This window comes from Neoarius graeffei, chromosome 17, assembly GCF_027579695.1.
Source record: "Neoarius graeffei isolate fNeoGra1 chromosome 17, fNeoGra1.pri, whole genome shotgun sequence".
Lineage (NCBI taxonomy): Eukaryota > Metazoa > Chordata > Actinopteri > Siluriformes > Ariidae > Neoarius > Neoarius graeffei.
The window spans coordinates 29750322-30038679 of NC_083585.1; the positions used below are offsets into that span (position 1 = coordinate 29750322).

General features: G+C 41.7%; 7 protein-coding genes across 19 annotated transcripts in view; 3 read left to right on the forward strand and 4 right to left on the reverse strand.

Annotated features, from left to right (window-relative positions):
• cluha (clustered mitochondria (cluA/CLU1) homolog a) overlaps nucleotides 1-46048 on the reverse strand; it is a 54355-nt gene extending 8307 nt beyond the window's left edge. Inside the window, exons 1-24 of one of the 5 annotated variants that reach the window (XM_060943975.1) lie at nucleotides 45710-46048; nucleotides 40587-40780; nucleotides 40328-40499; nucleotides 40083-40226; nucleotides 39865-39992; nucleotides 35801-35955; nucleotides 28342-28467; nucleotides 22914-23061; nucleotides 22730-22822; nucleotides 22371-22651; nucleotides 21833-22246; nucleotides 18351-18688; nucleotides 17587-17688; nucleotides 17389-17489; nucleotides 8379-8531; nucleotides 8231-8293; nucleotides 7885-8129; nucleotides 7488-7572; nucleotides 7230-7383; nucleotides 3764-3903; nucleotides 3606-3686; nucleotides 3380-3505; nucleotides 2535-2656; nucleotides 2346-2439 (exon numbers count right to left, since the gene is read on the reverse strand). In XM_060943975.1, the coding sequence (XP_060799958.1) occupies nucleotides 2346-2439; nucleotides 2535-2656; nucleotides 3380-3505; nucleotides 3606-3686; nucleotides 3764-3903; nucleotides 7230-7383; nucleotides 7488-7572; nucleotides 7885-8129; nucleotides 8231-8293; nucleotides 8379-8531; nucleotides 17389-17489; nucleotides 17587-17688; nucleotides 18351-18688; nucleotides 21833-22246; nucleotides 22371-22651; nucleotides 22730-22822; nucleotides 22914-23061; nucleotides 28342-28467; nucleotides 35801-35955; nucleotides 39865-39992; nucleotides 40083-40226; nucleotides 40328-40499; nucleotides 40587-40780; nucleotides 45710-45821 (3771 nt within the window). In that variant the 5' untranslated portion in view covers nucleotides 45822-46048. Of the gene's footprint in view, nucleotides 1-2345; nucleotides 2440-2534; nucleotides 2657-3379; nucleotides 3506-3605; nucleotides 3687-3763; nucleotides 3904-7229; nucleotides 7384-7487; nucleotides 7573-7884; nucleotides 8130-8230; nucleotides 8294-8378; nucleotides 8532-17388; nucleotides 17490-17586; nucleotides 17689-18263; nucleotides 18689-21832; nucleotides 22247-22370; nucleotides 22652-22729; nucleotides 22823-22913; nucleotides 23062-28341; nucleotides 28468-35800; nucleotides 35956-39864; nucleotides 39993-40082; nucleotides 40227-40327; nucleotides 40500-40586; nucleotides 40781-44679; nucleotides 44780-44885; nucleotides 44967-45709 lie in introns of those variants that run through there. The other 4 variants (XM_060943974.1, XM_060943978.1, XM_060943976.1 and 1 more) reach the window with 4 other exon arrangements.
• An 8736-nt stretch (nucleotides 46049-54784) lies between these two features.
• On the reverse strand, nucleotides 54785-82776 carry ccdc92ba (coiled-coil domain containing 92Ba). 2 transcript variants are annotated; one of them, XR_009656867.1, is made up of 5 exons: nucleotides 82426-82776; nucleotides 80104-80248; nucleotides 78877-78924; nucleotides 61165-61917; nucleotides 54785-59538 (listed from the first exon to the last, which is right to left on the reverse strand). XR_009656867.1 is itself a non-coding variant. In XM_060943979.1 (4 exons), the coding sequence occupies exons 1-4, from the start codon at nucleotides 82435-82437 to the stop codon at nucleotides 61235-61237; spliced, it is 888 nt and encodes a 295-aa protein (XP_060799962.1). In that variant the 5' UTR covers nucleotides 82438-82776; the 3' UTR covers nucleotides 54785-61234. The 2 variants fall into 2 exon arrangements, 1 of the variants encoding a protein (XP_060799962.1); XM_060943979.1 differs by having other exon boundaries at nucleotides 54785-61917.
• Nucleotides 82777-93567: 10791 nt separating this feature from the next.
• tlcd2 (TLC domain containing 2) lies at nucleotides 93568-135845 on the reverse strand. The gene is made up of 4 exons (XM_060943988.1): nucleotides 135317-135845; nucleotides 135122-135204; nucleotides 125160-125242; nucleotides 93568-98550 (listed from the first exon to the last, which is right to left on the reverse strand). The coding sequence occupies exons 1-4, from the start codon at nucleotides 135493-135495 to the stop codon at nucleotides 98167-98169; spliced, it is 729 nt and encodes a 242-aa protein (XP_060799971.1). The 5' UTR covers nucleotides 135496-135845; the 3' UTR covers nucleotides 93568-98166.
• On the forward strand, nucleotides 135043-178154 carry aifm4 (apoptosis inducing factor mitochondria associated 4). Of its 8 annotated transcripts, none has more exons than XM_060943982.1 (19): nucleotides 135043-135226; nucleotides 164067-164145; nucleotides 164290-164399; nucleotides 164705-164814; nucleotides 164905-164949; nucleotides 165090-165165; nucleotides 166084-166196; nucleotides 166304-166390; nucleotides 170238-170329; nucleotides 170413-170543; nucleotides 172168-172283; nucleotides 172366-172437; nucleotides 172516-172579; nucleotides 172648-172724; nucleotides 174801-174918; nucleotides 175012-175110; nucleotides 175210-175285; nucleotides 175371-175475; nucleotides 177229-178154. In XM_060943982.1, exons 2-19 carry the CDS (start codon nucleotides 164078-164080, stop codon nucleotides 177260-177262), a joined length of 1593 nt encoding a protein of 530 aa, XP_060799965.1. In that variant the 5' UTR covers nucleotides 135043-135226; nucleotides 164067-164077; the 3' UTR covers nucleotides 177263-178154. The 8 variants fall into 8 exon arrangements, with proteins under 8 accessions (XP_060799965.1, XP_060799969.1, XP_060799968.1 ...); XM_060943986.1 differs by lacking the exon at nucleotides 135043-135226 and adding an exon at nucleotides 139691-139756; XM_060943985.1 differs by lacking the exon at nucleotides 135043-135226 and adding an exon at nucleotides 152278-152435.
• A 6809-nt stretch (nucleotides 178155-184963) lies between these two features.
• On the forward strand, nucleotides 184964-222922 carry pak4 (p21 protein (Cdc42/Rac)-activated kinase 4). The gene is made up of 10 exons (XM_060943990.1): nucleotides 184964-185054; nucleotides 213202-213423; nucleotides 213917-214125; nucleotides 214217-214607; nucleotides 214719-215129; nucleotides 215348-215481; nucleotides 215773-215899; nucleotides 219063-219188; nucleotides 219331-219465; nucleotides 219571-222922. Exons 2-10 carry the CDS (start codon nucleotides 213223-213225, stop codon nucleotides 219724-219726), a joined length of 1890 nt encoding a protein of 629 aa, XP_060799973.1. The 5' UTR covers nucleotides 184964-185054; nucleotides 213202-213222; the 3' UTR covers nucleotides 219727-222922.
• Nucleotides 222923-236488: 13566 nt separating this feature from the next.
• zgc:152863 (uncharacterized protein LOC562658 homolog) lies at nucleotides 236489-244562 on the forward strand. Its single transcript, XM_060898074.1, has 5 exons — nucleotides 236489-236660; nucleotides 239876-239984; nucleotides 240197-240394; nucleotides 241520-241652; nucleotides 242912-244562. The coding sequence occupies exons 2-5, from the start codon at nucleotides 239891-239893 to the stop codon at nucleotides 243228-243230; spliced, it is 744 nt and encodes a 247-aa protein (XP_060754057.1). The 5' UTR covers nucleotides 236489-236660; nucleotides 239876-239890; the 3' UTR covers nucleotides 243231-244562.
• Nucleotides 244563-250681: 6119 nt separating this feature from the next.
• On the reverse strand, nucleotides 250682-282802 carry hif1al (hypoxia inducible factor 1 subunit alpha, like). The gene is made up of 15 exons (XM_060943991.1): nucleotides 282671-282802; nucleotides 268868-269058; nucleotides 268541-268695; nucleotides 266409-266493; nucleotides 266184-266296; nucleotides 263026-263219; nucleotides 262095-262201; nucleotides 261862-262009; nucleotides 260845-261044; nucleotides 260363-260493; nucleotides 260190-260279; nucleotides 259970-260106; nucleotides 258811-258916; nucleotides 258589-258709; nucleotides 250682-252155 (listed from the first exon to the last, which is right to left on the reverse strand). Exons 1-15 carry the CDS (start codon nucleotides 282691-282693, stop codon nucleotides 252076-252078), a joined length of 1881 nt encoding a protein of 626 aa, XP_060799974.1. The 5' UTR covers nucleotides 282694-282802; the 3' UTR covers nucleotides 250682-252075.
• Between the last annotated feature and the right edge of the window lie 5556 nt (nucleotides 282803-288358).

The following is a 288358-nucleotide window of genomic DNA, read 5'->3' on the forward strand; positions in this document are numbered from 1 at the left end:
TGCCTTCTTGAGCAGGGGGACCTTGCGGGCACTGCAGGATTTTAATCCATTATGGCGTAATGTGTTCCCAATGGTTTTCTTGGTGACTGTGGTCCCAGCTGCCTTAAGATCATTCACAAGCTCCTCCCGTGTAGTTCGAGGCTGATCTCTCACCTTTCTCGTGATCCTTGATACCCCACGAGGTGAGATCTTGCGTGGGGCCTCAGACCGAGGTTGATTGATGGTCATTTTGTATTTCTTCCATTTTCGAACTATTGCACCAACAGTTGTCTCCTCCTCACCCAGCTTCTTGCTTATGGTTTTGTAGCCCAGTCCAGCCTTGTGCAGCTCTACAATCTTGTCCCTGACATCCTTAGACAGCTCTTTGGTCTTGCCCATGTTGGAGAGGTTGGAGTCTGATTGATTGATTCTGTGGACAGGTGTCTTTTATACAGGTGTCAATTTAAGACAGCTGTCTTTAATGCAGGTAACGAGTTGATTAGGAGTGTCTAACTGGTTTGCGGGAGCCAGAACTCTTAATGGTTGGTAGGGGATCAAATACTTATTTCACTCAACGAAATGCAAATCAATTTATACATTTTATAAAATGTGATTTTTCTGGATTTTCTTTTTGATATTCTATTGATATGGCAAAGATATGAATATCTTTGCCAGTGGGCAAACTTACAAAATCAGCAAGGGATCAAATAATTATTTCCTCCTATATATCACAGAGAATGCAGAACGTGACAGATATTTGACCAAAGTTTAATATAAAACAGGAGAATTACATTGATCTTGCGCCTGAATTTACCTGCGACATGCACTTTAAATTTTCCATTCATGAGGAAAAAAAAAACCTCAATCAGAAATTAATACACCACAAAAATGAAAATAAAAAGATTTAGTATTTTGAGTATCTGGGTAAGAATTACACATAAAGGCTTCTTCTTGTAGATCACAATGCACGTAGAAGGCTTAAAAGTAATACATCACTGAAATTGGTCCATCCTTTGTGTTTAAACATAAAAGCCAGAATTTACCGGGCATGTTCACTTTACACCATGGACACCAAGCACGACTAATGACAGTGGTGCATCGAATGCGCTGTGTATAAGAGGGTCAAACTTTTGTTAATTCTCTTCAAAACAGAATTACTGATATTTATACACCTCATTTTTTCCTCCATGAAAACAAATATTAGGAAAATCACTGATTTTTAGGAAGGATACAAAATTTCCCCTCAGTGAGCCGATCTTTCACGGGCACAAGACGGCAAAGTGTTCAGCCGATTTTATTTAAAAAAAAAAAAATCAAGTCAACATGAGAGATTCGGGGCGGCACGGTAGTGTAGTGGTTAGCGCTGTCGCCTCACAGCAAGAAGGTCCTGGGTTCGAGCCCCAGGGCCGGCGAGGGCCTTTCTGCGCGGAGTTTGCATGTTCTCCCCGTGTCTGCGTGGGTTTCCTCCGGGTGCTCCGGTTTCCCCCACAGTCCAAAGACATGCAGGTTAGGTTAACTGGTGACTCTAAATTGAGCGTAGGTGTGAATGTGAGTGTGAATGGTTGTCTGTGTCTATGTGTCAGCCCTGTGATGACCTGGTGACTTGTCCAGGGTGTACCCCGCCTTTCGCCCGTAGTCAGCTGGGATAGGCTCCAGCTTGCCTGCGACCCTGTAGAAGGATAAAGCGGCTAGAGATAATGAGATGAGAGATTCGACCACTAGGTAGGAATCATGTGTTTCAAGCTGACTGAACCAACAGTGAGCAAGCAGAAAGCAACAACAAAAACACACGGACCGGTGACTAAGATCACTAAAAAAAAAAAAAACCCACAAGATGGCGGCGCCCGTGAATTTGCTGTATTGCATTACACAATGTTAAAAAATGCTTAAAGTCAAAGCTAATTAAACATGCTGCACAAAATGAATATATTCCGTAAATGTTATTTATTCTTGAATCAACACTAGTTTTATGTAAATTAAAATGTCTTTAAAGGCCAAATGAAAACATGAACCTCCCATACGTTTGTATGGGAGAACAGCATCAGCGCAGCGGTGTGCTGTCGAGCCTAATGTAGATTAGATGAGTAACCCAAAGTTCTACTCAAATGTAGAAACCAATGGGGGCGTCATGGCTCAGGTGGATGGGGCGCCGTGCCGTGGATCCAGGGACCCGGGTTCGGTTCCGGCCCGGGGTCGTTTCCCGATCCCTCCCCATCTCTCTCTCCCGCTCGTTTCCTGTCTCTACACTGTCCTATCCAAAATAAAGGTGAAAAAAGCCCAAAAAAAATCTTTAAAAAAAAAAAAAAAAAATGTAGAAACCAATAACACACCGAACCTTGGATGTGTGCATGCACACAAGAGTGTACCTGGTTCTTGTAAATGGTGTATCCCTCTTTCTCGTGCTGCAGAGCTGAACGGAATTCAGCCTTGCTTTCATACACCCGGGCCACAAGGTGGTGACTGCACAGAAACGCATGCAGAGAGAAGATCAGGGAGGACCAAAACCACTTTCCAGTTTAGTCGTATTTAACTCTGAAATCGAACAATTCACATACCTGAAGGCAACTTTAAGGGATCGGGGTCCATGGTATTTGGAGTTGATGGCCAAGGCATTTTCTAGGAAGCGCAGCGAGAGGTCATACTCCATCACTCCATGGAGCACCAGACCGATATTGCTCTGTAAAAGAGAGAGAACGCAAACAGGGGCTTTAGTTCAATATTATATTTCCAATGTCCAGTGTATAAAGTCCTGTGAGACCAGAAAGAAACAAAAACATGGAGAACATGAAAAAAATCTGGACCACGGACCCAAAATCCCACCCCAAAAACGGGTGAAAACACTACATCCACGTTGTGACAATTTCATTATCTCATTATCTCTAGCCGCTTTATCCTTCTACAGGGTCGCAGGCAAGCTGGAGCCTATCCCAGCTGACTACGGGCGAAAGGCGGGGTACACCCTGGACAAGTCGCCAGGTCATCACAGGGCTGACACATAGACACAGACAACCATTCACACTCACATTCACACCTACGGTCAATTTAGAGTCACCAGTTAACCTAACCTGCATGTCTTTGGACTGTGGGGGAAACCGGAGCACCCGGAGGAAACCCACACGGACACGGGGAGAACATGCAAACTCCGCACAGAAAGGCCCTCGCCGGCCACGGGGCTCGAACCCGGACCTTCTTGCTGTGAGGCGACAGCGCTAACCACTACACCACCGTGCCGCCCACGTTGTGACAATTTGTCTCTTAAAATTTAGAATAATGTGCTGAAACATTTACAAGTGACTTGTATAGAAAATTATTAAAGCTGTACTTTTTGTATACAAAAGTATCAATGCTAGGCAAACATTTATCACGGTAATATCCACATAATAATCCCTTATAACCTCACATCTAGCAGAGCCATCTCCGGATGGTCCTCTCCACACACTAACAGCATGAGATAGCGAGCGCGGTACAGCAGCTTCAGTGCCGTGGACAGCTGGCCATTAGCAAAGCAGTACAGAGCCAAGTGTATCTGGAAGAAAGGTAAAGGTTACTCGAATCTTAATGCATCAATGATTACAGGGTGATGACTTTATTACAAGTGCGAGTAGTTCCCCCCCCCAGACACTCACATATTCTTGAATGGTGTTCGGATGCTCAATACCCAGCACTCTCTCACTCATCAGAACAGCTTTCTGCTGATTACTGAGGGCCTGGAAAGGAAGACATTCAATATGAGAAGTAGTTTAAAGCAATGCATGGAACAGAGCGAGAAAACACGTGTACGGACCTCAGGGTGGTCTCCTATGATGTAATTGAGGCGAGCCAGAAGGCGCAGACAGGCACAAATCTCCACATGCATGGCTCCATACACATTGTTGAAGAGGTTCAAGGCTTCGTTGATTAGCTCGCATCCTTCCTTAAGGAAACCTAAAGACACGGGTGTGCAACCACTTAAGTCAGTGACATATCATGCAAACAAGATGCACGGCATTTGCACTGGAGCTTTCTGTAAAACTGCTATTGTTAAAGACTCAGTACAAGTAAAACTGAATTAAATTTAATTGCGGAACGTGAAGAAAGAGCCAAAACAAGTAGAGTCCTTTAGAAGCAAAACTGCAGAATATTCCAGCCCAATATTCTGTCGTTAATAGATTTTGTTCAACCGTAACTTCAGCTCCGAGTCTCACTCCAGCCAGTGCATAATTTTGGAAAAAAAAAAAAAGCATACAAGGGGTTGTGAAAGAAAAGGGGTGGGGATGTAAACTCCTGTGAAGGAGTCATTTTGATCAGCATATAACAGAAAATGAGCACAGTTTTACAAAATCCCACCAACTAGAGGATGTTCTTTTATTTTTTTAAATAAATATTTCATGACGCAAGTACCAAACGTCAACTCTACATCATTATCAGCCTTGGAAGGTTCAGGATCATTTTAACCAAGAGAAGGCATTTTGAGACATTTTCAACCCATAAAATCCCAAATTTTATTTTATTTTTTTTAACCCTCTGGGGCCTGAGGGTATTTTCTGGCACTCCAATGATTTTGGCATACTCTGATTTTGTTGGCAAGTTCACCAAATCTAAGCAGTATTTTACAAAAGTCATATGACTTTTGTATTCAGCACAAGTTCAGCTACAATAATCTCTCTGTAGTATGTGTGTCATAATTGTAATTTTTAAACTAGATAGAACTCGACACCAACGGTGTCGATGGGGATGCCTCCGCCTGGTACACTACACGCCTTATTAAGTTGTGATTTGGAGATGGACATTTGACCTCATAGTAATCGTGACCTGGTGAAATTACTTGTATCAGCCTTGGAGATACTGTGTTCGCAAGGTTTTCAGACAGACATTTGACCTCACAGTGACTTTGACCTTAGACCTTTTGATCTCAAAATCTAAATCAGTTTATCTTTGTCCCCAAATGCACAAATGGTGAAAGTTTGGTGAAATTCCTTTCATTCACCTTGGAGATATTGTGTTCACAAGGTTTTCGGACAGACATTTGACCTCACAGTGACCTTGACCTTAGGCCTTTTGATCTCAAAATCTAATCAGTTCATCTTTGTCCCCAGATGCACAAATGGTGAAAGTTTGGTGAAATTCCTTTCATTAGCCTTTGAGATATCGCATTCACAAGGTTTCAGGATGGACGGACACACGCACGCACAACCTGAAAACATAATGCCTCCTGCACCTTACGGTGGCGGAGGCATAAAAATACCAGATAAATGAAGCTGCTGTAAAAAGCAGTTTTAGAACAGTGACGGAATGCGTGTGTGTGTGTGTGGGGGGGGAACACACACACACACACGACCTTACCCATTGTGACGAACCATTTGATCACTTGAGGGGATTTGTTCAGTCTTAGGAATGTATTGAGCACAAAAACTTAAATCTCCTCCATTGATTTGGACAATTAACTGGCCATCAAAAAAAAAAAGTATGTCCTATTGTTTTGGGATAAAGGGTTGGCAGTAGGAGGGGTATTCAATGAGAAGAGTAAAAAATTCCATTCCATTCAATGAGAAGAGTGAAAACCGCTCCCACTGCTAACTTTTAATCCTGTCAGATTAACTCTTAATCCCATCAGGTCAAGTGATCAAAACGGTTCGTCACAATGGGTAAGGTCATGTTTTTTCACATATTCTAAAACTGCTTTTTACAACAGCTTCATTTATCTGGTATTTGACTATTCAGTGGGTCTTAAAATTAACTCTTGTACCTTTTTACTCAGTTCAGAGCCACAACCAACTCTGTTACACAGTTACTCTAATTTTGCTCCCACTGAGTTTTACTCTCAAAACAGAGCAGTTAACCATTTTTAAGGAAAAATACTTTTAACTCTGGAAAAATTGCTCAGTCATTTTTCCTGTGTATGCACTATAGCGCACGCTGATATGCTCATAAGAAATATTTACACTTAAGTTGATCTTCGGCTGAATTGAGTCAAAGTAAAAAATAAATAAATAAATAAATAAATAGGGGGCTGCTCATCAACAGTGTCGCAGTTATCAAGATTGAATTGAATCGCTGTCCTGAATCATCCAAAGCACATAAAATCTGTGTGCCATCTCACAACAAGGTTTACCTCTAAACAGGCTGCCTAAACTAAGGCTGACAAATTTTATCCTGTTTACGATGGGCGTTCCAACAGCAAAAGAGAAACCAATCGACAACCAAAGAGTGAAAGTGATTATCATGTCATTTCCATGTGAATAGTCTTTTATGAACGTGCAAGTGACTCCGAGGTGACAAGTTTTATTTTTCATCTAATTTAGGTAATTAAAAAAAAAAAAAAATTTATATATATAGTGATTCCACGCTTATAGGTACTGAAATGGGGACATGAACTTATTTTTAAAAATTCACCTAAAACCATTTCTTTTTTTTACCATCAGGTCCCAAAACATGTAATCTTTAATGAATGATATGTTAAAAGATAACTTTAATTTTCTGAGATGTAATAAAAACATATTTATATGCCAAAGTCAGAACGTAACAGAAGTGTTGTGGACATATATATTCTCAATATTAACAATGTAGAATTACTTTTTGAAACATAGGAAGGTGATGTTTTAGCAAATATAATTAATAAACAAGTGTAGTAGAATAAACATACACATTCTTTCAATAAGATTAACATGGTATATAGCTAGATTGTAATTAATTTGTAACAGACGCGAGATGGACAATCGTAACAGAAGTAATGTAACAGACATCATTTTGGAACTCATAGGCTTGACTTTGGCATATAAATATGCTTTTATTACATCTCAGAAAATTAAAGTTATCTTTTAACATATCATTCATTAAAGATTACATGTTTTGTGACCTGATGGTAAAAAAAGAAATGGTTTTAGGTGAATAAGTTCATGTCCCCATTTCAGTACCCATAAGCGTGGAATCACTCATATATATATAAAATATTTGGCAGTGGGCACACAGAAAAGTGTAAAAGTTTGTCAATATGTTTATCACACTTGAATGATTAAAAATTCCAAGATATTTATCCAAATACATGACCTACTCATTCTAAACCTGCAGAGCTTCACCAGCGAAGTTCTCGACCCCAGAGGGTTAAATGGTCATTTTGTCAATATTAACACCAGCATTGATGTTTCATCACACTCCAGTCACATTCAGTTTACAGCTCAAAAACACATTCAAGTGTGCAGTACCTCTTTAATCTCCTGCATTTAAAAATCAAATTACGGTTTTGTTATTGTTCTGAAGATCAGTTCCATTACCTTGCTGGACTTTCGCTTGCCCGCTCTGGAAGAAATGAAAGGCATCGGAGGCTTTAGGGTTGACGTGCTTTACGACTGGGAAGATGTTCAGAATGTCTTCCTCCGTGAAAGCCGGCTTGTGACGGCTGTCGAAGTTGTACTCCTTTATCAGGATCTGCACAGACCGACAGCATAAAGCAATGCCTCATTGCAGACCGGAGTGTCTATCTGCCATGCATAAAACATTTGCTGAAATGGGCCCATTGACAAAATCATTACCTGGATGCCAGCTTTGATGGAGATTTCCCTCAGGAGGGTGATTTTCTGCAGGCCGTATTTCTCTACCGCCTGGTCCACACCCTCACTGCCAAAACAAGCACAGAGCACCACGTTGCAGACTTTGTTTTCACTTGCGCTCGATTTTTTTCCCTTTAATTCTACTTTGGTTGTATGATATCTAGCTGCAATCTGGATCACGTGTCATTTTTTTCCCCCTCCTCTTCCTATCAGCAAATTGGCACACTAATATATGCTACAGAAACTCAAGGTGTGTAAGGAATTGCATCTTGGCCCTCTGAATCAAAAGTAAATTCAACTGTAAAGGTACATAAAATATTCTCTTCATTACCACTAAAATTCAATAATATAGAAATAGTCGAATGTAAAATTTCCTCACCTCTGTAGAGCAAAGTGGTAATAAGTGCGAGCCTCGGTGCTGATGTTCTTCCACAGTTCGCTGGGGGTCAGGCTGGCCCAGGCCGTGTTATCTCCTCCTCCAGGCACCCTGTTCCGTCTCTTCTTATTTTTCTTGCGCGAGACCAGCTCGTCTGCAGGCAGGTGGGCCACGGCGTCTGGGAAAGAGCTCAGGAAGCAGTTCAGGAAGTGGCTCACTGCAGCAGACAGGGCTGAAAGCTCAACGCCCTACAATTTGCATGCAAACAAATAGGAAAAATGTACATTAAAACCCCACAAGATGCATTTAAAAAAAAAAAAGCTTATAGTTCACAAAAACGAGAGCTCACCTGGAGGTAGGTTTTAAAGATATGTTTGGTGCATCTTGTGATCAGTTCAGTGATTCCTATTCTCTGTAACAAGGAAAACATGGATGAAGTACAGCACTGGCATAATCCCAAGAAGCAAGAGAGATGATATGAGAATTAAAAGCCTTACATAGAAATGATCAAGCTGTGATTTTGCAGGCATCTTGTCCACAAACTCCAACACGTTGCCAAGATAGCGCACGTTGATGCCACGCTGATGGAGGGCCTCGGTCAATGTGGTGCCATCCATTGGCAGGGCAGTATGGTCTAAACAGTCTTTTATCTGCAGAAGAGACACAGTGGTCACCAAGTTGAAAAACACATACGCAATTTCTTCCCTCATCACCAGTAACCACCTTATCCTAGTCAAGGCCACTAGAGATGAAAGTGGAGCAAAGAAAAAAAAAAAAAAAACCCTGAACTTTTGAAAGTCAGTCAAACTAAGATGGGGCAACGTCCCCCCCAAAATTTTTAATAACAACGTAAAACCCTGCATTCTAGTGCATTTTAGTACTTATTTTCACTAAAACAAGTTATAACTTTTAAGCCTTTTTCTTTCATGTACATTAATGATTAACATGTCAAAAATATCAAATTTAATTCCCCTAGTTAATGAGTAATTTTCAGGAGTGCGTTTAGAAAACGCAGTGATTTTCCTGCTACACAGTTCATTACTTTGAAAAAAATCGGACAGTTGAAGGTAAACTCAGCAAAATCCCAAAACAGTACTGTTAAAAAGTAAAGGTCTGTTAGAGTTTCTAAGGCCCTGTCCACACGGCAACGGATTCAGGTGAATCTGATAAAATTGTTTATCGTTTCGGCCTGGCATCCACACGGCACCAGCATTACGAAATCTTTTGAGAACGGGTCCCAGAGTGGAAAAATCTGGCAACGGCCCCGTTGCGAAGTCGTCTGGATGAGTAGAACGGATTTGTTTACGATGACGTCACAACCACATGACTGTCAGTGCTTCACGCCAGGTAGAAGTGTAACGAACTTGATGCGAGTTGTCAACAAATCCTATAACTTGGTTCATGAAACGCGCTTACAAAATATTTTCACTGTGAATATTTATTGTGTAATGGTGCAAAGTGAGAGAGAGAGAGAGAGAGAGAGAGAGAGAGAGAGAATAGCCCTTAGGGCAGAGTCTTTAGTCCAAACACTGCGGAAGTACTGAGTATAACCAAACCGCGCACCGCCCGTGCGCTTTCCAAAAACAATCCCGCCAGCAAAAATAGGGGAAAAAAAAAAAAAAAAAAAAGGAGCGATCTCACCTCTTCAGATGTTGGTTTAAGTCCAACAATACATTCCTCAAAAAGGGCGTAGAAGAACAAAGTAATCCATCAACGTGTAGCATTCAATTTATTCCGGACCATTAAAGAATTCTGGAGGATATCAGAATGTTGGCGTACCGGCTTCCATCTACCCCCATTCATTCCTCTTTCCGCGTCTTTCGTTTTGCGCTACTGATTAATAATCAAAACTTTGTGGCTGATGCTACAGAAGAAGGGGTTTATGCGCATGCGTCTACTACTTCTATTGTTCTGGTGTCTCCGATGGGACCGTCTTACAGCGCACGTAGAGGTGTGGCATGTGTATTGCATCATTTTCAGCAAGCGTTGCGTTGCCATATGAACCTGATATTTTACTGATCCGTTGCCCATGTGGACGCGATATTTAAAAAAAATAATAATAAATCTCGTTGCCGTTGTCGTGTGGATGTAGCCTAAAGCTTTCAGGTTTCAATGTTGGGGACATTGAGCCTCGTTTATCAGAGTTGTGCGTTTGCAGAAGCTAAAGTGAACTAAACATTTCCAATTCATATTTATGCGAGTTGAAGCCAATTGTTTACATTAGTTCGTATTGTCTGGAAATTAAAAAAAAAAAAAAAAAATGAATACCAAATTTCTCATGTAAATCAGGGGCGTAGCTAGGATTTTTCGTGTGTGTCACATACTGACTGGCAGCCTGAGTGCATTATGTAACAAAAAATAATTACCATTGCTAGTTTTAGGTAGGGCGGCACGGTGGTGTAGTGGTTAGCGCTGTCGCCTCACAGCAAGAAGGTCCTGGGTTCGAGCCCCGGGGCCGGCGAGGGCCTTTCTGTGTGGAGTTTGCATGTTCTCCCCGTGTCCGCGTGGGTTTCCTCCGGGTGCTCCGGTTTCCCCCACAGTCCAAAGACATGCAGGTTAGGTTAACTGGTGACTCTAAATTGACCGTAGGTGTGAATGGTTGTCTGTGTCTATGTGTCAGCCCTGTGATGACCTGGCGACTTGTCCAGGGTGTACCCCGCCTTTCGCCCGTAGTCAGCTGGGATAGGCTCCAGCTTGCCTGCGACCCTGTAGAAGGATAAAGCGGCTAGAGATAATGAGATGAGATGAGTTTTAGGTAGCTTAGAAACCGGCTCTTCCATTATTGCTATTTCTTCCATGTTTTCTTGATGATGTGTTCTAGAAACAGCACTAAAACTTAGCTTCAAAGCCTCAAAATGGGTCATTCCGTGCCAATTCACCTAGGGGTCCCCAGGTCACCCCCTCAGATTTTGCTGGAAAAATTCCTAAAATGTAGATCTACAGGTTTCTACAACCCTTGCAAATTATTAGCTTTCAATTCCTCATAGTTTCTGAAAAACAGGCCTTTGAAATTTGACCCCCTAAAAGCTAAATTTGCAAAACATGCTTTCTTCCAACTTCAGGAGCTTATAATTTTAAAATGGATTTAACCTGGAAGCCAATATTGCAGATATTTACTAAATGGCATCCATATTTTCAATTATGCCATCAGTTAGCCTCTGAGATGCTTATTTATCACTCTGTAGGAAGCCAAAAATGGCTTTTCGGCCAAAATGAGCTAAAATAGGGTGTAACTATAGGAGCCATTCTGGAAAAATGGATCAACTCAGACTTTTCTCCTCGTAACACAGTAATTATATGGTCATTATCTGTTCATAGGTACATTTTTTCCAGGATAACACTGTTAGGTGATGAATTACAAAAGTTTTAACATAAGCCCATCTCTCCGAGGGCCCAAAAATAGCCCATTTTTGCCCCCCAGTTTGACCATGTGGCTAGGGGTTCAGGATCTTCTAATTTTTTCTTGATATTGTCTCCTATAAGATGTATCAACTGACCAAATTATTTTAACAAACACCTACGGCTTCATATTTAAATCAATTTTTATGTACACAAACTTTTTTTATGATTATTCCATTTTTCTCATATTTATCAGCTTATAGGCCTGAAATGGAACTATCCTGGACAGAGGTACTACAGAGTTTTATAATCTGCCATAAAACAGTTTAGATTGTTGAATCAAAATACCTCTAGAAAATGTTTGAGTAGCATCTCATTTCTTTACTACATACAGATACACATGTACACTATATAATATGCATGTATACAAAAGACAAAGAGTCATTTTTACCACTTTTAGAAAACTCCTTAATGCCATTTTCATCTGTCCTGACTCTTAATATCTAGTATTAAAAGGTGTATAATGTTACATCTTAGAAAACAGATCTTGAACATGCTTAAAGTCATGCTGTGACAGTTGATACTGACATCCTCCAGATTTTATGTCGGAGGCCTCAACCACACAAAGAATGTCCAGACAGACAGGCTGACTCTGCTGTCCCTAGACTGTCACTCCATCTGGTGGTGTATGCCATAGCTAACATGACTTCAGTAAACTGTTAAAGTCCTGTTGGACAGGTTTTTAAATAAAACTCCAAACATGTATGGATCATGATTGAAACAATATATTTATGAATAGCAAAAGTACCTAACATTATTACCAGCACTTTAGGAGTAGAATAATCAACCTCACTTAAGGACCTCTTCATAAATAATTACCAGTTTGGGCCAAATTACCATTTTCAGTTTCCCATAGATAGAAAACTAGCATTCTTCAGGCATTCTCATTCCAGAATATGAAAATGTGTATGCCAGTTTATAGATCTGTGCAGTATCACTTTTCTATATAGTTCTGTTTCAGATTTATAAGGTCCTGAATATGACAAAACAGTGATTTATGAAAAAAACATTCAGTTACATAAAAATTGATTTAAATGTGAAGCCATAGGTGTTCGCTAAAATAACTTGGTCAGTTGATACATCTTATAGGAGACAATATCAAGAAAAAATTAGAAGATCCTGAACCCCTAGCCACATGGTCAAACTGGGGGGCAAAAATGGGCTATTTTTGGGCCCTCGGAGAGATGGGCTTATGTTAAAACTTTTGTAATTCATCACCTAACAGTGTTATCCTGGAAAAAATGTACCTATGAACAGATAATGACCATATAATTACTGTGTTACGAGGAGAAAAGTCTGAGTTGATCCATTTTTCCAGAATGGCTCCTATAGTTACACCCTGTTTTAGCTCATTTTGGCCGAAAAGCCATTTTTGGCTTCCTATAGAGTAGACCTGGGCATTCTATGGCCCGCGGGCCACATCCGGCCCGTTGTGTGTCCCTGTCCGGCCTGCGAGGCCAATTATAAATTACAAAATAAATGGGGAAACCCCCATATTCCGAGTGCAATATAATGGTGTGACTTATTTTGAAAGCGCTACATTCATGGTTACGTTCGAACGTGCGAGCTGTGCGTGAACGTCAACTGCAACAAGTGAGGATAGTCAGCACGTCGTTGTCAGTCAGGCATGTCAGCTAAATTGTATATATAATAAATAAATGTAAATAATAAATTGCACTGATTCAATGACTGGTTTTGTTTTCTTCTTTATATGTAGCCTACACCACAATTCCACATAGCCTATGAATAAATATAATATTAATATTAATTATGTATTGACATGAATATATATTAAGTAGGGTGGATTCAGGTAAACTGGGCCACTTACGCACTGAGCTTTTCATTTCTTCCAATTTTACTGACCAATCACCACAAATGTATTTAAATTGTTGCAACATTACTACTTTATTTGCTTTAAGTCATTTGGATGCCATAATATTTCTGTGATGAATGAACGAATGAATCTTTATTGTCCAAGTGTGGAAACTTGTCTTCAGTTTCACCACATAAAAAAAAAAACAAACAAAAAAAAAAAAAAAACACATATGACTCCATTTCATGTAAAAATAGTAAGGAATACTACTCTAATAAATAGATGATTAAATTAAGTGTAAAAATTTTAAAATGTAAAAATAGTAAGGAATACTACTCCAATAAATAAATGATTAAATAAATAAAACAAGACTCATCTTGGTTTGCAAAAGTCGCCTACGTGTTGGATACAATTCCCACTTTGTTTATCATATTAACTGCATTGGGAACAAACGATTTCTTGTATAGGTTTTTAATGATTTGGTACTCTAAAACGCCTCCCTGAGGGTAAGGGTACCCCTAAAGGCGCGGGGGGGGGGGGGGGGGGGGGGGGGGGGGGTCTTTCCAAGTTTGCAAAAAAAGTGGCCCAATTTACCTGAATTCACCCTATATTAAAAAGGTGCGCCTTACATCTGGTCAATAAAATTACAACCTAAATTTATCGTGGCCCTCTGACACAATTTTGGTTTCTCATGTGGCCCCTTGTGAAAAATAATTGCCCACCCCTGCTATAGAGTGATAAATAAGCATCCCAGAGGCTAACTGATGGCATAATTGAAAAATTTGGATGCCATTTAGTAAATATCTGCAATATTGGCTTCCAGGTTTAATCCATTTTAAAATTATAAGCTCCTGAAGTTGGAAGAAAGCACGTTTTGCAAATTTAGCTTTTTGGGGGTCAAATTTCAAAGGCCTGTTTTTCGGAAACTATGAGGAATTGAAAGCTAATAATTTGCAGGGGTTGTAGAAACATAGATCTACATGTAAGAATTTTTTCAGCAAAATCTGAGAGGGTGACCTGGGGAGTTTCCAGAAATTTAGGCGAGTTGGCACAGAATGACCCAAATGCAACTTTGACGGAGGGAAAAAAAAAATAATAATATAATAATTTATATATATATATATATATATATATATATATATATATATATATATATATATATATATTATATATATATATATATATATATATACATACAGTGGGAAAAACAAGTATTTGATCCCTTGCTGATTTTGTTGGTTTACCCACTAAGAAAGACTTGATCAGTCTGTAATTTTAATGGCAGGTGTATTCTAACATGTGGAGACAGAATATCAGAAAGAAAATCCAAAAAATAACTTTTAAATATCTATATTAATTTATTTGTATTTTATTGAGAAAAAGAAGTATTTGATCCCCTAGTAACCATCAAGAGTTCTTGTTAATACAGACAAGTTAGACTCTCCAAATTACCTTGTCACCTAAACTGAAGACACCTGATATCACTAATGATTTGTATAAAAGCCACCTGGCCACAGAATCAATTAGTTTGTCAGACTCCAAACTCTCCAACATGGGAAAGACTAAAGAGCTTTCTGTGGATTTAAGGGAGAAGATTGTAGACCTGCACAAGACCGGTATGGGCTACAAAACCATTAGCAAGAAGCTGGGCGTTAAGGTGACAACTGTTTGTGCAATTGTGCACAAGTACAAGACTCACAACATGATCATCAATCGACCTAGATCTGGGGCTCCAAACAAGATCTCACCTCGTGGGATTTCCAGGATCATGAGAACGGTGAGAAATAGACCTAATACAACACGGGCAGAGTTAGTGGATGATCTTAAAGCAGCTGGGATCACAGTCACCAAGCAAACAGTTGGCAACACTTTACACCGCAATGGTCTAACATCTTGCAGTGCTCGCAAAGTACCCCTGCTTAAGAAAACACATGTGCAGGCCCGCCTGAACTTTGCCAATGAACATCTGAATGACTTGGAGAGTGACTGGGAGAAGGTGTTATGGTCAGATGAGACCAAAATTGAGCTCTTTGGCATCAATTCAACCCGTCGTGTCTGGAGGGAGAGACATGCTGCTTATGACCCCAAGAACACCATCCCCACTGTCAAGCATGGAGGTGGTAACATTATGCTTTGGGGGTGTTTTTCTGCACAGGGCTCCTTCACCGTATCAATGGGAGGATGGACGGAGCCATGTACCGTAAAATCCTAAGTGAAAACCTCCTTCCCTCTGCCAGGAAGCTTAAAATGGGTCGTGGATGGGTCTTCCAGCAGGATAATGACCCAAAGCATACAGCCAAGGCAACCAAGGAATGGCTGAAGAAGAAACGTATCAAGGTCATGGAGTGGCCCAGCCAGTCTCCAGACCTGAATCCTATAGAAAATCTATGGAGAGAGCTGAAGCTCAGAGTTGCCAAGCGACAGCCACAGAATCTTGATGATTTAGAGGTCATTTGCAAAGAAGAGTGGACCAAAATTCCTCCTAATATGTGCAGAAACCTGGTCATCAACTACAAAAAATGTCTGACCTCTGTGCTTGCTAATAAGGGGTTTGCCACAAAGTACTAAGTCCTTTTGGCAAGAGGGTTCAAATACTTATTTTCCTCAATAAAATGCAAATAAATTAATACAAATTCTTTAAAGTCGATTTCTTGATTTTCTTTGTGATATTCTGTCTCAGCATGTTAGGCTACACCTACCATTAATATTACAGACTGATCGAGTCTTTATTAGTGGCCAAACCAACAAAATCAGCAAGGGATCAAATACTTGTTTTCCCCACTGTGTATATATATATATATATATATATATATATATATATATATATATATATATATATATATATATATATATAAAAAATTGCTTACCTATCTTCACGTCAAAAGGAGGAAAGTTTTGCTTGTTTTTGACACGGCAAACAAACAACACGAGGAAATGCTTGTAATTCGCAACTAAAAAGACTGCAGCTACACTGGCAGCTTGAACATGCTTTCTAGTGCGATTGTGTTGCGCTTGCGCCGAACGGTGTCAGTCCTGCGCGCCTTAGCTCGTGCACCTGAAGCCTTAGCTCGTGCACCTGAAGACGCGCGCGCGCCTAATGAGTTCCGGCACACGCGCCATTAACAAAGAACGCCTGTCTTTAAATCAATGAACTATGTTTGGGCTATTTAAGGACTGTGCCCATGCAAGGACGATGCGAAGTATTACGCCGCGTCTAGGAACGCAAAAAATCCGAAAAATAAATTTCTCCATTTGGAAAACCGGAGATTTTCAAGAATTTTGTCAAATATCCAGATTTCTGGGTAAATCCGGAAGACTTTCATCTATAGTCACGGAGGAGACAGTACAGTCAGGAAACACTGAAAGCTAGACGGCCTTTCGATTTCATAAAACCGGTGGAATTTATTTCCCTCTGAAATTTGATCATTGGGATAGAGGTTTATTTCTGGAATCTCTCACAAAAATATATCAGGCCATTCTGCAGCTGGGAAGTTATTTAATTTGAGGGGATTCCCGAGCAAATAATGTGCATGAAATCCCTCGCTTTGCGCAGTCAAGCAGACAGAGGAAGTCCGTGTGCACATCTACAGGTTTACCTTCTTCTTTTGGGTTTTACAGCAGCGGGCATCCACAGTGTTGCATTACTGCCATCTACAGGTTTACCTTTGAGCGTGCACTGACAGTTCCATCATTCTGTTGCTAAACGAACAGCTGATCACACCGAGGTGCTCACTGAGCGCCGATATTTATTAGTTTGGTTCTGCGTTTCCTTTCCTTCGCAACATAACGTTTTTTCTTCTCGCTCTCGGTTACTGTAGTCGGTCTTTCACGTTTCATTTGCACATTCACATCCTCCATTTTCCTCTTCCATTCCAAATTTGTATCCCACAATGCCTTGCGTGAACGGGGAAAGCCCACCACATCATGCATGGCGTAGTAGCTTGAATTGGGTCATGGTGAAGCAGGAAAAAACAGCGGAGAATTTAGGGCCATGTGGCCCCAAATTCATTAATTGTTCTATTTAAAAAAAAAAAAAAACTAATAAAATTGCAAGTCTGTGATTCAAATTCTGTAGCTTTCAGGTCCACTCAACAAAAATAATTGGGTGTCGGGGAAAATTCTTTTTATGACAAACACTTGAAAAATCTGAAAGGCAGTACAGCTTGAACACGAGGGACAATTTCGAGCATGCAATCCAGACGCCAATGTGTTTTTGGCTGGAGTACTCAAAGGAGACCCGGGACACTGGATCTGTGAGGCTGTGACTCCACCTATTTCACTAAAACATCACTCACCAAAGACGGGATCTGACAAGACACCAGGAAGGATGCTGCATCTTTGAGCAGCTGCTTCTGCTTTTGGATGTCGTCAGCACTCTCTTCTGGGAAACGCACTCCTACAACACAAGAACAGAGAGCCCCACAGCTGCTTATTTAAATCAATCAACCTGAGAAAACAAAACAGGATTCAGAAAATGCTCTTATTTTCCATACCCGGGGAGAAGATGTCTGGGTTGAAGCGAATGTCAAAGGAAGTGTTGCTGATGGAGCCCACCGCTTTGCAGGCGTTGAGGACGACCTCCCGGCTTTTCGGGTCTGTTTCCAGTCCACAGACAAAATGCAAAAGTTAGAAACGGTTCACTGCGACGTCAATTATATTTCAACCCCACACCAGTTAAACAAACAGTGCACGCAAGTACCAAACAGATCAAATGAAACATTAAACGGAGGATTAGCGCACAGGAGGCAGACTGATTAGCAGGAGTAAAAGCTTCATAGCCTCACCATCATCAGTTATTCACACCGCAAATCTTCAATAATTTGACTTCATCGTTAATTAAACCATGTTGCCAAGTCAGTGAGCATGTGATTGAAAATTAAAGGAGGATGAGAAAGATATCATCGTCAATTCTTGAGTTGTTTTCCATAAATGAGCTTTGAACAGGAACAGGAGCACACGCACTAACCGAGATGCTGATTTAATACCAGAAGGGGTCAGCAAAGCTCTGAATGCACTACAAAAGAAATGGGAAGTGCATCTGATAGTGCAAGGACAGACAAAGACGACAGCTAAAATGTGTAAGCGTATGCAGCACATAGACCTGCTGCATCTCCGTTAGCCGTGTGCTCCTGTTTCTCACAGCTCATGATAAACTGTTCGCATGACGTACCAATCCCAGATCCATCTTCTGCTGCTAAAGATTCAGCCAGCTCTTTAGCCTGAGCTAATCCTGGTATAGTTTCAAGGGCCTCCTTACCCTCCAGAGGACTGTCACAGCCTCCATTGTGGCTCTCTTGACCTGTGTTTTCATCAGCACCCAATGAGACGGTACCATTAGTGGTTACTGCAGAGTTTTCTGTAGGCGTGGCCTGCTGGTGCTCGGCTGTTTCAGGCGTCTGCGTGGATTCGGAGGAAGTTGGAGAGACAGAGGTTGGTGCTGCAGTTTCAGTGGTGTTCTCTGAGGCTTCTGGAGTCGACGCTGGCTGCCTCTCAGCTTCGGCTGTCGCGTTCTCAGGCAAGGCTGCAAGCTTGCTGTCTTTACTGGCTTTGTGCTGCATCAGCTGGAGCGCTGCCATCTTCATGAAAAGGAGATACCTTTGGCCCACAGAAAGTTCACACTGTTAAAGCTGATGATTCACAATACTGTCTGTACTTTGTAAAGCAGTAATTATTACAAAGCACAAAGTAATTTTCTCAGATTACACTTTTGCCCAGGCCAGGCACAACTGGTTTAAACAAGAAGTCCTTTTTCTTTTTTTTGAAAGATAAAAAGACAAAATCACTAGTGTTTATGATATCCATATTAGACGGATGTTTGCTGTTAAATCTCTCAAGGCAGAATATTTTGAACCTTTAAAAATGAAAAGAATATACAGAATGGTATGAAGAAGCAAGGAGGAGACTGATGTCTTTAGAACTGTAACTTTAGGGGTATTGGACTGAACAAAAGAGCAACTTCTGTTTCTCTGAACCCAGTAGACCATTATGGACTGGGTGGGCGCGGTTTCAGTTATCCCATGAAATCAAGTCATACATGAGCTGATAGCCGACGAGATCGAGTGGAATAACTGTTTCATTCTGTCCACATTCACTGGATTTTGAGAAACAGAGCATTTTTTGCAAATGTGATAAAGAAAAACTTATATAAAACATCTGAAAAAAATCATTTCCACTTAGAATGGAAACAAACTGGCAAAATGACCGTAGCAATTTGTGAAAAATGCTATAATAATTCTTGAAAAAAAAGTTCTTACCATCAAATACTTTTATTCCATATTTTGTTGCTTTTTCTGTATTTTTAGGGGTTTTGTTTTTGTGGAGGTTTTTTTTTTCGTCCTCGGTTGGTTCAGCGACACACACCGCCGTTTTGGTTTTCCTTTACTTACAGCAGGGCTATTCAAATACATTTGCAGGGGGGGCCAAACTAGAAAATTACAAAATTTGTGAGGGCCGGACGGACAATTGACAAAATTGATTTCACCTAAAGACAATTAAAATATACTAAGGTACATAATATATGAAATAAAATAAAGGTACATTATTCTTTTCCTTTATTATGAAATATAATGAAAAATGGTACTTTAATAGATGAGGACACGTTGTCTTTCATTTTTTGGTCAATCGTTTCATCAACAACCACCAGCATGCAGTCTTTAATAGTCTCCGACTCGGTGAAGTGTCTCTTTTTTCTTGTCAGTATCCACGCCACTCGTAGAGATGCAATAAAAGCTCTTGTTCTGTGCAAAAGCCACCAATTGCACGCTGACTTTGTTCAAAAGAAGTTACCAGTCTGTCTGTTCTCCTTCGTCTCTCCTCGGAGCCCTCTCGGTATTGCTCAGAAAATAAAGCATGTTTTGTTGTAAAATGTCTCTTCACATTGTACTCTTTGACCACAGCTACGGATTCGTTGCACAGTAAACACACAGGTCTATCGCTTGCCGTAGTTCGCAAAGTAAATAAGTACTTTTCAGTCCATTCGCTTTGAAATTTACGGTTTTCTCTGTCAACTTTGCGATGTTGCACGGACAGCGCCATGTCGCCACTGCTGGAGCTTCATGGAGTGCATCACATCGTGAGAATGAGTGTTTGTCACCATGGAGACGACCTGTACTCTGGTCTGTGCCAGAGCGGTAGAGAAAACTGTGCGCCGCGGCAGATACGTTTTTTTTTTTTTAAATCTGCCACGGGCCGGATTAAATTTCAATCGGGCCAATTTCGACCCCGGGCCGCTATTTGAATAGGCCTGACTTACAGTATACGAGCTGACAGCCTTGTAATAGAGTAGCCAGAGTACACGATGGCTCATATCCAGTGAACATGGCTAGAAATTTATTTTTATTTATATATATATATATATATATATATATATATATATATATATATATGAGAGCGCGAGAGAGAGAAAAGAGTCAGGGCGTGCAAGTGCATATAATAGTTTGCCCCACATCACTCTTCGATGAGACGTGGTGATCTAATGTCTTGCTCAACCCTAATGATTTCATTATCGAGTTTTCCTATCTAATATCAACAACTACTGGTTACTGCTCTGGCCTGTGAAAAGTTGAAAAGAGAGGGAGAAAGAAAAAAAAAAAAGTTATTTAAATTGACATTTATAGAAAGATTTGGAGTACAATTAATACAGTCAACTGTATTACTATTTTTATCCCCCGGCATATAATGCGGGGGGTGGCTATCGCTCTGTCCATCTATAAACATTTTATTTTCTGGAACATAAGTCAAACTACTCTGAATTTTTTCATGAAACCTGACCATTATGGTGCATCAGTTGCCCCCTAAAAATGAAAAGTTCCTCCGATCATGATGCATTTTTGCTTTTATGTTCCTTTTGGTAAGAAAACACACTGGGTGAAATATTTTGACAAAATTCAAAAGTTTAACGGTGGCACCAGGAGCTCAAAGTTATGGAAAAAGCTGCTATTTTATGACTTTTATGACAAAATTTCGATCACTTTTCATGAAACATTATGGCACCTTATAGAGTATACCAAATATCTTAGACACACATTTTTAGTGCATATTCTAAATATATTATCAAGCACAGTTTGAGTTTTAGCTGTTCATTGAATCATTGTTCAACTACTTTTAAACAATACAAATGTATTATGAATCACATTAATGCTTCTCAATCCCTTGCAAAGGTTCTTAACATGATCTCTGGCTCACAAGAAATCAATAAATGGAGTCCAACACTGCGATTCAAACCTTACGCGAAAACATAAAATAAGCGTTTTTTGGCAAAAAATGAACCTCATGGTGCCACCATTAGACTTTTGAATATGGTCCAAAAATTTTACAGGATGTCTTTATTGGTGAAAAGGAACACCCAAACAAAAGTGCATCAGATTTTATAAAAGTGAGGGCAACTGATGCACCCTACTGACCATCATGTTCAGCAACTAGAGGAGTTGTACCTTTTGGGATTTCTGAGACTTATATTTTCCGTATTTCCAAAGCAACCAATTCATCCTAGGAAAATTTGGAGTGGGGTTTCATGTGGGGGGAGGGTGTGTGTGACATCTCCTGATAACTCTTGTTCATAGTAATAAACCAAGCTACATTCAGAAAGGTTATAAAATGCTGACGCAAATGAAAACTACATGTACCTGTTAAACTGGTATAATCTGCATAATATTAAACTCAACCCAGTTTTCCTGCCTCAGTATTTATTAACAATTAGTACTCGTCTTCCTTCAAACAGCAGAAGTGGTCGGAGCATACCTGTGCTCTACGAATGCCTCAATGAGTTCCTGGCGCAGACAGGCCAGGCGGTGACGATGCTGTCGAGGGAAGCCCTGCTTCTGGCTCTCGGGGTTTAGCTCCTCCCCTTCCACTGGCAGAAAGTTGAGGTCAGGAGGAAAAGTGCGTAGCAGGTCCAGGATGTAGTGGCGCCCGTCGTTGCCGATGATCCCCTTGCACTCGACAGACGAGCAGAGCTCCACGGTCATGTCCTTCTCATTGAGAACAGCATGACTCTGCACCTTCAGAGGCCGGCTCGTCTTCTCAAGCAGCTCCAGGTACTTGGGGTGAGACACCACAGTCTTTCCAAAATCAATGGAGCCATAGATGACGCTCTGCTCTTGTTCGCGCTCCAGGATGCCAGGGATGATGGACTGGGCGGTCACACGGTAGCCCCTGCGGTTGAGCAAGCACAGATAATTAGTAACATAAAATGCTACCCAGTAAGACGAACCAGGACAAGATCCTAAACCATTATAAAGGATGAAGTCATTTTTAACAAAGATTGGTGCCCATCTACCTGTAGTCTACAACCACGGTACCCAGTGTGTACAGCCCCTCCACATCAACTGCACCATACGCTCTCACTCCATTCAGGTCGTTGGTGGGGGCGGTGTGTGCTGCGGCGTCTCCTCCAAGCTCTTTGTAGTGATCACGGACATCAAAACCCAAGCTGAAGAAGATATTGTTCCAGATGAACATCTGCATACGCGTCTCCTCACCGGGATTGATGGCCATCACGTTCCCGTCAATTACAGCCATGGCACCGCGAGTAGCTGCTGCAGCGAAGTCACTATGAACCTGAAAGAAGTTTGGGGTTGAGTCCTAAACAGAAGCTACTCTGGGTTCTACTATAAAACTCATCTTGTCCTCTCTCACTTTGAAAATGGCCCTCTCTCTCAGCAAACGCTCTGGCAGGTTCTTACGCGAGAGCTCTCTTGTTGTCTGCAGTTCTTCATTCCAGTCTCTGGTCTACAGAGGCAGAGGAGATTTAATAGCAAGACTATTCTCTTAATGGTACGGATATCAAATAATAACAACGCAAAACACATTCATAACCTACCTGGCCAGGTATGTGTTCCTCATATCCCAAACGGGAGGTGTAGGCATCCTCTGCCCTCACACAGTCCATGGCATGATCAATCTGAGGAGCAGTCCAGTTGTACACCTGGAACGGTGTAGCTATTCTCTCAAATGGATGTCTTTGGACTCTGCAGGACAATTATTTCACAATCATTTGTTTACACCAAGGATGGTGGACACTGGTTGAGATGAGGCAAAAGATGCGTTAAACCAAGAAATTGTGCATCAAATCAACAAACCATATAGAATATGTGGTTGGAAACGTGTTTCAATCGAAGGAACTTTTTCAAGTATCTTCATGTGTTTCCTCCGTGAGTTGGTTAGCGTGTCTGCCTCTCGATTGGGAGATCATGAGTTCTACTCATGATCGGGTCATACCAAAGACCATCATAAAAATGGTACCTACTGCCATCTGGCAAGGCACGCTGCAATACAGATGCGATTGAGGAGTCAAACTCTCACGGTTACCAGAGGGGTAGCCCCCCATTTTAACCCTAGCTATGTAATAGGCAAGAGGCAGAGGGCTACGGAAATGGAGATCGGTGCCGTCCTATGTGCCACATGGCATGGGAAGGACTTTCATGTGTTTCCACTGGATGAAACGAAGCCAATTTCAGTGCCTTGGCCTTAAGAAACTCCCCCCGCTTTTAAGTTTGGACTCCAAAGTAGGTGCTTCTCTGTAGATCAGTAACTATAGAGATCATACCAAACAGTAATTCTTAGTCAAAGGCCAAATTAACTTCCGAGTGACGGACCCTCTTATATAAAACTGTATTTAACCAACAACGGATTACTTATTTGAACTTTTATTATAAAAAGAAGTGCGCGCGCGCACACACACACACACACACACACAAATTAAAATATTTAATCGCAAATTAATAGCTGTTCTAAAATGCATCTTAAAGGAGAACTGAAGTCATTTTTAAACTTGCTTTATTTCTTAATTAACGTGTCATTTCATTACATTTTCGGTTTTAGTAACCTTATATCGTGACTCGTACTGGCAATTAATTGCAATTAAATATTATACTTATCGGCCTATTCGGTTTTTAGCCGTGTTGAATTTAGTTCGTTTGGTCCACGGCAGGCGTCGCTTATCCGCGCGATCTTCACGAGACTTGTGCGAGACTTCGAAACATGAAGTGTCAGCCAGGTGTCAGTGCCGCCATTTTAAAAACTGTTTTCCAAACGAAATATTGCACAAAAACGAGTTTAAATGATGATTACTGCCTACTTTTTTCAAACTTTCCTGATTGCTATCAAAACAAACAAAACTCCCGGCTTTTACATCAGCATTCGAAGGAGGGCGCGCGCGTCTTTTGATGACGTTGGCAGATGTTGGTGACTTTGATTTCTGCTGTACGTTTTACTTCCGTCCTATGATGTCTCGCACAGGTCTCAACCAATCTTGTTTACGGCCATCGCTTTGACATAAGGACTGATATATTACATAGCATACAACCCCGATTCCAAAAAGGTTGGGACAAAGTACAAATTGTAAATAAAAACGGAATGCAATAATTTACAAATCTCAAAAACTGATATTGTATTCACAATAGAACATAGACAACATATCAAATGTCGAAAGTGAGACATTTTGAAATTTCATGCCAAATATTGGCTCATCTGAAATTTCATGACAGCAACACATCTCAAAAAAGTTGGGACAGGGGCAATAAGAGGCTGGAAAAGTTAAAGGTACAAAAAAGGAACAGCTGGAGGACCAAATTGCAACTCATTAGGTCAATTGGCAATAGGTCATTAACATGACTGGGTATAAAAAGAGCATCTTGGAGTGGCAGCGGCTCTCAGAAGTAAAGACGGGAAGAGGATCACCAATCCCCCTAATTCTGCGCCGACAAATAGTGGAGCAATATCAGAAAGGAGTTCGACAGTGTAAAATTGCAAAGAGTTTGAACATATCATCTACAGTGCATATAATCATCAAAAGATTCAGAGAATCTGGAAGAATCTCTGTGCGTAAGGGTCAAGGCCGGAAAACCATACTGGGTGCCCGTGATCTTCGGGCCCTTAGACGGCACTGCATCACATACAGGCATGCTTCTGTATTGGAAATCACAAAATGGGCTCAGGAATATTTCCAGAGAACATTATCTGTGAACACAATTCACCGTGCCATCCGCCGTTGCCAGCTAAAACTCTATAGTTCAAAGAAGAAGCCGTATCTAAACATGATCCAGAAGCGCAGACGTCTTCTCTGGGCCAAGGCTCATTTAAAATGGACTGTGGCAAAGTGGAAAACTGTTCTGTGGTCAGACGAATCCAAATGTGAAGTTCTTTATGGAAATCAGGGACGCCGTGTCATTCGGACTAAAGAGGAGAAGGACGACCCAAGTTGTTATCAGCGCTCAGTTCAGAAGCCTGCATCTCTGATGGTATGGGGTTGCATTAGTGCGTGTGGCATGGGCAGCTTACACATCTGGAAAGACGCCATCAATGCTGAAAGGTATATCCAGGTTCTAGAGCAACATATGCTCCCATCCAGACGACGTCTCTTTCAGGGAAGACCTTGCATTTTCCAACATGACAATGCCAAACCACATACTGCATCAATTACAGCATCATGGCTGCGTAGAAGAAGGGTCCGTGTACTGAACTGGCCAGCCTGCAGTCCAGATCTTTCACCCATAGAAAACATTTGGCGCATCATAAAACGGAAGATACGACAAAAAAGACAGTTGAGCAACTAGAATCCTACATTAGACAAGAATGGGTTAACATTCCTATCCCTAAACTTGAGCAACTTGTCTCCTCAGTCCCCAGACGTTTACAGACTGTTGTAAAGAGAAAAGGGATGTCTCACAGTGGTAAACATGGCCTTGTCCCAACTTTGAGATGTGTTGTTGTCATGAAATTTAAAATCACCTAATTTTTCTCTTTAAATGATACATTTTCTCAGTTTAAACATTTGATATGTCATCTATGTTCTATTCTGAATAAAATATGGAATTTTGAAACTTCCACATCATTGCATTCCGTTTTTATTTACAATTTGTACTTTGTCCCAACTTTTTCGGAATCGGGGTTGTATTTCAAACACTCATAACTTGCTATAGGCAGTGACTAAATAGCTGTCAGAAACAAGTTCCTATATTTAATAAAATGAGATAAATAGAATTTTAATTAAAAAAATAATAATTCACCTTCAAATCTCCTTTAAAGCTGTACTGCCTTTCAGATTTTTCAAGTGTAGGTCATAAAAAGAATTTTTCCAGACACCCAATTATTTTTGTTTAGCTGACCGAAAGCTACAGAATTCGAATCACAGATTAGTTTAAGAGAACAATTAATGAATTTAGGGCTACGTGGCCCTAAATTCTCCACTATTCTTTCTTGCTTCACCGTGACGCAATACAAGATATGTCGTCATGCATTACGTGGTGGGCTTTCCCCGTTCACGCAAGGCATTGTGGGATACAAATTTGAAACAGGAGAGAAAAACGGAGGGCGTGAGTGTGCAAATGAAATGTGAAAAGACCAACCACAGTAACGGACAGTGAGAAAAGACATGTTGCGAAGGAAAGGAAACGCAGGACCAAACTAATAAATGTCGGCGGTCAGCGAGCACCTCGGTGTGATCAGCTGTTCGTTTAGCGACAGAATGATGGAACGGTCAGTGCACCGCCAAAGGTAAGCATGCGCATACACACATGGACTGCCTCTCTCTGCTTGACTGCGCGAAGTGACATGCACAGTTGAAATCAACTGCATGAAATCGAAAGGCCGTCTACTTTTAAAAGGGATATTTTTCAAGTTTTTGGGGAGTGAGAGTAGACAAATCTGCTTGCTTTATGCAAACGTATGTGGCCAGGTGAGGAAGGATAAGGCTGGACACAGCAAAAGTTATTTTTGTGGGTATTTTATTCCTCCACTGGATTTAAAAATAAAGCAGCATTAATTTTTTATAATTTTAAGGATTTAGCACAATTCAACATGAACAAATCAATATAGTATTTTCCTTTAGTTCTAGCCTGGCAAGGCAGACTAAATGTGAATATTTAGTCTGGTCTCGGTCGTAGACATTTCCGAAGGGTGTGGGTAGGAACAACCCGTTGTCTTTCAAACTGTCTCTGTGCGTATAGGCCAACGCTCTGACCAATCAGCGCAACAGTGACTGTGACGTAGTCAGAGCGACAGAAAGCTAGCCTAGTAAACTAGACCCACCCGTCTAGCGACCAAAAATATTTTTAGTCTGGCTTGCCAGGCTACATGTTTCAACGAAAACTTCAAGTCTAATTCTTCTAAAACGGATTCCAAAGCGGAGTCAAACGAGCGCTGTTCACTAGCCGTAGCCATCTTTCCTGTTGTGCTTTCTCCAGCGTCGCGCAGCCTTGTCGTCACTCCTGCAAAAGCCCGCCCAAAGAATCCAAACAAAAACCTTGCGTTGTGATTGGCGGACACGATTTGATGCCTGGGGTGTGTTGTTGATATGGTCCGAGGCTAGACCCACTCGTAGGCAAAAATATTTTTGGCCGCTAGGCGGGTGGGTCTAGTTTACTAGGCTACTTTAGTTCTGTACTTAACTTCCAGCCTCAAACAATGCAATAAAATAAACTAAACCTCTGTGATGAGGACTCTGGACAACAGTATTGGCTATCTTTAAATAAAGAAAATAAAAATACAAAACCGACAAATATATTTGTTAAGCCACACAGCTCATAAAGATGTCTTCCAGTAAAATGCAGTAACTCCCTGGTAAATACAAAAACTGCATTTATAAAACACTCTTACATAACTCACGGATTTCTCAGAATAAAACGTTCACTCATTCTCACTCTAATATGCAGCCTGCGTGCTTAGACAGACAGACAGACCGACCCCTGGACCTTAACACATCTCCTTTTCTGCCCTCTGGACCATCAAAAGTATATATTTAAAAAAAAAAAAATTGTGTAAAGCAGTCAGAATGCAACAGTATAAATTGATTTTGTACACAAGTGCACTTTATCACGACTTACACCAACCAGCTACTCACGACATCGCTCGCACATGCTATGTCATTTCCTGCTTTCCCAAGCCACGGGGGGAGGGGCCACAGAACATGCAAGCATTAATCGTGCATCAAAAAAAATTCACATTAAAAGGAATTTGCGTTATCAAGTTAACTTTGAAAGCCCTGATAGATATTATATACACACACACACACACACACACACACACACACACACACACACACACACACACACAGGTATTGTATATGCTGCTAGTGGCTCATTGAGGGGGAATTAAAAAACACCCATGTGAAACTGCAGAGGGAAACAGGAACTCGTTCAGGAGAGGGGAAAAAAAAAGTAGTTCAAGTTCAAAGTCTTTTGGGAACTTATTAAATTCCTTCAGAATTTTTCAAACTAGGTAGAAGCATGCTTAATTAAATCAGGCCTCACCTTTTCTTCTGCAGGGTGGTGAAATTCTTCTTAAAAGCTGGGCTGATCTGACTCAGCAGTTCCACCAGAGAGTGGCTCAGAAAGCTGGGGTTGGCAGGCTTGGGGTTGAAATTGTAGGTGGTGGACCTAAACAAGCAACATTATAATTATACAGCATACCAAAACAGACATAGGTGGGGTAAATATAGAACAAAAGGAGGAGAAAACATTATATAAAACAACAGGCTTGCAGGACTCGAGTCCAGAACTTGGACTCGAGTCCGACTCGTGTCCTAATTTTACGGACTTGTGACTTGACTTGAGCACCGATGACACGGACTCATGCATTAACTGCATTTGGACTCAAATTGAACACGAGGACTGAGTTTTTCTTTATATTTTGTAACATGCCATAATAATTTGGTGCAAGATATTAATATCTACATTAATTTTTATACTAATTTTGTGCAAGAGAATGCACATTCATCTGTTCATGTCATGTTCAGGAACAAACTAACATTAAATGGCACTAAAATCTGTTCCCCCGAGCTCAACAAAAAAGTAGAAATACTCAGTTTGTTCCAGTAATCTATTCAATATAAAATTAGTTCATACTAACTGTACAGCCGCTTTGATCTAAAGGTGGGGCTATTAAATATTAGATCTCATACATCTAAAGCGCTAATGGTTAATGAACTCATTACTGATCAGGAGTTTAATGTACTTTGTTTAACTAAAATATGGATTAAGCTAAATGAATATACAGCATTAAATGAAGCGAGTCCTCCTGGATGCAGTTATATACACCAGCCTCATCTAACTGGCAGAGGAGGAGGCGTCGCGGTTATTTATAATGATTATCTAGGTGTAACACAAAAACCTGGTTATAAATTTAATACATTTGAAGTTCTTCATACTCTTACTCATTTATTCTTCTCCATGCTCTCACGGAAGGCGGTCACATTCTCTGCCTCTCCTTCCCCTCATCTTTCCTGCTTTGCTTCTGCTGTCTCATCTGTCTGTTGTCTATACTTTTGAGAGACTCTCTCCGCACTGCTCTCCGAACTAAAATCATGGAATTGATAAACTGGTCTCTTCACGCAATTGACACAATCTTCTCGACGAGAAGCCTGGGTTTGGGGGAACCAGCCTGTCCTGCCGGAACATTTGCAGCTGGCTATACGATGGATGCGTGGGAGAGGTGGTGGGTCGTGTGCCTGGCGGTTCTTTCTGTGGAGGACATTGAAGACATCTACCTATTTGGAACCATGATTACAGGACTTTTGCTGATTGGATTAGGCATTGCCCTGGTTTATCGAGGAAATCAGAAAACGGTGACCGCTGTCTAAAGCCCCATAAAGCTGCCCGACATGATTGAAGCGGTGGGCAGAGCTGTGAGCACTCAGACTGTGGCTATTCAGAACTTGAACTGCAACATGGACATCATGGAGAAGCTTTCGGCTTTGCAACGGAAACTGGATCGGAGACCAGAATGAACAGAATGGACAAACAGTAGTTGTGTAAAAGAATGCGTCTACTCGCCCCAAGACCAAACAATTCCAATCTTATCTGCTTTCGGCTCCCTCAGCCAGCACTGGCCTTGGCCAAGGCTGTTGCTGGGACAACAATTCCCCTGGAGAACACTGCTATTAGACTCTCTCGTATTCCTTCCCCCACTTCCCACGGTCGCCGTTTTTATCCCCAGTGTGACAAGTGGGCAAGTGCCATTGTCAGGAGCAGGACCGGACTGCTTGTTTGCGCTGGGTTACCTATGCCTCTGCCCCTCCCCCCTTACCCCCCCTCCCATGATCGCCCCCTCCCTCATCCCCTTGAGTCCCGAGTTTTCGTGTTGTATTGTGTTATTTTGTGCTTATGTGCTGAGGTGTTTTTTTTTTTTTTTAAATGTTCCCACACTGTACTCCCCATAGGAGCATAGTGTGGGGGTTGCTTTTTTTCCCTCCTCCCCTTCCCTCATGTTACTCTGTATTTTTCATCCCTGTCTTCCTGTCCTGTCTATTCCCCGTGTCGTATGTATGTATGCATGTGTACGGACGGGTTGACAGCTAGGGCGGCATGGTGGTGTAGTGGTTAGCACGGTCGCCTCGCAGCAAGAAGGTTCCAGGTTCGAGCCCAGCAGCCAGCGAGGGCCTTTCTGTGTGGAGTTTGCATGTTCTCCCCGTGTCTGCGTGGGTTTCCTCCGGGTGCTCCGGTTTCCCCCACAATCCAAAGACATGCAGTTAGGTTGACGTGGGGCGGCCTTGGGCTGAGGTGCCCTTGAGCAAGGTACCTGACCCCTGACTGCTCCCTGGGCGCTCTAGTGTGGCTGCCCACTGCTCTGAGTGTGTGTGTGTGTTCACTGCTTCAGATGTGTTAAATGCAGAGTCTGAATTTCACCGTGCTTGAAGCGTGCATGTGACAAATAAAGGTTTCTTCTTTCTTCTTCTTCTAATTTCACTAGTACTTGTGACTACGTGACAATAAATGCTTCATTCATTCATATAATGTATGTAGCCTCGAAAAATAGGTCTACCCAGTTAATTCCGTTACTTATTATTTACAGGCCCCCGGGGCCATATTCTGAGTTTCTTTCTGAATTTGCAGATTTTATCTCAGATCTGGTCATCTCCTTAGACAAAGCTTTAGTTGTCGGAGATTTCAATATTTACTTCGATAACCCAGAAGACCCTTTGAAAACAGCGCGTCCCTATTTTAGATTCAGTAGGGATTAATCAGAATATCATAGGACCGACCCATAATGGTGGTCACACCCTCGATCTAATACTAACATTCGGGTTAAACGTAGAAAATATAGTCATACTTCGACAATCTGAAGTTCTCAGATCATTATCTCATCTCCTTCAAACTATGTCTGAGTAATAATATATGCACCTCACCACGCTACTGTATTAAACATACATTCATGTCAACTACTGCACAGAGCTTTATAAATGATCTCCCAGAGTTATCAGCTTTGATTGGGTCACTGTCAGCCCCTGCAGAACTTGATCAGGCAACTGAATGCTTAGAGTCAACGTTCCGCTATACTTTACATAATGTAGCTCCTCTTAAAAGGAAAATGATCAGAGAGAAAAAATTAGCACGCTGGTATAATGATGGCACTCGCACTTGAAAATTGGAACGTAAATGGCGTCAAAGTTGGTAGTGTTCAAATTAGCGTGGAAGGAGAGCTTCCTGAAGTATAGAAAAGCTCTTAGTGCTGCTAGATCAACATCTCTCTCCCTAATAGAAGATAACAAAACTAATCCTAGATTCCTATTTAATACTGCAGCAAAATAAACCAGGAATAAGTCCACTATAGACTTGTAGTACGTAGTACCAACGACTTCATGAATTTTTTTTCATGACAAAATTAAAAATATCCGACAAAAAATTCTAACTACTAATTTAAGGTCAGACAATGTAAGTGACCCTGTAGTTAAGAATACAACTGTATCAGATCAGCAATTAGAATGTTTTACTCCCCTTAGAGAAACTGAATTACTTTCATTAATCTCGGCAACAAAAGCCTCAACTTGTGTACTAGATCCCTTACCTACACGTCTATTCAAACAGATAATACCTGAAGTAATTGAACCGCTTCTAAAAATAATAAATTCTTCTCTTACAATTGGCTATGTACCCAAATCTTTTAAACTAGCAGTTATCAAACCCCTGGTTAAAAAACTTGACCTTGATCCCCGTCAGCTGTCCAATTATCGGCCAATATCAAACCTCCCCTTTATCTCCAAGATCCTTGAAAAAGCTGTGGCACAGCAGTTATGCTCATATTTACATTGGAATAACATCCATGAAATGTATCAGTCAGTCAGGATTTAGACCTCATCATAGCACAGAGACAGCTCTGGTTAAAGTAGTAAACGACCTACTGTTGGCATCTGATCAGGGCTGTGTCTCGCTGCTTGACTTTAGTGCAGCATTTGATACCATTGATCATTCCATTCTTCTGGTTAGACTAGAAAATGTTGTGGGAGTTACGGGAACAGCCCTCTCCTGGCTCAGCTCTTATTTAACTGATCACTATCAGTATGTTGATGTAAATGGTGATTTTTCTAGACATCCTGAGGTAAAGTTTGATGTTCCACAAGGTTCTGTCTTCGGTCCACTGCTTTATTATTCATAAACATTGTATTAGTTTCCACTGTTACGCTGATGACAGTTATATGTCTCTGCAAAACCTGATAAGAGACACCAGCTTAAGAGAATTGAGGAATGTGCGAAGGACATTAGACACTGGATGCTTATTAATTTCCTTCTGCTTAACTCTGACAAGACTGAAGTACTTGTACTAGGACCACATGCAGCTAGAAGCAAGTTTTCTGACTACACAGTAACTCTGGATGGCCTTTCTGTTTCTTCACATGCAGCAGTAAAAGACCTCGGAGTGATTATTGACCCCAGTCTTTCATTCAAAACTCACATTGATAACATCACCCAGATAGCTTTCTTTCATCTCAGAAATGTTGCTAAGATAAGAAATTTAATGTCACTACACGACACAGAAAAACTAGTTCATGCTAGGGATGGCGAAAACTAAAAAAAAAAAAAAAAAAAAAAAAAAAACCTTGACCGACCACCGAGCCTCATTAGCCGGTTAAAGTCGGTTAACCTACGAGTTTAAACAGGGATGCAAACAGCACGCCTTTTGGCAGATGCCACCTTTTTCACGGCTGAATCGTGCAGATCCGATTTTTTTTTTGGGGGGGGGGGGGGGGGGGGGGGGGGTTGGAGTGTCTGAATAATTTCATCAGAGTAAATTCTGTATTAAAATTACTAAATAAGCAAATGCCGTTACAGTCCATGAAACATAGGAAGTATGAGAAGAAAACAGTAAATCAGAAAGCTGCGCACATTTGCGCAGCTTCCGCGAAAATGTGCGCAGCTTTCTGATTTACTGTTTTCTTCTCGTACTTATACTTCCTATGTTTCATGGACTGTAACGGCATTTGCTTATTTAGTAATTTTAAATACAGAATTTACTCTGATGAAATTATTCAGACACTCCAACGCCCGGCCCCCCCCAAAAAAAAAAAAAAAAAATCGGATCTGCACAATTCAGCCGTGAAAAAGTCAGCATCTGCGCCTTTAGTTTGTGTGGAGAGATATGATCTGCAATAACATGCATTGTTGGCTACAGAGCGAAACATACTTTCAGAATGCACTGGCCAAGGCAGGACTAAACTCGATGTGCCTTCTAATAATTTAAAAAAAAAAAAAAAAAACAGAATAGTAATTTGTAAGCTAAAAAGCCTGTGTCTACACTTTTCTTTCGCCGAGTGGCAGCTGTTTTCAACTGGGGCGTGAGGGCGGGACATGACTGAATGGGTGTTTCTGATTTGTCAGCTGTCGTCCTTACACCGCATGGCATGCCCCAAGCGTTTACAACACAGAATTCCAGGTTCTCCGCTCCAAAATCAGCACCTTCAAAACAATTGATTTTTTTTAAACCGACAACCAAAAAAAAAAAATCAACCGGTTGACGTTGATTCGGTCAACCACCGGTCAAATGGTCATTGGTTAACATCCCTAGTTCATGCTTTTGTTACCTCCAGGTTGGATTACTGTAATGCCTTACTGTCTGGATGTTCCAATAAGTGCATAAACAAGCTCCAGTTAGTTCAAAACGCAGCAGCAAGAGTCCTTACTAGAACTAGAAAATATGACCACATCACCCCTATCTTATCCACACTGCATTGGCTCCCAATCAAATTTCGTATTGATTATAAAATACTACTATTGACCTTTAAAGCACTGAATGGTCTCGCACCACAGTACCTGAGTGAACTTCTGGTCCTTTATGACCTGCCATGTCTACTTAGATCAAAAGGTGCAGGCTATCTGCTGGTATCTCATATAGTGAAGGCTACATCAGGGGGCAGAGCCTTTTCTTACAAAGCCCCACAGTTATGGAACAGCCTTCCAAGTAGCGTTCGGGAATCAGACACAGTCTCAGCGTTTAAGTCTAGGCTGAAAACATATCTGTTTAGTCAAGCCTTTTGTTAATGGTGTTTATGAGGTAAAGGAGTAGATCTGGAGGGTCCTCAGACAGAGTGTTTTGGTAAACTGGGATGTATGAATGCTGTCAGTGCCCCACTCGCTTGAGTTTGTTGATGGTGTAGTGGCTGCTGCTTTATGTCCCAGGGCGCCCTCATACCTGTGTTACCTTCTGGCTCTCCCCTTTTAGTTACGCCATCATAGTTAGTTTTGCCGGAGTCCCTGCTTGTACTCAGTGCAAAATGTATACTGTTCCTACTTATTCAGGTGACATTGGGCATACCTAACAACCTGTGTTTTCTCCCCCCAATCTGTCCCTCTGAGTTACATGTCAATCCTGAGATCGAGATGCTGACCTCTTCTGTTCTTCGGACCTGCCTGATCCATCCTGATGCCCCGTGTCTGGTTGGAGTCTCATCGCATCACTCCTGTAGGGGACGGCCCCATACGGACAGTTGAAAGTCACACTTGGAAGACGCTCTGGACTCTTACAGTAATGCTTTTATGGCTGAGGACTACAGTTGACTTGCTAACTTTAGGACTGCAGTTGTCATGAACAGTTTTGCACTCAAGTTTCCATAAGTAAAGAGTTATAACATGAACGAAACTGATTTCATGTTAAAACTGTTATAGTCATGTCTGTTGTTGCCCAAATGAGGATGGGTTCCCTTTTGAGTCTGGTTCCTCTCAAGGTTTCTTCCTCATGTCGTCTGAGGGAGTTTTTCCCTTGCCACCGTCGCCACAGGCTTGCTCATTGTTGATAGATTGGGGATAAAATGAGCTCATGTTTTAAGTCATTCAAAATTCAGTAAAGTTGCTTTGCGACAATGTCTATTGTTAAAAGCACTATACAAATAAACTTGACTTAAAATGCCTGGAAAGAATGTCCCTATGATTGTCCTCTTTGCTTATACAGACTTCTTGTGCAGTGGGGGGGGGATGCACTGCTGTGTGTTCCATATGTAGAAGAACCATCAAGGAGACAACCTCAAACTTCAAACTTCAATCGTCATTTGGTCAGACCACACCCAGAGAAGGAAGCGACACGCTATGTTCATTGCCCTGTTGATAGCGGGGCTTGCTGAGCAATGAACTAGCTAGTATTAACCCCCTCTCATGTTATTTGCCCTGTTGATAGTGGGCGGGGCTTGCTAAGTGATGAACAAGCTTTTTATCTGTAGCCCATTAACTAAAATGGGGCAGTCGAGCGGTAACGTTAGTCCAGATAGACGGTTTCACATAAAGGCAGCAACAGCCACTGTCAAATGGTGCGGTTGGAGTCTTGTTCTCGGACTCGACTTGAAATTTTCTTTAATTACTTGGATTTGAACACTGGGGACTCGAGACTAGACTTGGACTCGGGGTTTAGTGACTCGTCAACAACACTGATAAACAATACAGAAATCGAAAAAAGACACACAAAGAAGGATGATGTTAATTGCAAAACAAACAATCTGGATGAACTCACTGGTTGAGGTAGAATCCGCGTGTGGAGGCAGTGATGCTGACGTGCCGCTCTTCTACAGTCACAATGTACAGGTACATGAGGTCTCCGTGCATCTTCCTGTTGCCAGGTGGCGGGTTCCAGCCACTCATTGTGAGGACCTTGAGGCACTGAAGTGGCTGTAGATAGTGTACACAAGCAAAGATGAACATTCATGTTAGATGTGCACTAAGGCTGGCCAATACATCAATATGATCTTAGTATCTAAATATTTCATCGCAGTACACTTTTGAGAGAGTATTGTGGTTATTGTGTTAATAATTTTGCCTCTTGACCCTACATTTACACTCGGAAGTGTGAAGTCACTCATGTTGCTTGTAATTCATCTCTTATGGATGTGCAGCGACTGCTGTTGATGCTGCTTGAAGGTGTGCTCATGGTGTCCCTTAATTTTATCAATGAGAAATAGAAGTGGATACGTTACATGACCAAAAGTTGGTGGAAACCTGATCACCACAGCCATATGTGGTTTTTCACCAAATTTACCACAAACTTGGAAGCACACAATTGTACGGGATGACTGTATGCTGTAGCATTACAAGTTCCCTTCACTGGAACCAAGAAGTCCAAACCTGTTCCAGCACGACAATGCCTCTGTGCACAAAGCAACATCCATGAAGACATGGTTTGTCAATGTTGGCACGGGAAAATTCGAGTGTCCTGCACAGATCCCTGACCTCAACCCCACTAAACAGCTTTTGGATGAACTGAAAATGCTGACTGCACACCAGACCTCTTCACCTGACATCTGTACCCATCCTCATTAATGCTCGTGTCTGAATGGGCAAATACCCACAGCCACACTCCAAAGAAAGCCAGGAGGAAAGCCTTCCCAGAAAAGTGGCGGTCATTACAACACTAAAGCAGCAATTAAATCTGGAATGGGACGTTCAACAAGCACACGAGCGTAATGGTCAGGTCAAACTTTTGGCCATATAAAACGTACGCATATTACAGGAGCCCGTCAATGATGGCGTAGCTCACTCCGACCCTGTCTAGTCCAGAAGGAACGATCTAAAGTGGGCCACCTTGCACAATAAATGTTGCAAGCTATATACACTATATCCACCCTAGGAATAGATAGTTTTCACATGACGTCACAGAGTCGGGGATTCCCTAGTGGCGGCCATCTTGCGGGTCAAGCTTACCGTACAGGTGACTGAGCACACATTGTAACACGCGAGTACAAAGTCTTCAAAAGAACCCAAGCAGGCTATTTAAAGCTAGCAATGGTGCATACCTGTTGTATTCACAGCTGTCGTAATAGATCAGATGATGATTAAGCGGAGCTTTTATGGAATTCCCACTGTACGGGAGCACGAAGGCGAGCAAACAAAGAAACTCAGCATGCAAAGGAGAAATCTATGGCTTGCGAGAATCAACCGCAAGGATTATCAGCCTTCCAAACACAGCAAAGTCTGCTCCGATCATTTTATAAGTGGTAAGTTGTTTAAATAAACAATCAATTGGTGTTTAAGTTTGTTTTTGGAAACCAAAACATCAATGTGAACAATCTCTGGAGAATGCCTAACTGGAACCGCTGAGTGTACGTTTACATTGTAATGTACACTTAATATCGCTCGTTTGTCACGTTTCTATTTGAAACTTGTCACTTCACTCACGCAAGGGTCATTTTTGAAAAACATTTTAGGTCTATTCTGTATGATTTGAGTTTGGGACGCAAACAGCACGCCTTTTGGCGGATGCCGCCTGAATCGTGCAGATCCGATTTTTTTTTTTTTAGGGGGGGCGTTGGAGTGTCTGAGGGTGTTTTCACACCTGGTCCCCTTTAAAGGAACCAGACTCAGTCCTCTTTAAGTGGACCAAAAAGTGGACCAACAGAAAAAGAACTGAGTTCTTTTTGCGTTCACACTGAATTTATTACAAAGAGGACTGGGTTCTCTTTCTGGTCCAGTTAAGCTTTGATGGGGCCTCAGTCCTCTTTCTGTTCACACCAGGTCCTCTAGAGTCCTCAGACCCCCAGTGCATGGAATTCTGGGTAATTTTCTCTTGAATCAAAATGTCTGCTGCCATGCTTGCCCTGCTGTATTCTTTGATCAAAATAGCGCGGATTAAGGAAAATAAAATTATATATATATAAATAATAAAATATAGTTATATTATTGTGGCCGACTCGTCAGTCAGTAAGTTCAGAGAACTGTAAAGCGGCTGTGGTAAGTTCCAAAAGGAAGTTGAGTTTCCCTGCTACAGTCACGTGACCAACTACGGCAAACGAAGAAGGTTAAACTACAGTGAAAAAGGCGAAGTGAACCCGGTGCGCTTTTTGTTCACAATGCGCAGATTAGGCGAACCGTACCATTGATTTTTAGCGAACCGTACTGAGACCACCTCCTCAGGTGGTCTCAGTTCAGTTCGCTTTAAAGGGGTCTGGGTACGGTTGGAGTGTTCACATATGCGCAAAAAATCCTGAGTCATCGATCTGAGTTCGGTTAGATGACTGAAAGGGACCAAGTGTGAAAACACCCTGATTATAATTTCAAAGTAAATTCTGTATTAAAATTACTAAATAAGCAAATCCGTTACAGTCCATGAAACAGGAAGTATAAGGATGAGAAAAAAAACAGTTTAAATCGGAAAGCTGCGCACATTTGCGCAGCCCGAGCAGTGTGCAGGACTGCGCAAATGTGCGCAGCTTTGCGATTTAAACTGTTTTTTTTCTCATCCTTATACTTCCTGTTTCATGGACTGTAACGGATTTGCTTATTTAGTAATTTTAATACAGAATTTACTTTGAAATTATAATCGGACACTCCAACGCCCCCCCCCAAAAAAAATTGGATCTGCGCGATTCAGCCGTGAAAAAGGCGGCATCCGCCAAAAGGCGCGCTGTGAATATATAAAGTTGTATATAATCAGACAGCCTTTAAAGTTTGATGAAGTCAGTTTCAGGCTTTGGAGCAGGCTTTGGCAGTTTCAGGCTTTGGCAGCCCTGCATAGTCACTTGAAAATGCATCTTTGTCCACTTTGTAGGGGTCAATTCCCCCAATCAAGGCCAGTTTGGCTGCATACCTTTGTCGTGAGATGTCATCTAATGTATCTATATACTTCTGTTTGCTTGATTTTGCCGACATTGATCTTTATTTTAGAAAACTGACTATATAACTTCATAAATTCGTCTGAGATAACATAGCCGGTAATGGCGATGGTCCGTTTTGTTTGCCCCACAAGATGGCGGCTGGAGGGCGTTCCCCGGGATGCCGTGACGTCAGTGAAAACTATCTATACCGACCCATTTGCCAGAAAGAATCCAAAATGGCAAGGAATTGACTAAGAAGCAGTGATTTTTGTTGAACTGCTCTTTAAGCCTTAATTAGTCCATAATTTCATTAATAACTGCAATGAAGCAAATCTGGGTAGAAGGTATATGCACCCTAGGCACCCCTACCTTCATGCCAGAAAGAATCAAAATCGGTGAAGAATTGAGGGAGAAGAAGCCATTTGTGTGGAAACTGCTCGTTAGGGCTTAATTACTCCATATCTTCATTATTAGTTGCAATTATGCAAATTTGGGTAGAAGTCATATGCACCCCAGGCAGACCTACCTTCCTACCAACAAGAATAAAAATTTGTGAAGAACTGAAAGAGAAGAGATTTTCGTGAAACGTGGATGACGCCGGACAGACGACACATGATGGCATAAGCTCATCGCCTGTCGGCCAGATGAGCCAATAATACTCTAACCTGGGTGAAAATTGTGTGTTTATGTCTATACACATTTAATAAGAAGTCGAATGTGACAGGATAAGATGAAACCCTAGTTTTCTTCCATTTTTGTGCATCAAAATGTAAATAGGAACCAACTACAGGCAGGGATTAAAGGGGGACATGAAAAACCTGGACCACATGCCCTTGGGATTGGTCGAGGAAATTGTTCAAGACGATCTTGAAACTCGATTTGCGTAAAATCGGCATTACTCGTGACCGAAATTGTACCCGTGTCGTGCATGCACACAGAAAACGAACGGTCAGTTTGTTGCTTGCGATTGTGAAAGCAGGGTGATGCTGACCTTCCAGTCTTTGTTCTGTGGCTGGAGGGGGACAAGGGGGCGCTCTTTGCTGCCGGGCAGGATGTGTTCAGGAGGCGTACAGTCAATCTGTTCCAGCTCGCTGCCCTTCTTTTTACGCTTGCCACTATCTGTAGGAGTGAGAACGTAACGGGCATCAAATCAAAGCACATCAGGGTGCAGCCGTTTCTGTTGGCAAGTGAATGCACTGTGAGACACACCTCCAAGATCTCCATCTGTGAAGACGCTGAGGAAGGACAGAGAGTTGCAGTCTACTCCATTGTAAGCATCCGAGGGATCCAGACTCTTTAACAGGTCTCTTATATGACGAACATGAATGCGAGCCTCGCGTACTGTGTAAGGCTCTGCAGAGTGTAAGCAAAGGACGGATGCATGAAAACCTCAAGGAGGAAAAGAAAAAACATCAACCAAATGAGTAAAAACAGTTCCACTCTATAAAACATACCTTCCACCACTTTGAGCAGGGATCCCTCCTGAAGGCCCTCGATGGACTTCAGCTCGGCAAAGTTGTCCAGCACGTTGCCGTCGAGCTGCAGAGAAAAACAAGTGCGATGGCAGGTGTCTTCACGGTCCATAAGTACTTGATGGATCTCCTGCACCATTTCCTGTGGAGACACCTGAATAGGACAGAGGGAGCGGTTTTAAAGGAAGAAAGTCCTCTTCTCGTGTATCTGTATTCAAAAGCAGGACGAGAGCTGATGTACCTGCAAGTCAAAAGGCTCGATGCCTGGCGCCTGAATCTTCACAGTGAAGCCAGTGTCCTGAATCACAATCACTTCCTGCTCATTGGAGTCGTCACTGGCGTCAGGATCAGTGCTGCCGTCCTGCTTGTTCTCCGTGTCCTCGGACCGGTCATGTCCTCCGTCACCGTTCATTACTGCTGTAGATGCACTGTGTGCTGTGGAGAAAAGTAGTCGCCACAACACATTTGAGCCAATCATACAGAATGAGCATTTTTCAACAAGGATCTACAGGAAGTAGATCACTGAGGAAAACAGCTCTTGATTACTTTGCTAAAAATCTGATTCTGCTCATCAATTCTGGTTCTACAATTTCAATTTGGGGGAAAAAAATTTTTAGGTAACAAAACAAATCAAAACTCTTTACCGTGGTCCATCTTTCACACTATATGTAAAGAAATGGATATGGTGGTAGATAACCTGGTTAGACAGGTCCTGGCAGATAGCCATGTACATCCCTGCAGGTACGTAACCTTTTGTTATTGCAAACAAAGGCGATCACAGAACTGAAATTTTTTTCCCCTCCCAGGTACCAAGCAACTCTCGCTTTAGATTCAGTTCTAATTTGCAGCAACGTTTTGGTTCACACGCGTTTCCGTCATGTAGATTTACAGTCATTACGAGATGATGGACTTGCTCGTTCTGTACATCTTCTCAAACTCAGAACATGGCTGTTTTTATGGAAAAGTACTCAGCACCTTGTACCAGAAGACTAGCCCCACCACCCTACTGGAACCCTAGCTATAGAATAGGCGAGAGACCGAGGGCTACTGAAATGGAGATCGGCACCACCCAGTGCGCCTCAAAAGACTGGTTAGTGCTGGGACGGGAGACTGCCTGGGAAGACCAGGTCCTGGCATGGGAGAGACTCTGACTTGACTCAGTACCTTGATGATGTTCATAGGATTGTAGAGAGTGTGTGCAAAAGCTACACTGTACCATTAAATTATGTAGTCAATATTAGAAAGTGATAGGGAATGTCTGACATGTATAAAATTATATATATTAAAAAAAAGATTATTAGTTATAGAAGTTAATTGCTGATGTAATCTAGACAAAAAGGCAAGAATATTAATTACCTGCCAACAATATGACCGATACCACCAACTTTTTTTTTTTTTTTAAAAAGAAGGGCTGGATCTCAGCTCAGCAAGTTGTGTCTATTAAAAAATAAAAATAAAAAATAGTCAAAGTCCTTCCCACGCCATGTGGCACATAGGGCGGCACCAATCTCCATTTCCGTAGCCCTTGGCCTCTCGCCTATTACATAGCTAGGGTTACAGTGGGGGGCTAGTCCTCTGGTAACCGCAAGAGTTTGATTCCCCACTCACATCTGTATTGCAGCGTGCCTTGCCAGACGGCAGTAGGTACCATTTTTATGATGGTCTTCGGTATGACCCGACTGTGAGTCGAACTCGTGATCTGCCAGTCGAGAGGCGGACACGCTAACCGCTAGGCCAACTTGCAGTGCAGCTGTTAAAAGCTGGACCCTTATGAGATTGGACTAGTTGACCCAGCCTGTTGGGTCATTCTCCAAATAACCCAATACAGCATTTGGGTGAAAACAACAACAACCCCCCAATGTTACATTACTGCACACGCCACCAAGTGAGAGCTTCTGAACGATTCCAGAATTCCTAAGTCAGCTGGGGAGCTTGGAATTAACGTAATTCCAAGATTACCATCTCACTAGTAACCGTGTAATCTCTACATCCTGCTCGAAGCCAGTCAGTTACAAAAAATTATACATCAGTTGCCGGGTCACACACTTCAGCCGCTACAGAGCTCAAAAAGGCTGTTCAAAGAGACTCCTTTAAAAACAGCAGCTGCTCATCTTGTGAATGTGAACATTCCAGCCAAACTCCACAGCTGATCCATATCCACACCAGCACTGGAATACTCCATTCCATTCCATTCCATTCCCAATGCTCTGAATCTGTTCAAATTCATCTCGCCCAGAACCTACATGTTCATGGTACACAAACTAGACTGCCGCTTCAAAGCTGGAGGATACATTGCACTTTATCAAACTCCCTGCTACACCACAGCTGCTTCTGCTAGAACACAGCCAGGGCCAGAGAAGGCCCACTGTTTGCTTTCAGACAAATGCAATTTGTCCTTGACTGCCTTCAAGGTAATCAGTTAAGGGGTCAGGGATCCAGCAACAAACATTAGGCATCTCCTTACACACAGGGCGTAAATCAAACAACCATAATGAGCACTGGATAAAGAAAAGCTCAAACCTGTACAGACAGAACAATCATCGTTTAAGTGTCTGAAATTTGGCTTTGATACAAATCACACATCGAGTGCGTCACTTTAGTGCTTAAACTTTCACAGCTCTCTGCCTCCAGTGAGGAAAACTGCAATTATAGTTCCAATAAAATAGACAATTCTTCCACGTCCCTGTAACTGACCCAACCCAAACTTCACACAACTCCGCTAGATGCCATCTAAGCAGCTCTGCCGCTGATGGGGTGGAGCTAATTTCATGGTTGGACAAATGTAAACAGAAGCCTGAAATGAAGAAACAAATCAACTTCAACATTACAAACTTCAAGATCAAGTCGTACAGCATAAATAAATAAATAAATAAATAAATAAATTTCAAAGATGACCAATTACAAAATAATAAATAGGTTTTACATGCATTTCAAACAAAAGCTAGTATCAATAAACTGCTTTGAGGCTTTTAAAGAGTCTCCAGCATTATTAGTAGGCCAATCCTACAAACTGCAAAAGAGGCCTATTTGGCTTTTAAAAAAAAAAAAATTTTTGAACATGGAATAAGTTCACCTCCACATTGCACAACTCCAAAGGCAATCCCTGTACCTTTCTGTCCCTCCCAGCAGCAGACCGAGTGAAGTCCATCTGCCCTGCACCCTCTTGACTCCTGACCAGTAACTGGTAGTTTTGCACAAGCATGACAATGCAATCAGGATAAACAGGCAATAAGACTCTAGTCTCCCCATTTCCCTGAAAATAACAACAACTCAATCCACTCTTTTTCAACACAGTAGCAGATTTGAAATTCTCTTCACATCAGATTCTGCAGCTCAGGCAAGGATCACCGCTGAGGAGAATCCTAAGTAGCCTATTCACTGTTATTATGAAACAAGCAGGTCAGTCATTGTTGGTAAATCATTCAAAAAGAGTGACCATGGTGCAGGTTTTCTACAAGCAACAACAATTATTTAAATAATAATTTAAAAAAAAAAAAAACAAGCTTCTCTGTGCGTAGTATTCACTTAACTACACGCGCTATATTCCGACAGGTCAAAGACAGAGAGGATTTGTATTAGTATAGAGGACAGTGTAACCCTTTAGAGAAAAGGAAAAAAATATTTCTTAATGCTCCAAATGTCAAGTTCATTCACGACGCTCATGTCAACGTCTAGAGTTTGAGAACAAATCATTAACCCCATCAAAACCTACCGCAATAAAGTTCAGGAATAATGTTACAGGTAGGAACATTACGACTCATCTGCTAACAATATAAAACCCGACAGCCTCCTCCTCTTCCAGTACATTTGAGCTCGCCACAGCGGATCCGTTCCACAGATTTGATTTGGCATAGGTTTTACACCCTTCCTGATACAACCCTCTTTAATCTATCCAGGCTTGGGACTGGCACCGAGTATGCACCGTCTCGTACAACCCCAGTGGCTGGGTATTTTGCCTAATCTGCATGAACTGTGGAATAGGAATATTACGACTCGTCACAAAATAACATTTTTTCTGCAAGAAGTGGTTCAGCCAGATACACCAAAGATGAAAGAAAGTTTACGAAGCCATGGCATAGAAGTAGTGCTGTGTTTACCCTGGAGTCAGACAGACCTCCTGCTGCTGTGCTCCCTGGCCTAATCTCCTGTCAAAACAACACACACACACACACACTGAGCCAACTGACTGTCTGGCAAGCAAATGCACAGGTCTAGATTTATCCATCCTGCAAAACTGTGGCACTGGTGAAAGGTCAGGATCTGACCTGCACTACATTCAAGGAGATAGTGCAGTTTACCTAAAACCATTACATGAACCAGACTGATGTAATCACCTGATCAAGTGCTGAAGTACTTTCCAACAGAGCCAGCTCACATCTACACCATTCGAGCTGTGAGCACAGCACAGAGCTGCTCCAAGGTCCTTGAGAAATGACACTGAACGGTTTGCTTGCTAGCCAACTCACATGATTTTGAAACTTTCAAAAAAACCGCTCGCATTAATCCTGGTAATCAGTTTAAAAAAAAAACCGAGACTTACCTATAGGCTCGCTCTATACTGAACAGGATCCAATAACCTTCTATCGGCAAACAAGCACCACGACTTGTCCATGTGCAGCAACTTCCGCTTCCCGGTCAGGACACATTTACAGCGCTAATTTCACAGGGGGGAGGAGACGCGGTGTGACGAGTCTGTGTAGTATAAACCCGACGTGCGTGACTGAGTAAATACACCGAAAGTATACCTTAAATATCTTTATTCGCGATAAAAATATCATCAAAACACTCAGAGCTCAGTGAATAGTCCGGTTCAGAGGAAAGCCGTAGTACAAAACACCCCTATTTGTGTGTGTATTTGGTTCGTTCCAATGAAGGTGACCTTCAGTTCATTTCATTCGCCGCTGCGCTGCACGCGGTTCTGAAACATCACCAAATCCTGCTATTATTATTATTATTTTCCGGAAATTACAATCCGCACAGTTAAATTAGCAGTATATTTAGATGAAAAAAGGTACCGAAGAAGACTTAACCAAGAGAAGCCTAGCTAGCAATGCTAATGCGGTTATGCTAACAAACTTAGATAGATGCTATTGTGAAGAAGTGTCAGTGACAAACCGGCCAGCATAGACACACTGATCACACTGAGAAAGGTCATCTCTGATCCTGCCATGATGACACTTATTTTCACACACACACAACTGTCTGAATGCTCCAGTCACTGTCAGAGTTAGCCAGCTAGCCTAGCTGAGAGCACTTGTGATTTGGTTGGAGTGCACAGTGGATCTCTGGCTCCAACATTTCTGCGCCCTGATGAGCTGTCTAACTCAGATCTCAGGATATAAACATGCTCTGAGGTTGACATACCGCATGGACAACACTCCTTCAGGTTCTTCTGGCTGCTCTGTCCTTCCTGAGGAAGCTCCACCGAGGCGCAGTTTGACACTGATGTTGGCATCTCATCTGTTTTGCTCACCATGATGTAATTTTCCACAAACAACCAACCTGAGCAACAAGAAATCCGGTGCTTTGTTGTGTCAAGTGTGTGAACGTGTATAAATGGTGATGCCTGATCAGAGAAGTGAGCCAGCTACATGCAGACACATCAACACGCTCACATCAGATAGAAGCAGAAGAAGGACAGTTCCCCGGGTACTAGCTGACCGACCCACGTGCTTTCTCCTCCTCTTGACCTCTCTGCCTTTGTGTTTGTCCCGCCCCTTAGAGCACAGCTACGGCAAGCGCAGCAGGACATTTCCACTATCAGTCTGACTCTACCAAGAGGAAAGGGAGAAAGCTCATCTCATCTCATTATCTCTAGCCGCTTTATCCTGTTCTACAGGGTCGCAGGCAAGCTGGAGCCTATCCCAGCTGACTACGGGCGAAAGGCAGGGTACACCCTGGACAAGTCGCCAGGTCATCACAGGGCTGACACATAGACACAGACAACCATTCACACTCACATTCACACCTACGGTCAATTTAGAGTCACCAGTTAACCTAACCTGCATGTCTTTGGACTGTGGGGGAAACCGGAGCACCCGGAGGAAACCCACGCGGACACGGGGAGAACATGCAAACTCCGCACAGAAAGGCCCTCGCCGGCCACGGGGCTCAAACCCGGACCCTCTTGCTGTGAGGCGACAGCACTAACCACTACACCACCGTGCCGCCCAGGGAGAAAGCTGACCAAAAAAAAAAAAAGTCTTTACATGTACATTTCATCTCATCTTATCTCATTATCTCTAGCCGCTTTATCCTGTTCTACAGGGTCGCAGGCAAGCTGGAGCCTATCCCAGCTGACTACGGGCGAAAGGCAGGGTACACCCTGGACAAGTCGCCAGGTCATCACAGGGCTGACACATAGACACAGACAACCATTCACACTCACATTCACACCTACGGTCAATTTAGAGTCACCAGTTAACCTAACCTGCATGTCTTTGGACTGTGGGGGAAACCGGAGCACCCGGAGGAAACCCACGCGGACACGGGGAGAACATGCAAACTCCGCACAGAAAGGCCCTCGCCGGCCACGGGGCTCAAACCCGGACCCTCTTGCTGTGAGGCGACAGCACTAACCACTACACCACCGTGCCGCCCAGGGAGAAAGCTGACCAAAAAAAAAAAAAGTCTTTACATGTACATTTCATCTCATCTTATCTCATTATCTCTAGCCGCTTTATCCTGTTCTACAGGGTCGCAGGCAAGCTGGAGCCTATCCCAGCTGACTACGGGCGAAAGGCAGGGTACACCCTGGACAAGTCGCCAGGTCATCACAGGGCTGACACATAGACACAGACAACCATTCACACTCACATTCACACCTACGCTCAATTTAGAGTCACCAGTTAACCTAACCTGCATGTCTTTGGACTGTGGGGGAAACCGGAGCACCCGGAGGAAACCCACGCGGACACGGGGAGAACATGCAAACCCCACACAGAAAGGCCCTCGCCGGCCCCGGGGCTCGAACCCGGACCTTCTTGCTGTGAGGCGACGGCACTAACCACTACACCACCGTGCCGCCTGTACATTTCATATATCAGAATAAATAGTTCTTTCAGTGTGGTCTGACAAATTTACATGTTTTCTTTGGGTGGTGTAGTGGTTAGCGCTGTCGCCTCAGAGCAAGAAGGTTCTGGGTTCGAGCCTAGCGACCGGCAAGGGCCTTTCTGTGTGGAGTTTGCATGTTCTCCCCGTGTCTGCGTGGGTTTCCCACGCAGTCCAAAGACATGCAGGTTAGGCTAATATGGGACAGCCTGGAGCGTTAAATGCAGAGAGGAATTTCACAAGAGCGTGATAAATAAAAAGTTGTTCTTCTTGAACCTGTTATGGCAGAAACAAGTAGAAGCCTGGTTTCACCAACATAATAATGAGAAGATTGGTCATACTTTCATGCAATTATCCAGTCAGCTTGGTGGTGTAGTGGTTAGCGCTGTCGCCTCACAGCAAGAAGGTTCTGGGTTCAAGCCCAGGGGCCTTTCTGTGTGGAGTTTGCATGTTCTCCTTGTGTCTGTTCTGGTTTCCCACACAGTCCAAAGACATGCAGGTTAGGTTATTTGATGGCTCTAAATTGACTGTAGGTGTGAATGGTTGTTTGTCTCTACTGTATGTGTCAGCCCTGCACTGCAGAAAACTGAATTTGAGGAGAAAATTCCTTAATACAAGTGAAATTATCTTGCTCTGAGATTATTAAAACTAGTTCTAGACTATAAGCAACTTATTCCAAGATGTATTGTCAAGTAAAATTATCTGTCCATGCAGCAAGATACTTTCACTTGTATTAAGGAATTTTCTCCTCAAATTCAGTTTTCAGTTTTCTTGCAGTGTGCGATGATCTGGCGACTTGTCCAGGATGTACTCCATCTCTCACCCATAGTCAGCTGGGATAGGCTCCGGCTTGCCCATGACCCTGCACAGGATAAGCAGTTATGGATGATGGATGGATGGACATCCAGTCAGTTAATCATCTGGGAGCAGTGCAATGCATAAAATCATGATTTTATACTATAGGTCAAGAACTTTAGTTACTATTCACATTCACATCAGACATTAGAGTGGTGAGGAAAATGTCATCTCTGTGACTTTGACCGTGACATGGCAGTAGGTGCCAGATGGGCTGGTTTAAGTATTCCAGATCTCCTGGGCAGTTGAAGATTGGATTTGAAGGCCAATGTACATTTTTCCAAACTTCAGCTATTCTTCTTTAGTGCTCTGTCTGATGGCAGGTCCACTCCGACAGCTTCAGCCATCAAAGGGAAGAATTATAGTAGTGGTTTCCCATTGCCTTCTACTGGATTATTATAGAGGTTTTTTTTCCATCAACCATTCACACACACACAGACAATTTAGAGTTAACCTAACCACAGGAAAACCAGAGCACCTGGAGGGAACCCACGCAAACATGGGGAGAACATGCAAACTCCACACAGAAAGGCCCCCGTCGACCCCTGGGCTCAAACCCAAAACCTTCTTGCTGTGACGCAACAGTGCTGACCGCTACACCACCATGCCACCTTCTTCAGCTATTCAGATTTGGTAAATCATTGCCCACTGTTGCCTCACATGCTTGTTCTGGACTGACAGTGCAAGCCCACGTGGTTTTCTGCTACTGTAGCCCATTTAAGGATGTTTTTTTTCACAGCATTCTGTGAACACTCTAGATTTTGTTGTGAGTGAAAATACAAGGAGATCACGTGTTTCTGAAATACTCAAACCGGTCTCAATAAATGACACTTTTGGCTATGTATATCTCATTAGATCAGTGCTGCCTTAATTTAACTGGACAGATCAAGAAATGTGAACCAATGCATCATGAACAGTATACACTGATCAGCCATAAAATAAAAAACACTGACAGGTAAAGTGAGTTACCGGACACCTTTCTGTTTCAGCCAGCATTAACTTTTTCAGCAGTTTGTGCTCCAGTAGCTCTTCTGTGGGATTGGATCATATGGACTAGCCTTTGTGCCCCATGCGAATCAGCGAGTCTTGGCTGCCCGTGACCCTGTCGCCAGGTCACCGGATGTCCTTCCTTGGACCACTTTTGGTAGATACTAACCACTGCATACTGGGAACACCACAAGATGTGCCATTTTGGAGATGCTCAGACCCAGTCATCTAGCCATCACAATTTGGCTCTTGTCAAAGTCGCTCAGATCTTTACACTTGCCCAGTTTCCCTGCTTCCAACACATCAACTTCAAGAACTGACTGTTCTCTTGCTGCCTAATATATCCCATCCATTGACAGGTGCCACTGTAATGAGAATCAGTGTTATTCACTTCACCTGTCAGTGTTTTTCATTTCATGGTTGATTCTAAGTTGCTCTGTTTATCTTGTGAGGTAAGACATTTGTTGTAAATGTTTGGCAAACATGATTTGAGAATAGTGATTTCTGTGTTCGATATGGTTCTTCTTTTTATGCCTCCTTTTTGTCACGTCAAACAATGTCCTTGTTCATGTCTTACAGCACCTGCTTGCATGAAGCCGCCAGGTTCAGGGTAGAAAAAAGTGTTTCAGTACTCTGAACAAAAAAATATCTTCCCCCACATTGTAATTGTAACTACAAGGGCAGTGGTGGCTCAACACGCCTAGCTCTGGGTTACTGATTGGCGGTTCGAGTCCCAGCGCTGCCAAACTACCACTGTTGAGCCCTTTGGACAAGGTCCTTCATCCTATCAGCTAAACCTAACTGGATTGACCCCCACATGCGGGTGGGGAAAAAGAAGAATTGTTAATGCAGATTTGGCAGGAATTAATTTCAGCATGGAATTTTATTGTTCATTATGCAATGAAGCCCTCTCCAATACGCTTAAAAGGAATAAATACAGCTTTGGTATTATTGATAAGGCACGTTGCCAGTGTCTTGCATTATACCTCCATTATACACTACACACGAAGGTCAGAGTGGATTGGGGTCTTTGGGAATCTTGGTTGTGCCCCATTTGAGTTGTTAAAAATAATTTTACTATAAAACTTAAGCTATCGGTCTTCATGTATCTTGACTAAAAGCTTGATAAAAACTGTGCCTAACAGTAATGAACAGATTGACCCGTAAACCCATGGTTTCCACGCATTGACCCATGGGTCAGGTGAGTTCGAGTAAGCTTACGAAAAAAAAATATTGCGGGTTTAGGTGGGGCTGGTCAAAAAGTGACAAATCATCACCGTTTGGTTAAAGTTGGCGATTTGTGGGTCGGGTCAGTTTTGGGTGGTTTATTAATGCATATTTTGTGGGGCAGGTGGTGCGGTTTGGCTCTTATAACGGGTCAGATGGGTGCGGGTATTAAAACACCTTGACCCGCACATCACTAGTGCCTAAAACAGGAATTATTTCACAGACAGTCCTTGACAGACAATAAAGGATACAACCTTTTTAATATTGTGGCAGAGAATACAGTGTATTATTGCAAGATTTTGGTGCACAATATCTCATTTCATGTAGAGACTAAAGAGTTAACAGGTAACTGGTTTGAAGCAAACAAAATTTGGTTGTAAATTCAGCACTAAGCTGCCACTGCATAATAACAAAACCTCTACGTATTGTGTAACAGTCAGATAAGTTCATCACTCTGAGTAGGGAAGACAGTTTCTCAGTCTAAAATGTTAACCTCTTAGAGGTGACGAAACCCCTAAACTATCAGTATTGATTAAATACAAAGTAAAGCATTTAGAAAATTGTTTAAATGGGTAACATGGTATATGTTAAACAGCTGACTATATACTGTATGTACCGAATGGCACTTTACTACAAACCCTGGAAGTCTAATCACAGTAATAACAGGGATAAAGCAATAAATTTATAAAACAAAAATGTACTGTGGTATGCATTATACAAAATGACATTGAAGTAAACTACAATCCTAACATTCAGCATTATGGTTACATACAGCACTGTGCAAAAGCCTGAAGCCCAATTTGGATCCGTTTTACATGTAATAATGACTGGTGTCTAAAATCTCTGGGATTTTTGTCCCGTCTGACGCCAACATGTCAGTAACGTTTTCATACCTGGAAAGATTATGGTATAAACGGACCTCTTAATAGGACCCCAGGTAAAATAAACACTGTCCAAATTAACATCTTGGAAAAGAGTTTTTACACTTTTTGTTTAGTATGTGCCAGAAAAACCAAACCAAAAACACAGATTTGGCCGAGTTTAAAACGTAAAACGATAAATGTACAGGTGAGATTTAAAAGGGCTCGTCAGAGAAGCAAAACTTCCAGGGGTTTTAGGTAAGTCATGTTTGCAGCACAGACACTGCCGACAAACACATTATGGTCATATAACCCACTAATGCTCAAGTACAGCCACAAACCCCAAAACACGCAGTTATAAAAGTCAGAAAAAACTGTTTCCATTAATATGAGGTGAATGTAATTTTTACAGGTATACTCTGGCAACATTATGTAACAGACATGCGTCTGGAAATAAACACATTAAACATCCATCCATCCATCCATAGCCACTTATCCTGTCCTACAGGGTGGCAGGCAAGCTGGAGCCTATCCCAGCTGACTACGGGTGAGAGGCGGGATACACCCTGGACAAGTCGCCAGGTCATCACAGGGCCGACACAGACAACCATTCACACCTACAGTCAATTTAGAGTCACCAGTTAACCTAACCTGCATGCCTTTGGGGGAAACCCACGCAGACACGGGAAGAACATGCAAACTCCGCACAGAAAGGCCCTCGCCGGCTGCTGCGATCGAACCCAGGACCTTCTTGCTGTGAGGCGACAGCGCTAACCACTACACCACCATGCCGCCCGACATTAAACGTGTAAAGTGAAAAATAATGAGAACGTTTCTAAATACTATATAGAGCAGTAAACAGTAAGAAACCAATTCAAAGCAATAATTAGTGTGAACGCAATTTGACTTTAAATCTGCATCAGTTCTGAGGTACTGTTTTGCAGTTTTCTAAAGAAATCAGCTCCAGGCATGATCCATAGTCCTTCTGCAGACTTCAACTCTCACTTTGTCCGAAAGATCTATGATCTATTACTTTCTTTATGGACATCAAAATTCTCCCTAACATTTTATTTTTTGTTAGTGGAATACCTGCAAATCTAAAATGTACTCTTGTATACTGGGAGTAATCCAGAAGACATAAAAAAGACAATATATATTTCCAAAAAATATCAAAAATTCAGGCTGTCTAAGACTTTTGCATGTAATTTGAAATACAGCACGTGCACATTTATGAAATCATTATCAAAGGCCCTAAATCAGCATTTATCTAAAGCGTCTGTTATTGAAGTACGAAGGAGGAGTCTATAGAGTTTGCAAAATTATTTAAAATAAGAAAGCTGTGGTTGCATAAGTATTCATCCCCATTGCTGTGAAACCTCCGATTTATTTCTCTTGAAAAAAAGATTACATCGTCATTTTTTTAGCTTGCTCATGAAGAATTCATTTATCATTAGCACATTTTGTCAGTAGCTGAGTTTATGGCCCTGAGATTAATGCACTGTTTTTGCCTCTTAGTGAAATTTGTTGAGCTGGATTAGAGCCGTACATTTGATACCCCTGCATTAATAGAACAAGCACTGGATTAAGGTTTAGTGATCTTTTAGCTGAATGCAAGAAAATTGCATGTACTCTGTCACAACTGATTACCACAGACACATCACGTGTAGTCACTGCAGTGTGTATTTGCAGGATCCTCCATAGGACGAGGCTTAATCCGTCTCAGGCAGGCTGGATTTCAAACACTGACAACATCTAAACTTCAGAGCTGTTTCATGAGTTACTCTTAAATATTGCTAAGCTTGCACAGAAAGTGTGTTAAATCCCATTGGATCTCACGCCACACTGAGCATAAATAAGACACACACTAGAGCCATCCAGTGGTTGAGAAATAAGCACTGCCTGGAAAAGACTCAAATTGAAGTCAGAACTTCAGATTTACAAATGAATTTCTCTTAAATAATATTCTGCAAAAAATAAATATGCATGCTTTACTTTTGATAGCGCAAGCTGACTAGATGTTGCCGTTTGTGAACATGGGTGTTTTTTACAGAAAGTGTTTTACTGTGACTCAAGGAGATCTGGTTATTGTGCACAAAAGTCTTTTAGCACAAGTTCTAAAGTCTCTTAGCACAACTCTGGATTATGGTCACAATAATTGAAAAAAAAAAAAAACTCATCTTGATATAGGAAAGGGTTTATTATGATTGCTTAGGGACCGGAAGCTGGAATTTCTGCTGCTGTGCACGTTAAGGATCAGTCGTTGATCCCTGAAGGATCCAGCACTGACAGCACCTAAATTTACAGTCCAAGATTTTTTTGTTTATGGGATTGTCTCATCTCATTATCTCTAGCCGCTTTATCCTGTTCTACAGGGTCGCAGGCAAGCTGGAGCCTATCCCAGCTGACTACGGGCGAAAGGTGGGGTACACCCTGGACAAGTCGCCAGGTCATCACAGGGCTGACACATAGACACAGACAACCATTCACACTCACATTCACACCTACGGTCAATTTAGAGTCACCAGTTAACCTAACCTGCATGTCTTTGGACTGTGGGGGAAACCGGAGCACCCGGAGGAATCCCACGCGGACACGGGGAGAACATGCAAACTCCACACAGAAAGGCCCTCGCCGGCCACGGGGCTCGAACCCAGGACCTTCTTGCTGTGAGGCGACAGCGCTAACCACTACACCACCATGCCGCCCCAGCAATTATCTAAAATGTAAATACTGTAGCTTAGTAAAATAATTGAAATAGCTGTACGTAGTTTTATTTTCTTTCGACCTTTTTTCTTCTCATCTCATTATCTCTAGCCGCTTTATCCTGTTCTACAGGGTCGCAGGCAAGCTGGAGCCTATCCCAGCTGACTACGGGCGAAAGGCGGGGTACACCCTGGACAAGTCGCCAGGTCATCACGGGGCTGACACATAGACACAGACAACCATTCACACTCACATTCACACCTACGCTCAATTTAGAGCCACCAGTTAACCTAACCTGCATGTCTTTGGACTGTGGGGGAAACCGGAGCACCCGGAGGAAACCCACGCGGACACGGGGAGAACATGCAAACTCCGCACAGAAAGGCCCTCGCCGGCCCCGGGGCTCGAACCTGGACCTTCTTGCTGTGAGGCGACAGTGCTAACCACTACACCACCGTGCCACCCACCTTTTTTCTTTTGTAAAAAAAATTAAAATAAAGCACAAACAAAAAAGCTTTCTTTAAACTCATCATCTTGTAAATTTCACTTGCCTTTTCATTCTTTATCTCATCTCATTATCTCTAGCCACTTTATCCTTCTACAGGGTCACAGGCAAGCTGGAGCCTATCCCAGCTGACTACGGGTGAAAGGCGGGGTACACCCTGGACAAGTCGCCAGGTCATCACAGGGCTGACACATAGACACAGACAACCATTCACACTCACATTCACACCTACGGTCAATTTAGAGTCACCAGTTAACCTAACCTGCATGTCTTTGGACTGTGGGGGAAACCGGAGCACCCGGAGGAAACCCACGCGGACACGGGGAGAACATGCAAACTTCGCACAGAAAGGCCCTCGCCGGCCACGGGGCTCGAACCCGGACCTTCTTGCTGTGAGGCGACAGCGCTAACCACTACACCACCGTGCCGCCCATTCTTTATCAAATTAGAAAACTGTAAATAATAAATATGATACAATTTAAGCTTAGTACTTTAATAAAGACAAAACAAACCTGGAAGTTGGCTGTCATGGTGTACTGTGTCAGGGTACGTGCTAGGTTAAATAATTTGGAGGGAGGATTGGTGACTAACGTACGGGCTACATCAAACATGGCGGTTTCAAGATGGCGGAGTGGGGAAATACAATTGCTCGTTTTCGATCGGAATCTCGGCAACTTTCATTTAAAAAGATCCATCAAACATCTTTAAACATGATCAGTAAGTATTCATAATAAAGATGAAGCGTTCTTGGATCTTGTGCTAAAGAACTTAGAGTTGTGCTAAGAGACTTTAGAACTTGTGCTGAAAGACTTTTGCGCTAAATAACCGTAAACCGACTCAAACTCAGTCCTGTTAAGCAGTGAAAAGTGAACCTGGAAGGCTGCAACTGACTCTTGCTCCTTTTTGTGTTAACAGTGTAAGTGGAATTTAAAAGAGACTTTATTCTCTTTCCATTTGTTTTAGTATTAGGAAGCTCTCGGGGAAACCATGGCCTAACGGTTAGAGAAGGAGCCTTGAGACCAAAAGGTTGCTGGTTCAATTCCCTGGACCAACAGAAATGGCTGAAGTGCCCTTGTGCAAGACACCTAACCCCTAGCTGCTCTGGGTATGTCGTTCTACATAAGTGCATCTACTAAATAATGTAAATCTCAAACCACTATCTACTGCAGATTGGCACTTGACACAAATTTTTGTCAGTTTCACTGTTAAAGGGACACACATCTCTGATTTCAACTCCCTGCTCGCTCTCATTTTATCATGCATACTTATACTTTTTTATTTATTTGCATTAGATACTGCAGCACAACACCTTTTTTATTTCTTTCTCAAATATTTGTCTTATATAACTTTATATAATTTTTTGGGGAGTTGAGGGCGTCCATGCTCTTTCCACATACTGACCAGTGCTACCAGTACGGTCTCTAGTCTACATCATACCACACAATCCACTGGCAAACATTTTTGTCGTTTTCTAGTTTGGGTATTATCTGTATGTTTAAGCAGATTTAGACACGTGACAAATTAAAGGAAAAACTGGTGGTTTTTGTTATGCTGTGGACATCACTTTGCTGGTATACTGTACGTATGGGTTTAGTTATCCCCTTAGCCAGAAGTCAGTGCAAATCAAATTCAATGCAAAGTTATTCTGACTGATCACCGTGATCTGACGATGAAACATTCCTTTACCGACGAGAGTAGATCTTCATCTTCCAGGATGACTCCTTCTCTATTCACAGGGCACAAGGGCTCACTGAATGGTTTGGTGAGCATGAAAAGAATTCAAATCCTGCATGATGAAATTCTACAGTGACCGGATCTCAACCCAAGAGGTTGAGGTCTGGGGATTTTGGATCAACATGTTTGACTGTACTCTCCAACACCATCATCAGTAAAACACGAACTGAGTGAATATCTTTTGGAACAATGGTGTTCATCCAGCCAGGACAGTTCCAGAGACTGTGCAGAATCTATGATAAGGCTCACTGAAGCTGTTCTTTCTGATGGTGGCCCAAAACATAAAAAAGACACCTGCTGTTGGTTTTTCCTTTAATTTGTCACCCATCTGTACATACTAGTGCATCTCAAACAATTAGAACATCATGAAAAAGTTAGATTTTTTTTCCATAATTTTATTCAAAAAGGTAAACTTTCATATATTCCATATTAATTACATGTAAAGTGAAATATTTCAAGCCTTTTTTGTTTTAATTCTGATGATTATGGTTTATAGCTCATGAAAATCGGAAATCCAGTATTGCCTCGGTCACAACCGGCCGTACGTGCTCCTACGGCCGGTCTACGTGCAAAAAAACGCAAAGAAACGCACGGAGGGCGCGCGTGTGACGTGCTGATTTTTGAGCCGTAGACTGGCCGTAGAGGTTCTTTGTCATGTCAAACAAACTCTACGGGCGCTTATGTTTTTTTCAGGTTGCAAGACAAACTTACGGCCTCGTGTGTCTTCCGTACAGCCGACGTGCGTCTTTCGTACGATTTACTGGTGTCAGGTTTGGGCAAAATGTCAATTTTTTTTGTACGTCGCACTTGCGGACTCCGTATGTGTGTCATGCGCCCCACATACATAATTAGTGCGGCCAACGCACGTTCAGATATTTTGTATGTCATCCATGCGTGTCAATAGCCTGGGAAATCCCATGCTGCTTTGCACAATCGTTCCGATCTGAAAAGACAGCATGGAAACTATGGTCTAAAGGCTCGCCTGAGTTAGGGAGCCAATCAGAGAGTGGGGAGGGGTGGAAAGACGGTGACGCGTACTACTTGACAAACGGAAGCTTGTAGTTTATTTGGGACTGTTTACGGATCACATTTAACATGGCGGCGAGCGATACGAACCAAACTTTCGATCAAGCTTTGTCTTGCACAAACGGCAGTAATCGTTCGGTGCCATTGTTTTCCTATTTTTGTTTTGCCTTCTCCTTCTCTTTCCTTCTCTTCTTCGTCGCTCTAACTACGTCACCAGGTACAACTGCCATGATTGGCCATGGGCTACGTATACGCCAAATGATAGACATTCGCAACGTCCAATAAACGACCGTTGACAATCGTAAACCACACCTCCCCTACGAGAAATTCAATAGGCGGATTCCAGACCATATTTCACTTGTGATATGGTCTGGTGTTAACCAGACTAGCGTGTCAAGTAAGTCAGCTGTGCATTGGCCGTACGGCGAGAGGGCATCAATCGCACGAAAACTCGGGTAGATAAAGCTGCAGGGGTGCCTACGGCCATTTGTACACGTAGGCTTTGATTGAGAGAAAACCCAATTTCATTTAATTTCATTTCATCGCTTCAATTCAATATGCCGAAGGCAAAAGGGAAGAGGAGGATAGAAAAGGTGTCGGAGACGGAGGAGAGAGAGATGGCGGCAGAGAGGGAGGAGAGACAGACGGCGGCAGAGAGGGAGGAGAGAGAGACGGCGGCAGAGAGGGAGGAGAGAGAGAGGACAAGGAGCAGTGAGGAGGAGGATGAAGACCACGACAGTGGCCAGCAGGCCAGGAGTTTGAGACGAAGTCTTTGCGGAGGGATTGCCATTTTCACAGTGAGAAACCAAAGTATGCTGAAATATATATAACCCTCTCCAATCGCCGCAGTGCGACAAACGAACGCCGTTGGTACGCACAACGTACAGATCGTGCGCAGTTCTTTCAACCTTCATATGAAGCCTGCATGGAACGCACGGTCAGTACGATTAGTGCACGTTTGAAGGTGCGTTGGCTGTACAAATGAAGCGACAGCCGTACGTCCGAGCAGGCTCAGATTTCGTGCATGGTACGCACGTTCGACTTCCGGGTTGTACGTTGGGTGCGCAGTGATCTTACTCCTTCATGGTCACCACAACTACGTTCTCCACGAACAAAAAAAAACAAACAAAAAAAAAAAAAACGCAGTGATTTGGGAAATGCCAAAAATTGCACGGCCAAAAAATAAATAAATCGCACGTCCGGTTGTGACCGAGGCTTATCTCAAATTATTAGAATATTTCCTAAGATCAATCAAAAAAGGATTTACAATACAGAAATGTCCAACTTCTGAAAAGTATGTTCATTTATACACTCAATACTTGGTTGGGGCTCCTTTACCACGAATTACTGCATCAATGTGGCGTAGTATGGAGGCGATCAGCCTGTGGCACTGCTGAGGTGTTACTGAAACCCAGGTTGCTTTGATAGCGACCTTCAGCTTTTCTGTATTTTTGGGTCGGGTGTTTCTCATGCGCCCCTTGGCAATACCCCATAGATTCTCTCTGGGGTTCAGGTCAGGTGAGTTGACTGGCAAATCGAGCACAGTAATATCATGGCCAGCAAACCATTTGGTAGTAGAGGTGCCAAGTCCCGCTGGAAAAGGAAATCAGCATCTCCATAAAGTTTGTCAACAGATGGAAGCATGAAATGCTCTAAAATCTCCTGATTGGTGGCTGCGTTGACTTTGGACTTGATGAAACACAGTGGATCAACACCAGCAGATGACATGACACCCCAAATCATCACAGACTGCGGAAACTTCACACTGGACTTCAAACACCATGGATTCTGTGCCTCTCCACTCTTCTTCCAGGACCTTGATTTCCAGATGAAATGCAAAATTTACTTTCATCTGAAAAGAGGACTTTGGACCACTGAGCAACAGTCCAGTTCTTTCTCTCCTTAGCCCAGGTAAGATGCTTCTGATGATGTCTGTGGTTCAGAAGTGGCTTGATATTAGGAATGAGACAGTTGTAGCCCCTTTCTTGAAGACATCTGTGCGTGGTGGCTCTTGATGCACCAACACCAGCCTCAATCCACTCCTTGTGAAGCTCTCCCAAGTTCTTGAATTGACTTTTCTTGACAATTTTCTTAAGGCTGCTGTCATCCCTGTTGCTTGTGCACCTTTTCCAGCCAGCCTTTTCAGCAATGACCTTTTGTGGCTTACCCTCCTTGTGGAGGATGTCAATGATCGTCTTCTGGACAACCAACAAGTCAGCAGTCTTCCCCATGATTGTGGTTGTGTACTGAATTAGACAGAGAGATACATGGTATTTATACTGTTTTACTCAAACTCTAAATGAAATATTCTCGTATTTTGAGATTTTGTTTTGTTTTTTACGCTGTAGGCCATAATTATCAAAATTAAAATAGAAAAATGCTTGAAACATTTTAGGTTACGTGTAATGCATTTAGAATATGTGAAATTTTCAATTTCTTAAATAGCTGATGAAAAATATTAAACTTTTTCACAATGTTCTAATTGTTTGAGATGCACTAGTATATGTATGGCAAGCCTTTAGGTTCTAAACCATAATGCAAAATGTGAAGCACACCAGGACCTCTTGGGGTTTTTTTTGTTTTGTTTTACAATACATAAATTAACTAACTCCAAAAAAAAAAAGTTTGGTCTGGGAATGGTTTGTTTATGGGTCATTTAAGGTTGGTCTGAGGTTGTCAGTTGCCCCTTTTCCACCAAAGCAGTTCCAGGGCTGGTTCAGGGCCAGTGCTTAGTTTGGAACTGGGTTTTCTGTTTCCACTGACAAAGAACTGGCTCTGGGGCCAGAAAAACCGGTTCCAGGCTAGAACCAACTCTCTGCTGGGCCAGAGGAAAAAACCGCTTATGTCAGGGGGGGGGTTGGGGCGGAGTTGTTAAGACCAACAACAATAACAAGACCGCGAAAGATCGCCATTTTTAAGCAACGAGAAGCAGCAGCTGTACAAATGCAAAGTCATCCATTATTATTATTGTTGTTGTTGCTTCTTCCATGTTGTTTTTGCTTTGATATTCGCGCCAAGGTTTATGCAAACGTAGCGACGTAACTGACGTATACAACGACGTAACTGACGTATACAGCGACGTAATGACATGGCTTCCCTTAGCACCCTGAGCTATGGAAAAGCAAACTGGTTCTCAGCTGGCTCGCAAGTTGAACGAGTTGTGAACCAGCACCAGCCCTGGAACCGATTTGGTGGAAAAGGGGTAACTAATGGATGCACAAAACTGCCAAGTCATCAATCAGGGACCACCTGCGACCAAATGTGAAACATTCTAAAACCAGTAGAGTTAATGTCAGGGTTTTTATTCCTAACACAACTAAAATGTGATTCCTTTCATGATTCTCCTAAAGCTCATACTACCTACAAACACACAGACTCTCAAACTCTCTACGCTAAGTAACCCCTGAGCCTTGATCTACAGCAAACAGACCCTCTACTATTATACACAGCTGTACTGATAAAACAGCTGGCTCTTTTTATTACTGAACGACCAAATTATGATAATGAAAAAGCAGGCGTTTTCAAAATGTGCACTCACTGCAGTGCACCTGTTTGGAAAAGTGTGGAAATATGATGTAGAATTACCAAGATCATACTGTTTCGCAACAAAACTTGCCTCCATACAACAAAACCTGTCAGACCGCTGCACTCAAGAGCAGGGACACGTTAGTAACAAATAGCCAAGACACACAAGTGTCGCACCACGTGGACAACTATGAGCTGCCCTATGGCTGTCCTTCCTAACGCAAGGCAAAACCACACAGCGGCACTGTGCACAGCGGCCAGTTCGCTGGCCTTTACTGTCTTTTTTTTAAATTAAGGGCTAAGAAAAAAATCAAATTATAAAGCAAATATAGAAAAAACATGTCCACCGGTGCCAATGCAGTCAATAAGAGGTAAACAGCATTGAAAGAAGCAGGCCATTTTTGCAGGACAGCACTGTCACTTTGCTTTGCTCTCAGCAGTAGCGACTGTTTTTACAGGGACCGTGGCAACCAGCCTGCTGGCTGAGTCTCCTTGATCTGTTTCATCTGGCTCCTCTCCACCCACTGCCCCTTGCAGCGTTTGTGTGCGATGCTGAAATGGTCGAGCCGCTACCGGTCTGCGTGGGTGGAGGAAGAGTGCAGGGTCGGGCATGGCCGTGGGCTCCTCGGGACCCATCACCCTCTCGCGAGGAACGCACTCTCTGGCCCGCTCAGCTCGGAGGTGTGAGCATGCCCTGACGCCGCTGCGCCTTTTCGGTTTGACTGTAGGTGCAGTGAAGTTATCATGCTGAGACAGGCTGAGGGAGGACGGATTCTCTGTCCCGACCACTTCCTGTCTCCTGCGATGCTGCTGCTGCTGCAGCTTTTGCCTGGCAGCGTGCAGTTGGAACGACAGGTAGGCGGCAGTCTTGGTCTGCTTCTGTAGCTCGGTGTTCAGCGCAGTGCTCCTGTGGCTGCGCTGCTTGAGCTCCTCCAGGAAGCGGCGCTCTTTCTCCTTCAGGCTTGCCCTCAGAGCTCCCACCAGCACCCCCTTGTGGCTCAGCTCCTCACGTAGTTCTTCCTGAGAGTGCTGCTGCTCCTGTAGTCTGCTCTCCACAGCCTGACAGCGCGCCTCTAACAGCTCTTCTTCCTCATGTACTTCTAGCAATGCACACACACACACACACACACACAGAAAAGGAAAGCTATTTAAGCAGTGTCATTACCTGGTAGCTATCACATGCCTGACTCCACAGCCCATGCTTCTCTCCCATGTGAGCTTCAAATGAAACCGGTAGTCAAGATACGGTATGGACAATCTTTTAATGGCTCTGTAAGCATATTAACAACTAGGCTAAATAATTGATGGGGTTTTAAAGGAAAAGCCATACAAAGGCAAAGGACAGAGAGAGACTATACGCAAGGATTTGAGAATTGTTGAACAAATCCTAAAACATCAATCAGCCGTGAGCAGGATGTACCATCTGTCCAGGGTTATTACACAATATACAAAAAGCTGACTGAGCGTCTGCTCTTCAGTTATACTGGAGTTATACAGCGTCTGTTAATTACATTTCTGTGTATTTTTCATTAAAAGGAAAATGTTATCCTTTATTATCAGCAGCCATTCAGATAAAGTGCAAGCTGTCCACCTAAAATATTTATCGGAAATGGAACATGAAATAAGAGTGCAGCACTGGGAGACAGATGGCGAATTATTCAAGTACGTTTATTTAAGCCAATCAAATACCTAGACCCTTGGATGGCTAATGCACATAATAGTACAATATATCAAACAATAATATAATATATCAGGCATAAATCACAGGCTAAACTAATTACACTGAGAACATTGGGAGCTCTGTACGTGGTTCATAGGGGACTAACAGGAAGTGTTTATCCTTCTGTCATTTATATAGACCCCTTCGCAGTAAACGTCATTCATACGTAAGAGGAAATTGCGCGCGCAGCCTGGACTCAAAAAAGACTCGGCGATGCCTAGTTGTTGTGTTGTCGGGTGTCAGAATCGTAGCAGTGATGGGGTTAAAATGTACAGAATTCCAGCAGGATCTCACCCATTCAAAAAAAAAAAAAAATCGCCGACGTCTATGGCTACAAGCCATCAAACGTGTAGACTGGGATGAAAGCACTATCAAAAATGCGCGGGTTTGCAGCGCCCACTTCATCACAGGTAAGATCAGGCTATTTATTAAATCTTTCTTTTTTATTCTTTCTAGTCTTCGTTTATTGATGTAGCAAAATACTTTGGTAGCGTTTGTCTGATTAGCTGGGTCATAGTTACACAATGTAATGAATATTGTTAGCATGTTAACTTAGCTTTGCATGCAGTTTTGTTTGTAGGAGAGGTCTCGCTTGACTCAAGCAGTCCAGATTTTGTGCCGTCATTATTTGTGTATGCCGAAAATCACAATTTTAAAGCAAGGATGGAAAGGTAAAATTGTGTGCCCTCGCTCTAAATGCCAACTTACAGTACGTTGACTGCTCTAACCTAGCTCCCGCCCCGTTCAGTTTCATTTCTGCTCTCTGCCTCTCGCTTTTTACGCAGCTCTGATTTCTCTTAGCTGCACTCTTTACACTATCATTCCTTTCATGCCATTACCTCCTGCAAATTGCTGTTTAGTGTTGCTATTTGCTGTTGTAGCTAAAGCCACATTGCCATCACATCACTGGCATAATTTGATTAAAACAAAATGAATATGAATGGCCCATTGTTAATCAAGTTGTACATGCCCGCACATAACAATCATATGCGTCTAAAGACTTGTAGGCACGAAGTTTTTCGTGGGTGTACACTGAAGTCTTGTCAATAAGGTACGAGTATATATCTGGCCATTGTATACCAGGGAACTTACTAACATCGTCCGTCCACTCTTTAATTAAATGCGGATCCGGTAGGCGATGTCCACTTGTTAGAGTTAACTTATTTATGTAGCATTCTCGATCTTGTAACGACAATTGTTTGGCATAATCTGACCGCTCATAATGCCGGTCTATGGGCAGCGCCATTGTTTCTGAGTCCAGGCTGCGCGCGCATCCTGGCAACGGTTGGTTTGTTTACAAACATGCGAAGGGGTCTGTACGCAAAGGCTTTAACGACTGAACGTTTTTAATTTTCTTTGCTCTACAAAGATTAAAAAAAGAAATATATAATTTTTTTTAAAAGAAAATAAGCAGGAGAATATCATTAAAGGGGAACTGAAGTCATTTTGAAATTTGCTTTATTTCTTAATTAATGTGTTATTCAATTATGTTTTCGGTTTTATTAACCTTATATCGTGACTCATATTGGTATATTATATTACACTGATCAGCCTTTTCGGTTTTTAGCCATGTTGGATGTAGTTCGTATGGTCCACGTTAGGTGCTGCTTATCTGAGCGATCTTCACGAGACTTGTGTGAGACTTCAAACGTGAAGTGTCAGCGCCGTCATTTTGAAAACCGTTTACACAGCGGCCGGATCGCCATATCATTCCAATTTAGATTCATTTTGAGATTTGCCAGCTTCATCAGTGATGGAGTGTCGGTCCTGCGCGCTGTAGCGTATGCACCTGAAGGCGTGGCTCGGGCTGCGCGCGCGCCGAGTGGACTCCAGCATGCGCGCCGTGAACAAGGCGCACCTGAGCTCAATTAAGGAACTGTGTGTTTGCCTATTTAAGGACCGTGCTGATGCATTTGCATCATGAAGTATTACGATACGCATTACTGAGCCTTTCTACCTGTTGTCTTGATTTCCTGTTCCACGATCCTTGTACCCGTTTCTCGTTCTTGTCCTCGCTTAGCCTTTGATGTACTGTTTGCGCTTCGACCGACCCTTTTGCCTGTATTCTCGTTTTTGATCTAGCCTGCCATTTTGGATTGTTGTTTGCCTGTGTATATATTGTCTCTGTATATATATTCTGCACTTTATTAAACTGTATACCAGCCTTTCTCAACCGGGGTGCTGCGGCATCCTGGGGTGCCATCTGGCTTCGTTGGGGTGCCATCAAAAAATTATATATTCTAACATTGAAATAAATAAAATGAATTAAAATTCCAAAAAACAATAGTTACACTAATGCAGATCATTGCTGCCTCATGCATCATCAAAATTTGTCTCATGGCCCCCTTTCCCATGTTACAACGTCACTGCCGGGGTCAGCGTATGGTCAGTGTGACTCCGTATATTTTATATGGGGGTGCCTTGAGAATTTGCATACTTCTGAAGGGTGCCGTGACTGAAAAAAGGTTGAGAAACGCTGCTGTATACTACTGCACATACATCTGCCTCCCTCGCATACGTGACATGGAGATTATTCCATACGACTTCGAAAGTTGGAAAGACGACAGGATAAGGACGAGTCCGTCGCGCTGGTATTTATGTCATTACTGTCGCACAATTAAAATGTGCCAGATCAGGCGGCTGGTGGGTTTTCAAAATAATAAATACATATTATACTGAGCGCATTTCCCACATAATCCTCACTAAGGTTTCGGACAGCACTACAAAATGGCGTCCCCACTATAGTGAGTAGGGAGTGATTTCAGACACAGGGAAACCTTCCGGCTTGATTACGTCAGCATTCGAAAGAGGGCGCGCGTCTTTTTGATTTCCGCTGTACGTTTTACTTCCGTCCTACGATGTCTCGCACAGGTCTCAACGAATCTCGTTTACGGCCACTGCTTTGACATATGGACTGATATGTTACATAGCATATTTCAAACACTCATTACTTGCTATAGCAGTGACAAAATGGCTACCAAAAATGCATTCCTATATTTAATAAAATGAGATAAATAGAATTTTTGAATTTTAGGCTAATTGGCGGCTCTAAATTGACCGTAGGTGTGAATGTGAATGGTTGTTTGTCTCTGTGTCAGCCTTGCGATAACCTGGCGACTTGTCCAGGGTGTACCCCACCTCTCACCCATAGTCAGCTGGGATAGGCTCCAGCTTGCCTGCGACCCTGTAGAACAGGATAAGCGGCTACAGATAATGGATGGATGGTTGTCTTTTTGAGGGTGGGACGGTAGTATAGTGGTTAGCACTGTTGTCTCATAGCAAGAAGGTTCTGGGTTCGAGCCCAGTAGCTGACGGGGGCCTTTCTGTATGGAGTTTGCATGTTGTCAGCGTGGGTTTCCCCCACAGTCCAAAGATATGCAGGTTAGGCTCATTGGTGGCTCTAAAATTGACTGTGTGAATGGTTGGTTGTCTTTATGTGTCAGCCCTGCGATAACCTGGCAACTTGTCGAGGGTGTACCCCGCCTCTCGCCTATAGTCAGCTGGGATAGGCTCCAGGATAAGTGGCTACAGATAATGGATGGGTTGTCTTTTTGAATAACACCAACTAATTCCTGCACCGAGGTCCAGTATATATACACTGGAGTTTCTTCTACCTTATTTTACAGGGACACACCCGCCCTACCTACAGCAGTAATGTCTCTTATAAGTACTTCTAAAAATGTCTGTAAGAGTCGAATACGGTCTCAGTTTTGAGCTTGTGGTCTTTTCATTTAATTCTGCTTTAATTATTACACTTACATTTTACTGGTTAAATTCACAATTGCATTTTTTCACATTAACTAGGTTTTACTTTGGGACGTATACGTTCATTCACAATAGAAAGATATTTAAGTGGAAGTTACTTTTTTTTGTAACCTAAGTGCCTCTGACAGGATCCTTTGTCCATCAAAAATGTCCTCTCTGGAAAACACACCATATCATGAGGTTGTAAATGATTTATTAAGAAAATATTTACAACCTCATGATATGGTGCAGATGCAAGACACATCTGCAGCAGAGCTTCCCATGTGGTTGAATGTGAATCCGTCAAAGTGTCGCAGGATTTGGACCGCAAAAAAAATAAATATATGTTATTTACCAGCTGGGAGGTCCATATCGTGAAATACCGTGACCTCGGCCCAGAGGGCCTCGCTCAGTACTTTCAAGACCTCGGTCACGGTATTTCACGATACAGACCTCCCAGCTGGTAAATAATATATATATTTTTTTCTTTACCAAATTCTAACAGAAAACGAGAGCGCCCAAAAGGGAAAATCGAGCGAAGGCGAGGCGAGCCGCCATTTTGAATCCTCATTCACGGCTGTAATGCAAATGGCCTCCTCGGTATACAAGTGCACTTCCATGGCAGGAAGAAAAACTACATTTTGCCGCCTATGTAGTCCCCTATTTATACAAAATTGAGTCATTCAGGATTCAGCCATGCTTTTGCTCGGCGTTAGCAAGTTAGAGGTTTTTAGCTTTCTCCTGAAATGTTTTCTTCTATTTTGTCCTCCTCAGGGTAGTAAAACTTGCTTTCGCTGTGAACACTGTCGTTATCGCTATCCATGCTGTAAAATTAATGCTATTTTGAATCCTCATTCACGGCTGTAATGCAAATGGCTTCCTCCTCAGTATACAAGTGCACTTCCATGGCAGGAAAAAAAACTACATTTTGCTGCCTATGTAGTCCTCTATTTATACAAAATTGAGTCATTCAGGATTCAGCCATGTTTTTGCTCAGCGTTAGCAACACTTAGAGGTTTTTAGCTTTCTCCTGAAATGTTTTCTTTTATTTCTTCTTCCTCAGGGTAGTAAAATTCGCTTTCGTTGTGAACACTGTCGTTATCGCTATCCATGCTGTAAAATTAATGCTATTCTCCTGAGAAATGCGAAAATAAATGTTGACAAAAATTGCTACTATGTTTATTGTTGTTGTGAACAAGCAAGTTGCCGGAGGTCTGTAACTGGGGTCCATACCGTAGGATACGGACTCGCTCGCCAGCCAATCAGAGCGCGAGATTTGATGGAAACCGGACTGCGAAAAAAATAAATGTTTTTATTCCACGGAAAAAGTGTCCTGTATGTATAATAATATTTTATATTCAATCCTTTTCCTTCTCTCATGTGGCTGCAGTAACTCTGAGGTCTCTGCAGGTGTTCCCTGATGCTAATATGCCTTTCCTTCCCCAGTCACATCCAGTCCATCAGCCGCCCAGCAGGTCAAACTCAGATGAGCTCATGGAGCGAATATAGAAAATGCAGTGTTATCTGATCCTCATTACTACCCACCCGATCGTTTAGGCTCCCTCCATTCTCCCTTCTAAAACCTTGACTGATCCAGCTTGGCAGATTTGACATCATATTAGATGAAATTAGGATTTCAAATAAATGTGTATTACAAGCAGCAAAATGTTGAAGCACATGTGATGGGATCCTTAAGTATTAATCCGATTAAAAAAGCTGTTTACCCAAATTCAGTTTCGTGTTAAATCACTTCGATGGTTCTGCCCAATGTTTCAGTAATTGTCACTACACCCCTGCTGCCCTCATCCTCTCTGTCTCTCTGACTAATACAATCTCAGCGAGGGGAAAAAAAAAAACAAAAAAACAAGTAGTAATTGGATATTCCCAGTGGGACTGTACTGACGAGGAGAGAAGGGAGGGGAAGGGAGGGATCGGTTTATCAGAGAGGAGGAGAAAGTCTGTGGGGGAGAGATCAGGAGAGATGTGGCCTGATGATGAGAAAGCACGATTGTGAAATTCTGGCATCAGCACTAAAATAGTACAACTTTCTATTAACCCTTTATCTATTAAGATATATAAATATATTTGTGCAAATTTGCAGTGAAGTGAAAAAAATAATGCCAATTCTTCAGTCAGGAACCATTGAATCATTAATAAGTAAATTATTAACTGACAAAGAACAAACTGGTTGATCAATACGATCAGTTTAAAAACTACATTTCTAATATTTGAGATTTGAATTGGAGTTTCTTCTTGTTCTCACATGAGAGGTTAAAAAAAGCATGAGGAGAAAAGGAGCAGTGCACAGGACTGCTTCATCGGAGAGGACAATGTGGGCTAATGCTAACTGTATGATGGTGTGTAGGATTCTTAAGGCCTGGGTGCGATTTGCTGGGGGGGGATGGTGGAGATCATCCCCCCCCCCCTCTGGTTTTTATCTCTGCTGAAAAAAAATCCTCGGGGACAACCCCGTCAATAAAACAAACAAACAAACCAAAAAAAAAGTTGACGACAGGCATGTTGTGACAGTTTTCTATGGTCTACATTGCACTCACTTTCAAAATGACCCGAAGTGGCAGCTTTGATGTTCACGAACGTCCCCAGCAAATAGATACATTGTAGATAATAACAATATCTTTGCGTTCTATCATGCAGGGATGCAAACAGCGTGCCTTTTGGCGGATGCCGCCTTTTTCACGGCCGATTTTTTTTTTAGGGGGGGCGTTGGAGTGTCTGATTATAATTTCAAAGTAAATTCTGTATTAAAATTACTAATGGCCCTTTTCCACTACCCTTTTTCAGCTCACTTCAGCTCGCTTCAGCTCACTTCAGCCCGACATGGCTCGCGTTTCGACTACCAAAAAACAGCACGACTCAGCTCACTTCAGCCCTGCTTAGCCCCTAAAACTCGCACCGTTTTGGAGTGGGGCTGAAGCGAGCCAAACCGTGCCGAGTGAGGCTAGGGGCATGAGCAGACACTCCCCTGTGCACTGATTGGTGAGGAGGAGTGTCCTCACACGCCCCGCGAGCGCGCTGGGATCTATAAACACCGCAAACCCGGAAGGAGAAGAATTACGAATTACGAGAATTTCTGAAGCCTTATGCGCCTCGCCTCATCTATACACTCTTGCCAGTATCTGTCCGCGTTGTCGGTGACAACAAGCCACAGCACCAAGACCAGCAACACTAACGACTCCATGTCCTCCATGTTTATTGTTTACTATCCAGGTCGTGAGACTACCGCTTAAAAGCTCCCTGATGTCACTGTTTGCACTGCTTAACGACATCACCTGACGTCCACCCACTTTCGCTAACTCCACCCAATGTGTCCACCCACTTCCAGCAGCACGGTTCAGCGCGGTTGTAGTCGAAATGCAACTCCAACAGCCCCGCTCAGCCCGACTCAGCCCGACTCAGCACGGCACGGCTCAGCCCGACTCAGCTGCGTTTGTAGTGGAAAAGCGGCATAAATAAGCAAATCCGTTACAGTCCATGAAACAGGAAGTATAAGGATGAGAAAAAAACAGTTTAAATCGGAAAGCTGCGCACAATGTGAACTGCGCCATCAGAGCAAACTGTTCATTTAGTATTCATATATTTTAGTGATTTTCGAGTCACTGTCCATTTAATCCGGAGGGAGAGAAACATCACAGCAACGCGACAAGCAAGGCGAACTTTGTTGTGTGTTAGTGTTCGTGTATTTAGTCAGAGAGATAGGAAGATGAATTTACTATCTCTGGTTTAGTGTTCGTTTTCATTTAGTGTTATTCATTTGATATCATCGGATGTTATTGAGCTGTTAGCCTATTGTTACCTTAATTTTGTAACGTTTCATGATTAAAAAAAAAACATCCCCCCTTCTGGTTTTTTGACAAATCGCACCCTGCTTAAGGCTCGCAACTTTGGTCCAAATGCTGCATGAAAACCTGCAACATTAGTGCCTTATTGTAATAACTGGTGTTATTTAACTTATATTGCTTTCTTGGAGCTAGCTAGGTCAGGTTAGCTAAGTTAAGGTAGCTTACAGCCTTATGAGAAAAATCTTACGGCTAGCCATGACTGACTTTTACTTCATGTATCTGAAGAAAATGTCCGTTTTGTTACTTTATCTAGCTACTATAGGCATCTTCAATGACAAACTATGGCCGCAAGTTGCACTATATGGCCAAAAGTACGTGAACACCTGACCATCACATCCATGTGTTTTTGTTGAACATCCCACTTTTGCTATTATAATAAGCTCCACTCTTCCATGAAGACTTTCTACTAGATTTGGAGCATAGCTGTGGGAATTTTGCCCATTAAGATACAAGCGCATTAGTAAGCTCAGGCACTGATGTTGGGTGAGGAGGCCTTGGGTGCCGTCAGCATTCCAGTTCATCCCAAAGGTGTTCAGTGGGGTTGAGGTCAGGACTCTGTGCAGGACACTCGAGTTATTTCACTCCAACCATGACAAACCATGTTTTCATGGACCTTGCTTTGTGCACTGTTATGCTCAAACATGTTTGGGCCTCTTAGTTTCATCCATCCATCCATCCATCCATCCATCCATCCATTATCTGTAGCCGCTTATCCTGTTCTACAGGATCGCAGGCAAGCTGGAGCCTATCCCAGCTGACTATGGGTGAGAGGCGGGGTACACCCTGGACAAGTCACCAGGTCATCACAGGGCTGACACATAGACACAGACAACCATTCACACTCACATTCACACCTACGGTCAATTTAGAGCCACCAATTAGTCTAACCTGCATGTCTTTGGACTGTGGGGGAAAACCAGTGCACCCGGAGGAAACCCACGCAGACACTGGGAGAACATGCAAACGCCACACAGAAAGGCCCCTGCTGGCCGCTGGGCTCGAACCCAGAACCTTCTTGCTGTGAGGTGACAGTGCTAACCACTACACCACCGTACCGCCCCCTCTTAGTTTCAGTGAAGGGAAATTGTAATGTTACAGCATAAAAAGACGTCCGATACAATTGTGCGCCTCCAAATTTGTGGCAAAAGTTTGGGGAAAACTTACATATGGGTGTGATGGTCAGGTGTCCACATACTTTTGTACATCTCATCTCATCTCATTATCTCTAGCCGCTTTATCCTTCTACAGGGTCGCAGGCAAGCTGGAGCCTATCCCAGCTGACTATGGGCGAAAGGCGGGGTACACCCTGGACAAGTCGCCAGGTCATCACAGGGCTGACACATAGACACAGACAACCATTCACACTCACATTCACACCTACGCTCAATTTAGAGTCACCAGTTAACCTAACCTGCATGTCTTTGGACTGTGGGGGAAACCGGAGCACCCGGAGGAAACCCACGCGGACACGGGGAGAACATGCAAACTCCGCACAGAAAGGCCCTCGCCGGCCACGGGGCTCGAACCCAGGACCTTCTTGCTGTGAGGCGACAGCGCTAACCACTACACCACTGTGCCGCCACTTTTGTACATATGGTGTATTTTCAATTCTGCTTGGATAACTAAAGAGTGAGAAATGGGAGCTATATTACTAAGAGGTTTTTTTTCCCCCATTAAATACAACCTTATTGAGATTTGTTATTAATACTCCTCAGTGATTTTGGGCTATGGTGGTGAAGTGGGTAGCACTATTGCCTCACAATGAGAAGGTTCCAGGTTTGAACCTCACGGCTGACGGGGGCCTTTCTGTTTACATGTTCTCCCCATGTCTGCATGGGTTTCCTCCAGATGCTCCAGTTTCCCCCACTGTCCAAAAACATGTGGTTAGGTTCACTGGCTACTCTAAATTACCCATAGGTGTGAATGGTTGGGTGGGCACTGCTCTATGTCCTTGACGTCCACCCTGGGTAGCTCTTGTGAGCTAGCTAACAAATCTGCAGTAAAGCAGTCAACTATGGCTGACATATGAGAAGAAGAAGTGATTTTGGGCTTGTCTGCTAATGGCTAAATGTTAAATAATTTATAGCATTTAAAAGTATTTTGTCAAAATTGCTCAAAAAAAATCTCTATATAATAAATATAATTTCTTATCACTATGTGACACATGACCAATAATGTGTGGCTTGGAAGTAAGTACAACCCCAATTCCAAAAAAGTTGGGTCAAAGTACAAATTGTAAATAAAAACGGAATGCAATAATGTGGAAGTTTCAAAATTCCATATTTTATTCAGAATAGAACATAGATGACATATCAAATGTTTAAACTCAGAAAATGTATCATTTAAAGAGAAAAATTAGGTGATTTTAAATTTCATGACAACAACACATCTCAAAGTTGGGACAAGGCCATGTTTACCACTGTGAGACATCCCCTTTTCTCTTTACAACAGTCTGTAAACGTCTGGGGACTGAGGAGACAAGTTGCTCAAGTTTAGGGATAGGAATGTTAACCCATTCTTGTCTAATGTAGGATTCTAGTTGCTCAACTGCCTTGGGTCTTTTTTGTCGTATCTTCCGTTTTATGATGCGCCAAATGTTTTCTATGGGTGAAAGATCTGGACTGCAGGCTGGCCAGTTCAGTACCCGGACCCTTCTTCTACGCAGCCATGATGCTGTAATTGATGCAGTATGTGGTTTGGCATTGTCATGTTGGAAAATGCAAGGTCTTCCCTGAAAGAGACGTCGTCTGGATGGGAGCATATGTTGCTCTAGAACCTGGATATACCTTTCAGCATTGATGGTGTCTTTCCAGATGTGTAAGCTGCCCATGCCACACGCACTAATGCAACCCCATACCATCAGAGATGCAGGCTTCTGAACTGAGCGCTGATAACAACTTGGGTCGTCCTTCTCCTCTTTAGTCCGAATGACACGGCGTCCCTGATTTCCATAAAGAACTTCAAATTTTGATTCGTCTGACCACAGAACAGTTTTCCACTTTGCCACAGTCCATTTTAAATGAGCCTTGGCCCAGAGAAGACGTCTGCGCTTCTGGATCATGTTTAGATACGGCTTCTTCTTTGAACTATAGAGTTTTAGCTGGCAACGGCAGATGGCACGGTGAATTGTGTTTACAGATAATGTTCTCTGGAAATATTCCTGAGCCCATTTTGTGATTTCCAATACAGAAGCATGCCTGTATGTGATGCAGTGCTGTCTAAGGGCCCGAAGATCACGGGCACCCAGTATGGTTTTCCAGCCTTGACCCTTACGCACAGAGATTCTTCCAGATTCTCTGAATCTTTTGATGATATTATGCACTGTAGATGATGATATGTTCAAACTCTTTGCAATTTTACACTGTTGAACTCCTTTCTGATATTGCTCCACTATTTGTCGGCGCAGAATTAGGGGGATTGGTGATCCTCTTCCCATCTTTACTTCTGAGAACCACTGCCACTCCAAGATGCTCTTTTTATACCCAGTCATGTTAATGACCTATGGCCAATTGACCTAATGAGTTGCAATTTGGTCCTCCAGCTGTTCCTTTTTTGTACCTTTAACTTTTCCAGCCTCTTATTGCCCCTGTCCCAACTTTTTTGAGATGTGTTGCTATCATGAAATTTCAAATGAGCCAATATTTGGCATGAAATTTCAAAATGTCTCACTTTCGACATTTGATATGTTGTCTATGTTCTATTGTGAATACAATATCAGTTTTTGAGATTGGTAAATTATTGCATTCCGTTTTTATTTACAATTTGTACTTTGTCCCAACTTTTTTGGAATCGGGGTTGTACAAAAATATTACATATTTTATTATTACAATGTTATACCTACTTACAATCAGGGTTTCACAAACTTTTCAGGTCCACAATAGTCCAAAAATCAAACCTCATAATTTTGTGTTTCTTTGCTGCCAAAAATCACCTTTTGAGATGGAAATTACAGGTCAGATACTGGACATGTTACATGTTTTGAGAAGAGGCACATCATGCCTTTCTAAAACTGACCCACTTTCTTATAGTCCACAAGAGTCAGGTATACAAAGTGAAAAACTGCTGAAATGTCTGTGATTTGAAGTACAAAATTTTCAGTACCGTGCAGCGATGTTTGTACATGGTGCTAACTGGAATAACAGCTGAAATGGTGATGATGCTTGTGGTTTTCTGGAGGGGACACTTTTTGACGGATTCACATTCAACCACATGTGAAGCTCTGCTGCAGATGTGTCTCGCATCTGCACCATATCATGAGGTTGTAAATATTTTCTTAATAAATCATTTACAACCTCATGATATGGTGAGTGTTTTCCAGAGAGGACATTTTTGATGGACAAAGGATCCTGTCAGAGGCACTTAGGTTACAAAAAAAAGTAACTTCCACTTAAATATCTTTCTATTGTGAATGAACGTATCCGTCCCAAAGTAAAACCTAGTTAGTGTGAAAAAATGCAATTGTGAATTTAACCAGTAAAATGTAAGTGTAATAATTAAAGCAGAATTAAATGAAAAGACCACAAGCTCAAAACTGAGACCGCATTCGACTCTTACAGACATTTTTAGAAGTACTTATAAGAGACATTACTGCTGTAGGTAGGGCGGGTGTGTCCCAATAAAATAAGGTAGAAGAAACTCCAGTGTATATATACTGGACCTCAGTGCAGGAATTAGTTGGTGTTATTCAAAAAGACAACCCATCCATTATCTGTAGCCACTTATCCTGGAGCCTATCCCAGCTGACTATGGGCGAGAGGCGGGGTACACCCTGGACAAGTCGCCAGGTTATCGCAGGGCTGACACATAAAGACAACCAACCATTCACACAGTCAATTTTAGAGCCACCAATGAGCCTAACCTGCATGTCTTTGGACTGTGGGGGAAACCCATGCTGACAACATGCAAACTCCATACAGAAAGGCCCCCGTCAGCTACTGGGCTCGAACCCAGAACCTTCTTGCTATGAGACGACAGTGCTAACCACTACACTACCGTCCCACCCTCAAAAAGACAACCATCCATCCATTATCTGTAGCCGCTTATCCTGTTCTACAGGGTCGCAGGCAAGCTGGAGCCTATCCCAGCTGACTATGGGTGAGAGGTGGGGTACACCCTGGACAAGTCGCCAGGTCATCACAGGGCTGACACATAGACACAGACAACCATTCACACTCACATTCACACCTACGGTCAATTTAGAGTCACCAGTTAGCCTAACCTGCATGTCTTTGGACTGTGGGGGCAACCGGAGCACCCAGAGGAAACCCACGCGGACACGGGGAGAACATGCAAACTCCACACAGAAAGGCCCTCGCCGGCCACGGGGCTCGAACCCGGACCTTCTTGCTGTGAGGCGACAGTGCTAACCACTACACCACCATCCCACCCTCAGAAAGACAACCATGATTGTGAAACAGCCCTACAATAAAAAAAAGTGTAGTGTTGAGCATTGAAGCAGCTTCAAAGCAAACAGATGCTTAAAACTTTAAGTAAAAAACAATCACAAATGTCCAAAAAGTGATTTTATTTTACATTTTCCCTCCAATTTTTTTCTCTAATTCCCACCCACCAGCCAGCTTATCCCTATTACACTACAACTACTAACTGAGGAGGGTTAGATGCTACCCTCTTCCACATGCATGACTTCACAGACAGCCATGATTGAGTCGTGTCGCTGTGACTAACAGGGAAAAGAGGGCATGCCATCCCTCCCACCCAAAGAGCACGACCAATTTTGCTCTCATGGCTCCATCAGGATTTGAGCATGTGTCTCCCAATAATAGCGCAAGAGCTTTTCTGTTATGCCATTTGGGAGACCGTTCCACTTTTTTTTTTTTACAGACTGGCTAGTGCACCAAAGCTGACACACAGGATGATAGGATCTGTCGCACAGCAAATAACAGATGTATGCTTCAAAAAGAACATGAAGGGATTTTAAAAGGCTGCATTCTAGGCAAACATTTAATTTAAACATGACTTACTGTTAAATATACAGAACTGTGCAATATTCTTAGGCACATGTAAAGAAATGCTGTTGACCAAAAATGGCTTAAAAATAATGACATGAAATGTTTCAACGTTAAAAAAAAAAAAAAATACTAGAGACAGCAGTAAGCCATAATAAATGAAACAAAGTCAATATATGGTGTAAGGTGACCCTTTGCCTTAAAAAAAAAGTAGTCTGAGGTACAGTGAGTGCAGTTTTATAAGGAAATGAGCTGTAGGTTTTACTGAGCATCTTACAGAACCGGTGGCACGGTGGTGTAGTGGTTAGCACTGTCGCTGGGTTCGAGCCCAGCAGCCGGCGAGTGCCTTTCTGTGTGGAGTTTGCATGTTCTCCTCGTGTCTGCGTGGGTTTCCTCCGGGTGCTCCGGTTTCCCCCACAGTCCAAAGACATGCGGTTAGGTTAATATAGGATGGCCTTGGACTGAGGTGCTCTTGAGCCAGGCACCTAACTCCCAACTGCTCCCCAGGCGCTGTTAGTATGGCTGCCCACTGCTCTGTGTGTGCTCATTGTTCACATGTGTGTTCACTGCTTCAGATGGGTTAAATGCAGAGAGGAATTTCACAAGTGTGTGATGAATAAAGTTGTGCTTTCTTTCTTTTCCTTCTTCTGGACACTTTGTCACACTCGCTTCTTAATTTTGCACCAAAACCCAGTAGTCTTTATTACGGTTTCTTTTTTTAACCTGAAAAGTGCTCTCTTATGTAATATGCTGCTCCGAGACAAACTTTTTTTCTGTAACACTTAATTTTGTGCTGGAAAACGAACATTTGGAGCTCTAAAATGTTTTTGTCCTGACTCGATAATACAGAAGTCATAAAATACAAACCGATAACAAAGTTTGTATGAAAAAAACCCCCAGCGTGCCTCAGACTTTTGCACAGTACTCCAGCTTAAGTGGAAAACATGCTTGTTTCTGTATAAAAATTTACATTTTGCACTTGTTATCATTTATTAAACTCTTGATTTTGTATCCTCAAACAGAAATGCTTTGCTGTAAAGGACTGTGGTGCTGTTTCAGCAATTCCTGATTGTTTTTTTTTTTAACATAACTAGACATAAGTGGCCAAGTGGTTAGAGCGCTAGACCATTAAGCGAACGGTCCCCGGTTCGAGCCTCGCCTCGGACGGTGATCTGGGGCTTGCCTCCTGTCCACCCAGCAGTGAATGGGGACCTGGTGGAAACACTGGGGAAGTTAAAGGCGGCGAGGAAAGGAACTGGCCACCCTACCTCACCATGCCGACGGCCTAGACAGAGTGTGCTCTCTAACAGGCACTCCCCAACGTACGTACGAAAAACATATATGGGACTCTTTGACTTTTGCCGCTTTTCCACTACAAACGCGGCTGAGCCGTGCCGTGCCGAGTCGGGCTGAGCGGGGCTGTTGGAGTTGCATTTCGACTACAACCGCGCTGAACCGTGCTGGCTGGAAGTGGGTGGACACATTGGGTGGAGTTAGCGAAAGTGGGTGGACGTCATGTGATGCCGTTAAGCAGCGCAAACAGTGACATCAGTGACAGTGGCGGAACAAGTCAGAGCCGGGCCGGGGGCGGGGCAAATGACCGGGCCCTTTATTAAAGCTTATCATAACATCATTTTAGGCTACAAAATGTCCGCAACTGCGGTGTTTACCAATTTCAACACTACCGGGTGCAACTATGTTATTTAGTACATCAAGTCCTTCAAACGAACATGTAACTCAGAAACAAAAAACATTAGGATACTGTACATGGCTCATAATAAAACATCAATAGCCTATACTGCACACATTATTTGAAGGGCATACGAATGAGCGCTCAGAGGTTGCAACGCTGACAGGAAGAGTCAGAAATAAAAGGAGGGCGGTGCAAACCTCACTGAATGCACTGTGTTTACCAATTTCAACACTACGGGGTGCAACTATGTTATTTTGTACATTAAGTCCTTCAAACGAACATGTAACTCAGAAACAAAAAAACATTAGGCGACATACTGTACATGACTCATAATAAAACATCAATAGCCTACTGCGCGCATTATTTGAAGGGCATACGGCGAGCCTTGCGCTCCGCGAACTCATGCACGATGCTCTGTATGTCACTGATTCAGTGATCTTTTAAGCGGTAGTCTCACGACCCGGATAGTAAACAATAAACATGGAGGACATGGAGTCGTTAGTGTTGCTGGTCTCGGTGCTGTGGCTTGTTGTCACCGACAATGCGGACAGATACTGGCAAGAGCGTATAGATGAGGCGAGGCGCATAAGGCTTCAGAAATTCTCCTAATTCATAATTATTCTTCTTCCGGGTTTGTGGTGTTTACAGATCCCAGCGTGCTCGCGGGGCGTGTGTGGGCATGTGAGGACACTCCTCCTCACCAATCAGTGCACAGGGGAGTGTCTGCTCACGCCCCCAACCTCAGTCAGCACGGTTTGGCTCGCTTCAGCCCCACTCCAAAACGGTGCGAGTTTTAGGGGCTAAGCAGGGCTGAAACGAGCTGAGTCGTGCTGGTTTTTGGTAGTCGAAACGCGAGCCGTGTCGGGCTGAAGTGAGCTGAAGCGAGCTGAAGTGAGCTGAAAAAGGGTAGTGGAAAAGGGCCATTTGAGACATAACAAGAAACCTAGTTATATTTGACTATGGACTCAATATATCGCCATACTGGATAGTTGACAGCAGGGATGAGGGTTATCATGGTTAAAGCAATCTGGAGCCATTTTGTGTCTCTGTACCTGTGCGAATGTTTGAGAACTCACCTGCTTGACTTTTGCCAGGAGGCTTTAAATTCAGCTCATGGGTCAGTTCTGTAACATAAGCGACAGGCAATTATTAGTGACAAGAAATTCATCTACGGGCTGAAACAGATGCTGCTCTGTGTAACTGAACTGAAATCTTACCCATTTTTATCATTCATGATAGCCTACGTCTCATTCAGCAAACTGACGGAGACAAAGCCATGAACATGCACGAGCGCTTCCCTTTTTAACTCCTCGAGCTGTTTCAGCAGATCCACAGACAGGATCAGGTGGACCTCGTACTGTATTACACAAAACCCGTGCTGCCAGGAAGCTATTGACCTGCACTGCTCTCGGCAGAGTCTGCACCATCCCACAGAGAGATGGAAAGGGGGAGAAACAGAGCTGCAGCTCTTCCTCGAGTAGGAAGATGAGTGGTATAGTCCAGCTATTGCGTGCGCTCGGGCTAATGTGCTTTGGTTGGGCGTGGCAGCATACAGTGTGCTTACATCAAGTATCTCTGTTATACTACCTTCACATATCCTTTCTGACTGACACAAGCTTTCTTTTGTATGTGCTATTGTAAGAACTGTAATACACATCTTACAATACCATCCTTCATTTAAGGTCTTGAAGGGAACCTCAATTGTCATTATTACGCTGGCTTACTCTCAAAACACATAATGAGGTGCTTGTAATATAGGGACACAGTGGATTGGCATCAGATCATACATGCCATATTTCTGAAACAACCCACTGACGTACTACATTTTATGCCATCACACCTGTATCTTTCACGTCACTGAAATACAAAATCTTACAGAGTCACCTTGGTTCGGCTCAGTAGATGATTAGAACTGGATAAGACTCAGAACTTTCGTATAGATGTGGAATTGGAAAAATATGATGTGTATTTATATCGTAATTTACGGTGTCAGCCATTCCTGTCACTACATTCCAGCTCTGCACAGCTGGATTCATAATAAGACAGGTTCGCAAAAATATCTCCTTGGTGAAATTGCCTGTATTTATGGATTGCTTTGCAGCAGTACTGTTTCAGCACTTCTGAAACTACCCCTGTAAAGTCAGCCGTTCTGCTGATAAAAGCCTCTGTTTCAGCACTTCCTGTAGCTGTCCCATCTACTAGCCCTACTACTTGTACCCGCTCAGGATTTTTGCACATATGTTATATGTTCAGTGAATGTGCACACGTGCATGTATTGGAGCATTTGCATTCTTTAGGTTCACCTGTGCAGCGTTTCTGCAGGGACAGGATCTCCAGGTGTAAGCCGTGTAGCAGTGTCAGCTGCTCCTGCCGCAGGAATATGATGCTTCTCTCCACACTCTCCACCTGCCTCGCTAGTGCACTCCTGTCCATCACCACCTGTGGCCGCTTTACGAAATGAAAGGGGAGAAAAGTAATAAAAGTGTTAAGAAAAACACTACACCATCTCTTATCTACGGTACATGAACATGCAGGGCCAGCACATTGTAGGAATGCTGCCTCACAGCTCTAGGTCTCCTGGTTTGATCTTGAGTTCAGATTTCTGTCTGTATGGAGTTTCTATCTTCCCAATATTTATATAGGGGCATATGTACAGGAAGAGACGAGCAGATTTGGAGCAACCAGAGACCATGGAATCTCAATGAAATTCAGTGACTTGTAGTGATGACACTCAAAATAACCGTTGGTGACACAAAATGGGTGGTTACAGAGTTACACTCATCTCAACTTTGAGGCGAGGCAATGTGATTGAGCAATTACCAATTGCACAGGATACAAATGCATTGACTGACAGATGATGCCAATGTGGCGTTATCAATAAATATACGAAAGGAATACCGAGACAATCAGAGCCTTGAATGTCCACTAACAACCAAATGTCAGGTGCAAAGTGATGGGCAATGAGCGAATCACTTTATATGTGGATAGCCCTTATGGCTTTACACTGGGTTTTCTTTATTTGTTTGTTTATTTGTTTTCCCCCCATCTTGCAAAGACACACTGGTATCTAAATTGCTCCTACATATGAGCGTGTGTATGATGCCCTGAAATGGACTGACGTCCCATCCAGGGTGTATTCTCGGATCCACCATGACCCTGACAGGATTAAGCAGGTACTGAAGTTGAACAAATAAATGAACACATACTGACGAATGGAGCAGGATGGTGGTGTAGCGGTTGCACTGTCGCCTCACAGCAAGAAGGTCCTGGGTTCGCGGCCTTGCAAGGGCCTTTCTGTGTAGAGTTTGCATGTTCTGTCCGCGTAGGTTTCCTCCACACTCCAAAGACATGCAGGTTAGGTTAACTGGAGGCTCTAAATTGACTGTGAATGGTTGTTTGTCTTTATGTGTCAGCCCTGTGATGACCTGGCGACTTGCCCAGGGTGTACCTCGCCTATAGTCAGCCGGGATAGACTCCAGCTTGCCCGCAACCCTGTAGAACAAGATAAGCGGCTACAGATAATGGATGGGGGCGGCACGGTGGTGTAGTGGTTAGCGCTGTCGCCTCACAGCAAGAAGGTCTGGGTTCGAGCCCCGTGGCCAGCGAGGGGCTTTCTGTGCGGAGTTTGCATGTTGTCCATGTGGGTTTCCTCTGGGTGCTCCGGTTTCCCCCACAGTCCAAAGACATGCAGGTTAGGTTAACTGGTGACTCTAAATTGACTGTAGGTGTGAATGGTTGTCTGTGTCTATGTGTCAGCCCTGTGATGACCTGGCGACTTGTCCAGGGTGTACCCCGCCTTTCGCCCGTAGTCAGCTGAGATAGGCTCCAGCTTGCCTGCGACCCTGTAGAACAGGATAAAGCGGCTACAGATAATGAGATGAGATGAGATAATGGATGGATGGATGGATGCTGACGAATGTTGTTTCAGTTTTCAGCTGCAGTGATTCTGGTATGACCTTCCATAATTAGGTAGGTTCAAGCCCATATTTATCCTGAGTGTCCAGTGGGTGGCACGGTCGCCTCACAGAAAGAAGGTTCCGGGTTCAAACCCAGCAGCCGGCGAGGGCCTTTCTGTGCGGAGTTTGCATGTTCTCCCCGTGTCTGCATGGGTTTCCTCCGGGTGCTCCGGTTTCCCCAACAGTCCAAAGACATGCAGTTAGGTTAATGTGGGGCGAATGAAGTGCCCTTGAGCAAGGTACCATTACCCGGGTGCTGTAGTATGGGCTGCCCACTGCTCTGGGTGTGTGTTCACTACTTCAGATGGGTTAAGTACAGAGGATGAATTTCACTGTGCATGTGACAAATAAAGGTTTCTAATGCGCTGTTTGGGTTTAAGATGAAATCTTTAATTTGCGATGACAGAAGGTCAGATCTGTGTCATTTGATCTAACACTCATAAAATCACCACTACAAAGCTCACTACAATTCATGCATTTTAACATATTTTCACTGAAGATGTTAACACAGGTAAGCCAAACCTCTACTGCTCATATTTACAGGATGCATGGTTCCCAACATGGAGTTCAAACTATATTTATACAAGCAGTGTATTTACAACATGTGGAAGAAAAAAAGTGTTTAATAACAAAATCTAAGGCAGTTTGCTTGTGCTGTGTGACACCTACCGGACTCTCCATTAGTGCAGGCGGCACCGTGACACCCAAACCAGGAAAACAAAGCTTCACAGGCAGAGCTGCAGGTTTAAATACAGTCTGAGCTGAAATCCGCTCCGTTCACACAATGCAGGATGAAACCCAGACGACATCTTCCGAGGAGGCACGACTGCTGGCCAGTGAAGCGTTAAAACATCGCTCTGATGGCCAGCAAAGGGATGCGATCGAATATGATTACACACGCCGTGAATAACACGAGCCTACGGCTCCTTTCCGGAAAACAGCAACAATCACTCATTTACACGGCGCTGATATTCCGTGCGCGTGGCCCTGCCTTCCGGTCTGCACGATGCGCGCGTGCTGTTTCCTCCACACGCCAGCAGGGCGACGAGCAGAGCAGAGCGGCGCGCGCGCGCAGGATCTGCGCTCAATCTGATTGGACGAAGAGCGCGCGCAGCACGCAGGACACAACAAACGCAAGAACATCTGCATGAATCCGGCAAGAAGTAAAGATGCGACACAATGGCGCGGAGCAGGGCTTCCACAGTGTGCCAGAGTCAGCCCCCCCCCGCTCAGAGAGCAAATAAACAACAGCGCCACCACACCCCCCTTACAATTTTTGTTGTTGCTACACTTAATTTTCCATTCGTATTTTAAAAAAATGGCTGTTGTACACATTTTAAACATCTGTGCTTTTTTTAAACATCTTGTTTTACACATTTTAAACATCTGTGCTTTTTTAAAACATTTTTTACACATTTTAAACATTTGTGCTTTTTTAAAACATTTTTTACGCATTTTAAACATCTGTGCTTTTTTAAAACCTCTTTTTTACACATTTTAAACATCTGTGCTTTTTTAAAACTTTTTTTACACATTTTAAACATCTGTGCTTTTTTTAAACATCTTGTTTTACACATTTTAAACATCTGTGCTTTTTTAAAACATTTTTTACACATTTTAAACATTTGTGCTTTTTTAAAACATTTTTTACGCATTTTAAACATCTGTGCTTTTTTAAAACCTCTTTTTTACACATTTTAAACATCTGTGCTTTTTTAAAACTTTTTTTACACATTTTAAACATTTGTGCTTTTTTAAAACATTTTTTACGCATTTTAAACATCTGTGCTTTTTTAAAACATTTTTTTACACATTTTAAACATCTGTGCTTTTTTAAAACTTTTTTTTACACATTTTAAACATTTGTGCTTTTTTAAAACATTTTTTTTTACACATTTTAAACATCTGTGCTTTTTTAAAACATCTTTTTTTACACATTTTAGACATCTGTGCTTTTTAAAACATCTTTTTTACACATTTTAAACATCTGTGCTTTTTTAAAACTTTTTTTTACACATTTTAAACATCTGTGCTTTTTTTAAACATCTTGTTTTACACATTTTAAACATCTGTGCTTTTTTAAAACATTTTTTACACATTTTAAACATTTGTGCTTTTTTAAAACATTTTTTACGCATTTTAAACATCTGTGCTTTTTTAAAACCTCTTTTTTACACATTTTAAACATCTGTGCTTTTTTAAAACTTTTTTTACACATTTTAAACATCTGTGCTTTTTTTAAACATCTTGTTTTACACATTTTAAACATCTGTGCTTTTTTAAAACATTTTTTACACATTTTAAACATTTGTGCTTTTTTAAAACATTTTTTACGCATTTTAAACATCTGTGCTTTTTTAAAACCTCTTTTTTACACATTTTAAACATCTGTGCTTTTTTAAAACTTTTTTTACACATTTTAAACATTTGTGCTTTTTTAAAACATTTTTTACGCATTTTAAACATCTGTGCTTTTTTAAAACATTTTTTTACACATTTTAAACATCTGTGCTTTTTTAAAACTTTTTTTTACACATTTTAAACATTTGTGCTTTTTTAAAACATTTTTTTTTACACATTTTAAACATCTGTGCTTTTTTAAAACATCTTTTTTTACACATTTTAGACATCTGTGCTTTTTAAAACATCTTTTTTACACATTTTAAACATCTGTGCTTTTTTAAAACTTTTTTTTACACATTTTAAACATCTGTGCTTTTTTTAAAACATCTTTTTTACACATTTTAGACATCTGTGCTTTTTAAAACATCTTTTTTACACATTTTAAACATTTGTGCTTTTTAAAACATCTTTTTTTACACATTTTAAACATCTGTGCTTTTTTTAAAACATCTTTTATTACACATTTTAAACATTTGTGCTTTTTAAAACGTCTTTTTTACACATTTTATACATCTGTGCTTTTTTAAAACCTCTTTTTTTTTACACATTTTAAATATTTGTGCTTTTTAAAACATCTTTTTTTTACACATTTTAAACATCTGTGCTTTTTTAAAACATCTTGTTTTACACATTTTAAACATCTGTGCTTTTTTAAAACATTTTTTTACACATTTTAAACATTTGTGCTTTTTTAAAACTTTTTTTACACATTTTAAACATCTGTGCTTTTTAAAACCTTTTTTACACATTTTAAACATCTGTGCTTTTTAAAAACCTCTTTTTTATACATTTTAAACATCTGTGCTTTTTTAAAACCTCTTTTTTACACATTTTAAACATCTGTGCTTTTTTAAAAACATCTTTTTACACATTTTAAACATCTGTGCTTTTTAAAACCTCTTTTTTACACATTTTAAACATCTGTGCTATTTTAAAACCTCTTTTTTTACACATTTTAAACATCTGTGCTTTTTAAAACATCTTTTTTACACATTTTAAACATCTGTGCTTTTTTAAAACATCTTGTTTTACACATTTTAAACATCTGTGCTTTTTTTAAACATCTTTTTTACACATTTTAAACATCTGTGCTTTTTAAAACATCTTTTTTACACATTTTAAACATCTGTGCTTTTTAAAACATCTTTTTTTTACACATTTTAAACATCTGTGCTTTTTTAAACACCTTTTTTTTTACACATTTTAAACATCTGTGCTTTTTAAAAAACCTCTTTTTTTTACACATTTTAAACATCTGTGCTATTTTAAAACCTCTTTTTTTACACATTTTAAACATCTGTGCTTTTTAAAACATCTTTTTTACACATTTTAAATATCTGTGCTTTTTTTAAAACATCTTTTTTCCACATTTTAAACATCTGTGCTTTTTAAAACATCTTTTTTTTTTACACATTTTAAACATCTGTGCTTTTTTAAACACCTTTTTTACACATTTTAAACATCTGTGCTTTTTAAAAAACCTCTTTTTTACACATTTTAAACATCTGTGCTTTTTAAAACATCTTTTTTACACATTTTAAATATCTGTGCTTTTTTTAAACATCTTGTTTTACACATTTTAAACATCTGTGCTTTTTTAAAACATTTTTTACACATTTTAAACATTTGTGCTTTTTTAAAACATTTTTTACGCATTTTAAACATCTGTGCTTTTTTAAAACCTCTTTTTTACACATTTTAAACATCTGTGCTTTTTTAAAACTTTTTTTACACATTTTAAACATTTGTGCTTTTTTAAAACATTTTTTACGCATTTTAAACATCTGTGCTTTTTTAAAACCTTTTTTTTTACACATTTTAAACATCTGTGCTTTTTTAAAACTTTTTTTTACACATTTTAAACATTTGTGCTTTTTTAAAACATTTTTTTTTACACATTTTAAACATCTGTGCTTTTTTAAAACATCTTTTTTTACACATTTTAGACATCTGTGCTTTTTAAAACATCTTTTTTACACATTTTAAACATCTGTGCTTTTTTAAAACTTTTTTTTACACATTTTAAACATCTGTGCTTTTTTTAAAACATCTTTTTTACACATTTTAGACATCTGTGCTTTTTAAAACATCTTTTTTACACATTTTAAACATTTGTGCTTTTTAAAACATCTTTTTTTACACATTTTAAACATCTGTGCTTTTTTTAAAACATCTTTTATTACACATTTTAAACATTTGTGCTTTTTAAAACGTCTTTTTTACACATTTTATACATCTGTGCTTTTTTAAAACCTCTTTTTTTCACATTTTAAATATTTGTGCTTTTTAAAACATCTTTTTTATACATTTTAAACATCTGTGCTTTTTTAAAACCTCTTTTTTACACATTTTAAACATCTGTGCTTTTTAAAAACATCTTTTTACACATTTTAAACATCTGTGCTTTTTTAAAACCTCTTTTTTACACATTTTAAACATCTGTGCTTTTTTAAAAACATCTTTTTACACATTTTAAACATCTGTGCTTTTTAAAACCTCTTTTTTTACACATTTTAAACATCTGTGCTATTTTAAAACCTCTTTTTTTACACATTTTAAACATCTGTGCTTTTTAAAACATCTTTTTTACACATTTTAAACATCTGTGCTTTTTTAAAACATCTTGTTTTACACATTTTAAACATCTGTGCTTTTTTTAAACATCTTTTTTACACATTTTAAACATCTGTGCTTTTTAAAACATCTTTTTTACACATTTTAAACATCTGTGCTTTTTAAAACATCTTTTTTTACACATTTTAAACATCTGTGCTTTTTTAAACACCTTTTTTTTTACACATTTTAAACATCTGTGCTTTTTAAAAAACCTCTTTTTTTTACACATTTTAAACATCTGTGCTTTTTAAAACATCTTTTTTACACATTTTAAATATCTGTGCTTTTTTTAAAACATCTTTTTTCCACATTTTAAACATCTGTGCTTTTTAAAACATCTTTTTTTTTTTACACATTTTAAACATCTGTGCTTTTTTAAACACCTTTTTTACACATTTTAAACATCTGTGCTTTTTAAAAAACCTCTTTTTTTACACATTTTAAACATCTGTGCTTTTTAAAACATCTTTTTTACACATTTTAAATATCTGTGCTTTTTTTAAACATCTTTTTTACACATTTTAAACATCTGTGCTTTTTAAAACATCTTTTTTTACACATTTTAAACATCTGTGCTTTTTTAAACACCTTTTTTACACATTTTAAACATCTGTGCTTTTTAAAAAACCTCTTTTTTTACACATTTTAAACATCTGTGCTTTTTAAAACATTTTTTTACACATTTTAAATATCTGTGCTTTTTTTAAAACATCTTTTTTCCACATTTTAAATATCTGTGCTTTTTTTAAAAACATCTTTTTTCCACATTTTAAACATCTGTGCTTTTTAAAACATCTTTTTTTTACACATTTTAAACATCTGTGCTTTTTTTAAAACATCTTTTTTTACACATCTTAAACATCTGTGCTTTTTACAACATTTTTTTACACATTTTAAACATCTGTGCTTTTTTAAAACCTCTTTTTTACACATTTTAAACATCTGTGCTTTTTTAAAACATCTTTTTTTACACATTTTAAACATCTGTGCTTTTTTAAAACCTCTTTTTTTTACACATTTTAAACATCTGTGCTTTTTTTTAAAAATATCTTGTTTTACACATTTTAAACATCTATAGCATCGTTAGCTAGCACCTCTTGGCAGACAACACACTGTGGCAGTGGAGAATCTTCAGATCCAGTCCATGAAAATCCAAACTTTATATAATCGTGGTCATACTTCCTTCTTTTTTTGCTTGGCCCAGACTCTGTCTCCTCACTCACTGTAGCTTTACGTACTAAACATCGATCCATTTTGTCTCTGGCAAAGGCTAGCTGAAGTTCGCTACATGTCCACAATAGTAACTTATTCTGGTTTATTTTTCCTCACGTTGCACCCCCTAGGGGAGGCACGCCCCACACTTTGAAAAGCCCTGGTGTGGAGGAATTTAACCCAATATTAGTGTATAACAGGGGCGTCATGAGGAATTAAGCTTTACTGGGGCACTGCCCCCCCGCACAATGCACCTTAACGTTCCTGATATACATCTACTGGTAAAGTTAAAAAGGGAGAGTCTGTTCAAGAATGCATTAAGATGTTTATTTAAACATATTCTATTGTCTTTCATATGCAGTAAACCTGCCAAACATTTCATGGAACAGCTAAACAGCTGAATAACCTAACTAATTTTGTTATGTATTTCTCATCTCATCTCATTATCTCTAGCCGCTTTATCCTGTTCTACAGGGTCGCAGGCAAGCTGCAGCCTATCCCAGCTGACTACGGGTGAAAGGCGGGGTACACCCTGGACAAGTCGCCAGGTCATCACAGGGCTGACACATAGACACAGACAACCATTCACACTCACATTCACACCTACGCTCAATTTAGAGTCACCAGTTAACCTAACCTGCATGTCTTTGGACTGTGGGGGAAACCGGAGCACCCGGAGGAAACCCACGTAGACACGGGGAGAACATGCAAACTCCGCACAGAAAGGCCCTCGCCGGCCACGGGGCTCAAACCCGGACCTTCTTGCTGTGAGGCGATAGCGCTAACCACTACACCACCGTGCCGCCTTGTTATGTACGGTATTTGATTCAAGTTTTCTATTATGCAACCTCAACTCTCACGATTCACGAACTTAGCTGGTTAGTTATGACTGACTAGCACATAGCCTACAACCTGAATCTTACCTCTCTCACCCTCCTCCTCATCTGTCACTGTTTCCCTGCCCCTGTCTCTGCTTCGTGAGAAGAATTGTCTAGAAAAGTAATTTAATATCATTTAATTCGATGTAGTTTAATGGGTTTGTTAGAATATGGTTTGCTTAGTTTTGTTGCAAAAACTTCACGCTACCTTAATTCATCCAGAGCCCGTTCTCTGACTCATCCAAAGAGTAGACTCATCTCTCCAGTAGGCTAAATGGACTCATAGCACGCCGCATGCACGCTATGTTTACAGTGAGAATCTCCCAGACCAATCAGAAAATTAGTTAGAAAAAAGAGGTGATAGAAGTTTGAAACACACTCTGTCCTACAACTTACAGTAGATAAATGATCTGCCAAAGAAACTAGTTTGTTACGAAAATCTTTCATTTTCTTACTGGGGCACGTGCCCCAGTAAAAAAGGCCTAGTGACGCCCCTGGTGTATAATATGTCTCCTACAGGGCCCTTAAAATCCCCGAAGGTGCTATTTTTGATCTTGTACACACAAGTTATAATCACAAGATTAATTTGAGACTTTAGTGGCTCCATAGTTTCTTTAGAAGAAGAAACCTTTATTCATCACATGCACACTTCAAGCACAGTGAAATTCATCCTCTGCATTTAACCCATCTGAAGCAGTGAAGACACGTGCACACACACACACCCAGAGCAGTGGGCAGCCACACCAGAGCACCCGGGGAGCAGTCAGGGGTCAGGTACCTTGCTCAAGGGCACTTCAGCCCAAGGCCGCCCCACGTCAACCTAACTGCATGTCTTTGGACTGTAGGGGAAACCCATGCACCCGGAGGAAACCCATGCAGACACGGGGAGATCATGCATTATACAGTAAATGCATGATTTATGCTTTAATAAAACCTGTTTGGTCCCCAGATATCACTGTCGGGAGCACTTTCTCCAGTCGTGTAGCTAAAATCTTGGCCAACAATTTCACATCTACATCCAGAAGGCTCACAGGTCTATACGAACCTGGACTGAGTGGATCTTTATCTTTTTTAAGCAGTAGAGAGATGCTGGCTTGATAAAAAGTTGGTGGGAGAAGACCTGTTCTCAGGGATTCATTAAATACTTCAAGTAATAAAGGAGAGATAAGTTCTATAAATGTTAAAATTCTGCTGTGTACCCATCTGGGCCCGAGGCTTTTGAGCTCTGCATGTTACGTATAGCTTGTCGTATTTCGTCCAGGGTAATAGCTTCCTCAAGATGCTCTTTATCTTCTGGAGTTATAGATGGTATATCCAATTTATCGAGAAAGCCATCAATTAATATGGGGTCACCGGCTGATTCTGTAGAATATAATTTGGAATAAAACTGTTTAAATTCGTCATTAATTTCTTGTTGATTTACCGTTAATAGCCCAGAACAAGTGCGAATCTCTGTGATTAATCTAGAAGCCGCTGATTCCCTGACTTGGCGTGCCAGAACTTTACCCGCCTTGTCCCCATGTTCATAAAATCTGTGACGGGCTCGTGTCATTAAATTAGTTATCTCCGAAGTAGAAAGAATATTGAACTCAGTTTGGAGTGAGAGTCTTTCCCTGTATAGATCAGATGAGGGAGAGATTGCGTATTGCCGATCTAAGTCGAGAATTTTATCAGACAGAACATTTCGTGTTCTTATGGCTAAGGCTTTTAAAGAAATAATCTGGCCTCGGATATACGCTTTAAGGGCTTCCCATAGAGTGCTTTTAGAGACCTCCGGTGAGTCATTCGTCGGCAGATAGAACTGTATTTGGGATTTTATGTCCTGCACAGGGCGGCACGGTGGTGTAGTGGTTAGTGCTGTCACCTCACAGCAAGAAGGTCCGGGTTCGAGCCCCATGGCCAGCGAGGGCCTTTCTGTGTGGAGTTTGCATGTTCTCCCCGTGTCCGCGTGGGTTTCCTCCGGGTGCTCCGGTTTCCCCCACAGTCCAAAGACATGCAGGTTAGGTTAACTGGTGACTCTAAATTGACCGTAGGTGTGAATGTGAGTGTGAATGGTTGTCTGTGTCTATGTGTCAGCCCTGTGATGACCTGGCGACTTGTCCAGGGTGTACCCCGCCTTTCGCCCGTAGTCAGCTGGGATAGGCTCCAACTTGTCTGCGACCCTGTAGAAGGATAAAGCGGCTAGAGATAATGAGATTATATATATATATATATATATATATATATATATATATATATATAAAATAAAAAAAGTAAATAAATCACAGTGGTTCGTCCATCCAGGCAGTGGTGAAGAAAAACAGAAAAAACAAGCAAACCAGTATGCCACTATTACATTCGGGCTTGCCCAGAAAACCCTGGGGCAGACCCAGGACATGCTCTCTCGACTGGCCTGGGAATGCCTCGGTATTCTCCCGGAAGAGCTGGTGGAGGTGGTCGGGGAGGGGGAAGTCTGGGCTGCTCTGCTTAGGCTGCTACCCCCACAACCCGGATCCGGATAAGCGGTAGAAGATGGATGGATGGACCAATACTGCTGTGTGGCAGTAAAAGAAAAATGAATCTTGAATCTTACTCAAAACAAATTGCCACATGACAATTACTGTTGCCTTTATGGTTGCTCCATAGTTACTAATCCTTATAATTTGGTCATAAAAAGAATAAAACCCTGTTTCCAAAAAAGTTGGGATGCTGATAAATTTACGGGCAGTCCAGACCTCTCCCTACATTTAAAACATTTGGTGCATTATGAAGTGCAAAATACAACAAAGGAGACCCCCAACTGTTAAGCAACTGGAATTGTATATCAGGCAAGAATGGGAGAACATTTCTCTTTCAAAACTACAGTACTTGGTCTCCTCAGTTCCCAAATGTTTACAGAGTGTTGTTAAAAGTAGAGGTGATGCAACACCGTGGTAAACATGCCCCTGTCCCAGATTTTTCTGAAACGTGTTGCTGATATCAAATTCAAAATGAGCATCTCATCTCATCTCATTTTCGCCCGTAGTCAGCTGGGATAGACTCCAGCTTGCCTGCGACCCTGTAGAAGGATAAAGCGGCTAGAGATAATGAGATGAGATGAGATCTCATCTCATTATCTCTAGCCGCTTTATCCTTCTACAGGGTCGCAGGCAAGCTGGAGCCTATCCCAGCTGACTACGGGCGAAAGGCGGGGTACACCCTGGACAAGTCGCCAGGTCATCACAGGGCTGACACGTAGACACAGACAACCATTCACACTCACATTCACACCTACGCTCAATTTAGAGTCACCAGTTAACCTAACCTGCATGTCTTTGGACTGTGGGGGAAACCGGAGCACCCGGAGGAAACCCACGCGGACATGGGGAGAACATGCAAACTCCACACAGAAAGGCCCTCACCGGCCACGGGGCTCGAACCCGGACCTTCTTGCTGTGAGGCGACAGCGCTAACCACAAAATGAGCATGTATTTTTCAAAAAAACAATGAAATTTCTTAGTTTCAACATTTGATATGTTGTCTTTATACTATTTTCAATGAAATATAGGGTTTCCATGATTTGCAAATTATCACATTGTTTTTATTTACAATTTACAGAGCATCCCAACTTTTTTGGAATTGGGGTTGTGTATGTGGTTTTTTTTTTATATTCTGGTAAAGTATCATATTACAGCAAGTATACTAATTAGACCACTGGTTCAGACAAAAACTTAATCATACCTATCTGGGACATGGTGAGACTGAAGCAAGTAAGATGGCCAAAGTCTTCAAAACATTTTGTATAACTTATTTCAAGTCCTAAATATTTTACCCATTGATTTCTTTGCAAAACATGATGTGAAAGAACTGCCGTAGTGTTAATGGCAAAGGGTGGTTACATTAAATATTCATCTGATTAGGCTTTGCTCTGGATTTTCCTTTAGAGTATTTTTTTTTAATTTGGAAACTTTTCATTTTCGTATTTATATCGCATTCCCGGTGGCACGGCTGTCTCCTCACAGCAAGAAGATTCTGGCTTTGAACCCAGTGGCCAATGGGGGTTTTTCTGTGCAGAGTTTGCATGTTCTCCCCGTGTCCGCATGGGTTTCCTCCGGGTGCTCCGGTTTCCCCCACAGTCCAAAGACATGCAGGTTAGGTTAACTGGTAGCTCTAAATTGATCGTAAAAACCTAGTGGTTAGGCCAGCTCCACCTCTCGATCAGGAGATCGCGAGTTCTATTCACAGTCGGGTCATGCCAAAGACCATCATAAAAATGGTACCTACTGCCGTCTGGCAAGGCACGCTGCAATACAGATGCGAGTGGGGAATCAAACTCTTGCGGTTACCAGAGGACTAGCCCCCCACTGTGACCCTAGCTATGTAATAGGTGAGAGGCTGAGGGCTACGGAGATCGGCGCCGCCCTATGTGCCACATGGCGTGGGAAGAACTTTGAATTGAAATTGACCGTAGGTGTGAATGTGAGTGTGAATGGTTGTTTGTTTCTATGTGTCAGCCCTGTGATGACCTGGTGACTTGTCCAGGGTGTACCCCGCCTCTCACCCATAGTCAGCTGGGATAGGCTCCAGCTTGCCTACGACCCTGCACAGGATAAGCGGTTACAGATAATGGATGAATATCACATTCTCACTTTGCAGAATTTCTTTACATCTGTCTCTATAAATGCCTGACAAATTTTGGACAGTTGGATTTTTACCTACTTTCACAATCCAAAAAGACCAGCTCTACGGCAAGGGGTACTGTTTTATTTTCCACATATCAGTAAAATACAAAATATATATAAATTGCAATTGTATTAATTATAAAACATCTATTTATACAAACAAAAATATAATTGTGTTATGTGCAATTTAAACACAATCATTAATTGTAAGACTTATAGAGAGGGTCAGGACAACAGCACCACATTCAGCTTGTCCTTTTCTCTCGACAGCACATGCAGTAGTGTTGAATGGTGATATGCTAATGAAAGCATTATGGTTTTCTAATCACTTACACAAGTAAACCACTTTGACATCATCTATGGCTTTGGAAACTGTGACGATGTGCTACTTAAAGTGCATATCACGGGTAAATTCAGGAGCAAGATCAATGTACTCCTATTCTCTTATTTTATATTAAACTTTGGTCAAATATCTGTCACATTTTGCGCAATTTTTTTACCTTGCGCAATACCAGAAAAATTCTGTTGAAATCAAGCCATTTGAGGTGAGTTGGTCCGCCTCTGAATAAACTTGGCATTTGGATTTCCTGACAAACATTGATTTTCGTAACATCGCGTGCGGGACGCCTCCCTCTGAATCCTACGTCAGCGCCGGTTTGTTTATGAGAAAACGACCTGGTGGTTTTCTGCAAATTTCCTCAACGTTATCACGTAATTATTAAAACGGTTAACAGATGTATTGTAGGAGGGTGTAGCAACACCAATCTTGATGGGATTAGTACTCATCGTTTCCCAAAAGACCGGACAATGAGAGAGAAATGGGAGCGCTTGGTCTACACAGGCTGTGCACTGAAACCGTGCAAAGCTCACGCAGCCTGCTGGCGCTTCCGCAGGTAACGTCACGAATCTGGCTCCAGACTCCCTTGGGATTTTTCCAGACGCGTTTTATTTTATTTTTTTCTGCTGTAGACAGATGGCCTTGTGCAAAATTACCCTTCTGGATGAGTGTGTAAAGGGACATACTTTCATATTAAAAACAAAAACTGGTCCAGAATATGCACTTTAAAAGTTCCTTCACAATATCACCACAGTATATTTTCACTGCATTACACAGCACTCCAGCACTATAGAATTCAGTAAAAACATTACTACTTTACTAATTTCATGAAATGAAAGTGTGTTACCACTACCTGCTAAAATAATCTTATCTTTCATAGCAACACAATCCGAAGCTCGAATCTCAAAGCTTGGTTACACTCAGCCTCAAGATAACAACACTAATTTATTGTGGCATATTAAGCATCTTTTAATGGCGTTCATTCATTTATAATAATTATGAGCTCACTTTTATTATTGAAATTTCTTCCTACGAATTTTACATTTTAACTTTAAATGACTTTATCCACCCCAACTAACCAGCTGAATGCAATTTTGAGAGCCTTTCATTATTTTGCATTTGGAGTCGATCTTGGCTAGGAGGTAAATATCCATGAATACAGTTTTTAGTGTAATTTTAATTGAAATCATTCATTTTGAAGAGTGGCATGCTGGTATGCTAAATGGTTATTAAATGTGCTACATAGTTAAGATATGCAACTTCCTGATAACCCTGATAAAAACAGGAACTCTACACACTACCTATTAAACATCTGGTTAGAGTTAAGCGCAAACACCACACTGTAAAAGGTCAAAATAGGAATAAAAAAAAAAAAAAGACCCGGACTGTTCACTGGAGACTGCTGTAAATTTCACAATATTAAAAATAAAGACACTATCCAATACTGTCCTCTGTGACCAACATTTTTCCACAACAAAATCCATTTTAGTATGATGAGTAAAAATAATAAAATATATATATACAAAATATGTCCATACAAGAAACAAACATACAAAACGTAATTAAAAAGTTCACACATTTTGCAATAATCATCCAGTTTTAACAGCTTCCTCTAAATACACTGAGCACCTTCAGGTACAGCTACCATGAGGTCATAGTGACAGTTAACAGTCTACCAAAGTGTGAAATTGATCAGACATCAGACTTCTCGCACTGATGTCAGTGCTGTGTGGAAGAGGCGGAGAGGACTTAAGTCCAGCATTGAGGTGTTGGTCCTGTATCAAACTGAGACCGAGGACATTTTCAGAGCAGTCCTCCAATCATAGTTAAACAGCCAAGCCTGACCTAAAGCATTTTTACAAACATTATTCAGCTCCTTTTTTACCCCCTCTGGTCAGCATTATGTAGGCAAACAGGCACAATTGCGTCACTCTGCCAGAACTGCTCACAGGTACTGAACACAGATGGATACGTCTGTGAAGGTTCTCGGTCATCCAGGTCATAGCGAACCGTAGGTGCTAAAGACGACAACTTGGACTTGCTTGAAATTCCTGAAGACGTTTCAGCTCTCATCCGAAAGGCTTCTTCAGTTCTGTCTGACTAGTAGGGAGTTCCAGGTATTTATTCTCTAATGGCCCTTTTCCACTACCCTTTTTCAGCTCACTTCAGCCCGACACGGCTCGCGTTTCGACTACCTCAGAGCGGCGCGACTCAGCTCGCTTCAGCCTTACTCAGCACCCAAAACTCGCACCGTTTTGGAGTAGGGCTGAAGCGAGCCAAACCGAGCCGAGTGGGGCTAGGGGCATGAGCAGACACTCCCCTGTGCACTGATTGGTGAGGAGGAGTGTCCTCACATGCCCACACACGCCCCGCGAGCACGCTGGGATCTGTAAACACCATAAACCCGGAAGAAGAAGAATTACGAGAATTTCTGAAGCCTTATGCGCCTCGCCTCATCTATACGCTCTTGCCAGTATCTGTTGGCGTTGTCGGTGACAACAAGCCACAGCACCAAGACCAGCAACACTAATGACTCCATGTTTATTGTTTGCTGTCCGGGTCGTGAGACTACCGCTTAAAAGGTCATTGATGTCACTGTTTGCGCCGCCTAACATCATCACGTGACGTCCACCCACTTTCGCTAACTCCACCCAACGTGTCCACCCACTTCCAGCCAGCACGGTTCAGCGCGGTTGTAGTCGAAATGCAACGCCAACAGCCCCACTCAGCTCGACTCAGCCCAACTCAGCCGCGTTGGTAGTGGAAAAGCGGCATAAGGGACCGAAAGCAACCCTAAGGAGAGTCGTTGAGGTCACATGGGTCGTTGAGCCTCTCCGTCATCCTGTAGGTGTTAGGGTTACCGGAGGCTGGGTGTGAACGGTGTTAGCAGCCTCAAGTCGTTAGGGTGATCACCATTCACACCCAGCCTCCAGTAACCCCAACACCTACAGGATGACGGAGAGGCTCAATGACCCACCTTAGGGTTGCTTTTGGTCCACTAGAGGATAAATACCTGGAACTCCTCACTAGTCAGACAGAACTGAAGAAGCCTTTCGGATGAGAGCTGAAACGTCTTCAAGAATTCCAAGGCCTTCTTTAGCGCCTACGGAACGCAGATGGAGCGAAGAGAAGATTAACTCTTTAACTGCTACATGATTATGAGATAGCAGAGGTAGGTATTAAAAAGGCTAAGCAAACCTTCATGAGGCCTCTGCAAGGCATATGTATAGGATTATACATGTATTTTGTTAGTTTCTGTATGTATTAGTGTAATTATAGTTTTAGGTTTATGGTTATTAAATGTATTTAACAGTAAGTTTACAGTGGTATAGTTTAATTCAGCTTTAAAGGTTGAAAGATTTTTTAACCTGGGCCCTAGTTCTCCCATCTCTTCGGGTCTAAATATTTACTAGAGACACAAATGATTGAAATTGTTCCAGTATTGAGTTAGAATGCGAAAACAAAACTTTCACAAAAGGAGGAATCATGCAGAATTTGTGAAGAAGTCCATTCCCAAAGGAATACCAAATATTTAGCTGATTACAACAATATGGATGAGTGTCTAACATGGAAAGGATCTCTTTTGTAGACATCAGAAAACAGACCCTGTGTAATAATCAACCACAGACGCTGAATGAAGTGCTGTGTCAGAGACTGGAAGAAGAAAAAAAGTAAAATAACGAGTGTAGAAAAACAAACAGGCATTTTCTACAGTTCTTATTGAGGTAAACAGACAGGTGTATGTCTGTAGGAATGACATTATGAGTCTGTCAGTGGTGAAAACAAGTTTATTTTGACGTGGATGATTGCGCCGTAGGATTACATCGTACAGCTGTTTTGCGGTCGCCGGTTATAGCGTTCTAACTCAATACTGGACCGATTTCAATCGTTTTTGTCCCTTGTAAATACTTGCACCCAAGGAGATGGGGAAACAGGGCCCAGGTTTAAAAAAAAAAAAAAAAAATCCCAGAATTTTCTTTTAACTAAAGCATTATTTACAGACAGAACATAATGCATTCCTGCCATCAGACAGACACCATTAATTCCAACACTTAAATGCTTAAGTATTCATTCGTTGCATCAATTTATTAGATCTTTTATCATAAGCTTGTGACAAGTTTTCAGTGTGATTCTCTTAGCTAATTACACTTCTAAAAAAAATAATAATAATAAAAAAAAAAGTTTACAGACGAATTTGATCAGCGGTCTGGTATAAAACAGAATAACCAGTCATCAGATGCCGGCGTCGACAGGGTGTGGAACGTGAGGCTCTTGGTGAAGTTAGTATAGTTCAAACATAGACAAGAGTGCTTTCCTGCTCCCATTACATGTCCTTGTCTTTCTTGACTTCTTTCTCACGGGTGGACGTGAGGAAATCAGTACGGAGCAACCGGCAGAACAGAACAATGTTCATGAGGGTCATGATGGCCATACCCACACTGCCCACTGTGTAACTGAAAAGGGGAACGTTATCGCGGTTTAACACCAACCAGCGCGTCATCCATGCCAGGGTGTTAATGCGGAACACCACGTATGTGCCCAGGTTAATCATGCTGTTTACGCGGTACACTGTGCTCTTGGCAATACTGGCCATCCGCAACATCTGCCTCAGGTGCAGAAAGATGGAGTTGATCTCCACAAGCAAGGCCACAACTGCAAAGCCCACATAGCGACACGTCAGCACTGACAGCCCAAAGCAGGTGATCACCTGTAAAAACACATGGTTAAAAATATTATAGTTACACATTGTATCAGTTGTAAATTTTATCAATATACAGTTTTTTTTTTAAATACTGATATTACATAATTAGTTTAAAAAACAATTTCTTATTGAATTGAAATCTGATCAATTTTAAAAAGTAATTTTGCTTAAATTTACCCCAAAACAATGCGTTCTCCAGTTTGCTTTAATATACTGAAAGGCACATTACAAGCTTACGTTTCAAAATGTAGTATATCAAAAAGTGTAACCACAACATTAATGATCGCGGCAGTAATAACAACAAGACTAAGGCCAAGTTTACATTAGACCGTATCTGTCTCGTTTTCTTCGCGGATGCACTGTCCGTTCACATTAAAACGCCGGGAAACGGGAATCCGCCAGGGCCCACGTATTCAACCCAGTTCGTGTCTGGTCCGGTGCTGTGTAAACATTGAGGATACGCGGATACGCTGTGCTGAGCTCTAGCTGACGTCGTCATTGGACAACGTCACTGTGACATCCACCTTCCTGATTCGCTGGCGTTGGTCATGTGACGCGACTGCTGAAAAACAGCGTGGACTTCCGCCTTGTATCACCTTTCCCTTTGGTGACTGACCCCTTGAAAATGGTTCCTCCAGGAACGATGACGTTTCAGTTGTCAAGACAACGGAAAAACTAAAATACAAGAGCATTTTGTTTTGTGCACAAGAGCATTGTGACGTATCTTTCTGTTTTTGTATTTTAGTTTTTCCGTTGTCTTGACAACTGAAACGTCATCGTTCCTGGAGGAACCATTTTCAAGGGGTCAGTCACCAAAGGGTTAAAGAGTATAAAAGTATGAAAATACTGCAAATACTGATGCAAATACTGCCCATTGTGTAGTTATGATTGTCTTTAGGGTTGCCATCCTTCCACTTGCAAGTGGTGAGTGACTTGCGCATGCCCGATATGCACTGGGATCACACACACAGCGGCTCAGTCTCGAATCACTGCTCGTGCGCTTCACTCATGCGCTCTGTGAGCTGCGCAGGGCCGGAGTGCGCACCCTCCAGAGAGCACTCGCTGTTCAGGGCGGAGTGATTTGGAGTGCAGGATGCCTGCGGAGCCGAGCCGCTGAGGAGGAATTTACACATTTACACATTTCAACTTACGTGCCGTCTAATTGGTCATGTGATTAGCGTATCCGTGTATTGGCGTTGCTGTGTGCACGCTAATCGTGTATTGGCGTTGCTGTGTGCACGCGAATCGTTTTAAAAACGTTAATCTGATGATCCGCTGATACGGTCTAATGTAAACACCACCTGACTTATTTGAATTCCCTGTCTGTAGGTGGTTCATTCTGATGTCTTTATCATTCCACAACCAATATGAATAATGAATAAACTCATGGGGAAGCCATGGATTAATGGTTAGAGAAGCAGCTTTGGGACCAAAAGGTTGCCGGTTTAATTCCCTGAACCAGCAGGAATGGTTGAAGTGCCCTTAGGCAAGGTACCTAACCCCCAACTGCTCTGGGTATGTTGTATGTCGCTCTGGATAAGAACGTCTGCTACTAAATGCCTGTAATGTAATGAAATGTAATGGGGGTGAGTGTATATAATGGAGAGATGAGGTCATGTAAAAGTTTGTGGAAGTGTATAGGAGCGTTACGGCACTGGCATACTGGTCTATCTATCCATTAGTGCGTCATGTGGATGGACAAATTGAAAACATAGTCTAAGTGAAATGTGTAAACACATAACTCAAAAGATTAGTCAGAGGTCCATGAATAAACCTGTTTAATGCAGTATGTGAAGTGCCTGTTGCTGTACGTACTTACAAATGTTATAAAAACAACAAAGAACCCTGAATTGCAACTGTACTTATTCTTTTCCTGTGAGACGTTACCTTGCAAGTTCTTAACATGTTCACATATAAATATTTAAAAAAACAATAATGAGTTTGAATACATGCATTAACAAAAAAGAAGCTACAGCTTCATATGCCAATGTGATGTCGATGTAAAGTTCGCCACAAGGCTCAGAAATCATCTTTTCGGTTTCTAAAGCTGGCATATCATTCAGTGTAAAATAATATCTAAACAAGTGGCCAAGCTTTACATCACGTTGCTGTGTGTGTGATCTCATCATGATGAGCAGCTGAGATTACGAGCACAAAGGCACAATTGACCCGTCATCAGCAGAGAGATGTCCTACTGTGATCACAGCGAATGGCACTAATCCTAATCAGGATTTATTAGTCAGGGACTGGTCAAATCAGATCCTTTATCCAAATCAGAGTTTTCGCTTAAATTTATTTTCTAAAGATACAGTGGGGCAAAAAAGTATTTAGTCAGTCACCAATTGTGCAAGTTCTCCCACTTAAAAAGATGAGAGAGGCCTGTAATTTTCATCATAGGTACACTTCAACTATGAGAGACAGAATGAGAAAAAAAAAATCCAGAAAATCACATCATCTGATTTTTAAAGAATTTATTTGCAAATTATGGTGGAAAATAAGTATTTGGTCAATAACAAAAGTTCATCTCAATACTTTGTTATATACCCTTTGTTGGCAATGACAGAGGTCAAACGTTTTCTGTAAGTCTTCACAAGGTTTTCACACACTGTTGCTGGTATTTTGGCCCATTCCTCCATGCAGATCTCCTCTAGAGCAGTGATGTTTTGGGGCTGTTGCTGGGCAACACGGACTTTCAACTCCCTCCAAAGATTTTCTATGGGGTTGAGATCTGGAGACTGGCTAGGCCACTCCAGGACCTTGAAATGCTTCTTACGAAGCCACTCCTTCGTTGCCCGGGCGGTGTGTTTGGGATCACTGTCATGCTGAAAGACCCAGCCACGTTTCATCTTCAATGCCCTTGCTGATGGAAGGAGGTTTTCACTCAAAATCTCACGATACATGGCCCCATTCATTCTTTCCTTTACACGGATCAGTCGTCCTGGTCCCTTTGCAGAAAAACAGCCCCAAAGCATGATGTTTCCACCCCCATGCTTCACAGCAGGTATGGTATTCTTTGGATGCAACTCAGCATTCTTTCTCCTCCAAACATGACAAGTTGAGTTTTTACCAAAAAGTTCTATTTTGGTTTAATCTGACCATATGACATTCTCCCAATCCTCTTCTGGATCATCCAAATGCTCTCTAGCAAACTTCAGACGGGCCTGGACATGTACTGGCTTAAGCAGGGGGACACGTCTGGCACTGCAGGATTTGAGTCCCTGGCGGCGTAGTGTGTTACTGATGGTAGCCTTTGTTACTTTGGTCCCAGCTCTCTGCAGGTCATTCACTAGGTCCCCCCGTGTGGTTCTGGGATTTTTGCTCACCGTTCTTGTGATCATTTTGACCCCATGGGGTGAGATCTTGCGTGGAGCCCCAGATCGAGGGAGATCATCAGTGGTCTTGTATGTCTTCCATTTTCTAATAATTGCTCCCACAGTTGATTTCTTCACACCAAGCTGCTTACCTATTGCAGATTCAGTCTCCCCAGCCTGGTGCAGGTCTACAATTTTGTTTCTGGTGTCCTTTGACAGCTCTTTGGTCTTAGCCATAGTGAAGTTTGGAGTGTGACTGAGGTTGTGGACAGGTGTCTTTTATACTGATAACGAGTTTAAACAGGTGCCATTAATACAGGTAACGAGTGGAGGACAGAGGAGCCTCTTAAAGAAGAAGTTACAGGTCTGTGAGAGCCAGAAATCTTGCTTGTTTGTAGGTGACCAAATACTTTATTTTACAGAGGAATTTACCAATTAATTCATTAAAAATCCTACAATGTGATTTCCTGGGTTCTTTCCCCCCATTCTGTCTCTCATAGTTGAAGTGTACCTATGATGAAAATTACAGGCCTCTCTCATCTTAAGTTGGAGAACTTGCACAATTGGTGGCTGACTAAATACTTTTTTGCCCCACTGCAAATCTAGTTGAGAGGTTCCTTGTAGAAACCTTTTAGGAAGCTAATAACCCTTGAACAACCGTCTCAGAGGTGTAAATACTATTTATACATATTAAATCTATTAGCGAATTTCATTACTAAATGATTTAAAGCCATTACTGGGGCTTCTTGTAGGAAAACAGTGTTCATAAATTTTATAAGAACAAAATTTCACAAAATGCCCAATTTGAGGCTTTATATTTACTCTGGCATTCAAATATGTTAATTGGATAGTCTCAAAAATGATCAAATTTATCATTATTCCATCATTTATGCCACTTATCCATTGTGGGTCATGGGTACGGTGTTGGAGCCAATCCCAGCTGACATTGGGCGAGAGGTGAGGTACTCCATGGACAGGATGCCAGTCTATCGCAGAACTAACACAGAGATAGACAAGTATTCATGCTCACACTATGGACAATTTAGAGTAGCCAGTTGACCTAATCCACGTCTTTGGACTGTGGGATGAAACCAGAGCACCTGGAGGAAACCCATGCAGATATGAGAACATCGTGCAAAACCCATGTCCAAAAAAAAGGCCCCAGTCGACTGGCTGGTCCAAATCCAGAATCTGTTTGCTGTGAGGTGCAGTGTTAACCACTGCACCACCATGCCGCCGTATTATTACTACTACTACTACTACAACAAATTATAAATCTAAAAAAATTGGAAACAGAATATTCTGAAAAATATGCCACAGCAATTAATTAGTACCTTTATTGTAACTGACTAATCACTTGGAGTGATTAATTTTGCACTTGACCCATGCAACGTTTTCTTTTTTTTTCCATGTACAAAAACCCCCCACTAGGTGGTGTTGAGTCCTTTATTGTGAAAGTAGGACTTTATATCAATTCTCTGGCTTAACGACGACCTGCATGTTTAACTGTGACACAAGAAATAAGAATGCCTTACATTTTATTAAGATATACACACCTCAGCTGGTTTTTGTCAACTTTAGACATACATGACTGCTTATAGTCAAATCAGCCCGTCTTTAACCAGACAGCCAGCAGACCTATCTAAGCCTAGAACACACACGGACATAAGCGCTATGGAAGGAGACTATTATAGCTGAGGTTTCCCAACCCAGTCCAAGAAGCTGTAACCACCTCACATGAGCCTGTCCAAACTAACACACAACACAGCTGTGGCCGAGGTTCAACAATGTCACAACGACATTCACACTGACAAGCAAACAGTGGCTGCTAACGCTGCACAAACTGGGACAGTGCTCACAGACAGTATGAGGCTCTCTTCTTCAACCAGTGGCATCTGTGTGGTTACAACCAAGCACGACATGGTTTTGTTTTAAGTACAAACACCATCTTGCTTGTCTCATCTCATCTCATTATCTCTAGCCGCTTTATCCTGTTCTACAGGGTCGCGGGCAAGCTGGAGCCCATCCCAGCTGACTACGGGCGAAAGGCGGGGTACACCCTGGACAAGTCGCCAGGTCATCACAGGGCTGACACATAGACACATACAGACAACCATTCACACTCACATTCACACCTACGGTCAATTTAGAGGCACCAGTTAACCTAACCTGCATGTCTTTGGACTGTGGGGGAAACCGGAGCACCCGGAGGAAACCCATGCGGACACGGGGAGAACATGCAAACTCTGCACAGAAAGGCCCTCATCGGCGACGGGGCTCGAACCCGGACCTTCTTGCTGTGAGGCGACAGCGCTAACCACTACACCACCGTGCCGCCTGCCATCTTGCTTGTAAAAAGTTAAATGAAAGACTCCATTTCAAACCTGTGCACCAAATGCATTGTTTACATTCATATGACCCTTAGAGGTAAAATGATTTAGTCATAAGAAAGTATGAATTTGTTTCAAAGAAAAACCCACAATACTGGAAAGTGTAATCGTTAAACAAATTTCTCTCAGTCCTTCGAAACTCAAACTCTTTCCCTCACAGGTTTCACTGGGGACTGAATACCTATTTGATTGTAAAATGAAGTCCGTTGACTCTGTACATTAATGGGAGGAGCAAACTATTAATCAATCGATCATCCCTTCATCAAACACTCTTGCACAACACCTACCACGCTATGTACATAACCCTTCCTAAACCATTACTCACCAAACAAAGCACTGTTCTACTACAAGACCCTTAGAAGCGTTATCTTTCGTTATCTTTCTTGAACTCCTTCTGAGAGGTGAAAAACTACCATCATCCAAACCTTGGACTTGGGTAATTAGGGCCATAACTGGGTTGTTATACAAACAGCTGGACAACACATGGCCACTAAAAGTGAAAAACAAAGAAGCTGTAACAGACCTTGTGTAAACTGAGTAAGGTGCGTCTCAAGTGGGGAAAAAAAAAAGTAACCACTGATTTTATGATGATCCTTTTATGGGGCAATAATGAATACCGCATATAACTTCCGCCCTTACCTAGGAAAAGCAGGGTTGCTGACAACAGATAAGCCTGAACACTGGTGTGATCTATATTATGCATCTGGCATAAAGTATGGGAAAGTCTACAACTTCAAGAGTTGAAATAGAGGCGCACACAGCCTGCAGTTGCACAGGGCCCAACCCTATATGCGCCACTTCCGTACCCTGGTACATGGGTGCGATAACCTGGTTTGCATATCAGTTTCTTAAATCTGTAGTAGGTACAGTGGTACTTGAAAGTTTGTGAACCCTTTAGAATTTTCTATATTTCTGCATAAATATGACCTAAAACATCATCAGATTTTCACACAAGTCCTAAAAGTAAAGAGAACCCAGTTAAACAAATGAGACAAAAATATTATACTTGGTCATTTATTTATTGAGGATAATGATCCAATATTATATATATGAGTAGCAAAACTGTGAACGTCAAAGATTAGCAGTTAATTTGAAGGTGAAATTAGAGTCCGGTGTTTTCAATCAATGGGATGACAAATCAGGTGTGAGTGGGCACCCTGTTTTATTTAAAGAACAGGGATCTATCAAAGTCTGATCTTCACAACACATTTGTGGAAGTGTCTCATGGCACGAACAAAGGAGATTTCTGAGGACCTCAGAAAAAGCGTTGTTGATGCTCATCAGGCTGGAAAAAATTACAAAACCATCTCTAAAGAGTTTGGACTCCACCAATGCACAGTCAGACAGATTGTGTACAAATGGAGGAAATTCAGGACCATTGTTACCCTCCCCAGGAGTAGTTGACCAACAAAGATCACTCCAAGAGCAAGGCGTGTAATAGTCGGCGAGGTCACAAAGGACCCCAGGGTAACTTCTAAGCAACTGAAGGCCTCTCTCACATTGGCTAATGTTAATGTTCATGAGTCTACCATCAGGAGAACACTGAACAACAATGGTGTGCATGGCAGGGTTGCAAGGAGAAAGCCACTGCTCTCCAAAAAGAGCATTGCTTCTCATCTGCAGTTTGTTCAAGGTCACGTGGACAAGCCAGAAGGCTATTGGAAAAATGTTTTGTGGAGGGATGAGACCAAAATAGAACTTTTTGGTTTAAATGAGAAGTGTTATGTTTGGAGAAAGGAAAACACTGCTTTCCAGCATAAGAACCTTATCCCATCTGTGAAACGTGGTGGTGGTAGTATCATGTTCTGGGCCTGTTTTGCTGCATCTGGGCCAGGACAGCTTGCCATCATTGATGGAACAATGAATTCTGAATTATACCAGCAAATTCTAAAGGAAAATGTCAGGACATCTGTCCATGAACTGAGTCTCAAGAGAAGGTGGGTCATGCAGCAAGACAACGACCCTAAGCACACAAGTCGTTCTACCAAAGAATGGTTAAAGAAGAATAAAGTTAATGTTTTGGAATGGCCAAGTCAAAGTCCTGACCTTAATCCAATGGAAATGATGTGGAAGGACCTGAAGCGAGCAGTTCATGTGAGGAAACCCACCAACATCCCAGAGTTGAAGCTGTTCTGTACGGAGGAATGGGCTAAAATTCCTCCAGGCCGGTGTGCAGGGCTGATCTACAGTTACCGGAAACGTTTAGTTGCAGTTATTGCTGCACAAGGGGGTCACACCAGATACTGAAAGCAAAGGTTCACATACTTTTGCCACTCACAGATATGTAATATTGGATCATTTTCCTCAATAAATAAATGACCAAGTATAATATTTTTGTCTCATTTGTTTAACTGGGTTCTCTTTATCTACTTTTAGGACTTGGGTGAAAATCTGATGATGTTTTAGGTCATATTTATGGAGAAATATAGAAAATTCTGAATGGTTCACAAACTTTCAAGCATCACTGTAGTTTTTTTTTTTTTTTAGTTGAAAACAAACAAAACCTGATTGAGTCTGAGGACAAATAATCCTCAATAACGTAATCTTCCATGATGTAATGTGACCTCATACGCCACCTAAGTACATCAAAACACCATCATGCACTAACTTTAGGTTTTAAAAAAAAAAAAAAAAAAAAAAAGGTCGTTGGACAGCAGTGTAACAGAGAAGTCAGAAGATAATCAGGGTGAGAGAGAGAGAGAGAGTAGACATGCCAGTGGGAAGATAGTGAATGACAGTCAGGAGATCCTTGGTGTGCTTATTTATATTGTTACCCATTTGAAAATGCTTCTGTAACACTGAGTACGTGATAAGGTTTAATACTTGGAGCTGCATACAAAACTGTTTCTAGTGCTGATTTTGCCTACATTCAACAGAATTAAGCAACTAGGCCACAGGGTCGTTCATGTGGCCTCAGGATGGCCGGCAAAACCTTGGACTCCACTACTTCACTCACATGAATGCAACACTCTGGTGAATTCCTCCACCAAACCGACTTCTTGTTCCAGTGAAAGATTTGCCATCTAAGCTTGGTCTGTGGGTTTGGCTCCTTGGACCAAAGCATGGACTGATTGCAATCTAACGATCCACGAATCACTCCCATGCACTTGTATTCAGGTTTTTCTGCCCAGTGTTGTATCACCTAATTCTATAACACAATCAACTGACCTTACAGCATTCCTTGAAAGTTAACCTCCAGACTATTCTTTGTTGTGCCCAATGACTATAACGAACAGGAACATCTCTAAAAAATGAAGCAACCACAGGTGTAGGGTTACTGCTGGATGACTGTATAATGTGTAGCACTGCCCATTCACATGTTTTTTAATGACAAACCAGTCCATTTTCCATCTCACCTTTCTGTTTAACCTGTCTTTCCGTGTACAGTGTCCAATTCATACAGGTGTGTGCTGATGTCTGTACATTTCTTATTTTCCCCAGGGATTAGTTTTCAAAAGGTTATTCTACTATATTGTAAGAAGCCATGGATAAACTTGGGAATGAAGTGATTGACAGCCTTAGCGATACGTTGGTCCTTGGTACTGGGAGAAGGGCCAGGCCTACCAAATGAGTAGATGTACCTGATACTGACTCCTGTCTCTACTGCACAGACTCTGGCTCCAGATTTAACAAAATGGCAGAAGAATTTTGACTATGTGTAGAACAGAGGGGCGTGGAGCCACACTGTCCATGTTTTGTTTTGTTTTTTACAGTCACTGGTTGTGCCCAATGTGGGCCATACAATACAATTTACACTAAATGGCTACCTCTGTTGTCTAAACAAAGACGTAGTCTTTGTAGTGGATGTCCCCGACTGTGACAAGCCACTCTGCAAGGAGTGTTTCCTTTTTATGGGCCTTACTTAAAAGCATGCCACTCTAAAATATCTCTGCTGATGCTTCCTAGGCATCACCGTGCACCTTCTCCAGGATCTCATCACCCATGGCAGCTATCTAAAGTTAGAACTACAGTTCCATCCATAGCAAGGATTTTCCATTCTATTGTGGTAATCATATATACACACTAAGAATGTGGAAGATACCAACCAAAAATGCTGGAATTAAATCGAACACATGCTGCCTTGACATTCTATCACCAGATTACCTAAAATGTCTTTAATTAACTAGAAATGGATCTGTAAAATACTTTATTCTTAAAATGTGCATTTTCACAAAGTTAATGGAAAACCAAACCAAAAAAAAAACTACAGTTGTTAATCTCCTCCTAAAAATAATCTGGACGTTTCCATAATAAATAACGACTTGTATATCATTAACTCAAATCTTCCATGAGCAACATTACTGAAAAGAAAAAAAAATTCCATCAGATTAGCAGTTGCTGAAATTAAAGACACCCCTCACAGTATGAAGACCACTCTTAATCTATAAATTTGTCTGAATACCAACTGAGAAAAAAATATATAAAATCGCCATTAATATAGCTACATCTTAGCACTGTTTCAGCCAATGCTGACCATAAAATATTCTTAGACTGGAAAAGTGGGTATGAGCAATGCTGAACCTCAGCTGACTTAAAGTCATACTTAGTAGGCAGACGCTACTTTGGCCCAAAATAACCACAGACATGTGGAGTCCCCCGAAGCTCAATTCTTATGGTCTTCCTGTTTAATGTCTATATGTTCCCACTAGGCCAAATCCTGTACCAAAAAAAACCCAAACAAACAAAAAGCCAAGTTTCTATTCACAGTTATGCAGACGATACCAAGCACCATTTCACTAAGCAACTAAAGTTCCATAGACACACTGTCATGAAACAACTGAATGAGCTACAAATTCCTTCACGTAAAACAGAATTAATTTTATTGTTTAAAAGGAGGAAAGGATCAAGGATACCAAGACTCAAAGCTTTATATCTCTGGAGTGCTATCAGAAATCTAGAGTTCTGAAGGACAGATATCTTCATATTATTATGGATTCAGATCAAAGTGTGTGTACAGTATATTGTGATAACTAAAAATAATGAGTTTAACATCTTAAACACATCAAGAATTAGGGAATTGGCCCTGGTGGTAAAATACATACTGTAATCTTCCAATATAAAAAAAAAAAAAATTATATATATATATATATATATATATATATATATATATAAATAAACACATACTGTATAAATACACATAAAACAAAAGAAGTGGACACCATAAAATATAATACACTAAGTAACTTTAAAAACGCACATTGATAAAACTTGCTGAATTCGTGCTGAGTTTATCTCAAGAAGAAAAGAAATATATCACAATGGAAAAATAACTTTGTTCCGCCCGAATAAGTTCCAAATCTGTGCTCAAATCAGAATTTAAGGGAGTTGTACTCAATAACGTACAATATGACTCGGGTAGTCAATGACATGGACAGGCTTTAATTTTCAAACAAATTTTGCATACACTGTACACACACAATCTTGCCTATAAATACCCGGGGGAAATGATGGGAAAATTGTCATTATTGAAGATGCCACGCCTAAGCCAAAATCAACGTGAACAGGCCATCGGGATGTTGCGTGCCGGAAGTACACAGACAGAGGTCGCCCGGCACGTCGGTGTTCATCGTTCGACCATTTCCCGTTTGAGTCAGCGTTACAGACAGACAGGGAGCACCAGGGATCGTCCACGCCCTGGTCAGCCTCGAGTCACGACGCCAGTTCAGGATCAGCACATCAGGCTAGCTCACCTCCGTGACAGATTCCTGACACCCTCAGTCACTGCTGCTGAGACCCCTGGACGACACAGACCCAGAATCTCCAGCATGACGGTCCGAACATGGACCAACTGTCACTTTGAATTTTTTTATTGTGAATTAATTCTTGAGTTTGACAATAAATGTCCTTTATCGATGTTTCAAGATGTGTGTGCATTACATACAATATCATAAATTTCAAATATATGCATGGATCTAAAGTGATATCGTGTTGAATTCCATTGTGCGTTTTTAAAGTTACTTAGTATATTTATACAACTATCTGTGACGAATCTCAGTCATCCAGGTACATAGTAATCTGTGGTTGGTTGAAGAGAGCAACTGGATTTGCTTGAAGATTCTTGAAAACATTTCACCTCTCATGCCTTTAGGATGAGAGGCGAAATGTTTTTCAAGAATCTTCAAGCAAGTCCAGTTGCTCTCTTCAACCAACCACAGATTTATACAACTAGTGTTTACATACCAACTTGTTTCCAAGTTTGGTTCAGGACATGGTTTATAATAGGGTTGACTATAGCAATGGTCCCCTTACCAGTCTTCCTAAAATGACCAAAGATCATAATACTACAGATAGGACCTTAACCTTAATCGAGAAAACAGAGCTTCTTAAAGTAGAAGGGTACTTGGAAGTTCATACTTCCGCCAAGCCACATATAAGTATCAAAAATCAAATCACTTGACTCTAGGATAATAAAGCTGCACACCAAATTTCATTCACTACTTTTTGAGATACGTTGAGAAGATAAAAAAAAAAATTTTTTTGAAAAAAAAAAATCCTGGATCCATATACAGGTAGTCGTCGACTTACAACCTATGCGACTTACGACTGATCGACTTTACGACCGTCTGGTTATGACTGGCAAGTGTTTCCCAGCTGAGCGTACGACAGTTTCCGCCCCAGCTCCCGGCAGCGCCTCTCGCCACGTACAACAGTTTCCGCCCCAGCTCCAGGCACATGCGCAGTCTCTCTCGCGCTCCCTCGCGTACTCCGTCATACAGTTTCCGCCCCAGCTCCTGGTTTATGAAACGAGCAAAATGCTCCCGCCAGCCAGAGCGCTGCAACAGCTGATGACGACGTAGACGACCCACAGCCAAGCACCAGTGATGCCAGCGGTCACTAAATTTTGTATTTTGCTATGTTTTACATTTGTATTTTGGTATGTTTCAAACTAAAATGGTTTCTATTTTTCACACCTGTATTTCGTATTTTTTGTTTTGCACATATTAAACGAATTGTACTGTACGCAGTGTAGTATGCAGTGTTTGACTTAAACCAAATAATGAGCCAAGGTAATGAAATCAGAAAATGTTGATAAAATAAGACTAAGATGGTTACAATATCATTACACATCACAATATACTTACGTTCATTTAGCATAGGCCGACTTACGACCAGATCGGTTTACGACCGGTCAGTCGTAACCAAATGCAGTCGTAAGTCGACGACTGCCTGTACATATCTGGATATGCATCAAAATCAAATCAATTGTTCCTTGGCTCATTGCTCATCTTTCCTCAAAATCCGTCCACTACCTTTTGAGTTACGTTGGAAACAGACAAACAAACAGAGGCGGGAACAGAACATCAAGGTGTGTAAAACGCCTTTAATTACCTTTAATTAACAAAATGTATTGTTCAACTTTACTTGCCTTGTACTGTAGTAAATAGATCGCACATACAGAAGCTCAACGCCTTCAAGCTTGAGCACATAGTAGTGGCACTTGAGAAAGTGACTTAGTGTGGCATATAGCCACACACTTACTGGTCCTCTGCGACAAAATAAACAATATATTTATTGTTTAAAACCACAGGAGCAGTATTTTACAGTGCAATGTTCAGGATGTATAGAAGAGTTTCCATTTGTACTAGAGGGGTGCAAATAATAATAATTCAAGGAAAAGAATATATCCAGAAAGTTTTATTATTTGCCTGGTATGTAAAAGCTCTTTTACTTTCCGATGCAAGTCAGTGAAGTAAAATAAAGCAAAACCAGGACTGGAGTTTTCAGAAATCACTATCGGATTATATTTCATTTATCAATTTTGTGGCAGTTATAGACATTTATCAATAAATTCAATAAAGTGGTACCATCTTGAAATATTGCTCCGACGAGTAGTCTTCTACACGGACAGAGCAAGAGGATTGATTAAGGTGGGGTTTACATTAGACCGTATCAGCGGATCATCAGATTAACGTTTTTAAAACGATTAGTGTGCACACAGCAACACCAATACATGATTCGCGTGCACACAGCAACACCAATACACGGATACGCTCGGCTCCACAGGCATCCTGCGCTCCAAATCACTCCGCCCTGAACAGCGAGTGCCCTCTGGAGGGTGCGCACTCCGGCCCTGCGCAGCTCACAGAGCGCGCGAGTGAAGTGCACGAGCCACGATTCGGGACTGAGCCGCTGTGTGTGTGCTCTCAGTGCATATCACTTACCACTCGCAAGTGGAAGGATGGCAAGCCTAAAGACAATCATAACTACACAATGGGCAGTATTTGCATCAGTATTTGCAGTATTTTCATACTTTTATACTCTTTAATGAAAGGTGATACAAGGCGGAAGTCCGCGCCGTTTTTCAGCAGTCGCGTCACATGACCAACACCAGCGAATCAGGAAGGTGGATGTCACAGTGACGTTGTCCAATGACGACGCCAGCTAGAGCTCAGCACAGCATATCCTCAATGTTTACACAGCACCGGACCAGACACGATCTAGATTGAATACGTGGACGCTGGCGGATTCCCGTTTCCCGGCGTTTCCAGGCGGTTTAATGTAAACGGACAGTGCATCCGCGAAGAAAACGAGACAGATACGGTCTAATGTAAACTTGGCCTAAAAATACATATCTATTAGGTTTGTTTCTAGAAGATTCTCCCTGTGGAGTCAATCACCAATACACCAAACAACGACAGCCATCTCTACAACGACTTCAGTGTGGAAGACACATCAAGCCTACAGGCCCTGAAACACAGACAAAGCCATCAGACAACCTTCTCATAAATAAAATAAGAAGTTGTAGAGACAAATTAAACAAACGGAGTTGGTCTGAGGCATATCCAGGAAGCAGTCTCATGCCTAAAGTGTCAAATGCATTGCAGATTCAGGTCAGTCAGTCAATGTGTCTGCCAGCCTCAGAACGCCTGAAAACTGAGGCTACAGCCACACGACAACGAGATTTTATTTTAAAAAAAAATATCGCGTCCACATGGGCAACGGATCAGTAAAATATCAGGTACATATGGCAACGCAACGCTTGCTGAAAACGATGCAATACACATGCCACACCTCTACATGCGCTGTAAGACGGTCCCATCAGAGACACCAGAACAATAGAAGAAGTAGGACGCATGCGCATAAACCCCTTCTTCTACCCGGCGTGAAGCACTCAGGAACAAACACACAACAACAAGAAGATGGCTGCAACTACGCGAGGAAATCGTGCCTTCTGTGTGTATAAATTAGTTTTATTAGTGTGCATAGTTTTATATAACTTAATTTTCTTCTTGTGTGTGAACATTTTGAAAAGCATTTTTACATAATTTATATAACTTTTTATATTGCGTGTGAACATTTTGAAAAGCAGTCTTATCCAATAAAAAAAAGAAATTCAAGAAATGGTTCAGTTACTTGTTTATTTAAAAGAAAAGCTGTATACAAAAGTGAATGCAATGCAGTGGTTCATACAAAACAGCGAGAGTGCTGCTTGTTCTAGTCATGTGGTTGTGACGTCATCGTAAACAAATCCGTTCTACTCATCCAGACGACTTCGCAATGGCGCCGTTGCCAGATTTTTCCACTCTGGAACCCGTTCTCAAAAAATATCGTTTTGGGGCACCCAAAACGCTGGTGCCGTGTGGACGCCAGGCCGAAACGATAAACAATTTTATCAGATTCACCTGAATCCGTTGCCGTGTGGACAGCCTCTGAGAGGACAGGTGGAACAACTACTGGAGGAACAAGTATGAATGAGCAAACATTATGGCACCACAGACAGACACTTGCTCCCAGTTGCTGAGATTAAAAGGTATTCACCAGCCGTAATGCCCGTATACAGATTTTTATTTTTGTAGCCCACGCATTTCTCATACTAAACATACCAGCTACATAAACACTAATACTGCCAAATCACTAGCATGTGAGATACAAGCACCAGATGGTACAAGGGAGGGCAAGCTGTGGATGAGAAACTCAAAGTGGTGTATTAAGGTGTGGCTAAACACAACAATGAGCAAAACAGTAATCAGAACTATATTTTTGCATTTAGTAAATGTGACGCATGCTTAAAAGGCTGAATTTCTGACGCATGCCAGCAGTATTTCAGTCATGGGTTGAAAAGCAAGTGTGAGACAATAAGCTGCTGTGAGAACCACAAGAAATAGCACATTGTCTCATCAATCATTCTGGAGAGGACACTCTTTACACCAAACCTTAAACCAATCAGGGCGCAGGACTATCTTCCACGTTTGAATCAGTTTCTAAAGCGTCTTTCATCACGACACGGTGATACGACACGAGGATTTTGGACAGGATTTTAACATCTTTCAGGATTGATCCCGGATATTTCTCTAGTCTCAGATGCCGATCCAATGCTGCCTGCATTACTTTAAGAGTCTGGTTCATAGTTTTCCCCATTTTCTTTCCTCACTTCTGCATAAAACTGTGATAGCACCTTGTCTAACTCACAGCATTCATATGCCACTAGAGAGTCATTTATTTGTCTTTCTGCGGCCCATTTCTTAAACATGGAAAGCCAAAAATTTGTACTTTTTTTGGTATTTTCATTTTCGCTTGCAGCTTTCAATTGGTTTATCATTTCTTCGTCAAATATAGCGAAACGCGGCATTGCTGAGTCAGCCATTTTGTTGACAATTTGCTAATTTTTGTAACCGTAACCAAGCAACGAACTAGCCAATAGCATTTCAGAAATACGGCCCCGTGTTAAGGGAAAAAAAAAAAAAAGCCCTCCTTGATTGACCAGTCAGAATTGAGTAATTTGGCCCTACGTATTATAAGTGTAAGAACCTCTTCCTGGCCTTGCTCTGTCCCAATGTGAAAATGAAATTTTGTGCCTGAGCACAGAGAAGACAAAGTCCACACAGGAGAAAAAAAAAAAAAGTTGTATATGGTGCATTAAGGGACTTTGGCTTAGTAAGACAGTTTTGGCTTCCTTACTTTTTTTTTTTATTAAAGCTGCAGATTTTGTGAAAAATGTTCTCCCTATGGACACAGTCAAAAGTTCCCAAAACCGTCACACATTCCGATCCTTGTTGGAACATTTTTTTCCCCCACCAAGACATAAAAACAAGCCACAAAAACACAACACCATGGTTGACAGGGAAACCAGAAGCAAAAGTAAAAGCACTAAAATATCCAACACGTGCCCAGCTAACTGCGTTCCAGTCCTAGTTGATCACATACTGTTCGTGAGAATCAGGATAAAACATGGTGTTCCTCAGGGTTAAAGTCTGAACACTTTGTTTTGTTTTTCATACTCAGGCCTTTCAATAGGCCATTTGCAGGAATTACTCACATGTCAATTTTCCCCATAGCAACAAGCCCGTGGTGGGCAAGCTAACTTGACATTCCTTGACAACCATAAGAGTTTGACTGGCGATGCGAAGCAATCCATTTCTATAATGGCTGTTTTTACATTTTCTACTGTCTTTTTTGACCTGAATTTTCGTGTGTACTTGGAAAAAGTTTGTGGTTTTAACTTCTGTCATAAGTTAAAGCGAATCATTTGCCGTAAAAGAGAGTTTTTTGGACTCAAGTTGGTCACCGCCGAAAGAAATTCACGTGCAAAATGGCAGATATATCTATATTTATATATCTGTATTTATTTTCAAGAATCTTCACACATTAAGCGAATGATAAAGGTAGAAAAGGAGAAATTGTAAGTTATAAACATACCTGAGAAATCCGCCATTTCACACATGAATTTCTTTCGGCGGCGACCAACTTGAGTCCAAAAAACTCTCTTTTACAGCCAATGATTCGCTTTAACTTATGACAGAAGTTAAAACCACAAACTTTTTCCAAGTACACATGAAAATTTGGGTCAAAAAAGACAGTAGAAAAGGTAAAAACAGCTATTATAGAAATGGATTGCTTCGCATCACCAGTCAAACTCTTATGATTGTCAAGGAATGTCAAGTTAGCTTGCCCACCACGGGCTTGTTGCTATGGGGAAAACTGACACGTGACCAATTCCTGCAAATGGCCTATTACATGAAACCTGCGACGGATAACGTTGTAGGCGCCCAAATTAAGGTCAAGCGCCCAAAATATGCTACCAAAAGTAAAAAAAAAAAAAAAAAAAAAACGAAATGTTGATTAAATAAACTTGGCTGCATAAAACCCAATGTCTTGACTTTCTTCTTTAAAAACACCAAAATTATCGAGAATTAGCATGCATTTCTCGTAACTGACACGAAATCCGCACCATTCCCATGGCGAACTAGCCGTAAGCCTCGCGCAGAGCATGAATTCTCCATCAACGGCAATTGGCACGCCGTGATTTCGTGGAGGAGCGAGACTCGTGTACCAATGACCAGAGCGGGATCTCCACATTAGGTAAATCTTTCTTCTTCTTTTATGTCGGTTGGCAAACAGCTTTTAGGTGCATTACCGCCACCTTCTGGACTGGAGTGTGAACCAGACCGTTTTACACCCCATTGTGCTAAATTCTCCTAATAATTCCTGTATCATTTAAAAACCTAAAAAAATAGCCCTATATCCCACATTATCTGACCTCAACTGCAATATCTCTCTGATACCTAGGGTTATATGATTCAAGTCAGGTAAAAGACTGAATAAAAGAGAGCTATTCAGGACACAACTGTGTGTATTTACGATACAGCTTGCATCTTAAATCCACACAGTTGTGCAAGTGTGGGTGGAATCAGTGACTTGGAGCTTGGTCCTCTTGTTGAGGATAGACTTAGACACTGGCCTTTCATTTAAACTAAGATATTTTCCCAGATTACATACTGTGAATTGCACGGCCGATTCTTGTGATGTGACTGAAAAAGCTTTTGTGTCGCAGGTCTGCTACAGGTTCGTCTCTTTGATGGCAACAGTGCAGAACTTGCTTTTTCATTCACAGGCTCCTCTCCTCCAGGCTCTCCTCAGGCCCCGACACATCTTTTACATACTAACTAACTGTCTCATCTCATTATCTCTAGCCGCTTTATCCTGTTCTACAGGGTCGCAGGCAAGCTGGAGCCTATCCCAGCTGACTACGGGCGAAAGGCGGGGTACACCCTGGACAAGTCGTCAGGTCATCACAGGGCTGACACATAGACACAGACAACCATTCACACTCACATTCACACCTACGCTCAATTTAGAGTCACCAGTTAACCTAACCTGCATGTCTTTGGACTGTGGGGGAAACCGGAGCACCCGGAGGAAACCCACGCGGACACGGGGAGAACATGCAAACTCCATACAGAAAGGCCCTCGCCGGCCACGGGGCTCGAACCCGGACCTTCTTGCTGCGAGGCGACAGTGCTAACCGCTACAGCACCATGCCGCCCCCTAACTAACTGTATTCTAATTATTTTTGTCATGTACGTCAAGAGGGATTAATGCTGTAGACATTTTGCAATAAAAAGGTAAAAATAACATTCATATTTCTTTATTTATTCATAACTTTGTAGCTAAAAAAAAGCAGCAGCAGGTTTAAAACACAGAGCGCTGGGAAAACAGCACTCTGCGTGTGCAGAAAACCCCAAATTATCCTGCATCACGACAGAAAAAGGCCAAATTCAGAAATACATGGTGTAGCTCAAATTATGTAATTGAAAAGCCTGTTACTGATTTTAATCCTAACCACAGTTAAGCAAAGGTTCATTCCAGCTCATGGCCCACTGTAGAGGACACCATCATGTGACATCTCCTACCTCTAATGTTTACATTTCTAATCCCACACTGGTGTCTATGTGGTGTGGAGCTCCTAATCATTAATAAAATCTCATTTTCTTCAGTTAGTCAAGGTCAAGCCATTAAAAACAGAATGGCTGAAATTCACAGGATCTCGGTGTACATTTCAACTGCTACGTCTCGAAACAGATTATCTATTTGACAGACCGTTGATTAGCAACAGAGAAGAAAGAAAAACTAATTATTTTGAAGAAACACAATCGTTCTACTTGCTAAACAAGAACACAGACGATTACAAAGGCACTTTGGCCACTGATGCGACAATATAGGACAGTGGACGCATATCTGGAGCAGTAGGAGCTCAGGTTAAGGTTCTGTGCTAACATTTAGGTGGTGTTTGCATTAGACTGTATCCGTATCGTTTTCATTGCAGATGCACTGTCCGTGCACATTAAAACGCCGGAAAACGACTCCACAGGTGGAACAGTTTGAATCCGCCAGGGCCCACGTATTCAACCCAGTACATATCTGATCCGGTGCTGTGTAAACATTGAGGAACGAGGATACGCAGTGCTGAGCTCTAGCTGACGTCGTCATTGGACAACGTCACTGTGACATCCACCTTCCTGATTCGCTGGCGTTGGTCATGCCACGTTGGTCATGTGAATGAGCAATACAGGAAGTGTGTTAAGGAAGGTCATTAAGTGAATGAGCAATACAGGAAGTGTGTTGGTTACCGTAGCACTAAATAGTCTTGTTGTAATCGTAAAAAACGGCCATTCTGCGAGGTGAAGAGTGTACCGAACACTGTTAGATCCTTCTAGCATAAACACAAAGGCCATACACGGTGTAAAAAAGGCGTCATTGTAGTACCAGTACCGCCGATAACAGACTGGCATACTTCATTTTTTACAACGACATCCTTCCACTTGCAAGTGGTGAGTGACTTGCGCATGCCCGATATGCACTGGGATCATGTGACGTGACGTCTAATTAGTCATATGATTAGCGTATCCGTGTATTGGCGTTGCTGTGTGCACGGGGAACGGTTTTGTTGCGGGCACAGAAATTGTGTGTGTGTACGCGAATCATTTTAAAAACGTTAATCTGATGATCCGCTGATTCGAAATAATGTAAACAGGGCCTTAGAAGGCTGTAAATTCTTCTGCCAGAGTCTCACAGATGACCCATACAAAAACTAGCTCAATTGTCCATCCATCCATCCATTATCCGTAGCCGCTTATCCTGTGCAGGGTCACGGGCAAGCTGGAGCCTATCCCAGGGGCAAGATGCGGGCTCCACCCTGGACAAGTCAACAGATCATCGCAGGGCTGACACACAGAGACAAACAACCATTCACATTCACAACTACGGTCAATTTAGAGCCACCACTTAGCCTAACCTGCATGTCTTTGGACTGTGGGGGAAACCGGAGCACTCGGAAGAAACCCACACAGATACGGGGAGAACATGCAAACTCCACACAGAAAGGCCCCCGTCGGCCGCTGGGCTCGAACCCAGAACCTTCTTGCTGCGAGGCGTCAGTGCTAACCACTACACCACCGTGCCGCCCGTAGTTGAACTGTATCCTGTCTTATATGAAACCCTCTTGTAACTTGTAAATATGAGGACTGTGTGTGAACCCTTTAGCAGATCCAACAAGTCATTTTCATTGAGATATTCTTGTTATAGCTGCCATATGTGGTGAAAAAAAAAAAGACATTTTAAAACATATGGTCAGGACACTAACAAGTCTTAACATTAAAAAATATTTACATGACAAAAATCAAGACGCAACCTGAATCTTTGATCCTTCAAAATGAATACAAAAATCTCTCAGTCTTTTTGTTTTCCTGGAATGCGAATTGCTGAAGTGCTTACGGCTGTCTGGGCTGATCTGGCTACAGACCAAGTGTTGTTCTGAGAGGATTAGTGAGAGTGCTGAGGAGTGTGTAGGGGAGGAACACAGAGAAGGATTCTCCAGATCTAGGGGAGGGTCTATTCAAGTGTGCGAGAGATTAGAACAGCAGATCTGGGGTAAGGGTTTAAAAAAAATTTAAATTAAAAAAAAAAAAAAAGGACGTTTTCACTTGGGGTCTCCTTGCTAGGATCCAGATGTATTTTCTACAGCGAGAACATGTGGAGAGCAGATGTCGCAGTTTCGGTTAGAAAAAGAAGTACTGAAAGGAGGGAACTCCCGATATGTGAATGTCAGAACGTCAAAACCAGCATGCTCACTCACACACACTACTTCCTTCCTTGCGCTTTTGCTAGCTTCTATTTGCCATTGTTTTCAATCCACTTTCCAGCAGTCTAAGAAGTATGACCCTTGCCCTATATGTCTTAATACCCATGTTCCACTCCGTATCTTTAAGACGGTCGATACATGGAGGACCTAAGTAAAAAGCTTCTTGACATTAGCACGGTATTATACTTCTGTAAATATTAATTCGTTACGCATTATGTGAGCTCATACTGCATCTGAAAAGTGCATGTATAATACTGTAGCACATTATTTTAATAAAATAACATTTTCCTAACAGACATTTATTTAGAACTCCACCTCTGTTTCTACCACAGACTTTAGTTTCAGCTGGAGTTCAGAATGGAACGTTTTACTTCCCAGACACTAACTGGGAGAAAGATTTTTAACTAGGAAAGAATCTGCTACTTTTATTGCAGGCACAAAATTATCCTATAATATTGGGTAGGACTGATGCCTCACAGCTCCAGGGTCCCCCTTGGATTTCTGTCTCTTCAGAGCTTTGTGCTCTCCCTCCATGTCTACAAGGATTTCCTCTGGTTTTCTTTTACCACCTTTAGAGTAGGATTGTGATAAATTGCCCCAGATATGAATGAGCATGTGAATCTGTGTGCGCGCACGCATATACACTCACTGGCCACTTTAATAGGAACTTGTTCTTGATTCTAATATTCCCGTTCTTGGCTGCAGGAGTGGAATCCAATGTGGTCTTCTGCTGTTGCATGCTGAGATGCTTTTCTGCTCACCACGGTTGTAAAGAGTGATTATACGAGTTACTATATCCTTCCTGGCAGCTCAAATGCGGTTAGGTTAATATGGGACGGCCTTGGGCTGAGGTGCCCTTGAGCGAGGCACCTAACTCCCAACTGCTCCCTGGGTGCTGTTAGCATGGCTGCCCACTGCTCTGGGTGTGCGCGCTCATTGCTCACGTGTGTGTTCACTGCTTCAGATCGGGTTAAGTGCGGAGAGGAATTTCACAAGTGTGTGATGAATAAAATTGTTCTTCTTCAAACCAATCTGGCCACTTTCCTCGGACCTCTCTTATCAACAAGGCGTTTGTTTCCACCCACAGAACTGTCCCTCACTCAATGTTTTTTGTTTTTCGCACCATTCTGTGTAAACTCTAGTGACTGTTGTGTGTGAAAACCTCAGGCGATCAGCAGTTTCTGAAATAGTCAAACCAGTCCATCTGGCTCAAACCAACACCCATGCCACAGCGAAAGTCACACTTTAAGATCACAATTCCCCCCCCCCCCCATTCTGATGTTTGAAGTGAACATTAACTGAAGCTCTTGATTTGTATCTGCACGATTTTACACAAGGGATGGGCTGATTCGATACCTGCATGAAACAGCAGCTGGATGAGTGTACCTAATAAAGTGGCCGGTGAGCGTATCTGTATTGTGCCCTGAGGCAGACTTATGTCTCATCCAAAGTGTGTCCCCACCTCGTACTCTGTGTTCCCTGGATAGGCTCCAGATCCACCGGTCCGTGACCCTGCCCAGAGAACACGGCTACTGAAGATAACCGAATGAATGAAGACGTGCATGCTTAGTAGCTTTAGTTTAAAAATAAATATTTTTGGTCAGCAAGCATATTGAAATTTGGGCTTAGAGGAAAATTGTTGATTTTTTTTTTTTTTTGGCTGGAGTGTCTCTTTAATATCTGATCACCAGTACATGGCAGAACATTATCTCTAGGAAAAAAGGGCATAATTGATGTCTCATGCCTTGTGATTCTCTCAGCCTTCTACTTCACTGAACAAACTCGATTCCGCTAAATGACAGAAGGATGAGATCAATTTGTGCTCGGACCACCTGAGCAAACTGAAATAGATAAAATCCACATTGGTAGAACCATTGAAACTGTTTTTCATGGCCTTGTTTACTTTGAAACGCTTGCTCTTTCAGGCAAAACTTTCACTTTCCACTCCACTACCTTAGGAAACCACAATATTTCCAGACACATCTGCCAAGTGGATACTGCCTATGTACGAAGTTAAACACTTTTACAAGAACAATAAATTACTCTTGATTTTTCCATTTATTCCATTAATACAGTCAGGCTATCCAGAACCGAACACTAAGCCACTTCTACTCCTTTTGTCCCCCAGAACTGAAATCACTGTACTGTTTGTATTGATTAATATTTGGTCAAGCAATAGGCTACATCCTCTCCCTATTTCTGTTCCAAACATCAGGGCCTTTCCAGTTTCTCTGGAAGAACAGGAAGGTCAAAAGTTAGAGGGAAAAGCCTCTTTCTGCAGGCTCACAGCCTGTATCCATAACTCACTGGTCCAACATGAACACTCTGGCTAACTCTACGAGAACATTGCTGAATAAATAAAAAAAACAAACCTTTTCATAGAACTTCACATGAATAAACTGTATTGGTGTGGTAAGAATGCCTGTCAAACAAATATGATTCAGTGGTAATGGAATGTGTCCATGCCCTAATGTACAGCATTCCTCTTTAATGAAACATACAAAGCCGTAACGACACTTTAGGCTTCACAACATCCAGAACTGTTGAATAAACTCTGTAGAGGAAATAAGGTGAGAAATAAGAGGCTTGTAGTGGTGAATGAGTGTTCACAGTGCCATTAAGAATCTGGTGGTATTTTTCTGTCCAGATATTTCAATGAATGAGCTTCCAGGAAAAGAGTGGACACACACACAAGAAAAAAAAAAATCTGGCGCTGACTGCCTCTGTTCACAGAAGAACCAAACGGTGACGTAAAACCACTCACAAAGCCACTGCATCATACCAGGCCAACAGATTCTTTCTCCAGCTAATGAGATATACAAAACTTGATTTGTTTAAAGCAGCTTTGCTAAGCTTTAGGTGCATTTCATATTCTTTATATATTTAGGCATTTTATATTATTCTTTATCTTCATTTTTATCCCCCCGGCATATAAGGTGTGTGGGGGGGGGGAGCTATCGCTCTGTCCATCTGTCTGTAAACATTTTAGTTTCCGGCGCATAACTCAAAAACTATTAGGAATTTTGTCACGAAACCTGACAGTTAAATGACTAGAGCAGTTGTGCCTTTTGACATCTCTGTGATTTTTATTTTGTCCGTATTTCCATGGCAACCAATTCAACTGAGGAAAATTTGGAGTGGGGGGTCATGTGGAGGCCGAGGGTTGGGATATATAATCTCCTGATGGCTCTTGTTAATATTCAAGAGTGTTTCTAAACCATAGGCCACAGGAGATAAATGGGGCCCTGTTTGAATTTGCATATCTGCTGGGTTACAGGTCGTGAGACAGGTTGAACAGTTTGAGGAAACGAGACAAGCAAGCAGGAATATCAGGAATCACATAGTCTGGCTTTAAAAATAAGCTTCTCACTAGAAAGTACAGTATGTTGTCATTCAACTCACTTCTTGGCTTACAACTTCTTCAGGGACATTCCTACAGTGCCTTGCAAAAGTATTCATACCCCTTGAACTTCTTCACATTTTTCCACCTTACAACCACGAACTTGAAAGTTTTTTATTGAGATTTTATGTGATAGACCAACACAGAGTAGCATATAATTGTGAAGTGAAACGAAAATGATAAATGGCCTTCAAAAATTTTAAACAAATAAAAATCTGAAAAATGTGATGTGCATTAGTATTCAGCCCCCTGTACTCTGATACCTCTAAATACAATTGCCTTCAGAAGTCATCTAATTAGTTAATAGAGTCCTACTGTGTGTAATTTACTCTCAGCATAAATACACTTGTTCTGTGAAGGCCTCAGTGGTTTGTTAGAGAACACTGAAGAACAAACAGCATCATGAAGACCAAAGAACTCACCAGACAGGTCAGGGATAAAGTTCTGGAGAAGTTTAAAGCAGGGTTAGGTTATAAAAAATATCCCAAGCTCTGAACATCTCAAGAAGCACTGTTCAATCCATCATTCAAAAATGGAAAAAGTATGGCACAACCACAAACCTACCAAGACATGGCCGTCCACCTAAACCGACAGAGCGAGCAAGGAGAGCACTGGTCAGAGAAGCAGCCAAGAGGCCCATGATCACTCTGGAGGAGCTGCAGAAATCCACAGCTCAGGTGGGAGAATCTGTGCACAGGACAACTATAAGTCGTACACTCCACAAATCTGGCCTTTTTGGAAGAGTGGCAAGAAGAAAGCCATTGTTGAAAGACAGGCATAAGAAGTCCCATTTGCAGTTTGCCAGAAGCCATGTAGGGGACACAGCAAACATGTGGAAGAAGGTGCTTTGGTCAGATGAGACCAAAGTTGAACTTTTTGGCCTAAATGCAAAGCGCTATGTGTGGCGGAAAACTAACACTGCTCATCACCCTGCACACACCATCCCCACTGTGAAACATGGTGGTGGCAGCATCATGCTATGGGGATGCTTTTCTTCAGCAGGGACAGGGAAGCTGGTCAGAGTTGATGGGAAGATGGATGGAGCTAAATACAGGGCAATTCTGGAAGAAAACCTGTTGAAGGCTGCAAAACACTTGAGACTGGGAAGGAGATTCACCTTCCAGCAAGACAGTGACCCTAAACATACAGCCAGAGCTACAATGGAATGGTTTAGATCAAAGAGAATATGCATGTGTTAGAATGGCCCAGTCAAAGTCCAGACCTAAATCCCATTAAGCATCTGTGGCAAGACTTGAAAATTGCTGTTCACAGACGCTCTCCATCCAATCTGGCTGAGCTTGAGCTATTTTGCAAAGAAGAATGGGCAAAAATTTCAGTGTCTAGATGTGCAAAGCTGGTAGAGACATACCACAAAAGACTTGCAGCTGTAATTGCAGCCAAAGGTGGCTCTACAAAGTATTGACGCAGGGGGCTGAATACTAATGCACATCACATTTTTCAGATTTTTATTTGTTTCAAATTTTGAAGACCATTTATCATTTTTGTTTCACTTCACAATTATGTGCTACTCTGTGTTGGTCTATCACATAAAATCTCAATTTAAAAAAAAAAACTTAAGTTCGTGGTTGTAAGGTGGAAAAATGTGAAAAAGTTCAAGGGGTATGAATACTTTTTCAAGGCACTGTGATACTCACCACCATGTGATGAAAAAGGAGCTCCCATGACTGGTTGATCTTCTGGTTGAAAAGCATGTCAAAGAAGTCATATATGAAGTACCCTAGAAGAAGAAGAAAAAAAAACTCTCATTAATAAAACGTGCTAATGAAAAAAAGAAAAAAAAAAACCTGCCTGCAGCATTTCAAGTACGTATTAAGGCCACAGCTCCCATGACGATGGCAACCAAGATGTCAGTGACAGAGGGCTATTTATAATACATCTCCCACCATGAAGGTATCCATGGAGACAGCCTGTTAGAGTGGCCGAGAACGAACAGAACAAACAGAGCACAACGTTAGAAAAGAGCCCACTGATGGGTACGTACAGCACTGAATAAGCATTTCAGTATAATATTCATTATCTGATGGTGAAGTGCTGTGACTCCAGTCTTACACAGATGAAAAATGCTTATACCTTTGCATTGGAATTCACAGCACTACGTCATTGATTATTACCCTATAACAGAGTGCACCACTGTGTTTTATGCTTTACATGTTAACTTATAACTGTAACCATATGATAATCCTTTCTCAAAAAGAAAAAAACCCTTAGACCATTATCCATGATGGCGTTCTTATCTCTATAGCTGTGTGCTTCTGTGACACACCAGTCATATACAGGACATTTGTTGCTTGTTATGTGCAGATTCTGAACACTAATGATGTCACATTCTAGGTTCAATGACCTCCTGGTTATGTGAAAGGAAGTTTTTGAGTTTTGCAACATATGATACTGCTGGGGGAAGTAAGGTTTTGAGAACAGTAAAATCAGTGCACTCCATAATCCAGCACATTACCTCACTGCATAACAGAAATAGTGGTCCTATTGCTCATCTATGCCATTAGTGGACAAATATACAATAAAATGTTCATTTGGACTAGTAGCCCATTCATGTACAGTCACGTGACTAAAGGCCTGGGCGCTTGTGCCTGGGACGGATCATAAAGCCACAAAGCCACTCATTGACTCTCCAGCAATAGTGAAACTGTCAACACTAAGAGTGGGATACATTCAGGATTTTAAAATATCTGTGGAATTTGGGAGTTTGTGTTTGCGAATGGAAATTACAATATCTGCTTACTGGCTGGAAAAGGGTTATCGTTTAACAGCCAACGGCTCTAAAGGAACAGCCTTATTGAGAGAGACACACACACAAAAAAAAACCCAGTATCTAACGAATGTTTGACAGTGCAAATTCTTTCTTCCTCTTGTGTAAAATCCATAGCGACACTACAGGCCATACTGTGGAATTAATAAAATTAATAGGTTTTTATTTATATATATATATATATATATATATATATATATATATATATATATATATACACATACATACACACACACACACAGTGGGGCAAAAAAGTATTTAGTCAGTCAGTCACCAATTGTGCAAGTTCTCCCACTTAAAAAGATGAGAGAGGCCTGTAATTTTCTTCATCATAGGTACACTTCAACTATGAGAGACAAAATGAGAAAAAAAAAATCCAGAAAATCACATTGTCTGATTTTTAAAGAATTTATTTGCAAATTATGGTGGAAAATAAGTATTTGGTCAATAACAAAAGTTCATCTCAATACTGTTATATACCCTTTGTTGGCAATGACAGAGGCCAAACGTTTTCTGTAAGTCTTCACAAGGTTTTCACACACTGTTGCTGGTATTTTGGCCCATTCCTCCATGCAGATCTCCTCTAGAGCAGTGATGTTTTGGGGCTGTCGCTGGGCAACACGGACTTTCAACTCCCTCCAAAGATTTTCTATGGGGTTGAGATCTGGAGACTGGCTAGGCCACTCCAGGACCTTGAAATGCTTCTTACGAAGCCACTCCTTCGTTGCCCGGGCGGTGTGTTTGGGATCACTGTCATGCTGAAAGACCCAGCCACGTTTCATCTTCAATGCCCTTGCTGATGGAAGGAGGTTTTCACTCAAAATCTCACAATACATGGCCCCATTCATTCTTTCCTTTACACGGATCAGTCGTCCTGGTCCCTTTGCAGAAAAACAGCCCCAAAGCATGATGTTTCCACCCCCATGCTTCACAGTAGGTATGGTGTTCTTTGGATGCAACTCAGCATTCTTTCTCCTCCAAACATGACAAGTTGAGTTTTTACCAAAAAGTTCTATTTTGGTTTAATCTGACCATATGACATTCTCCCAATCCTCTTCTGGATCATCCAAATGCTCTCTAGCAAACTTCAGACGGGCCTGGACATGTACTGGCTTAAGCAGGGGGACACGTCTGGCACTGCAGGATTTGAGTCCCTGGCGGCGTAGTGTGTTACTGATGGTAGCCTTTGTTACTTTGGTCCCAGCTCTCTGCAGGTCATTCACTAGGTCCCCCCGTGTGGTTCTGGGATTTTTGCTCACCGTTCTTGTGATCATTTTGACCCCACGGGGTGAGATCTTGCGTGGAGCCCCAGATCGAGGGAGATTATCAGTGGTCTTGTATGTCTTCCATTTTCTAATAATTGCTCCCACAGTTGATTTCTTCACACCAAGCTGCTTACCTATTGCAGATTCAGTCTTCCCAGCCTGGTGCAGGTCTACAATTTTGTTTCTGGTGTCCTTTGACAGCTCTTTGGTCTTGGCCATAGTGGAGTTTGGAGTGTGACTGTTTGAGGTTGTGGACAGGTGTCTTTTATACTGATAATGAGTTCAAACAGGTGCCATTAATACAGGTAACGAGTGGAGGACAGAGGAGCCTCTTAAAGAAGTTGTTACAGGTCTGTGAGAGCCAGAAATCTTGCTTGTTTGTAGGTGACCAAATACTTATTTTACCGAGGAATTTACCAATTAATTCATTAAAAATCCTACAATGTGATTTCCTGGATTCTTTCCCCCCATTCTGTCTCTCATAGTTGAAGTGTACCTATGATGAAAATTACAGGCCTCTCTCTCGTCTTTTTAAGTGGGAGAACTTGCACAATTGGTGGCTGACTAAATACTTTTTTGCCCCACTGTGTGTGTGTGTGTGTGTGTGTGTGTGTGTGTGTGTGTATATATATATATATATATATATATATATATATATATATATATATATATATACACACACACACACGTTATTCCACAAAATCAAATCATACATGAGCTGATAGCCGATGAGGCGCGTAGCACTGAGCTGGCAAAAAGCCATGTACGACGAGATTGAGTGGAATAACTGTTTTATTCTATGCACAGTCACTGGATTTTGAGAAACAGCATTTTTATTTTTTACAAATTCGATAAATAAAACCTTTATACAAAACGCCTGACAAAATCATTTCCGCTTTGAATGTAAACAAACCTGCGAAATGACAGTAGTAACTTGTGAAAAATGCTATAATAAATAATTCTTGAAAAATACGTTATTACCATCAAGTACTTTTATTCCATATTTTGTAGCTTTTTTTTGGGAGGGGGGGTTGAGTAGAGTTTTTATTTCATCCTCGCTTGGCTCGGCAACACGCTCCACCATTTTGTTTTTCTCTACTCACAGAATATGAGCTGATAGCCTAGTAGTAGAGTAGCCAATCAGAGCACACGGTTGCTCATATCCAGTGAATGTGGATAGAAATTTTATATATGTGAGACGATATTACACAGTAGTACAAAGATATGAAGTTTATCTTCAAGTGGTGAATGTATATGTAACGAGTGAGGGAAGCAAACTCTTCTCCCTGTACACCAACATCTGCACCTCCAAGCATCAGTCTGTCAAGTTCCTCAAGTTTGCAGATGACACCACCCTCATTGGACTCATCTCTGACGAGGAGGAGTCTGGCTACAGATGGGAGATTGACCATCTGGTGTCCTGGTGCAGGCAAAACAACCTGGAGCTTAATGCTTTAAAGACAGTGGAGATAACTGTAGACTTCAGAAGGAGCTCTGCCACACCCTCCTCCCCCATCATCCTGTTTGACTCCCCAGGAACCTCTGTAGAGCATTTCCACTTGCTGGACACTATGATCACTCAGGACCTTAAGTGGGAGATAAATACCTGCTCTCTCACCAAGAAAGCACAGTACAGGATGTACTTCCTGCGGCAAATTAAGTTGTTCAATCGGTGAAAGACAACGATGGTGCACTTTTACACCACCATCATTGAGTCCATCCTCACATCCTCCATCACCATATCATCACTAAGGTCAGAGACCCCCACTGACACTAACCTCTCACTTTCAATCTGGGATATTAATGCACTTCATCCCTCAACTGCGATTTTGCACATTTCATGGTTGTCATACATCTTCATTCTGTGAACTTTGACTGTACATTCCAGCAAAACACTGTACAGCTTGGCTATTTATTTAACCCACTGCACATATTCTCTTCTCACACATTCATGTCGTTACCATTCATCATCACGTGACCCGTTTTTGAACATTCCAGGACATACTGTACAGCTTGGACTTCAAAATAACCCATGCACATACCCCTTAAATATGTCCACTTTTCAAATCTGTATAATTTCAGATTCTTCTAGTAGGGGCGGCACGGTGGCATTGTGGTTAGCGCTGTCGCCTCACAGCAAGAAGGTCCGGGTTCGAGCCCCGTGGCCGGCGAGGGCCTTTCTGTGCGGAGTTTGCATGTTCTCCCCGTGTCCGCGTGGGTTTCATCCGGGTGCTCCGGTTTCCCCCACAGTCCAAAGACATGCAGGTTAGGTTAACTGGTGACTCTAAATTGACCGTAGGTGTGAATGGTTGTCTGTGTCTATGTGTCAGCCCTGTGATGACCTGGCGACTTGTCCAGGGTGTACCCCGCCTTTCGCCCGTAGTCAGCTGGGATAGGCTCCAGCTTGCCTGCGACCCTGTAGAACAGGATAAAGCGGCTACAGATAATATGAGATTCTTCTAGTTCTTATTCTATGTATATAGCTACTTCTTGTCTTTGCTAAATGCTTCTATCTTAACACCAATCACCAAAGCAAATTCCTTGTATGCAAGAACATCTATCTATCCATCTGGCATATCACTACAGTGATGTGGCCACTCTGATGGCTTCAGCCATCAAAATCTCTCAGGAAGAATTACACTAGTGGTTTCCCATTGCCTTTGACTAAATTATTATAGAGGTTTTCTCCTCTCAATCATTCACACACACCTATGGACAATTTAGAATAGCCAGTTAACCTAACCATATTTCTTTGAAATGAAAGAAATATAAGAAATTTAATGTCACTACATGACGCAGAAAAACTAGTTCATGCTTTCGTTACCTCCAGGTTGGATTACTTTAATGCCTTACTGTCTGGATGTTCCAATAAGTGCATAAACAAGCTCCAGTTAGTTCAAAATGCAGCAGCAAGAGTCCTTACTAGAACTAGAAAATATGGCCACATCACCCCTGTCTTATCCACACTGCATTGGCTCCCAATCAAATTTCATATTGATTATAAAATACTACTATTGACCTTTAAAGCACTGAATGGTCTCGCACCACAGTACCTGAGTGAACTTCTGCTCCCCTGTGACCCGCCACACCTACTTAGATCAAAAGGTGCAGGCTATCTGCTGGTACCTCATATAGTGAAGGCTACATCAGGGGGCAGAGCCTTTTCTTACAAAGCCCCACAGTTATGGAACAGCCTTCCAAGTAGTGTTCGGGAATCAGACACAGTCTCAGCATTTAAGTCTCGGCTGAAAACATATCTGTTTAGTCAAGCTTTTTGTTAATGGGGTTTATGAGGTAAAGGAGTAGATCTGGAGGGTCCTCAGACAGAGTGTTTTGGTAAACTGGGATGTATGGATGCTGTCAGTCCCCACTCGCTTGCTCACTCGAGTTTGTTGACGGTGTAGTGGCTGCTGCTTTATGTCCCGGGGCCCCTCATGCCTGTGTTATCTTCTGGCTCTCCCCTTTTAGTTATGCTGTCATAGTTAGTTGCCAGAGTCCCTGCTTGTACTCAGTGCAAAATGTATACTGTTCCTACTTATTCAGGTGACATTGGGCATACCTAACAACCTGTGTTTTCTCTCTCTTCTCCCCTCTGAGTTACATGTCGGTCCTGGGATCGAGATGCTGACCTCTTCTGCTCCTCAGACCTGCCTGATCCATCCTGGTGCCTTGTGTCTGGTTGGAGTCTCATCGCATCGCTCCTGTGGAGGGCGGCCCCATGTGGACAGTTGGGGGTCGCGCCTGGAGGACGCTCTGGACTCTTGCAGTGGTGTTTTTGTGGTTGGGGACTGCAGTTGACTTGCTGACTTTGGGACTGCGGTTGTCGTGAACGGTTTTGCACTCAGGTTTCCGTTGGTGGGGGGTTTATAGCATCAACGAAGCTGACTTTGTTAGGACTGTTAATGTTATAGTCATGTTGTCTGTTGTTGCCTGAATGGGGATGGGTTCCCTTTTGAGTCTGGTTCCTCTCGAGGTTTCTTCCTCGTGTCATCTGAGGGAGTTTTCCCCTTGCCACCGTCGCCACAGGCGTGCTCGTTGGGGATAGACTGGGGATAAAATTAGCTCGTATTTTAAGTCGTTCAAATTCTGTAAAGCTGCTTTGCGACAATGTTTATTGCTAAAAGCGCTATACAAATAAACTTGACTTGACTTCTTTGGACTGTGGGGGAAACCCACGCGGACACGGGGAGAACATGCAAACTCCACACAGAAAGGCCCCCATCGACCACTGGACTCAAACCCAGAACCTTCTCGCTGTGAGGTGACAGTGCTAACCAACTGCACCACCATGTGAGCGCGTACTTGGCGATAAACTTGATTCTGATTCTAAATAGTAAATAATAAAAATACAGTAAACAAAAAAAAATAAATTCCACAACTGTACTGATCCATATTATATCACGAACCGCTAAACTAAGTAAAGAGAAACAACAGTCCATCATGAAAAAACACTGTGTCTTAAAGTATCCATCCATAGTCGCTTATCCTGTTCTACAGGGTCACAGGCAAGCTGGAGCCTATCCCAGCTGACTACGGGCGAAAGGCGGGGTACACCCTGGACAAGCCCCCAGGTCATCACAGGGCTGACACAGAGACAAACAACCATTCACACTCACATTCACACCTATGGTCGATTTAGAGCCACCAATTAACCTAACCTGCATGTCTTTGGACTGTGGGGGAAACCGGAGCATCCGGAAGAAACCCACAGACACGGGGAGAACATGCAAACTCCGCACAGAAAGGCCCCTGTGGGCCACTGGGCTCGAACCCAGGACCTTCTTGCTGTTAGATGACAGTGCTAACCACTACATCACCGTGCCACCTGTCTTAAAGTAATTAATAAAAATAAAGAAAAATAATTATTAGGCATGTCCAAACTTTTGACTGGTACTGTACAGTGGTGCTTAGAAGTTTGTGAACCCTTTAGAATTTTCTATATTTCTGCATAAATATGATCTAAAACAACATCAGATTTTCACACAAGTCCTAAAAGTAGATAAATAGAACCCAGTTAAACAAATGAGACAAAAACATTATACTTGGTCATTTATTTATTGAGGAAAATGATCCAATATTACATATCTGTGAGTGGCAAAAGTATGTGAACCGTTACTTTCAGTATCTGGTGTGACCCCCTTGTGCAGCAATAACTGCAACTAAACGTTTCCGGTAACTGTTGATCAGTCCTGCACACCAGCTTGGAGGAATTTTAGCCCATTCCTCTGTACAGAACGGCTTCAACTCTGGGATGTTGGTGGGTTTCCTCACATGAACTGCTCGCTTCAGGTCCTTCCACAACATTTCCATTGGATTAAGGTCAGGACTTTGACTTGGCCATTCCAGAACATTAACTTTATTCTTCTTTAACCATTCTTTGGTAGAATGATGTATGCTTAGTGTCGTTGTCTTGCTGCATGACCCCCCTTCTCTTGAGACTCAGTTCATGGACAGATGCCCTGACATTTTCCTTTAGAATTCGCCGCTATAATTCAGAATTCATTGTTGCATCAATGATGGCAAGCCATCCTGGCCCAGATGCAGCAAAACAGGCCCAAACCATGATACTACCACCACCATGTTTCACAGATGGGATAAGGTTCTTATGCTGGAATGCAGTGTTTTCCTTTCTCCAAACATAACGCTTCTCATTTAAACCAAAAAGTTCTATTTTGGTCTCATCCCTCCACAAAACATTTTTTCAATAGCCTTCTGGCTTGTCCACGTGATCTTTAGCAAACTGCAGATGAGCAGCAATGTTCTTTTTGGACAGCAGTAACTTTCTCCTTGCAACCCTGACATGCACACCATTGTTGTTCAGTGTTCTCCTGATGGTGGACTCATGAACATTAGCCAATGTGAGAGAGGCCTTCAGTTGCTTAGAAGTTACCCTGGGGTCCTTTGTGACCTCGCCAACTATTACATGCCTTGCTCTTGGAGTGATCTTTGTTGGTCGACCACTCCTGGGGAGGGTAACAATGGTCCTGAATTTCCTCCATTTGTACACAATCTGTCTGACTGTGGATTGGTGGAGTCCAAACTCTTTAGAGATGGTTTTGTAACCTTTTCCAGCCTGATGAGCATCAACAACGCTTTTTCTGAGGTCCTCAGAAATCTCCTTTGTTCGTGCCATGATACACTTCCACAAACATGTGTGTGGCAGCGGGGGCGTGGTCAAGCGCCGGTCTGTGACAGGAGGGCGGAGTCAGGGAAGGTGAGTGGCAGAATCACTACACCTGAGAGCAATTAACCTGTGTTTGTGTGTCTTCCCAGTGACCGCACCATATATAAGGAGGGAGAGCAGAGAGGTGCTTCCCGGAACCAGACGCCGGTTGTGTGTGTCTGTGTTAATGCTAAAAGTTTCACTGAAAAGTGTGGCCATAAAGCCGTATTTTGGTAAACCTGATCTCTGTCCTGCTGTCCTCTGTGCTCCACCCTTTGTAAGAACTGTCACAATGTGTTGTGAAGATCAGACTTTGATAGATCCCTGTTCTTTAAATAAAACCGGGTGCCCACTCACACCTGATTGTCATCCCATTGACTGAAAACACCTGACTCTAATTTCACCTTCAAATTAACTGCTAATCCTAGAGGTTCACATACTTTTGCCACTCACAGATATGTAATACTGGATCATTTTCCTCAATAAATAAATGACCAAGTATAATATTTTTTGTCTCATTTGTTTAACTGGGTTCTCTTTATCTACTTTTAGGACTTGGGTGAAAATCTGATTATATGTTTTAGGTCATATTTATGAAGAAATATAGAAAATTCTAAAGGGTTCACAAACTTTCAAGCACTGATTCTTGCCGAGACCAGATTTTGTGTACCACTTACACAAAAACCTAAGCACATCATGACTGAATGGATGACAGAGAAGGTTGTGGTTATGACATATCAGCTCCAGCTCTGTTCGGGTGAGAAAGTGCTTCTTCTAGTACTCTTGCACAAAGCAGCAGAGTTTTAAAGACTCCTACATTCTCGACAGACAGCTCTATAATGGACTGCGTACAGAAAGCAGCTTTGAATTCTTCACATGGTCGAGATGTGCATTACGACAAAGAAAACATGCTTTTCTTTATCGAGAAAGACTGGACAGTCCAAAAGTTGGGGCGGCACGGTGGTGTAGTGGTTAGCGCTGTTGCCTCACAGCAAGAAGGTCCGGGTTCGAGCCCCGTGGCCGGCGAGGGCCTTTCTGTGCGGAGTTTGCATGTTCTCCCCGTGTCCGCGTGGGTTTCCTCCGGTTTCCCCCACAGTCCAAAGACATGCAGGTTAGGTTAACTGGTGACTCTAAATTGACCGTAGGTGTGAATGTGAGTGTGAATGGTTGTCTGTGTCTATGTGTCGGCCCTGTGATGACCTGGCGACTTGTCCAGGGTGTACCCCGCCTTTCGCCCGTAGTCAGCTGGGATAGGCTCCGGCTTGCCTGCGACCCTGTAGAACAGGATAAAGCGGCTAGAGATAATGAGATGAGACGAGTCCAAAAGTTGACGGAGTATCCAAACAGGAGTAGGCTGTAACCCGTGGAAAGCATGTGATCGAGCTTTCTACTCGTTTCACTTACCAATGGATACACACACCAAAGCATGTGAGAAGATGGAGTGTGTTTTTATCAGATCTTCAGCCATCTCTGGATGTACGTAAAAACTAGAGGAGAAAGAGCAGCCAGGTGAGTTATGTGAAAGCAACAGGTGAGTTTCTGTGTGTGTGTGTGTGAGTGAGTGAGAGAGAGAGAGAGAGAGAGAGAGAAAACACTCACCAAAGCACAGCCCATATTCCAGTGATGAGGCTGTGAAGGAAAGATGTGGAGATGTTTCTCCATTTCCATTTATTCCTCTGAGCTGTTTCTGGGATGTAGAGTCGAGCAAATCCACAGTTTGCCAGTTTGAAAAAGCCCACAGACACACCGGTTGTCAGCAGAACTGACTGTAACTCCATGTTGTTGTTGTTTGTTTGTTTGTTTGTTTCCTCCGCCTGTCTTGTGGCTTAAACACCCGTATTCTCACGTTTCCAGAAGTCACAAACAATACACACCCCTTTCTTATTCCCTCACCATTTCGACATGTCCATTATATTAACGGTAATTCTCCTGTCGCTCTGGGTTTGAATATGTTGGTTGTCCTTCTTTATAGGGAAAAAAAATCCTCGCCGTCCAGAAACAACACTTGTTGGCTATAATCTCCAAGCTGAATAGACTGTGTGCGTCATTAGAAACAGTACATCGAAGAGTTATAAAACATCCGCCTGTCAGCTTGTGTAACTTCTTCCCTCCTCACTAAGCAAACATCAGAAGCTCCGCCTCTCAGCGCGCGGGACCTGCAGCAGGGATAGTCAATACCTCCGAGTCGGATTTTCTTTACCAAACGATACCAAATAAAATCACGAGTATCCCGATACTTTTTTTTTTTAACTACTAAAGTCTTTAAAGTCTTTCCACAGTCAGAGTCTGAGCAATATACTACAGGGTGTTTCTCAAAAAAAATTGAGATCATTTCACAATCTAATAACTTTGCCAATTCTCGTTCTCAACTCAACTTTATTTATATAGCACTTTAAAACAACCATAGTTGAAAACAAGGTGCTGTACATAAAAGACATAAAACAATTGAAAGCAATGAAATAAATAAAAACAGTCGAACAGTTGTTTCATTGTTTTTAAAAGCAATTAGAAACAATAAAACAATAAATAAAAGCAAACCATAAAAACACTAAAACAAGAGCAGAGTCTCATGCGGAGTTAAAAGCCAAGAAGTAAAAATAGGTTTTAAGACTAGTTTTAAAAATGGACAGTGAGGAAGCTTGCCTAATGTGCACTGGTAGCTCGTTCCATAATTTTGGAGCAGCAATGGAGAAAGCTCTGTCCCCTCTGAGCTTCCGTTTGGACCTCGGTACCTCCAGGAGCAGCAAGTCAGCTGACCTGAGGCACCGTTCATCTCATCTCATTATCTCTAGCCGCTTTATCCTTCTACAGAAGCTTTTTTTATTTTATTTTTATTTTCTTTCTTTTTCTATTTTCATTTTATTTATTTATTTATTTATTTATTTCTGTGTGTTTGTGTAGTTTGATGTTTGTTTGAGTGCTTTGTCCGCCGGCTGTGGTGTAGCTCTGGACCTAGTTTTGGGTGTCGGTTCCCTCCAGGCCTTGGTTCGCTGTGGGTGATGTCTGTGCTCCCAGCTATGGACTGCAGTGAGCCTGTTGCTCATTTTACATCGTGGTTGTCCAGCGCTCTGTGCTTTAACGCTTGGCGTGATGTTCTGAGCGATGTTGCTCAGTGGTGTCGCGGTGGCTGGGCAGGCAGTTTGGACATACCAGCGCTCTGCATGGCAGAGCTTCTCTGCTCGCTTTGTGGATCCATGGCGTGGTGTTCGAGCGATGTTGTTGATGGCGTCACGGCGGCAGTGCTGGAGATGTGGGACTCGTTTTCGTGCGCCTTTTGGTGGGACTGTGGCTGCTACACCACTGGAATTACATCCTGACCCCTACTTGGTGGACTTTTTACTTTTTATTTATTTATTTATTTATTTATCATTTTTTTATTATTATTTTTTTATTATTTATTTATTTATTTATTTATTTATTTATTTATTTTCCTTGTCTATAATTGTAAAGCATCCTTGGGTTTCTTGAAAGGCGCTATATAAATTTAACTTATTATTATTATTATTACAGGGTTGCAGGCAAGCTGGAGCCTATCCCAGCTGACTACGGGCGAAAGGCGGGGTACACCCTGGACAAGTCGCCAGGTCATCACAGGGCTGACACATAGACACAGACAACCATTCACACTCACATTCACACCTACGCTCAATTTAGAGTCACCAGTTAACCTAACCTGCATGTCTTTGGACTGTGGGGGAAACCGGAGCACCCGGAGGAAACCCACGTGGACACGGGGAGAACATGCAAACTCCACACAGAAAGGCCCTCACCGGCCACGAACCCGGACCTTCTTGCTGTGAGGCGACAGCGCTAACCACTACACCACTGTGCCACCCAATTCTCGTTCAATTGACCTCAAATTTTAACAGCATGTGTAGAAACAGGTCAAAATTTTATGTTGAATGTTTTTTGGTATAGAAATGCCATTCATTTTCATCGCAGGGCTGACACACAGAGACAAATAACCATTCACACTCACATATAATATGGTCAATTTAGAGACACCAACTAACCTAACCTGCATGTCTTTGGGGGTAACTGGAGCACCCAGAGGAAACCCAGACAGACACAGGGAGAACATGCAAACTCCACATGGAAGGCCCTCGTCGTCAGCCACTGGGCTCAAACGCAGGACCTTCTTGCTGTGAGGCGACAGTGCTAGCCACTACACCACCGTGCTGTCCCACGGGGAAGGACATGCAAACTCTAAACAGAAAGGCTCCAGTTGGCCACGAGGTTTGAACCCAGAACCTTCTTGCTGTGAAGTGATAGTGTTAACCACTGCACCATTGCACTATCCAAAAATCTAATAACTTTGCCAATTCTCATTCAATTGACCTCAAATTTTAACAGCATGTGTAGAAACAGGTCAAAATTTTATGTTGAATGTTTTTTGTTTTTATCTTTTTAGATATAGAAATGCCATTGACTGGAAAAGAAAAGACGTTTTGTGTGTTAGAGTGCGCTCGAACACAGTTGAACAAGACTGCAGCGTACATTTATGACAGAATTCTCTAAAAATGCACCAACTGCAATGCGGATTTGGACACAAAAAGTTCAAAGAGGAAGGCTGTGTGTGTGTGTGTGTGTGTGTGTGTGTGTGTGTGTGTGTGTGTGTGTGTGTGTGTGTGTGTGTCAGGCAGCACACATATTGAAAATTTGTGAAATCGTTCATGGAATCCACACAGCTTTGAATTTCTCATTCAAATTTTGAGGAATGAATATTATATTGTTCAACATTAAGCCTGTTCAGTTTCATTTGCATAGACTATGTAGTTTCTGGGATGTTTACAGCTCAAAATTTTTTTTAAAACACCCTGTATTACACTAAAGCACATAATTCATGATCATCCATCCATTATATGTAGCCGCTTATCCTGTTCTACAGGGTCACAGGCAAGCTGGAGCCTATCCCGGGGCAAGATGCGGGGTCCACCCTGGACAAGTCACCAGATCATCGCAGGGCTGACACACAGAGACAAATAACCATTTACACTCACATCTACAGTCAATTTAGAGTCACCAGTTAACCTAACCTGCATGTCTTTGGACTGTGGGGGAAACCGGAGCACCCGGAGGAAACCCACGCGGACACGGGGAGAACATGCAAACTCCACACAGAAAGGCCCTCGCCGGCTGCTGGGCTCGAACCCAGGACTTTCTTGCTGTGAGGCAACAGTGCTCACTACTACACCACTGTGCCACCCAATTCATGATCATTTTAATACTCAAATCTGATTGGTCAGGTGTTGATTCATTTTCCATAACAGCAGCTCTTAGAGCAAATCCATCTGCAAGACAAACACACAGGTTAATATTAATGCACTTGTATTAAATATGCCATGGTTTCTATACTAACAAATTACACAGGGACTTGTATTTCAGAACATATTCCAACTCTTAGATGTAAGGAATAATCAGAATCAGAACCGAGTTTATTGCCAAGTCTGTTCTCACATACAAGGAATTTGCTTTGGTGACTGGTGCTTAAACAGTTAAGATAGAATAATAAAAAAAGACAAAAGTAGTTATATAAATAGAATAAAAAATAAGAAGAATCTAAAATATACAAATTTGAGGGGTATGTGAGGGGTATGTGCATGGGTTGTTTTGAAATCCAAGTTGTACAGTATGTCCCGGAATGTGCAAAAACAGGTCACATGATGAATATGAAGAGTTATGACATGAATGTGTGAGAAGAGGAGAATATGTGGCTTAAACAAATAGCCAAGCTGTACAGTGTGTGCCAGAATGTGCAATACAAGTTCACAGAATGAAGATGTATGACATGACAATGAAATGTGCAAAATTGCAGTTCAGAGACGAAGTGCATTAATGTCACATCATTGGCTGTCCATCGCTAGCGATGATGACAGCTTCGTTAGGATGCACAGAAATGCAGATCGGCCACGAGGCCCGCACCAGAGCAACAGAGCCGTCTGCAGCGGTGGCACGAATGGCCCAGCTGAGCCACCATGGAATGTCTGGCCTTGTGAGCGCTTGTATACTATTCACAAATAAAGCGCCTTGTACAGTAAGGTAAGACAAACGATGTCGTGCCCCCATTGTGTTGTCTCTCTGGACCTCCAGACCTGATGCCAAGTGGTGCACAAAAGTGCCACAGACCTGACTGGTATGGAAGCTGGCCCACAGTGGCAAATGACTTGCCGAGTGATGCCATCCGTTGGCCATTTGAGTGGCTCTTCCCATGCCATCAGGTGGTGCGCCATCAACACTGTTGGGTTCATCTGCCACACTGCTCCGAAAAGCACCCTGCTGCCAGCACCTTATTGGTGATGTACTATTTAACCCATAGCTGGAACCCAGGCAGGTGCTACCACTCCAGGTCAGGTTAAGGGGTAATTCCACTTTCCCCAATACTCAAGTCCTCCCGGACCTGAGACTCACCACTGGTTGCAGTTTAAAGTCATACCCAGGACTAAATCTGTGACTATTAAAGACTTTCAATCTGTGACTATTAATGTCACAGATTGAAAGTGTGAGGTTAGAGTCAGTAGGGGCTTCTGACCTTACTGATGAGATCAGCTGCAGTGGAGAAAAAGCTGGTGTGAGGTTTTGGTTCTAATGGACTGCAACCCCATACCAGAGGAGAATAATTCAAATAGTTTGTGTCTGGGGTGAGAAGGATCGGCCACAATCCTTTCTGCTCTCTTCAGGGTCCTGGACTTGTACAGGTCCTGAAGAGATTGAAGGTTGCAGCCAATCATCCTCTCAGCAGAGCGAATGATGCACTGCAGTCTGCCCTCGTCCCTGGCAGTGGCAGCAGCGTACCAGATGGTGATGGAGGAGGTGAGGATGGACTTGATGATGGCGGTGTAAAAGTGCACCATCACTGTCCAAAAAAAAAAAGTCCATCAGATTCTATGGTTGGAACTGTGTCCATAGCAAAATAAACTTTGTGGTCTTCTTAAGATTAGCCTACTAAGCATTATAATTCACATTAAACTGAACATTAAAATTGCTATTATAAAAATCTTCCATTGTGTTTTCTGATGGAGTAACTTTTTTGTTGTTATTTGTTTGTTTGTTTGCTTTTGCCATAGGATGTTCACAAATTCGCTGATGTTAATTTCATTATTAAAGCAACAAATTTACTGTACTTCTTTCTGCGGGTTGATATGATTGGACGTGGTCCTCCAGAGTCTATGATCAGAACTGTCTCCAATTATAATATCAACAGTCTGTTATTCATAGCAGTGGGCTGCTATTCAGAAATAACAAACTGGAGAATGCCACAATTGACCAATCCGAATTGAGCATTCAACAAATCTGTGTAATACCAGAGAGCTACTGTAGCACAAACTGCTGAAAAATTTAATGTGGGCCAAAACAGAAAGGTGTCACCATTAACTATTTCAGCAGTTTGTACTACAGTAGCTCTTCTGTGGGATTGAACCTTATGGGCTAGCATTCATGCCCCATGCAAATCAGTGAGTCTTGGCCACCCATGACCCTGTCACTGGTTCACCGGTTGTCCTTCCTTGGACCACTTTTGGTAGATACTAACCACTGCATACCAGGAACACCCCACAAGATATGCCATTTTGGAGATGCTCAGACCCAGTCATGTAGCCACCACAATTTGTCCCTTGTCAAAGTTGCTCAGATCTGTACACTTGCTCATTTTTCTTGTTTCCAACACATCAACTTCAAGAACAGACTGTTCTCTTGCTGTCTAATATATCCCACCCCTTGACAGGTGCCACTGTAACGAGACAATCAATGTTATTCATTTCACCTGTCAGTGGTCATAATATTATGGCTGATCAGTGTATTTTCCAATATCTTCACTTGCAAGGATATCAATTCGAGTCGTATATTCGAGTCGTTCAAGATCATGCTAACTGAATGGAATATATCTGATATACCATGAAAAAAGCCAGCCAATATTATTATTATTATTATTATTATTATTATTATTATACACTCTTTTTCCAGTTTTTTTTATGTCCGTTGGTATGTTTTTCTCTTGTAAATATGCTTGAAGTTTTGGTAGCCTTTTGGGTGTTCAACATGTCTTTCTCTTTCCTGCGAACAAAGAAATGCTTCTGCACATGCACAACAGAAAACTTTCTCATTTTATATTTTCATCAGCTCGGACGTGCGACGTCATGTTGTCTTGACAACCATGAAATATCGTAAACCGTATTCAGCGCTCATTCTCCACTGGGTAGAATGAAGTAATACACGTAGGATAAGCAATATGCTAACAATATTGCATGCTATCAAACCAAATGAATGAAACCTGCTAGAAGGGAATAGAATACATGTTTTTTATTCCATGGAAAAAGTGTCCTGTATGTATAACAATTCCTGATATTTCACTCTGATGATGTCACTCCCAGTGTTTTCCCACAGACTAGACGCGCTTTGTTAAAATGGTGACCTGGTTCAAAATAAAAATTCTTTTGATTAACTTGCGTACTTTTTTGTGGATGTGTCCATATAATATAAAGCACATTACGCCGTGGCGCAAAGATATGAAGTTTATCTTTTCGTGTTGAAACTTTTCACCACTCAAAGATAAACTTCATATCTTTGCACCATCGTGTAATATTTTATATTTTATATATATACACACACACACACCAGTTTTCGTTTGATAAAAAATGAACACATATCGTCATTCTTACAGTAGAGTCGATTTTTCAAAAGAAACAGTATTGAAAGTATTGACACTTCCTTTATCCACGCATCCCTAACTGGTGGACAGAAGCGCCTCCCATTTTAGCTACTCAAGCAGCCAAAAATCCAAAAAATCCATTCAAAAACTCCATAAACAAACTCTAAACAATTTTCAAATCCTCCTCCAGGTTTTAGCGACACCTAGTGGTATTGTGACCAAAATATCTTACGTAAACCGTTTTGTAACCATGTAAATTTGTAACTTTGTGTCTGTGATAGGCTCTGATCCACTGACCCTGCCAAGGACAAAGTACTTCATCTCTCATCTCATTATCTCTAGCCGCTTTATCCTGTTCTACAGGGTTGCAGGCAAGCTGGAGCCTATCCCAGCTGACTACGGGCGAAAGGCGGGGTACACCCTGGACAAGTCGCCAGGTCATCACAGGGCTGACACATAGACACAGACAACCATTCACACTCACATTCACACCTACGGTCAATTTAGAGTCACCAGTTAACCTAACCTGCATGTCTTTGGACTGTGGGGGAAACCGGAGCACCCGGAGGAAACCCACGCGGACACGGGGAGAACATGCAAACTCTGCACAGAAAGGCCCTCGCCGGCCACGGGGCTCGAACCCGGACCTTCTTGCTGTGAGGCGACAGCGCTAACCACTACACCACTGTGCCGCCCGGACAAAGTACTTACTGCAAATAAATCAGTGTATAATACTAATATATGAGACTTACAGTTCTTGTGTTAAAACATGATGGTACACTACATGATCAAAACTTTGTGGAAACTTGACCATTATGCCCATATATGGGTCTTCCTGAAACTGTTGCCACAACATTGGAAACACACACTTGTCTTGAATATATTTGTATGCTGTGGCATTGACAACATTCCATTTACTGGAACTAGGCGGCCTAACCCAAACCTGTTCCTGCATGACAGTGCAACTCATGCACATACTGTAAGATCCATGAAGATGTGGCTTGACAAGTTGGGTCTGGAAGAACTTGAGTGGCCTGCACATGGCTCTGAGTTTAACCCCACACTGAACACCTTTGGGATGAATTAACATGCCAACTGCATCCCAGCCCTCTTCACCTCACATCAGTGTCTAACCTCACTAATGTTTTGTGGTTGAATGTTCAAATCCACACAGTCATGCTTCATAATCTAGTGATAAGCCAATATATGGGTCTGATGGTCAGGTGTCCACATACTTTTGGCCATATAGTGTGTTTTGTAAGTTGTGTAAAATGTTACTTAAATAAATCTATAATTTGTACCTTTATTTCATGTTTTGTTTTGTTTTTTCAATCTTGTATATAGTTTTCAGATTGAGTCTGGCCAATACACGTTACATCTTGTCCCACTACACCAGTTTTCAGATTTTGTTTGATAAAAAACGAACACATATTGCCATTCTTACACTAGGGTCGATTTTTAAAAAGAAACAGTATTGAAAGTATTGACACTTCCTTGATCCATCCATCCCTAACTGGTGGACAGAAGTGCCTCCCATTTTAGCTACTCAAGCAGCCAAAAATCCATTAAAAAACTCTATAAACAAACTCTAAACCATTTTCAAATCCTCCTCCAGGTTTTAGCGACACCTAGTGGTATTGTGACCAAAATATTTTATGTAAACCGTTTTGTAACCATGTAAATTTGTAACTTGGTGTCTGTGATAGGCTCTGATCCACTGACCCTGCCAAGGACAAAGTACTTACTGCAAATAAATCAATGTGTAATACTAATCATTAAAGTCAATGTTCTGTAAATTGAATACTATGGAAGCCGAGAACGACCATGCAATCATTTTTTTTCTCGTGACAACAAGAAATGATTGTGTTATCTCGTGATAACAATTATTTTCTTGTAATAATGCATTAGTCAATTATTTATTAATTATTCCTAATTAATTCTTAATGAAGTATTTTTATTTAATATTTATTCATTTTATTTTGTTATTTATTTGGATGGTGCAGTGGTTAACACTATCACTTCACAGCAAGAAGTTTCTGGGTTCAAACCTCGTGGCCAACTGGAGCCTTTCTGTTTAGAGTTTGCATGTTCTCCCCATGGGATGGCACGGTGGTGTAGTGGTTAGCACTGTCGCCTCACAGCAAGAAGGTCCTGGGTTTGAGCCCAGTGGCTGATGGAGGCCTTTCTGTGTGGAGTTTGCATGTTCTCCCCGTGTCTGTGTGGGTTTCCTCCGGATGCTCCGATTTCCCCTACAGTCCAAAGGCTAACTGCAGGTTAGGTTAACTGGTGGCTCTAAATTGACCATAGGTGTGAATGTGAGTGTGAATGGTTGTTTGTCTCTAATGCCGCTTTTCCACTACCAACGCGGCTGAGTTGGACTGAGCCGTGCCGTGCTGAGTTGGGCTGAGTCGAGCTGAGTGGGGCTGTTGGAGTTGCATTTCGACTACAACCGCGCTGAACCGTGCTGGCTGGAAGTGGGTGGACACATTGGGTGGAGTTAGCGAAAGTGGGTGGACGTCAGGTGATGTCGTTAGGCGGCGCAAACAGTGACATCAGTGACCTTTTAAGTGGTAGTCTCACAACCCGGAGAGTAAACAATAAACATGGAGGACATGGAGTCGTTAGTGTTGCTGGTCTTGGTGCTGTGGCTTGTTGTCGCCGACAACGCCAACAGATACTGGCAAGAGCGTATAGATGAGGCAAGGCGCATAAGGCTTCATAATTCTCGTAATTCTCCTTCTTCCGGGTTTACGGTGTTTACAGATCCCAGCGTGCTCGCGGGGCGTGTGTGGGCATGTGAGGACACTCCTCCTCACCAATCAGTGCACAGGGGACTGTCTGCTCATGCCCCCAACCTCACTCGGCTCGGTTTGGCTCGCTTCAGCCCCACTCCAAAACCGTGCGAGTTTTGGGGGCTAAGCAGGGCTGAAGCGAGCTGAGTCGTGCTGTTCTTAGATAGTCGAAACGTGAGCCGTGTCGGGCTGAAGTGAGCTGAAGCGAGCTGAAGTGAGCTGAAAAAGGGTAGTGGAAAAGGGCCATATGTGTCAGCCCTGAGATGATCTGTTGACTTGTCCAGGGTGGACTTGTCCACCTCTCACCCATAGTCAGCTGGGGTAGACTCCAGGTTGCCTGCACAGGATAAGTCTCATCTCATCTCATTATCTCTAGCTGCTTTATCCTGTTCTACAGGGTCGCAGGCAAGCTGGAGCGTACCTGGGCGAAAGGCAGGGTGCACCCTGGACAAGTCGCCAGGTCATCACAAGGCTGACACATAGACACAGACAACCATTCACACTCACGTTCACACCTATGGTCAGTTTAGCATCACCAGTTAACCTAACCTGCATGTCTTTGGACTGTGGGGGAAACCGGAGCACCCGGAGGAAACCCACGCGGACATGGGGAGAACATGCAAACTCCGTACAGAAAGGCCCTTGCCGGCCACGGGGCTTGAACCCGGACCTTTTTGCTGTGAGGCGACAGCGCTAGCCACTACACCACCGTGCCACCACAGGATAAGTGGCTACAGATAATAGATGGATGGATGTTCTCCCCGTGCCTGCATGGGTTTCCTCCAGGTGCTCTGGTTTCTTTCCACAGTTCAAACACATGTGGATTAGGTCAACTGGCTACTAGAAATTGCCCATCAGTCTGAATGTGAGTGTGAATGGTTGTTCATCTCTGTGTTACCCTGTGATAGCTTGATGACCTACTCAGGGTGTTCTTTGCCTTTCGCCCAAAGTCAGCTGGGATAGGCTCCAGCTTCCCTGCAACCCTGATGAACAAATGGGATGGATGTATAGTTATTTATGTATTTTTATTTATTTTTCATTCCTTCATTAATGAATGTAAAATCATGTGCGATGCACTTAGATGCACCACAAGGGTCGGATCAGTGTATGCCTATCCTCCACCAAGAGGTGCAGGTAATCTGCTGAACCCCATTCGTGACTGGGACTGGGGATTGAATTATTCCCCATAAATTAACTCCCACTAAGCTCATGTTGATTAAGTCCCTAGCTTTTGTACACACTGCCTGTTGCTACTACCAATCATGAATGAATGAAAAAATAAATACATGAAGAATAAATAAAAATACATAAATAACTACACTACATAAAACAAAATGAATATTACATTAAAATTGTAACTATTAATAATTAATTAATAAACGACTGAAATGCCTAGCAGTAATGTTGATGTTATGTAAAATGACCACTGTGCCCTTACAGAAAAACCACATGAACTTCACATGTGATTTTTCACATGTGAAATATGTGGAAAATGTGTTTTGCACATGGGAAACATGCTATTTGCACATGGGAAACGTGGTTTTGGCCCAATTTTATGTGAATCACATGTGGGAATGTTTTACACATGTGCTCTACATGGTAACACGTTACAAAATCTGATACCATGTATTCCACATGTTACCACATGTGGTAACATGTGATCACATGTGAAATACATGGGAAATTCATGTGTTTTTTCTATAAGGGTGGGATTTGTGCTTTTCCAAAAAAAAAAAGAAATGGCTTTAAAAAAATATTGCAAGCACGGCCATTCTCAGCTTCCAAGGAATACACCCTAATCTTAGAAACAAATGATTATTGTTACCAGGCTTTACTGTGTGATGGAAGAATTGTTTATTGTGAATATCATTAATAAGGGCAGCATGGTGGTGTAGTGGTTAGCGCTGTCGCCTCACAACAAGAAGGTCCGGGTTCGAGCCCCGTGGCCGGCGAGGGCCTTTCTGTGCGGAGTTTGCATGTTGTCCGCGTGGGTTTCCTCCGGGTGCTCCGGTTTCCCCCACAGTCCAAAGACATGCAGGTTAGGTTAACTGGTGACTCTAAATTGACCGTAGGTGTGAATGTGTCTATGTGTCAGCCCTGTGATGACCTGGCGACTTGTCCAGGGTGTACCCCGCCTTTCGCCTGTAGTCAGCTGGGATAGGCTCCAGCTTGCCTGCGACCCTGTAGAACAGGCTAAAGCGGCTAGATGAGATGAGATCATTAATAAGATTTTTTTAACAATTAGGTCTATTTTTAATATTGTTTTGTCACCGTTTTATAAAAGCAGTAATACACTTGAGGCTGTATATTACAGTGATTTTATCACAGGTAAGAGTGCGCCTAGAGACAACACAAAGCTTATTGTGAATTATTGCCTTGATGGACAACAATATGACGTTAAAACTCACCCTGACTGGCTGACAGCCTTCTGCTGTATCATGGAGAAACAAGGATAAAGTGAGGTTGTTCAGGCTATAAAACTGTGCAGTTCCCAGTTGTACCAGAATTTATGTAGGCTCCATGATGGAAAGTCAGTCGTAAGTTACATAGAGAAGGGAGTGTGTTTCAGTCTCCCAACCAAGATAAAGCAGTTATTGAAAATGAATACAAAAGTTGTAAGGCAGATACCAACTGCTACTATAACTATGAAATTTGTGTTTTTTTTCTACAACAGTATGATTTTTAAAAGGTGGATAGTATTTAAACCCAGTGTGTCAGTAGCCAACAAAGCTATTTGTACCCACGGTGGATAGCCAAGGCTATTTACACCAGGGTGTATATCACACCAGGGTAGCATGGTGGTGCAGTGGTTAGTACTGTCACTTCACAGCAAGAAGGTTCTGGGTTCGAGCCCAGTGGCCTGCAGGGGCCTTTCTGTAAGGAGTTTCCATGTTCTCCCCATATCTGCATGGGTTTCCTCAGGGTCCTCCGGTTTGTCCCACAGTCCAAAGACATGCAGTTAGGTTAATTGGCCGTAGGTGTGTTTGTGAGTGTACAGAAAGGAACCAGCCACCATACTACTGCAATCCTGGCCAAGCCAACCAAACATGGTTTGCCTCAAGCCTGGATCGGGTTCGGCAGTAACCCAAAGACAACGTAGCCAACAATGCTATTTACAACCTAACCCTTACCAGATGTAAAAGGCTGAATAGCTAATCTGGGTGTGAATAGCTGCCATATGACTATTCTCATCCAGCTGCAAATAGACACTCCCTTTTTGAAAATACTTAATATTTTCACCATTTTCTTTGTAATATCATGGTGTTGTCCTATCAAGAATTATTCCATAATTTATGCTTGTGTTTGAGGAAGCAAACAAACTACACTTTGGCTCCATTTGATCACTCTCTGGTGTTTTTATTCTATAGAATATAAAGTTTTGATAACAAGAAAATGAGGTTCTGACAAAACAAATATGGACCAGACAAGGATAGAATATTCCAGGACGCATCATACCGTACATTGTAAATCAGAGGGAGATAGAGGAGTTAAACCCATTTTAGGATTTCACAAAACTGTATGAAAGTTTGTATAGAAAGAATGAAGTTATTACAGTTGGTTTGGCTTGAACTGACAGGTAACTTTTGAATGCACTGCACCTGAAAGCAGTACAGCCACATAACAGAATAAACAGAGTTCAGGCTGGTTTATGCTTCTTGAAGCATGTTGGTGTTTCAGCATTATGACGTAGACAGAGTTTATGACTAAGCATAGTGACTAATGAGAAGGGATGATGTACACACCACACCATGTGAATCTATTGTGTAGTGCCTCAGGCAGTTGCTAATTGGATGAGCAGGGAAGCCTTGGCCCTGAACTCGATGCTCACAGACAGTAAAGACTGCTTTCCCGTGCAATATAATTATTTAATATGACTGCAAACCAGGGGCGGCACGGTGGTGTAGTCGTTAGCGTTGTCGCCTCACAGCAAGAAGGTCTGGGTTCGAGCCCCGGGGCCGGCGAGGGCCTTTCTGTGTGGAGTTTGCATGTTCTCCCCGTGTCCGTGTGGGTTTCCTCCCGGTGCTCTGGTTTCCCCCACAGTCCAAAGACATGCAGGTTAGGTTAAGTGGTGACTCTAAATCGACCGTAGGTGTGAATGTGAGTGTGAATGGTTGTCTGTGTCTATGTGTCAGCCCTGTGATGACCTGGCGACTTGTCCAGGGTGTACCCTGCCTTTCGCCCATAGTCAGCTGGGATAGGCTCCAGCTTGCCTGCGACCCTGTAGAAGGATAAAGCGGCTAGAGATAATGAGATGAGATGAGACTGCAAACCAGGGGCGGCATGGTGGTGTAGTGGTTAGTGTTGTCGCCTCACAGCAAGAAGGTCTGGGTTCGAGCCCCATGGCCGGCGATGGCCTTTCTGTGTGGAGTTTGCATGTTCTCCCCGTGTCCGCGTGGGTTTCCTCCCGGTGCTCCGGTTTCCCCCACAGTCCAAAGACATGCAGGTTAGGTTAACTGGTGACTCTAAATTGAGCGTAGGTGTGAATGTGAGTGTGAATGGTTGTCTGTGTCTATGTGTCAGTCCTGTGATGACCTGGCGACTTGTCCAGGGTGTACCCCGCCTTTCGCCCGTAGTCAGCTGGGATAGGCTCCAGCTTGCCTGCGACCCTGTAGAACAGGATAAAGCGGCGAGAGATAATGAGATGAGATGAGATGAGATGAGATGAGATGAGATGAGACTACAAACCATCTGGAAAGTGTGTCACCTTCAAGCTTCTACACCAAGATAAAGAGAGAAGGCCCAGCTGTTGCAGCTCTGCTCATTGAACACAAAAGGCATGCTCATGGGGGGGTCCTGAGGACTGGATTGAGAACCACTGATTTAGGCATCCTACTTAGTGCACAGAATTCTTTCTTGTCTTCATCAGAATAATCAGTGAAGTTGAGAAGGGCATTGCGCAATATAGTTGCAAGAGCGTTCGTCTACTCGAGAAGGTGAAATGACTAAATCTTAATAAATTTTAGAGGACAGCACAAATTAACCAAAATGTGACATCAGTTATTCTCCTGTAGCCAAGACAAACTTAATTGCCCTTACAATTTAGTACATAGTGTGCATAAATTTAAAAAAAATATTTTCATGACCTCTCTAAAGCTCTAACAGGGGCAGTAAGAAAACAAACAGATTAATTTAAACAGGATTAGATTTACATGGCATAACAGGGTAGTTTCATCGTTTTCACGAGAAACTCTGTGATTTTATTTCCATCCAGATAGACGATGTGTTTTTCACCCTCCTCCACTGAGCAAATTAATGACAAAATGACCTACTGTTTTACTTTGAGCAATTCTATAGTGGTCTGATCATTTTAGTCTTGTCTGGATATTTTGCAGGTAAATGCTGCATGCTGTGTTGGGAAAATGCTTTTTGAATACTACGCTTGCTGTGTTTAGTCGTGCATCACACATTGATATTAAACACTTTCTGAATTGAGTAAGAGATGAGCATGACCTCACGGGCTGATTAAAGGGCTGATAACAACATACGACTATGTGTGTGACACAAACACCCAGGTATGCAGGAAAAACAACCCCATGGAAACTCGCTTGTTCCTATGGGCTTTTACCTCTGGCAGTGACAAAAACACGAAACCTACCTTAAAGATGTTATTTCCTTATCATAACTTTCCACTGCTTTATTCAGTTTATAACGTGAAAACTTAATATTACTAAACAGTGTATAATGTTTCTTGGTTGGACTCGACCTACAACCCCAATTCCAAACAAGTTGGGACGCTGTGTAAACTGTAAATAAAAACAGAATGCGATAATTTGCAAATCATGGAAACCCTATATTTCATTGAAAATAGTACAAAGACAACATATCAAATGTTGAAACTAAGAAATTTTACTGTCTGTTGAAAAACATATGCTCATTTTCAATTTGATGCCAGCAACATGTTTGAAAAAAGTTGCGCCAGGGGCATGTTTACCACTGTGTTGCATCACCTCTACTTTTAGCAACACCCTTTAAATATTTGGGAACTGAGGAGACCAAGTACTGTAGTTTTGAAAGAGAAATGTTCTCCCATGGGGCCGCACGGTGGTGTAGTGGTTAGCGTTGTCGCCTCACAGCAAGAAGGTCCGGGTTCGAGCCCCGTGGCTGGTGAGGGCCTTTCTGTGTGGAGTTTGCATGTTCTCCCCGTGTCCGCGTGGGTTTCCTCCGGGTGCTCCGGTTTCCCCCACAGTCCAAAGACATGCAGGTTAGGTTAACTGGTGACTCTAAATTGACCGTAGGTATGAATGTGAGTGTGAATGGTTGTCTGTGTCTATGTGTCAGCCCTGTGATGACCTGGCGACTTGTCCAGGGTGTACCCCGCCTTTCGCCCGTAGTCAGCTGGGATAGGCTCCAACTTGCCTGCGACCCTGTAGGACAGGATAAAGCGGCTAGAGATAATGAGATGAGATGTTCTCCCATTCTTGCCTGATATACAATTTCAGTTGCTCAACAGTTCGGGGTCTCCTGTATTATATTTTTTACTTCATAATGCACTAAAAGTTTTCTCTTTTTTTGTAATTTATTTTTTATTGACATTCAGAATCAGACATTCACATCCGGTACATCATATGTTCATACAACTTACATCTGTTGTCTGCCCCAAATGCCAAAATAGCATTTTTGTTTTGTATCTGAAGAATGAAAAGAAAAACAAAGAAGAAAAAGAAGAAGAAAAAAAACCTATATACAAGTAGGGAGTGATCCTTTTTATACAACACAGTCACTGGTTTGTGAAAATAAAATCAGGCCTATGGGGAGTGACATATTTGATCCAGTTTTCCCAATGTGAAGTGAATTTCTCCAATTTGTGATTAACAAAAGCTGTTATCTTCTCCATTTTATAAATGTCCATTGTAATGTCCATCCATATATTTAAAGTTGGGCTCTCCTGTGATAACCATTTCCTGGTAATACTCTTTTTACAGGCCACCAGCAAGATATTTAAATGTTTATCTCTTTTCAGCCATTCCTCAGGTACATGTCCAAAAAACATAGTCTTACTCTCAAGGGATATTTCACATTTGAAGATATCCTGTAGGGCACTGTGTATCTCTCTCCAATAGACCTTCATGACCGGGCAGTCCCGGAAAACATGGTAATGGTTTGCACTTTGATTTCCGCAGTTCCTCCAACAGACAGGGGAGTTATTATCATAGTGAGACTTCTGAGAAGGCGTAATAAAGTACCTAATCAGGCTTTTCCAGCCAAATTCCCTCCACTTCTGTGAGCTGGTACACATCCACTGATACCTTCATATTGTTGTCGATTCTTCCTCAGATATACGGTAGTTATGCCTCCTTCCTTCTCCCATTTTATTTTAATATATAAAGTTGAATGTGGTTTCAAATTCGGCAGTCCCTTATACAAGCATGAAATAGTTCTATCAATCTCATCTCATCTCATTATCTCTAGCCGCTTTATCCTGTTCTACAGGGTCGCAGGCAAGCTGGAGCCTATCCCAGCTGACTACGGGCGAAAGGCGGGGTACACCCTGGACATGTCACCAGGTCATCACAGGGCTGACACATAGACACAGACAACCATTCACATTCACACCTACGGTCAATTTAGAGTTACCAGTTAACCTAACCTGCATGGCTTTGGACTGTGGGGGAAACCGGAGCACCCGGAGGAAACCCACGCGGACACGGGGAGAACATGCAAACTCCATGCAGAAAGGCCCTCGCCAGCCACGGGGCTCGAACCCGGACCTTTTTGCTGTGAGGCAACAGCGCTAACCACTACACCACCGTGCCACCCTAGTTCTATCAATAGTTTCTGAATTATAGGCTTTTGTAAACAATTCCGTCAAACATGTTTGTTTTTGTTACATTTTTCATCTTCGTATCAACGTAGTGCCGCAGCTGCAGATATCAATAGAAGTCTTGTTTTTCTAATAAATGTGTCCTTTTAAGCGTTTCAAAACTGAGCAATTTTTCATCTTTCATTACACTACATAAGGCTGTTATACCCTTAGCTAGCCAGTCCTTGAATCTAGAGTCCAATTTATTAGGTGTAAACTCTGACTCATAAGCACACCATTTAAGAGTTGTAATATCGCTCTCAAGTTCATGTTCCTTTGTGATAGTTTCCCATGTTTTAAGGGTCCATTTCACCCATAGGTTATCAATGTTATTTATGTAGGTTTGTAGGTTGTTATCAGCTAAGATTGCCCGTATGGGGATGGAGGGTGTTTTTTCCTCAATGTTTTTCCATTGAGCAGTATATGATGGGTTGCACCAGCATATCACTGCTCTCATCTGCGCTGCCAAATAATAATATCTAAAATAAGGCAAGCCCCATCCTCCCTTTTGTTTAACTAGCTGTAAAGTTTTGAGATGGACCCTTGGTCTTTTACCTTGCCATATATACCTAGATAGCATTTTGTCCCACTTGTTAAATTGGTTTTGGTTAATCTCTATTGGCAGGGTTTGAAATAAATTTAAAAATCTTGGCAATATATTCATTTTAATAGAGTCAATTCTTGAACTAAGGCTGAAGAAAGGAATTAAGTTCCATCTCGCTACGTCATCCTTTTTTTATGTATAGGTAGATAGTTGTGTTCTGATAATTTTGTAAGATCTTTTGGTAGGTTGATGCCTAAGTATTTAAAAGACTCTGTTTACCATGCTAAGGGGTAACTACTTTTGATTTCTCCTGGTGGGCTATAATTATATGAGAGTAACTGGGTTTTACTTATATTGATTTTGTACCCTGATAATTGACCGTAGTGCTCAAATGATTGCATCAATTTAGGTAGCGAGTACGTTGGGTGCCCAAGGTAAATCAAAATGTCATCCGCATAGCAGGCCAATTTATATTCCATCCCTTTAATAGTGATTCCCTTGATGTCTTCATTTTGTCTAATGTACTGAGCTAGTGGTTCCAAATATAATGTGAAGAGTAATGGTAACCATGCGCAACCCTGTCTGGTGCCCCTTTCTAGGGTAAAATTATTTGATAAATATCCTAGCAGTAGGATTGTCATATAGTGCCTGTATGGTTTTAATAATTGTATCATGGAAGCCGAATCTATGTAGGACTCTGTAGAGAAAGTTCCAGTTGACCGAATCGAAGGCCTTTTCAGCATCTATGCTTATCACAGTTGCTTTAATTTTATTTTTTTGTATATGATCTATAATATGTAGTGTCTTTCGTAGCATTAAATGTTTTCAGTGGGAGAGAGGTCTGAACTGCAGGCAGGCCAGTTTAGCACCCGGACTCTCTTACTACGGAGCCATGCATTTGTAATATGTGCAAAATACAGTTTGGCATTGTCTTGCTGAAATAAGCAAGGCCTTCCCTGAAAAAAGATGTCATCTGGACGGCAGCATATTGCTCCAAAATCTGTATACATCATTCAGTATTAATGATGCCTTCCCAGATGTACAAGTTACCCATACCATGTGCACTAATGCACCCTCATATCACAGATGTTGGCTTTTGAACTGCGAGCTGATAAGCTGGATGGTCCCTCTCCTCTTTAGCCTGGAGGACATGGCGTCCATGATTTCCAAAAGGAATTTCAAATTTTGATTCATCAGACCAGAGGACAATTTTTCACTTCGCCTCAGTCCATCGTAAAAGAGCTCGGGCCACAGAAGGTGGCGGTGTTTCTGGATATTGTTTATATCTGGTTTTAACTTGCATTTGTCGATGCAGTAATGAACTGTTTTCACAGATGATGGTTTTTTGAAGTGTTCCTGAGCCCATACAGTGATTTCCACTACAGACACGTGTCTGCTTTTAATGCAGTGTCACCTGAGGGTCACAGACATCCAATGTCAGTTTTCAGGCTTGTCTCTTGCATACAGAGATTTCTCCAGATTCTCATCTCATCTCATCTCATTATCTCTAGCCGCTTTATCCTGTTCTACAGGGTCGCAGGCAAGCTGGAGCCTATCCCAGCTGACTATGGGCGAAAGGCGGGGTACACCCTGGACAAGTCGCCAGGTCATCACAGGGCTGACACATAGACACAGACAACCATTCACACTCACATTCACACCTACGGTCAATTTAGAGTCACCAGTTAACCTAACCTGCATGTCTTTGGACTGTGGGGGAAACCGGAGCACCCGGAGGAAACCCACGCGGACACGGGGAGAACATGCAGACTCCGCACAGAAAGGCCCTCGCTGGCCACGGGGCTCGAACCCGGACCTTCTTGCTGTGAGGCGACAGCGCTAACCACTACACCACCGTGCTGCCCTCTTTGTATTATTTTCAGTGAAATATAGGGTTTCCATGATTTGCAAATCATTGTATTCTATTTATATTTACATTTTACACAGAATCCCAGCTGTTTTGGAAATGGGATTGTATCTTGGATTTGGGTTGCACGCACTCCACATATCAAAAAGAAGTATACTTCAGGTTCATTTTATTAAGTATACTTAAGTAAAGTTAAAGTATATTTCCTTAAGTATACTTTTGTGTCCTGAGTATACTGATATCAATGTACTTACAGTATACTTGTAAGTAAACTAATCTAATACTTTTTGGGAATAAATTTGCCCACTTTTAGTTTATAAAAAGTATACTTTAAGTCTAAGAGAAGTAAACTCTGAGTATACAACTAGTATTTTTTTATTTTGTACTGCAAGTACACCACAAGTAAATTTATATACTAATAGTTTACTAGTTCTATACTTGTAGTCCACTCTTTAGTTTACAAAAGCATACTTTACACGGAGTGCAGAATTATTAGGCAAGTTGTATTTTTGAGGATTAGTTTTATTATTGAACAACAACTATGTTCTCAATCAAACAAAAAGACTCATAAATATCAAAGCTGAATATGTATGGAAGTTAGAGTGGGGTGTTTTTAGTTTTGGCCATTTTAGGAGAATATGTATGTGTTCAGGTAACTTTCACTGTGCAGAATTATTAGGCAACTTAATAAAAATCAAATGTGTAGCCATTTCACTTATTTATTTTCACCAGGTACACTGATATGACAACTCCAGATTTGCAAATAAACATATCTGACATTCAAACACAAAACAAAAACAAAATCAGTGACCAATATAGCCACCCTTCTTCATGAGGACGCTCAAAAGCCTTCCATCCATAGATTCTGTCAATTTCTTTATCTGTTCACGACCAACATTGTGTGCAGCAGCAACCACGGCCTCCCAGACGCTGTTCAGAGAGGTGTACTGTTTTCCCTCTTTGTAGACCTCACGTTTTATAATGGACCACAGGTTCTCTATGGGGTTTAGGTCAGGTGAACAAGGGGGCCATGTCATTATTTTTTTCACCTTTCAGACCTTTACTGGCTAGCCACGCAGTGGAGTATTTGGACGCATGAGATGGAGCGTTATCCTGCATGAAAATCATGTTCTTCTTGAAAGATGCTGACTTTTTCCTATACCACTGCTTGAAGGTTTCTTCCAGGAACTGGCAGTAGGTCTGGGAGTTGAGTTTGAGTCCATCCTCAACTCGAAAAGGTCCAACAAGCTCGTCTTTGATGATACCAGCCCATAGCAGTACTCCACCTCCACCTTGCTGGCGTCCGAGTCGGAGTGGAGCTCTGTGCCCATTACTGATCCAGCCACAGGCCCATCCATCTGGCCCATCAAGAGTCACTCTCATCTCATCAGACCACAGCACCTTAGAAAAATCAGTCTTAAGATATTTCTTGGCCCAGTCTTGACGTTTTATCTTGTGTGCCTTACTCAGTGGTGGTTGTTTTTCAGCCTTCCTTACCTTGGCCATGTCCCTCAGTATTGCACACCTTGTACTCTTTGACACTCCAGGAATGTTGCAACTCTGGAATATGGCAGAACTGGATGCTAATGGCTGCTTGTTAGCTTCACGCTTGATTTTCCGCAGATCATGTGCAGTTATTTTGCGCCTTTTTTTCCCCCACACGCTTCTTTCGACCCTGTTGACTATTTGCAATGAAACGCTTGATTGTTCGGTGATCACGTTTCAACATCTTCGCAATTTCAAGAGTGCTGCATCCGTCTGCAAGACATCTCACAATTTTATACTTTTCAAAGTCTGTCAGATCTCTCTTCTGACCCATTTTGCCAGAGGAAAAGAGGTTGCCTAATAATTATGCACACCTGATATAGGGTGTTGATGTCATTAGACCACACCCCCTCTCATTACACAGATGCACAGCACCTGATATACTTAATTGGTAGTAGGCTTTCAAGCCTAAACAGCTTGGAGTGGGACAACATGCATTAAAAGGATGTTGTGGTCAAAATACTCACTTGCCTAATAATTCTGCACTCAGTGTATAGTATACTGGAAATATACTATTAGTTACTGGTTATATACATCTAGTCCACTTTTTAGTTTTGAAGTTTACTGCAATTACCCTTCTAGGTATACTATTAGTTTTCTAGCCCTAACCCTTACCTCATGCACATTACCAGTATAGTAGAATTATTATACCTTAAGGTACAATGAAGTTATAAAGGTAAGAATTCACAAAATAACAACAGATACTCAGGATTAAGAACATATTCATTTTCTTTAAAAATCAAAATTTAAAGCAACTGTAACCAGCATGAAAAATCAGGTCACTAATCCTATATTTGTCATTTAGACAGTTACAGTAAACCTCCAGTAGAGGGGCAGTGTTCCCCCCGCTAGTGTTGTTTTCCCCGTGAACCTAGGTCAGGTATCGCGTGAAGTCTGCACCTGCGAGTAGATGCCATTTTTCTCTCAGACATGAGGCAGACAGCAGCAGAGCAGACCGTACCGAGAGAGTCGGTAGCAGAAAAAAACCCCAAAGAAAACACGAGGCAAAGTGTAGCAAACAGCCGCGGATAAAGGCAGAGAAGGCCGCAGGCAGACCCGGTGGTCACAGGCGAATCCAGGTTTCATCCTGATAAGCTGTGAGCCGAGGAGAAAAAAAACCCTTTGTGAGAGTAAATGCTTGAGACTCCGGTTGGTTTTTTTGCTAGTCTGATCTACTGTCCGAGAAATAGAGAGAAACGATTAAGATGGCGAGCCCAGCCCAGCGATTCTGAGACAGAGAGAGAGTGGGGAATGCAGTGTGGCCAGCTGCAGAACCTACCTTGATAACTCCAGATAATCTGAGTCTCACACTCTGAGAACAGATAAGACACACACATACTCCTCACCTACCCGGGTAGTAGTTTATAGGAATTGAGGACAAATACCCCTTTTCCACCAAATCGGTTCCAGGGCTGGTTCGGGGCCAGTGCTGGTGCTGGTTCACAACTTGTTCAACTTGCGAGCCAGCTGAGAACCAGTTTGCTTTTCCATAGCTCGGGGTGCTAAGGGGAGCCATGTCAGTTACGTCGCTGTATACGTCAGTTACGTCGCTGCGTTTGCATAAACCTTGGCGTAAACATCGAAGCAACAACAACACGGAGAAGAAGAAGCAGCAACAACAACAATAATGGATGACTTCGCGTTTGTACAGCTGCTGCTTCTCGTCGCTTAAAAATGGTGACCTTTCGTGGTCTTGCTATTGTTGTCGGTCTTAGCAACTCCCACCCACCCCTGGTTACGTAAGCGGTTCTTTCCTCTGGCCCAGCAAAGAGTTGGTACTAGCCTGGAACCGGTTTTTCTGGCCCCAGAGCCAGTTCTTTGTCAGTGGAAACAGAAAACCTGGTTCCAAACTAAGCACTGGCCCTGAACCAGCCCTGGAACTGCTTTGGTGGAAAAGGGGCAAAAGAAACTGAATGGACATTGATACACTGAACACATACACACACATTGGATCTCTATTCTTGAACTGAACCTACCAGAATATCGAGCAGGAGAGCTCGAGTTCTGTGGACTCTTTTTTGCTTGTTTTTTTTTTTTATTTTGTGGCGCCTTATTTTGGCAAATAAAAATACAGCCAAGCTATTGATGTTTTATTATTTGTTTTGCATTTATATTAAAATATCACCTGTTTAAATGCCAACACCCACTCCTTTTTGTAAGTCACTTCCTGGTGCAACTCCTACCGGACCTAGAGCGATGTGAGTATCTCTTTAACCTCAAAGTCAGGACTAAGGTGCTACACAACGTAGTATTAAATGCCAAAGTATAAAAACAGTATTTTATAGGCTACTATCAAAAGGATAAGCACAACTACAGGGCAAGTACACTTAAACATAAAGCACAAATATTTTAATACTTTATTACACTTTTGTTAAGTATATCTTGAGCCAAAGTTTAAGTATAAGCTTAATATACTTAGACTTTTCTATGTACAGTGGTGCTTGAAAGTTTGTGAACCCTTTAGAATTTTCTATATTTCTGCATAAATATGACCTAAAACATCATCAGATTTTCACACAAGTCCTAAAAGTAGATAAAGAGAACCCAGTTAAACAAAATAAATATACTTGGTCGTTTATTTATTGAAGAAAATGATCCAATATTACATATCTGTGAGTGGCAAAAGTATGTGAACCTCTAGGATTAGCAGTTAATTTGAAGGTGAAATTAGAGTCAGGTGTTTTCAGTCAATGGGATGACAATCAGGTGTGAGTGGGCATCCTGTTTTATTTAAAGAACAGGGATCTATCAAAGTCTGATCTTCACAACACATGTTTGTGGAAGTGTGTTATGGCACGAACAAAGGAGATTTCTGAGGACCTCAGAAAAAGCGTTGTTGATGCTCATCAGGCTAGAAAAAATTACAAAACCATCTCTAAAGAGTTTGGGCTCCACCAATCCACAGTCAGAAAGACTGTGTACAAATGGAGGAAATTCAAGACCATTGTTACCATCCCCAGGAGTGGTCGACCAACAAAGATCACTCCAAGAGCAAGGCGTGTAATAGTCGGCGAGGTCACAAAGGACCCCAGGGTAACTTCTAAGCAACTGAAGGCCTCTCTCACATTGGCTAATGTTCATGAGTCCACCATCAGGAGAACACTGAACAACAATGGTTTGCATGGCAGGGTTGCAAGGAGAAAGCCACTGCTCTCCAAATAGAACATTGCTGCTCTTCTGCAGTTTGCTAAAGATCACGTGGACAAGCCAGAAGGCTATTGGAAAAATGTTCTGTGGACGGATGAGACCAAAATAGAACTTTTTGGTTTAAATGAGAAGCGTTATGTTTGGAGAAAGGAAAACACTGCATTCCAGCATAAGAACCTTATCCTATCTGTGAACCATGGTGGTAGTAGTATCATGGTTTGGGCCTGTTTTGCTGCATCTGGGCCAGGACGGCTTGCCATCACTGATGGAACAATGAATTCTGAATTATACCAGCGAATTCTAAAGGAAAATGTCAGAACGTCTATCCATGAACTAAATCTCAAGAGAAGGTGGGTCATGCAGCAAGACAACGACCCTAAGCACACAAGTCGTTCTACCAAAGAATGGTTAAAGAAGAATAAAGTTAATGTTTTGGAATGGCCAAGTCAAAGTCCTGACCTTAATCCAATTGAAATGTTGTGGAAGGACCTGAAGCGAGCAGTTCATGTCAGGAAACCCACCAACATCCCAGAGTTGAAGTTGTTCTGTACGGAGGAATGGGCTAAAATTCCTCCAAGCCGGTGTGCAGGACTGATCAACAGTTACCGCATACGTTTAGCTGCAGTTATTGCTGCACAAGGGGGTCACACCAGATACTGAAAGCAAAGGTTCACATACTTTTGCCACTCACAGATATGTAATATTGGATCATTTTCCTCAATAAATAAATGACCAAGTATAATATTTTCATCTCATTTGTTTAACTGGGTTCTCTTTATCTACTTTTAGGACTTGGGTGAAAATCTGATCTTGTTTTAGGTCATGTTTATGCAGAAAGATAGAAAATTCTAAAGGGTTCACAAACTTTCAAGCACCACTGTACAGTACTTTTCAGTATAAGCCTAGTATACTTGTGTATAACTTTTATTAAGTATATATCTGATGAGTAAACTGAAAGCATACTCTCTTATTTTTAGTTTAAAAAAAGTATACTAGAAGCACATTTGAATAAACCTCTTTTTGGGGGGGGGAATAGAACACATGTACACAGCACACAACCTGTGCTTCAGGTTCACCAACCAAACCCTGGAGAAAGAGGCTGCTGAAAATGACTGAAGCCTTTAATTAGCCACTAGTGACAGTTCACATTTATTTTCACCTGTTTGACGTTTTATTCCTGATATATTGAGGTGCAGTAGGAGGTTGAGTTCTTTCTCTGTGCGTCACTGTGTGTCAGTGATTTATTTTTTTCCACAAACAGCCAACCTGTTAGAGAAAGAGAGAGCACTACTGCTGTCAGCTACTGGGCTTAACTAGGGGACAGAAAGCCTAGCCATTGTTATTTATGCTAAAAAAAAAAAAAGTTAGGGTGGTGTGTGTGTGAGAGAGAGAGAGACATTCAGAGGAGCTCAGCTTTCCTAAGAAATTTGAGGAAGTCATTTTCTCCTTCTGCGTTTGTGAACAGATCTTTGTGAGTAGATACTTCTGTTTCTCAGTAACCATACCAGGAACTAGGTCTAACATGTGACTGTGAGGTAATAGCCCTGAGCTTAAACATCAGATAACAGAATAATCATTTGCTAGGGGAGAGTGGGGAAACTTGGAATGGGGAGACTGGGGACAGTTTGTATTTCAATAAATCAATCCGTTTCAACCAATCAGGTTTTAGATTCCATCAGAAGTTAAACGTTGCCCTTTAGAGTAATCTATTTCCTTTGGAGCCGAGAAGCTGGACACTGTGGTAAGGTTTGTGCAGTTCGATATTTTTGATAAACTGAAATTTTGTATTTTCTACTTCGCAATCTGCCTCCGTTCTATGGTGTAATGTATGCTGGTGAGTTGGAGATTTGTTAAGAATTAAAGTATGTAGCCTTGAGTTATGGTATTATTTGTTAATCTTCAATTCTGGGGAAAAAATTAAAAGATTTTTCTCTTTTCAAAATGGCCAGATGGAGAAAGTTGGGACAGTTCATCATGTTCCAGGTTTTTTCTTGTGGTTTACAAATATAAAGTTGCTTAAAATTGTTTGTTAAAAACGTGGGTGTGGACCTACAGTAGATGAGAATTAAACTTTATTTCATTCCTTTTTGAGAGTGGAATTGTTTTGTCCAGTCAAGTTTGTGTAAACTGGTATTTTTTCTGTAGCTGTACTAGCATTGGCGGCACGGTGGTGTAGTGGTTAGCACTGTCGCCTCATAGGAAGAGTTTGCATGTTCTCCCCGTGTCTGCGTGGGTTTCCTCCGGGTGCTCCGGTTTCCCCCATAGTCCAAAGACATGCAGGTTAGGTTAATTGGTGTGAATGGTTGTTGTGTTGGCCCCGCGACTTGTCCAGGGTGTACCCTGCCTCTCACCCATAGTCAGCTGGGATAGGCTCCAGCTTGCCTGCGACCCTGTAGGACAGGACAAGCGGTTACAGATAATGGACGGATGGATGTTCTCCCTGTACCGGCTAATTGGTGGCTCTAAATTGACTGTAGGTGTGAATGTTTGTTTGTTTGTCTCTGTGTCAGCCCTGCAATGACCTGGTGACTTGTCCAGGGTGTACCCCGCCTTTCGCCCGTAGTCAGCTGGGATAGGCCCCAGCTTGCCTGCGACCCTGTAGAACAGGATAAGCGGCTACAGATAATGGATGGATGGATACCAGCATTGTGTGTTCATACAGTTCATATGTTACGAGTTTACAAGATAATAAATGAAAATTAAACATTTAGGCCTAGGTATTTTATTTTTCTCCCAAGTCTCACAATATGTCTCATGTCTCCCTGCAAAAAAATAATGACAGAAAAAGTGAAGCCTGAATGCTAGTATATGTGATAAGCTGAGAAACTAATTTTGTGGCAAGAGGGTATAGTAAATACTCTCTTATGCAATATGAATGTGACGCTACCTGCAAAGAATTTCACACAATCTACAAACATTGAAAACTTGGCCCATGTTTCCCCGCTAGCTACAGATTCAGATTTTGTTTTGTTGATTGAATTGTTGGAATAGCTGTAGCTCAGGACACAAGGATCTGTCGGATTGTCCTTGTATCCTTGAGGAATCCAACCAGCTTCAAGAAACCCAGTTCCTGTGGAGAAATAAATCACCAAGCTAATTAAGTAAAGAAAGAACAAATTACATTTCTACATTAAAAGTACTATAAAGAGCAGTAAACAGTAATAAATGAGTCAATATTTGGTGTGATGACCCTTTGCTTTAAAAAAAAAAAAGTTTCAGGTTGAATTTGTGCAGCTTTATAAGGAAACGAGCTGCAAGTTCTTTCTACCCGAGTTCTTCTGGAGACTGTCACGTTTGCTTCTTATTTTTGCAGCAAAACTCAGCAGGCGTCATAATGTTTTTGTCTGAAAAGTGGCCTCTTATTTAACATGCTGCTTTCTTTACAGACATACTGCACCAGCGTTTTTCTGTAACGTTTAATTTTGTGCTGGAAGTTCTTGTTGGAGGGCAGCACGGTGGTGTAGTGGTTAGCGCTGTCGCCTCACAGCAAGAAGGTCCTGGGTTCGAGCCCCGGGGCCGGCGAGGGCCTTTCTGGGTGGAGTTTGCGTGTTCTCCCCGTGTCCGCGTGGGTTTCCTCCGGGTGCTCCGGTTTCCCCCACAGTCCAAAGACATGCAGGTTAGGCTAACTGGTGACTCTAAATTGACCGTAGGTGTGAATGGTTGTCTGTGTCTGTGTTGGCCCTGTGATGACCTGGCGACTTGTCCAGGGTGTACTCCGCCTTTCGCCCGTAGTCAGCTGGGATAGGCTCCAGCTTGCCTGCGACCCTGTAGAACAGGATAAAGCGGCTAGAGATGATGAGATGAGATGAGTTCTTGTTGGAAATCTAAAATGTTTTTGTACTGATTCAGTAATGTAGAAGTCATCAAATAAAAATTTCTAACAAAGTTTGTACTAAAGAACGGGGTGCCTAAGACTTTTGCATAGGACTGTATATTGTGTGTGTACGTGCTCATACATGCACACATTCGTATACTGTACATACTTTCCATATGTGTATCATATTTGCAGAATCAACAAGTATGGCACAAACAGAGTATGATGAAGTTACAGAGGTGGTGTGTTTGGAGTCAGAGCTGCAGGATGGACAGTAATATTTTCACCACTTTATTGATCACAGGCCTACCACATTACATTATTTACCACTACTGAAACATAGGATCTTTACTTACATTCGTAGTGTGTATGTAATGCTTTGTGTCATTGTTTCTTTTGTGACTGTCGCTTATCACAGAATGAAGGAAGTTGATGTGGACCATCAGAAAATTCTGTTGGTTCGTAATGAAGGCCAGTTCACTGCCGTGGGCGCTGTGTGTACTCATTATGGAGCACCGCTTATTAAAGGTAATCTCATTGGCTGAGCGTGTCCTTTAACACACACTGTAGCATGTTCAGTTTTAACCAAGAAAGCTTTGTATCTAGGTTGTTGTTGTCTATGTGAACTCCAGAGCAATATCAAATAGGTCTATAGGAAAGTTAATACTCAAATAAGACTACCTTTGGATAGAATCTTTTCATTTATATTTATTTGGTACTTTAGACGACAATATCAAATGTGTGCTGTTTTTTCACATTAATCTAATGTACTACAATTTAGCTTCAATCTGTAGTATTGGTTTCGTTGACTTCAAGTTAAATTGCATGAACAGGTGCTTTAGTGGGAAATAGAGTGAGGTGTCCTTGGCATGGGGCTTGTTTTAACACTAAAACAGGAGATATTGAAGAGTTTCCAGGCCTGGACTCTTTGCCCACATACAAGGTAATGTCTGAAGGCTTTAATTTTGTAGGAAATATACCTCCCATACACTGTGTTTCAGTTGAACGTGTATTTATTTGTCTTATTTTTAAGGTGAATGTTGAGAATGGTAAAATTCATATTACAAGAAATAAAAAGGTCAGTGTCATGTTTATTTGACTTACTTGACTGTCATATTGCTTCAAGTATGTGAAACGTAATGCAAATATAAAATGTAGTCGCACTGTTGTGCTGGTTTGCATAATGGTGTGCCTGTGTCTTGTTTCCCCCCATGATAGAATCTGACTAAACGTGTTAAAGAAATGAGCTGTAGAGTGCCTGGAGTCTGTCACACCATACTTTTAATTGGAGGAGGTGAGAACTGGACTTCATTCCTGACTTTGTAGAGGTCCATCCATCCATTATCTGTAGCTGCTTATCCTGTTCTACAGGGTCGCAGGCAAGCTGGAGTCTATCCCAGCTGACTATGGGCGAGAGGCGGGGTACACCCTGGATAAGTCGCCAGGTTATCGCAGGGCTGACACAGAGACAAACAACCATTCACACTCGCATTCACACCTACGGTCAATTTAGAGCCACCAATTAGCCTAACCTGCATGTCTTTGGACTGTGGGGGAAACCGGAGCACCCGGAGGAAACCCACGCGGACACGGGGAGAACATGCAAACTCCACACAGAAAGGCCCTCGCCGGCCACGGGGCTCGAACCCAAGACCTTCTTGCTGTGAGGCAACAGTGCTAACCACTACACTGCCATGCCATCCCATATAGGTTCATATAATTATAAACAGTTGCTGAAATCATAGGCAATTAGATTTGAGACTGAAATTCATGTGAAAAATGTTTCAAATGGCATGAACTCCTCAAAATGGATTAGCTTTTCCCTCTGCCCACTACACCTTTGTATCAACAATACTGTATGTATTGTATTTTTAATAAACTGGGTCATAGTTGGCCAGTATTGAAGATTAATCTAATACAAACAATGAAAGGTTGTGTAAATTGCCAATTGTGAACACTCCAGTCAGCTGTAATTAAGCAGCTTTTTGTGCTGTTGTAGACGAGTAAGCTATAATCAGATCTACTCCGTTGCTACAAAAATGAAAAGTTAATGATCAGTGGGCTAAATTGCAACATCTGTCGAGTATATTATAAATATTAACTTGGTTGAAAGATATGAACTATGCTTTTTACAGTAAATTTTCACTGCATGTGTCTTGATGACATTTGCTCAGACACCAGTGTGTGTGTGTGTGTGTGTGTGCTTTTATAGGCCCTGCCTCCTTGCAATGTGCAGAAACCCTTCGACAGAATGACTACCAGGGGCGAATTATAATGGTCACCAAAGATGAGCAGCTTCCTCTTGACAAGACAAAACTTAGTAAAGTGAGAACAAAGACCAGATCATATATGCCTTGAATAGGTTAAGTTACCTGTGCCTGTCTGTCTGACATTCATGATTTAAAAATTCATTTTCTATGACTATTCTACAGGCCATGAATATAGAGAGTGAAAAAATTCTCCTTCGGTCAGGTGACTTCCTAAAACAGCATGGCATTGAAGTGTGGCCAGAGAAGGAAGTAAGCAGAAAAGATTCTACAAGACTCTCACTATATGACCAAAAGTTTGTGGACGCCCGTCCATCACGTTCATGTGTGCTTGTTGAAAATCCCGTTCCAGATTTAGTCTCTCTTTTGCTGTTATAATAACCTTCACTCTTTTGGGAAGGCTTTCCTCTAGATTTTAGTGTGGCAGTAGGGATTTGCCCATTCATCCACGAGAGCATCAGTGGAGTCAGGTACTGATACTGGGCAAGAAGGCCTTGAGTACAGTCCTGTTCATCCTAAAGATGTTTAATGTGGCTGAGGTCAGGGTTCTGTGCAGATGACTCGAGCTCATGCACTTCAAACTTGGCAAACCACATCTTCATGGATGTCACTTTGTGCACAGGAGTATTGTCATGCTGGAACAGGTTTGGCCCTCTTCGTTCCAGTGAAGGGAAATTTTAATTCTACAGCATACTAAGACATTCAATACAATTATGTGCCTCCAACTTTGTCGCAACAGTTTGGCAAAGGCCTACATATGGGTGTGATGATCAGGTGTCCTTGAACTGTTAGCCATAATGTAAACAATGAAATTGTATGCTCTTGTGTATATACAATGGTGCTTGAAAGTTTGTAAACCCTTTAGAATTTTCTATATTTCTGCATAAATGTCCTAAAACATCATCAGATTTTCACACAAGTCCTAAAAGTAGATAAAGAGAACCCAGTTAAACAAATGAGACAAAAATATTATACTTGGTCATTTATTTATTGAGAAAAATGATCCAGGATTACATATCTGTGAGTGGCAAAAGTATGTGAACCTCTAGGATTAGCAGTTAATTTGAAGGTGAAATTAGAATCAGGTGTTTTCAGTCAATGGGATGAAAATCAGGTGTGAGTGGGCACCCTGTTTTATTTAAAGAACAGGGATCTATCAAAGTCTGATCTTCACAACACATGTTTGTGGAAGTGTATCATGGCACAAACAAAGGAGATTTCTGAGGACCTCAGAAAAAGCGTTGTTGATGCTCATCAGGCTGGAAAAGGTTACAAAACCATCTCTAAAGAGTTTGGACTCCACCAATCCACAGTCACACAGGTTGTGTACAAATGGAGGAAATTCAAGACCATTGTTACCCTCCCCAGGAGTGGTCGACCAACAAAGATCACTCCAAGAGCAAGGCGTGTAATAGTCGGTGAGGTCACAAAGGACCCCAGGGTAACTTCTAAGCAACTGAAGGCCTCTCTCACATTGGCTAATGTTAATGAGTCCACCATTAGAAGAACACTGAACAACAATGGTGTGCATCGCAGGGTTGCAAGGAAAAAGCCACTGCTCTCCAAAAAGAACATTGCTGCTCATCTGCAGTTTGCTAAAGATCACGTGGACAAGCCAGAAGGCTATTGGAAAAATGTTTTGTGGATGCTTGAGACCAAAATAGAACATTTTGGTTTAAATGAGAAGCGTTATGTTTGGAGAAAGGAAAACACTGCATTCCAGCATAAGAACCTTATCCCATCTGTGAAACATGGTGGTGGTAGTATCACGGTTTGGGCCTGTTTTGCTGCATCTGGGCCAGGATGGCTTGCCATCATTGATGGAACAATGAATTCTGAATTATCCCAGCGAATTCTAAAGGAAAATATCAGGACATCTGTCCATGAACTGAGTCTCAAGAGAAGGTGGGTCATGCAGCAAGACAACGACCCTAAGCACACAAGTTGTTCTACCAAAGAATGGTTAAAGAAGAATAAAGTTAATGTTTTGGAATGGCTAAGTCAAAGTCCTGACCTTAATCCAATGGAAATGTTGTGGAAGGACCTGAAGCGAGCAGTTCATGTGAGGAAACCCACCAACATCCCAGAGTTGAAGCTGTTCTGTACGGAGGAATGGGCTAAAATTCCTCCAAGCCGGTGTGCAGGACTGATCAACAGTTACCGCAAACGTTTAGTTGCAGTTATTGCTGCACAAGGGGGTCACACCAGATACTGAAAGCAAAGGTTCACATACTTTTGCCACTCACAGATATGTAATATTGGATCATTTTCCTCAATAAATAAATGACCAAGTACCCGGTATAATATTTTTGTCTCATTTGTTTAACTGGGTTCTCTTTATCTACTTTTAGGACTTGGGTGAAAATCTGATGTTTTAGGTCATATTTATGCAGAAATATAGAAAATTCTAAAGGGTTCACAAACTTTCAAGCACCACTGTAATCACATTCCAAAAAAAGGTGCATATAATTTTTTTTTTTTTTTTTACTGAAGAGAATTTGAAGATTACAAATGTAGCCATATTCTGCTAAAAGATCACATTCTACATCATAAGGCAAAATCAACAGAAAAATAATTTCAAAACAACCAGAAGAAAGAAGCAAAAATATTGCTGTGACTGCTTTCTTTCGTACCGAGCAGCGTTATAATGGATCGATCAAGAAGAATGGCCATTTTCAGACTCTTTGCCAAGAGTTGTGAAATGTGTAACAATAAAAGATATTCGAAATTATTCTATCCACGTTCACTGGATATGAGCAATTGCACGCTCTGACTTGACTTCTCTATTACTATCAGCTCATATACCATGAGTAGAGAAAAACAAAATGGCAGAGTGCATCAAGTCAGATGCTACTTTCAAGTATTTAAAAAAAACCAAAATGTCAAAGAATATAGTTCCACACTCCAACCCAGTCGGTGGCGTTAATGCACCTTTAAGTTAGCTTGCCAACCACCAAAAAACCCTGAAGAAGAACACTGACTGTGTTACTGAGCCAGCTGAGGATGAAATAACTCCACTCCAAAACAAAACACTAAAAAATACAAAAAAAAAAAGCAGCAAAATATGGAATGAAAGTATTTCATGATACGTTCTTTTATTTTTCAAGAATCATTATAGTATTTTTCACAAATTGGTACCATCATTTCACTGGCTTGTTTACATTCTAAGCGAAAATGATTTTGTTGAACATTTTGTACAAAGTTTATTTATCAGATTTGCAAAAAATAAAAATGCTCCGTTTCCCAAAATCCAGTGAATGTGGATAGAATAAAACAGTTATTCTACTCAATCTTGTCGTACATGGCTTATAGTCAACTCAGCACTATGCGCCTCATCGGCTATCTGCTCATATATGACTCGATTTCGTGGAATAACTGTTAAATATATATCATGTTTTGGGGGCGTCGTGGCTCAGGTGGATAAGGCGCCATACCATAAATCCGGGGACCCGGGTTCGAGTCCGGCCCAAGGTCGTTTCCCGGTCCCTCCCCGTCTCTCTCTCCTGCTCATTTCCTGTCTCTCCACTGTCCTATCCAATGAAGGTGCAAAAAGCCCCAAAAAATATCTTTAAAAAATATATATATATCATGTTTTAAAAAGGAGACGCAAACCTTAACACTAGTACCATTATGATCATTTCACAATTTATCTCAACATCCATTAAGACATTTTATTTCTTGTGATAGTGAAGGATCATTTCTGAAAGGTTACATGTCCAATAAAAACTAAGTGCATTTCATTTTTTTTCTTGTCAACATTTTCAAATGAGAAGGCAGAAAGGGGGGGAACCCTCAGAATTTTACCACAAAACACTAGTGTATATTGGTGGATAAGACCGCAATTGTACTTTCAGACCGTGCCAAGCAGCAGTGGCGCCTTTCTTCTTCTGTTAACTGGCAAATCAATTTCATTCTCATTTGGTCTGACCACTGCTTTATGTGAAAAAGCTCCTGTGTGGCTCCTGTATCACTTTAGTGAGGGGTGAAAAATATAAATGCTATCGCTAAACCATAGATTTCAGCACAAAGCGAAGATGATTTGATTTGAAGTTATAGAAATTGAAATCTTTGACCGGCTTACAGATTGTTTTGCTTACAGGTGGTGTCCATGGATACAGAAGAGAAAACGGTCAGTTTTCACGATGGTACCATTCAACACTACAATCAGCTCTTGATCGCTACAGGAGCGAGGTCACTTCCTTTCTTTGTGCATTTTCTGTTCTTACCTTTTTTCTTCAGGTACTGATAGATAACAGTTCTGGGTTTTTTTGTAGAGCTCGGAGTATGCAGTGTCCTGGTGCTGAATTGGAGAATGTGAAACTCCTGCAGAGCTACAAAGATGCAACTGAGATTTATCAGATGAGTGTAGGCAACAGGGTGGTGATCATTGGAACGTCTTTTATAGGTATATTTTGCATTGAGACAAACTGCCTTTAATGTATGTAACTCATTTCCTGAACCCTGCATAACTGTCAAGGGCATTGAGAATCACATGAATACCTTCTTGCGCATGTCTAGACCTTCTACAGAGTCACAAACTGACATACGATATAATATTTCTGATTTATTCCATTGTCAGGTTATCATCTTTCACTGAAATATTCCTCCTGAGTCTGTACTGATTCTGAAGGAAGCCTAGCAGCAATCCAGGGTTCATAGAACTGCAGTTACTAGCATTAACTAGGATTCTGTTGTACCCCTCCTAACCACCAGTAAGAATTACCTGCATGAAGTTTGCTAACAACGTTATGAGGAATAGGACTCTGTTTAGGACTAGATGGAAAAGTGCTCGGAGATGGGAGGGCTGATGTTAATCTTGTCGAACCTGGAGAATGTGCATGATGATGCCCAGGTAGTGGGCTTCACAAAGTGGAATGTTTGTAAATAATGACCGTAAAAAGGAGATGTTCCAGCTTATACTGTGACAGTGAGTGGTAGCTAATGATGAAAACTGACTCAAAAAATAATGAATGCCACAGAGCTCTGTTGGGCGGCACGGTGGTGTAGTGGTTAGCGCTGTCGCCTCACAGCAAGAAGGTCCGGGTTCGAGCCCCGTGGCCGGCGAGGGCCTTTCTGTGTGGAGTTTGCATGTTCTCCCCGTGTCCGCGTGGGTTTCCTCCGGGTGCTCCGGTTTCCCCCACAGTCCAAAGACATGCAGGTTAGGTTAACTGGTGACTCTAAATTGACTGTAGGTGTGAATGTGAGTGTGAATGGTTGTCTGTGTCTATGTGTCAGCCCTGTGATGACCTGGCGACTTGTCCAGGGTGTACCCCGCCTCTCGTCCATAGTCAGCTGGGATAGGCTCCAGCTTGCCTGCGACCCTGTAGAACAGGATAAAGCGGCTAGAGATAATGAGATGAGATGAGACAGAGCTTTTTTTTTTTTTTAAATCAGAATGTATTAAAATGCACAAACCAAGATATGAGTAGTGGTTATCCTTCACAAAATACCTGTAGCTCTGGCTATATGTCAGTTCTGATTTCTTGCTCATGTTATACCATACACACACACTTCTGGTGATTCTTCCCTTCACTGGTGGTAAAGATGGATGAAATGGAACTGATTGTAATTGCAAATATCTCATCTCATTATCTGTAGCCGCTTTATCCTGTTCTACAGGGTCGCAGGCAAGCTGGAGCCTATCCCAGCTGACTACGGGCGAAAGGCGGGGTACACCCTGGACAAGTCGCCAGGTCATCACAGGGCTGACACATAGACACAGACAACCATTCACACTCACATTCACACCTACGGTCAATTTAGAGTCACCAGTTAACCTAACCTGCATGTCTTTGGACTGTGGGGGAAACCGGAGCACCCGGAGGAAACCCACTCGGACACGGGGGGGAACATGCAAACTCCACACCGAAAGGCCCTCGCCGGCCACGGGGCTCGAACCCGGACCTTCTTGTTGTGAGGTGACAGCGCTAACCACTACACCACCGTGCCACCATTGCAAATATTAAATGGTATATATTTCGTATTTGAACTTTTTTCAAAATCAAAGATGAACCTCTTTATTAATTCAGGAATGGAAGTAGCAGCTTTTCTGTCTGACAAAGCAGCTAGTGTAGCTGTTGTGGGCAAATCTGATGTGCCTTACCAGTTTTCACTGGGAACAGATATTGGCAAAATGACTATGCAGGTCAGAGAATTGCTTTGGTTCGTTTCTGTACATTTCTTCTGTGAAAGAATCCATCTTTTAAAATCTATCTTTCTTTGAAAAGATGCTAGAGGAGAAAAATGTGATATTCTACATGAACAATGGTGTGGCTGAGATACAAGGGGACAATGGAAAGGTAAGATTACCCAGATCAAAAAATAGTGTTGTGGAAGTGCTGAAACTTTTTTTTTTCATGACACATTTGTTTTTGTAGGTCAAGCAAGTGATGCTGCAAAATGGTCATGTGTTGCCAGCTGATGTTGTAATTGTGGGAATTGGTAAGTACAAAAAGATTAAATTTTATAATGGATCACGTTTCTGTGTATCTTATTCTCTTTCTTGTTAGGCGTCATTCCAAACTCTGATTTCCTGAAGGGGAGCATGGTGGAGGTTGACTCAGGAAATGCCATCATTGTTGACAAGGTAAGGTACATACTTATTGAATACAACATATGCACCACTTTTTTTTTTTTTACCAAATAGATATGATTATTTCTGAGTGATGAATATTTATGATAGCGTCTTGCAAAAGTTTTGGTCCTGTTTTGTCACATTACAAGCTGGAATTAAAATGGATTTTGGGGGGTTAGCACCATTTTGATTTACACAACATGCCTATCACTTTAAAGGTGAAAATTGTTGTTTTATTTTGACACAAACAATAAAGATTAATAAACAGAAATCTGGAGTGTGCATAGGTATTCACCCCCCCAAAAGTCAATACTTTGTAGAGTCACCTTTTGCTGCAATTACAGCTGCAAGTCTCTTGGGGTATGTCTCTATTAGCTTAGCACATCTAGCCACTGGGATTTTTGCCCATTCCTCAAGGCAAAAACTGCTCCAACTCCTTTCAAGTTAGATGGATTGCACTGGTGTACAGCAATCTTCAAGTTATGCCACAGATTCTCAATTTGATTGAGGTCTGGGCTTTGACTAGGCCATTCCAAGACATTTAAATGTTTCCCTTTAAACCACTCCAGTGTAGCTTTAGTAGTATCTTTAGGGCCATTGTCCTGCTGGAATGTGAACCTTTGTCCCAGTCTCAAACCTCTGGCTGACTCAAACAGGTTTTCCTCCAGAATTGCCCTGTATTTAGTGCCATCCATCCTTCCTTCAGTCCTGACCAGCTTTCCTGTCCCTGCAGATGAAAAACATCCCCACAGCATGATGCTGCTACCACCACCATGCTTCACTGTAGGGATGGTGTTCTCAGGGTGTTGGGTTTGCACCACACATGGTTCAATTTTTGTCTCAAGTTCAATTTTTGTCTCATTTGACCAGAGAATCTTTTTCCATGTGTTTGCGGAGTCTGCCACATGCTGTTGGGCAAACTCCAAATGTGATTTTTTTTTTTTTTAAGCAGTGACTTTTCTGGCCACTGTTCCATAAAGCCCCACTCTGTGGAGTGTATGGCTTAAAGTGGTCCTATGGACAGATACTCCCATCTCCGTTGTGGATCTTTGCAGCTCCTTCAGTGTTATCTTTGGGATCTTTGTTGCATCTCTGATTAATGCCCTCCTTGCCTGGTCTGTGAGTTTTGGTGGGCAGCCTTCTCTTGTCAGGTTTGTAGTGGTGCCATATTCTTTCCATTTTGCTATAATGGATTTAATGGTGCTCCCTGGGATATTCAAAGTTTGGGATATTTTTTTTGTGACCCAACCCTGATCTATACTTCACAACTTTGTCTCTGACCTGTTTGGAGGCTCCTTGGTTTTCATGTTGCTTGCTTAGTAGTGTTGCGGAGTCAGGGCCCTTCCAGAACAGGTTGATTTATACAGACATCATGTGACACTCTGATTGCACACAGGTGGATCTTAATCAACTAATTATATGACTTATGAAGTGAATTGGTTGGACCAGCTCTTATTTAGGGGTTTCATACAAAAGGGGGTGAATACCTATGCACACTCCAGATTTTTGTTTTTTCATCTTAATTATTGTTTGTCACAATAAAACAATTTGCACCTTTTAAAGTGGTAGGCATGTTGTGTAAATCAACTGGTGCTAACTTTCCAGAAATCCATTTTAATTCCAGCTTGTAATGCGACAAAACAGGACAAACACCAAGGGGGATGAATACTTTTGCAAGACATTGTAATTAGAGAATCTGTATTTTAGTTACACATCCATTTTGGCATAGAAACAGTGTTATGCCAAACAAAAAAAGAAAACATTAATGCTAAACCATCAGAAAACAGTACCAATTTATATGGACTGGGGTGTAGAATAAGAGTCGATTGGCAGAACCAGTGATAGGATAGGGCTGGAATAAACATTTCATATGGGGAATTCCCTAGAATTCACTCAGTAAAGGTCACTGGAAAACATGGCCATTTTCATACTTACTTTAATTTGTGCATCTTGGGTTTTGTTTATTTTTTGAATAAAGCTAACATTATTCATTGGTATACTTTGATGGGCTTACTTTTAATCATCCAAGAATCCTTACAATATTATGTACTTCTAATGTTGGATTTCTTTCTCTTTTTTTTTTTTAAGTTTATGAGAACCAACATTCCAGATGTCTTTGCTGCTGGGGATGTGGCATCATTTCCTCTTTGGATTCTTGCAGATAAAAGGGTCAATATTGGACACTGGCAATTGGCACAAGCACATGGTAATGCAGAAAGACAGGTAAAATGACAATTTTTTAAAAATAGGATGAGATTCATTTCAATTTGTTCTTTTCTGATTTTAATTGTTATTCTAGGCCGGGTTGCAGCTTTAAACATGCTGAATAAGCAAACTAAACTCCACTCAGTCCCATACTTCTGGACTCTGTTATTGGGAAAAAGTATCCGATATACAGGTGACCTTTAGAAAAGCGCTTTGCATTTAGAACATGATCCATATTTTTTGACCAAAGTAACACTTTTTTTTTTTTTTTTCTGTTTTCAATTTTATTAAGGTTATGGTGAAGGCTATACAGATATTGCTTTCAAAGGAAGTGTTGACGAGAGGAAGTTTCTTGCATTTTATATAAAGTAATTTTGCAAGATATAGCTTTAATTAATAAAATAAAAGTTAATAATGTCATCTCATCCTCACAATATTTATGCCACCACACAGGGGTGATGAAGTTATTGCAGCAGCCAGCTTGAACTTTGACCCTGCTGTCTCAAGGGTGGCAGAGATGATGGCAACGGGGAAAATTATTACAAAGTTAGAAGCTGAGTGAGTACCCTAATTCAGAAATTCAAGCCTGATGGTTAAACATACCTAAACACCAGGGGCGATTTCTCAGAGACAACAAGGGAAGCCGAGCTTCCCCTAAAATTCTCTCCCCAAACTGCGGCATCTATGACGTTGAATTCTCATTAAAACAATAACTTGCATAACATAATATATGCCTAAGATTGTATTTACGTTCATAACTATCCTGTAACTTATTTGAGTGATGTCTGACGAACTTGCAGTTCGCTACGAGAATCACCTTTGCTGCCAGGCTGTAACCAGTGTTGCCAGATACTGCTGACGTTTTCCAGCCAAAATATGTTCAAAACCTGCCAAAATGCACTTAAAACCGCCCAATCTGGCAACACTGGCTGTAACCTTTCTTATTTCAATGGGCTCTATGGACTGGCAGCCGGGTATCCGTTGCAGTCTATGAGAGGGCTCTGAACAGCCAATTTCGGCTAGTTGTTATTGGTTAAAATTGACAAAATCGTCACTTCCAAGGAAGCCGGGCTTCTCTGGGACTAAACAAGACAGTGGGAGGGGCTAGAAGCCGGGCTGATGAAGGATTATTGGAGGTAGTGTTTGAAAGACATGAGGAGGGCGGGCTCTGTACTTCGGCGTCGGCGAGGAACACGGTAAGCGCATGATCAGAAAGTGTAGTCGTGTGCCAAAGTGCTGTCTGAATTTCTTTTCATATAAACGTTTCTTCTCATTGATGTCTCTGTACATTACTCTGTAAATAAATGTAAATATTACTCGTTGTGCTCCGTTAACTTTCATCCATTCTATCAGTTTGATCATTCGCGAATTCACTCGTTTATTTCATTTGTAGTTCAATCTGGTTGTAGGCTAGCTTGAGCCTTATTGGGATCTGCAGTGCTAGCTGCTAACAGAAACTGGTGAAGTCTCTGGAAAGCACAACCAGCTGGTATGACAGGGTCACAGACCATTTTCTGGAAAAGGAGCAGAGGGCAGAATTTGCATATTATAGTGTTCATGTTCATGAATCTGAAGTGTGTATATTGTTCAATAATGTTAAGAGAATGGTGGGCTCTGTGTTATAGGTTATACCTGGGTATAATATTCAAGGTTCTGTGTGTTGCATAGCCTACCTGGTTATGAATTTCCAGACTGTGTTGCAGAAGATGTTCAAGGATGTGTTGCACAGCTGGGTGTTGTGTTAAAGACTCTGTGTTGCATATCAGGATATGATGTTCAAGGCTCTTCGTTGAATAGCCAGTGATTTTTGGATGTTTGATATTTTTGATTAAGGATATGAGGCACTAGCCTGGCAAGCCAGACTATAACATGAAATGTACAAGCAAAAATACTTTCTGCCACTAGGTAGGGTTGTCTAGTTCACTATGCTAATGGGGCACACCTTTCTATGCTTTGATATCCGGCCTACAGGTTTTATGATGAATGCGTAAAATGGGCTTCCCCTGTTTTAAAAACCAGCAGCCGCCACTGCTAAACCCGGTTCCTTCACTTTTTTATTTTCTTTTAATTTTTTGCACATTTTCATATGAATACGGCATACAGTCTTCATTCCAGTGTATGACTAAACAACTCCATATTGGTTGTATCTTCTTATTAGGCTCACATAACATGTCCCAATCATTGTCTACAATTAGTAGAGTAAATATAGAGTATGATTCAGCTCTCAACAAAACCTGAAAAAAATTATTCAGATTTGCAAATGGATTTTATTGATAAGTTTTGTCATAAGTCCCAATTTCTGGATTCACAGATCAGAGGACCTTGGATGGTTGCAGCTCCCTTAGATGGATCATGGACATCACTAATGGCTACAGAAGATTCCTTGAATAGTTTACAAAAGTGCTTTTTGCTACTGACCATGAACTTGTGGAACAACATACACCTTCGAAACAATAGCCATGTGGTGGATCATGACCTTTGTTTTACCCAGCCATTTTATTTCTGCTTTAGAGAAGGTATTAATCTCCTTGTGTGAAATCGTTAAAGATTAGACATTAGCTCCAGCACCAACTTTGGTACTACATAAATGGAAAATCAACAACTTTTGAAGGCTTTTCTTTAATTTTTGTATGTTTACTTTCAATTGTCCTTCTATTCAAAGTGCATGTACCTTTTATTCTAAAGTGTCTGTAGTTTGTGTTTGCATATAATGTTTTTGTTGGACTGGAGCAACAGAACAGCCAAACCATTTCTTGGAGATACCTTCCCCTTCTTGCTTTAGCTATTGTATTGTTAGTAGTTGTTTACATTTTGTTTTCCTTTCAGCATTGCTGTTCTCTTTGCCCTTTTTTTTTTTTTTTTTTGGTGATGGAAATCCAGAAAATCAATAAGTATTTTATATATTATTAAAGGAACCATTTCCAAAAACATTAGAATTATATAACTCGTAATAATTATGACTTGGATTTGTCTGTAGCTGTGTGCAGAAGTTAAGTAGAAACCTTGGAGCAAAGAAATTATATGAATCCTGTAGTAGTGTCCAAACATGCTTGTAATTAAATTTAATATGCAAATTTGGCACTGAGATTGATGTTGTAATAAAATAAACAGAATATAAGACCTGTGAATGAACTAAAAAAATTAGAAGAGATTTTGGACATCTAGTTAAATGGTATTGATTAATGGTGATGCTTTAGAAGTGTTTAACAGTTAGTGTTCTTCCAGACCTAAAATACTATACTGTAATTGTATTCTTTTAAGATTTCTTTCTTCTGTTAATAAAGAAGCCCACAAGTACTTGGCTTCCCGTGCACTTGTATGTCACTGGCATGATGTGTGTTGGAGCTACTACAACCTTCCCCAGAGTAAAGCCGCTCTGCAGGCTCCCAGCCACAGAAACAGGAGTCTCTTGTTGCCAATGTGTTTAGTGGAGGCAAGCAGCAATGGCAACAAGACACACCAAAGGTAGTTCAACCTATGCACAGTTCATTCGTACTGACTTAATGGTGGATCAATGGATGTTAATTGAAAGATTTTTTATATATATATATATAGTATAATAAAGTAACAAGTAGATAGGAATGCGTATAATAAGAATGAAAATATAATTAATTTTATATTAATTATATAAATAAATTAAGCCTCCAGAGTCTTGGTTTTGATCTTGAACTCAAGTTACTGTCTCTGTAGAGTTTTGGCTCTTCTCACTGTGTTTTTGTGTGGGTTTCCTGAGGATTCTCCGGCTTCTGTCTACTGGCCAAAACCATACATCTACAGCCCCAAATCAGGAAAAAGTTGGGACGGTATGGAAAATGCAAATAAAAAAAGAAAGCAATGATTTCTAAATGTACTTTGACTTGTATTTCATTGCAGACAGAATGAACCCAAGATATTTCATGTTTTGTCTGGTCAACTTCATTTTATTTGTTAATATTCCTGCATTTCAGGCCTGCAACACATTCCAAAAAACGTTAGGATGGGGCAATTTAGATCTAGTAATGAGGTAAAACAATTATATGATATAATTTGAAATAGGTGATGTCAACAGGTGATTGTAATCATGATTTTGTACACAATCAGTATCCTGGTCTTTGAGGAGCAAAGATAGGCCGAGGATCACCAGTTGGTCAAAAAATGGCATGCGAAAATTATCGAAATGTTTAAAAACAATGTTCTTCAAAGAAAGATAGGAAGGGATTTGGATATTTTATTGTCTATGGTGCATAATATCATTAAATGGTTCAAGGAATCTGGAGGAATTTCAGTGTGTAAAGGGCAAGGGCACAAGCCTAAGCTGAACACTCATGATCTCCAGTCCCTCAGACAGCATTGCATCAAGAACTGTCATTCATCTATAGCTGATATAACCACATGGGCTCAGGATTACTTTGGCAAACCTTTGTCAAAAACTACAATATGGAGTTACATCCACAAATGCCAGTTAATACTTTACTGTGCAAAAAGGAAGCCTGATGTTAACTGTGTCCAGAAGTATCGTCGACTTCTCTGGGCTCAGAGGCATCTGAGATGGACCATCACACAGTGGAAATGTGTATTGTAGTCAGATGAATCAGTATTCCAGGTCTTTTTTTTGTAAGAAATGGACGCTGTGTGCTCTGGACCAAAGATGAAAAGGACCATCCAGACTGTTAGCAGCAACAAGTCCAAAAGCCAGAGTCTGTCGTGATACAGGGTTGTGTCAGCGCCCTTGGCAAAGGTAACTTGCACTTCTGTGATACCAGCCTTAATGCAGAAAAGTACACGGAGATTTTGCAGCAACATATGCTGCCTTCATGAGGACATCTTTTCCAGGGATATTTCAACAAGACAATGCAAAACCACATTCTGCACACATTACAAAGGCATGGCTGTGGAAGAAGAGGGTGTCTGTCCCCAATAAAGAATGTGTGGTGAATTCTGAAATGAATACGACCGCGACGACCCTGTACTGTTGCACACCTTAAGACTTGTTTGCAGGAAGAATGGGACAAAAATAACACCTGAAACACTTCATCACTCAACGTCTTCAGTCCCTATACATCTTTTAAGTGTTGTGAGAAGGAACGGCAACATTATAAAGTGGCAAATATTTTATCATTCCAATTTTTTTTTGAAATGTGTTGCAAGACTCAAAATTGGAATGTGTTTATTAAAAAAAAAATTCATGAGATAAAACATCAAATCATGTGCTGAGGTATTGTTTTGAGTGCAATATGGGCCAAAGATTATTTACAGCTCGTTGTTTTCAATTTTAATTTCAATTTCAATATGCTGTCCCAAACTTTTCTGATATGGGGTTGTACAAATTCGAAGTACTTGTACTTTACTTGAGTATTTCCATTTTATGCATCTTTATAGTTTTACTCCACTATATCACAGAGATAAATATTTTACTTTTTACTCCACTACATTTGTCTAATAACTTTAGCTACTAGTTACTTTTCAGAGTACAATTTTTCAAATTGTCCTACTTCGTAAGATAAATAAACTATTTAATAACCCTCTTAGATTAGCTGGAAAATGCTAATCTAATTTGGACACACAACATTAGATTGTTAATATTCCTGCATTTCAGGCCTGCAACACATTCCAAAAAAGTTAGGACGGGGCAATTTAGAGCTAATAATGAGGTAAAACAATTCAATAATGATGTGATTCAAAATAGGTGATGTCAACAGGTGATTGTAATCATGATTTTGTACACAAATCAGTATCCAGGAAAGGCCTGGTTTGCCAAAGTCATCCTGAGCCCATGTGGTTATATCAGCTATAAATGATATAACCATCAACATTTCTTGATGCAGTGCTGTCTGAGGGATCGAAGATCATAGGTGTTCAGCTTAGGCTTGTGCCCTTGCCCTTTACACACTGAAATTCCTTCAGATTTCTTGAATCGTTTAATGATATTATGCACCATAGACAGTAAAATATCCATTTATCCTGAAAATATCCTGAGTTACATGTCAATCCTGAGATTGAGATGCTGACCTTCTCTGCTCCTCGGACCTGCCTGATCCATCCTGATGCCCTATGTCTGGTTGGAGTCTCATCACATCGCTCCTGTAGGGGACGGCTCCATATGGACAGTTGAAAGTCACACTTGGAAGATGCTCTGGACTCTTACAGTAATGCTTTTATGGCTGAGGACTACAGTTGACTTGCTAACTTTAGGACTGCAGTTGTCATGAACAGTTTTGCACTCAAGTTTCCATCAATGAGTTATAACATCAACGAAACTGAATTCATGTTAAAACTGTTAATGTTATAATCACATTGTCTGTTATCACCCAAATGAGGGTGGGTTCCCTTTTGAGTCTGGTTCCTCTCGAGGTTTCTTCCTCACGTCGTCACCACAGCCTTGCTCATTGGGGATAGATTAGGGATAAAATTAGCTCATGTTTAAAGTCATTTCAATTCTGTAAAGCTGCTTTGCAACAATGTCTATTGTTAAAAGCGCCATAAAAATAAACTTGACTTGAAACTTGAAAATGCATTGTCACAAAGATGAAAAGAGGGCTGTTTTTCTGAACTCATGAAAAACTGACTTTTTAGAAATACATGGTTCCCACAGGACAGCAATGCAACAAACATATGATCTTATAGAATATCCATTATCTATACTGCTTATCCATCAGGGTCATGGGGAAAGCTGGAGCCAATCTCAGCTGATTTTCACAAGGCTAACACAGAGACAAACAACTAATCACACATACCTATGGACAATTAGCCAGTTGACCTAATCCACAGAGCAGCTGGAGGAAACACACACAGACATGAGGAGAACCTGCAAACTTCACACAGAAAGGCTTCAGTCGACCGCAAGGCTCAAACCCAGAACCTTCTTACTGTGACTACAACAGTGCTAACCACCGCACCATCCCCAACAGTATGTAAAATAAATAATTAAAATTAGCTTAACCTGACATATCTACAGCAGTAAAATGCAATATACACATTAATGCAGCAGTAATATTAATCCAAAAAACATTATATATAATAGACAGGGACTATTTTTTTGCACAGGAAGTACTTCACTACGAAAGCACAAGAGAAGTCTCTGGATGGCACCTACACATATATGCTTCGCAAAGTTTTTGACATCAGTTGGAACGAACATTGGACAAACGATCGGTTGTATGGCTCCTTACCGTGCCTATCATCATTAATTGCCAAGCGTCGTCTGGCATTGTGTGGCCACGTACTCCGCCATGATCAACCCACAGCTCAGGTCCTCCTATGGGAACCTGAGGTGAGGCATAAAGTTGGCCAGCCTCGTACAACCCTAAAGACAGTCCTCGAATGTGACACTGGTCTATCATCAGATCTGCTTGGGATGGCCATGCTCGACCGGCAGGCCTGGCATGGAATATCGCTTCAAGTCACTGGCTTGCCAGATGACTAATCATTATCAGTACTTTTACAGGGCAGCATGGTGGTGCAGTGGTTAGCACTGTTGCGTCACAGCAAGAAGATTCTGGGTTCGATCCCAATGGCTGATGGGGGCTTTTCTGCGTGGAGTTTGTATGTTCTCCCCGTGTCTGCATGGGTTTCTTCTGGGTGCTCTGGTTTCCCCCACAGTCCAAAGACATGCAGTTGGGTTAACTGACGACTTTAAATTGTCTGTTGAACAAGCTTGGACAGGGATGGGCTCTGCCAAGTTTAAATGCCCTAGACACATCAGTGATGGGCTGTTAAAATGTCATCAGTGGTGCCATTGCAAGCTATGTGAAAAGAGAGAAGTAGTACATTTTGCTGATAATACTTAGGGTTTTTTACTTGTAGTGGAGTATTTTCATAATGTGGTATTAGTAATTTTACTTCAGTGAAGGATCTGAATACTTCTTCCACCACTGTCCATGACATAAATGTTAATGATGAAACATATATATTTATACACAAATAGGGCCTGAAGGTTCGAGACCTTTGGGCTTTGGGCCTAAATGTCCACCGGTTTGATTCCCGGGACCAGCAGGTAAAATGTGAGTGGAGTTGAGTGAATGAACAGCTCTTTCCCCTCCCTCTGTATCATGGCTGAAGTGCTGTTGAGCAAGGCACTGATTTCTAAACTGGATATTGCTGCCATCTCTCCCTTATGTGGAAGAAGTGAATGAACAGAGAACTGAATGAACAACTGAAAGTCAGATTGTTTCAAAACAATCGGCCACAAGATTGGCTTTCAAGAAGTGAGAACACAGACGGGTAAGCTCCGACTCTCATCTCATCTCATCTCATCTAATCTCATCTCATTATCTCTAGTCGCTTTATCCTGTTCTACAGGGTTGCAGGCAAGCTGGAGCCTATCCCAGCTGACTACGGGCGAGAGGCGGGGTACACCCTGGACAAGTCACCAGGTCATCACAGGGCTGACACATAGACACAGACAACCATTCACACTCACATTCACACCTACGGTCAATTTAGAGTCACCAGTTAACCTAACCTGCAGTCTTTGGACTGTGGGGGAAACCGGAGCACCCGGAGGAAACCCACTCGGACACGGGGAGAACAAGCAAACTCTGCACAGAAAGTCCCTCACCGGCCAGGGGCTCGAACCCGGACCTTCTTGCTGTGAGGCGACAGCGCTAACCACTACACCACCGTGCTGCCCCTCTCAAAAATATATTTTTTAAAATTTCCATTTATGCAGCATGCAAGAGTCAAGGATGGCGATACTATCCACTCAGAAATGTATTTACAAATAAAGGTTCTGGGTATCTCCTGGTGGCACGGTGGCATAGTGGTTAGCACTGTCGCCTCACAGCAAGAAGGTCCGGGTTTGAGCCCAGCGGCCAACAAGGGCCTTTCTGTGTGGAATTGGCATGTTCTCCCCATGTCCATATGGGTTTCCTCCGGGTGCTCCGGTTTCCCCCACAGTCCAAAGACATGCAGGTTAGGTTAACTGGTGACTCTAAATTGACTGTAGGTGTGAATGTGAGTGTGAATGGTTGTCTGTGTCTATGTGTCAGCCCTGTGATGACCTGACGACTTGTCCAGGGTGTACCCCGCCTTTCGCCCGTAGTCAGCTGGGATAGGCTCCAGCTTGCCTGCGACCCTGTAGAACAGGATAAAGCGGCTACAGATAATGAGATGAGATGAGATCAGATCAGAAGGTTCTGCGTATCTCCTGGTGGCACGGTGGTGTAATGGTTAGCACTGTCGCCTCACAGCAAGAAGGTCCTGGGTTTGAGCCCAGCAGCTGACAAGCTTTCTGTATGGAGTTTGCATGTTCTCCCCGTGTCCGCGTGGGTTTCCTCCGGGTGCTCCGGTTTCCCCCACAGTCCAAAGACATGCAGGTTAGGTTAATTGGTGGCTCTAAATTGACTGTAGGTGTGAATGTGAGTGTGAATGGTTGTCTGTGTCTATGTGTCAGCCCTGTGATGACCTGGCGACTTGTCCAGGGTGTACCCCGCCTTTCACCCGTAGTCAGCTGGGATAGGCTCCAGCTTGCCTGTGACCCTGTAGAACAGGATAAAGCGGCTACAGATAATGAGATGAGATGAGATCAGATCAGAAGGTTCTGCGTATCTCCTGGTGGCACGGTGGTGTAATGGTTAGCACTGTCGCCTCACAGCAAGAAGGTCCTGGGTTTGAGCCCAGCAGCTGACAAGCTTTCTGTATGGAGTTTGCATGTTCTCCCCGTGTCCGCGTGGGTTTCCTCCGGGTGCTCCGGTTTCCCCCACAGTCCAAAGACATGCACGTTAGGTTAACTGGTGACTCTAAATTGACCGTAAGTGTGAATGGTACGTGTGTGTGTGTGTTCACTGCTTCAGATGGGTTAAATGCAGAGGAGGAATTTCACTATGCTTGAGTGTACATGTGACAAATAAAGGTTTCTTCTTCTCAAAAAAAAAAAAAAAGACCAAAGTTTACATCAGAATTGAAGGGGAAACCACGAGGCAGTGAATGAATTGCCTCAGTGCTGCAGCTAGGGGCCGCTGTGGAGTCCTGATGGTACCCGGATGTTGTTCCAGTTTCCAAGATGGCGCGGGGGCGGGCTTGTTGTTAAGGGGGTTTGACTTTTTGATAAACGTATTTCGGCAGTTTGACCAAAAACTTTGTACTCGTCTCCCGGTTGAAAAGCGCGCTCTGAGGAGTTTATGGACTTGAATGCTTGACGGAATCGATATTATACACCAGGTAACGTCTGTGTGTTACTCTGTGAACTTATCTGCGCTTTCTTTATCAGCAAAACAAGCTTTTTTTGGACTTAAGACTTGAGTTTCGGTGATTCTGAAAGCTAACAGTTAGCTAAAGGAGCAGCTAGCTAATATCCGAGCTAACTATTAGCTTCCATGCATGGCAGAGTCAGTTAGCCTAGCATATCTTTTTTGAAAGTCGGGGCGTTAAAAATAAGTTTGTTGAAAGAATTGTTTAGCGTTCAGCTCTTTTTTTTTTTTAATACTGCTTTAATACATCAACAGCTTGGTTTTTTTTGTAGGTTAACGTTCACTTGTAGTGAGCTTTTATTTAATATATAAATGTACATAGACTACTAACCTTTCTCGCTAGTCAGCTGTGTTCGTCTTGATCAGCTAAGCTTCTTAGTGTAACATAAGTTAGTTAGCAGAGTTACTTCATGAATAGCATTAAGTTTTAATTCCTTATACATCTGTGGTGGTGTTGTTGTAAGAAAATAACTAGGATCACAAACTCTGCGGTTTTAAGACCAAAGTTTAAATTGATTTAGTCTCAGTGTAAGGTTTTGTTCTCTTGGTTAACAGCTGTAACGTTAGTTCGTCGTTATAACAGGATGTATAAAGTTAGAAATATCTCAAATACTTAATATAAAGTTCATTAAAGTGTCACTAATTCATGCCCCAGGATGTTGGTTTCGGCTACTCACTTGTCTCATATAGGACAAGGAAGAAGTGGAGTTCATGTTCTCAGAAGTTCAGGTATAGATTTAACTCCTCGGTTGCTGATAGTATGATATATTTTTTTCCCTCTTTCAGTTATATCAGTACTAGGTTTGTTTTTGTATTACTCAGACGAATGATTTGAAGTCAGTTTCGATCATGCTGATGATTTAAGATGTCTGTGGTTTCAGTATGAGGTGTATTTACACTCACTGTACACTGATACTGCATTGTCTGATGAGTTGATTTTCCAGGAAGCATCTTATTGACTTCTCAAAGTGATTCTAGTAAGGGTTGTTTTACAATCAGGGTACGCAAGCTAAAAATCACATTTAACACTTATCTTCAATGTCAAAAGGCTTGACCAAATAAACTTGGTTGTTTATTGTAGCCCTGTGATAGCTCTATTTACCATGCAAAAAAAAAAATTGCTGATAACGTTATTTTTGGTGAATGTATGGGAATATGTCATATTTAGCAAAATTACTCGTGTCATTTAGAAAAAGTGCTTTTTTGACCACAGGTAGCTCCAAAAGGGATGCACTTACATCATTCTTTATACCATAAAACACATATTTGGTTCCATATCATTGGAAACAGGGAAGTTTTAATGTTGAATGCCAGTAAGTTTTCAGACTATTTTGATCAAATTAGTATGGAATTGTGTCCAAAAAAAAAAAAGTCCTCTCCGAGACAGCTAATTTTTCAATATAAAATAACATATCTAAAATGATTTTCATCCTAAAATGTGGTCAAGATATTGGGACATAAATATTAGAGACAACTAACACAAAGCTTACAGCCTTGTATTTAAAAGCGCTATGGAAGTAGTGGATTCTGAATTGTCAAAAAAAAAAGTCCTTTCCGAGAATCACTTCATTTGTTTCTCCCAGCCCTGCTTAAAGCTACACTTAATCTTGTTATAATACAAACTATTACACATGCCTATGTTCATATGTGTATTAATTTCCAAAAGTGCAGATTTGATTTTTTTTTTTTTTTTTTAATTTGAATTTTGGACCCCTGTGATACAAACTTTGTACCCTGATTGTAAAACAATCCGTAATCTTCCAATCACTCCAAATAATCTTCTATTATTACTTGATAAAGTAATAATAAAGTCAGGAATCGAGCACAACAAGGTGTGCTGTTATAGGAAAATAATTCATGATGGGGTGAAATGATGCTGTTGCCTCACCTAAGTGTTACGTTACGTTAAAGGAGAGACGCAGAGCCTTTATTTTTAAATACATTTCTGAGTGGATAGGCTCTCCATCCTTGACTCTTGTATGCTGCATAAATGGGAATGTAAAAAAATATATTTTTGAGAGTTAAAATCGACCGCAAAGTTGGCATTCGAGCTGCCCCGCTGAGCCAGCCAGCCCTGAGTCCATGACATCGCAGCGGGAACCGGTTAATTCAGGAGCAAGATCAATGTAATTCTCCTATTTTATATTAAACTTTGGTCAAATATGTCACATTTTGCGCACATTTTTTTTACTTTGTGCAATACCAGAAAAATTCAGTTGGAATCAAGCCATTTGAGGTGAATTGGTCCGCCTGTGAAAAAACCTGGCATTTGGATTTCCTGGCAAACATTGATTTTCGTGACGTCGCACGCGGGACGCCTCCTTCTGAATCCTACACGAGCGTTGGTTTGTTTGAGAAAATGACCTGGTTTTCTGCAAATTTCTTCAACGTTATCACATAATTATTAAAATGGTTAACAGATGTAATGTAGGAGGGTGTAGCAACACCAATCTTGATGGGATTAGTACTCATCGTTTCCATATTCCATATTTCAATGCAAAATCACTAGCTGCTAAACTTGGTCTACACAGGCTGTGCAATGAAACCGTGAAAGCTCTCGCAGCGTGCTGGTGCTTCTGCAGGTGACGTCACGAATCTGGGTCCAGACTCCCTTGGGATTTTTCCAGACGTGTTTTTATTTTATTTTTTTCTGCTGTAGACAGATGGCCTTGTGCAAAATTACCCTTCTGGATGAGTGTGTAAAGGGACATACTTTCATATTAAAAACAAAAAAAAAATGGATTTGGTCCAGGATATGCACTTTAAGGCTGAGGCCTTTTACAGCTGGGATAGACCAAAGTCATATAAATAAAAATTTATGGTGAAAGTAAGAAATACCGTTAGGGATGTCCCGATCCGATCACGTGATCGGAAATCGGGCCCGATCACATGGTTTCAGACTCGATCGGAATCGGGCATTGCCTCCCGATCAGGGATCGGATATATATTTATATAATATATTCTCATTTTTAACACATCAATAGCTATGCATTGGCACAGAGTGAGACCAGACCTCTTGTCTCAACACAGCAACACCAACGCGTGCGGCATGACATCACTTTGTAGCGGAGACGCTATTGGTTATTGGCTGCCTGTTGCCGGCAAAGTTGAACACGGAAGCAGTTCGAAGCGGAAAGCAAAGCATGAGATCATTTTTTTTTTCGTTGGATGACAAAAGAAACGGGCTCAAACCTGAAAGGGTAGAAATGCCTGTTTTCATCAAGAAAAACGTTCATTTCCTTAATTGAAATTACTGTACACCACTGTGAGATGTGTTCTTAAAAGCAAATTACCGGCACTGTGGCACTTGATTTTTTTTATTTGTTTACATTCCTGCCAGGTATTTTAAGGTTATTTTTTTTTATTTGTTATTTATTGTTGAAACTGCCTCACGTAAGTGCTCTGTTTGCTAACGGAGTTGTTGAATGTTAAAATAAGGTGTTAAATAAAAAATGAGGAACATCCTGGATCCGTTTCTTTCCTTGTCTTTATTTTTTATGGATTATAAGAAGTATCGGATCGGGACTCGGTATCGGCAGATACTCAAAATCAAATGATCGGTATCGGATCGGAGGGCAAAAAAACCTGATCGGGACATCCCTAAATACCGTTACCGACTTGCTCAACTAAGACTGATTTGACTTCATTGATTGCGGGTCGACTCTCATTAAAACAGGATTGGTGTTATAACTTATGCAGCATACATGTACATGCATGCATTTTCACTGATAAAACGTAAAAGATGAATTAAATAATCAGATGAACTGAGACAATCTCATTCTGAAGCAAATTAATTTTTTTAAGAGATTTTTTTGGGCTTTTTTTCACCTTTATTGGATAGGACAGTGTAGAGACAGGAAATGAGTGGGAGAGACAGACGGGGAGGGATCGGGAAATGACCTCGGGTCGGAATCGAACCCGGGTCCCCGGATTTATGGCATGGCGCTTATCCAACTGAGGCACGACGCCCCCTGAGCAAATTAAATAATCTTATACTGGTACTTAAACATGCAATACAAGTTACATGCATTAATCTAAATGCAGGGAAACAATGTGCTGTTTTTGTTGTTTTATATCCAGATGAGAGTCTGAGCGGCGGCACGGTGGTGTAGTGGTTAGCGCTGTGGCCTCACAGCAAGAAGGTCCGGGTTCAAGCCCCGTGACCGGCGAGGGCCTTTCTGTGCGGAGTTTGCATGTTCTCCCCGTGTCCGCGTGGGTTTCCTCCGGGTGCTCCGGTTTCCCCCACAGTCCAAAGACATGCAGGTTAGGTTAACTGGTGACTCTAAATTGACCGTAGGTGTGAATGTGAGTGTGAATGGTTGTCTGTGTCTATGTGTCAGCCCTGTGATGACCTGGCGGCTTGTCCAGGGTGTACCCCGCCTTTCGCCCGTAGTCAGCTGGGATAGGCTCCAGCTTGCCTGCGACCCTGTAGAACAGGATAAAGCGGCTACAGATAATGAGATGAGAGTCGGAGCTTACCCGTCTGTGTTCTCACTTCTTGAAGGCCGATCTTGTGGCCAATTGTTTTGAAACAATCTGACTTTCAGTTGTTCGTTCAGTTCTCCGTTCATTTGCTTCTTCCACATAAGGGCGAGATGGCAGCGATATCCAGTGGAGAATTCAGATGGCTGCTCCACTCATTCTCCATTTTCTCCATACTGAGTACTTCGCCATTACTGCTCGGCTTAGGCAATTACTAAAACCTGGGACAGGACGGGATGTCACCAGTTTTAGCAGCAGCTGCGGGGAGGTCACTGCCCAAGCAATGTCACATCCCGTTCCGTCCCGGGTTTTACCAACAACCCTCGGCTCACATTCTGGTGCAACTGAACTTGTTTATTTTTTAAAAGGAAAGTAAGTAAATGCTTGTAATTTTCTTTTCCTTTAATTGTTGGTACTGCACCCTCTTTCAATACGGGCTTACAGCCAACGCTCCTCAACAGATCAGAGGTTTCATACGAGTCTTCAGTAAAATGTGCAGAGCAGAGGAGAGACCACTTCGTAGGTGCCCAACGTGCCCATGAATTTCTCGCAAAGAGTCCAAATCTTTGCAGTTTGAACATTCTTGGGCCATGAATGCAACGTAAATCCACCTTCTGTTGTGTTGCATTTACGTGGCATAGCGATAAATTAGCTCAAAATGGAGGATCGGAGTTGCAGTCAGCTCTGTGTTTTAGTATAACGGAAATGGCGATGAGACCGATAGCCTTGCTGTTGTGACGTTATGGACGTCAAGGTCATTCACTCAGACCGCTACCTATATAAATCACTTTAATCGTAAAAATTACTATATTAGATTTATTGTTGACGCTTAAAACTATTCTTGTGCCATTCTTTAGGTCTCAAGGCGTTTATAAACGAAAGTGAGGCCATGGCTCTGCATATACGCTTTAACAACATGTCTTGAAGTGTTTTATTACTCTTGTAGCAATTTGCGAATAATTTTTAAAAAAATTATTAATGAACAAGGTTTTTCTTTTTTTTTTTTTTAAATCTGTTTGTTGTGGAACATCCATGAGTTCCTGTTTTCCCTTATATTACAGCTTTTAAAGTGTATGTAATGCCTTATTGTAATGCTTTAAAATGAATATACACCATTAGTAACGACCAAAATGAATTAAGTGTGTGTGTGTGGGGGGGGGAAATGATAAATTATTTATTTTTATCAAGCACAAAACTATTGATAAATCGCAGCTTCCGGATCCCGGAAAAAGGCAGCCTTGCCCCAGGGCTAATCTCGCATGATGTCACACATGGAACCCCGGTTATCTGGGTCATTTCCGTTCATCTGACTCCGTGCTTGTTTACTCACCGAGATTGGATATTGTTGTAGGAATCTTACAAAAATAACGATGGGAAAGTGTTGCATTGTGTTTGGATCTTCAAACTCCTGTACAGCAGGACATTCAGTTCATGAATTTCCAAGAAAAAACACAAATCTAAAGAGACAGTGGGTGAGATTTGTGCAAACAAAGCGGGCAGGTTTCGTGTCGCCTACTAATAATAAATCTGATTAATCAAGTGTTCATCACCACCAGAATGACCACATAGGAATTCATCTCATCTCATTATCTCTAGCCGCTTTATCCTGTTCTACAGGGTCGCAGGCAAGCTGGAGCCTATCCCAGCTGACTATGGGCGAAAGGCGGGGTACACCCTGGACAAGTCGCCAGGTCATCGCAGGGCTGACACGGACACAGACAACCATTCACACTCACATTCACACCTACGGTCAATTTAGAGTCACCAGTTAACCTAACCTGCATGTCTTTGGACTGTGGGGGAAACCAGAGCACCTGGAGGAAACCCACGCAGACACGGGGAGAACATGCAAACTCCACACAGAAAGGCCCTCGCCGGCCACGGGGCTCGAACCCGGACCTTCTTGCTGTGAGGCGACAGCGCTAACCACTACACCACCGTGCCACCCCACATAGGAATTATTGTAGCAAAAAGAAACCCATTTTATTTAATAAATGACATTTGATCTGACATTTGGACGGTTCGTCGATTGGCCTATTATCTCTCACACAGAGTGCACCAGACGTAGTGAGCAACAGTTACATGCTCACGACATCCGATATTATCATATCTGATGCACTTTAATAGGAAGAAAAGTGCGCATGCGCAATCATTAATTGTTAATTGAAACGTGCTAAATGCTCTGATTGCAATATTGCAAGATTCGATTTGTTTTTAGTTTTGTTCAGGAAAACGTGAAAGGTAACCACTTTGAAAAGAACCATTTACTCCAGAATATCCTAATTATCTACTCCTTCATCCAACATATATAAGGATCCCAATCGCTATCAGAATTCTCTCCAAAAATGTGATTCTATATTGAGACTGGTCTAATCACTGCTACGCACAACGAAAGTGATACCTGGGTTGTCACATGTGACGTCATACAACCCTTCAGGATCTTCCGGTTCAGTCTCAGCAGAATCCGTGAAAATTGCCTGATCTTATTGATTTTTTTTTTTTTCCATTAATTTTATGGCTTTTTGGATCAGCAGTGGTTTGAAAACGCATGATCAATCAACATAATGATTATTGTGTTGTGCAAGGGAAAAAGTGTGGTTTAGAGGCATTGCATTCACTTTAAACAGTCACAGGTGGGTTTCCCAAAAGCATCCTAGCACAAAGATCATCGTTAAATGGTAGAGTGAGCATCACAATGAACACACACTCCTAGTTAAGATGCTCTTAGCATTAAGAGGCTTTTGGGAACCCCACCCCATCCCTTACTGGCCGCCTTTTTTTTTTTTAAATATAAATAAGACCTGAAACAATAACTTGTTATCCACTTGTTACAAAGGAAATGCAAAGTCGCCTCAAAGACATTCCTATATCTGAAAACTTGCTGACATGCAACTCGACAGCACCGGAGACATTTATATAAACTTCTTGTAGAAAACTTCCACATCAATGGTGGGTGGTCCCCCCCCGGTTAAATAACAGCACATTTATTAAAGTCCGTTTTCCTGAGACTATGCGAGTTGACTGAGTTATGCGAGTGTCTGCCATGTAAGTCCCTGAATCAGCTGTTACTATTGAAACAATAACATGTAAAAGTGAGCACATTAATATAACCCTGTAATTTGAATTATAGCTGGCACAGAGCTGCTGTTTTAGGAAATTAATCAACCCTAAATTCTAGAACTCAGCAGTGCTGTTATAATTGCTCTTCTACAACAATAAGCTCTGGTCCACTAATTTGGTTGTTTGGTATTCTAAGAGTGTTGATCTTTCAATTACATTCATTATGTCATATATTAAATATAGTTATTTTTTTTCTTTTTTATCAGACATCTAGTTTTTAGGTTTGTTTACCTGACATGTTTCGACGTACGACTGTCGTCTTCCTCAGAGTGTCACCAGATGTTATTGGTGACGCATCTTTTATCAGCTGATGTTTCCGAAGGCGTGGCCTTCCTGTCTGGTTTGATGGGTTGGTCGCGCCTTCTACTGTTCCCAAATGCACAAATGGTGAAAATTTGGTGAAATTCCTTTCATTAGCCTTTGGGTCATTCCGTGCCAACTCACCTAAGGGTCCCCACATCACCGTCTCAGATTTTGCTCAAAAAATTCTATAATCAAGAATCATATGTTTGTACCACACATGCAAAATATTAGCTCCCAATTCATTGTAGTTTTGGAACTACAGGCCTTTGAAATTTTGATGTCAAAATACCACATGACGAAATGGCTCTTTCCCCAACTTCAGAGACCCATAACTTTTTATTGCAGCTATCTAGACAGTTGTGTTTGCAGATTCTTACTGAATGATACCCACTCTTTTCAAATCTGTTGCCACAAAGCCTCTGAAGGACATACGTTTTGCATAATGGGAAGCCAAAAATGACGTTTTGGCCAAAATCACTTAAAATTCATTAAAACTCTAGGGGGCATAGTAGAAATATGAAGCTAGTTAGATTTTTTTCCTCACTACATAGTAATTGTAGGGTTGTTATCTGTTCACAGAAACATATTTTGCCATGAAATTTCAATTCCTGAATTAAAAAAATTTTTTTTAACATCTTACGTCCTTTCCGAGGGGGCTAAAATAGGGCATTTTTGCCATCTTATTTGGTCATGTGGCTAGGGGTTTAGGATCTTCTAATTTTTTGTGAAGATGCTCTCATATAAGATGTAACTACTCCCTGATTTTTTTTAACAAACGCCCCTTGCTTCATATTTTAATAATTTGTTTTGTACATGGACAGTTTCATCATTTTTCACTTTTTTCCACATTCAGAACTCTGTAACTCTACATTGGAAAATTCCTACTAGCAGCTATTTCAGATTTACATACACTGACACACAAATTTTCATATTTTAGTAGTAGTATGCCCAAGAAATTCATATTTTTCTTTCTATTGGGACCTAAAAACAGCTATTTGGCCAAAAATGACAAAAACGCTGGGCAGCTTTTAATAAACAAGGGAATAATGAAGGGGTGTTTTGCACACAAATTAAGGCTTATAAGAACCTAATCTAGGCATACACATTTCCTGAACAACTTTTACTGTATTGTATAGTATTTTTTGCAATTAGAAAATTTTAGGTATAATTGCAATTTTTGTTGAATATCCTTGGAAAATATAGAAAAATAACAACAAAATTCTGGAGTAGTATTTTTAATATACTTCAAGGTTGTGTAAGCACAAAACATTTAGCAATGAGGTTTTATTTACATATTAACACATTCAATGATCCATGATCATGATGTTGAAAAACATCACAAGATTTGTACATAATTTAAAGTCAAATATGGGCATCCGTGATAATGGGTAATTCATTCACAGGCAGTACAGTTTCATGTGATGTGCTAAGACACTCATAAACTGTCATCTAGTAGTACATAAGTTAAAACTTAAGTCTTTCACAAGTTTGAAGTCATCCTCTGTTAGTTGGTATTGGCGTCCCCCACTTTTTATGTTTGGGGCCTCTACCACACAAAGGACATGAAGCAAAGGCACCCAACATTCATCTTTCCTGCTTTGTGGTGGCCATGAGAATGTGTTGCCTCGTCCTTGTCTCATGAAATTGACATACACATCATTTTCTTCTTCATTTCTGGTGACAATATTTCCAATGTACCATTTTCTGTCATAAACACAGGCAATATATTTGCCCGGCTGGTACATATTTGGTGCAGATTGGGACATTTGGCTTGGGGCCTGTAACTAGGACTGTAAAACTGGTGTGGTTTCAGGTCCTATGTCCACTACCGATGATGGTACCACATCAGAAGAAACCCTTCTCATCTCCAGCTGAGTGGGTGCAATTGGGCAGAAGCTGTGATGAGATCTTGTTCCAGGAAAGGTTGAAACATTTTTGAAACGCTGTTCCAACTTGTATGCCACAGCATTGTGAAGAATTTCTTCTGCAGAGACAAAGAAAAACTTGATTCCCATGATATTCTGGTCAGCCCATTTATACATTGCTTCAGCTGTGAGAATTTGGTTATGGTCAGCTGCTTGCAAACTAGCCCTTGCAACAAGTCGTTTCACTGTGCCCCCAATACCGTCACACGGACTTTTTCCGTGGCTGGTGGCAAAAAAATGCCACTCAGCCTCCAAGTTGAAGTCATTCTGATGGTGCAACAAATTGCTAAAGTTTTTATACTGGGATGCTGCACCATCGCTAAAGTACAGTACCTTCTTAAGGTGTGGCAGTGTTTGTTTCAGGTGTGCTAAAACTTTTCCAATAAAAGCATGCACTGTCGTGGTGTCATGCTTCAGGCACTCTGAAATAACACACAATGAAATAGAGACAAGGTTTCCTGATGCTCCTTTGACATAAATGCAGAAGGGGTGAAGTGTTGCTTGACTATTGTCCCAGTGGTGACCTTGCACTGCATCCTGTACGATGAAACTATAGTTTTCTGCAAAGTCCAGAAGAACAATAGCAGAATCATGGGGAAGGGTGTCCTTTAGTTCACGCAAAAAAGCTGATTGAGCTTTAGCAACAAAATGGTGAGCACGGAGATCATTGAACTGTTTGCACACCTGTGGGATAAATTCACTCACTGGCAATTGCAAAGTCACTAGAGCGGTCCATAAGTCACCACATCTTTAATTTATGAGGAAAATAGCCCATTCCCTCCAGAACTTGAAAAATATCAAGTCAACATTTTTGTCATTTTTGGCCAAATAGCTGTTTTTAGGTCCCAATAGAAAGAAAAATATGAATTTCTTGGGCATACTACTACTAAAATATGAAAATTTGTATGTCAGTGTATGTAAATCTGAAATAGCTGCTAGTAGGAATTTTCCAATGTAGAGTTACAGAGTTCTGAATGTGGAAAAAAGTGAAAAATGATGAAACTGTCCATGTACAAAACAAATTATTAAAATATGAAGCAAGGGGCGTTTGTTAAAAAAAATCAGGGAGTAGTTACATCTTATATGAGAGCATCTTCACAAAAAATTAGAAGATCCTAAACCCCTAGCCACATTACCAAATAAGATGGCAAAAATGCCCTATTTTAGCCCCCTCGGAAAGGACGTAAGATGTTAAAAAAAATTTTTTTAAATTCAGGAATATAATTTTCATCGCAAAATATGTTTCTGTGAACAGATAACAACCCTACAATTACTATGTAATGAGGAAAAAAATCTAACTAGTTTCATATTTCTACTAGGCCCCTTAGAGTTTTAATGAATTTTAAGCGATTTTGGCCAAAATGCCATTTTTGGCTTCCTATTATGCAAAAAGTATGTCCTTCAGAGGCTTTCTGGCAACAGATTTGAAAAGAGTGGGTATCATTCAGTAAGAATCTGCACACACAACTTTCTAGATAGCTGCAATAAAAAGTTATGGGTCTCTGAAGTTGGGGAAAGAGCCAATTTCGACATGTGGTGTTTTGACATCAATATTTCAAAGGCCTGTAGTTCCAAAACTACAACATAATTGGGGGCTAATATTTTGCATGTGTGGTACAAACATATGATTCTTGATTAGAGAATTTTTTGAGTAAAATCTGAGACGGTGATGTGGGGGAGTTCCTGAAATTTAGGTGAGTTGGCACGGAATGACCCCTTTGAGAGATCGTGTTCACAAGGTTTCGGGACGGACGGATGGACAGACAGACGGACAACCCGAAACATAATGCCTCCTGCACCTTACGGTGGCGGAGGCATAAAAACAAAAAAAACCCAACAACCTGGTGCGTGTTTGCCCACTGGGCTGAATATTTAAATAGTTTGAATGCTCATAGAATAAATCTCATCTCATTATCTCTAGCCGCTTTATCCTTCTACAGGGTCGCAGGCAAGCTGGAGCCTATCCCAGCTGACTACGGGCGAAAGGCGGGGTACACCCTGGACAAGTCGCCAGGTCATCACAGGGCTGACACATAGACACAGACAACCATTCACACTCACATTCACACCTACGGTCAATTTAGAGTCACCAGTTAACCTAACCTGCATGTCTTTGGACTGTGGGGGGAAACCGGAGCACCCGGAGGAAACCCACGCGGACACGGGGAGAGCATGCAAACTCCACACAGAAAGGCCCTCGCCGGCCCCGGGGCTCGAACCCAGGACCTTCTTGCTGTGAGGCGACAGCGCTAACCACTACACCACCGTGCCGCCCCTAGAATAAATCTGTTTAGTAAATTTTTTTTATTTTTATTTTTTTAAATGCCTCCGCCACTGTAAGGTGCAGGAGGCAATGTTTTCCGGTTGTCCGTCCGTGCGTCCGTCCCGAAACCTTGTGAATGCGATATCTCAAAGGCTAATGAAAGGAATTTCACCAAACTTTCACCATTTGTGTGCTTTGGGACAAACATGAACTGATTAGATTTTGAGATCAAAAGGTCTAAGGTCAAGGTCACTGTGAGGTCAAGTGTCTGTCCGAAAACCTTGTGAACACAATATCTCCAAGGCTACTACAAGTAATTTCACCAGGTCAAGATTACTGTGAGGTCAAATGTCCATCCCCAAATCACAACTTAATAAGGCGTGTAGTCTACCGGGCGGAGGCATCCCCATCGACACCGTTGGCATCGAGTTCTATCTAGTTTTTTTTTTTTTTTAAAAAGGTGCTCACTGGCTCTGATCTTGAAGATTTGGTGTCCTTCTAAAAAAAAAAATCCCCATTCATTTAGTTTAGTAGCAGCTTTGGTGCTTTTATTAAGAAACGTCTGGTGTAAAATGTGTTATTCTAAGCAGGCATGATGTAATTAATGTTGACGGCTCCTAATCTTTCATTGGTCATACCGTTAGTATAATACCATATGATGTCCATGCTGTTACAGAAAATGGCATTGGTTTGTCTGCTGTCTCAACATGGCTGAAGTTATATAATGAAAACAGTATGCACTTTGCGTTCTGCTCATAAGAATATCTTTAACCTGAATTGCTTTTTGCCGTGAATATATACTGCAGTCAGTGGACACTAGACTTGTACTAATAATCAGTTATATGATGAACAGGGTGTCCGAAAGGTCAGGAACAAACGGTGAGCAAATGTCGGTCTGAATACATTGAGCAAAAGCCACAAAAACATGATACAGAAGCTGAGAAAATGCGTAGTGTAAAGGTGAACATGTAGAGCATATGTTGTAGTTAAGGGGAACTGAAGGCAAATTAATCAATTCTATTTCTCATTTTTATTAAATATAGGAATGCATTTTTGATAGCCATTTTGTCACTGCTATAGCAAGTGATGAGTGTTTGGAATATGCTATGTAACATATCAGTCCATATGTCAAAGCAATGGCTGTAAACAAGATTCGCTGAGACCTGTGCTAAACTTCACAGGACGGAAGTAAAACGTACAGCGGAAATCAAAGTGACCAACATCTGCCAGCGTTGTCAAAAGACGCGCGTGCCCTCCTTCAAATACTGACGTAATCAAGCCGGAAGTTTTCCCTGTGTCCGAAATCGCTCCGTACTCACTATATAGGGCACTAGATAGTGGGGACGCCGTTTTGTAGTGCTGTCCGAAACCTTAGTGAGGATGATATGGGAAATGCACTCAGTATAATATAGATTTATCACAAAAATGCATGCATGTATTTATTATTTTGAAAACCCACCAGCTGCCTGATCTGGCACGTTTTAATTGTGCGACAGTAATGATGTGAATACCAGCGCGATGGACTCGTCCTTATCCTGTCGTCTTTCTTCTCTACTCCATGTTGGTTTGAAGTCGTATGGAATAATCTCCATCATCGCTGAAGCTGGCAAATCTCGAAATTAACGTAAATTGGGATGATATGGCAATCTGGCCGTTGTGTCAGCAGTTTTCAAAATGGCGGTGCCGACACTTCACGTTTGAAGTCTCGTGAAGATCACGCGGATAAGCGACGCCTGCCGTGGACCAAACGAACTACATTCAGCATGGCTAAAAACCAAATAGGCCGATAAGTGTAATATAATATGCCAATGAGTCACGATATAAGGTTAATAAAACCGAAAACATAATTGAATAACATGTTAATTAAGAAATAAAGTAAGTTTAAAAATGACTTCAGTTCCTCTTTAAGTTTTTTTTTTTTTTTTGTGCTCATTGATTTCTGACTTTTAGGACACGCTGTATAATAGGCAGATACTGAGGATGTTTTAACACCTCACTTTGTTTGTTCTTTTTACCTCAACTGAGACACTATCAAGCGATTGTGAATAAATCATTCCGATATAGCAGATTGCTATAAAAGACGGCATTTGCTTTTAATGAAGCGGCTCTTGTAATACTGGTTGAGGTTTTTAGGGTTAAAAGGCTCTTCAGTTAGAGTATTTTAATTAATTGTGATGTATATTAAACTTGAGTCAAAGATGAGGCAATTATTTTAACTAGAAATGTATAGATATACAAAAACTTAGTTTGGTAGCACTCAGATAAAACAGCAGCAGCATAAATAAATAAGATAAAGTAAGTGGGGGAATTGCAGTGTAGGCAGAGATTGCAGTTATACTAGGTGTATTTATGTTCGTAAAGTGATCGTCAGTAAAATAAAGTGCAGTGTAAGCAGATTTTTATTTATATATATATATATATATATATATATATATATATATATATATATATCGAAATCGCGATACGCAGAGCCACGATCCGTATCGCGATACGAGAAGGCAGAATCGTGGTACACCCTTTCAAACTTCTCCTCAGCCCAAAAACAGAGGTGCTTCCAAACTTCAATTTATGAATACTTTACTTTTTATTTAAATTACATTTTAAACTTACTTAAATTACTTTTTTTTTTTTTAATATCTATTAGTAAGTCATTTTTTCGCCGACCTGCGACAATCTTCTGCGAGTCACGCAACGTCCACACTCGCCACTGGCAGAGCATTCATTTCTTTTAAGCGGTCGCCATTCTGGTTGCGACGCAGGGAGCGAATCTGTAAACAAGCAGCTCATTGGCTGGCTAGGTGTGCCACAAGCCAATCACTTGACCGGAAAGGCATGCAGTGTTGCCAGATTGGGCAGGTTTAGGTGCTTTTTGGCTGGTTTTGAACATATTTTGGGGTGGAAAACGTTAGCAATATCTGGCAACACTGAAGGCATGTCTGCTTGGGCGGAAGCCTTCTGCGGCAGTTACATTTTGACACGCGAGCAATGTTTCACCATAATTCCGTAATTTCCATCTGTTTTCCGCGATCACAGAAAATCATTGGCCCTATGAGAGTGAGACAGTGAGAGAGCCTCCCCCCCCCCCCCCCCCCCCCCAAAAAAAAAAATCTTAACGGATTTACACGATTTGGAAAAATGACTTTTTCAGAACCGAAAAAAACAGAGCTTCCGGCTCAACAGTATTATTTTGAGAAATAAAACAATCTTTGGATATACATTTGTTCATTTTTGCATACATATTACTCATTCTCTGCAGTGGTCTGAATTATTTGTTATTAAATAGTTAATGTAAGTAAATGTTAAGTCAAATTTACTACTTTAAAAAAACATTTAAAAAAAATCGTGGGCGTATCGAATCGTGGGTCAAAAATCGCGATTCGAATCGTGAGTTGGGTGTATCGTTACAGCCCTTTTATTTTTTTATATATATATATATATACACACACACACACACACACACACACACACACTTGTTGTACACATGTGTTAAGGCTCATTTATGTTCCTTTTACATATGAAACTAAATACATCCATTTCAAACGATGTAACCGTCATTGCCCACATTATTCCATGTGTGCTTTACGTTGGCATTGATGTTAAGTAATGCATCCACTAGAGGGCAGCTCATAGTCAAAAGTTTCTCACATTTAATTCCCATCCAGTCTCCTCTCAGCTGTTCTCTACCAACTGTTTGTCCCTGAGCCTTGCAGAGTAACATCATTATAGATGTTTAACATTTCTTACTCAATCTGAAAACCTCTCCTCAAAATGTTCCACCATTTTCATTTTTTTTTTAAGTCTTTGTGTCTTGCTTGAACTATTGGTTATGCTGCCCCCATGATTTACAGCGGTACTGCTCCTTTTTGTCAGTGTCTATAAGCTTTCTGAAATTGTGCACAAATGCGAATGAAATGAACACAGAGTACACACCGAAGGCTCTGTCTGTGTTTGAGCATAAATGAGCCATTATTATGTTCTGAAGATGAATATCGGCGAAGTTTATAGACCACTTGTAGAGACTTTTTTTTTTTTGAGGATAATACCTTTTGTGTTTTGGAAAATGTCTGTCTTCTCAAGTCCATTAAAAAGCAGTTTAGGTTTTTTAGAGTCTTTCCTAATGGCAGTCAGTTCTTCTTTGACTTTGCTTTCTTCTTCTGTATTCATATTATTTAAAATCTATGGCCCTTTTCCACTACCCTTTTTCAGCTCACTTCAGCCCGACACGGCTCGCGTTTCGACTACCTCAGAACAGCACGACTCGGCTCGCTTCAGCCTTACTCAGCTCCCAAAACTCACATGGTTTTGGAGTAGGGCTGAAGCGAGCCAAACCAAGCCGAGTGGGGCTAGGGGCGTGAGGAGACACTCCCCTGTGCACTGATTGGTGAGGAGGAGTGTCCTCACACGCCCCGCGAGCGCGCTGGGATCTGTAAACACCGTAAACCCGGAAGAAGAATAATTACGAATTACGAGAATTTCTGAAGCCTTATGCACCTCGCCTCATCTATACGCTCTTGCCAGTATCTGTTGGCGTTGTCGGTGACAACAAGCCACAACACCAAGACCAGCAACACTAACGACTCCATGTCCTCCATGTTTATTGTTTACTATCCGGGTTGTGAGACTACCGCTTAAAAGCTCACTGATGTCACTGTTTGTGCCGCCTAATGACATCACATGACATCCACCCACTTTCGCTAACTCCACCCAATGTGTCCACCCACTTCCAGCCAGCACGGTTCAGCGCGGTTGTAGTCGAAATGCAACTCCAACAGCCCCACTCAGCTCGACTCAGCCCAGCACGGCTCAGCCCGACTCAGCCGCGTTGGTAGTGGAAAAGCGGCATTAGTTTCTCCTACGTAAAGCCAGTATCTCACTGGGCTGCAATAGCTTGCGACAAATTGCGAACGTCATTCGCGAGAGAGTTTCAAAAGTGTCTTGACACATTCGCGGGGCTTCTCAGTTTCCTCGCATGAGTCGCAAAGTGTCGCTCCTTCGTCCATGTTCAAAAAATCTGCGAGAGACAATTTCTCTCAAAATAGCTGCAAACGCGTCGCTGGTGTCGCAAAGCCATCACGAACCCTTCTCAAGTCAGTTTCCGTGAGACAGGAAGTGCGAGTTCAGCCAGTATCTCACTGGGCTGCGACGAGTTGGAGAGACAACAATTGCGGTAAAATATGCGAATATCAATTCTGTGTGATTCCAAGTGAAAATTGTTGCTAATTCGCATATTTTATCGCAATTGTTGTCTCCAACTAGTCGCAGCCCAGTGAGATACTGGCTTTAGGCAGCTTGCATCCTTAATGTTGGGAGACAGAGTGTTGGACGATTTAGATGGATGAAATCTGTACTTGGCGCTCCACACATTCCTGGCATACAAGTGCAGAAACAGATGCTCACAGAATGTGCAGCCTCCTTAGATATATATCCTGCATGACGGCAACTCCTTTAGATGTTTTGCAGGTTTCACACTGATGGTCCTCCTTAGACCTTCACTGTAGTATGTTGCAATAAGCTACAAGGTTGCAATTATTTCACAATCGGGGAAACAAAAGGAACGCATGTTTATGGTTTATTTCACAGCAACAGAGGTCAGAGGTCAACCCTGAGTTGTTAGACAAATAAATCAAGTTTGTCTTCAGTGAGCCCTGAACAGACTGACTGCATCTCATCTAGAAAAGTTGTACGTTTAGAGATCACTTTTAAAATAATGAAAAACATTTCTTAAGAAATCAAATCTGTTATAAAGCACAGTAAACAGTGGTAAACTAAATAGTCAATATTTGGTGTGACAATGCTTTGCTTTTTAAAAATAAGGAAACTGGCTGTTTCTGCTGGTAAAACCCAACATTGTTTTTTTTGGTCTGTTACTTAATACGTTACTTTCTTTACTGACATATGGACTTTTTTTGGTAACTTTTTAAAAATCTTTTATTGGACAAGTAATGCTTGGAAGAAAGTATGTCATACCAAAGTATGTCCCATTACACACTCCTCCAGAAGGGTAATTTTGCACAAGGCCATCTGTCTACAGCAGAAAAAAGTAAAACACGTCTGGAAAAATCCCAAAGGAGTCTGGAGCCAGATTCGTGACGTTACCTGCGGAAGCGCCAGCAGGCTGCGCGAGCTTTGCACGGTTTCAGTACACAGCCTGTGTAGACCAAGCGCTCCCATTTCTCTCTTTGTCCGGTCTTTTGGGAAACGATGAGTACTAATCCCATCAAGATTGGTGTTGCTACACCCTCCTACGATACATCTGTTAACTATTTTAATAATTACGCGATAATGTTGAAGAAATTTGCAGAAAACCACCAGGTCGTTTTCTCATAAACAAACCAGCGCTGATGTAGGATTCAGGAGGAGGCGTCCCGCATGCGACGTCACGAAAATCAACGATTCCTGGGAAATCCAAATGCCAAGTTTTTTCAGAGGCGGACCAATTCACCTCAAATGGCTTGATTTCAACTGAATTTTGCCGGTATTGCGCAAGGTAAAAAAAAAAATGCACAAAATGTGACACATATTTGACCAAAGTTTAATATAAAATAGTAGAATTACATTGATCTTGCTCCTGAATTTACCCGTGATATGCACTTTAAGATTCACTGGGGATGCAGGAGTTGCCATAAGAGTCAACAGTGCCAAGTTCGAATGTCTTCATGGGACTCCAGCTCCATTTATGCAGTGATTAGTACCTACCAAAAGTGGTCCAAGGAAGGACAATCAGTGAACTGGTAACAGTGTCATGGTGTGTGGGGAGTGAAGGCTCTGGGGAGACTTTGGGTTCTGGCATTCATGTGAATGTAACTTTGACACGTACCACTGACCTAAACACTGTTGCAACTCAAGTACACCTCTTCATGACAACGGTGTTCCCTAATGGCAGTGGCCTCATTCAGCAGGATAATGCCCCCCGTCACACTGCAAGAATTGTTCAGGAATGTTTTGAGGAACATGACAAACAGTTCAAGGTGTTGACTTGGCCTCCAAATTCCCCAGATCTCAGTCCAGTCAAGCATCTGTAGGATGTGCTGGACAAATAGGTCAGATTCATAAAGGCCCCACCTTGCACCTTACAGGACATAAAGGATCTGCTGCTAATGTCTTGGTGCCAGATACCACAGCACACCTTCAGAGGTCTTGTGGAGCCCATGCCTCGACAAGTCGGAGGTTTTGGTGACACAAAAGGGACCTACACAATATTAGGCATGTGGTTGCAATGTGGGTATTATTATTATTAAATCACTAGGCTGGTGGGGTGGGATTGAGCCTGCTGACTGTTGGCAACAGTGTAAATTCACTGCCCATTGGGGCTGATCATGTATTGTACACCTTCAGTGAAGTCATCATGTGCATACCCAAATTCAGGGCTTTCAGTCCAAACAGTATAAAACGGTGTGTTCATATCTTGTGCTGTCGTTTGTCAGATCTTGCATGCTAAATGAAAAGTATGTAGCATGTCAGTAATGGACTAACGTTAGATACTGGATTGTTTGGAAGTTTATACGCAACAAAAATGTTACCAATAATAATGATGGAAAAATGGTTAATGCACATGTCGCTTAGAAACTTTCACGCAGGATGCAAAAATTTTGCATGTATAACGCTATTTTAAAAAAAAATTGTTATAAGAAAGAAACTAGACTTCATTAGAGTGTCTGTCGAAAATGTGCTCGCTTTACAAAACTCTGATCGCTGACCGATTGCTATTAATGCTAAATGAGGCCATTATTAAAAAATGTTCTGTTTCCGGTCCACCAGCCAGGTGAGTGCTGTTTGTGTGGTTGAATTATTATTTTTTTTTAACGCCGGTTTTTCGACTTTTTTTCGGGTTCGTAAATCTAAAATCGAACTTGACATTTCCGCATTCCCAGGGCTTTCCACTAAGGCTCATACTAGCCAGCCATGACAAATAAGTAGCCAGCCGGGGGGAGTAAACACAATCTCCTGTGCACGCAGCTCCCAGGATTAAATGTATTTTCCACAGACCATTTATTCACTCACTTTACTCAAATACAAAGTAAAATGGCCGTAAATCATCTTTTTCTTGCGTATTGCATCATGAGGCGTTCCTGGCTTGTAAATCTCTTATTTTCGGTGCATGACACATTCACGCAACTGAGCATGCTATGAATTAACAACAACGGTCTGCAGTGGGGCTACACAATTAAACACTCCGGCGAACATTTCTCCATTTGTGTATGAAAATACACTCCAACCACTCAGCTTGGTTTCATTTACAATCAGCGGTGTCTTTTGATGCCAGCACGTAATTGAACAAGAGAAGACTGGTTTACCGGAGACAAAATAAGCGTCATCTCTGCTTCTGTTCCCTCCGACAGCCCCGACACACTACTGCCTCTGCCGAGTGTGCGCGCACACCGCATGTCGGGGCCGCAGATGAGTTACTCTCCCTTGATCAACAAAGTCGGCAGGGAATCACAACTTAAATGAGTGCGGTTCAGTTTGACATTATTGTCAGTCTGTTAGATAAACATTTAATTTTATTAAAATCGAAAATTAGTATTTAGAGTCTGTGGGCTACGAAAATAAGTCATTAAAGTAGCCGGCTGGACTTAATTGTGTAGTTGGCTGTATGGCCGGCAGCCGGCGCTTGTGGAAAGCCCTGCATTCCGCACAGAATGTAGAACTGAATCAGCTCTGCGCATCCGCCGTGCGGCACAAAAAAATGGCAGCCACCATGAAGGAAGGAGATGCGGAGTTTTCAAACATTTGCTTAAGTGTGAAATCGCAAAATGGTATTCTAGCGAACAACAAAATAGTAAAGATTCAGAAAAACAAATCATTCAGTGATCATTTTAGTGTAATTTCATCCGAACTAGGCCTAACGGTCGATTTAGAACTACAAAAAGTCCGTGTGTCGGACATTTTAAGTACCTTTTGTAAAAGTTTTGCAAATGTTGCAGTCAGCATTTAAAATGCTAACTTAAAGTTTTTGCACAAGTTTCAGTTGATTAAACCGTCATTTTATTAAATGTGTCTGCTTTTGTGATGAAGTACTGAAAGAAAAAGCAAACACAGCATTGCGATTTCTTATCCATCCATATAAAAAAATCCCTCCCTCCCTACTGAAAATTTTTTTGCTCACCCGGTGGACAGGAAACGGATTTTTTTTTTTAAGGATGCCCTGAGGGTCACATGGCCAGGTATGCACATTGTCACTGATGCTAACCTGGTGCAACCAGTGAAACATCACATCACATTATCTCTAGCCGCTTTATCCTTCTACAGGGTCGCAGGCAAGCTGGAGCCTATCCCAGCTGACTACGGGCGAAAGGCGGGGTACACCCTGGACAAGTCGCCAGGTCATCACAGGGCTGACACATAGACACAGACAACCATTCACACTCACATTCACACCTACGGTCAATTTAGAGTCACCAGTTAACCTAACCTGCATGTCTTTGGACTGTGGGGGAAACCGGAGCACCCGGAGGAAACCCACGCGGACACGGGGAGAACATGCAAACTCCGCACAGAAAGGCCCTCGCCGGCCCCGGGGCTCGAACCCAGGACCTTCTTGCTGTGAGGCGACAGCGCTAACCACTACACCACCGTGCCGCCCCAGTGAAACATTTTGAAAGTTAATGAGTTCAAATGTCTGTTATAGTGAGATTCGATGGTTTCAGCTTAAAATCAGAATTTTCAGAAAGGTTTCTTTGAGTGTCCTTGTTATGACTAAGTATATGCATAGTGAGGACTTTCTATTGTTTCGTTTAGGCTCAATCACAGGGAAACCTTCTGCTACAGCAACGGCATAACTAGATGTGTATACCTTTTTATAAGAATTTTAAAAGCTTTGGTGATTACAAAAGACAAATCTATTGGATTAATTTGGAACAAAAAGCACACCAATATCCACTCTTCTCCTGCTCTGCCCTGTAGTTAAGAGCAGTGGACCTTTTCCCCCACACTGTGTCCAAAGATATGCCACTAAATATATATTACGTGTATCGTAATCCTAATCAGATTTTTTTTTCCCTTGTGTTAATATTTTACAAGGAGGCAGGTATGTAGTAGAACAACTAATCAGTTAATGGAATAATATTAAGATAGACAGGTCCAAATACTCTGCTGTTTTTCCTTCACACTCATGCACTGCCAAACCCTGTCTCCAGTCCTGTGATTGGGTCTTTCTTAAAATCAGTTCAGTAATTGGACAAATAAATTCCTTTATCACATTACTGTAGCAACCAGACCGAAACATATTACATTTGGCTGAGTATTTGTCTCAATTTGTATAGATTAAAGTGGGAAGGAAAAAAAAGTTTACTCTAATCAGGTGGTGCTGAACAAATGTATAATGATGGGAAAGAAATACTACTTATGCCGCTTTTCCACTACCAACGCGGCTGAGTCGAGCTGAGTGGGGCTGTTGGAGTTGCATTTCGACTACAACCGCGCTGAACCGTGCTGGCTGGAAGTGGGTGGACACATTGGGTGGAGTTAGCGAAAGTGGGTGGACGTCACGTGATGTCGTTAGGCGGCACAAACAGTGACATCAGTGATCTTTTAAGCGGTTGTCTCATGACCTGGATAGTAAACAATAAACATGGAGTCGTTAGTGTTGCTGGTCTTGGTGCTGTGGCTTGTTGTCACCGACAACGCCAACAGATACTGGTAAGAGCGTATAGATGAGGCGAGGTGCATAAGGCTTCAGAAATTCTCGTAATTATTCTTCTTCCGGGTTTACGGTGTTTACAGATCCCAGCGTGCTCGCGGGGCGTGTGTGGGCATGTGAGGACACTCCTCCTCACCAATCGGTGCACAGGGGAGTGTCTCCTCACGCCCCTAGCCCCACTCGGCTCGCTTCAGTCCCACTCCAAAACCATGTGAGTTTTGGGTGCTGAGTAGGGCTGAAGCGAGCTAAGTCGTGCTGCTCTAAGGTAGTCGAAACGTGAGCCGTGTCGGGCTGAAGTGAGCTGAAAAAGGGTAGTGGAAAAGGGCCAATAGACAGCGTTTTGATTTTTTCCACCATTTTTACCTTCCGCAAATTGGCACGTTTGTATTAGAAGAAATAAACAGTTGCCAAGTTGGTACACAGTGCAAAGTGTTTCAGTTTCATATGTCAGATGGCACAGCGATTTCTGTCAGTGTTGATATTTTCATTCCTGTAGTCTTCCCACCACTGAACTCCACTTGGGTTAAAACACCGTAATAATGGCCCGATAATGTTCAAAATGACGGAATGACGTCACTTCCCATCCCTGAAGGAGTTAAACTTGGGTATGTCCAAGAATTTTTTGTGCAGTTAAAAAAAAAAAAAAGTTTTTTAAAACCTTTTTAATATGGAATTGATTTCTGTATCGATAAATCTTCAACGTAATGTTCAAAAGGTTTAGTCAGATTTTGCCTCTTTAGTTGCAGCCCAACATGCAAACAGTTAAGTCTGTATACGTGGGTGAAACCTCTACCAGTCACACCCGAGAGTGACATGAAGATGACCCAGAACAGTGAGCTAATATTGAAACCAGAGTGATGAATCTATTATTGTGCTTCAGTTAGGAAAACAAAATCATCTTGCTGAACTGTACTTTGTACAAGGATGTGGAGAAAATCATACTCACTCATGATGTCTTTTACTGTTAGTTGTCTTGACCTTTTCAATTTGCAAATAAATATGGTCCGATATTCTCATTTATACAAGTGTACTCATGATATTGCTCTGACGGGTCTGTTGAAGGAAGGAGACTCGGACAAGGAACTGTCACATTAATTTGTATTCTTTATATCTTAAAACATTTGAACAGCTCAGTTGTCGTTAAAAAGTACAAGAAGGCACACGAGTCTATCCTGAAATGGGGATATGATACTTTTGTAAAGGATTTTTGTCTCTTTTACAAGGCCACATGGGCATTTGCCTTGACAGCACTTTTTCACGTGACCTCTTTTTCTCTGTTCAGCAGTCAGCAAAAGCAGGATGTCTATAAAAGCAGTGTAACAATGCACTCCGTTTATGATTCAATTTGATTCACAAATCATAAAGTGGGTATTGAGTCAATTCTTGGAATATTTTTTTTTGCAAAATTTTAATGAAGAAAAATTGACATGACATTTTATTTCTGAATCATAAACAATGCAAAACTGCATTTTTGTCTAATTTAAAAAAAATTTTAAATAAAAAATTGCTCTGAACAGAGGCTTAATGTTAAAATGTACTACAGGATCACTAATATGTATAAAATAAATGGATAAGTTATCTAAAAGACTTTGACCAGTGGAAAATTATTGATTGAAAATTCTTTAGCAGCACTTGAGGCGTCTTTCTTCCTGAGGCTGGAAATGGAGCTCCAAAGCCGGCTAAATGCCTGACTTCCGGACTTCCGCAGCCTCTTTCTGGGGGACTGCAGACTGCATCAATGTGGGGCTGATGTTACTTGAAAGCGACTGAAAAGCTTTTACTTAAAAAAAAAAAAAAAAAAAGAGCTATAAAGCGGTTGTGCAATCATAATCTATAATGCATGTTGGTTGTTGTGATCTTTCGGTCACATCACAAGTGCTGATGATTCATGGTAATGGTGCAGACTTTCCATGAAAAAAACGCAATCATGTGACCAGCAAGTGTTCTGTATATTTTAACCCTATGGGTTGCACAGATTGGGACCTCCTAATGTTTTAAACAGTACAATTGCATTAGATGTATAATTAAAACTAGACGGCCTTTCAATTTCATAAAATCGGTGAAATTTAGTTCCGTCTGAGATTTGGTCATTGTGATATGTTTATTTCTGTAATATCTTTAGAAAAAAAAAAGCCAGTCTGTGGCTGGGAAGTTCTTTAATTTGAAGGGCTTCCCAAGCAAATAACATGTATGAAATTGCAGAGGAAGTCCTTGTGCGTATGCACACGCTTACCTTTGACCGTGCACTGACAGTTCCGTCATTCTGTCGCTAAATGAACAGCTGATCACACCGAGGTGCTCACTGACTGCCGATATTTATTAGTTTGGTCTTGCGTTTCCTTTCCTTCGCAGCATAATGTCTTTCACATTTCATTCGCACACTCGCGTCCTCCATTTTTCTCTCCTGTTTCAAGTTTGTATCCCACAATGCCTTGCGCGAACAGGAAAAGCCTACCATGTGATGCATGACATGGCCTCTTGTAGTGCGCCATAGTGAAGCAAGAAAAAATAGTGGAGAATTTAGGGCCACATGGCCCTAAATTCATTAATTGTTCTATTTTAAAAAAATAATAAAATTGGAAGTCTGTGATTCAAATTCAGTAGCTTTTGGTCCACTAAACAAAAATAATTGGGTGTCAGGGAAAATTCTTTTCATGACCTAGCCTACACTTGGAAAAAGCTGAAAGGCGGTATATCTTTAATAGAATGCTGATTTCCAGAGTGTGAATCTGATATTCCCATGATGCACATTGGTACATTTTTGCATCAGGTCACACCTATAGTTAATAGAAAGCCAGGCCTCTTCAAGTTAGCTCAGCTTTTCTCAACCAGAGTGCCGTCTGGCTTTGTTAGGGGTGCCGTCAAAAAATTATATATTCTAACACTGAAATAAATAAAATTAAAATTCCAAAAAACAATAGTTGCACTAATGCAGATCATCGCCGCCTCATGCATCATCAAAATTTGTCTCGCGGCCCTCTTTCCCATGTCACAACGTCACTGCCGGGGTCAGCGTATGGTCAGCATGACTGCATATATTTTATATGGGGGTGCCTTGAGAATTTGCATACTTCTGAAGGGTGCCGTGACTGAAAAACGGTTGAAACGCTGACTTAGCTCACTGCTTTACAATTTAGACTTGAGCATTCAGTGATACTGACATGATGGTGTATGTCAAACTGGTGAAAATTCTAAACACTTCAGTGAGAAACGGTTCTCCAGCCAAACATCTCCAACTAACAGCTGGAGACATATAAGGTTGGAACAACAGTGTACGCATGTGTAATGTCTAATAAAGTGGCCAATAAATATACACAGGGTTTAAAAATCCTAACACACTACTATGCCCGTGTTATGTTAATGTCTTTAGTGTGTTTAAAATGGCTCACTGCTCAAATATTAGTGAGCTCTTTCCGTTGATGAACAGAGTAGCAGGGTTTTCAAGTTGTGCAGTGTAACAGACTACAGTCAGTGTGCTGTCAAATGTAAATGTTGTCTTTATTCCGCACATTTCATATCGATATGAAGTTTAATACATCATTCAGTCATAGAATCAGACTCTTTACTACCATAGTTGCACTGATATTTCATGTAATCTTTTGAGTTCAGCTTTTAAAGCATTTTAAAAGTATACTACTTGAAAAGAGCATGACATTGACCCTAGTAATGCGTTCACGCTGAGATCTTAAGATGGAGCTCTTGCTTTCTGACATCTCCACATATGATCTGGTTGCACTTCAAAAGCTGCTGCCCTTTTGAGAAATTATTTTCAGTACAGATCCAAACCAATAAACAGTGGCTTTCCCAGGCCTGACTCGCCGGGGTGATTGGGGGTGGGCGCTTCACCAAACTCCTCCAACAGACGAGTGTTTTGCTTTAGGGAGTGTCTCTTATTCCTACTGGGTGAGTGTGCTTTTAGTGAAGCTTGCACAGCAGAAAGAGGTTTATGCTACTGTATGAAGAAGCTGATGAAAGTTTATTAGAACCAGCTTTTTAAAAAATTCCAGTGTTTTAATCAACATTAAAACAACTAACTTCAAACTGAAATTTTCATATTTGCGTTTGAGTGAGTAGCTTTGGCTGTGCAAGCATGTTTATTTTCATAGACTTTGTAAATGAAGCAAATTGGCAATTGATGATAGCAGTTGGCGTGGCTAAACACGCATGTCCTGTACCCGTTATGTCATTACAATGTGAAAAATACCGGAAATATGTTTCGAGTCAGCTGTAGTTGCAATTGCTGGCAGCCATGACTCAACAGACCTCGGTTCAAGAGGTCAGGGTTCCTGATACTATCATGAATCATCCTAAACCTAGTAGCAGAAGTAGTTTTGATGGCATTTACAGTTGGGTCTTTACCTTGTCTGGGTTCCCCCTAGGTTCTGAAAAATATTTTTCTACTTTTTTCCTTGAAAAATATCTATAGATGGCTCCCCCCCCTTAGTTACTGACTTATCAAAGTGGACTTAATACAGGTTTATACCAACCAAACTGGCACAGTTCAAATATACAGGCCTCTCTATTACATATAAAATTTGGGCTCCACTCCAGCCTCTAATAAGAGAGACTTGGTGTACAGGGTGCCCAAAATCATCAAGCTAAAATGAACCTCTTTTAGTTTGAGCTTGCTTATGGCTATTTTAGCATGGAGTTCTTCAAAAACTTGATTTACAATTGAACAGAGTCAAGAAGAATCTTGGAACAACCACAGTGAAGGAATTTGATTTTCCTGTCGATTTACAAGCCGAACACAGCATGGCACCACGTTTTTCCATCATACTTTAGCCACGGGAACTCAACACGCCATGCTGCCCAAAACATTACTCCCTTCAGTCGCTTGCCACAGCTGACAGCACTTTCACTTTGGTGGGGATTTTCTTTTTTTTAAACCAACCCCTGTATTACTGACACTGTCCGATGTACTAGGGGACGGTAGGGCTCTGAGTGTGCCTCCCCAATGGCTGTTTCAGCCCTTAAATCATCTTCAGCGCTTGAAGAAGCTCGCCCAAAATACTTCTTCAGCTTAGACTGCGCCGTTGTTTGGTTCACACACAGATAATTACACCACCCCACCAGACGCATTACGATTGGCCAAAAACTTGGCGCCCATTTGGTCGCTCATTGTTTACACTCTGGCTTCTCACCGTTCATTCTGAGAAGTGACTGTGGGAAGTCTCTTCACTGGGGTTGGATTTTGGCAAACGTATGGACTTCTAGAAAGATAACTATGATAAAGGCGACTCATACATTTGTCACTGTGACAATTGCTAGTAATTTTCTCTTTCGCTGATGGATTATGCTCGTCAGTGACGAGCGCCAGTGGGAACCCTGCATTGTCTAGAACAAGTATCGTGAGTACTGATGGTCATGCTGTCCTCTCTTGTAGTTCTGATGCTCTGCTGCAGCCATGTTCACCAAGAAGAAAAAGCCGCGCGTTCAGATCTCCGCTCCCTCCAACTTTGAGCACCGTGTACACACTGACTTTGATGAGCAGGAGCAGAAGTTTGTGGGGCTTCCTCGCCAGTGGCAGAGCCTCATCGAAGACACAGCCAAAAGGCCCAAGCCCTTCATCGATGCCACGGTCATTACCACTGTGGAGCCTCGCAAGGTAAGCTTCCAGTTTCCCTCATTGGTGGAATGAGGAGTTCCATATAAATATTGATTTTGCTCTACAACAACCACATAGTGGGAAGGTTGTTGTAGATTACGATTTTCTCCAGAATTCTAAGTTAATATCTGTCAAAATGTGGGTTTAAATGGAAGCATATCTGTTCAGTGAAAACTGGTAATTTAAGAGATGAACCAGAAACACGTGGTGTGGTTTGGGCATATGAGGTCCCCCCCCACCCTTAAATGATCAGTTACTGCAACCATATTAAAGAGCAGAACTTGACCACAAAACAATCCTTGAAATCAGACCAACATAATTATTTATGGCATTGTTGTCTAACATGTGTTTTTAGATATGTATAGACCACACACAACCTTGTGGTGCAGTTTCCATGCTTCTCCTCAGGTCCATGCTGAAGAAAAAAAAAAAAAAGATAGTACTTGGTTTGTTGACCTTTGCCTTTACTTTTAGCGCAATGTCCATTTTTCAGGCCATAGTGCGAGGCAGTAAGATAGGGGTTGACGGCTCTCTGACATGGCTCCTGGATGAGTTCGAAACCATGTCAGTGATCCGTTCAAACTCGCTGCGACGGGGCAGTCCTCCCACACAGCCTCGCCGTGACTCGGGCTCCTCTGGGACGCAGGAGAATGGGGAGCACCCTCACCAGCACCATGAGCATGCAGGCAAGAGCAGAGACAGGTAAATGTTGTCTTATGCTGTACTTTTGTTTCCTTCGACTGTGCTCTTTTATGTCCGACAGCTGGTGCTTATTCTTTTTGTGTGCGACTAGAGAGAAAACGCATCCCGATTCCCAGAGACCAGCTAGAACCCACAGAGAACATGGGAGACCAATGCAGCCCCATGGCCAAGAGCCAGGCAGACAGAAAGAGCAAGAACGACCCACTGGACCTCATGCACCGCCTCAGAGAGAGCGAGATCGAGACCACCACAACCCAGTCGTCTGGAGGGAAGTGGCCAGTGACAAAAGACCAAAATCCAGCTACACAAGTCAGGACGAAAGTCCACAGTCCCCACGAGACAAGAGACCTCTCTCCGGACCAAATGTCCGAACCCCCAACCTGCCTATTACAGAGGGGGTGATGAAGACAGCACAGCAAAGCCGGCCATTTAACACTTACCCTCGCAGTGAAAGTGACTCAGCAAGAAATCCCAGCAGTCAGGTGAGCACAGGCCAGAAAACTGACAGGGTGGGGTATTGACAGATTTTGTCAATATGTAGCCTATATATTCTGCTCTCTGTTCCATCTCTCTTATCTCCTTTCCCATTGTAGGACCTGAAGCCAGGCAGGACTCACGACCCTCCCCCGAACGGCCCGTCCAGTGGGTCCAGCCGAAGTGGGAACAGTGGGGGTAAAGGCTCCTCCCAGCAGCATCATGCTTCTCACCCTGCTTTGGGTCCAGAGCCTCCCCAAAGCCAGCCATTTCCACCAGCATCCCGACCCCCTGTGCCCCCTGGGCCACCTCAGCAACCCCAGCGTGTTTCTCACGAGCAGTTCCGTGCTGCTCTCCAGATGGTGGTGGATCCTGGGGACCCCCGCACCTACCTGGACCACTACATCAAAATTGGCGAGGGCTCCACTGGTATTGTGTGTATTGCAACAGTTAAGAGCACAGGCAAACTGGTGGCTGTGAAAAAGATGGATCTGCGCAAACAACAGCGGCGAGAGCTGCTCTTTAATGAGGTGAAAATTGTTGGAATTATTCTTAACTTTCTCATATTTAAAAAAAAAAAAAAACCTCATTGTGTGAGCTGACCTTTGACAGTGTTATATCTTGTTTTTTTAATCTCCAGACTAGACACTTGCAAATGTCACGTCTGAAAGTACCCAGTATTTTCAGTTTGTCTTGTCATTTATTGAGGGTTTTTTTTTTTTTTTCCCCTTTTCTTTTCCCCTTTAAGGTGGTGATCATGCGAGACTATCACCATGAGAATGTTGTGGACATGTACAACAGTTACTTAGTTGGTGATGAGCTCTGGGTTGTCATGGAGTTCCTTGAAGGTGGAGCACTCACTGACATAGTCACACATACGAGGCAAGTGTTATTTCTTATTACTCAATTATTAATCACCGTAAACCACCCTGATTATTTCAGTGATTAGATCACCATAACTGTAATAGTTCCTTCGTTAATAATTCAGCGTATTAATGTAGTGGATCTGACGTGTGTGTGGGGGGAAATATGCTCACCACTAGGTGGCATGTTTGCACTCTGGTCTTTGACTTCTTATCATACATGTTGCACAAGTATTAGACTCTTCAATCAAACTGCTTTTATTCTTGTGCCTTCACTACAGTGTTGTATATTGTGCTGTATGTGTTTCAGGATGAATGAAGAGCAGATTGCCACTGTGTGCGCCTCTGTCCTTAAGGCTCTGTCAGTGTTGCATGCTCAGGGTGTCATCCACAGAGACATCAAAAGTGACTCGATTCTGCTTACTCATGACGGCAGAGTAAGTTTTCCTTCACCATTTTCAGAATGTTTTTAGTTCGTTAAGTCATAACAGCTGTAGCTTGGAGCACAGGTTTTCAGCCCTGGTCCTGGAGTACCCCCTGTTTTGCCCATTTTACTGTTTTCTTTGTGACCAACACCCTTGATTTCAATTAATCAGCTGAGTTGAAGTGTGTGTGTGGGGGGGGGAGACATTCAAATTTAACCTCCTAAGGCCCAAGCTGTTTTTTTTTTTTTTTTTTACATGCATTTTTTTTAATTTCTTTTTGCTATTTGGGCTTATTAGAACCTGATTAGAATAAAAACTAAGCATCTTTTGATAAGATGTACTTTTAGAGAAAAAGTATGTCCACATGTGGATTCTTGTTCTGAATTTCCATAAAGTGCTGTCCATGCATGTGACCGCTAAGCCCTAGGAGGATAAATCATGGACAGTATTCCGAGACCAGGTTTGAAAGCCTGTATATTAAAGCAAGGGTAGGTAATTTTGGAGAAGCCAGCAAGAGTAAGTTTCCCATGAGGAAACCATGGCCTACTGGATAAAGAAGCAGCTTTGGGACTAAAAGGTCGCCGGGTTGATTCCCTGGATCAGTAGGAATGGCTGAAGTGCCCTTGAGCATGGCATCTAACCTCCAGCTGCTCCCCAGGCTGCTCTGGGTATCTTGTATGTTGCTCTGGATAAGGGCGTCTGCTAAATACCTGTAGTGTACACTACCGTTCAAAAGTTTGGGGTCACTTTGAAATGTCCTTATTTTTGAAAGAAAAGCACTGTTCTTTTCACTGAAGATCACTTTAAACTAATCAGAAATCCACTCTATACATTGCTGATGTGGTAAATGACTATTCTAGCTGCAAATGTGTGGTTTTTGGTGCAATATCTCCATAGGTGTATAGAGGCCCATTTCCAGCAACTCTCACTCCAGTGTTCTAATGGTACAATGTGTTTGCTCATTGCCTCAGAAGGCTAATGGATGATTAGAAAACCCTTGTACGATCATGTTAGCACAGCTGAAAACAGTTGAGCTCTTTAGAGAAGCTATAAAACTGACCTTCCTTTGAGCAGATTGAGTTTCTGGAGCATCACATTTGTGGGGTCGATTAAATGCTCAAAATGGCCAGAAAAATGTCTTGACTATATTTTCTATTCATTTTACAACTTATGGTGGGAAATAAAAGTGTGACTTTTCATGGAAAACACAACATTGTCTGGGTGACCCCAAACTTTTGAACGGTAGTGTAAGCTAGATTTTGAAAGTATCCAACTGAAAATTGCCACCCCCTCATTTCATTGTTCCTTCCAAAGGCACTTTTTTTTTTTTCTAAAACGCATGAATGTGCACTGTCGTCATCTCCAACTACCTCATGTCTCATTCTCATGTTAGAAAACACTTAACATTGTTGTTTACATTGATTATAATAAACATGGCTATTGTTACTCACTGCTGTCCACTAGCTTTAGCAATATAGCCTAACTTTGTGGAGGACTCCTGTCACGCAAAATGAGCGCACAGTTAGACAGGCAGGTAGGTCATCCAGTCATTCCATTTGGACAGAATGAAATGATCGTACCGGCTGTTTACAACACTGCTGCAGGTGATTTGATTTAGTTTTTTTAGTTTTTTCCTTTTATTGTCAGAGCATTTGACATACAATACCAGTCAAAAGTTTGGAAACACCTTCAAATTTGATGTTTCTTCTTTATTTCAGTTAACTAAAAGACACTTTGTGTCTAATGACTGTTATTTCTCTCTACTTAGTTGAGTGGTTCTTGACATAATATGGATTGTTGTCGAACAGGGCTATTTACTGTATTTTTATTATTTACTGGTTGATGGTGTCAAATACATTTAAGGTGGTAAGAAATTCCATTTTTGACAAGACACGCCTGTTAATTGAGAAGCATTCCAGGTGACTACCTCCTGAAGCTGGTTCAGATAATGCCAATAGTGTGCAAAGCTGTTATCAAGGTAAATAGTGAGGACTTTGAAGAGTCTAAAAGTTGAAACGTTGTTTTTTAACCACTTTTTTTTTTTTTTTTTTTAACCATATGATTTCCATATGTTATTTCATAGTTTTGATGAGTTCAGTATTGTTCTACAATGTAGGAAAAAATAAAAACATCGAATTTGAAGGTGTTTCCAAGCTTTTGACTGGTACTGTATTTTTCATTGCGATCAGGATGTAAAGAGAGTTTTAAGAAATATATAACACACGTACCTACTAAAATTACATACTCTAGCTTTAAAGGATACCGTATGTGTAGAAAAATTGTGCAAACTTGTCAAAACCATTACCACAGTCATCTGTTCCTCATTGAAACCTCCTCTATTGTTGTGGTTTAAACTTGTTTTAGCAACACCTTCTGCTTTTAATGTCGTTGAAGCCTTTATATGTGAGATCAAAAATATACACATGTTGCTCTCAGGCAAACTTGGTGTTATTACCAGTGCCTTGGACAGAGTTTGGGTTCAGTGATCTTGTCAGGCACTCATGATGCCTGTAAAACAAAGCTGGCATGTCACACAGAGGCAAGGTTTCGTTTTGTGGTCGCGATAAGAGAAGCGGAAGTTTTTTCTCAGTAATCGTCAGTTGTTTCTCGGCAAGGCTTGGTGTTTGCATTTTTTTTAATGTTTCATTTCCTCCTGTCATGTTGGCCAGGTATCCTTGGGTCATACGTCCTTTTGTGTTTAGCCAGCCATGCAATGCAAAGTGTGTTCAGAAAATATGTTTAAAATAATGATTTCTATGTGCTTGTTACATAAATAGCCCACGAAGCACTGTCAATATTATAATTATTCTAAAAGCTGAGCACCTGTTCATTTGCTAATACATTAATGCATGCTGCCTTTACAAAAGAATTTAATGCTGCTGTATTACAGGCAAATAAGTGTGCTGAATGTGAGGCAGAAAAGTGAAATATAACAAGGTTATTGGCTCAACTCGTAGTTGCCTGCTTGACGACACTGAATTGCATCAAGATGGAAGCTTTACAGGAAATGACCTGATGTCGTCTTGCAAAGGATTTATTTAAATGTGTAGGACAAGGCTGGAAATGCCGTGTGAGATACAATTCAGTGTGTGGACATTTTTTTTAAGCACTGTTTTATTTGGGCATCAAAATTTCTTAGACTTTTTTTCCCCTTTCTTTCTTTGAATGTCTTTAGATAAAACTGTCTGACTTTGGCTTCTGTGCCCAAGTTTCAAAAGAGGTGCAAAGAAGGAAGTCATTGGTTGGAACGCCATATTGGATGGCACCTGAGCTCATCTCAAGACTGCCTTATGGGCCAGAGGTGAGATCCTGCTTTTACCTTCTTGTCCTGTAAATGTGCACGTTGTCTCTAAGCATTTTGTCTGTCCTTTATTTGCACCTTACCTCACTGTAGTATCCTGATTTAATGGCTGATGGTGCTGAAATTATCTTTTTGGTTACAGGTCGACATTTGGTCTCTAGGCATTATGGTAATTGAAATGGTCGACGGGGAACCTCCGTATTTCAACGAACCTCCTCTCAAAGCGATGAAGATGATTCGAGACAACTTGCCACCCAAACTAAAGAACCTTCACAAAGTAAATCTTTCATTTCCTTATTTGTGAGATTTATGAAGTGTGTGCGTGTTCAAAATATTTTACTCTATGGTACACTTCCTTACTTCACTCCATTTACTCTCTCAGGTCTCACCACTTCTCAAGGGCTTTTTGGACAGGATGCTTGTTCGGGACCCTGCCCAGAGGGCCACGGCCCAGGAGCTGCTCAAGCATCCATTTCTCACGAAATCTGGGCCTCCATCTTGTATTGTACCCCTCATGAGACAAAACCGCATGAGATGAGAGCAAGAGGGACATCCATTCCACCAGGACCCTCTGTTTATCTCAAAGTCCAGACTCTTTGAGGCAGGAGGTCTGCAGAAAGGTGCAGCTCTGCTCGTGCTACTTTCAGATCAAGCATTTGAAAAGACCAGACTTGCCTCCAAATACTATAAACACTGCTGTGGGCTTGAGCTGAGGCCTTTTGGAAAGGACTAAATCAAAAGAAGCCCTGCATAAACCAACACTGATTTTACAATAGTTGTATGATCACTGGAAACATGCCAGCTTTGGTAAAGTGAGAATGCGGTGACACTGTTCCTCTTTTGCTTAGGAGGGGTTTTGAATGATTTTGCAGTTTGAATCATCTCTCACTGGGTGTGTTTCTAGGTGAAGCAATTAATCTCGGACTTAAAATCTTCGAACATCTGGAACTTTCTGGAGCGACTGTTTCAACCCCCACAGTAGAAGCAGTGCTCGGTTTTGAAACCCAATTCTTCAGCTTCTGCACCGTAACCACTTTCTGACTTCTTCTAATCAAATTTAAGAGGAAAATAACTACTGAAGAGCTATATTTTACTTTATCAAAAGAAAAAAACACTAGGCTCCTGTTACAACACTAGACTAGGTAAACACTGGATGTGTGCTTTTTAATTCAGACCCTTTCCAAGTGTTTGGGTGTTTGATGAAACATGGTCCCATGTCATTTTAATAGATTTTGTGACTCAAGTTTTATTTTGCGTGACAGTGAAGATGTTTTAAACACCGTTCGTTTTTTAAAATCCGACACTAAAAACAGGATGAAATGTATTACCAAATATATATAAAGGGATCTCTTACCATCTAGACATGCTGTGTACATTCATGTGCAGAATTCCTTTAAGATGTGAACCGTACAAATGAAACATTCAGGACCAGGTGGACGTAGGTCACTTCGGCCTGGGTGTCTGATTAAGGCGGAGCAAGTGGCGCTTGTGAAGGCTTTGGCGATTAGAAGATGAATTGAATCACGTGCATTAAATCGAAAACTATCCTGCAGCACTCGAGGACTGGCGCAGTCCCTTGTTACTGGGGATAATTTTGTTATGGCTAATTAACACAGGACATCATCTTCTGTAGCAGTTGATGCTTCCATTAGTTTGACTGTTAAACCGCTGCTGTCCTTGTGTCCTGCTGCGTATAAACATTAACAAGAAGCATGTATGATGATGATGTAGCTATGGGCTTATATGAGCACAAATGTCCTATTTCGGTACGGGGCTCTCTAAGTAACTGTGCCTTTTATCTTCTATTCCCGATCTCCTAAGGATCAGAGCACATTAGCTTGCACCTAGACAGCAACCAAAGATGTGACGCAGAGAGGGAGAGAGAACTGTGGGAAAGCTACTGGTGTGAATCTGGACACATTTTTCTAAATTTTACGCTACACTGAGCGTAGCGTTTGCTTTGTTCTGTTACACGTGTTCAGCCAAGTTGAGCACTGGATAGACTTTTTTTGAAAGCAAACTTTGTTGGAAGAAGATTTTGAAGGTTGTTGGTCATTTTTGGTGCAAGGAATTTCAGCGTCAGAGGTTTAATCTGATGAAACATGGTTTGAAAGATCTGTAGAAAGTAGGAAGATTGAAGAAGTAGCGATGTACATAATCTGTGATGTATTTAAAAAAAAAAAAAAATCTTACCTGATGCCTTAACATGTCTCATTCTAATTGTAGTCACAAAATCAATCCACGTCTAGATCCAGGAAACTTATTTTTTTATTTAATTTTTTTAAACTAATAATACTTACAGCAGCATTTTTTTTTCTCAATGGAGTTCTCCAGTTTTTTGGAGGTGGAACGAAGACAATCAAACGGCTGAGTAACATACATTTCTTACGTGTTAACGTCAGTGAAAATAGATTTACTTTGGCCTGTGTACAGACGTTTCTGCAGTGACCAAATTCACAAGTCAACAAAGTCACAAGACTTTTTTTTTTTTTTTTTCCCCCCCTTTTTTTAAATTTAAAAAAAAAATTTTTTTTTTTATTATTATTTTAATGGGAATTGCATGTGTGTATTAAGGCCACACAGCAGAGAGAGGATGAGGATCCATGAATGATCATTCCTTCAGTAAGAAACAGCCTTGATGCGTTTAAGTCTTCCACATTACTCAGTGGCACATGCAGGGGTAAATCTGCTCTACAGGATGTGGACTGATTTTGATCTCTCAAACTGAGATCTTTTGTTGAACGTACTATAGCTGCAAAATGTTCACAATGATGATCTCAGGACACATCCTTAAAAAAAAAAATAAATAACACAAGCCTTACTTTGCCGTTAAATGGGAAATACTATACTGTGAGAGACATGGCTAAATGTACAGCTCATTCGTGTTGTACCTTTCTGTCCATCTCCCATTTGCATTCTCATCTCATTCTCAAGTTGTAAAGTTTGATTTATGCCGATATTCATTAATGAGGTACATTTCTACATTTTGAAGATGTACTAATGAACTTTTACACTAATGTCATTTCATGTCTGTTTGATGCTATAATATGGCTTGAACATAGACTTTGTTCTCTACAGATTCAATGATAGAAATGCCTCATGTTCGGTCTGCTTTCACGAACCGTGCAGGATGTGTCATATCAGCACTAGATTTTCTGATCTCAGTGTTTTTTATTTAAATGGGTATTGTGCTGAATCAGATATGGTACCATTTATTGATTTCTTTTCCTGTAAGATCTGTCTGTCTGTTTCTCATACCGCAAGTTCCACTAATACTGTTTATTCGTACGGTGACTATCACTACTTTCTAAAACAGTCATCTGAGTATTTTTAAAGCAATATCTGTAATTCTACCATTCATCAGCTTGTAGGTTATATTTTACAGTTTTTGTTCATTATTTTGAAACGAATGAATGAGATGATAGGCTTTGATCAATAGCATGTAAACGATGATTTAAACATTGCTGTTTTTCTGAGCTGACAAACTCCTGATTTTAGACTAATTTCATCAAACACGAGCTCTGAATCCTGTTTGGACTGTGACTACTACTGACTGGCCTGTTCGTGTTCGTGTCTCAGTGAGTTCAGTCCTCTTGTTGTGTTAATTGTAGTCATGCAGAAATGTTCCTTTGGATCGACACCTGATCTCGGTTCCCTTTTGTGATTTGTGAATTTTTATTTGAAGGACTTTTTTTTCCCTTTTTTTTTTTTAAATACACTTTCCTGAAAACAAATTTGTCTCTGAGCTTCTTTAAATCTACTTTTGCTTTTTGAAGAATGCATTCATTGTTGTGATTTTTTTTTTTTTTTCTCTCTTCTCCTTGGAGCATTTTAACACCAAACGCAACCTCAATGACACCTCTTGTTTTAGTTCCACAGGTGGTGGAAATTTCAAGCCAAGGTTTTTATAGTGATTAACCTATTTGACTGAACCTGTTTAGTATGTATTGAATGGGTTTAATCTAAACCTTATTTTTTATATATAAATATAGACGTATAAATACATGGGCCCAATATTTTTAAATGGTTGGTTTGTGTGTAAAATAAATCTGTCCTCAGAAGGGTCTATATTGTTTGTTTTTGGCTGCAGAGCAGTTTGCGAGCCCCTGTTTTTAGTAGATGTTCAGAAGATATCTGGGTTCTTGCATCTGTAAAATCGTTAAGAAGCTGATGTTATTTATTTAATACAAATTTTAAAATGCTATTTAAATTTGTATCTATAGAATTGCTACCCAGATGATTAGAGATTTTAATAGTTTATGGGTTGTTTTACAATCAGGGTACGCAAGCTAAAAATCACATTTAACACTTATTATCTTCAATATCAAAAGGCTTGACTAAATAAACTTGGTTGTTTATTGTAGCCCTGTGATAGCTCTATTTACCATGCAAAAAAAAATTTGGTGCTAACGTTATTTTTGGTGAATGTATGGCAATATGTGTCATATTTAGCAAAATTACTCGTGTCATTTAGAAAAAGTGCTTTTTTGACCACAGGTAGCTCCAAAAGGGATGCACTTAAATCATTCTTTATACCATAAAACAAATATTTGGTTCCATATCATTGGAAACATAGTTAAGTTTTAATGTTGAATGCCAGTAAGTTTTCAGACTATTTTGATCAAATTAGTATGGAATTGTGTCAAAAAAAAAAGTCCTCTCCGAGACAGCTAATTTTTCAATATAAAATAACATATCTAAAATGATTATTTTCATCCTAAAATGTGGTCAAGATATTGGGACATAAATATTAGAGACAACTAACACAAAGCTTACAGCCTTATATTTAAAAGCACTACGGAAGTAGTGGATTCTGAATTGTCAAAAAAAAAGTCCTCTCCGAGAATCACTTCATTTGTTTCTCCCAGCCCTGCTTAAAGCTACACTTTATCTTATAGCAGATTACACAAAACTACCATACACACATGTCAAAAAATTACCTGAAATCTGTTCTTTAACTTGTCCACTTAAAAACTGGTACTAGAACCAGTTTGAATCAATTTGAATTTTGGACCCCTGTGACACAAACACTGTACCCTGATTATAGAGACTATGGCATAATTGATCAAAATGATGCTGCTGATGCACATCTGTTAAGATGTCATGAGCAGTAAATCCTTCCCAGCTGCCTGTACAGGGCCTGGAACATGCGTAAATGTTGTACCAGTGCTATTGAGTAAGAGTTGTGTGTGTGCTATTGCACCACTGGGCACAGTGTGTACCTGCTGCATTTCTCACACAGCCCTGTGTATCTCTGCAGCTCGCTAGTACAGTAGATATATTAATGTTATTTCTCTTCATTTGTTTGAATTGGAGGGTTGTCATCAAGGATAACTTTATTACCTGGCTCATTATTGTTCATAATAACTGGCTCACGGTTGATTACTAAAGTAGTCAATAATTTGACACATTAGTGGAATCATATTTTTTTTTAATATTAATAATGACAAAGCGCATAGCAACGGGTCTGATATAACACAGTGACGTGATTGACCAATCAGAATCGAGTATTCAGCAGTGCCCGGATCTACACGGTCCTTTCTGTAGTGAGTGTAGAATGGCAGTGTGTGTGAGGGAGGGAGAACAACATACCGGTACAGCCATAGACATACAAACATAGACGCCGCATTGAGCTGGTGGCCCCATTGCTGGGATACGTCAGAGTGTCCGCCATATTGGATGTGGCAAATCTTCCCCGTAAACCAATGCAAGTAAATGGACTGAACTTCATAAAGCCCCTTTCTACAATAATATTTAACTCGATGCCTTTTATTTACCCATTAAGACACACACATATATATTTGGGAAACAAACAGGCATCAAAACAACGTAACTTTTAATGTGATGGTTATAAATAGTGTGCGAAATACCCTGTACACTGCAAACTAGCGACAGATACGCGCTAGATAGCTCAGGTAAGCTAATCAGTCAGCATACCGTAGCAAGCTACCAAAACCTGAGGCCACAATAACCAACCTACAAGACTGAATATGATAAATGATGGAAATAGTGAATGAAAATAAAAATGTACTGTTTTATTTATTGAGTCACCACACAGACCTACTCTCATTGAATAAAGTGAGCTGAATGACCGCCAAACTGAGTTCGGCCAGGTTCTAACGTCATACCAAAACAAAATACATCACTGATTCCTTCACATTCAGAAAGGTTAAAAACAATCATCATACGTTCAAAAACGTTCATCATAGTGTGGCACGGTGGTGTAGTGGTTAGCGCTGTCGCCTCACAGCAAGAAGGTCCTGGGTTCGAGCCCCGTGGCCGGCGAGGGCCTTTCTGTGCGGAGTTTGCATGTTCTCCCCGTGTCCGCGTGGGTTTCCTCCGGGTGCTCCGGTTTCCTCCACAGTCCAAAGACATGCAGGTTAGGTTAACTGGTGACTCTAAATTGACCGTAGATGTGAGTGTGAATGGTTGTCTGTGTCTATGTGTCAGCCCTGTGATGACCTGGCGACTTGTCCAGGGTGTACCCCGCCTTTCGCCCGTAGTCAGCTGGGATAGGCTCCAGCTTGCCTGCGACCCTGTAGAAGGATAAAGCGGCTACAGATAATGAGATGAGATAGTGTGGCACTGTATTATCTAATTCTCACTGCTTATAACTCTACACCTACCCGGTGGAGATGAGCTGGGAAACTGAAGACTGAAGGAACAGCTCCCTCTCTGATCCTGACTGTCTGACCTGTTCTGTCCAAATCCTTCATATTAGCCACAAAGTCAGAAAAATCTGTTCGTAAAATTACGTTATAATGACCAAATACAATGAAAAGTATTTTTCCAGTCTCACCTGTGAAAGGTAATCAATCCCATGTGATCTCGTTTGCACGGTAAACCTGTTGGTACAGTTAAACACAGCACAAAAAAATATTCTACCCCTTGATGCAAAAATAAAGATTTACAATTCTCTTGTGTTATCACATCTAAACTTTGGTATCTTACTTTGGGGATTTAATTGTGAACGGATTTTTAAGATTCAGAAGAAAATTATTACATGTGCTAAATATAACTGTCATACAGAACCCTTGTTTAAGAACCTCCATTTGTTGAAGCTTGAAGATATTTTCTATCTACAGAAACTGAAATTTTATTTCAAATATCATGAAGGCACTCTTCCCAGCTATTTTCAATCTCTACCTTTTAATATTGTAACTCCAATTCATAATACACGCTCAAGTCAAATTTATCAACCAAGAACGAAACACAAATTTGCTGAAAAATGTGTTAGATATGATCTACCTCAAACTATTAAATCCACACCAAAAATCATTCTAGAAAAGGTTCATACACATAGTCTTCAAGGGTTCTCTTCATATGTTAAACGCCATATCATTCAGAACTATAGTGTGAGCTGTAATGTTGTGAATTGTTATATATGTTCCAGATAGATGTTCTTCATATATATAAAATAATAGTTTATACACCACTGACTGCATGCCTATTACTATGTATAATGCTTAAGTATGTTAAGTAAGATTGTTCAAAAGTGACATTGCTATGTGTAAATTTATCAAGATAAGTCAAATGTGAATTTTATCACAAACCTAAACATCATATTATGAAAATTAAAAAAAAAAAAGTTAACTACAAATAGTTTATGTTCCTGCAGGGAGCCTATGGTGGCCTGCATGATAGCGGTTTTATTTTTATTACCTTAATGTAGGTCCCCTGGATCTCTCATATTTCCTATTTCAAGTATTTTTGTTTTTTTATGCTTTATGTATGTTTGTTGAAGATCCAAATAAATGAATTCTGAGTTAAAAATGAGGCATCTTTATTCTCAGCTACTGTCTAGACGCTATACCAGAGACGGTTGAAGAATCTCTACTTTGCCACATCCAATATGGCAGCGAGGATGACGTATGATTCTACGCAGAATGCGGCGTCTATGTTTATATCTATGGGTACAGCCATAGATATACAGTGGTGCTTGAAAGTTTGTGAACCCTTTAGAATTTTCTACATTTCTGCATAAATATGACCTAAAACATCATCAGATTTTCATACAAGTCCTAAAACTAGATAAAGAGAACCCAGTTAAACAAATGAGACAAAAATATTATACTTGCTCATTTATTTATTGAGGAAAATGATCCAATATTACATATCTGTGAGTGGCAAAAGTATGTGAACCGTTGCTTTCAGTATCTGGTGTGACCCCCTTGTGCAGCAATAACTGCAACTAAACATTTGCGGTAACTGTTGATCAGTCCTGCACACCGGCTTGGAGGAATTTTAGCCCATTCCTCCGTACAGAACAGCTTCAACTCTGGGATGTTGGTGGGTTTCCTCACATGAACTGCTTGCTTCAGGTCCTTCCATAACATTTCAATTGGATTAAGGTCAGGACTTTGACTTGGCCATTCCAAAACATTAACTTTATTCTTCTTTAACCATTCTTTGGTAGAACGACTTGTGTGCTTAGGGTCATTGTCTTGCTGCATGACCCACCTTCTCTTGAGACTCAGTTCATGGATGGATGTCCTGACATTTTCCTTTAGAATTCGCTGGTATAATTCAGAATTCATTGTTCCATCAATGATGGCAAGCCATCCTGGCCCAGATGCAGCAAAACAGGCCCAAACCATGATACTACCACCACCATGTTTCACACATGGGATAAGGTTCTTATGCTGGAATGCAGTGTTTTCCTTTCTCCAAATATAACGCTTCTCATTTAAACCAAAAAGTTCTATTTTGGTTTCATCCATCCACAAAACATTTTTCCAATAGCCTTCTGGCTTGTCCACGTGATCTTTAGCAAACTGCAGATGAGCAGCAATGTTCTTTTTGGAGAGCAGTGGCTTTCTCCTTGCAACCCTGCCATGCACACCATTGTTGTTCAGTGTTCTCCTGATGGTGGACTCATGAACATTAGCCAATGTGAGAGAGGCCTTCAGTTGCTTAGAAGTTACCCTGGGGTCCTTTGTGACCTTGCCGACTATTACACGCCTTGCTCTTGGAGTTATCTTTGTTGGTCGACCACTCCTGGGGAGGGTAACAATGGTCGTGAATTTCCTCCATTTGTACACAACCTGTGTGACTGTGGATTGGTGGAGTCCAAACTCTTTAGAGATGGTTTTGTAGCCTTTTCCAGCCTGATGAGCATCAACAACACTTTTTCTGAGGTCCTCAGAAATCTCCTTTGTTCGTGCCATGATACACTTCCACAAACATGTGTTGTGAAGATCAGACTTTGATAGATCCCTGTTCTTTAAATAAAACGAGGTGCCCACTCACACCTGATTGTCATCCCATTGACTGAAAACACCTGACTCTAATTTCACCTTCAAATTAACTGCTAATCCTAGAGGTTCACATACTTTTGCCACTCACAGATATGTAATATTGGATCATTTTCCTCAATAAATAAATGAGCAAGTATAATATTTTTGTCTCATTTGTTTTACTGGGTTCTCTTTATCTACTTTTAGGACTTGTGTGAAAATCTGATGATGTTTTAGGTCATATTTATGCAGAAATATAGAAAATTCTAAAGGGTTCACAAACTTTCAAGCACCACTGTACATAGAAGACTAGATGCCTCACCGCGTATTCCAGAACGTCCGCACAGGGCGGCCATCTTACCACAGGCAAGCTTTTCCACAGAATTTGCGGTACACTGAGGTAAGACCATTGAGATGCTTAAATGTTTATACTCTTATCTCGCTGAAATTTTGATGTATATACAAATGGTTTGATTTCTTCAAACATTTGTAGCGGCCAAAGTAGAATTCATATAGATGTGAATTACAATTTATGTTAAAAGGTATATATAATTTCATTTGAGTGTGTAATTTCATATAAGTAGTTTATTTCATGATTAAGATGATGAATAATATGTGGCAAGGTTAAAAGAATTAGAATCAGAATTCATATGTTAAGAATTAGAACTGTCTCACGCTTCTTAAGAATTCATATGTGAAGAATTAGAACAAGAATTAGAACGCTTCTCAAGAATTAGAATTAGAATTCATTCAGTGGTCTCACGCTTCTCAGGGGAGATCTCGAGAAGCCGTCGAAGTGAACAGTTTTTCTTACCTGACTCTCTGATTCACCAACTCTCTGTATCTTAAAACCTTTGTAATTGTTAAACGAGGATTAAAGTTCAACTTTCAAGACGTTTCAAGTGGATTTATTACAAGGCACACGGACACTGAGAGTGGAAACAGTTACTTTGGGACAGAGACTTCGTCAGCGTAAGCTATAGCACTTTTCTCAAGGTCTCACTACGAACAAGCCTCTACAACATTATTAATGTGGTTGTAATTCTGGGTGCTTGAACATACTAAAATCGTACCTTTTCTCTTCAAAAACGACTTGCAGCTTTGTCAAAGTTGTGTTTCACGCTAGGCTAGCTCGTAGCACCAAGTAATTTTACATGGAAGGTCATGAGATAATATTTTCAATAACTGAAGTTGCACTTGCACATGGTTTTCATTTTCGGGTTGGTTAATTTAAAACAACTTGCATTATGATTTCTAGAGGAAATTAAATTACTGACTGTGACGAGATGCCAGACTTCTGGTTGCTCGAACCGGCGATGTCTGGAAAGTCGGGCACGCGGGATCACCTTTCACCAGTAAGATAATACATCATTTTTTTAAGGATAATCGGTAGCGTTATTTACTTAGTGAAATAATGTCCAATACAGTTCCTGATATGAGCAGCCGGGCTAGGACAACAGTATCATACTGTATTGAGGTATTTCACTCATGTGACCAAGTCATGTGATGCTGCCATTTTGGACGTCACGGCTCGAATCAGTTTGAATGCGAGGAAGGCGACAAACGAAAAACATAAAAGAAAAGGGAGTGAGATGCAGAAAACACCTTCACTATCCAGCGACGTAGGGCATTTACAGGGCGAGCAGAGGGAGAGGTATTTGCAAAAATTGAGGTTAGCAGGCTTAGAGAACGACGTTTACCTGCTTCCACCAGGATTGTTCACTGACAGCTAAGGTTTGTTCACATTTTCATTTACTTTCGGTCCTCAGGATAAACAAAATGTTATTAAATGTCATTGAAATAACTTCTTAGTCTGTTGAGACATGGCCCGTTATAAGTTTTTCCTTTACTGTATTTACTAGTTTACTGAGCCCGCTCCAGGGCTGGCTGGCTGGCGCTAGCTAGCTAGCGCTCCGGGGCTGGCTGGCTCAATAAACTAGTAAATACAGTAAAGGAAAAACTTGAGACTGAAAGGTTTTAACAGTCATCCAAATGACTGAACGTAAACGTTGCTACAGTAACATACTAGGTACTATGATGTTGACATTAGCTAGCTTGCCGTCCAAAATGGCGGACACCGGGGCGTCACGTGACCCTGTGACGTCAGGTGCTTCGAAGTCAGCGCGAACCCAGCGGCGGCCATATTGGAAGTCAAAGCGCGCTGTGTCAGTGCATTGTTGTTGTTCAGCGAAGCAAAATGCCGAATACATGTGTCATTGTTGGCTGTAGTAGCCGGGGGGAAAAGGGTGGCAAAAGCTTCCACAGACTCCCTAAAGTCGTGACTAACCAGGGAATTGCAGCGGAGGAGACGACAGTGGCTGGCTGCCATTAACCGATCAAATTTAGGACAACTTGACTGTATCCGGATTTGTTCTGATCACTTTGTGACAGGTAGGTTAATATTGTCTTGAATTTCATAGTTACTAAAATAAATGTGATACAAACTATTATCTTTTCTATGTACTTTCAGCAATGATTAATGGATATATTTGTCACATTAGGTAGCTTATGTCTACTGCAGTGCATTGTTGCATCAAATGGCATTTAAGATCTAGGCCTAGTAATGTTTATGTACACATGCTGTTAGTACAAGTTACACACTAGGCCTACATTTACACTACGTTCACACTGCAAGGCTTAATGCTCAATTCCGATTTTTTTGTGAAATCCGATTTTTTTGTGAGGTCGTTCACATTAACAAATATATGCGACTTGTATGTGATCCTCAGTATGAACGAAAAGTGACCTAAAAGTGTTCCACATGCGCATTGCAGGATACGACGATGTCATACGCAGTGAGCATGGCCAGTGTTTACGGAAGTAACCTAAAGTTTCCTGTGTATGACAGTAGCCAGCATGGAGTACCTGGCGATGATGCAGTTGTTGTTGCGACGGAGCCAGAACATGCACAATAGCCTGATGTTAAGGAGGAGGTTGAGAAGGAAGAGGGCAAGGGTTTTGGCTCAGGCGTTCTGCGGGGTAGTGACTGCAACCTCCGTTCAAAGGAACATCAAAGCCATGTTGTTGTAACTTTTTTTGAGAGACCCGCCGCCTACTTCAGCGCAGAATAGTGACGTTTGTGGCTTGTTGATGACGTGTAAGTCGGATGAATGCGACCTGGCGGTTCAGACTGAAGTCGCATATGAAAAGATCGGATAGGAATCGGAATTAGGACCACATATCCAAACGGCCTGGGTCGGATTTGAAAAAATCGGATCTGTGTTGTTCATATTGTCAATAAAAGATCGGATACAGGTCACATATGGGCGAAAAAATCGGATTTGAGTCACTTCAGCCTGCAGTGTGAACGTAGTGTTTATTCACTGACTAAAATAATTGATAATTATGCGGCAACAAGCTGGGGTCAGCTTTCCATTCCTTCTCACTAACAGTGTATGGATCTACATTCCCAATGAAACGGACCTTCTCAGCATAACGCTCCCGTGCCTGCTTATCCAAACTTTCACAGTAGTGCTCCATCACTTCAGATGTCTAAATTCTTAAAAAATCCAAGCTTTTAAGCCCTCTAACGCGGAAATGAATCGGTGAATGTGTACTCTATCACTACGTTCAGACTGCAACCTGAAACGACCCATATCCGATTTGCTGTGAAATCCGATTTTTTTGTTAAGCCGTTCACATTACCAATTATATGAGACTTGTATGCGATCTCCAATATGAACGGAAAACGACCCAAAAGTGTCCCGCATGCGCAAATTGACACGTAATAAGCACATCTACGTAATACGTAAACAAAAAAAAGCGCACTCTTCATGTTTAATGATTTCTTTTTGTTTTGTTTTGTTTAATTATCTGGTTAGTGTTAAAGTGTGAGGTCTCGTGTGTGTTTTTGTTTCTGAACTGAAATGAAAACGTGTAGCCTGGTAACGAGGGTTGACTCCTAAATGTCTCTCTAATTTCTATATAAGTGCACTACATGTTACTAGGAAGTAATGGATTTTTAAACTCTATATAGTGCACTCGAGCTTCAGTAGGCAGTCATTTGGGATACGGCCGCTGTATTACCAAACTCTTAATTCAGGCTTAATAATTTGCACATATTTATTTCGTCATATTAATAAACTTTTTCTACATTTTTATAAATATTTATTTAGATTGTTTGTTTATAGCCAGCTGAATTCTGCAACTTCTCTCAGCGCTGGCTCAAGGTGCAGAAACACCAGTGCAGTTTGCTATGGAGATGAGGCGAGACCTGGCGATGTGGTTTTTGTGGCGGCGGCGGAACTCACACAATAATCTGATTAACAGCAGACTAATGAGACCGAAGGTGTCAAATTACTGGAAATTTCCAGAACAATCTTATAATCTTGTAATACAGGATGGTTTAAGTTATAAATCAGTTATAGAAACTGTTTTATTTAATCAGGCTAACAGATCAACATCCAGGTCCCTACCAAATCCACCATTAGCTTGATCAATTCTATAAAAGTCTATTTAAATTCTGAAAACTGTACAAATGTTGTTGTTTTCCACCAAAGAGGCGGGATTAGCCAACGCAGAATAGTGACGTTTGTCTCTTGTTGATGACGTTAGGTTGCTGTCCGGTCAGACTGCAGTCGCATGTGAAAATATCAGATATGAATCGGATTTAGGACCACATACGCTACGTTCACACTGCAAGGCTTAATGCTCAATTCCAATTTTTTTGTGAAATCCGATTTTTTTGTGAGGTCGTTCACATTAACAAATATATGCGACTTGTATGTGATCCTCAGTATGAACGAAAAGCGACCTAAAAGTGTTCCGCATGTGCATTGCAGGATACGACGACGTCACACGCAGTGAGCATGGCCAGTGTTTACGGAAGTAAAACCGCCCGGTTGCGGTATGACGCATCCAATCTAGCTTGAATAGCTGTATCCCCCCCAAATGGAAATCAGCTCCCTAACCTCTGCGTCCTTCCATTGAGAAGATTCAGAACCTTCACAGCCCGAAGCGTCCCTCGCATTGATGTCATGCGCAGGGGCGCAGATACGTTTTTTGAACTGGGAGGGACAAAAAACTGGGGGGGGGGGGACAAAGCTGCCAGCAAACCAACCCCAACCCCCTATATGCCTGTCAAACTTGTTGTTAGTAACCATAGCAACCAAGCTCGAGCTCGCAACCTGTGCAGTCTGCGCAGCTCAACCAACCGAATATCAGTCTTTGTTTTATGTGAGTTGTTGCAACTATGTATACACTGCTGTGCACCTCAATAAACCGAATGGTAATTAGTCTTTTGATTTTTCCGTGAGGTTTGCCTTATACAAAGAAAGACAGCATAGACGTTTTTTCCTCCCTATAAGTGGGGGGGACCGAACGAGGTGAATTTAAATCTGAGTGGGACGAGTCCCCCCCTCTATCTGCGCCCATGATTATGCGCCATGTTGTTGTAACTTTTTTTGAGAGACCCGCCGCCTACTTCAGCGCAGAATAGTGACGTTTGTGGCTTGTTGATGACGTGTAAGTCGGATGAATGCGACCTGGCGGTTCAGACTGAAGTCGCATATGAAAAGAGCGGATAGGAATCGGAATTAGGACCACATATCCAAACGGCCTGGGTCGGATTTGAAAAAATTGGATCTGTGTCGTTCATATTGTCAATAAAAGATTGGATACAGGTCACATATGGGCGAAAAGATCGGATTTGAGTTACTTCAGCCTGCAGTGTGAACGTAGCCATAGCGGCCTGGGTCGCATGTGAAAAAATCGGATCTGTGTCGTTCAGATTGTCAATAACAAATCGGATACAGGTCGCATATGGGCAAAAAAATCGGATATGGGTCGTTTCAGGGTGCAGTCTGAACGGAGTCTATGGCTACGTTCACACTGCAGGCTGAAGTGACTCAAATCCGATCTTGTCGCCCATATGTGACCTGTATCCGATCTTTTATTGACAATATGAATGACACAGATCCGATTTTTTCAAATCCGACCCAGGCCGTTTGGATATGTCGTCCTAATTCCGATTCCTATCCGCTCTTTTCATATGCGACTTCAGTCTGAACCGCCAGGTCGCATTCATCCGACTTACACGTCATCAACAAGCCACAAACGTCACTATTCTGCGCTGAAGTAGGCGGCGGGTCTCTCAAAAAAAGTTACAACAACATGGCGCATGACATCAATGCGAGGGACACTTCGGGCTGTGAAGGTTCTGAATTTTCTCAATGGAAGGACGCAGAGGTTAGGGAGCTGATTTCCATTTGGGGGGATACAGCTATTCAAGCTAGATTGGATGGGTCATACCGCAACCGGGCGGTTTTACTTCCGTAAACACTGGCCATGCTCACTGCGTGTGACGTCGTCGTATCCTGCAATGCGCATGCGGAACACTTTTAGGTCGCTTTTCGTTCATACTGAGGATCACATACAAGTCGCATATATTTGTTAATGTGAACGACCTCACAAAAAAATCGGATTTCACAAAAAAATCGGAATTGAGCATTAAGCCTTGCAGTGTGAACGTAGCGTATGAGCGCTCTGGAGCGAGTGACTTCCAAGATGGCCGCGCACGCGCAGTGTTACTATTTTTAGCATCATCTTGGAGCCCGGCGGCACGGTGGTGTAGTGGTTAGCACTGTCGCCTCACAGCAAGAAGGTCCTGGGTTCGAGCCCCGGGGCCGGCGAGGGCCTTTCTGTGTGGAGTTTGCATGTTCTCCCCGTGTCCGCGTGGGTTTCCTCTGGGTGTTCCGGTTTCCCCCACAGTCCAAAGACATGCAGGTTAGGTTAACTGGTGGCTCTAAATTGAGCGTAGGTGTGAATGTGTGTGTGAATGGTTGTCTGTGTCTATGTGTCAGCCCTGTGATGACCTGGCGACTTGTCCAGGGTGTACCCCGCCTTTCGCCCGTAATCAGCTGGGATAGGCTCCAGCTTGCCTGCGACCCTGTAGAAGGATAAAGCGGCTAGAGATAATGAGATGAGATGAGATGAGATGTGCGGACGTTCGACTTCGTTGACGGGCAACGGAGACGAGGCATCGAGTCTTCTGTGTAAATCTATGGGTGAGCAATTCCAGCGTTATGGACGTGACACTTGAACTCAAAATGGCAACAAATGACCCAGTGCATGTTTTATTGTCTCCCAGTATTTAAACAGGTGTTGCATATTTTAAGGCTGTACCATACTGGAGAAGTGATAGAACAAGAACAATTCCCATAGTACATCTAGGGCATGCCAGAAAATGCCAATAAAAGATGCGTTATGGATGTGACAGAAAAAGTATCACTTTTCTTGGGTGACTGTACATTTTTATCAAACTCTGTGAAATTGTAAACCTAATGTCGAAATGGAGATATCCGTTTGATAGAGGGGTCCAAGGTGAATATTAAAAAATCTTTGTTTAAAATATTTTGTATTTTATGCAGAGTTTCGGAAGGAAAAGTCAGCGTTATGGATGTGACGAAATTCCGTTATGGATGTGACGCGTCTGAAATAGACATGGCATATGTTTAGAAAATCAGCAATTTAACCACCATAACCCTTTGAAAAACTCTAAATATCAGCTAAAACTATCAAAGTTCTTAAATAATATTTAGAATGGCTATTGTTTTGCTGTTTTGTGGATTTTAGCATACATTTCTGTGGCTTGTGGCAATAATATAGAATTGTACATGATCAAAGTTGATTTTAGCTTGGGGTTTACATTATAAGAAAGAAAGACTGACAGTGACACATTAGGTTGGTTACAAATTGGTTCAACTTATTCACATCTGTAAAATACAGGCCTAGGTGAGATCTCTGGGAGTGGTTTTGATATATTACGTGTTGCTTTATTTTTGCATGGTGAGGTTGACATTTACATGGAATTGCCCGGGTACAGCGGCCTGTTCTCAGCAACTGCTGAGTATTTCCAGAATGTTAGCCTCAGGTGGAACTAAGGCGAGCCTTCAGCTCAAGCAGCCAATCAGGAGCCTGTATCTTTGTGCCCACATGGCTGAGGCAGCCAATCAGAAGTCGCTAGCTTTGTGTCCATGTGGCTGTGACAGCCAATCAGGAGTCTCTACACCGGGAGCGGTGAGTCATCTGGCATTGCCGCTGAGAGAGACGCGCTTGTTGTGGAGAGGCGGCGGTGAGTGCGTTTAGCGGCCCTGGCGCTCTTCGGTAGAGCGCACTTTCAGGGAAAAATAGTAACGAAAACAAGCCTCCATCTTGGAAAAAATGCACTAACGACCTTTTGAGTGAATCTCCAGGCAGGCAGGCAGTTAATTAATCGACGTTTCATCGCTGTTAGCAGGTGAGAAGCCACTCTGTGTCCTGCACTGCACGGTGGGATGGGATGGGATGGGATGGGATGGGATGGGGTGGGGTGGGGTGGTTCTCCTCTGTGTGCAGCATCGCTGAAGAGGGGTGTGTGTGTGTGTGTATATTACAGTATATATAGAGGTGTGTGTATTACAGTATATATAGAGGTGTGTGTGTGTGTGTGTGTATTAGTGTATATATAGAGGTGTGTGTGTGTGTGTGTGTGTGTGTGTGTGTGTGTATATTACAGTATATATAGAGGTGTGTGTATTACAGTATATATAGAGGTGTGTGTGTGTGTGTGTGTATATTACAGTATATATAGAGGTGTGTGTATATTACAGTGTATATATAGAGGTGTGTGTATATTACAGTATATATAGAGGTGTGTGTGTGTGTGTGTGTATTACAGTATATATAGAGGTGTGTGTATATTACAGTATATATAGAGGTGTGTGTATATTACAGTATATATAGAGGTGTGTGTATATTACAGTATATATAGAGGTGTGTGTATATTACAGTGTATATATAGAGGTGTGTGTATATTACAGTATATATAGAGGTGTGTGTATATTACAGTATATATAGAGGTGTGTGTATATTACAGTATATATAGAGGTGTGTGTATATTACAGTATATATAGAGGTGTGTGTATATTACAGTATATATAGAGGTGTGTGTATATTACAGTATATATAGAGGTGTGTGTATATTACAGTATATATAGAGGTGTGTGTGTGTGTATTACAGTATATATAGAGGTGTGTGTGTGTGTATTACAGTATATATAGAGGTGTGTATTAGTGTATATATAGAGGTGTGTGTGTGTGTGTGTGTGTGTGTGTATATTACAGTATATATAGAGGTGTGTGTGTGTGTGTATATTACAGTGTATATATAGAGGTGTGTGTGTGTGTGTGTGTGTGTATTACAGTGTATATATAGAGGTGTGTGTATTACAGTATATATAGAGGTGTGTGTGTGTGTATTACAGTGTATATATAGAGGTGTGTGTGTGTGTGTGTGTGTGTGTGTGTGTGTGTGTATTAGTGTATATATAGAGGTGTGTGTGTGTGTGTGTATTAGTGTATATATAGAGGTGTGTGTGTGTGTATTACAGTGTATATATAGAGGTGTGTGTGTATTACAGTGTATATATAGAGGTGTGTGTGTGTGTGTGTGTATTAGTGTATATATAGAGGTGTGTGTGTGTGTGTGTGTGTGTGTGTGTGTATTACTGTGTGTGTGTGTGTGTGTGTGTGTGTGTGTGTATTACTGTGTGTGTGTGTATTACTGTGTGTGTGTGTGTGTGTGTGTGTGTGTTACTGTGTGTGTGTGTGTGTGTGTGTGTATTACAGTGTATATATAGAGGTGTGTGTGTGTGTGTGTGTATTACAGTGTATATATAGAGGTGTGTGTGTGTGTGTGTGTATTAGTGTATATATAGAGGTGTGTGTGTGTGTGTGTGTGTGTATTACAATGTGTGTGTGTGTATTACTGTGTGTGTGTGTGTGTGTGTGTGTGTGTGTGTGTGTAGTTTCATAATCAAAAGCCTTTCCAGAAGGATTAAATCCCTGGAGGAAACTCTAGAAAGGAGCTGTTTGAGTATTTAGGGCTGTCAGATTTGTTGAAACTGTTATTTGTGTCACTCCTCTGTTAATAATGAACCACATTCACAGCACAGAGAGCAAAACTGCAATAAGCTTGTGTTTTGTTACTGATCATTTGATACGTCTAGTTTTACTGAACATTTCATTCATTTAACAAAAACTGATAAACTAAAATTGCACAACAGAATCCTACAACCCCTCATTAACTCATTATCTGGCTGGTTTTCTTACAGAGTGCACATTTTTGAGTGGTCATCCTACATACTTTCAGGAAATAAAGTTAAATCTAATTATTTTATTATCATTATAATAAACATTTTATTAAATAAATATATTTATATTGTAGTTTTTATTTATTTAATACAAATATATTTATTTTATCTAAAACTTATTTATTTAATTAATTATTATTTTTAATAAATACATATTTTATCTTTATAAACTATTTATTTAATAAATTTATATTCACTTATTTATTTAATAAATATATTTATTTTATTAATAATAATAATAATAATAATAATAATAATAATAATAATAGGGTTCTTTTGGTTATAAAATTATGCAGACTCTGAGTTCCCTTTTAGAAATCATGTTCACTGGAGTCACACGCAAGTGTTAGTTTTGACAGATGCATGTCAGTTCCCTGTATGGTTTGTGAATTTATTTTATTTATTTTTAAATTATTGTTAGAGCTCCCCCCCCCCCTTTTTTTTTAAATAACTCCAACTTTGCTTTCTTTTTAATTGATCAGAAGTGAGTTCTGAATCTCATTATGATGCTAAGAAACTTTAACTGTATAAACAAAACCTTTAATGAAACTTAATATATGGTCATTGATTTGTTAATAGTAACTTTTTTTTTTAAATTATTATTATTATTTCCCTTGACTTACAATCTTGCTTTTTCTTTTCTCATGAAGGTTTTTTTCTCTTCTCCTCCACTATAACCCAGTAAGGTGGTTCAGTGATCCAAAACCCTTTGATGCGTTCTGTATTTGTTCATTCTGATACTCTTTATCATTGCATCCACAGCAGCCGCCTACGCTGTGGTCTGACGTGCCCTTTACCAGTCTGTGTAGATGGTATACACTATAGGAGGCAGCTTTCCCCTCACCCTATTTCGTTGGTTATCGCTTGGCACGTCTAAAGGCATGCCGCAGCCAGTGCGCAGTGTTTATATTTTTCTTCAACTCTGGCTTACTTTCGGAAGACTGTGCAGGAAGTTGTGGCACAGCAGCTAGTCATTTCAACACCAATCTAGTGCACTGTGCTCATTTTCACACCGTTTTTAATGGCCTTGTTTGCATATGCGAGTCTTGCGTAGGCTCACCGCTCCTATGATCAGAATTAGGGTGGGGTGCTTGGTAAGTAGCTGTTGCAAGTGCAGCTGTGCACGGACTTCACCTCTTTCAGTAAAGACAAGCCAGCACTCAGTTCCCACAGACCCTTAGTTCTGTGCAGCGTCTTTCTCTATCCTGAACGTGTCTTAAAAATAATTGTGGTCACATGCAACTTTTTTTTTTTTTTTAGTATTGTGTTTAATTCAAATCGAGATGTTTTAATTGGCTTGGTGTGTTTGCTGTGCCACCAGGACGAGTGTTTTTTCATGTCTACACACCGACTCTCTCTCTGGCCATGTTTACATGCTCTAATGGGCTATGTGGTCTTCATACTGACTTCTCTGCCGGAAATCAGCACAGGTATGCCTCTTCCCCCCCCAAACTACCACCACAGAGTGATAAGGCCACCATTCATTGAGCCTTGTATGTTTTGTTTTAATCCGGTGTGATTGAACATCTTTTTGAGCAGAGCCCTCCTTTATTTTCTTATGCATGTCTTTTGTTATTGAAAGAAATACCAACTGTAAAGCAATTAATCTCCGTATCTTTCTTTTGTGTCCTGGAACTTTCAGGTCAGAACTGTTCTCACCCACTTATCCCTGAGCATGGTGGCTTCTACTGTAAGCCTTCTCCATGTAGGGGCTTCTCTCCAGGGAGTCGTATCAACTACTTCTGTGAGTCAAGATATGTCCTGCCAAGCCACGTCCGCCACTCCGTCTGCCGCAAAGGTCAATGGAGACCCGGGATCCCCACATGTATACTTAATCCAGGTAAGACAGAGTGGCTCCAGCTATTAAAGTTTTGTTTGCAGTATGAGCATGTCTTGTACATTTATGTGGACACCTGATGATCACCCATCTGGATTTTCGTCAAACTGTTGCCGCAAAGTTGGAAGCAGATGTTGTATCGGATGTTGGTATGCTGTAGCATTATAATTTCCTTCATTGGAACGAAGAGGAAGTATGGCAACACCCTGAGTACCAAGCGAGCTCCATGAAGGCATGGTTGGAATGACATAACTCGAGTGTCCTGCACAGAGCCCTGACCTCAACCTCGCTGAACACCTTTGGGATGAACTGGAACGCTGACTGCACCCCAGGCCTCCTCACCTAACATCAATGCCTGAGTGGCTGAATGATCACAAATCCCCACAGTCATGCCTCAAAACTTGGTGGAAAGCCTTCCCAGAAGAGTGGGCATCATTATACCAACAAAGGGGCACTAAATCTGTAAGAACACATGGCTGTGATGGTCAGGTGTCCACAAACCTTTGACCAGTGTGTGTGTGTGTGTGTGTGTGTGTTAAATCTATGAATAGAAAAAATGATTACAAACCCCGTTCACTTTTTTTCCCAACGTTTTGGACAAAGCGACCTTCTATAGCAGGAGTTCCCAAACCTGTCCGAACCATTTTAGTGTTTTTGCTGCTCTAACCCACCCAGTTCCCCCCAGGAAGCGCTGTTATTTAATAGACTAATTGGATGAGGTGTGTTAGAGCAGGGAAAAACACTAATATGTGTAGGACCAGTGTTGGGAGCATGTGTTCATGGGTAGGAAATGTATATTGAATGACCTACATAAGCTGTGAAGATTGACTTTTCACTCCCAGCATTTGCTTCCTCTTTTGAGCTAAGTCGTACAGACAGGAAACCAAAAGTGTGAACAGGAAGCAAACACGGTCACCAAACTAACCAATATTTCTTTTTCTGTGATGCATTTAAAGCCTCAGAAAAGCACCGTGTCATCAGTTTTCAAAGATCGTAATCAACCACATGAAGAAACACTTTCCTAGTATTGGCATAATTTCCTGTCTCCATTACAATTATAGTACATCCGGGACTGATGTTTGTGGATGATTTTAGATTAAACACTCTGTGCTGTCTGTGTTCTCACAGCTGGACATAAAGACGAAGGTTCTGATTCTATCCCGCGCGTGGCTACGGGTGCTGTTGGCATTTCCATCTTTCTTCTCACCACCACAGCCTGCATGGTCATCAAGTCCCGGCTCTACCCTTGTCAGTCTCGAAGGTACGATGCTTTGGGCATGTTACTGCACAGTTGGTAGAGTTGAACAATTTTAACGTTTATTATTAGAATTTGTAATTTTACATCATTAAAAAAATTGATTTAGAATTCCATCCACCCAGTTGCCTGTCTGTCAGTCCATCCATCCGTCCTAGTCTCTGTCCACCCAGCTGTCTGTCTGTCCGTCCGTCCATCCTTGTTTAATAAGACCCTGAAAAAGCTAAAGGCCCAGTCCCACTGTACTTACGGATGCAAAGAGGATGTAAAATGTAAAAAAATCTTTGCCATCCGTTGGAAAACGCTATGCATCCGTTGTGTACTCATTGCATACGTGCTTCATACGCTCTATCCATCGAGCATCCGTCCACTGTGATTTCATCCGCGCAAAAAGTTTTGAGCTGCACAAAACTTTTAGAACGGATGAACTTTCCGCCGTGTACGATGTAAATCCGCGACATATACGAGCAACAAACGTTCTATGTCCGTTATCATCCGTTAAACGTCTGCTGTATCCACTCTGCATCCTCTGGGCATCCTCGCAACTCACATCCGCTGCAGCTGAAAACGGAAAGAGGGAGGAAAGATGAGGTACATGAAACGTCTATTCATCGTTAGTAGCACGGAAATAGAAAGGATGTAAGCGTATGCATCTCGTATATAAAGTATTCAAAACGGACAAAGCGTTTATATCTGGGATGTATCTCGTATATTTAGGATGTCTGGAGTATGTCTAGAGTATGTAGAAGGACACCTAGCGGACAATCGGTCTGCATCCGATATACATCCGCGCAACATCCCCTTTGTTTCCGTTAGGCGTACGTGATGCATCCCCTTCATCCGCTATGCATCTGCTTTTTCTGCTATGCGTCCGCTTCTCAGTTATCACCGGTAACCCCTTCGGAGCTGTCATCCACTTCCATCTGCTAGGCTTCCTATGAACATGCGTTTAACATCCCCGCTATATACTACCCACGTCTGTTCTTTTCTCGCAAATTTTCGCCAATTTTGTCCATTTCTGGAGCGGATGAAAACGGATAGAGCCACCCCGGAAATTTTGCTCGTCCGCTGTGTCCTTTTTGCATACGTTTTGTTTCCATCGGCCAGTGGGACCGGGCCTTAAGGTTAGATAAGTTGCTCGTATAACTCTCCTTGAGTAATCGGTCTCATAATTGAAGTGTTTCAGTTAGTAATTCATCAAATTGGTTTCGCCAACCTAATGACTCTGTTAGTTCACACAGTTATGGTTGATGCTCTTTTAACAGGCGATCGTCTGATCAGGTGGACTTGATGGTGGACGGCTTGCCTGTGTCTCTTCCCACCTATGAAGAGGCGGTGTATGGAAGTTGGGGTCAGCGCATCACGCCCTTGCGTGGCCCAACTCAGCTCCTGCTGGCCTCCTCAGAAAACAGCCCCTTATCCTCTCTCATCCATTCAGGTTCCAGTAACTGCACAGACGCTTCGAATCAGCGCACAGAGGTGCCGCCGCCTTATGAGCAGACGCAGCCACGATCTGTGGAAGGCGGTAACGAAGGAGAAGCGCGGGCCTCGCACATTCCACTTTGTGTTGAAAAGGACAACTAACTGTTGAGGGTGCAAGCTCACCTTCAGCTTATTGATTGCTAGTTCTTTTGCCATGCTTCGTGCCTATCGGTGTAGTTCACCGTCAGCTTCAGTGGTTTTAATTAAGTTTTTGGCATTTTATTTTGTTTGAATGAAACCATGTGACTGAAAGGGGGTAGATGTTTAGCAAATGAGTGACTGTGTGTTCTGTGCACAGTGATATTGATTGTTAATGTTTTCAGTGGTGCTGGAGACATGTTTATTGTTGCCCTCAGTGAGGGGATTAGACCACAGTGGTCTCGTGGACCGTAATAACACAGATGTTACCTTAGTGGACTGTAACTTATTAGGTGGTCCATGTTGAGGAAATGAATGAATGAATGAACGAATGTGATTCCAGCAGACCTGGGGGATTGGTGGTCACCTTCACACATGCTGCAAGTACGGGTTATTTATAAGAAAAGAGCTTGCTTTGGTGCCAAGGTGGAATTAATGGATCATTTCTGCCCTGTGAGAAGCTTTTCCCTTGGATCTTGTCATGGATTTGTTTGTTTCATGTTTGCGTTTTCAGTTAATCTTCAGTTGCTTCTGAATGCTCTTATTTAACAGGTGGAGTAGAATTATTTTATATATATATAATATATCGCTTTGCATTGAGGTTCCCTTCTTGTCTTTTATTTTTTTACTGCATTAATAAACCATGAACCTCAACATTTAGTAAAAACAAGTAATGTTAACCAACGTATTACTAATTGATGTTTAACTGTTAAAGAAATACACCCCAATGTCAAATATTTTATTTACTCCATAACTTAAATACGTCAATATAAACCGGCAGAAATTGTGTTACAACGTTTTCCTAAATTCACTGAACTCTGGTCCAGGTGTAAATAGTGCGACTTGTCCTTCAGCCCCAGTTCTGAATTTTGTCAGCTAACGACCGCCAGTTTTAATTAAGGTGCTGGTTCATATTTCTTATTATGGATTTCATTTGACTCATTAATGGTGAATTATTTGGCTTTTATTATGTGTGTTGATTTGTTAATAGGGTATTAATGTTGACGTTCATGGCTTGTTCACATTTATCTAATATGTAAAATAATGTCAGTTATGGGAACCTTAGTGTATAATACTATATATAAATGCTTAAAGTCACACCTTCCACCTGAAGCTATGTTATTCTGTTCTCTGATGTTGGTTAATTCAAGATGGTGTGTATGAGTATGTTCACATTTTCTTTCTTTAACTACAAACAGTAATCTACTTATGTTTATTACATTTAATATTTGTGTGGCATTTCGATACAACAAATATATCCTGCACATATATAAATGGATTACAAAATTATTAAACCTTTTTTGAATGGAAAATTATTAAAATTAGTAGTTTTCAAAATGACTCCTGTGCTTCTCTTTGCAGTGGTGTTGGTTGAATTCTGATAAACGTGTATGACATCATTCAGTTCCTGCTAGTTTCATGAACGTGGTACAGGGCGTCTCAAAATAGATGCAACCCATTAACATTATAATAAATTTATTACTCAGACAAGAAACTCCAAAAAAGATTGCATTTTCTAGAAGCTGATATTACAGTATAACAATTACAAAACTAAAGATTTGAGGTCTCTAGCTCAAAGGATACATCCATTAGAGCATGTGTTCCGTTCTGCTGCAGGCAAACTTGAAGCTGATGAGCAAAATTGTCAATCACTCTGACACACACTTCCTTCCTGATAGCACAAATCTTCTGGGTGATGGCCACTTTCAGTTCAGCAATGGGTTGAGGACTATAGAGATCTTGCAGTCACGTGACCGGAAAGTACACAACCGCCATCTTGTCGGTCAAAAACACAGCTGAATACTGCTGCACTCGTGTACAGAATGGATCAATTTCAACCGACGGACTACACGGCTCATTTTTCTAATGAACAGATAACTAGATATATGTCTAAAATAAACGATCTACAGATTAGTGACCCTTATGGCTTACCAGACGTAGTTTTCACGACCGGATTTTGAACTGCCAGCGGAATACCCGGACGTGTATAATTACCTCATTAACTTTCCCTCGCTGTTCAGTGGTGAAGCACTGCGTGCTAATAAATCTCTGGACAGTTATCTTTACAGAAATTCAGGATTTGTCAGCGACTCAGATGTGGCATCTTGTAAACAAGAATCCTCATTGGACGGGTAAGTCACTTAAGTATTGAGTATAGCACTGACCAGCCGGTTATAGAATAGAATAAGGTAATTCCAGCTGTAATTCCAAATCGTCCGTCTTGTTTACATGGATCTGGCATTGGAGAGGTAGAGGCTTGGCAGTGGAGATTTGAGTGGCTGTTTTCTGAGCTTAGTCAACAGGCTGGCTCTGCAGCCTCGCCTTTGCTTCCGCTCCTGGCACCGCCTCCTTCACTTTGCTTCCGATAACAATCCACGGAGACCCCGCTGGTCTCGCTATCTCGTCCGGAATATTGTGCATGCGATGGAAATCGCTACAAACCATCATTTTCTGCTGGAAACCAATGTCCAGTAAGTCCATACGGTTGTAGTGGATATTGAAGTCCGGTACAGACGAACAACACGCAAAAATACACACAAAAAACATAAAAAACGTGCACAGGTAGGGAGAGCTTGTAGCCGCAGCCGTTGTAGTAGAATTGTATATAGTAGGTTTTTCCAGAAGAAAAGGTAGAAGTAAAAGTAGAAGGCGGAAATATGGCGTTTGACCGACAAGATGGCGTCTGTCACAATCTGGATCGGCTGTGACGTCACATGCAAGTGCTCCATTCTTGTATGCATGGTGTTTCAAGAACCCCCAAAGAGAAAAATCTGGGGGGGTGTTCAGATCAGGTGAATGCGGAAACCACTCTAGTTCATGGCGCTTGCAGATCAGCCAATGAGGGAATCGGTGGTCCAGCCACTCCATTGTGATGTTGGCTGTATGTGGTGTTGCCCCATCTTATTGGAACCATTGCACATCTCGATTCACAACATGTCCCAAGTGCCCTCCAGAACTTGTTGAGCAGCACAAGGTAACGCTCCTTTGTGACAGTGACTGCCTCCTCGTCTGCATCTTCAAACCAAAATGGTCCGATCATGCCATGTTTTGAGATGGCCACCCAGGCTGTACATTTCAGAGTGCAAGGGCCTCTGAAGCACCTCATCTGGGGCTTGTGTGCCCCAGAACATTCTTGCTATTGACATGCCCAGAGAGCAAGCAGTGTGCTTCATCAGAAAGAAAGTCAGGATCCTCTTCGATCTTGTTTTCGAACCACCAGCACATCATAACACGTTTTGCCATGTCAGCTGGTGAGAGTTTATGTTTGATCTGGATCCTGTATGGGTACAGCTGAAGATCCTTGATCATGATTCTTTGCACTGATGCATGTGAAAGACCCAGGTCTTGGCTCAGTCTTCGGATGGGCTCCTTCCGACAGAGCCTCTCACCGCATCTACGTTATCAGATCTTTCAGTCAGCTTCCTGCCAGATCTGGGTGTTTCTCCCTTCTTGTTGAGGTCGTTTACTGATCCTGCGGCTTCAAATTTGTGTACCCAATGATAAATTTGGCTTTTTGGGGGATAGTTGTTGAAGTTGAACTTCTTGTGAAATTTTGCTTGCACCGTTTTGAATTATTTTGTTTCCAAATAAGTAGTAACACTTCTTTTTTTTTTCTCCTTTGTCCAAGGCATTTTGACTAAAAATTGTTAGTTGTTCTGGTCTCCTCTCTTCGAATCTGAAAAAGTAGAACATTAATATTGGCAGAATTATTAGCAGTGACATGGGTTGCATGTATTTTGGGACACCCTGTACATCTATCCCTAAATACACGGACAGCATTCCCCTGAACAAAAAAAGTTATATCGTTTATTAAAGAGCATTTGTATCAGTGAAAGTACAACAAGCCTGTTTGTGATCCTTACTCTGTATGAGAGCACACCGTATTCACTAGTCAAACATTAAAATCTGACCCTATGGAGCACTTGCATGTGACGTCACAGCCGATCCAGATTGTGACAGACGCCATCTTGTCGGTCAAACGCCATATTCCGCCTTCTACTTCTGGTTCTACTTCTGCTTCTACTTCTACCTTTTCTTCTGGAAAACCCTGTTCTACTACAACGGCTGCGGCTACAAGCTCTCCCTACCTGTGCACGTTTTTATGTTTTTTGTGTGTATTTTTGTGCGTTGTTTGTCTGTACCGGACTTCAATATCCACTACAACCGTATGGACTTACTGGACATTGGTTTCCAGCAGAAAATGACGGTTTGTAGCGATTTCCATCGCATGCACAACATTCCGGACGAGATAGCGAGACCAGCGGGGTCTCCGTGGATTGTTATTGGAAGCAAAGCTAAGGAAGCGGCGCCGGGAGCGGAAGCAAAAGCGAGGCTGCAGGCAGAGCCGGCCTGTTGACTAAGCTCAGAAAACAGCCACTCAAATCTCCACTGCCAAGCCTCTACCTCTCCGACGCCAGGTAAACAAGACGGACGATTTGGAATTACAGCTGGAATTGCCTTATTCTATTCTATAATCGGCTGGTCAGTGCTATACTCAATACTTAAGTGACTTACCCATCCAGTGAGGATCATTTTCTTGTTTACAAGATGCCACATCTGAGTCGCTGACAAATCCTGAATTTCTGTAAAGATAACTGTCCAGAGATTTATAAGCACGCAGTGCTTCACCACTGAACAGCGAGGGAAAGTTAATGAGGTAATTATACACATCTGGGTATTCCACCTCTGGCAGTTCCATATCCACTGACACGGTCGTGAAAACTCCGTCCGGAAAGCCATAAGGGTCACTAATCTGTAGATCGTTTATTTTAGACATATATCTAGTTATCTGTTCATTAGAAAAATGAGCCGTGTAGTCCGTCGGTTGAAATTGATCCATTCTGTACACGAGTGCAGCAGTATTCAGCTGTGCTGTTGACCGACAAGAGCGGCTGTGTACTTTCCAGTCACGTGACTGCAAGATCTCTAAAGGCAGGCCATGTCGTCCAAGAATGGTAGTGAGGAAGCATTATGAAATTGGAAAAGAAGAGGGAACTCTAAGTCCACTTTAAAAACAAACCTGACGCATCGGTGTAGGAGTGAAGATAGTGGGTGAGAAAACTTCATCACAGGGAACAAAAGGGAGAGAATTTTGACTGCGGTTTTAAAAAGTAGGTATTTCAGGTGGAGTTTTTCTCCCAGACTTCACCAAATACATAACATTTTGTAGTGAAGGCAACCAGGAGGTGTTACGTTTCATGAAGGATTGCATTCATGGTTAAAATTGTAAGCTTTAAGAATGGGCCTAAGGAAAAAAAAGTCATTTAACTGAATAATTAGATATTTATGCAAAGGCAAAAGACACTATCGGTGATATACCGCACCCTCCACAATTATTGGCACCCCGGTTGTATTAAAAGCCTTAAAATAAATTAAATTTTTATTGCAGAAGCATAATCCCACACTGAAAATTGTAGAAAAATGTAACCTTTAACTCAAGTGAATTAAAAAAAATAAAAAATCCCTCACTAAGAAATAATTTTCATAAAACCACCCGTTCCACAATTATTGGCACCCATAATTCCTAGAAAATAAATGTAATTGAAGCATTTCTGTCATTTCTACTGTAGTTTATAAAGTTGATCAGAGTATCTAGGAACCTCATCTCATCTCATTATCTGTAGCCGCTTTATCCTTCTACAGGGTCGCAGGCAAGCTGGAGCCTATCCCAGCTGACTACGGGCGAAAGGCGGGGTACACCCTGGACAAGTCGCCAGGTCATCACAGGGCTGACACATAGACACAGACAACCATTCACACTCTCATTCACACCTACGGTCAATTTAGAGTCACCAGTTAACCTAACCTGCACGTCTTTGGACTGTGGGGGAAACCGGAGCACCCGGAGGAAACCCACGTGGACACGGGGAGAACATGCAAACTCCACACAGAAAGGCCCTCGCCGGCCACGGGGCTCAAACCTGGACCTTCTTGCTGTGAGGCGACAGCGCTAACCACTACACCACCGTGCCACCATCTAGGAACCTTTAATTAGTAATTCATCACATCCTGTTTCCCTGGGGTATAAATATGATGTGACACAGAGGCCTATTTCTCTTATCCACTCTTCAATGTGGGAAAGACAAGAGAACACACCATTCAAGTAAGGCAGATGTGTGTCGACCTTCATAAGTCAGGCAACGGCTACAAGAAAATAGCCGCTCGCCTACACCAGCCCGTATCTACAGTCAGAGGAATCATCAAGAAGTTTAAAAGAACTGGAACAGTGGCAAACAAGCCTGGACAAGATGCAAGTTTATCTTGCCACCATGCACAGTGAGGAGGATGGTAAGAGAAGTAAAAATTCTCCAAAGCTCACTGTTAAAGAATTGCATCAAAGAGTAGCATCTTGGGGTCACAAAGTCTCCATAACAACCATCAGGCGCTATCTGCATGCCAACAAGCTGTTTGGGAGGCATGCACAGAAAAAGCCTTTTCTCACTTACAAGCATAAACGTAAATGTCTGGAGTTTGCTAAGCGGTACTGGGACTTCAACTGGGACCGTGTGCTTTGGTCAGATGAGACCAAGATGGAGCTTTATGGCAACAAACACTAAGTGGGTCTGGCATAACACAAAAGATGAGTATGCGGAAAAGCACCTCATGCCCACTGTGAAGTATGGGGGAGGATCGGTGATGCTGTGGGCCTGTTTCTCTTCCAAAGGCCCCGGGAACCTTGTTAGGCTGCATGGCATCACAAACTCTTTGAAATACCAGGACATTTTAAATCAAAATCTGGTGGCCTCTGCCTGAAAGCTGAAGACAGGTCGTCACTGGGTCTTTCAGCAAGATAATGACCCTAAACATGTAGCCAAATCTACACAAAAATGGTTCACCAGACACAAAATCAAGCTCCTCCCATGGCCATCTCAGTCCTCAGACCTCAACCCAATTGAAAACCTGTGGGGTGAGCTGAACAGGAGAGTGCATAGGAGAGGACCCAGGACTCTGGACGATTTAGAGAGATTGTGCAAAGATGAATGGTCAAATATCCCTCTCTTTGTATCCTCCCATTTTGTGAAATGTTATAGGAGAATATTAAGTGCTGTCTTGTTGGCAAAAGGGAGTTGTACAAAGTATTAACATCAGGGGTGCCAATAATTGTGGCACACATGATTTAATGTAAAAGAATATTTCTGAATGTGGGATATTTTTTTTCCCACTGAATAAATGCACTTGAATTAAAGGTTGGATTTTCTCTTTTTTTGCATTGTTCTATATTATTAAAAAAAAAAAAATATTAGAAGCCTAAGAACATATCTTAACGAGGGGTGCCAATAATTGTGGAGGGCGCTGTAGGTTTCTAATAATATATGGACATTGGAATTTAAGTCAAAACTAGGATTAGTGTGAATTTCCTACATGTTACACCAAATCATTGTAGAGCATCAAATACACATCCACACACAACTGGGTTATATTTTAATGCCATTTAATTGGGTCCATCTCTGTTTGCGTCTTCTTACAGCAAAAGAATTGAATGTTTTACATGGCTACGTAATCATACACTGTTTTTCTGTTTTTTAAAAAAAAAAAGTTAATTCATGGTTAAACTTCAAAAAGTTAAAATTCAGGATTAAAAACAAACTGAAACAAGACATACTGGGATTTCAGACAGCAAAATAATAAAGGAAATGTACAAGTAAGGCATGCTTAATTGTATATCAACGTAGATTGGAAGGCTTTTCAACCTAGAACTTAAAAATATGAGAAAAATAGGAGGAAAATATTCCCCTACTCCCCCAAAACAAATTTTAAAAAATACTTAGAAAAATTAAAATTACTGAGAACAAATCCATGGAAATAGTTTTCATACGAGATCGAATACTGTATCGTAGACAAAGCTAGCCCGTATTCTGAAACTACATGATCAGAATTCAAAACATTCAGTGATTAAAATGCAAAAGAGAGATTAAAAAACACTTCCTGGCTACTGTCCCTCATCCACTAAACCTTCTACATGACAAGTTTCTATTTATATGGACACTACAAGAAGAGCAGACAAGCGTCAAAGATTATTCCAAAAGGACACGAAGATACAACAGAATCTGTATTTTTACTTACGTTACATATGCAAAGGTGTATAAAAGAGAGGACGTTTTGTGTGTATAATGTATGACACCGTATCGTATATTCCTTGATTTAAAATTGAAAGACAAATGAAGGCCTTTTCATTCACAACCACGGGATGCAGACGAGGTGAGACAATGCAATATTGTGGATTTTTGACTTTGCTCTCCACAGCAACATGAGAAACCAAACTGCTTTTTAGATGAACAAATTCTTTGACCATGTTCATTCATACACTGGAAAAAGTAATAGAAAAATGTGAATAAACTGGTTATCCATGTCCAGATCCAAGATTGCACAACATTTTGTGAACTTCCTCTCATCTGACAGAGTTCTGTTTTGTTTTGTATAAACGTTGGCATCTGGACGGTCGTTGGTTTCACAGCATCAGCCAGCTCTGCTCGAGTCTGAGGTGCATGGTGTTGAAGAGGTGAAGTGAAGAGAAGAAGTAGTGATGGCTGATGTTGACACCCATGAAATATTCTACTCAAAGGATGGTAATTCAAACCCTGCTAAAGTGAACGCAGTTCTCGCAACCCGCTCGGCTACTTCTCGGTCTTAAGCGGTTGGCACAAGGAACTGTTCTTTCATAAGTGGTTTTAATTCACAGGTGAGGGCTCACCAGAACTTCCTGATCTGTGTTGTGACTATTACACGTTTTATTATGAAGTCACAATAAAAAAAAGGGACAGTAAAGCACCTTGGTTGTAGCTTCATGATTTACATTACATTTCTCTCCTCAGGCGAGTGATGATGTAGTTCCGCTTAGACGAGCCATTAAATCAGGTGGTTGGGATGAGAAAGAATCCGTCATCACAGCTGTTGGAAAGAAGCAAGATTAACAAAGGTTAATAGACCCCCCCCCAAAAAAAAACACCAACATCCTGCTTGAAACAAAATACAACCTGTTACTCTGAAAACTTTTTATTTTTTATCTTTAAAAGGTCATAGGCAACGGTCGGAGGTGAAACGTAGAATATCAACTTTATTGTCTAGAAGAACGACCCAAAAAGCGAATTCAATCTTCCTGGTGTCTAATTTGCATCCTAAAACTGAATAAAACAGTTAAAATATACTGTTTTGCCCAATTTCCGAAGGTTTGTTTACACCTCACTTATGCGCACTTTCACCGCCAGGGGACCGTCATCGTGACGTCATTCAAGCCAAACAGACCGGGAGCAGCTCTGTGTTTACTTGCGAATCGAGCACACGTGTACGGACTTTGGTCGTGAGAGGTTGTGTAAAATGTCTGATAGTGATTTTGAAGTAGGAACTCTCCAAATTGAATATCGAGAGGTGAAACCATATATGTATGAACCTATGGCTGTTGCGAAGCAATCGGTGAATGTGGCTCACTGGTTTTACCGTGCGGCCTCGGACTCGGACAGCGACTCGGCCGACTCTGATCGCAGTGACCTCAACAAGACTCGCGCCCAAATGATTTATCCTGGTAGTTATGATAAATTCCTACTTTCGTCGTAATACTAAATAAGAGCCCTTTTGAAGAATAATTAAACCGCCCTCCCTAGTGGATATAGGGAACGGTTACTGGACAGTGCGCCGGTAGGCCACATTAACCTGCCATCCGCGGGATTATACTATTTATAGCCGACTCTAAGTGAGGAAATATCCCTTTGTCTCATTTCCACAATGATTGTACAGGATCCCTCAGGATTCTTGACTTGTCAATTGCAAGCAAAAGTAAAAATGTTTACCTCCAATCATCTCCTTTTTGCTTGAGCGTTACTGCTCCGTTTCTTCTTTGACTGCTTGATTTTGTTTCACGCGCACAATCCACTCTCTCCGCCTCTTCCGGAAAAAAACAACCCTCTGGCTTCATGCACACAATCCACTCTCTCTGCCCCGTCTCCTCTTTCGGAAAAAGCCAACCCACTCGCTCCGCCTCTTCTCCTTTTTCGGAAAAAGCCAACCCACTCGCTCCGCCTCTTCTCCTTTTTCGGAAAAAGCCAACCCACTCGCTCCGCCTCTTCTCCTTTTTCGGAAAAAGCCAACCCACTCGCTCCGCCTCTTCTCCTTTTTCGGAAAAAGCCAACCCACTCGCTCCGCCTCTTCTCCTTTTTCGGAAAAAGCCAACCCACTCGCTCCGCCTCTTCTCCTTTTTCGGAAAAAGCCAACCCACTCGCTCCGCCTCTTCTCCTTTTTTGGAAAAAGCCAACCCACTCACTCCGCCTCTTCTCCTTTTTCGGAAAAAGCCAACCCACTCGCTCCGCCTCTTCTCCTCTTCCAGAAAAAGCCAACCCACTCGCTCCGCCTCTTCTCCTTTTTCGGAAAAAGCCAACCCACTCGCTCCGCCTCTTCTCCTTTTTCGGAAAAAGCCAACCCACTCGCTCCGCCTCTTCTCCTTTTTCGGAAAAAGCCAACCCACTCGCTCCGCCTCTTCTCCTTTTTCGGAAAAAGCCAACCCACTCACTCCGCCTCTTCTCCTTTTTTGGAAAAAGCCAACCCACTCACTCCGCCTCTTCTTTTTCGGAAAAAGCCAACCCACTCGCTCCGCCTCTTCTCCTTTTTCCGAAAAAGCCAACCCACTCGCTCTGCCTCTTCTCCTCTTCCAGAAAAAGCCAATCCACTCTCTCTGCCTCTTCTCCTCTCTCGGAAAAAGGTAAAAACTTCTTCCTGAACCGGTCCCGTTGTTACAGTTCACTGCACAACAATAAGGCATGGGTTTTTTCTTTGGAAATTCCTGAACACACGTCTGCACTCAAGCCGAACGGCAATGCAAGTAAACGGCAGTGGACTCAACTCAAGCGGTTTGTTTGGCTTAAATGACATCATGTGCCAAGTGGTCACGAAAATAGCCGAACAGAAATTCACCACGATCCATGCCAACTTATTTTAATTATTACTTATTAACAATACATCTAGGGACCAGAAGAAAATTACAGAGGGTTTTTTTTAACATATAAAGTTTCAAATGTGCATAAAATTAAAACCGTTGCCTATGAGCTTTAATACACAAGATGAACTGCTGTGGTACACTGCAGTTAGACCCTTCATACACATCCAAATCAGGTGAACGGTGCAGGAATTACAACAATTTTGAATATGTGGTCCTCTCCTTTAAGAGATCAAAAGTAATTTGACAAATGAAGGCTTAGCTGTTCCATGACCAGGCGTGTTATTCCCTCATTACTTCACTCACAAGTAACCAGAGAAAAGGTCGATTTCAATGTGACCCCTCAATATGACCTCAACAGAGTGGTCGCTGCCAGTGAAGCAAGCAAACCTTAGGCCAAATAAATCAAAACAAATCCCTCAGAGGCAAAGCAAAAACATTAGCTGTGACCAAATCAAATATTTGGTGCATTTATTTAAAAAAAAAAAAAAAACACCACACACCCACACCCACTGGTGAACTTGGGAACACATGAACGAACACACACACACACACACACACACACACACACACACACACACACACACACACACACACACAGCCCCAGAAGACCACAGAAAAACAACCACAGTAAATGTCAAGAATATTTCCCAGGTGAAGAAAAATCTTTTCACAACTGTTGGTCAGATCAAGAACTTCCTCCAGGACGTAGGCGTATCTGTGTCAAAGTGAAAAATGAAGAAACCACTTCACAAGAGTAAATACAGAGGGTTTGCCACAAAATGGAAACCCTTAGAAAACTTCAAAAACAGGAAGACCAGTTTATGGTTTTGCATAAAATATCTATTAAAAAAACAAAAAACACCACCACAAGACTAAGGGCCTCTGCATGCTCTTGCGACAAGGCTTTCGCAGATAGCTTTTCGCAGACAGTTGTAATTTATCGTTGAGCGGGGAGTAATAGGCGTGCACGATGCTATTCACCACCACAACGCAAGGGGGCGCGAAGTCGCGAAATCGCTAGGAGTAGCTGGTGGGTGTGGTTAGTGGAGTGTTTATCCTCCGGTTACTTATAATGACTAGAACTGGAGTCGTATAGATGTACGTACTTCCTCACTTCCTCAATCAACCGCTCTTCGTGCTGCTCCATCTTCGCTCATGTTTTTAAAAATGGCGGTCGTGAAAACAAACCAAACCGGGAAAGTAGGGAAGCGGAAGTGCGTGTACAGCGGATGCAGAGTGGACCAATCAGAGCCCTCTTGTCTGCGACGCTGTCTGCGAGGCTTCTGCGGTGGTCACAATTTTTGGGAGGTGCGCGCACTGCGTTGTCAGCATAAATTGGCCTTTAGACGACCTATATGCCGCTTTTCCACTACCAACGCGGCTGAGTCGGGCTGAGCCGTGCCGTGCCGTGCTGAGTCGAGCTGAGCGGGGCTGTTGGAGTTGCATTTCGACTACAACCGCGCTGAACCGTGCTGGCTGGAAGTGGGTGGACACATTGGGTGGAGTTAGCGAAAGTGGGTGGACGTCACGTGATGTCGTTAAGCAGCGCAAACAGTGACATCAGTGACCTTTTAAGCGGTAGTCTCACGACCCGAATAGTAAACAATAAACATGGAGGACATGGAGTCGTTAGTGTTGCTGGTCTTGGTGCTGTGGCTTGTTGTCACCGACAACGCGGACAGATACTGGCAAGAGCGTATAGATGAGGCGAGGCGCATAAGGCTTCAGAAATTCTCGCAATTCGTAATTCTCCTTCTTCCGGGTTTGCGGTGTTTACAGATCCCAGCGTGCTCGCGGGGCGTGTGTGGGCATGTGAGGACACTCCTCCTCACCAATCAGTGCACAGGGGAGTGTCTGCTCACGCCCCCAACCTCAGTCGGCACGGTTTGGCTCGCTTCAGCCCCACTCCAAAACGGTGCGAGTTTTAGGGGCTAAGCAGGGCTGAAGCGAGCTGAGTCGTGCTGGTTTTTGGTAGTCGAAACGCGAGCCGTGTCGGGCTGAAGTGAGCTGAAGCGAGCTGAAGTGAGCTGAAAGAGGGTAGTGGAAAAGGGCCATTATTGTCATTCAGTCTGCAACAAATGTACACCGAACGAATTTTCGTTGCAATTTGGCTCAGCGCAGAAATAAATATGAAGTGTATTAAATTAAATTATGCATCAGCAAAAATATTATAAAAAGTGCAAGAGTATAAAGTGACCTGTGGGATTTGGAATGTTCAAGTATAAATAGAAGTTTAGAGTTTGGGTTTGGAGTTCAGCAGTCTGGTGACCTGGGGGAAAAAGCTGTTACAGAACCTGGTGGTCCTGCACCAAATGCTGTGGAACCTCTTTCCAGAGGCCAGGAGGGAGAACAGACCATAGTGAGGGTGTGAGGGGTCACTGATGATGTTTCTAGCTCGGGGTATGGAGCACTTAAGTGCGATGTCCTGAATGGAGGGAAGAGAAATCCCAATGATTTTCTCTGCTGTCCTTCCTCACCACTCTCCTCACAGTCTTCCAGTCAGAGGCACTGCAGCTTCCAGACCACACAGAGATGCAGCTGGTTCGAACGCTCTCTGTGGTGCTTCTGTAGACTGTAGTGAGGATGGGCGGGGGCAGGTGGGCTCTCCTCATCCTTTAAAGCTTGTAAAGTTATGAAACAACGTTCTATGGAAAGATGAAACAAGTTGAGGAGATCAACTTGTACTAGACTTTTGGGAAGAGCAGAGTATGGAGAAAGGAAGGAACTGCTCAGGAGCCAAAGAACACCACCTCCTCTCATGGCATGGGCTTGTATGGTCGTCAGTAGAAAAGTGGTTCCTTTGTATTTAGTGATGAAAACAGCAGTAGCGCAGGGTGATATTTTCTGCTCAGATTCAAGCTTCAAAATGTATTGGATGGAGCCTCACCACTGTGGATGGACAATGACCTAAAGTATACATCAAAAGCATGCCAAGACTAATATGGCAAAGGAGTGGAAATGTTCTGCCAAATCGATCACCTGATTTGACCTTAATCCAGTTGAGCATACATTTCATTTGCTGAATGCAAAACGCCCCCAAAAAAAGCAGGAACTGAAGACAGCTGGAGTAAAGGCCTGGCAGAGCATCGCCAGTGAAAAACCCAGCAGCTGGGGAGGGCTATACGGTAGCTTTCAGGTTGTTATTGACTACAAATGATTTGCAACCATGCTTAACACACACACACACACACACACACACGTATGCATAAACAGACAAACAAAAATAAATAAAAGCAGCAGGACAGGGTAATTCCTGTAATTCTTAACCGTTCACCCAAATTTGGATGCAAATAACTTAAAGCTAGACGGCCTTTCAATTTCATAAAAATCGGTGAAATTTGGTCATTGTGATGTATGTTTATTTCTGTAATACCTCACAAAATATCAGGCCATTCTGTGGCTGGGAAGTTATTTAATTTGAGGGGATTAAAGCAAATAATGTGCATGAAATCGCTCGCTTCATGCAGTCAAGCAGACAGAGGAAGTCCGTGTGCACACGCGCAGGTTTACCTTCTTCTTCTTTTGGGTTTTACAGCAGCTGGCATCCACAGTGTTGCATTACTGCCATCTAGAGGTTTACCTTTGAGCGTGCACTGACAGTTCCATCATTCTGTCGCTAAACGAACAGCTGATCACACCGAGGTGCTCGCTGAGTGCCGATATTTATTAGTTTAGTCCTGCGTTTCCTTTCCTTCGTATATAACGTAACGTCTTTTCTTCTCGCTTTCCGTTACTGTAGTCGGTCTTTCACGTTTCATTCGCACACTCGCGTCCTCCATTTTTCTCTCCTGTTTCAAATTTGTATCCCACAATGCCTTGCACTAACGGGGAAAGCCCACCACGTGATGCGTGACGCAGTATCTTGAATTGCGTCATGGTGAAGCAGGAAAAAATAGCGGAGAATTTAGGGCCATGTGTCCCTCATCTCATCTCATTATCTCTAGCCGCTTTATCCTGTTCTACAGGGTCGCAGGCAAGCTGGAGCCTATCCCAGCTGACTACGGGCGAAAGGCGGGGTACACCCTGGACAAGTCGCCAGGTCATCACAGGGCTACAAACAATAATAATAATAATAAAATTGGAAGTCTGTGATTCGAATTCAGTAGCTTTCAGTCCACTAAACAAAAAGAACTAAGTGCCGGGGAAAATTCTTTTTGTGACCTACACTTGAAAAATCTGAAAGGCTGTCTAGCTTTAAATAAACCTATGTTCATCTAAGTTAAAGCACTAGTCATTATTTAACATTCACAAAACATAATATATCTACAAAAATGGACTAACTGGAGTGCACAAAAAATTTTTTAAAGAGTACTGTAAATCAAAGATGTACAGTAATGTGTTTCAGGATGCAGTGAGAGAACTGGACTGCAACAAACACTGCCCTCTAGTGTGTACCTGCTGCATCACACAGTGCTGGTGTTCCTCCCAGCACAGGGTCTCTATCTGTCAGGAGCTGACTCAGTTTCCAACGCTTAGGCTCCAGCTCCTCTAAACCACTTGCAGCCTGCAGGTCCATCTGATCCAAAACAATGAGATTCAAACATTTACTTTATAGACGCCACACACACGCCTGCTTATACTGCTAAATATCCTTTACGCTAGCGGTTATCGTCTTACCAACGAGGTGTGCGAGAGCAGAAACTCCTCCTCTATGGGGCAGTTCTTTCGTCTCTTCTCCCAGTTGGATGTTTGAGATAGAACGTCTTCCTCTTCCTCTAGGCCTCTGTTTCGGATCAGAAAAGAGCTTAGTGTGTCAGTGCACACTTCCCTATAGTGCCACAGAATCCACGTTCTCTAATGAACTCGGCTGATCTGATGAATTTAACTTGGCGGATTTATGGAAGCAATTTTGTGCCAAAATGTTCATACAATACTTTTGAAATATCAAATGAAAACGACAAATCAAAATACAAAAAAAAAGAACAAAAAGTCCATTTTTTTTACACTGGCAAACAAATTATTCGTGTAATCGTGCAAAATATCAGTCTATTACTCTTCAGAAACCTTTTATTTTTGTTCCGCGTCTTTCTCAGTTTTGTTTGACGTAATTTATTTTGGTTGCGATTCCAGCTTTCTCGTTTGCGCTCCCTGACTTTCTGCTTGCAGTTTTGGCACAAACTTGACGTGTGGGTGGGCTGTCCAGGAACGCATTCCCATTGGCTAACTTGTGTTTGACTGACAGCTACGCTCAGCCATTCCCTACTCGGATTCTGGCGGACTGTTTGACGAGTGACCGATCCATTGACGGTAAACAAGGATCGAGTGGACTTCAGTGGCGACTATGATACTGAATTAAGTGTAAATTTAATGGATCGGTCACTCGTCAAACAGTCCGCCAGAATCCGAGTAGGAAATGGCTGAGCGTAGCTGTCAGTCAAACACAAGTTAGCCAATGGGAATGCGTTCCTGGACAGCCCACCCACACGTCAAGTATGTGCCAAAACTGCAAGCAAAAAGTCAGGGAGCGCAAACGAGAAAGCTGGAATCGCAACCAAAATAAATTACGTCAAGCAAAACTGAGAAAGACACGGAACAAAAATAAAAGGGTTCTGAAGAGTAATAGACTGATATCTTGCATGATTACACGAATAATTTGTTTGCCAGTCTAAAAAAAAATGGACTTTTTGTTCTTTTTTTGTATTTTGATTTGTCTTTTTCATTTGATATTTCAAAAGTATTGTATGAACATTTTGGCACAAAATTGCTTCCATACGGATTAGCCAAGTCATGTGAATTTTGGTGAATGCGGCCATACTTCATTATTCTAGAACACTACCTTTTCTTAGAAGCTGTGGTTGGTACTTCAGCAGTCTGTTTCTCTGCCTCGGGTAACTGGGACAGGAAGGTCAGCTGGAAGTCTTCATCCATGGAGATGTATGGTGCCAGCATATCCAGATCTGTGTCATCCATATCCTGAAGGACAGCAGTATCAAGATGAGCATTTCCACATGAAAATCAGATTCTGATCATTTCTGTGATGTTCCTGAACCATCTACCTCTATTGGCCTTTTCTGAGTCTCCTCTGGCTTGCTGGCAAAGAACTTCTCCACCTCACCAGTGTCCATGAGAACCTCATCGCCTGAGCTCTGAGGGCCACAGCAAAAATGACAGTTAAATCATATTCCACAACGTGCAGAGAGAACGTCACTATACAGAGTGGGTCGCTCACCAGGTCAGGGGAGCTGGGGCTGTCGAATATGGGTGAGAGGAGCTGACGGAGTTTGGGGGTACACAGCTCCTTTGGACATTTGGGCACTGTGTTGGGGCTGGGTGGTGGGCCGAAGAACAATTCACTATGTTCTACAGAATGATGGGGGGAAAAAAAATACTGTGGCAATGAGCGTGTGAAAGTTTTAGCTATTAAATCATGAACAGGTTTAAATTCACACTTGAATTCTGTGGTCACAGCCAGTAAAGTCGTCAAAAATACAGGAACAATTTTAAAGATAAAGGTGTCGGAATATTTTTGCAGGAAATTTAAAGAGCTTTTCAATAACTACTCCTGTCAGAGAATTCATGCCAGGGACTATAAGAGTCAAAGCATCCAGCTTGGCTGAGTATCAAACAAGGAACCATAAGACTGAAGTGCATCCATTCACTAAGTATCTTTTAATAGGATCCAATTACATGAGAAGTGTGGTTTTGCTTCACCTGTTGGTGGTATGGTGGGATCTCCTGGGGCTGGTGCCAGCTGCAGCAGATCCTCTGGCTCAAGCTCACCGCTACTGCTGCTGCTACTACTACTCATCTCATCCTCCGAGTCCTCCACCTCAATCACGGTCGGTTTGTCCTGCGCCACTTCGGTGCGCGTCTGCTCGATGGAGAACACAGTGTCTGCCTCCTCCACCGCGCTAGAAGATAAACAGGGACAGGACTTGGACATCACACACAGCGATTAAAGGAACAGTCCACCGTACTTCCATAATGAAATATGCTCTTATCTGAATTGAGACGAGCTGCTCCGTACCTCTCCGAGCTTTGTGCGACCTCCCAGTCAGTCAGACGCAGTCAGACGCACTGTCACTCCTGTTAGCAATGTAGCTAGGCTCAGCATGGCCAATGGTATTTTTTGGGGCTGTAGTTAGATGCGACCAAACTCTTCCGCGTTTTTCCTGTTTACATAGGTTTATATGACCAGTGATATGAAACAAGTTCAGTTACACAAATTGAAACGTAGTGATTTTCTATGCTATGGAAAGTGTGCACTATAATGACAGGCGTACTAACACCTTCTGCGCGCTTCGGCAGCGCACTGATATCTGAGCTCCGTATCAATGCGCTGCCGAAGCGCGCAGAAGGCGTTAGTACGCCTGTCATTATAGTGCGGCCTTTCCATAGCATAGAAAATCGCTACGTTTCAATTTGTGTAACTGAACTTGTTTCATATCACTGGTCATATAAACCTATGTAAACAGGAAAAACGCAGAAGAGTTTGGTCGCATCTAACTAAAGCCCCCAAAAAATACCATTGGCCATGCTGAGCCTAGCTACATTGCTAACAGGAGTGACAGCGCGTCTGACTGACTGGGAGGTCGCGCAAAGCTCGGAGAGGTACGGATCAGCTCGTCTCAATTCAGATAAGAGCATATTTCATTATGGAAGTACGGTGGACTGTTCCTTTAAGGGTCTTGCAATGCATAAAAAGTGCCATGGACATGATCTAAGCACCTGAGGACGAAGTTGAGGCACACCACAGATTCAGGCTGAGAGGTCTTCTTGTTGTAAAGCACTGTGGCCTGGGTCTCAGTCCAAACAAATCCTCCATTCTTAACCAGGAAGCGGTAACGGCTAGTGCACACCTGACCTTTGGAGAGCACTGCGACAGGGTAGTACTAGGGTTACTGTTCATCATTTGTGCTGTACAAATCTGTCAATCTATACATAATGAGAAAGTTACTCACAGACATGCAAGCTCCTCGTCAGATGATCAAAATCAAGCGCATGGAAAAAATCATAAGCAGATCGGCCAATCAGGTCATCGGGAAGGTATCCAACTAGCTCAGTCACCCTGTGAACACACATTTCCACGGTGAAATACTGATTTGGACATCCTGTCCTTGGTGTAATAAAATGGACGACAGATGTGTTCCGTCTCTGCTCAGTCTCGCCCTCTTGTGGTTAGAGTGGAAAAGGGCGAACGCACATGATACTGTATTTCTCCCAACTTTGAATAAACAATAGGTCATGCCTTTCAGAAGCTTTCTTGGCCTGAAATACAATTAAAATATATTTCAGATAGGAAGGAAGATATATTTCAGATAAGAAATTCAGACATTTGGCCATGCTGTAGCTGTGACCCTGTTTGGATCAATTCCACAATCGAATCAGTTCATCTGCTGGACAGATACCTAACGAAGTTACGTTTTGTCATGACTGGTACCGAGTTTCAAAAACATTGGGCACTGTATGATCATTCTATCAGGTTTTTTTTCCCCCAAACGCTGCCATTTCATAGCATTAAAAAATAGCAGCTGATTAAACTAATAAAACTACACTTTCATGCTAATAGTAGTTAATGCTTCCTCCCTGAGTGTGGAAGAGTTTACTATAGTGTGTGCAGTGAAAGATTAGTGCTAGAAACTTCAGCTGTTTGTTTTATAAAAGGAGATTATGTTCCGTTAGAAAAACAAGGCTTCTGCATGTTGGCTCAGCACAGTTATTATTAGTGCCAAGCATGTGTAGAGCGTGCGCGCGCGTGCGTGCACGCACACACCCCCACATACACACGCACAGAGCTGACTTGCCAGATGAATAGAATACGTGTAGGGATGTGTGTACTTTTCAGAACGGCTCGCGATCATAAACAAGGCACGAGTGGTGCTGTGTGCTCACCGGCCATCACACTGGTTGAAGTGCAGGTCCATATTGTGGCGCGTGACGAAGGTACTTCTGTCCAGAGGGAACTCCATACAGCCCGGGTGAGGGATGGGCTCACACAGCAGGGTCATGTAGCACCCTGCAGGGGATAAACCTTCCCCTTCCCCTTCCCCATTTAGTGTCTTCATAAAGCCTGTGCAGTGGACCACCTGCATGCAGGAACAGAAAAAGAACATCTTGAACTAGATAACTCCAGCCAGTTTTCTGTACTGCCTTCTGCGCTGTACTAGTTTCAAATCAATTGCTGCACCAGTTCTTGGATTTCGATTGCGGCTTGCATGCACACTAAACCTCCTTCCTGATTAATTTCACGGTGAATTCCTTTTTCATAAAAAGTGAATGCGAGTACATGTAAATGTCCATTTAAATTAAATCAGTGCACTGCGTGTGTTGAAATGAGTTTCTCCCTTAAAGGACATGGGACATGAAACATAAATGCACGCTATATCAGTTTCTTTCCATTAAAAATATGAATTAATTGCATCAACAAATACAAAATCATCTATTAAATTCAGCAAAATCGTTATATTCGTGATGATTATATGGCATTTCTGCTCGAGCTCCGATATGCATATTTTACAACCGGAAGAGCCGCTGTCACGTGATCATACATCACAAAAACTTTCGGGTACAGCACAAGCGGGTCGATGAATGGAGAAGTGGATGACAAGAAAATTGTTTTTATAGTCTTTAACGTACATTGAACATCATGGTGTATTGTGCTGCTTATGGTTGCAATAATTCCAATGGGAAATGCCCTGGAGTAAGTTTTTTTGCATTCCCCAAGGACCCGAAGCTGAGGAAAGTGTGGGCTCACTACTGCCGTAGAAAAAACTTTGCACCTACTGTTTCCCACAAACTGTGTTCGGACCATTTCACTGAGGATTCTTTCAACATTAATACTCAGGTACTGAGCGATATTAATTGCCAAGCCAAATTTAAGAGGCCGTATAGCCGGGTTCATGGAGGCAGTGATAGCGCCATAATATACAGGGCCTAACATTCCTACAACTGTAGAGACAGTCAAGAAATCCTGTAACATTAATGGACATTTAAATAAATGTTATGTTGGTAAGTTTGTTTAACTTTTCTTAATTTTCATCTCTTTCGCCAAATGGCGTAGTGTTGTTGGCTGTGTGATGGCGTTTCGCCATTTTGAATGTTTTCATCTCGGACTCTGGAAGCATTGTATCTCAATCAATCTCGAAAAATATTAGCAAAAAAAACTAGCTTGCAACGGACTTTAGCTAGATCTATGATGAACTTTCAATGTATGATACAAAAATAATACTTCTTTCAACAGATCATTAGCCTTTGAGCAGAATTGTTTTTAAACTTACCAGGAAGTGTTATCGAGCCGACCGCTTTCAGTTTCATGGGGATTGAATGAACGCTCACTCTCAGAATCATCTGACCCGTCAGAGTAGAGACAAGATCCATGTTCATGTGAATTTCCAGCTATCGGTTCGAATTGATAGGGTCTAACTTCACATCTCTGTGAAACATCGGGAATATCACTGTCGATGGTGTCCATTTCGGTAACCTGTTTACATTAGATTCCCAAGCGCCGGCTCCTTGGAAAGTTTTTGTGACGTCACGGGTCACGTGACCACCTAGCTAATTAACGAATCATTGTTTTACGCTGATGTATAAACAGGGATGAGAATGAGAAATTGTATTTTCAGCTGAAAAATTTAATCGGGGGTCTGGAGGCCATCGGCCCCCAGCCAGGTCCAGGGCGGAGCGTGGTCGGGGGTCCAGGGGGCCGAAGGCCCCCGGAAGCTAATGAGTTTTATACATTTTAGACCACTAGAAATGGTCTCAGATTGCTCAGTTGAATAATATTTTCAGTCCAAAGAAGCTTGAGTTTTGGACACTAATAAACAAAAATAGTCTCAATAATGCTAAAAAGAATTTTTAACTTCATGCTAGAATGAAAGGAATGATGAATATAAATTAAACACATAAAAACAGAATATTTGACATAATCCTGTAAATGTTTCAGTTACTTTATTAAAGAATGCAGTTACCTCTTTTGCAGTGAACTTGTCTCAACAGAAACAATTTCCCTGTTGAACAGTTCTCTCAGCTCCCAAAGTCACAATCACATATAACTAGCAACACTACTCTAAGTTTTCAACATATTTACAAAGTACTTGTTCTTTTTCTAGGAATGCTTCATTGCAGAGATGTTTTTTTCCTTTTAGCAGCTAATCTGATGAGCCTTTCAGCAGCCTTTCTCTTTTCTGACTTCTTGTGAGCCAATCCATCAATCTATCTACTTATCTATCACCTGAATAAGCGATTCGTTTTCTTTTGTGATAATTTTCACCATTTTGAAGCTCTTATTCGCTGTTACATCCTCAATCTCCGGCCTCGTGGAGCGCCATGTTGAATGAGTAAGAAAGCGAAATGCGAAGAACCAATCAGAACGAAGCTTACATGTGACATTTTGGCCTTTCCTATCTATGCTCGTTTACCATTGGTCAAATCGCGATATTTCTCTCTCAACGGCCAATCAAATACAGTGTACGTTCTGAACTGCCGATGTAAACAGAGCCTTGTTCCCGATGGTTGACCGGGTCAACACATACCTAACCCCCCCTAAATATTTTCTCCTCGGATTTAGACGATTCACAAAAATGACCCCTGGGTTGATAAAATCCGCGGAAAATTCCCATCCCTGTATAAAAAAGTTGAATAATGTGATGATTTTCACATTTTTGACGCCCTGCAATGATTTAGATGGCATTTCTTATGTCCTTTATACATAATTATACCCAGAAAAAAATCCATGTCCCATGCCCTTTAATGAGCTGGATGCTGAGGTATGCTGAGAGCAGAGAAAATCAGAAACCGTACAGTGCACGAGGACTAGAGATTAGAACCCTGAATTAACTAAACACAACAATTTATCTATCCATCACTTAAAAGCTACAAGCAATGTCAGGTACAGCATTACTGTTTAGATTGCGTCTGTGGGAAATTAACATGCTATCTATTCTCCTTTAAACTCAGATAACAGTGTTGCAACTGAGATAAAGATCATGTGCTCTGGAACAGACGTTATCTCACACCATTCAGATATTATAGCAGTAGCAGGGTGGGGCTACCTTCCAGGTGGCGGATTTGATGTTCACCGTTTTGCCGTGGTTTGTAAGCGTGCTTTTCAGCCTCAGGAAGAAGTTGCACTCTCTACAATTCTCAGACTTCTTCTTCAAGAGTCCTAGATTTAAAAAAAAAAAAAAAGGACACTACAATTAGCCTATTTATGTTATCGTTACTGGATTGAGGTATGCAACAATCTCCTTCAGCTTAGAACTCAGAGGTTATTTTACCTGGTTTGGTGGTAAGAAGGTCTCTCAGCTCCTCTTGATCACATGGATGGACATAATCGTACACACACTGGCCAAGCAGCTCCAGCTAGACAACATTACAAAAGTAATCATCGGAAACACAAGATGTTTCAGTATTTTTTTTCTCCTCCCCAATACATCATCAACAGAGGTGGACAGTAACAAAGTACATTTACTTGAGTACTGTACTTAAGTACAGTTTGAGTATCTGTATTTTACTTGAGTGTTTTTTTTTTTAAACTTATGACTTTAACTTCGGGTGGCACGGTGGTGTAGTGGTTAGCGCTGTCGCCTCACAGCAAGAAGGTCCGGGTTCGAGCCCCGGGGCCGGCGAGGGCCTTTCTGTGTGGAGTTTGCATGTTCTCCCCGTGTCCGCGTGGGTTTCCTCCGGGTGCTCCGGTTTCCCCCACAGTCCAAAGACATGCAGGTTAGGTTAACTGGTGACTCTAAATTGAGCGTAGGTGTGAATGTGAGTGTGAATGATTGTCTGTGTCTATGTGTCAGCCCTGCGATGACCTGGCGACTTGTCCAGGGTGTACCCCGCCTTTCGCCCGTAGCCAGCTGGGATAGGCTCCAGCTTGCCTGTGACCCTGTAGAACAGGATAAAGCGGCTAGAGATAATGAGATGAGATGAGACTTTAACTTCACTACATTTGAAAGGCAAATATTGTACTTTTTACTCCACTACATTTCTATCAAGGTCCTCGTTACTATGAAGCAGCTTTGAAAGTGAATGTTTTTTCTTTTCTTTTCTAAAACGTGATTGTTTTTTTCGCAGGTGACACTGAGACAGACTATCAGTAATCACTAGGGTCACATAACATCCATAGACTGGATAAAATCAAGTTCAATGATTTCTCAGCAGCGTTATTTAACACGATCAGTTGATGGCAGAATGGAAGGACGCGGTTCTTCTGGGGAACGCACGCACCCATGGTCATACCTAGAACCCATGTTTCAGTTTTCTGAAAGGATTAAAGATTCGTTTGCCAAAAACTCGCTATCCAACCTGCGGAAGCATATTAAGGTATATAAATGTTTTATTCCAAGAGAAAGCTTGCAGTGAAGTTGTCTGTGCTTTTAGAGCTAGCGATAACATTGCAATAGCTATGCAGTCTGGTTAGTCAAATGACTTTCTATGGATTTGCCCGCCAAGTTGCCGTAGCCTTGTCCACGGCTAACGTTAACACATAGCTAGTTAGCATGTAAAAACGGAGTTATGCTAACATGACTAACGTTGCCTTATCTGAAGTCCTTTCAGAAATATGTTTTAGCATAATCTTGCCAAATAAACAGAATGTAGAAATCTTTTTTTTCTAGTAGCGTTAGCTATCCAATATGATTTCGAGTTTGAAAAGAGTTTGCTAGCATGTCTGGTGGAGCTTCACTGACTAGCTAGCTTAACGTTAAACCAGCATGATGGCACAGCACGTGTTCATTTTGTGAATTCATATTTCTGTCTCTGGTAACAGCATTAGGTTTTGTAAGCGTTGTGACAATAATACAACGATGCGTTGACAGAAAATGTACTTTTAATACTTAAGCATTTTTAAAAGCAAGTACTTTAACTTAAGTAAAAATTTGACTGGACAACTTTCACTCGTATCGGAGTAACATTTGACCAGTGGGATCTGTACTTTGACTTAAGTAATGACGTTGGGTACTTTGTCCACCTCTGAATATCAATGTATAACCACCATGCAAATCCTTCACACTGCCACAGACACAATAAGTCTATTCTGAGTTAATATTAACTCAGACAGAACTCGGTCAATGTAAACAACACTATAAGGTTTCATATCATATCGACCCCCTTCTTAAAGGAACACACCAGCATTTTCAACAGAGAGAGAGAGAGAGAGAGACATACACTGAAACATACTCTGAAAATTGTTTCAATACATTCAAAAAATCCAGGCAAGTATTCCAATCCCGTCTAAAGTGTAGTCATTTTACTCCATTCCAAAAAAAACCCCAGACACAGAAGCCTTATACTGCCTGTGTGCCTCCTCAGTGTATCTATATGTAGAAGTATAAACAGATCCAAGTGCAATGGCTGTACTATATACTGCATCACATATAGAATTCATTCCCCATTTAAGGGCTGCACCGACCTGTGTGATGCCAACGAACTTGCTGACATTGTCAGAGAGGAACACCATGTCCCCGTCTTCACTCAACACCAGGATAAAGCCAGCGAGTGCCTGCTGGTAGAAGGGATCAGTGGGATCTTCCTCTTTCTCCACTGCTGCCGGCGCTTTGGTCGATGCTGCAGAAAGTCACCGACAGCAAATTAATAACAAGACCAAAAAAATGCAATTTAGAACAAAAATTTCAAGGGATTGAGCACTTTTCCTGTACAGCGCTGAACATGATTTCTTGCCCCAGTCTGAATGTGACCAAGATGTTATTTTGTAGGAGTGATCATCAAATCAACTCACAGGAGTGAAGAAGGTGGTGCATACGCAGGTAGCTGAGGGTCACCCTCATGATCCCAGCTTTGTCTAGATGGGAAGTGATGCGGCGTGACAGGGGCAGCGAGCGGGCAAGTTCATAGAACACCTCCGTCTCCTGACTCCGCCTACAGCGAGCCGCATCACGCAGACGCACCTTCCTCTGCTCCGAGCTCGGCCTGGGGAGAGATTAACGTTAAAAAAAAAAAATGTATAAATAAAATTAAAATAAACCTTCTAAAACTCAACACAGTGAAAAGGTGTGTCGAAGCACAAAAAAAAAAAACAACAACTCTGACTTAAATGCAATTTTAGCTTCTGGGTTTATGAACAAATTTAGTGCATCGCAGGTCAGGTTCGTGATATTTAATTTTTTTTTAAATTAACAAAAGGATAAGTTTAATGCATAATTCACATACGTCCGTTCGACAAACACTTTCATCTCCAGCTCAAAAACACACAACCAATCAGGATTAATCCACAATTTTATTTTCGCACATTAGTTCCCGCACAAACTTGCCCCAGTAACTTACCGTGCTGTTGGCAGGTTCGATTTTGCCAGTAACATTATGACCAGATCAACTTTTATTGAGGAAAAAACAACCCCATTTATCTCTAACTCTTTCTACCTCCTTCCCCCACATCAAAGCCCGGTGTCTGTTCAGCATCTGAGCCCATCCTCCAGACCCCCTTCTGTTAATCCTAACCCTACCACCCCAGCATGAGACGCCAGCTGAATCCTAAATATGCCCTAAAGTAAAGCAGAGCTGTACACGGGACTGTTTTTAAATCCCATGTCCCACCAAACCCAAAGGCATTCTGACCAATATGGTCTCTCCCACAATTTTTTTTCCTGTTTGGAAACGCTTGTAGCATTTTTGAGCAAACTTAAAGTGCTGATGACACGTTTTTGACATCTTTGGCGATGTTTTATAACATAAAAAGTAATTCCCGATGATCCATATATTAATTCACGAAGGCGCCTATTTTACAATTTATGATAAAAAACGCGGCTATTTGGGCAAATTTGACAGGGCTGCAGCACCCAGGAGACGGAGGAGGAGGAGGAGCTGTATGACGTCAGCGAAAGAACCTTCCTCCTAACTTACCAGTTTGTTGTTGATGCGACAGGTGTTCAGTTTATCATTATTAGTATTATTATTATACATTATATATATATAAAGTTATTATGCCTTCGCGTTGTGTTGCCGGCTTTTGCTCCAAAACCTACAAGGATGGGGTAAGTTTATTCAAGTTTCCCAGAGATCCCGAGCTGCATGCGAAGTGGGTGAAGCAAGTCAGGCGCACTCGTGACAAGTGGGAGCCCTCACCAACATCCGTCCTGTGCTCTGAACACTTCGATTTGGATTGTTTTGACACCCTTCCCAGCTTAAAAGAATCTCTTGGGTGTTCAGTTCAGCACAAACGTGTGTTACTACCATCAGCAGTGCCTACACAGTGTTGCCAGATTGGGAGGTTTCCCGCCCCGTTGAGCGGTTTCAAGTGCATTTTGGTGGGTTTTGAACATATTTTGGGCTGGAAAACGTCAGCAGTATCTGTTGCCAGATACTGCTGAAGTTTTCCAGCCCAAAATATGTTCAAAACCCACCAAAATGCACTTGAAACCGCCAAACTGGGCGGGATTCCTCCCAATCTGGCAACACTGCCAGTATTCCGGAGGGGGTCTACTAGTAGCTATGCCGGATCCAAAGACAGTCCTCCTGTCAGAACATGTGTTGTGAAACGACATAAGATAAAGGTACGTAGAGCTATAGATTCTACATGATAATCATAAATGTAATCATAAAGTCGGCGTGATATCAGTCATGTATTTGCTTGTGAAAGCTTGCGGCTTTCATGTAACTGCCGCCTAGCAACGAGAGGCAAAGGGTAAAGAGGGTAGGCTATCATAGATTCTATTCAGAAGAGATCAACACAATTCTAGACTCCCAGAAGAGGAAGAGCTAGCACTAGAGAGTTCACCGGCGTTTTCATGCGCCATTTCCATTGAGTAGAACCAGAGTAGAACAGCCAGTGAACCGCAGCGTGTTCTCCTGCTGACGTCACAACATGGCCACGAGCCACGGACCCAGTTTTCTTGCGCTGTGCAATTAAAAGTTGGATATTTGCGTAACAACAGCTTCTTTTCACGTAATTATAACAGAAATCTAACATGTTTGCCATGTTGTATAGTTTATTTAAGAAATTGCATAGAGTCATGTTCGTGTCATCAGCCCTTTAAGTGTTTATATTTTCAAAAATTTATACACTAAAACCATCAGGAGCCTGAAAAAAAAAAAAAAAAAAAAGTTTTGCTCAGTGCCACGTGTGCACCCGCTACATTCCCATATAAATAAACATGACCGTTGTTTTTCCCAATGACCTTCATAGCTGACCTCCTGCTCGGCCCCCCCCCCCCGTGAAAGTGAAATCCACCCTGCGACTTTTTTTGCAGGGTCTTGCAGAATCTCAGCCCTGACGCACAGCTCTACCCCAAGCCTCCACGCATTCATCACACTTAAAAGAGGAGCATTAGTCTTCAAGAAATTTTTGCACTGTGACAAAAAGCTAGTTTAAAAAGACACGTCTCGTTTTCACGAGAGAAAGCCCGGAGAATTTAACACCTGGTCATGTAACTCGGCATCCTGCAGGTTTGAAACATCGTTGTAAATTCCATGGAAATAAAATTCTGTATCTGAATCTCTTTACAAAAAAAAAAAAAAAAGTTTGAGCACATTCAAAGACAATTTGTTCTCTTATCAACTATAAGAACAAATAAAAAAATAAAACAAGGCGTTACGGCATGCTTGAACTACTTTTATGATGACTTTTGAACAGCTGTTTGTGTTGGAATCTTAGCCAATATTGTGGGAGGTTTCTCCCAAAAGACCTGAGATAAACAGAAACATAGTGTGATAAAATTGCGTCACATAACTGAAAAGAACAAAAGCAACAGCTATCTGCTGACCATCTTTTGAAATAAAGCGTCTCAAGCATCGCCTGGGAAAATAAGAACATTCCTGTAGGCTGTGTTTCAGGAACCTTCGACAACAAACCAAAAACTTGGATTCAGAAAATCCTGGATTCATAAATCACAAACTCTGTACGAGCCTGTTGGTGTTTGCTTTCTAGAAACCATGTTCTTGGATTATTCGATATCTATTTTAGGACATTTCGAAATCATCTGTTCTATACAACACCAACTTCTCCTTAAGCTGGGCATACACTGTGCGATTTTTTCAATGGCGGTATTCAGCTGCTGCTCACACTGTACGAGTGAATCGCAGGGGTAAACAGCACGCAGCTTACGATTCCTGTTCTCACACTATACGATCCGATGCTCGGATGCGATGCTCAGGATTTCAAACAGGCTTGATTTTCATCCGATCGATCGGGAGGAGGTCGTGAGGTGTTAATCGCTTGTCGTTACCCCATGTATGCTACACGATCCGAGACGCACGATTGAGGTGGTGTTTACATTAGACCGTATCAGCGGATCATCAGATTAACATTTTTAAAACGATTCGCGTGCACACAGCAATGCCAATACACGGATACGCTAATCACATGACTAATTAAGGCCAATTTATGCTGATAACCCAGTCCTCGCAGACGGCACCGCAGACAGCATCTGCGTAGCCCCCCCACCTTCGCAGACGCTCTGCATGCACCTCCCAAAAATTGTGACCACTGCAGAAGCCTCGCAGACAAGAGGGCTCTGATTGGTCCACTCTACATCCGCTGTACACGCACTTCCGCTTCCCTACTTTCCCGGTTTGTTTTGTTTTCACGACCGCCATTTTTAAAAACACAAGCGAAGATGGAGCAGCACGAAGAGCGGTTGATCGAGGAAGTGAGGAAGTACGTACATCTATACGACTCCAGTTCTAGTCATTATAACTAACCGGAGGATAAACACTCCACTAACCACACCCACCAAGCGACTTCGCGCCCCCTTGCGTTGTTGCGGTGAATAACATCGCGCACACCTATTACTCCCCGCTCAACGATAAATTACAACTGTCTGCGAAAAGCTGTCTGCGAAAGCCTTGTCGCAAGAGCATGCAGAGGCCCTTAGACGGCACGTCATATGATCCCAGTGCATATCGGGCATGCGCAAGTCACTCACCACTTGCAAGTGGAAGGATGGCAAGCGAACACCTTCTCCAGCAGATAAACACACCTGGCTGTGATGTTCATGTTCTCACTGAGTTTAAGCGCCTGAAGGAGGTAAATAAGTTGAAATGTGTAAATAAACCTCAGTGCGGCTCAGCGCTTCCTCCTGCGCTCCAAATCACTCCGCCCTGAACAGCGAGTGCCCTCTGGAGGGTGCGCACTCCGGCCCTGCGCAGCTCACAGAGAGCGCGAGTGAAGCGCACGAGCAGTGATTCGGGACTGAGCCGCCGTGTGTGTGATCCCAACGCCAGCGAATCAGGAAGGTGGATGTCACAGTGATGTTGTCCAATGACGACGTCAGCTAGAGCTCAGCACTGCGTTTCCTCGTTCCTCAATGTTTACACAGCACCGGATCAGATACGTACTGGGTTGAATACGTGGGCCCTGGCGAATTCAAGTTGTTCTGCCTGTGGAGTCGTTTCCCGTCGTTTTAATGTGCACGGACAGTGCATCCGCGACGAAAACGAGACGGATACGGTCTAATGTAAACGCCACCTGAGCCAAAACTCGGCCCGATCTCCAAAATAGTCGCACGAGTGAAAATCGTGTCAAAATCGGGCCAAAAATCGCACAGTGTATGCCCAGCTTTAACGGGATCATTTTTAAAAGAGACTAAAAACAGAATCAGATTTTTTTTTCAAACAGGATGTGCAGAAACAGCATGGCTGGACTTTCCAGTTTAAAAGCAAGCAGTGAAAATCTAAACCCAAGATGGAAGTTCAATACTCCTTAAAGAACATATAATCCAAAGCAAACACACTGCTGCCTGCCACAATACACACACTGTTATCCTACCAGGGGTAAAAACAACCAGGTTAAAACCATATTCTGAACAAACATCATACAAAGGGCACAAGGCAGTACGACGTCATGAAGACAGACATAGCTGCAGGCAGGAACATGACTGACTTCAACAGTTCGGCACGGCCAACTTTCTAAACTCTTGTGGAGTTTGTGACATTCAAATATTTTTGCTCTGATAGAACAAAAACTTGTAGAACGTGTAGCTTGACCTGTACAGAACCTGACGAGTTCTCAGGCCTCGTTTCATGTGTAGAAGACATGCAGTGCTTCTCTGAATGCAGGATGTAAGCCAATATGAAATTAGAGCTCCATTATACTCCATTTTGAGGCTCAATTACAGGCTGAGATTGTAATAATAGGTTTCATACATTCGTAACGTACTGAAACAGTTTTTTTTTTAAATGCTGGCTCACTTTCAAGTATGGAACGTCCTTACTCAGGAACATCTCAAAGCAATAAACAGTGATGTCATATATAATAACAATGGTGCAAAAGCAGAAAGACCCCTGGTGCAAATCCTACACAGGATCCTGTAGGATCCTATAGGATCTTATTTAGGAATGGGATCCTGAATAAGATCCTACATAGGAACAGGATCCTATTTAAGATCCTGAATAGGATCCTATGTAGAAATAGGATCCTGCACAGGATTACATTCCTATTTAAGATCCTAAGTAGAAATAGGATCCTATATAAGATCCTGTGCAGGATCCTAAATAGGATCCTAGAAGGAGCCAAAATCTTGGAAGTGATAGGATCTTGAACAGGATCCTGTATAAGATCTTGAAAAAGTATCAGGATCCTGTAAAAGATCCTAAGTAGGATCCTGAATAAGATCCTAGCTCATATGCTTCAGGATCCTAAGTAGGATCTTGTAGGATCTTAAACAAGATCTTGATTGGGATCCTGAATAAGATCCTAACTCAAATGCTTCAGGATCCTGAGTAGGATCTTGTAGGATCTTAAACAAGATCTTGAGTGGGATCCTGAATAAGATCCTAGCTCATATGCTTCAGGATCCTAAGTAAGATCTTGTAGGATCTTAAACAAGATCTTGAGTGGGATCCTGAATAAGATCCTAACTCAAATGCTTCAGGATCCTGAGTAGGATCTTAAACAAGATCTTGAGTAGGATCCTGAGTAAGATCCTAGCTCATATGCTTCAGGATCCTAAGTAGGATCTTGTAGGATCTTAAACAAGATCTTGAGTGGGATCCTGAATAAGATCCTAGCTCATATGCTTCAGGATCCTAAGTAAGATCTTGTAGGATCTTAAACAAGATCTTGAGTGGGATCCTGAATAAGATCCTAACTCAAATGCTTCAGGATCCTGAGTAGGATCTTGTAGGATCTTAAACAAGATCTTGAACAGGATCCTGAATAAGATCTTAACTGGATACCAACAGGATCCTGAGTAGGATCTTAAACAAGATCTTGAACAGAATCCTGAATAAGATCCTAACTCAATTGCAGCAGGATCCTGTGTAGGATCTTGTAGGATCTTAAACAAGATCTTAAGTAGGATCCTGAATAAGATCCTAACTCAATTGCAGCAGGATCCTGTGTAGGATCTTGTAGGATCTTAAACAAGATCTTGAACAGGATCCTAACTGGATACCAACAGGATCCTGGGTATGTTCTTGTAGGATCTTAACAAGATCCTAAGTAGGATCCTGAATAAGATCCTAACTGGATACCAACAGGATCCTGAGTAGGTTCTTGCCGAACGAATTCCCAATACTCTGATTCAGCAAATTCAGGGTAGCATGGAAACAAGGCTTGCTAGCCCTAAATTCTTGAATAGATAGTGCATTTAAAGTTTTTTTGCGAGGTTTTTTTAAACTTAAATAAATATCCTTCTGTACAAGAGCAGAAGAGGGCTCACACATACTATATGTGACTTAGGGTTTAAATATAGCTAAATATGATGACCTTTATTTCAACAAACCATAATAAGGTGAATATGGAAGACAATTTTAACTATTCCATGATATTTCAGAGTTACAGTTTTCATTAGTTTGCTTGAATAAAGTTATAAAGAGCAGTGTTCCATATTTATTCAACTATGAAACCTAGTACAATCAACAGCATGTTTGGTTGAAAAATAACCTTCATAATAATGTGATTCATCTAAAAGTATGCATATACCTGGGTCACAGCTGATTCTTTATGAAAATGAATGCAAGCGCCCTCTTAAATGTTGATTAAAACAATAATGGCTATTCAGAACACCATTTGAATAGGCTTTACTTGTTTAACCTTTTCTACCAAAAAAGAAGTCAGGTCTTACAATACCCTGGTGCAAATCCTGGCCAGGATCCTACCAGGATCCTAACCAGGATCTGAAATATAATCCTAAAGGATCTTGTCCAAGATCCTACAGGATCCTGTACAAGATCTTGTAGGATCCTATAGGATCCTTCACAAAATCCTGTAGGATCTTACCAGGATCCTATAGGATCCTGTACAAGATCCTGGTTAGGATCCTAAAGGATCTTGTCCAAGACCCTACAGGATCCTGTTCAAGATCCTGGAGGATCTTGGACAAGATCCTTTAGGATTATATTTCAGATCCTGTACAAGATCCTGGTTAGGATCCTGGTAAGATCCTGCTAGGATCCTGGTAGGATCCTGGCCAGGATTTGCACCAGGATCTTGGCTGATTGTGATGTTCTCTGTAAACTGAAGTAGTTCAGTATTTCAGAAACTCGTTCTTGGAGATGAGCAATACTATAGGTCATGCAGGTCAGGCCACTTCACCCCAACCCTACACAAGTCTTTGTGATTAACATTTTATTCTTTTAACAGCATAACAGAGCATGGTATTACAGAATGAATGATTCACAGCATATTTCCAACACCCCCCCGCCGCCCACTAACAAGCCTCCGTAAACCACCACCAAATGCTGATCCTTCTTTGGTTATTAATTATTTAACGTCATGCTCCGTCACGTATAGCAGACCTGTCTCTAGTAACAACAGCTACACTAGTTGTACCATTAATGAAAATGAGAAAAAAAAAAAGATTAAATAAATGCAGAACATAACCCATAATTACATAAATCAGATACCTCTATCAATACACCTTCATGTACAAATACACATATGCTTGTACACACACACACACGTGTACATACCTAGATGAACTCTATAAGCACAGCATTAAAAGAGATAATTTACTAAAAAAAAAAACCACACACACACACAAAGAGCATCAGCAGCACAGGTACGCAATCCTCCACCCAGAAACTCAGAACTTGCATCTCTCCCCTGTATAGAGATCTTGCAGTCACGTGACCGGAAAGTACACAGCCGCCATCTTGTCGGTCAACAGCACAGCTGAATACTGCTGCACTCGTGTACAGAATGGATCAATTTCAACCGACGGACTACACGGCTCATTTTTCTAATGAACAGATAACTAGATATATGTCTAAAATAAACGATCTACAGATTAGTGACCCTTATGGCTTTCCGGACGGAGTTTTCACGACCGTGTCAGTGGATATGGAACTGCCAGAGGTGGAATACCCAGATGTGTATAATTACCTCATTAACTTTCCCTCGCTGTTCAGTGGTGAAGCACTGTGTGCTTATAAATCTCTGGACAGTTATCTTTACAGAAATTCAGGATTTGTCAGCGACTCAGATGTGGCATCTTGTAAACAAGAAAATGATCCTCACTGGATGGGTAAGTCACTTAAGTATTGAGTATAGCACTGACCAGCCGATTATAGAATAGAATAAGGTAATTCCAAATCGTCCGTCTTGTTTACATGGATCTGGCGTTGGAGAGGTAGAGGTTTAGCAGTGGAGATTTGAGTGGCTGTTTTCTGAGCTTAGTCAACAGGCCGGCTCTGCAGCCTCGCTTTTGCTTCCTCTCCCGGCGCTGCCTCCTTCGCTTTGCTTCCAATAACAATCCACGGAGACCCCGCTGGTCTCGCTATCTCGTCCGGAATGTTTTTTTTTTCTCGTCCGGAATGTTGTGCATGCGATGGAAATCGCTACAAACCGTCATTTTCTGCTGGAAACCAATGTCCAGTAAGTCCATACGTTTGTAGTGGATATTGAAGTCCGGTACAGACGAGCAACACGCAAAAATACACACAAAAAACATAAAAAACGTGCACAGGTAGGGAGAGCTTGTAGCCACAGCCGTTGTAGTAGAATTGTATATAGTAGGGTTTTCCAGAAGAAAAGGTAGAAGTAGAAGCAGAACCAGAAGCAGAAGGCGGAAATATGGCGTTTGACCGACAAGATGGCGTCTGTTACAATCTGGATCGGCTGTGACGTCACATGCAAGTGCTCCATAAACCCTTTCAGGAGCCCTTTAAGAAATGTAAGTATTTCCCCCATTTTCCTTCATATAACTCCAGTCTACCCAGTTGTTTAAATAACATTTTTTCAAATGCTGCAACTTGTGCCATTTCTGCAGCCCATTCTTGCAAAGAGGACACCCCCTCCGTCTTCCAACCCCTGATAAGTAAGGCTACACAAGTCTAAACAAAACCAAACCGCTACCGGCGGAGGTGCAGGAGAAAAAAAATTGCAATAAACTTCTGAATTTACTGGTGTGCATGCGAGTTTGAGTCACAACAACAAGCATTTCACAGTTACATTATGAATGTTAACTCTAAGTACAGGATATCTCGGTATATAAACATTGATCAAAATAACTAAATAATTAAACTTTGTCACAAAAAGCAAATCTCAAGCCATTAATTTACTGCCCCAAATTACAAACCTGAGCTCCATTACATTTCACTATTATTTTTCTATTTATTTAAAACACTTTCTCTATTTTAATAAATTAGCATTGGCAGCAGAAGTGAGTAAAACTAGACAGGACTCCATCGCAGTCTTGCGCAAAATAGAAGTGATTCAAAAAAAAAAAAAAAAGTAGCAGTAGTAGTGGTTGACAAATCAATTGTGAATGGTCCGTGTTTCCACCGATTGATGTTATGCAATTAAAGCTGGGTTTTGTCCTCTCGCAATCGTCAATCCAATTAAACACAGTGACGGACCTCTAAGACCAGATAAGCAATGACATGATGATTTTAATTACATCCACTGCAATAACCATGGCCTAAATAAGAAGGTGTTTCCATTTTAATCTTGATAAATACTTAAGTAAAATTGTCTAGATGGGAGAGAAAAACAAACAAACAAAAAAATACACCATGTGAGCGCACAAACTTTCTGCGATATTTGAGGTTTGTTTGGGTTTTTTTTAATTCACATTTACAGTACTTGTTTTTTTTTAGCTTGCAGTTTCAAATTGAGCCTTAAGCAGGTTAATATAAACCAACTGATGAGCAAATATGTTTTAAAAAGGTGAAAAAACAAACAAACAAAAAAAACCAAACAAAACATTCACATTTCTTCTAATTCTATAATTCTTAAATTAGGATTCAGGGACCTGCAAAGGGGCCGTGAACAGTGATTTAGTGTTTACAATGGTAGTTGGTATAATTTATTAAATAAAGATAAGATAACCTTTTATTATCCCACAAGGGGAAATTTACATTGTTACAGCAGCAAAATATATATAAAAAGAGAAAAAGATAATACAGGGAAGGAGTAGTGTAAAAGTACTAAGTATACAAAAAAGAATATATACATAAAAGAAATAATCTACAAAATTAGAGATAAAAAAATTAAACTTGCATAAATTAACAGGTTTGCAGATATACAGTTAACATAAGTGTATTACAAAGGTGGAATTTGATAAATCTAAAATAATTATGGAATTATTTTCACATTAACTTGCAAACCACATGTGTAAGTCATGCCAGTAATGTAGCAGCTTTAATCCATTTTAATAAAGAAAAGTATTGGTAATGTCAGTACAAAATGTTTTGAGTCTGCATTTTAACAGAGTAACTGGAGTCCTGGGGGTGAAAGTTCAGGGGAAAAAGCAGCTCACAGCTCCAATTTAAAAAAATAAATAAAAATAAGTTTATATTATGAATAGATATGAGTATTTGAATAGTTGGATTCTGCACAATAAAGATCACGTGGGTTCCAAGCTGGATAAAGTTAGAGACAGAGTGTGTGTGTGTGAGAGTGAGTGTGAGAGAGAGAGCGAGAGAAAGAGAGTGCGCGCGAGTGTGCGCTTGAGAGAGCGCGCGCGCGAGTGTGCGCTTGAGAGAGCGCGCGCGCGAGTGTGCGCTTGAGAGAGCGCGCGCGCGAGTGTGCGCTTGAGAGAGCGCGCGCGCGAGTGTGCGCTTGAGAGAGCGCGCGCGCGAGTGTGCGCTTGAGAGAGCGCGCGCGCGAGTGTGCGCTTGAGAGAGCGCGCGCGCGAGTGTGCGCTTGAGAGAGCGCGCGCGCGAGTGTGCGCTTGAGAGAGCGCGCGCGCGAGTGTGCGCTTGAGAGAGCGCGCGCGCGAGTGTGCGCTTGAGAGAGCGCGCGCGCGAGTGTGCGCTTGAGAGAGCGCGCGCGCGAGTGTGCGCTTGAGAGAGCGCGCGCGCGGGTGTGCGCTTGAGAGAGCGCGCGCGCGGGTGTGCGCTTGAGAGAGCGCGCGCGCGAGTGTGCGCTTGAGAGAGTGCGCGCGCGCGTGTGCGCTTGAGAGTGTGCGCTTGAGAGTGCGCGCGCGAGAGTGCGCGCGCGAGTGTGCGCTTGAGAGAGTGCGCGCGCGAGTGTGCGCTTGAGAGTGTGCGCGAGTGTGAGTGAGTGAGTGAGTAAGTGAGTGTGTGAGTAAGAGTAAGAGTGTGTGTGAGAGAGACAGTGTGTGAGAGACAGAGTGTGTGAGAGAGAGAGCACACAAGTGTGTGCGCATGAGTTTGAGAGAGCGCGCGCACGAGAGTTTGAGAGTGTGAGTGCGAGAGAGAAAGAGTGCGAGTGTGAGAGAGTGTGTGTGAGAGACAAAGAGCGCGCGAGTGTGCGCGTGTGTGAGTTTGAGAGTGTGCGCGAGTGTGAGTGAGTGAGTAAGTGAGTGTGTGAGTAAGAGTGTGAGAGAGTAAGAGTGTGTGTGAGAGAGACAGTGTGTCAGAGACAGAGTGTGTGAGAGAGCACACAAGTGTGTGCGCACGAGTTTGAGAGAGCGCGCGCGCGAGAGTTTGAGTGTGAGTGCGAGAGAGAAAGAGTGCGAGTGTGAGAGAGTGTGTGTGAGAGAGAGAGTGCAAGAGTGCGAGAGTGTGCGAGTGTGAGCGAGAGAGTGCGTGAGCGCGAGAGTGCGAGAGAGAAAGAGTGCGAGAGTGAGAGAGTGTGTGAGTGTGAGAGAGAGTGCGAGTGCAAATGTGAGAGTGCGAGTGTGAGAGAGAGTGCGAGAGTGAGAGCACAAGTGTGAGAATGCGTGAGAGTGAGAGAGCACAAGTGTGAGAGAGAGAGTGCGAGTGTGCAAGTGTGAGAGTGCGAGTGTGTGTGAGAGTGCGAGTGCAAGAGTGTGAGTGCGAGAGAGAGTGCATGAGAGTGAGAGAGAGAGCACAAGTGTGAGAGAGAGTGTGAGTGTGAGAGAGAGTGGGAGAGTGCGAGTGTGAGAGAGAGTGTGAGAGAGTGTGAGTGTGAGAGAGAGAGCAAGTGTGAGGGTGTGAGTTTGAGAGAGGGAGAGAGTGTGAGTGTGAGAGAGAGAGAGAGCGTGTGAGAGAGCGCGTGCGAGAGAGTGCGAGCACGAGAGAGAGTGCGCTAGTGCGAGAGTGTAAGTGTGAGAGTGTGCGAGTGAGACAGAGTGCAAGTTTGAGAGAGGGAGAGTGTGAGAGAGTGCGCAAGTGTGAGAGAGTGTGTGTGTGAGTGAGAGTGCGTTAGAGAGATTGTGTGTATATATATGAGTGTGAGAGAGAGTGATTGTGTGTGAGTGTGAGAGAGTGTGTGAGAGAGAGAGAAAAAGTGTGTGTGAGAGAGAGAGAGAGTGTGTGAGAGAGAGAGAGAAAAAGTGTGTGTGTGAGAGAGAGAGAGAGAGTGTGTGTGTGTGTGTGTGTGAGAGACAGAGAGAGTGTGTGTGTGTGAGAGAGACAGAGGGAAAGAGAGTGTGTGTGTGAGAGAGAGAACACACAAGCAGAGCTTCCGTCATATTTAGGAACACAAAGTTCTCAGCTGACACAGAGTCCCAAACCTTCACTGTGTGCTTCTCTGTCTGACAGAGACTTTTGTATTACACAGAACAACATCATTCTGCATCTGTTTTGCTCAAAACTACCAAGTAGGGAGTATTTCTGTGATCATTCTTCATGTGTGCAGAGCTGAGGAGAGTTCCTCAAGCGGGGGGAGGGGACAGAAAGAAACACTGTGTACTCTGCAGTTCACACACTGGATCAGAGGGCACACACACACACAGGGACATTACACCGCCACAGAAAGCAAAGACTTTTATTTACATTATGTACATAGCTAACGTTTGAGTTTATATTTTCCTCAGCGAATTAAAATTTAACTTACATTTTAACTAAAATCAGTCAAACAAACACGAAGGCAAGAGAGCTAGATCTGTAAGGACTGATGAGGGCATAAAGGGACGTTTTCTGAAGGGATTTCCCCCCAACCTGGATAACTGTTTCCACAAACAAACAAACAAACACGCCACTGAACACTGCCTTCGATTCAAACCTGATAGCACTGTCTGCTGTACAGCTGTTTATTTTGATGCACTTCTACTGACATTAATATTGTTCATACTGAAAATTATATTTATGCTTAAATTAAATCAAACTCTAAAATGCAGACTGTTAGCCTTAATCACAGACACACACATATATTTCTGTCGCTGTGTGTGTTAGCCTGCTAGCTAACCAGCTGGGCTTTGATTCAAGCACATTCTCTGCCTCAATGCAGACATTTAATGCAACAACAAACCTGAAAAACAGTGAAAATACCGACCTTTTAGCCACGGTAGTCGTCATAGTGCACGTTATGAAGCACTAACTTCAATGTAAATGAGAATCCTTCAGTACAATCCGCGAACTGCACCCCTGTGTGTGTGTGTTCCTCCGAGTTGTTTATTTGAGTGTGTACAGGAGGTGCTATTTCCCTACAATAAAAGTCACTTGTTTTATGAATAATGCTACACCATACTGCTGTACTGTGAAAACTACAAAATGTAGAGCACAAAGGACTTCATCTGTGACTCAAACACAATATTTGGACACTAGTGGGAAAACATGTTCTAATAGATAGATAGACAGACTGTGCAAAAGCACATGTAAAGAAATGCTGCAGATCAAAAATGGCTTAAAAATGAAATGTTTCAACATTTAAAAAAATACTACAAATAGCAGTCTCATCTCATCTCATTATCTCTAGCCGCTTTATCCTGTTCTACAGGGTCGCAGGCAAGCTGGAGCCTATCCCAGCTGACTACGGGCGAAAGGCGGGGTACACCCTGGACAAGTCGCCAGGTCATCACAGGGCTGACACAGAGACACAGACAACCATTCACACTCGCATTCACACCTACGGTCAATTTAGAGTCACCAGTTAACCTAACCTGCATGTCTTTGGACTGTGGGGGAAACCGGAGCACCCGGAGGAAACCCACACGGACACAGGGAGAACATGCAAACTCCACACAGAAAGGCCCTCGCCGGCCACGGGGCTCGAACCCGGACCTTCTTGCTGTGAGGCGACAGCGCTAACCACTACACCACCGTGCCACCCGCCATGTGTCCTTAAATTCATTAATTGTTCTATTTTAAAAAACAAACACTAATCTCATCTCATTATCCGTAGCCACTTTATCCTGTTCTACAGGGTCGCAGGCAAGCTGGAGCCTATCCCAGCTGACTACGGGTGAAAGGCGGGGTACACCCTGGACAGGTCGCCAGGTCATCGTAGGGCTGACACATAGACACAGACAACCATTCACACTCACATTCACACCTACGGTCAATTTAGAGTCACCAGTTAACCTAACCTGCATGTCTTTGGACTGTCGGGGAAACCGGAGCACCCGGAGGAAACCCACGCGGACACGGGAAGAACATGCAAACTCCACACAGAAAGGCCCTCGTCGGCCACGGGGCTTGAACCCGGACCTTCTTGCAGTGAGGTGACAGCGCTAACCACTACACCACCGTGCCGCCCACAAATAGCAGTAAGACATAAGTTTGAGAGAAAATGATTGTTGGTTTTACAGAACCAGCCACAGTTCTTCTGGACACTTTGACTGTCACACTTGCTTCTTAGGTGGCACAGTGGTGTAGTGGTTAGCACCGTCACCTCACAGCAAGAAGGTTCTGGGTTCGTGGCCGACGAGGACCTTTCTGTGTAGAGTTTGCATGTTCTGTCCATGTCTGTGTGGGTTTCCTCACAGTCCAAAGACATGCAGGTTAGGTTAATTGGTGGCTCTAAATTGACCATGAGTGTGAATGGTTGTTTGTGTCTCTATGTGTGTGTCAGCCCTGTGATGAGCTGGCGACTTGTCCAGGGTGTACCCTGCCTCTCACCCATGGTCAGCTGGGATAGACTCCAGTTTGCCCCCCGCAACCCCACATGCGATAAGCGGTTACAGATAAAACAAATAAACAAACTTGCTTCTTAGGTGGCATGATGGCGTAGTGGTTAGTACTGTCACCTCACAGCAAGAAGGTCCTGGGTTCAAGCCCAGTGGCCGGCAGGGGTCTTTCTGTGTGGAGTTTGCATGTTGTCTGCATGGGTTTCCTCCGGGTGCTCCAGTTTCCTCCACAGTTCAAAGACATGCAGGGTAGGTTAATTGGTGGCTCTAAATTGACCGTGAATGGTTGTGTGTCTCTATGTGTCAGTTCTGCGATGACCTGGCGACTTGTCCAGGGTGTACCCCACCTCTTGCCCATAGTCAGCTGGGATAGGCTCCAGCTTGCCCACGACCCTGCACAGGATAAGCAGATATGGCTGGATGGATGGACTCCACGGGCGATTGCTCTAAGACAACGAGGGAGGCTCAGCCTCCTCTAAAAATGACGAACATCGTGTAGGATGAATTGCGCTAGGCTTATGTTATAGTCGACCTTATAACATTGCTATTTCAGATCCAGAATCATAGAAATATATGTGCTCAACCCACTACAGTGCGAAATCATTCCGTTATAACTTTCCCCAGTTCGCCTAATGTGTGCGTGAGTTTTTCCCCCTCGTGACAGCACGATGCAGCCCAGCCTCAGTGGATTGGGAGCTATGTGCTTGTCAATCTCAAAATGCAAGACGATTATTGGACAAATACTGCGAAAATGCCCGCCCACGGAGTCTCACGGACTCCCAGCCTCAGTGGACTTCAACGGCATGTGGGAGCTCTGCGCTTTTCAATCTCAAAATGCAAGATGGTTATTGGACAAATACTGCGAAAACGCCCGCCCACGGACTCCGAGCCTCACATAGACTAGGTCGATTTTCAGATAATGTGACACCCCCAGGCATTTTTGAGTAAAAGTTGGCAAACAAACTTTTCTAAAAGTATTTTTTGTGCTGAATCCATTTTTGCTGTTTGCCAAGCTGTATCTCTTATGTGGAAGTCTGTAGAGCACAAAATCTAAGACAACCTCTAAAATTTCAGTAAATTCCGTTTTTTTTATTTTACATCATGTACAACAATAATGATCAAGTCTAGGAGGTTTATTTGTAGTGAGAATTATGGTACTTGTATGTGACAAGGACAATTGCACTTTCATTTCTTATTGTTGTCCTGAATATGTCTTCTTTTATCCCTATATTTCAAGCAGACAAATAGAAAATCTTACATTCCTGAGTCATTTCATTGAGGATGCAAGGAAACTGTTGCCATCACATCAGAGTTTGTAAATTAACTTCAAACTTATCCACAAGAACTTTAATTCAAAATAAAATCACTTTTTGCCATCATTTCTATTTCCATACAGTGTTTAAATATTGCTAATCATAGGGCTGGGCAATATATTGATATTTAAGATGTATCGAGATGGACAAGTATCTCGATATGGATTTTGAGATGTCGAATTAATCGAGAAAAAAAAATTACTTTTTGGAATTACAGAGAAGTTTGGTCACCCTATCACTCTGTAACACCTCAAAACACTGTTAGTTGAAAGATAAGTAGCATTTAATATTGTGCAGTAGCATTTACTTGATTGCGTTTTCACATATTTCCACTGCATGCCTTCGGTTGGCTACTCCAGCGACTTCACTCAGACTGCCCGTGCTTCGATCGCCCATGCTGCAGTAGGCAAACATCTTACTGCGGAGCAGCAGCACAGACAGTTTTGTCCCACAGCAGTTTAAAAACTGATACAGTTCTGTCCCTACTAGCAGAAGTTTTACTTATTTTTTATTCATTTAGGAGGATTTGAAAATCTTCCTCCAGTCCCAGACTACTGTTTGGAACTGATCAGCTGCAGCTGCACCTCAAGATGTATGAGTGCACGATGTATGTGCAAAAAGTCCCATTTACGTTGCTCTGCTGCATGTAAGTGTAAAACAAGTGATGCAGAATGTAGCAATTGCTGAACTTTAGTTTAGTTAACTTCATTTTAAGATCATTGGCCAGGCATGATATCACAGTCTGTGGTATTTTTGCTGTTTTGTGAAAATTAGTCATATTGGAGAATCTTGTCATGTTGTTGTTTATAGTTTTATGTTAATATATGTTTATATGTTAAACCATCACCCTAGTTACATTACATAGTTACAGATCATTTATGTACATATGATTTTGATGTTCCTATATGGATGCATTCAAGTAAAAAAAAAAAAAAAAATCAAAGTTCTGGAGGCACCGTGGCTTGGTTGGCTGGGATGCCGTAACATAAATCCGGGGACCCAGGTTTGAGTCTGACCCAAGGTCATTTCCCGATCCTTCCCCATCTCTCTCTCCCAATCATTTCCTCTCGCCCTCTAAATGTCCTACATAAAGGCAAAAAAGACCAAAATATATATATATATATTAAAAAAATGGATAAAAAGTTCAGTGTTCACCAAAAATATTCTGAGATAAATATTATGTATTTTAAATATTAGCCTATGTTTGTTTTCTGTACCCAATAAATCTTCTGTCGCAATTTAAGATTTTATTTTTGAGCCAGAGCTGAGAAATTTGTTTATTTTTTTAGCCTATGAGACTGCCACTCTACTGAGTTACAAATAAAAAGACTGTCTAAATGGATTCAGCAGAAAGAATTACCCTTTATATAGTCTATAAACTCAAGACCACGAATTTTATAATTTAATATGGTAATTTGGACCACACACACTACCTAAAGTCTGTTTTTGAGAGTTCCTTTCACCCAATTGAAGCCAAATTTGGTACTTATTTAGCCAAGAGGTATATGCAACTTTCTGCTATTTTACTTTTTTCACACTGTACAACATTGAAGAGTTTTATATTGAAATACTCGAAATATGCAAATTATATGCAAATGTGCCCTCTACTGGGCTCCACGTATGAGATACAGCTTGGCAAACAGCAAAAATGGATTCAGCGCAAAAAATACCTTTAGAAAAGTTTGTTTGCCAATTTTTACTCCCAAATGCCTGCAACTCCTTATTTAAGCCCCTTTTTGCAATTCTGACCTAGTCTAACATGGGAGGGACATGGCAGTTTCCGTGAGGAGACTGGTGATTGGTGAAAGCGGCCGGATATTTTCTTTGATTGACAGCTCGTTTCAACTATAGACAGGCAGCGGACAGTGTTGCCAGATTGGGCGATTTACCTCCCAATTGGGCGGTTTTAAGTGCATTTTGGCGGGTTTTGAACATATTTTGGGCTGGATAACGTCAGCAGTATCTGGCAACAACAGTTCAGTCCCATGCGGATTCGCAAGTACTGTGGTGTATTGTAAGAGATCGGCTTACATTTCGATTTCATTCATTACATACGGTTTCTACCAGATTTTTTAGTTTGTATATATTTTCATTGTAAATAAAGTGTAAATATAGTGTTGTCAAGTTTGCTATCTTAGTTCCAGAAATTTCGTTTATTTGAGTGACTGAACTTGAACTTGAGGGGGCTAGTCAGCTAGCAAGAAAGCTGCGCACGGATGCCGAGCATTGCTGATTTAATTTTGGCGAAGCCATTTGCCAGTCTTCCTTTCGAGGAAAAAATTAAAATTAAAGAGCAGGGTAGACCAACGCCTCAAACTGACTTTGTGAAAAAGGTAGGGAATAATACTCGTTCCTTTCAGCTCTCCTGGTATGAGAAAGTGAATTGGCTAACAGCAAGTGACCCACATCAACAACAGTAAATAGGCTACTTTAGTCATATGTCATGGATGGACCAAAAATATAGAATCTATTTAAAATGTTTATGCTGAGTATATTATATTGGAATATATATTTTTTCTGGATATGAATTAAACACCGCTACAATTTGGAAAACATTTTTAAACAAAAACACAGCCGAGGTCAATTTTTAAACAACATGCCACAATTTTAAAATATAAAATGTTAAAATATAAACACACACACCCCAACACCACCATCATGTATATTGGACAGTAGGCTAATGGGCCAAAAGACCCTGTTATTTCACAGTTTGTGACGCTGCCAACAATCAGCCAGATCAGAGGCAAGAGTATGGGCAAAACTGATGTGTTTTTTCTTTTAAAATCTGGAAATGTCGTAACC

Excerpts from the sequence above, each read along its gene's own strand:
- ccdc92ba (XM_060943979.1), bottom strand. Across the intron at positions 78,925-80,103 it reads CCTGCAGAAACGCTGCACAG|AACTGACCCATGAGCTGAAT; the intron begins GTGAACCTAAAG and ends CTTATGTTACAG. Across the intron at positions 61,918-78,876 it reads TCCTGGCAAAAGTCAAGCAG|AAGTACATGAGGAAGAAGAG; the intron begins GTGAGTTCTCAA and ends GTGCATTGCTAG.
- tlcd2 (XM_060943988.1), bottom strand. The coding sequence starts at position 135,495 with ATGGAGTTACAGTCAGTTCTGCTGACAACCGGTGTGTCTGTGGGCTTT. Across the intron at positions 135,205-135,316 it reads GGAATATGGGCTGTGCTTTG|TTTTTACGTACATCCAGAGA; the intron begins GTGAGTGTTTTC and ends TTTCTCCTCTAG. Across the intron at positions 98,551-125,159 it reads TCCTTTTTCATCACATGGTG|GTGATCACCTGCTTTGGGCT; the intron begins GTGAGTATCACA and ends GTGTTTTTACAG.
- aifm4 (XM_060943982.1), top strand. The coding sequence starts at position 164,078 with ATGGCACAAACAGAGTATGATGAAGTTACAGAGGTGGTGTGTTTGGAG. Across the intron at positions 164,950-165,089 it reads ATATTACAAGAAATAAAAAG|AATCTGACTAAACGTGTTAA; the intron begins GTCAGTGTCATG and ends CCCCCATGATAG. Across the intron at positions 172,580-172,647 it reads TGTTGTAATTGTGGGAATTG|GCGTCATTCCAAACTCTGAT; the intron begins GTAAGTACAAAA and ends CTTTCTTGTTAG.
- pak4 (XM_060943990.1), top strand. The coding sequence starts at position 213,223 with ATGTTCACCAAGAAGAAAAAGCCGCGCGTTCAGATCTCCGCTCCCTCC. Across the intron at positions 214,608-214,718 it reads CAAGAAATCCCAGCAGTCAG|GACCTGAAGCCAGGCAGGAC; the intron begins GTGAGCACAGGC and ends TTCCCATTGTAG. Across the intron at positions 215,130-215,347 it reads GAGAGCTGCTCTTTAATGAG|GTGGTGATCATGCGAGACTA; the intron begins GTGAAAATTGTT and ends TTCCCCTTTAAG.
- zgc:152863 (XM_060898074.1), top strand. The coding sequence starts at position 239,891 with ATGTCTACACACCGACTCTCTCTCTGGCCATGTTTACATGCTCTAATG. Across the intron at positions 239,985-240,196 it reads TCTGCCGGAAATCAGCACAG|GTCAGAACTGTTCTCACCCA; the intron begins GTATGCCTCTTC and ends TGGAACTTTCAG. Across the intron at positions 241,653-242,911 it reads TACCCTTGTCAGTCTCGAAG|GCGATCGTCTGATCAGGTGG; the intron begins GTACGATGCTTT and ends CTCTTTTAACAG.
- hif1al (XM_060943991.1), bottom strand. The coding sequence starts at position 282,693 with ATGACGACTACCGTGGCTAAAAG. Across the intron at positions 262,010-262,094 it reads GACGAGGAGCTTGCATGTCT|TGCTCTCCAAAGGTCAGGTG; the intron begins GTGAGTAACTTT and ends ACCCTGTCGCAG. Across the intron at positions 260,280-260,362 it reads GCCCCAGCTCCCCTGACCTG|AGCTCAGGCGATGAGGTTCT; the intron begins GTGAGCGACCCA and ends TGTGGCCCTCAG.